Here is a 219523-nt window from a genome sequence, read left to right on the forward strand (position 1 = left end):
GGAGAATGACAGCCTTGTGGGTAAGGCACAGGACTGGACTTGGCTCTAACCAAGATCAGGGCTTCTCTGAGGCTAGGCACCATAAAGACATAGTAAGAGACAATTGCTGACTTAAAGAGCTTGCAATCCAAATAGACAAAGGCGGGGTTGCTATCCCATTTTCAGGTGGGAACACTGAGGTTAAATTACTTAATCAAAGTCACCGGAGGAGTCTCTGGCAGAGCTGGGACTTGAACCCACATCTTCCAAGACCCACTTCAGGGCCATCTCCCCTTCTGTGTTTTGCTGTCTTGTGTCGGGTGGTGTCTGTTTTATGGGGCTGGGCCTCACGAATAATAATGATGTGATGCAAAAAGCTGCCAGCCAGTCACGCACATGGGAATCAGCCGTGAGACAACACTTGGTAATGTAGGATTTTAGTATAAAACTTCTCCCCAATGCATCCTGCTCCTTCAGGCGGTTGGTAACGATCACATACCTGGTCTGGCAGGACACAGGTGAGGTGACCTCATAGGCTTCCTACTAGAACACAGTGGTAATAGATTTTGCTGCTTAAAGCTCCCAGCACCAAGACTGGATTAAGGCAATGTCTCATCCTGGGCATTCCACAACATGTGGCCCCCACGGTTTTGCCCTTAGGAGTAGCCGGAGCTACAACAGGTGTCCCTCTCCTTCATGCCCCAGCCATCCAGGGAGGGGTGGCATGGGCCTGTAGCTCTGTGACTCGATCCAGCCCAGCCTGAAGATCAGATTTGATTTAATGCTTCCCATCTGGAGCTCAAAATAAAAACCTGCTCCACCCACTGCAGGCGTAGGGTCAGAAGTCAGTGATGGGAGGAAATGTTTGAGGTTTCCTCTGCCAGTGGTTTATTTAACTGTTTTCCCCCCAGCAATCTGGGGCAGCATGTTCTTTATTTGTGTTTGTTTAGATTTCATCTGGAATGCATTTCAGAACTGAAAGAGTCAGACTTTGGCCCCTGTCCAGCTGGCAGTGCTGATAAAACCAGATAGAAAAATGGAGATAATATGAAGGAGCGTGGGTGCTGAGCAGGGTTTACTGGAGTTAAGGGTCTGGGTTCCACGGATGCCTTTGGAAGAGGGTGTATTTCTCAGTGGTTACAGCAGGGGACTACAGATCAAGGCTCCTGAGTTTCTCTTTCTAGCTTTGGAAGGGAATGATATCTAGTGGTGGGACTCTTGGGTTCTGTTCCTAGTTCCAAAAGAGCATGTTGGTCTAGGGGTTAGAGTAGCAGGCTGGGAATCAGGATGCCTGGGTTCTGTTTCTGACTATGGGAGGGGAATATGGTCTAGAGCAGAGGTGAGCAAACTACGGCCCGCGGGACCATTCTGCCCGGCCCCTGAGCTCCTACCCCGGGAGGCAAGCTCCTTGCCCCTCTCCCACTGTCCCTCCTCCCCCACAGCCTCAGCTCACTGCGCCGCTGGCGCAATGCTCTGGGCAGCAAGCTCCTGGGGTAGCGCAGCTGCAGAGCCCGGCCTGACCCGGTGTTCTGTGCTGCACGGTGAGTGGCTGGCTCCAGCCAGGCAGCACAGCTGCCAGTCCTGGTTCAGCTGCACCACCAGTGCTCAAGGGTGTGCGGTAAGGGGGCAGGGAGTGGGGGAGAGGGGTTGGGTGCACAGGGGCTGGGGCTGTGGATGAGGTGGGGGCGGTCAGAGGGTGAGGAACAGGGGCATTGAATGGCAGTGGGAGTTCTGGGGGCAGTCAGGGAGAAGGGATGGGGCAGGGGTTGTGGGGGGGCAGTCAGGAAGGAGGGGGGGTTGGATGGGGCAGCTGGGGACAAGTTAGGGGTGGGAGGTCTGGGGGAAGTCAGGGAGAAGAGGTGGTTGGATGAGGCAGAGGTCCTGGGGCCAGTCAGGAATGAGGGGTGGTTAGATGGGGCGGAGGGGGGTGGTTAGGGGCAGGGAGTATGGGGGCAGTCAGGGGACAGACAGCAGGGGGCATCGGGGTGAGAAGCAGAGGGGGTCCGATAGGGGGTGGGGGTCGGGCCATGTCTGGCTGTTCGAGGACGCACAGCCCTCCATAACCAGCCCTCCATACAATTTCTGAATCCTGATGCAGCCCTCAGGCCAAAAAGGTTGCCCACCCCTGGTCTAGAGGGTAAAGCAGCAGGATGGAAGTCAGGTCCCCTGGGCTGTGCGTCTAGTTCTGTCACTGACTTGTGTGCGCCCTTGGGGACCAGCCACTTCCTTTCTTTGTGACTCAGCTTCCCCTTGTGACTTTAGGATAAGAATACTGAAGCACTTTAATCTACGTAGGTTCTTATGCCCCTATGACCGTAGCATCTGAGCGATGAGAATATCACCTGGATACGCACTAGAGCAGTGTCAAATATTATACACAGTCAAGCTGACATACTATTGATCTCTTTTCTTCCAGTGCCTGTGCAGGGCAATTCACATCTCCCATTACCTAGCAGTGTGGTTTTCCTGTGCACCTGGTCTGAGTGTGCAGTCTTTCTCTAATCCAGTTGTTTTTTAGGAGTCCATCAATCCTGGATTTGGACAATATTCAAAAAACGGATCTAGTCCCCTTCTACTACTTGGCTTATCCCTACCTTTGTGCATCCTCTTCCCTTCTGTTACTTTCCTCTCTTCAACTGCTCATCCCCCTTGCTAACCTGCTGGAGCTGTGTCTTTAGGACACTCTTGCTATAGCTTTGTGTATTATTCCTAGTGGGATTGTACATTCTTTAGGGCAGGGACTGCATTTTCATTATATGTATGTACGGCGCCTGGCACAGTGGGGCCCTGATCCCTGATGAGTCTCTAAGTGCTACTGTCATACAAATAAATAACAATTCTAATAATCGTTAGACATACTAAAGAATGAAGTGCTAGTTCCAAGCAGCAACCTCAGGGAATCATGTTGCTTAACATTTGGTGAGCACGCCCAGGTGCTGCAGGCAGTGATGGGAGTTACTACCAGGGGACGCTTTCCCCTCTGAGTCAGTGGGGACCTCAAAGAGACAGTGCCATCCTAGGGGTTGATGTGCTTCCATGCAGTGGTGTGGGTGACTCAATTAGGGGTGCTCTCCCTTCTGAATTACTGCTAAGCTCAATGACTCCCTTGAAGTGCAGTGCCCCCTAGCACTTCAGGGAGCAGTGTGGGGATGTTCTCCCCTCAGTCAGTACTGACCCTGGTGCCTCAGTGAGTTGCTAAAGCTCTTTGTGCTGCAGGGAGCAGGGTGGGCGACTCAGCAAGTGCCATTTAGAGTCAGTATTGACCCATACCTTAGCTGCTGAAGTTGCTGTAAAAATGTTCCTTGACTGCATGTGGCTATTAAACACCCTGTATGTGGTAACTCAGGGGACCAATCCAAATTCTAACTCCAGTAGTTACCACTCTCTAAAATTCCCCCAACAGCCCAAGTCATGCACGGCATTCTCCTTCGTGTCCTATCCTAAATTGCTGTATGCTGTAGCTGTACCATGATCCCCCTCAGAGGTGGCTGCATTTCCACAAGGGGTAGAACGACATGTGCATGTTCTACTCTGTGTGTGCATTCTACTCCTCCTCCTGGTGCTTGCATTCACTGCTCTTCAGTCCTTGCTGCTATACAGACAACTTTTCTCTCCTCTGTCACAAACACTTTTACTAAAGAAAGGGATTGTTTGCCAGTTGTTCCTTTCCACAGAACTCAGCTTTCCAGACTCTGGGCTGATAAAATCAGACACGCCCAGCTGCACATCTGTGGCAGATTACCCTTTACTTGTACTGAAGGAAAAATCTTCACCAAATGACTCGACTCTGGAACAATTTATTTTGCACTTTAAATTTGGTGCTGGGTTTAAGAGGCTAATTGTCTCCCAAGCCTGAGGAATTTCAAGCTGCCAGATTATTAAAAAACTGCTTTCAAAGCTGAGGCAGCAGAGAGGGAATGAATGCATGTACTTGGTTTAGATCAGTGGTTCTCAAACTTTTGTCCTGGTGACCCCTTTCACACAGCAAGCCTCTGAGTGCGACCCCCATTATAAATTAAAAACACTTTTTAATATATTTAACACCATTATAAATGCTGCAGGCAAAGCAGGGTTTGGGGTAGAGGCTGACAGCTTGTGACCCCCCCATGTAATAACCTTGTGACCCCCTGAGGGGTCCCGATCCCCAGTTTGGGAACTCCTGGGTTAGATTATTGTGTTTTCACTTCCTGCCTCCCATTCCTTTTGAAATCCATTATGTGTTCATTTGTTCTCAAATTTGTCACTGACCATGTGAAGTGCTGGCAAAATAAATGAGACTTGTTGGCAAGGTGGATCCTACAGCAAACAAGCTATGTGGCCAGGAGTGGTTAGAGCAGGGGATAAGGAGCCAGGACTCCTGAGTTCTGTACCCAACTCTGTCACTGTGGGTATGTCTATGCTGCCATTAAACCCCCATAGCTAGCCTATGTAAGCTGACTTGGGTGCATGGGGCTCAGGGTATGCGGCTGTTTAATTGCAGTGTAGTAGACATTGAGGCTTAGGCTGTAGCCTGGGACCTGTGAGGAGGCCAGAGCCTGGTTTCTGTCCAGACGTCTGCATTGTATTTAAACGGCCCCATGAGCCTTGGGAGCCTGAGTCAGCTGACCTGGGCCAGCTACGGTTGTTTAACTGCAGTGCTGACATAGTCTGGCGGACGTGGAGGGTTATGGTAAAGTGCCTCAATTTTCCCAGTGGGGACAATACCATGTGAAATGCTTTGAGATCCTTGCATGATGGTGCTACAGGCAAACAAAGGATCATTATCTGCAGCCAGGTTCTGCAGCAGCACAAACTCTGGTCCCTGTCCCAGCAGCTATACTAAGCACTGGCGTTGCTGCAGCAGTTGGCACCTACAGTCAATGTTTTGTAACAATAGAAGCTTTGCAATAGGATAGGTTCTCCTGCAACTTTCTTTGGCAGCACTGTACACTCCTGGTTTGGATAGAGACACAAACTCATTCACAAATAATCTCGTTTACAGGCTTTTTTAAGATGACCTGGCACACAGGCAGCATTTGTAACAAATGTTTAATTGAGCGGAGTGGCTGATATCAACATTGCAGAAACCTCAAAAGTGTGTTTTTTGTGCTGTGTGAATCTGCAGAGCTGTAGGAAATCCAGCAAGACACGATACCTTGGGACTGTGTGGTGTGTCTGTTTGCCAGCTTTCTGATGTCTTTATCTCTTCTGAAAAGTGTCATGTTTGCTGAGGGGAAAACAAACAGCACCTTCTCCCTGGAGTGATTTGTAGCCCTGCATAAATAAATGTGGTTTTGTGCTTTTATAGGGCTAGTTCTCAAGGAGATAAGTAGGAGGGTTAGAAACATACTTTTTAAAAAAATGAAATGTGAGATTCTTGTGCAATCGCATGACTAGAGAAGCTGGGCTTTAAGGAAAACATCCAATTTTGCAAGTTTTGCAATACGATTATAAGAGTTGGCAACACTCTGCTATCCCAATTCTAGTGCCCACATTTTAAAAAGGAAGTTGGAAAATTGGAGAAGGTCCAGAAAAGTGACACACAAATAATTTGAGGCTATAGAAAATTCCTAACAGTGAGAGACTGAAAGAGCTCAATGTGTTTAGTTTATCAAAAAGAGATTGAGAAGTGGCTTGATCAGAGTTTCTCAGGAAGAAAACACCAGGGTACTAAGGGGCTCCTTAGCCTAGCAGAGAGAGGCAGAACAAGAACCAATGGCTGGAAACTGAAGCCAAACAAATTCAAATTAGAAATTAGGCAAAACATTTTCCTAGCCTGGGTGATTAACCATTGGAACAAACTCCCAGGGGATATGGGGGATTCTCCCTCTCTTGCTGTCTGCCAATCCAGACTGGATGCCTTACTGGAAGATGTCAAAGCTTAACACAAATTGTGTTTTGTCAATAACAAATTACTGGGCTCAGCACAGGGGTGAGTGAAATTGAAAGGCCTGTGATATACAGGAGGTCAAACTTAAACTCTATTAACCTATTAAAATTCCAGTGTAGATGATACATGTTACGTTTTCCTTCTGTTCAAGTTCTTATACTCCATCCATTTTGCGCACCTCTGCTTTCCTGTAATAACCTAAAGTGTTGTTGGCTAAGAACATGCTGCTTAAAATATATGGAGTCAGATCCTTTGCTATTGTAGATCAGACACCATGGGTCTGATTTATAATTTACATCAACTAAGGATCTGGTCCAGAGAGTTTTAATCTCACCGAATCCCTCTTAGGCCTAGTTCTACAAAGTTGCACCAATTTAACTAAATGGGTGCAACACCACATCTCTAGTTAAATCAGTGCATCTTCTTTATGTAGATTAAACTCTTTAATACTAATGAAGATGGAGGTACAATAAGAGGTTTTAATATCAGTGAATATCCAGGTTCTTCAAGTGCTTGCTCATATCCATTCCAGTAGGTGTGCGCGCGCTGCGTGCACGTTCGTCGGAGACTTTTACCCTAGCAACACTCGGTGGGCCGGCAGGGCGCCCCCTGGAGTGGTGCCGCCATGGCGTCGGTTATATACCCCTGCCGGCCCGCCGCTCCTCAGTTCCTTCTTACCGCCCGTGTCGGTCCTTGGAACTGTGGAGCACAGCTTGCTATTCTCCACCTCCCTAGCAATTCACTCGTCTTTTTTTCTTATATTGTATATAGTTCGATTAATTGTAGTTAGTGTATTTAGTAGTTGAGTTTGTGTATTGTAGATAGTTCGACGGGATTGGGGGTTAGCCCCTTCCCCGACCCCGGTACTGGACCCATGCCCGGCTCACCGGGCTTCAAACCGTGTGCGGTCTGTCGTCGGCTGATGCCCACTGGTGACCCGCACGAAGCCTGCCTTAAGTGCTTGGGCGAGGCCCATTTGACAGATAAGTGCTGGATCTGTAAGGCTTTTAAGCCCTGAACTAAAAAAGAGCAGGACGTTCGCCTTAAGCAGTTGCTGATGGAGGCAGCGCTGACTCCCCACTCCTCGGCACCGGCTTCGGCACCGAGATCAACTGCTTCTTCGGCACCGGAGCATACCTCCTCAGTGAAGACTCCGAGTCACCGACCTTCTCTGGCACCAGCTTCTACCGGGCACCGCTCAATGTGACCTTCAAGCAAGAAGCGCAAGCCTCCTGCGGCTGCTGTGTCCGCACCGCAGTCAGAGCGCTTAGCCAGGCCGGACCGCCCGGCACTGCTGTCTGCCGTGGCGTCGACTTCCGCCGCACCGTTGACTCCAGCCTCGGACGAGCCGTCGAGTCCGGTGCCTACCAGCTCCCCGGCGCGGGCCGTGGTTGAGCTTGTCGTGCCCTCCATTCCAGAGACGTTCTCCGCGGCACGGGACCTGATCGCCTTAACGGAGCCTGAGCTGCCTCGACCCCCGGCACTGCCGGTGCGCGTCCCTCAATCTGCAGGCAAGCCGGCCCTTGTAAGATCTCCTTCACCCGGTACCATGGGACTTCGTCACCCTCGGTCCCGGTCCAGGTCCCACAGACCCTCATGGTCCCGCCATCGATCTCGATCCCGCAGCCGCTCGCAGTCCTGGTACCATTCCCCGTCGCGGTACCGGTCGTACTCGCGGTACCGCTCGAGGTCCCGGTCGCTGTCCAGACACTACCGGCACCGCTTCAGGTCCTGTCAGCACTCACGGCACCGGGCTTCCCGCAGCCGATCTCTGCACTACGGCTCCCGGCACCGGTCGACCTCCCGGCACCGCGCTGGTTGCAGGTGCCAGTCGCAATCTCGGCACCGTCGAGGCTCTCGGCACCGCATAGGGACGGTTCCAGTGGACGCAGGGACCATCGCTTCCCGGTCTCCGCCCCGCCATGGCCATCTCGTCAGCCATCAGTCTCCTCCCATGCCGGATCGGCATCCTATGGGGACTCGGACAATAAGCAGGACCCTCATCAGTGGTCCTTTTGGACTCCTTTGGCCTACCATCAGAGCCAAGGTGCCCCACATCCACCACCACGCTTGGGGCCCTCTGAACATAGGGCGCCAGAGGCCACGGTGAGCAGACCTCCTCCAGCAGGTACAGAACATCTCCCGGCGCAGGTTTCGGACGTGCAAGACCCACCCCAGGACGTTCCACAGGACCAAGAGTCGCTTCAAGACCCATTGGTCCCAGGGGTCTCTTCCTCTTCGTCACCAGACGAGGCTGTAGCGGGGACGGCCACATCTGGACCGCCCCCAATTGACCTTCGGTCGCACCAGGACCTCCTCCGCCGGGTTGCTCTTAATACAAATCTACCCATGGAAGAAGTTCCTGAGGTGGAAAACCCAGTGGTCACCATCCTATCAGTGCAGGCTCCAACAAGGGTGGCCCTCCCCTTTATTCGTACCATACAGGCTCGAGCAGATACAATCTGGCAAACCCCCGCATCCGTTCCATCTACAGCCAAGGGGGTAGAGCGCAAATATATGGTTTCATCCAAGGGGTACGAGTACCTATACGTACACCCTCCCCCTTGTTCGTTAGTAGTCCAATCCATTAACGAACAAGAGCGCCACGGCCAGCAAGCCCTTGCGCCTAAATCGAGGGAAGCCAGACGCATGGACTTGTTGGGAAGGAAGATCTACTCCGTGGGGGGCCTCCAGCTCAGAGTGGCGAATCAGCAAGCCCTCTTGAGTAGATACAATTATAATACATGGGAGTTGGTAGGGAAGTTTGTAGAACTAGTCCCACACGATTCCCGCCAGGAGTTCTCGGCTCTCCTGGAGGAAGGGAAAAAAGTTGCACGGACCTCCCTCCAGGCCTCGTTAGATGCCGCTGATTCTGCAGCTTGAATGGTCACCTCCGGGATTGCTATGAGGCGCATATCGTGGTTACAAGCGTCGGGTCTACCACCCGAGCTGCAATATACTATACAGGACCTACCATTTGATGGTCAGGGTCTTTTTTCCCAAAAGACAGATCCTCGCCTCCAAAGTTTAAAGGACAACCACGTGATCATGCGTTCGCTAGGAATGCATACGCCGCAGACTCAGAGGCGACCTTTCCGCCCACAGCCTCAGCGCCCCTATCCACCACCTCGGCCAAGACAGGACTTCTCCAGAAGGAGAGGCCGTAACCCCCGGAGACGCCAGTCTGGCCCGCAAGGGGGTAATAACTCCGGCCCCGCCACCGGCGGGACTGAAGCCAAACTTTTGAGGGTGCGCTCGGGAGCACTGTACCAATTCCCTCCCAGGATCCTTTTCAGTTCGCCAACCGCCTGGCCGCATTCTTCCCTGCTTGGTCCCAGATAACATCAGACCGCTGGGTTCTCAGCATGGTGGAGTGTGGCTACCGTCTTCAGTTTATTTCGTCCCCTCTTTCCCACTCTCCCTCCCCGTCCCTCTTCAGGGACCCCTCTCACGAGCAATTCTTTCTGCAGGAAGTTTCGAGACTCCTTGTGCTGGGAGCTATAGAGGAGGTTCCAGAGGACCTAAGGGGAAGAGGGTTCTATTCCAGATACTTCCTAATTCCCAAGGTGAAAGGGGGCCTTCGGCCCATCCTGGACCTGCGAGTTGTGAACAAATTCATCACGAAGTTCAAGTTCCGCATGGTATCCCTGGGAAACATTATACCCTCCCTGGATCCCAGAGATTGGTACGCTGCTCTCGACATGAGGGACGCATATTTTCATATTGCAATTTACCCCCCACACAGGAGGTTCCTTCGCTTCGTGATAATCCGTCATCACTACCAATTTACGGTCCTTCCCTTCGGCCTCTCCTCGGCCCCTCGAGTATTCACAAAGTGTATGGCAGTAGTTGCCGCCTACCTCCGTCGCCGTCGAGTTCACGTTTTCCCATATCTCGACGACTGGCTTATTTGAGGGACCTGCAAGGCTCAGGTTACTGCACACGTAAACGTCATCAAGGACCTATTCTCCCATCTAGATCTGATCCTCAGCCTAGACATATCCATTCTGCTTCCTACGCAGAGAATAGAATTCATCGGAGCCATGCTGGACTCAAATCTTGCAATGGCCAGTCTACCTTCACAGAGGTTCCAGGCTATAGTCTCTCTCTCATCCAGAGGCTACAAGCCTTCCCAACAACCTCTGTCCGTACCACCCTAGCCCTACTCGGCCACATGGCTGCGTGCACTTTCGTTACAAAGCACGCAAGACTACGCATGCGCCCTCTCCAGACTTGGCTTGCCTCAGTTTATCATGCGAGCAGGGATGCCCTGGACATGATAGTCACAATCCCAACAAAAACCCTGGACTCCCTCAACTGGTGGCTGACACCCTCCCTGGTGTGTGCCGGTCGCCCGTTCCACCCACCACAGCCTTCGGTGTCGCTAATGACGGACGCTTCATCCCTGGGCTGGGGTGCACACTTAGGGCACCTTCACACCCACGGCCTTTGGTCCTTGCAAGAGCTGACTCTGCATATCAATGTTCGCGAACTGAGAGCGGTCCCCTTGGCGTGCCAGGCCTTCCAACACCATCTACAGGGCCGTTGTGTTGCGATTTTCACGGACAACACAATGGCCATGTATTACATAAACAAACAAGGGGGCACACGGTCTTCCCCCCCTTTGCCAAGAGGCGATGCGACTGTGGGACTTCTGTATAGCCCACTCAATAGACCTCGTAGCCTCCTTCCTTCTGGGAGTCCAGAACTCTCTCGCAGATCGCCTGAGCAGATCCTTCCTGTCCCACGAATGGTCCATCCGTCCGGACATCCTTCTTTCTGTATTCCGGAAGTGGGGCTTTCCCCAAATAGACCTATTTGCCTCCAGGGAGAACAGGAAATGCCAGGCATTCTGCTCCCTTCAGGGCCGCTCCCCGGGTTCTCTGTCGGACGCGTTCCTGATCCCCTGGAAGGGACATCTTCTCTATGCATTTCCACCCTTTCCCCTAGTCCACAGAGTCCTGCTCAAGCTCCGCAGGGACAGGGCCAGACTGATTCTGATCGCGCCGGCATGGCCGAGGCAGCACTGGTATCCCATGCTGCTCGACCTATCCCTAACGACTCCGATACCACTGCCACTCTGCCCGGATCTTATAACGCAGGACTTCAGCAGGCTTCACCATCCAGACCTGCAGTCCCTGCACCTGACAGCGTGGCTACTGTCTGGTTGAACCAATCCGAGCTCCGCTGCTCTGCCCAGGTTCAACAGGTCCTTTTGGGAAGCAGGAAACCCTCCACGAGGACGACATATCTCGCCAAGTGGAAGCGGTTTTCTCTTTGGTGTACACAACGTTCCCTAGTTCCAGAGACCGTTTCGATCCCTTTTATCCTGGACTACTTGTGGTACCTCAAGGAACAAGGTTTGGCACTCTCTTCAATAAGAGTGCATTTAGCCGCCATCTCCACCTTCCATCAAAGGGAGTCGAACAGTTCCACCTTCTCTCACCCGATAATTTTGAGATTCCTTAAGGGCTTGGAGTGCCTCTACCCACCGGTTAAGCTTCCTTCCCCTACCTGGGATCTCAACCTTGTTCTGACTCGGCTCACAGCCCCACCCTTTGAGCCCTTAGCCACTTGCTCATTGCTGTACCTGTCCTGGAAGATGGCCTTCCTGGTAGCTATCACATCGGCCAGGCGAGTTTCGGAGCTCCGTGCTTTAATGGCAGACCCTCCATATACGATCTTCCACAAAGATAAGGTGCAGCTACGCCCGCACCCGGCTTTTCTTCCCAAGGTGGTCTCTGCCTTCCACATTAATCAGGATATCTTTCTACCGGTCTTCTTCCCGAAGCCGCACGCATCACGCAGGGACCAACAGCTTCACACCCTGGATGTCCGCCGAGCCCTCGCCTTTTACATCCAGAGGACAAAACCCTTCAGATGCTTGCCCCAGTTATTTATAGCGGTGGCGGAGCGTATGAGAGGTCTGCCTATATCTTCTCAGAGGCTCTCATCATGGGTAACGTCCTGTATCCGGACGTGCTACGACTTGGCCCACGTCCCGATTGGCTGTCTCATCGCTCACTCTACCCGGGCTCAAGCCTCCTCGACCGCCTTCCTGGCGCACGTTCCCATCCAGGAGATATGCCGCGCAGCTACCTGGTCGTCCGTGCATACGTTCACTTCTCACTATGTGCTCGTTGCGCAATCGAGAGACGATGCCGCCTTTGGCTCAGCGATCTTACACTCCGCAACGTCTCACTCCGACCCCACTGCCTAGGTAAGGCTTGGGAATCACCTACTGGAATGGATATGAGCAAGCACTCGAAGAAGAAAAACGGTTACTCACCTTTGTAACTGTTGTTCTTCGCGATGTGTTGCTCATATCCATTCCAAACCCACCCTCCTTCCCCACTGTCGGAGTAGCCGGCAAGAAGGAACTGAGGAGCGGCGGGCCGGCAGGGGTATATAACCGACGCCATGGCGGCGCCACTCCAGGGGGTACCCTGCTGGCCCACCGAGTGTTGCTAGGGTAAAAATCTCCGAACGTGCACGTGGCGCGCGCACACCTACTGGAATGGATATGAGCAACACATCTCGAAGAACAACAGTTACAAAGGTGAATAACCGTCTTTTATTTCCAGCAGAGGTTGGCGAAGGCTCAGCTGAAACACAATTTTGTGAGCAGCCTGTCCAGTGAAAGTTGGCTGAGAAGTTATAGAGATGTCATGCTGCAGGCATACTGATTTATGTTTTATTTAGATGGATGACTAATTGGCTTAGCTCTGTGCACTGAATCCCTAAAGAATCCATGCACTTTGGGTCTGCTCCAAAGCCCACTGAAGTCAATGGACAGACTCAGCAGGGGTGTTGGGTCAGGCACTTTATGCATAAACCATCACTTTGTTCTCTGAGAATCAACACCCTTTATGCTGGGGCAATCTGTGCATTTTGTTCACTGAGAGAACATGCATGTTGCACTGTTGAGAAACTCCTGTGATTTGATCTTGTGATTTTGGTGTTTTCCCTAAAGCCACAGTTACTGGAATCAAGAGAATGCATGAGAATCTCAGCTTCAATTTAGAAAAAAAAAAAAAAAAGGTGTGTGTCTAGTCTGAATGGCTGCAGAGAGAAGTTGAAAAACATGAAAATAGAGTATCCTAAAGATTCAGAACCCAGAAGGTAAAAGAAATGACAAATTTAAAAATAATCTCATAATTTTCAAGACAATCTCATGATTTGAGGGTCCTGGCTCATAATTTCTGAACATCGAAGTGATTTAGGAGCAGAAGTTCTACTGAATGGCAATGGGACTGTTTTTTGTTTTTTTTTTTAATTACTTAGAGGCTTTTGAAAATTCCATCTTTTTTATGCACAATCCATGCATTTTATACACAGGGAATCCATAATTTATGCACAGTTTAGGCACAAGGAAAATCTTTTCCCTTAATTCCCAGAGAATCTGCATTTTATGCATAAGTCATGCATTTTATGTGCAGATAATCTATATATTCTGGGTAGAATTTTCAAAAGCATCTAAATCACTTAGTAGCAAAGTCCTACTGAATGTCAAAATATGTGATCCTAAATCACTTAGGTGCTTTTGGAAATGTTATATTTTATCTAGAGCTATTATGCACACAGTGCCCGTGCATTTTATGTACAGAAGAAGCCATGCGTTTTAGGCATAAGGAAAACTCTCTTTAAATCACAGGGAACCCATACATTTCACGTACCAAGCATTTATGAACAATCAGTCCCCCTCTTGCCCCAGGAGATCTGGTCATTTTATGCATGCAGCGGACACCTCCCTCTGAAAGTTCAGTAAAGAGGACTGCAAGTTTCATAAATTAAAAAAAGTCTGCCTCTGTTTGTAGCCCCTTCTGAAGAGGATGCCCAAGGCCTCCCCTAAAAAGCTACAGTCTAACTGCAAGCAGTGAAGTCGGGAAACTAGTGCGACAGAGCAGGCTGGGGCGGGCTGGCTCGTGCACTTGGCCTGGGGAGGAGTTTGCATGCTATTTCTCTGGCTCGCTCCATTCTAGCTTTGGCATTGGCTCGCTCGGGAGCAGCCCTCGCTGAACACATTGCAGGCAGCGCGCTGTGCATTGGCTCAAGAAGACGCAGGGTGGGGAACAAGGGAAGGAAGAACCCGCTGCTGCTCACTCAGTTGCTGGCTGCACCTCGGAGCAGGAGCCTCACTGCCACCAGCAGCCCGGCTAAGGGTGAGTACCGGGGAGGTGGAGTGAGTGGCTGTCGGGTTTTTTTGGTAGCTCTCCCAAAACTTTGAAGGATGCGTGTGTGAGGGTACTTGGCAGTGCCAGCTAATACACTGACTGCAGCAGTTTCACTTGCCACGGAGCCCGAGACGGGAGTTTCGGAAGAGCCCAAGAAGCTGTGCTTGGAGTCAGGCCTCTTGGGTTCTGTTCCCAGCTGTGAGAGGAGAGTGGGGGTCAGGACACTTGGGCTCTGGTCTCACTTATGTTAGGGGCGTGTGGATGAGTGGTTAGAGCAGAGTGGGGCTGGGAGTCAGCACTCCTGAGTTTTATTCATGGCTCTGGGGGGTGGGGTTGGGGCTGTGATAGTGGAATATTTTCTTTGCCTCGGTTTCCCTGTTTGTAAAATGGGGATAATTTCCACTGCCAGAATGTGTGCATGAGGCCAAGAATGTCTGAGTTGCTTTGAGGCCCCAGAAAGAGGGCAAAGTCGTAGCTTTCTGAACCAGGAGGGCAGTGTTTTTTCTTGCAGTGTAAGTTGGTAGCTGCTACCACTTTTCTTCCTTGTCAAGGGCAGCGGGCCTGGCACTGAAACGGGATCCCTCTCCTTCTGGCTCATTCCATCTGTTAACAAGCAGGGCTGACTTTCCATGGTATTTGGCTTAAGGGAGTGAAATCTGTAATCAGTAAAACTTGTTAAATTTGCTCTTACTGCTTGCAACTAGAGGGGAGGGGGAAGAAATTAATTATCTCACATTTTAAATTGAGCTGCGGAACTTAGTAACTGCCTTTTAAATTTAGAGCTGGACTTCAGGGTATCATTTACCCATCGTCTTCTATATAAAGCTCTGGTTGTCTCCCATGAGGTTTTTTTTACCACCTATGTAACATGTCTACATCTAGCACGATCTACATACAGCAACCTGCCTTATATAATTTTAGAAGCCAGCTGTGAAGTTTATAACTATCTTTAGATTAAGTTTGGCAAACTGAGCTGCTTGAAATAGATGTCACGTTCCGGATGATGGGATAAAGGATTGATTCTCACTTTTAGACCTCTTGACACTGGCAGAGCAGAGTAAAGGGCCTTGGAGTAAATGAGAAGCAGGCCTTATGGATCTTAAATAAGTGACATAGTAGGGGATAGCTGGGGAACCATGCAGGTGTAAATCTGAAGTAATTCCAGGGGGCTCCGTTTGCTCTTGTGTTACTGGGAGTGGAATCCACCCTAATACAAGAATATTGAAATTACCATCCAGTCCAGGATCCTGCCTCCAACATTGTCCAGTACCAGCTGCTTCAGAGGAAGATGCCAGAAACCCGTAGATGGCAATTATGGGAATACTTGACCCAAGGGGAAACCTTCTTCTCACCCTAATGGTTAGAGGTTGGCTTATATCTCATTAATGATTGTCACTAGTAGGTGCCCAGTAAGACAGGGTGTTGCTAGTTTTCGGAGGACCCCTCTTCCAGAGTCATAGAATTGTAGGACTGGAAGGGACCTTGAGAGGTCATCTAGTCCAGTCATCTGCACTCATGGCAGGACTAAGTATCTAGACCATCCCTGACAGGTGTTTGTCTAACCTGCTCTTAAAAATCTCGAATGATGGAGATTCCACAACCTCCCTAGGCAATTTATTCCAGTGTTTAATTACCGTGGCAGGTGAAAAGTGGAAATAGCCAAGTGGCAAAGAGAGGGGAAGAGCCTAGAACCCACCTCTCCAGATACTCAGCGCAGCATCGTAGCCACTAAACAGCATTACTTTGTTCAGTGTATCTTACAGTTAGACACGTTTTACGGGTTTTTGTCACCCAGTCTCACGTTTGGGCCTAACTTCGCCCTCTTCATAGTTTCCCCCACATCCTTAGATGATTCTCTCCTCTCTAAGGAAGATGATCATTACAGTTGCCTTCATCCTCCAACTGGCCAAGGCAAGAATGCAGGTTCCAATGACTTTGGTGTTCTGTAACTTGGCCAACAAGAGGTGCTTGCAATGGGAATAGCTGCCAGTCCCCAGAGTCCTGAGCTTGCATTGCCTGGCTGCTTGATAGCTGAGGTGGCTGGCATACTATGTTACTGGCTACCAACTCACCTAATGTCTTGGGCGTCCTGGAATAAATAACTTCTTAGGATTGGCTTTGCTTCCAAAGCCTGCCTGCCTTGCTATACCAATCCCTCCCCAACTCTGTGGTGGGCTAATATGGTGTCTCCTGGCATCTTTCTGACTAGTGGTCTTCCAGGAGAAGGGTAGTTCTGAGTGCTTCATCTCCCTTGTGGGACTTGCACATACATTTCATTGTCCAAATCCTTTGTGGGCAGGACTAGCTTGGAGTCAACAGCAGGGGAAGCCAGTGAGGGGAGGAGACACAGAACAAGGGAAGAGAGATTCCAGGGCAGGTTGTCAACTTCAAGACTCAGAGGTCCCTTGAAGAGAATCTTCTTTTCAAATTGTTTTGCGACAGAATAATGTTGGTAGGGTGGGCTCAAAGGATTGGTTTTATTTTTTGGGGGGGGGGGGGGGCATTTACTGGATGATATGGAGGATGAGGTTGTGTGGGCTGTATCCACGCTACAGATAAATCTATCTTGGGTATTTTTAAAACATTCCTCTATAGGGCAAAAGTTTTCCCTGGAGCACTAAACAAACAGTGTTCTGTGAGGGGGATGAGGGATATGACTCTTCATGTAACTCGGAGACCTTTGTGGGGCTGGAAAGGTGAAACTTCTTTTAAGATGGTCCCTGACAGATACAGCCATCTAGTGGATGTATGGGAGAGCCAGGTGGATTCTCTGCTAAGGAATGTGAGTCCCTTAGCATGCTTCCAAACTCTGTGCTTACATGTATAAGAAAACCAGCCAGCACAAGACTTCCTATTCCTTCAGGGGGGAAAAGGAATATTTTAATCTAAGGCCTTGTTTATATTGGGGTGTTAGCCATTGGTGCAAGCCCCTCTGTAGATGTGTTTTACATGATTTCCACCACTGCAGTTTACCCTGAGGATAAGCTGCATTGGTGTAAATAGTGTCTACACAAGGAGTCAGTCTCCTTGTTGCCTTTCACCTTGTGTGGTAATTTATAGTGGTGCAAATCATTCACTGCTCTGACTAAGGCCTGGTCCATACTACGCTGTTAAACCGATTTTAACAGCGTTAAATCGATTTAATGCTACACCCATCCACACTACACTGCTCTTTATATCGATTTAAAGGGCTCTTTAAATCGATTTCTGTACTCCTACAAAACGAGAGGAGTAACGCTAAAATTGATATTACTATATCGATTTGGGTTAGTGTGGACGCAAATCGACGTTATTGGCCTCATTCTTTTACAGTAGCTACCCACAATGCACTGCTCCAGAAATCGATGCTAGCCTCAGACCATGGACGCACACCACCGAATTAATGTGCCTAGTGTGGATGCGCACAATCGACCTTATAATATCTGTTTAATCAAATCGGTTTTAGCTAATTCGAATTTATCCTGTAGTGTAGACGTACCCTTAGTAACATTTTAAACACACCTTTGCTGCCTTCACTTTGATGTAAATGACTTCCCCAGCTGCAGGTCAGTGGAGAATCTGGCCCTAGGAGTTTGGACTGGTGCTAAGCTCCCAGATTCTGATCTTGCTTATACTAGTGTAAATCAGGAGCAGCTCCTCTGAATTAATTGGTGTAACACTGTGGCTTTTCACCACTGTATGTAAGTTCAGTATGTAGACAAGGCCTTAGTCTCAGAAGTTGAAGGATGTGAGTGTGTGTGCACAGGGGTGGGGAAGCTGATTCTCCCTTGTATGCACATCATGGAGTCATTTAACACCTGTGCAGACTAGGTGCAAAACTCTACTGCTAGCTGCCATGGTTCGCCACTGTATTTCTCCTGTTCTGTATCAGTGTCATTGAACTGAAAATGGAGTCACACTGGCATAAACCTGGGGTAATGCTGTGGCTAATCAGTGTGAATGAGTGGAAAACTCTGATCTGGGTAGTGGCTTATATCCACTCTCCACAGGTATTAATGACTATACAAACCACCAGGTGGGGAGAGGGCTGGAGGTAAAAGAGACTCAGGCCTAGTAGCTAGATCACTAGACTGGGATTTAGAAGAACTGGGTTCTATTCCTGGCTTTGCCCTGGCCTGCTGGGCAACCTTGAGGGAGTCCCTTTCCCCTCTCTGTGCCTCAGTTTCCCCATCTGTAAGAGGAGGATAATGATCCTGAGCTCCTTTGTAAAGTGCTCTGAGATCTACAGGTGATAAGAGCTAGGGATGATCATTCTTTTATAATTTAAGATTTTGCAAAATCAAGCTACTTGAATAACCAAAAATGGTTCCATGACTTTTTTTTTGGTTTAATTCCCATGCTAATAAATAAGCATTCCCTCACAGTGTTTACAATGCCAACACCGGAGCACGTACCAAGGAATCAATCTCTTGCTATTACTCTGATCCCGCTACTGCTGGAGACCCTGATTGTGCGATAGGATGGGATGAAGAATATGGCGGACAATACTGTAAGCTCTTTGGGGCAGGGCTGGCTCATTCTCTGTTTGATCAGCACTTAGCACAATGGGGTCCTGCTGCATGACTAGGGCTCCAAGGTGCTGCTGCAATATAAATACTAATCCCTAGCACATACCCAGTGCTTTTTATCAGTAGACTTCAAAGTGCTTTACAAAAGAGGGCAGAATCATTATCACCATTTTGCAGATGGGAGAAACTGAGGCACAGAGAGGGGAAGTGACGTGCTCAATGTCACCCAGCAAAGCAGTGGCAGAGCCAGGAGTTGAATCCAGGACTCCTGGGTCCTAGTCCAGTGCTCTATCTACTAGGCCACATTGCCTCTCCCTTACTAAATGGCAAGACTCCTGGGAGGTAGGTAAAGGGATTGCCTTATCCACGGCCATCTGCTGAGTTGGTGGTATAGCTGGGAGCAGAATCCAGTTGTCCTGACTCCCAGCTCAGACAGCAGTATTACACATTGACTTCAGTGGTGTTAACTCTTGATTTATCCTGACATGAGATCACAACTGGGCCCCCAGTACTTTAGCTGCAGGAGCAGGCTTGTATTAAGACACCTGCCTCTTTTTATTTTTATGTTGAGGAGAACCAAGTGTCTGGATAGCTGGAATTGCACCAAACCTGGTCCCCACCCAATTCCAGATGGTCCATCTCACCCTGTTACTGACCGTGAGGCACATTTTCCAAGTTGTACTTTTCTCCATCTCTCTCCTGGCATATACATCTGAATCTCATTTCATAGGTTTGGGGAGGGAACTCCTGGAGTTTGATCAAGACGATCTGGGTTCTCTTCCCAGCTCTGCACTAACTTGCTTTGGCATTTTCCCCTCTTACTCTTTGTCAATCTTGCTTGTTTAGATTATAAACTCTTTGGAATAGGGACTCTCTCTTACTATGACCAGCATTGTGTCATTGTTTCCTTGTATTCCCCCATCTGCCTATATCCATCTGTTGTCTCTTGTATTAGATCTAAGCATCTATGCTAGAAACTTTTGCCAGTACAATAATGTCAGTTAGGGGTGTGATTTCCCCTCTCCCCAGCTTATTTAGTTAATTGGTGTAAACTATACCAGCAAAAGCATGCTTGCCAGTATAAGCTGCATCTACATTAGGAAGGTTTGCTGGCATAACTGAATTTGTATCGCTATCCTGGCAAACCTTTTCAAGTGTAGACTAGGCCTCTGTACCTGTGCAGTGCCCTAGTACAATTATTATTTATTTGTATTACCAGAGTGCCCAGGAATCATGGTCATGGACCAGGTCCCTGTTGTGCTAGGTGCTGTACAAACACAGAACAGAAAGTTGATCCCTCCCCCGAGGTGCTTAGATCTAATACAAGAGACAACAGATGGATACAGGCAGATGGGGGAATACAAGGAAACAATGACACAATGTTGGTGAGCATGATAGATGGGCAGTGATCTCCGCATAATAGCGGTCTGATTGTTATCAAGTTGTTTGTAGGCCTCCCAGCAAAGGAGAGATTTGAGGAGGGATTTGAAGCGACAGTGAGGTGGCTTTGTGGATGTTTATAGAGAGCTCCTCCCAAACATGAGAGGCAACATGGGAGAAAGCACAAAGGGGATTGTTTGAAAATGTAATAAGTGGGTAACACAGGCATGCACCATGGGCCAATCAGAGGTGAGCATTGACAGCTCAACAGCAGATGAGACATGATAAATAGGGTGGGTTGGAGATTGTCCGGGAAGGGTCATGAAAGTGAATAGAAGCAGCTTATGCTTTATGCAGTGGAGGTATTCAAAGGGAGAGGTGAACTGTTAGAGTGACAGGCTAGGGAAATGATCTTTGCAGCCACGGGGCCCTATTTCCAGTTGGGGTCTCTTGGCAGTACAGTCATCAAAACAGTTAATAGCCATCTGTGATGTAACCTTTGGTTTTGTCTAGACGAGTAAGGTCTGATTCTCATTTGCACTAAAGTCCCTTTACACCACTCTGATAAAGTGAAGGAGCCCTAAAGTGAATGCGAAGGACCTGTTTACACTGCCAGAGCCTGATTAGTGTAAATGAGAATTGGCTTGATCTTGCATCATTACGTCATGGGAGCTTTACCAACTATTTCAGTGGGCACTGCATCACAATACTAACCACTGCTCCTTGAATACGCCAAGCGCCCTGTGCGTCAGCTCTCTGGGCGGGAGGCTCAATCACAGGATGCCTTTGTTTTGGGGGCAGGCACTGAGGCCATTGAATCTCTGATGGGAGGGGTCTCTATTAGCCTGTCAGAGCAGGTGCTGCAAGGAGCCGTTAAACTGAACCTCTCAGGCTGCCCCAGGAAGGAAAGACAAAAGGGAAACGGTTTGCCAGTAACAGGCACAAACAGGGCTAGGCTGCTATTTTTATAAAGAAAAGGGTGTGGTGCGCATTACAGAAAGGAATGTGATGTCATTCCCTGTGGGAGTTAGGAGGGGGATACAAAGATGTTCTCTGTTTTGTTACAATAGCCATTGAAATACAGAGATCTAAGCTGATCATGTTAATGTTTCAGGGTAGAATCTTTAAGGAGTTCAAGGAAATTAGGTTCCTTAGCCTCCTTTAAAAATCCCAGTCTAAATGATTGCCGAACATTTATATGGCTCTCCTGTGTGCAGCCATGTTGGGTTGGAGGTTTCCTTTCTGACATTATCCAGTAATAAAACACTGCAGTTTTATACATACCTTCCCCTCTCCTTACTAAAACAGTCTAGGACTGGTGACCCTAGAATAATAATAATTAATTAATACCTAGCTCTTCAAGAGCTCTTCATCCAGATGTCTCAAAGTGCATCAGTGTCATTCTCATTTTACAGATAGGCTTGGGAAGTCACTTGGCTAAGGTTACCCAGCAGGCCAGTGGCAGAGCCAGAAACTGAACTCAGGTTCCATCAGCCCCATATAACAGCTATAACTGTACAGTCCTGCCAGTGACAACCATAGTAGCAGCAGGAGGTGATAATATTGTGGGGCATGTTATATTCCTTTTCCCCCTTCACTTGGGAGTCAGAGCTCAGTGAGAAATCACCATTTTTGCTTAGCAACTTGAGTTCTGCAAAGCTTGTTTGTTTGTTGTTGCTGTTCCTTTCTCAACTAATGTTGCTAGGCTGGGCAGCACGCAGCTACACGGACTGTATTGTGCAGAGAATGGGGCAGAAAGGAAATTAGATTATTATTGAATGACAGCAGGTTCATTTGTTAAGGACTTATTCTGGTCATTTGACTGACTGGAGATTTTTGGTTATTTTTTTAGGATTGAGATTTTCAAAAGCAGCTCCCGTCCAGTCCACTCCCACCTCTGCCTAGCTAGAGCTTAGAAGGATCTTTGTATGTAAATCATTCCAGAGATCAGGCTTATCTAATACTAAAAATTAGCACTCACTAGGCCTGACTATGATGTCACTTGTGGTCATGTTAATCAGGAATAACACCACTGAAGTCAATGAAGTTGCTTTGGTGTAAAACTAATGTGAGATCAGAATCAGACCCTGTATGTAACTCCACTGACTTCAGTGGAGCCACTCCTTATTCACATCAATGTAAATTAGGTCCAAAGCAGGGCAATAATGAGTCTTATTTTACAGAAAGGGAAACTGAGGCACACACAAACAATTTGTTCTTCTCACAGCCTCAGGCTCTCAACGCTGTGCTTGGACAGTGCCTCTACCACTAGTCCAGAATAAGAGCTATGCCTAATGGGTGGACAAGAACTACAGCTGATGTAAATTGACACAGCTCCATTAAAGTTAATGCAGCTATACTGATTGAGATCTGCCCCTGTGCTTTTAGGGTAAGTAAGCGAAGTCTTGCGGCAAAAACTGCACACAAATCCAACTCCAGGTATAGCCATGCACACTGCTCCAATAGCACTGTTGCTCCTTTTTGACTCAAACAGTTAAAGTTTTAGGGGCCTGAGGATGTTCCAGCTGGAAGCAGAAATTGATCTAGTCTTGTATTTTCTTTGATATAGTTTTGTATATTTACAAAGAATGGACAAAGTCCTGAGTCTGTGAATCCAGAAGGAATCAAATAGCAGGGAACAGCTTCCTTTGCTCACAGCACCAAGAACATGCTTTTCTGCCTGCTCCCCTGACCCAAAAACTTCTCCCCAGGTTTCTTCCAGGGACAGCCACACACATTTTCAGCTGCTTCTTCAGTCTCTTTCTCTCTCTCTGGGGGTATGTCTACACTGCAAGTGCTATAGTAGCACAACTGCAACACTCCAGCTACAGTGCTGTGGTGATGTAATGTAGCAGACACTTGGTAGAGCAATGGAAGGGGGTTTTTCCATGGCTGCAGTAGCAGTAAATTCACCCCCTGGAGAAGCAGTAGCAAGGTTGACAGAAGAATTCTTCCATGGACCTAGTGGTGTCTATGCTGGGGCTTCTGTTGTGTTAACTATGTTTCTCAGGGATGTGTGAATTTTTCACACCCTTGGGCAACATAGGTAGGTCGACCTAAGTTTTAGGTGTCAACCAGGCCCCTGTCTTTCCTAGTTTTTGTATTCGGCCTCCCCCACAACCCCCTATACCAAAATAATACTCAGCCAAAAGCCCCTGGGCAGATTCACAGTTCACACATTTCTTTTGTTGTGGGTGGGGGTTTTAACTCAACCCATAACAAGGTTCCACTCTGTCCATAACAATACCTGCCCCCAGGTTTGCTCCTTGTCCCAGTGAAGCCTTTAGTGGTGGCACTTAAGAGCCCATCCCAAACAGAAATTTTTAAAAGTAAATTTAAAATGATACAAGGTTAACTGTTTACACATATACAGTGTCTTTTTGTTGAGAAGGTTTCATATCACCAGCCCGAAACAATTTTATTCCCACTCAGATCCCTTTGGGGCTTTTCTCTCCCTGGATTGCCTTTCAGTGTTCTGCTGAGGTTGTTTCTGTGGAATTTGATGGCTGAGGCAGAGCCTGGTCATTTTGTTCTAATGAGGAATTCATCTCTGTAACAACTTTTCCAGTTTCAATCGCCACAGCTAGGGCTTGTCTACACCATGCAGCTTTTAGTGACACAGCCTTGTCGATAAAAGTCAGTGTGTGAAAACACTCTTTGTTGGCGCTTTTGCCGACAAAATACTTCCAGCCCTGTGAGCAGCGTTAGCTTTGTCGCATGCCGACAGAGCTGCGTTCACACTGAACTTTGGGTTGGCAAAACTTTTAAGCGGGGGGGCTTTAAGTACCCGTGAAAGACAAAAATGTTGTCGACAACTTTGCAGTGTAGACATACCCCTACCTTCTCAGATTCAGGGGTTGCCAAGCTGAAATTCTGTCATTCTGTCCCCGATATCTTCTCAGATGGTCCTGATGGATAACTTCTGGGCTTACTCCTGGGATCTAACCATACCATGGACACCACTTCATTTATTTGTGTCAAGATGGCATATGGTCCCTCCCAAAATTCATCCAGTTTAGGACTTCTGTCATTCTTCCTTCAAGGATTGTGCAGCCAGATCATGTCTTCTCTTTAAAAAGTTTCTACATATGCCTTTTTATCATAGAGCCTTTTCATTTTGTCAGAGGCCTCAAATGTTCCCTAACAAAGGTGTGAACTTTTTCAATTTTGGGTTTTAGGGTTTGCACACAGTCCAAATGGTTCAAATCCCTTTGTTCCACTTCAGAAACTCCATACAAGAGGTTGCTTTAGCTCCTGCCCAAACGTGAGGCATGCTGGAATACACTTTGTACTGTCATAGCTGTTCTATAAGGGCTTGTCTACACTTGAAATGCTACATAGGCGCAGCTGCAGCGGGTAGGATTTCAAGTGTAGATACTACTTATGCTGATGAGAGGGTTTCTTGTGTTTGGTGTAGGTGGTAGCTAGGTTGATGGAAGAATTTTTCTGTTGTCAATGGTTTTCAAACTTTTTTGCTAGCGACCAGTTGAAGAAAAGTTTTGATGCCCATGACCCAACGGAGCTGGAGACAAGGGGTTAGGGGCGTGGGAGGGGCTCAGGGCTGGGGCAGAGGGTTGGGGTACAGGGGTGAGGGTTGAGGCCGGAAATGAGGGATTCAGGGTGTGGGAGGGGGCTCTGGGTTAGGGGGTTGGGCTGTGAGAGGGAGTCAGGCTCTGGTCTGGGGGTGCAGGATCTTGCTGGGGCTCGGGATGAGGAGTTTGGGGTGCAGGAGGGGGTTCTGGGTTAAGGGGGCTCAGGACTGGGGCAAAGGGTTGGGGTGTGGAAGGGGTAAGGGCTCTGGGCTGGGGTGCAGGCTTGCTGAGGATGAGGAGTTTGGGGTGCAGGAGGGGGCTCTGGGTTAAGGGGGGCTCAGGACTGGGGCAGGGGGTTGAGGTGTGGAAGGGGTCAGGGCTCTGGGCCTGGGGTGCAGGCTCTGGGGTGGGGCTACGGATGAGGAGTTTGGGGTGCAGGAGGGGGCTCTGGGTTTGAGGGGGGGTGGGATGTAGGCTTACCTCCAGAGACTCCCAGACAGCAGCGCAATCGGGGTGCAGAGGCAGGTGGCCAGCAGCCAGTCCGGTTTCTAGACAGAGGCATGCAAGTGGCTTAGCGCAGCTCTCACTCACAGGCACTGCCTGCCCAGCTGGCCAATGGGAGTGTGGAGCCAGTGCTCAGGGTTGGGGTAGTGCGCGGAGTCCTGTGGCCCCCCTGCCCAGGAGCTGGACATGCTGCTGGCTGCGCTGTGCCCTAGAAACAGTGTCGGAACAGGTAGGGACCAGCCTGCCTTAGCTAGGTGGCACTGCTGACAGGACTTTTAATGACCCAGTTGGCAGTGCTGACCAGAGCCGCCACGACCCAGTGGCTTACATTCCGCGACCCAGTACTGGGTCAGGACCAGCAGTTTGAAAACTACTGGTCTGTGCTGTGGGTTAGGTTGGCTTAACTACATTTCTTGGGGTGGTGGATTTTTCACTCTCCTGAGCCATCAAAAGGAATGGGATATGCTGGTTCCCGTCCCTTTGGTGCTGTTTTGCAAAGTTAGCGAGCTGACATTCCCCCAACCCTCCCGGCCAAGCCCTACTGAAGCTTTCCACCATCCCATCAGATTGTAGGTGTGAGTTTTGTGGATGTCTAGAATCTCAGAAACCTGTTGAAACACTTTGGATTCAAAGTCTCTCGATATGTGTGTAACCCAAGACTGCAGATCTGGTGAAGAATTCATTCATTAGGACCCCTGCAATTTTCACAGCCTCTTGATTTTTTTATTGGGTAAGCGTAGACCACTTTGTGAAGTAGTTCATTAGCTAATAGCTACCAGCCGGTATTGATTGTCAGCCTCTGTCAGGCAAGGGTCCCAAGAACATCAATGGTAATGCACTCCGTTGGTGTCCCCTCAAGATAGTACTGCAAAGGGGCTCTCCCTGTTTCACAGGGACCATCTTCGCAATGCAAACAGCATATTTCTTGCACCAACTGTCTTGGCTGCTTTTTACCCAGTAGAACTTATCCCTTAATTTGTCAAAGGTTTTTGCAACCCCAAAACGTCCTGCAGTTATAAGATCATGACATAACCTTAAGACCTCCTTTTTCAGTGTACCAGTACTCATCATCTTCTAGTTTCTCCCATCACCTCTAAAATATTTCATTTTTCAATTCTAAGCTTTCCCACTGTGACCAGAAAGATTTTACTATGAGGAGACACTACATTCCAGGGTGGATACATTTTCCAGTTGATTTTCCAATAGGCCCTATCCTGTATCTGGGGGAAGTTTTTAGTTGCGCTGGAGTCCATTTCTGCTACCTCTTTTCCCAGTCTTTTTGGTGGATGAACCAGGCATAGAGGCATTTCTGAGCATTAGATTAGAGGAAAGGAGTAGAGGCACTCCCATTCCCTTGAGCAGCTAATTCCTTGCTCTCCTGCTTGGGGCAGTGTTTGCAATTAGCTTCGCAAGAGACCTGTCTGGACAAGGGCATCAGCATTACCATGCTTATGGCCATGCCTCTCTGTGATTGCAAAATTGTAACACTGCAGTTTCTTCAACCCCCTGGCAAGCTGTCCCTCAAGATTCCTGAATCTAAAGAGCCGTTGCAGGTCTGTCCTGACCATAACCTTCCTCTCACACAGGGTGATGAAAATGTTCTATAGATTTAACCACAGCTAGGAGTTCTTTTTTGGGTGGTGTCATAATTTCTCTCAGAACTGCCCCCAATCTGTAAGCACTAGCATCTGTGTCCAGTATGAAAAGGGTTTTGAATCATGGGTGGGCCAAGACGGGACTGGTCAGAAGAGCCTTTGTCGATTCTGAAAATACTACATCGTACTCTGCTGATCAGTGAAGTGGTTTCCCTTTCTCACCCAACCCGGGCAGTAGTTTTGCAATATTGGCAAATCTGCAAATAAACCTTCAGTAACAGGAGCAGAGCCCTGTAAAACACTGCACATCGGAGAGTGTCTGGGGAACTGACTAGCTCTGTACAGCCACAGTTTTCTTCTGGTCAGGGGAAATTCCTCCCTTGCTAATTGTGTGCCCACTGCACAGTTGCCAACTTTCACACGATACATAAACACCCCAACTTTCACAATAAGCCAAAAATCATTTCAAAACAAGCCAATCCCTAAGAATCCCAACATACTATGTAACTAGATCCCTCCGGTGTGCAGTCTGGATCTGTGGTGGGCCCGCTGTGCACCCGAATCTCTCCCCCCCCCCCTTGCCAGCAGAATAGTCTAAGGGCTGGTCTACACTAATGTAGTAAGTCGATCTAAGTTACACTTATAATATAGATATAACTTAGGTCAATTTACAGCAGCGTCTACACTGCGCAATGTCGACAGAAGATGCTCTTCTGCTTGCTGGGAGCCAATCAGAAAAAAGAAGCTACAAGCTACAAGCCAAAACTTAGCCAACAAGCAACTCACAGGCCAATTAAGCCAAAAACACAATTTCTGTGTTTTTTCTGCACGTTTGGCATGGCTGGCTCACGGCAGATTACCTCTTTTTGGAACCAGTCACATTTCTTTGGGTTCAGTTTCAAATTGGCCACCTTCAGCTTATCACAGACCGTTAGAAAATGTTTTAGTCCCTGCTCAACTCTTTAAGCATGCACCAGAATATCATCTAGGTATAATAGACAGGCTGAGAGGGCATCCCACATAATACCCTCTCCATTAGCCTCTTAGTGCACAAACCGAAAGCCACCACTTTAAATTGCCACAAGCCTTGTCCTGCTGTGAAAACAGTTTTTCCCCTTTCTTTTGGATCCACTTCCACTTGCCATACCCACTTTTTACAGCATCCAGGTTATCATTTAATTTTCTACAGTCCACACAGAATCTGGTGCTGCCATTCTTTTTCTTAACCAGAACGATGGGTGAGCCCCAACGACTGGTTGAAGACTTGATATGCCTTCCATTCCTGATACCTTTTCTCAATGGCCTGTAGTGCCTCTTCCCTTTTAGCTTCTGGCAACCGGTGAGATGGCTGTTTAATGGGTTGGTTTCCCCCAGTATCAATCTTGTGTTGGACCAGTTGAGTAGAATCTATAGCCTTGTTGGATAAGGAGAACAATTCTTAATTTCTAACCAGAAAATCTTAAGCCATGTCAGTGCTACTGGCTAAACTGGCACTGGTGCGATAGATGCAACGGTGCCGGTTTAGAGAGTCTGGTGAAGTCACGCTAAGTCAATGGGAGAGCGCTCTCCCCTCCACATTTGTACTCTACCTTCCTGACAGTATGTCCAGACTACCCGCCATATCGGTGGGTAGCGATCGATTTTTTCAGGGATATCATCTAGACGTGATATATCAATCCCCGAACACGCTCCCGTCGACTCCGGAACTCCACTGGAGCAAGCGGCGGTAGCGGAGTCAACACGGGGAGCCGCGGACATCGATCCCGCGCCGTGAAGACCCGAGGTAAATCAATCTAAGATACTTCGACTTCAGCTATGCTATTCACGTAGCTGAAGTTGCATATCTTAGATTGATACCCACTCCTAGCGTAGACCAGCCCTGAGAGGTGGAAGCTATGGTGACGGGAGAGCATCTCCTGTCAACATTGCGCAGTGTAGACACTGCTGTATATTGATCTAAGTTAGATCAACTTCAGTTACATAACTTGCGTAACTGAACTAGTGTAACTTAGATCAATTTACAGCATAGGTCAGCCCTCAGACTGTTCTGCTGTTCCCTGGGTAAGCGTACAGCACTGTGCTGGAACAAGTCCGACTCTGGGAGCTCACTTTCCCAATTGTCGTTTTCTTCCATAACAGTATTTACCAGATACCCAGCTCACATTTCGCAAGTGCAGTGCCTTTTCTCACTATTTGCTGTTTGTCAGAGTCATTCAGCAAAGGAAATGGGATCAGTTCTTGTTTCAGAACTACAAGAAAGTTAGGAGCTAAGATTCCCCTGAGAATACACATCACAGATCCTATACACACTCAGTAGCCAAACTCCCATTATTACTGTCTAGCTGCCCAGATCTAAACAAAAACTGGGGCTGATCCTTGTATCTCCAAGCTTTTCCCCTTCAGCTTAATGTCCCCCCATTTCTCAGACTAGGAGAGAAGCTTTCACTAGACACTTGTGATATTCTATCTTGGCCTTCCTTAAATGTATAACACTCCTTTTTGTGGCTAGTTTTGTCACAGGAACAGCATTTAACTGAATTGTTTTCCTTTAATATTTTTAATTATTGCCAATTTCCTTTGTACAAATAATATTTATCATTTGTTCCAATCATTTAATTTGTCGTGATCCAGATTAGAATCCTCCTTTCCATCGTATATATTAGAAACATAATTGTAGTTGCAGAGATCAAGGTAATCAGCTTCCATCTTCCTCACTAATAGCTGCTTCCTCTTCAAGATTCAAGTTCTGTAGCAAATTCCACAGCCTCTCGGAATGACTTTGACCTCCTTTTGTTGATACTGATCTGCAGGTCAGCATTCAGCTGAGCATCTACACATTGATCCATTACCCATCTATTGATATGTGGATATGCTAGGCACATAAGTCTCTGAGGTCCTCTGCTAGTTCAAGTGGGGTTTCTTCTTTCCCTTTTTTTCTAGATCTTAGCTGTGCCCTGGCTAGCTCAGATTGATGGCTGACTCCAGGTCTGGATAACTCCATCTCTTTTCTGAGGGTAAGTTCTGCAGCACTATCAGAGCTGGGCCACTCAAGCTGGACACTAGTAACCCCCCTTTCTGTCTATCTCACAGCATTGATTTGAGCTAGAATATTGAATTGAGCCAAATAAGCCTCCCAGCGAGTTTTCCCCTCAAAGATCGTAGGTTTTTGCATCACTGGAGCTGGCCCCTCAGGGACTTTGTGGGTTACAAACAGGGTAGACAACTGTTGTAAATGTCTGGTCTTACCAGAGTCCTCTGGCTGGCTTAATTTCTTATCCAGGCAGCTGTCTTCCACTGTGATCTGTGATGTTTTGGTTTTCTTTTGGAACTGAATTTTCAGCTCCTAGTCCTTGCTGCTGCTTATAGAATATTAGGGTTGGAAGGGACCTCAGGAGGCCATCTAGTCCAACCCCCTGCTCGAAGCAGGACCAATCCCCAGACAGATTTTTACCCCAGTTCCCTAAATGGGCTCCTCAAGGATTGAACTAACAACCCTGGATTTAGCAGGCCAATGCTCAAACCACTGAGCTATCCCTCTCTGTTAGCAAGTTTCAAGTTGGCTAAAGCTTTCCTGATCTCCACTATTTAATGGACAAAACCCCTGGTCTGTGGCACTCAGGTTACTGGTCACCTCTTTGACCTGTCTTGTCATTCCAGCCTGGAGCTTTGTAGCTGGGCTTCCCAACCTGTCTGAACATAAGGAGTTGTTGCTCCCACACCGATTTGACCTCTACCTGAAAATCAACCCTCTGCCCTTTCTGGAATCTTCCAGATGCTGCTTTACTTTCTGTTGTGATGCTTCAAGGTCCTATTTCAGTTCCTTTTGGCCATCTTTGATTTCTGCAAGCATCGTAATCATTTGCTCCATCTTGGTTCAACAGGAATACCAGCACACAATTTTTCTCCTTGGAGACTGGATCCCACTCTTGACCTCAGTGTTGCCCCTTTTTTACCTGAGCAGCTAGCCAAAGTTTTCGGACCCTGTGGATGTTCCAGTTGGAAGTAGAAATTGATGGAGTCTAGTATTTTCTTTGGTGCAGTTTATTTACAAAGAATGGACAAAGTCCTGAAACTCTGAACCCAGAAGGAATCAAATAGCAGGAAACAGTTTCCTTTGCTCACAGCCTGTTCCCCTGACCAAACACCTCTCCCCGGGTCTCTTTCAGCTGCTCCCTTAGACTCTCTCTGACTTCCTCAGTTTTTCTATTCTGCCTTCCTCCCTCACTCTCTCACCCCCCTGAAAAGAATAATCAGCAAAAAGCCCTGGGGTGAGTTCATAAACTTTTTGTCTTAGTTGGAAATTTTAACTCAATCTATAACAAAGTTTCACCCAGCTCATAACAATTACAGAATCATAGAATATCAGGGTTGGAAGGGACCTCAGGAGGTATCTAGTCCCAACCCCCTGTTCAAAGCAGGACCAATTCCCAACTAAATCATACCAGTCAGGGCTTTGTCAAGCCGGCCCTTAAAAAACCTCTAAGGAAGGAGATTCCACCACCTCCTTAGGTAACACATTCCAGTGCTTCACCACCCTCCTAGTGAAAATGTTTTCCTAATATCCAACCTAAACCTCCCCCACTGCAACTTGAGACCATTACTCCTTGTTCTGTCATCTGTCAGCACTGAGAACAGTCTAGATCCATCCTCTTTGGAATCCCCTTTCAGTTAGTTGAAAGTAGCTATCACACCCCACCCCCCCATTCTTCTCTTCTGCAGACTAAACAATCCCAGTTCCTTCAGCCTCTCTTCATAAGCCATGTGCTCCAGCCCCCTAATCATTTTTGTTGCCCTCTGCTGGACTCTTTCCAATTTTTCTACATCCTCCTTGTAGTGTGGGGCCCAAAACTGGACACAGTACTCCAAATGAGGCCTCATCAATGCCAAATAGAGGGGAATTATCACGTCCCTCAATCTGATGGCAATGCCCCTATTTATACAGCCCAAAATGCCATTAGCCTTCTTGACAACAAGGGCACACTGTCGACACAGCTTCTCGTCCACTGTAACCCCAAGGTCCTTTTCTGCAGAACTGCTGCCTAGCCATTTGGTCCCTAGTCTGTAGCAGTGCATGGGATTCTTCCGTCCTAAGTGCAGGACTTTGCACTTGTCCTTGTTAACTTGCTGGGAAGAATACTGTGGGAGACCATATCAAAAGCTTTGCTAAAGCCAAGAAATAACACATCCACTGCTTTCCCCTCATCCATAGAGCCAGTTACCTCGTCATAGAAGGCAATTAGGTTAGTCAGGCATGACTTGCCCTTGGTGAATCCATGCTGACTGTTCCTGATCACTTTCCTCTCCTCTAAGTGCTTCAGAATTGAGTCCTTGAGGATCTGCTCCATGATTTTTCCAGGAACTGAGTTGAGGCTGACTGGCCTGTAGTTCCCCAGATCCTCCTCCTTCCCTTTTTTAAAGATGGGCACTACATTAGCCTTTTTCCAGTCATCTGTGACCTCCCCTGATCACCATGAGTTTTAAAAAATAATGGCCAATGGTTCTGAAATCATATCTGCCAATTCCTTTAGCACCCTCAGATGCAGTGCATCTGGCCGCATGGATTTGTGCTCATCCAGCTTTTCTAAATAGTCCTGAACTACTTCTTTCTCCACAGAGGGCTGGTTACCTCCTGCCCATGATGTGCTGCCCAGTGCAGTAGTTTGGGAGCTGACCTTGTTTGTGAAGACAGAGGCAAAAAAAGCGTTGAGTACATTAGCTTTTTCCACATCCTCTGTCACTAGGTTGCCTCTCTCATTCAGTAAGGGGCCCAACACTTTCCTTGACTTCCTTCTTGTTGCTAACACACCTGAAGAAATCCTTCTTGTAACTCTTAACATCTCTTGCTAGCTGCAACTCCAAGTGTGATTTGGCCTTCCTGATTTCACTCCTGCATGCCTGAGCAATATTTTTATACTCCTCCCTTGTCATTTATCCTAACTTCCACTTCTTGTAAACTTCTTCTTTTTTGCGTTTAAGATCAGCAGGGATTTCACTGTTAAGCCAAGCTGGTTGCCTGCCATATTTACTATTCTTTCTACACATTGGGATGGTGTGTTCCTGCAACCTCAATAAGGATTCTTTAAAATACAGCCAGCTCTCCTGGACTCCTTTCCCCCTCATGTTATTCTCACAAAGGACCTTGCCCATCAGTTCCCTTAGGGAGTCAGTCTACTTTTCTGAAGTCCAGGGTCCATATTCTGCTGCTCTTCTTTCCTCCTTTTGTCAGGATCCTGAACTCAACCATTTCATGGTTACTGCCTCTCAGGTTTCCATCCACTTTTGCTTCCTCTACTAATTCTTCCCTGTTCGTGAGCAGCAGGTCAAGAAGAGCTCTGCCCCTAATTGGTTCCTCCAGCACTTGCACCAGGAAATTGTCCCCTATGTTTTCCAAAAAACTTCCTGGATTGTCTGTGCACCGCTGTATTGCTCTGCCAGCAGATATCGGGGTGATTTGAGTCCCTCATGAGAACCAGGGCCTGTGATCTAGTAACTTCTGTTAGTTGCCAGAAGAAAGCCTCGTCCATCTCATCCCCCTGGTCTGGTGGTCTATAGCAGACTCCCACCACGATATTACCCTTGTTGCTCACACTTCTAAACTTTAATCCAGAGACTCTCTCAGGTTTTTCTGCAATTTCATACCGGAGCTCTGAGCAGTCATACTACTCTCTTACATACAATGCAACTCCCTGACCTTTTCTGCCCTGCCTGTCCTTCCTGAACAGTTTAAATCCATCCATGACAGTACTCCAGTCATGTGAGTTATCCCACTAAGTCTCTGTTATTCCAAGCACATCATAATTCCTTGACTGTGCCAGGACTTCCAGTTCTCCCTGCTTGTTTCCCAGGCTCTTTGCATTTGTGTGTAGGCAATTAAGATAACTCGCGGATCGTCCTGCTTTCTCAGTATGAGGCAGGAGTCCTCTCCTCTTGTGCTCTCGTGCTTTCTCCCAGTATCCCACTCACCTCAGTGCTTTGGTCTCCCTTGGTGAACCTAGTTTAAAGCCCTCCTCACTAAGTCAGCCAGCCTGCTTCCTAAGATGCTCTTTCCTCTTTTCGTTAAGTGGAACCTGACTCTGCCTAGCACTCCTTCTTGGAACACCATCCCATGGTCCAAGAATCCAAAGCCTTCTCTCCGACACCATCTGCTAGCCATTTGTTGACTTCCATGATTCGATAGTCTCTACCCTGGCCTTTTCCTTCCACAGAGAGGATAGACAAGAACACCACTTGTGCCTCAAACTCATTTATCCTTCTTTCCAGAGCCACATAGTCTGCAGTGATTCGCTCAAGGTCATTCTTGGTAGTATCATTAGTGCACATGTGGAGAAGCAGGAAGGGGTAGTGCTCCGAGAGCTTGAGTCTCTGCAGTCTCTCCATCACATCGTGAATCCTAGCTCCTGGCAAGCAGCACACTTCTCAGTTTTCCTGGTTGGGATGGCAGATAAATGACTCAGTCCCCCTGAGGAGGGAGTCTCCAACCACCACCACCCACCTTCTTCTCTTGGGATCGGTGGTTGTGGAACTCCCATCCCTAGGACAGTGCATCTCATGCCTTCCAATCAGTGCTAATACTTGAAATGTTACTGTGAGAAGAGCTGCCCCAAAGGGAATCCTGCTTAATTCATTTGGCACAGGCTGACATTTAAAAACCATCCTGAATTTAAAAAAAGCTCTTGAGTTTTTAACAACATTGATATGTGCTGGCGACTCCCCCTCTCATTACTGCGTGGTGTGCACATCACATAGCTTCCCCTCTACCTTTGGCACAAAGTTGTTTCTTTTTAAATGTGGTTTTGCGGAGATCTTTTGATTGGGCTTTAAAATAGAAGGTAAAACAAACTCCCAGAGTCCAACAGAGCTTTCAGCTGGTTGTCTTGCATTTGTTTTTAAGTGGCTGCAAATGAAACATTGCAAATGTGGTTCACTTTGGAATGTTGAGTGACTCTCTTGCAAAATTCATCATGGCTTGGGATTGTCTGGAGGAGGAAGAACTGGCCTACAGTGTCTCAGCTGCTTGGCAGACGCTCTTCTTTTCTTTCCAGAAGTGCTGAGTATACTGAGCAAAGAGGTCTGCTTGCTCTGAATAGTTGGGTATTTGACTGGAGTGTAAACAGGCCTGTGGTCAATAGTATTTTATGTTTCTTCAGTTGTTTGCATCATGGTAGTGCCTAAGGCCTCAACTGAGAGCAGAGGATTATTGTGCAATGTGCTGTAGATATGTAGCAATAAGCAGTCCCTTCCTTGAAGAGATCATAATATTTGTCTTCAAAGAGCTTTACATGCATGAACTATTTAACCTGCCCAATACCCCTGTGGCTTAGGGCAGTGTTATGGTTCCTATTTTATAGTTTAGGGAAGCTGAGGCACAGAGAGGTGAAGAGATTTGTCCAAGCTTATGCACGGGGACTCAGTAGCAGAGCCAAGAATCGAGGAATTCCTGTCTCCCAGTCCTGTAGTTGTATTGTATCTTTCTTTCAAGTGGTATCAGTATCTGGTTAGTTGTCATTCATCCATCTGAAAGATGGATGAGGAGATGGGAAGCTTTTTGAAACTTAGGAACATAAAAATTGTCAAACTAGATCAGTCCAGTGAATCCATCCAGCTCAGTATTCCCACAGTTCATGCTTTATCAGACCAGTGGGCCTATGTAGTCCAGTATCCTGGCCTCCTTCCATCAGATTCAGAGTCCCTTTAGCATAGTACTCCCACCACTGAGCTATGTCTGGTCAGTCATTGATCTGAGCTGTGTCCAGTACCAGATGCATCAGAGAAAGGTGTAAATTCCACGTAATAGGCAATTCTTCAGGGGCATACTTATGGGGGAAGGGCGAGATGTTAAAAAGCACCTATGTGGAAGCTCCTAAACCACTTAGGCACTTTGGAAAGTCTCACTTGATGTTTCTTCCCAACCCCAGGCACTTAGTGCTTGGTTTAAGACATGAAGGTTGCTCTAATTTACAATTATTTATCCTCACTAGCATAACTATGGATTATATTCTTGTTTGCATAAATGTCGATTTTTGTGTATTCTCCTAATCTCTGTGACTCATGCATACACATTGACTTGTGTAACTTGGTGCCAATCATGGAAAAGCAGAATTCATTTCAAAAGCTATGGTAATTTTAAAGGTTACTAGTGCTCCTTGAAATACATACTGAACTTTTCCAGCATAACTAAAAATGACTGATCTTGACTAAGATTAAAAAAAACTAACTATTTTTTGTTATTAATCTGTTTTATACAGTGTTTGACTGGAAGTGTTGTAAAACCTGGAATTATGAATGGCAGAGTCAGGGAATGGAAGTTCATACTCCTCTGCTGAGTTGACAAGTTTCATCTTCAAGAAAATTTAGAACAGAACAAATTGACTGGTGAAGCTGTGTGTTCCTAATCTCAGCCCCCACTGGGAACATGTCACTTGTGCAACTTCTTAACACGTCTCCATTCAGCCTTATCAAATATGAATCACCCTGGATTTAATACATTTTGTTGATTCCGACTTTAAGAGTTTAAGCTGATTTTTCTGAGGCAACAGATTTACTGATGAACTCTCAAAAGACATCACAAGTGCCTGGAATGAATTACTTGGGTCATTTTGTTATCTGTGACGTATCCAACAAACTTTGGAAAGAGAAACTGTGAGTGGCTGGAATTAATTTCCCTGAAGCATTTTGACAGTGAGAACTTTTTCTCCTACACGTTACTACTCCATTTATAAACATTTCTTTATAAAAAATGGCAGAAAACATTTAGATTATTTTGAAACCTGTGTTTTAGGATCCAAAAAGATACCCTCATCTGAGGGATTATTTTGATGGACTTGCCAGGCCAGCTCTGAATAGTAAAGGCTTTAGTAATCGGCAAGATGTCCACCAAGGTCCCAATCTACTTGAAAAGAGGCAGTAGGAAGGGCAAGAAGGAAAAGCTCAGAGATATCCTTTCTTCTGATATGATCAGCCCCCCCTTGGGAGACTTCAGACACACTATTCACATAGGGAGTGGAGGGGAGAATGATATGTTTGGGGATATTTCTTTCTTGCAAGGGAAATTCCACCTTCTACCAAGGACTGAAGGTAGCCTAGATTCTGACAGGGGCAGCCACTGTGGAGTGCCATTTGAGTTCTCAAGGACTGCTACCATCTCTGGTCATGAGCAACCATTTTCTGAAGCCCCCTCGCCACTCTTAAAGAATGCTATCTCACTGCCTGTCATTGGGGGTCCACAGGCTCTAATGTTGCCCTCTACCCAGGCCCCACCAAAGCCACCAAGGCTGCACCTTGATGATAAAGTTCAACCAGCTGTGCAAGGCAAGGAAGCTGTGTCAGAACTGACTTCATCCAAGGACAGCAGGACTTCTGAACCTATCTCTCATCTCTGCAGCTCCAATGAACTGTTTGCCATCCCTCAGAATGGGTTTGTTGAAGAGAAAAATAAGGATGAGTCCTTTATGTCCCATGCTGGTTCCCTGCTCTCCCTCCATGTGGATCTTGGGCCTTCTATCTTGGACGATGTCCTTCAGGTCATGGATAAACACCAAGCTGGGAAAGTGATACAAGATTCTGGCAGGCAAGAAATCCTGACATGAAAACTAAAGGGACTTCCGTGGGGAAAGACTTTAAAATGTTGAGTTTTGTAGATAAGAATTTCCCCCCCCAATATGGAATATGGTTAACTGGGCCAGTTTGAATTAGTGAAATTTATCCTGTTTGGAATCCCAATTGTGCATCTTATAGTAATAGGGTATTAAGCTTTTAGTATTGTGTTGCTTACTTTTCACCAATGCACACCATATCGACAGGTTTTTTTTATGTTGCTTTCTGCAGGCCTTTGAATGTTGCTCAGTACTGAAAAATGTATGAAACTATGATAAGTTCAGTATCAGCAATAAGTTGCTGCTTAGCAATAAGACCTCTAACTTACTGATATGAATAAATTTTAAGGGATATGACTCTTTTTTTAAAAGGATTGTGTCATTTTAAAGTATTTGTAGTGGGTGTGGTGTGAATGATGCCGTGGAATATCAAGAGTTTAATTCAAAATTATCCTGGTTCAGATTGAGAGACTATTTTACACAGAACTTTGTTAAAGTAGAGCCTGTGAGAGTGCCAGATCACTGAGGTCTTTGTTAAAGGAAAAAAAGATGTAGATGGGAGTATAACCACATATATAAGGGATTTCTCATTAGCATTGTAATCAAGATTCACTGTCCACATTAGTCATGTAACTCACCCAGAGATGTAGTACAACTCAATCAAGTTGATTCATGCTGTTCTGAATCAAACTGTCTTCCTATCTGTATTTACTATTTGAAAACCTGAACACTTGCTGTTTGCCAGATAACTTGAATTGTCAAATGGACTGTAAGCAATTTTTTTAACCTCTTTATTATGAATTTTTAAAATAATCTGCTACTTTACGAGTAAAGCAACTAGGAAAAAAATCCATTTGGCTTTGATGATGATCCTTCTTTATAAAAAAAAAAAAAGCTAGGAGTAAAAATTAGCAGACTGTATATTTTAGCAGATGTAGGCATAACTAGAGTCAATGATTGGAAGTTTAAGTCATCATACTTCAAGCTGGAAATAAGATGAAACTTTTCAACAGCAAGGATAATTAACCACTGGAACAGATTACCAAGGGATGTGGTAAATTCTCCATCACTTAGAGTGTCTCTCAGTTTGTAGACTCCAATTCAACCACAAATTGTTGAGTTTGATGCAGGAATTTGTGGGGACATTTTTTAGCCGGTGTTATGCAGGCTGTTGATGGTCCCTTCTGGCCTTAAAACTGATGGAAATCTAAATTCTGCTGGCATTAGAACTGCAGAAATAACCAAGACAACAGATGGTTCCATTTGCTCAAGTGGGTCATATGTTCAAAGTTGCCTAAAAGATTTGGACTCCCAATTCCCATTAAAATTCCCTAGGTGGTTTTTTAAATATCAGCCCTTGCTCTTATTTATTTATAATCCGTTAGTACCCTAGGTAGCAACTTTAGTCTATCTCAGTACTTGTGTATCATCATCATTAATGGACCATATACTTGTAACACTCCTGTGATGCATTGTCCCCATTTACAGCTGGAAGAACTGAGGCAAAAGATAGCTCAATGGACAGATTTTTAAAGGCGTTTAAGTTCCTTGCCAAGGTCACACAGGGGAATCCAGGAATTGAACCTAACACTCCAGAGTCTCAGTCTAGTAGCCATTCTTCCAGCCAGTCAAATATCAAGGCACTATGGTGCTAGGTATTATACAGACATTTTAATACAGAAGACCACTTCTGCCTCCACAATTTTACTATGTAAATACTGGACAGAACACACAACTGAGTGGGTAGAGAGGATGAAGGAATAATAAAAGAAACAGCATGTAGCAGAGAAATAGTAGTCTCCACTGTTACTAACCTAACCAGTGTCAGACAAGAATGATTTGTAGGTGTCATGGCAGAGGTAGGATATAAGGAAGGACTTAAAAGACTGCTCAACTAACCTCTGGGGGATGCCTTGTTGGAACAATATGGAATAATTCAGACTTGCATAGTTTTTTGGGCTAGGAATGGAAAAAGCCTGCTGGAGTTAGACACCCAAATCCATCTGAAATGTAATAGGAATTGGGTGCCTGACTCCCTTAAAATCCTTCCAAACACCCAGACGTGGGGTATGAGAGAGGACATAGGTGTTTATACTATCAGTTCCCTTTGACTCCAGGGTTCTAGTCCAATCTCTGGGAGGGGAATGTAGTTTAATGCTTAGGGCAAGGGACCTGGGAGTCAGGACTCTTGAGTTCTATTCCCAGCTCTGGGAGGAGGGTGTTGTCTTGTGCTTAGAAGCAGTGAGGACCCAGGACTCAGTGCTGTTCCTAGCTCTGCCACTGATTTACCGTGTGATCTTGGGCAAGTCACAACTCTCTCTTCCTCAGTTTCCCCATCTATAAATAGGGATTTAAAAAAATGTCTTCCCTTCACCACACATATCAAGGTTTGATGTATGTAAGAACCCACTGGATTAAAGGCAGTAATTAAGTTCAAAGCATCATTATTCATGGACATTTCTGGCAGCCTCAATTCACAGTTTAAGATGTGTACCCGCAAGGAATTAAGGTGCACTGACTCTCTGTTCCTCCCTCTGCATCAGAATATGTTTTTCCTACAACATCTCAATGTCACTGATTTGCTGTTTTGTACAGAGTGTATCATTTTGTTTAATCTTTTCTAGAGGGGAATAAATAATGACTCATTAAACTAACAAGCTCTCATCTTGTCACTGCACAACTGTCTCAGTTCTTGTTTATGCTGCCCATCTGTTTCTGTTGGGAGGCTTCACAAAGGAGACAAATGTGTATGTGATTACGGTGCCTTATAAGGCAATGCTGCCTGAGAGAAGCTGCAATTTTGGTTTAAATAAGTGTTTTGACAACTTTTCAAGCCTTCAGGCTGCAAAACAGATAAACTGGACCAAATTCAGCCTGGAGTATGTGGGAACATTCCCATGGCAGTCTCTGGATTTCATTCTGGTCTGACTTTACAACAGTTTTAAATCCAGGGGGCCAGATTCTGAACTGGTGAAGTCAACAGAGTTCCACTGATTTACCAGTGGAGAATCTAGCCCTCTGTCTGCAGTGGAGTTACTCCTGATTTATGGTGGTGTAATGGAGACCAGAAGCAGGTTCTCTGTGATTAATTACATGGGGATAAAAGCTGGGGTTTTTTCCTGGCAGTGCTTAAGGGTCACCAGTTAAGGATCTGGGCCCCAAGGTGCTGTACAATCATCTAACAAAAAGGTTGTCCCTGCCCAAAAGAGCTTGCAATCTCAGTGGGTGTAAAGAACTACACAAAGTGCAGGGCACTAGAGAGGCTGGCCACTGGGGTGTAAATCTGTCAGAAGTCAAGAGTTGGAATTCCATGGGATGGAAAACAAGTATGACTTACACATCCAGAGGTCAGAAAGGGGTGTAACTGCACTGCTGTTTTCAGGATACTTTATATGCCATGTCAAATCCATAGCTGGTATAAAGTGGCATGGATCCATTAAAGACAATGAAACGACACTGGCTTACGCCTGTCAGGGATCTGGCCCTATGTGCGATTTATACCACTGTTGAATTTGGCTCCCGTTCTCCAGGCAGCATACTGTCCATCCTATCCTATGTTGGTACATAGATGGCCGACATCTCCAGGGTATCTGAGCACCTCACAGTCATCAATGAATGTTTATCCTCATATCCTCTGAGATAAAGAAATATTATCCCCATTTTATAGTGGGGGAACTGAGACACAAAGTACATTAAGTGACTTGGCCACGGTCATGTCTGAGTCAAGAATTGAACCCAGGTCTTCTGCATCCCAGTCTATGGCCCTATTCAAGTGATTAGACCATCCTTCTGTTTATTTTCAGATGGAAAAACATCTTAGCAAGCTGCCTACAACATTCTGACCTCTTTTGGCTGCCAGCAATTTCCAGGGTCACATTGAGGCTTTAGGGTAGGCGCTTACTACCAATGCTGCAGCCAGAAGAAGAAAAACAGGTCCTCTGACACACTTGCAGAGTTCATCCTTCACATTAACCCACATCTGGGTATATTAGGGTATGGTCTGTCTGTCTCAGTATGGGGCCACCCCACTTTTTCTGATATTGTCCTACATAAAAGTGAGTACAAATCATTAGTGCTCTGGGGAAGTATTTTATACTTGCTTTGCCTTGGTGCAAATGCCTACACAAGTTGCAGGCAATGCAGAATCCTGTTTGGTATGCCTAATGTGCCTATCACCATGGTATCCAGACTCCATCTCTTCTGTTTAGATTATCCTTCTTACACAGAATACTCCATCAGGCATCACTCCAGGAATTTCCAGGCACTAAAGAGTATCAATGCCAATTAACACTGTTGAGATTTTGGAGGCAGCAGGGTGGATGAATTCAGATTTAGAATGCAGGCCTCTACAATTTTACCTTTGCAGTAACTTGCTTTATCCAAGATCAGTCTCTGTCCATCAGTCTCTCTCTCCTCCCTCTCTCACTAGGTTAACTTTATTTTCTAACATACTAAAGCTGTTGTTCAGCCAAACAATTCCAAGAAAAATTCTGGAACGGACCATGTTTTTGAGTGCAGAGCAGATTTGCTAATGGGCAGCTCTGCTTTTCTATTGCTGCCCATAATCCTCATGGGGGCTTTGTGTCCATGGCGACAGCACAGTGTCGTTTGTTTCCATGGATTTCACCTTAGTTGGCACATCAGAGTGAATGCACAAATAGATTTCAGCCTGAAACTAAAGTGTTTGGAATCCACCTCCCCCATCCCACCCCATCCTTGGAAGCATCAGAAATCTGCACTGACTAGTACAAAATAACCCTTACCAAGAAGGACATACGAGCACATGGGATCAGACTCTAGGCATCAGTCTTCCCAGCTGTCAGAATTGTCTGTCCCATGTTAAAACTTCTTGAACAGATACAATTTAAAATTCCAAATAGCATATGACTTTCTGCAATCAGTGTTAAAAGTTGCTTCAATGTTAAAATTAATTCCTTCCTCTGTTAGTGATGAGTTAGGAATATAGGATTCAAAGCATTAATATATTATGTCTGGTATCTAACCTCCTGTTATACTGTATCAAATCAATGATCCATCTAGCTTAATAGCCCCATCACTCCCTGCTGCACTGGATCAGACCAAGGAGCTAAAGTATCCTGGTATCCCCATCTCAGGTCAGACCAATGGGTCCATCTAGTCTGGTCTCCTTGCCTCCTTTTTACCCTGGACCAGACCATTAGTCCATCTAGTTTTGTATCCTGCTGCCAAAAGAGCCCATTAGCTGATGCTTGTGAAGAAGGGAAACCCAGCCTGCCCCTTGTATAATGTTCTATTAGGTGTGGAGGATGGAAGGCATGGCATCCCTTCTGACTCTTGCTGTGATTACTTCATTAGAAACGTCCATTTTCAGAGATTTATGTCTTAGCTATAGAAAACATGTTTAATCATTTTAAGATCATCCATCCATCTGTAAAAATAATGACCAGCTTAAAGGAATCCCACTAATAACTGTGGTCAAAAAACTTGGCTCGTTATAAACACGTATAACTGGTACTTTTCACTGTAAATACTAATTTTTGTTAATCACACAGCCACACTTTGATAACAATTAAAAACAAGAAATGTCAGCCATGATTTGCATAAAGCCTACATTAAAACAAGACAAGTTCATTCCTGGTGTAAAGCAAATGAAGTCAGGTCATGTGGTTAAGACGCTGGCTTGGGATTCTTTAGTTTGGTTTTGATTCCTACTCTGGCACAGACTTCCTGTGTGACCTTGGACATGTCACATAAGGTAAAATTTTCAAAAGCACCTATGTGATTAAGTCCCATTTTAAAAAGTGACTTTGGTGCTTTCAAAAATGTTATCCATAATTTTCTCTGCCTCGGTTCCTCATCTGTAAAATGGGGACAATGGGACAGAAACTCATCTGGTGTAAACAGAGCTCCAATAATTCTTCCTTTCTCCCAACCTTTGCCAATCTATTTAAATTATAAACCCTTTGGAGCAGGGACAGTCTCTTCCTATATGTACGTGCAGCACCCAACACAAAGGGTCCCAATCTCAATTGAAGCTTCTCTATGTTACCACACTACAAATAAAAAATAGCCACACAGGCCACCACAATTTAAAACAAGAAATGCCAGCTACGATTTGTGTAGGACTGACATAAAAATCAGTGGGCCAAATTCATTGTTGGTGTAACTCTATTGAAGTCAGTGGGTGAATTTATCCCAGTCTTCTTGTGCTTCCAAAGGTTGAATGGTGTTACTGAACAGCTGCTAATCAGGTCACTTAATACACTACTGGAAAGTTCTCAGATATTACAGTGTTGAGGGTAGTGGAAGAACCTACAGTTGTCCCTCTGGCCCAGGCAGTTTGCCAATATTTGTGGCCTTGCAGGGTTGTTTCTTTTAGGAGATGAAATTGAGGATACCAGTCTGATATATTCTTTAGTGCCATCTAGTTTATTAAAGAATGTCCACAAAGACCTGTTTCCTTGAACATAGGTGAAAATGAAAAACATGCAGTTTCCTGGCTCACTATTTCCCAGGCAGTTCTGTGCACAAAGAGCTCTGTCCATCTGCTCCCTCTCAGGGCCACGCTCACGAAAGGCATGGCTACACTTGTGAGCTAGAGCACATTAAAGCAGCCCAGTGCACTCTCACGACCCACCCACACTGGCAAGGCACGTAGAGCGCTCTGACTCCGCGCGCGGCTAGAGCACTCCTGGTACTCCACCTCAGCAAGTGGAATAACATTTGAGGTGCCCTCGCTGGAGTGCCACGGCACCAGTGTGGACACCCTGGTCTGTTAATGCACTCTGATCGGACTCCAGAAGTGTCCTACAATGCCTGTTCCAGCCACTCCGGTCATCAGTTTGAACTCTACTGCCCTGCCCTCAGGTGACCAACCATCAGACCTGCCCTTTAAATTCTCTGGGAATTTTGAAAATCCCCTTCCTGTTTGCTCAGCCAGGCATGGAGTGCTCTCAGTGAATCTTTCCAGGTGACCATGCCTCCACGAGCCAGCGATCCCCAGGATGGAGCAATGGCGAGGTGCTGGACCTCATCAGTATTTGGGGAGAGGAAGAAGCTGTCCAGTCCCAGCTGCGCTCCAGCTGTAGGCATTATGATACCTTCGAGCAGATGTCAAGGGACATGATGGAAAGGGGCCATGACTGGGATGCTCTGCAGTGCAGGGTTAAAGTGAAGGAGCTGAAGAATGCCTACTGCAAAGCCCACGAGGCAAACAGCTCCTCCAGTGCTGCCCCCACAAACTGCTGTTTTTACAAACAGCTGGACACGATACTTGGGGGTGACCCCACCTCCACTCCGAGTACCACCATGGACACTTCAGAGCCCAGTCCAACAAGGCAGGAGGAGGACGAGGAGCAGCAGCAGCAAAGCGGGAGTGAGGGTGCTGAGGAGGAGTATGACATCCCGGCATCCCTAGATGCATGCAACCAGGAGTTGTTCTCAAGCCAGGAGGAAGGTAGCCAGTTGCAGCAGCCAGTGCTTGGGGAAGGACAAACACCAGAGGAGGTTCCTGGTAAGCAGCTTTTATTTTGGGAAGGAAGTTATTTGGTGCGGGATTTTGGGGCAAGGAGGGTTAGGGCTGCATGCATGCCTAGATGTGGAATAGGGCGTTGATGTGCTCTCTCACATCGCGGTAATCGACCTCAGTGATCTCTTCAAAGGTCTCAGCCAGAACCTGGGCAATGCGCTTGTGCAGGTTTCGTGGGAGAGCCACTATGGTCCTTGTCCCAGTCAGGCTAACCAGCCCTGAAAACTACGACCGTTACCCACTGCACTCAACCCCATCACCATGCAGTACAGCCATCCTGAAGTGCAGCACTCATTGCACAGGACTCCAGACAGGAAGGCTGAGTATGATAACAGGACATACACAAATCTGTGATTGTGCCGTGCCCCACCCCATCCCCTTGCCCTTTGTGTTTCCTAAGCAGTTGTGTTTCTTTTCAATAAATGGATTTTTTTGCTTTGAAAACATTCTTCATTATTGCATAAAGTAAAAGATACCTTAGCCCAGGAAAGCAACAGGAACTGCAAGTCAGTGTATCATACGTAGCAAACACAGATTCCTACTAACACTGGAACCACTGCACTTCACTCCCGTGCAGGGCACCAGACATTACTGGTGGCTTTCAGCCTCAAATTGCTCCCTCAAGACATCCCTAATCCTTGCAGCCCTGCGCTGGGCCCCTCTAACAGCCCTGCTCTCTGGCTGTTCAAATTCAGCCTCCAGGTGTTGAACCTCCAACTTCCATGCCTGAGTGAATCTTTCACCTTTATCTTCACAAATGTTATGGAGGGTACAGCACGTGGATATAACCGCAGGGATGCTGTTATCGGCCATGTCCAGCTTCCCATACAGAGAGCGCCAGCGGCCTTTTAAATGGCCAAAAGCACACTCCACAGTCATTCTGCACTGGCTCAGCCTGTTGTTGAACTGCTCCTTGCTGCTGTCAAGGCTCCCTGTGTAGCGTTTCATGACACGGTATTAAAGGGTAAGCGGGGTCTCCAAGGATCACAATGGGCATTTTGACTTCCCCTACGATGATCTTCTGGTCTGGGAAAAAAAGTCCCGGCTTGCAGCTTCCTGAACAGAGCAGTGTTCCGAAAGATGTGTGCGTCATGCACCCTTCCGGGCCAGCCTGCATTAATGCCAATGAAATGCCTACGGTGATCCACAGGCGCCTGGAGAACCATTGAAAAATAGCCCTTCAGATTAACGTGCTTGGAGGTTAGGTGGGCTGGTGCCAGACTTGGAATATGCATCCCATCTATCTCCCCTCTGCAGTTAGGGAAACCCATTTGTGCAAAGCCAGCCACAATGTCAGGCATGTTACCCAGAGTCACGGTTCTTCTGAGCAGGATGTGATTAATGGCTACTCCAAACTGGTCAATGACCAATTGGTAGCTGTCTGGAGTTCCCAGCTTCCAGACTGCAATAGCCACCCGCTTCTCCACCGTCAGGGCAGCTCTCAATCTCATGTCCTTGTGTCGCAGGGTGGGGGCGAGCTCATCACACAGTCCAATGAAAGTGGCTTTTCTCATCCGAAAGTTCTGCAGCCACTGCTTGTCATCCCAGACTTGCATGACGATGTGATCTCACCACTCAGTGCATGTTTCCTGAGTCCAAAAGCACCGTTCCATGGTGGTAAGCATGTCTGTGAATGCCACAAGCAATCTCGTGTCGTATGCATTACTCAAGTGGATATCATCGTCGGAGTCTTCACTGTCACTTTGGATCTTAAGGAATAACTCGACTGCCAAATGTGATGTGCTGGCGAGATTTGTCAGCATATTCCCTCACAGTTCCCGAAGACCGAAAGGCAAGACAGAGCGCGCAGTACAAAAAACGTTGAAAGATGGCGCCAATTGTGGACGGAAGCAGAGGGAGTGCTGGGATGTGAACTGATGCATTAGGGGCATTGGGACAGGACCCAGAATGCTCCACCCCCTTCCTACAAGCCACAGCACCAGAATGGGAAGAGGTGCTCTGTGGGATAGCTGCCCACAATGCACTGCTCTCAATGCCGCTGCAAGTGCTGCAGATGTGGACATGCCAGTGCACTTGCAGCTGTCAGTGTTGACAGACTGCAGCGCCTTCCCTAGTGCGCTCTACGAAGGCTGATTTAACTCAAAGCACTCTACATTTGCAAATGTAGCCATGCCCAAGCTGTTTCTTTCGCTAAGCTATCTGCTGATTTTTTTTGTCCTACATCTGCCAAACGATCTTTTACTCTCTGTATTTGAAATCAGAGAACCTCTTAGCCCATTTGGCTTAGCTTCAGATCAGACCTTGCCATATGGCCCGTTGTTTTTTGGGGGGTGATTTTTACTCTTTCCAGCTCAAGAGGCTTAACTGCTCCTTCCATTTAGGGTGAAAGAAGTGTGCTGTATTCATCCATCAGCTCTAAGCAGGTTTTTGATTATCTACAGATAAAAGATCCATTTCATGACAGCCATTAATAGATTCCAACATAATACTGTATTATATAGAACAGAATAGTTTAGATCATGGTGACAACTTGCTTCTCACTTTCTCACAGCGAGTTGGCCTGCTTTCTCATCTTCTGTTTGTAAATTCCTCTTCTTGTCAAGCTGACAGCGTCTTTGATGGAAGCTGTATTCAGAGTACACTTAGCCAAGCTATCACACATTTCTTCCTGAGTTTTCTCCCTGGCTTCCTGCCCATTTAAAATGTTGCAATAAGTATTGCTTTATTCCTCTCTTACAAAGCCAGTAAAAACCACTGAATAAATCTGGCCCACTTCAGAGATTTCCCACAGCGCTGCTGATGACAACTTCCTTTTTTTTTGCTCCCTGACTCTTTTTAACCTGTTTTGTTCTGTTTTGTTTAATTTTTAACTAGCTTTTCTTGATTGTTCACTTCTCAAATCAAATAACCTAAATGATTGTTCCAAAGCTCCACACATACGATTTTTTACCTTAGTTTTAAAACATACGGGTCATTCTGCCAGGAAAATTACTAGTTCCAACCTATCCAATATTGTGTCTGGGCCCATGATGGCAGAATGAAATCGAGTCCTCTTTGGTTTTCCATCTTTCTGGGATGAAGAGTTTTCTACCTCACTGGGAGGGAGAGTAATCTGGAGGTTTGAGAGAGGGGACCTGAGTGAAGACTCCTGGGTTCTATTCTAACTCTAGGATGGTGGCTTAAAGGTTAGAGTAAGCAACAAAACTGAGACCCCTGAATTCTGTTCCTGGATCTAGTGGGTAAATCACATAGGGATCTCCTGCATTCTAATCCTAGCTGTGCTTTTGACTCTCCATATGATCTTGGAGATAGGATGCAAGCTACCTATGAGACAAATTACTAGAAATGGGAAGTGAGAGCTGGGAAGAGGCCAGGAGGAAGAGAGAGGCAAAAAAGAATGCAGAAATTGTGCAGATGGAAGAAGGAAAGAAATTGGGGAATGCACTTTGTTGGTTGGGCATCCAAGATTGTCTAGACTTGGTATAAAGAACAGGAGTACTTGTGGTACCACAAAGTACTCCTGTTCTTTTTGCGGATACAGACTAACACAGCTGCTACTCTGAAACCTAGAGTTGGTATGGAAATCATGTCTTCTTGTTCTTACCTTGTCCCAACAGGAAACATCATCCCATTCAGGCTGGCCAGTGGGGAGATCTGACATCAGTGCACCAGTTTCTGAAATGTTGATTTCCTTACCGATCACACGGAGAATTACAAAATAGGCCTTGTCTACAGTGGATATTTGCTTGGGTTACCAGTGCAAAACGCTAGTGTTGACAGGCAAAGCTGCTATTTGCATCACTGATGTTTACTTTGGTTTCAACAACCAAACAGCAAGGGAAGAGCTAAACTGCATAGGTGCACATCATCATTAGAGTGATTTGGGCTGGGATTTGCATAGGCACAGCCACAGCCCCGACCCATCATTTGCCACCAATGTCTACTGTGGGAATTTCAGCAAACATTCTTTTTGGTATCACTTGGAAGTCTGCTGGGCATGTTATTTGCAGGGAATTTATATCTGCCTGGAGAATGGGAATTATTCAGACAACTTATTTTAAAGGGCCAAATGGCTTATACAACTCCTGGATAAGCATTTGGTGCTTTCAGATCCCCGATTAACCCTATTGTGCAAAAATAATGAGCAGCCAATGTGTTTCAGGGAAACAAAGAGAGTTCAGTGGAAACATTTTAGCCCTCCTGGCCAGCACTGGGAAATGTGAGAAACTCTACCTAGCCAAACTGGCACCTCTGCAAGGGGAAGTCTTCTGGGGTTGGCAAGGGCACCTCCTTCTGAACAAAAGTTGAAATGTGTGTTGTGCAGACCCTTCCGTTAGACTCTAACTGCAAAACTAATTACTGGGGATCTGGGAAGGGGAAGCTTTAAACAAAGAGCTAAATTGTGTCTTGGAAAGGCTGCAGGGGGGGAAGGAACCTACAATTTGTAATGGAAGAGAAAAAAAGGCAGAGCAAAAATGTTGCTGCTCTCATCTTTCCTAGTTAACAAGCCAAGAAAGTCTCAGGAAGATGCTGGGTGCATCTGAGCTGCAAAAAACACACCATGCAAGAACAGACTCAAAATAAAGCAATACACTTTCACCCACAATTTTTTTTTACCCCATACATTGAGAGGGAGAATTTAGACCCAAATCTATCCATGTAGGTACTTATTCTGTTCCTATAGTATCTGAGCAACTCAGATTTTATTTTCACAACACCCCTCTGAGGGAGGAAAGCATTACATTTTTTTTTTTTTTTTTTACAAATGCCAAACAGAACCACAGTGATTTACCCAGGGAAGCTATGGCTGAAGAAGGAATTAAACCCAGATTTATTGAATCCTAGCCCAATGTCCAATCCATTTGATGATTTGTCTTGCCCTAAAATACACACGTGAGTACTCTCTCCCACTCTCATTTGTGTTCATGTGATGTCTCCCAAGCCATAAACATCCCAAGAAGCAGCAGTCCTGCAGTCTTACTCCAGTGCAGGAGGGGCAACTGGAGACAGGGCACTGCCCAGCAGACAGTGATGAGCAGAACAAGAGTTTTGTCTGTTGCGGGCACAATCTGTCTCTCCCTTATTTGACAGAGATTCCTCAGAATGTCTCTCCTTGATCTAAACCTCAACACCTGGTTCCCATCAGAGGTATTCTGTACGGATGAGGGAATGCGTGCACATGGCATTAGTAGTGCCCAATCCCCTGGGGCCATGGTTTACATCAGGGAATTATATAGTTTTTGAGTTTTATAAGGCAAAAATTTAACAACCTACCTCACTCTATCCCCCCTCCCAGTCACTGACACCCCCCTCCCCCATGTTTACACAGAGCAGCTGAGGAACCTTTCTTCCCAACAAACACCCCACGGCAGCATGGTCCAGAGGTCAGAAAAAGAGATCAGCCTCTCGGCCACTCTGGTGAGGCAGGAAAGCCCAACGACAGCACCAGTCAGCGCCGCGCGCAGCAGCAGTAGCTGGTGCAGTGAAGGAGCCGAGCCGGCCTCCTGGGGACTTCATAGCCACACCTCCCTCCCCCCACTTGGTTTCCCTCACCCCTACTCCCGCTCTTACCTCCCTCCACCTCGCCTTCATTTCCTCCTACTTTTCTCCCCTCTCCTCAACTTTCCCGCTATTTTGCGCTCCCGCGCATGCGCCCCAAACCAGCTCTCGGGGGGGGTGTCTCTTTTTACGCATGCGTAATATGGTCACCACAAGGTCGGGCGTTCTCTCTCTCTCTGCCGTATGCGTATTGCGGAGGTGTACGCCTCTGCTATAGCACATGCGCATTGGTGACACAGAGGGGGAAGGAGCGTATTTTCTCCTCAACGCATGCGTAATTCTTGTCAAGCGGCGGAGGGGAGGGGTGGAAGGAGAGGGGTAGGCAAGCGGTCCTTGGCGCTTGCGCAACCTAGGATAGGCGGGGTGAGCTGGTAGCTGCCGTCCGGCGCTTGGCGCGTGCGCACTGGACGGCCACACGGGCCCAGGCGACGGAGGGAAGATGGCGGCGGTGGTACAGAATGTGGTGAAGCTGTGAGTGGTTCTTCCCTCCCCCGTTTTCCTGCCCCCCCCGAGCGCTCCGCGGAGCAGCCCGGGCCGCGGCTGGGCTCCCTCCCCTCGGGAGAATCTAAGCGACCCGGAACGGCGGTGGCGCGGAGGGCTCCTGCTCTGGGGCTTTCATTGTTAGGCGCAAAGTTTCTCAGCCCGGCTCCTCAGGCGGAGTGGGGGTCCCGGCGCACGGTGGGCCCGGGAGCGAGGAGGAGCAGGGATCTTTTGCGGCCCCTGGGGGTGGGAATGGGGGGAGGCCACCCTCACAGGATGGTCTCATGGGATCCCTGGGGGGTGGGTGTGGGGGGAGCAAAGCCCCAATTTACAGCATGAGGGAGGATTATCATTCTCCTCAAAGCATCACCAGGAATAGTAGGGAGACATCCCCCCCCCCCGTGGAACTGGGAAGAAGACAGCTCCATTTATAGATCTGCGTGGGGAACAGGGTCCTCCCCAAGGCTCAGACTAGAATAGGGGTTGCAGCTTCTCTTTCCAGGGATCTATATGGGAGCACAAACTATTGCTCCCGATCCAGGTGCTGAGAGCTGGAAAGGCTACAGTTCCTTTGACCTTCTAAACCAGCAGCCCTGCCCCCCTTTTCTAAATTTTAGGAATAAGATAAGGTATGAGAGGTGTGGTTGCAAGACTGCCCTAATGGTAAGGGCTACATTGTCCTAACCTCACCAAGGTGTGAAAAGGTCTAGCTCCCCATATATCAGAGGGGTAGCTGTGTTAGTCTGGATCTGTAAAAGCAGCAAAGAATTCTGTGGCACCTTATAGACTAACAGACGCTTTGGAGCATGAGCTTTCGTGGGTGAATACCCACTTCTTCAGATGCAACAGGTGTGAAAAGGTCTAGCTCCCCATATATTCTTGATAAACCTGGTGTGAAGGAGCAAAAGTGCTGTTTTTAAAACTGGACTTGAAAAATCATGGTGATTCAGCCAGCCAGCATGCGGGGTTTAAATTGAAGAGGGTTTTGTGGTAGGTAGGATAAAGATGGTATGCCTTGACAGAGCTGGTTGTGTGTAATTGTGATGACATTGCTTATAGCCTCTTGAAGTTATAAGCTTACAATCTGCTTTGATTCTCCAGTACATCATAATAATGGCTGTCATGTGGCAGACTGTGGTCAGGAAGCAGTATTTGGTGTTAAGTCCAGGTGTGTGTGATATGATTTCCATGCTTCTGATTGAGTTCCTCTTTCTTTCCCCTCTGGACATTGTCAAATCTTTGCTATCTCTAAGCAAACTTGAGAAGAGCAAAAAAACATTATCTGGAACACACTGAACAGCAGGTATTCTTAAAAATTCCTTGGAGAAAGGACAGTCTTAGCAACAAGGGCATCACTTTCTTTCTGCAAATCATACCATTTGAGCCTTGGGCAGAGGGAGAGAAGGGTGGTTTTGGAGTTAAGGCAGTGCAATGGACCTCAAGTGCCGTAGGGTGAATTCTTGTCTCAGTCATGCGTTTCTCTCAGATCCCTGGGTAGGTTCCTTAATATGCCTTGTGCTTCAGTTCCCCATCTGTAAAAAGCAGATTGTCCTTCCCTGTCTCTTACGGGGGTTGTGAGAATAAAATCCATTAATGCTTGTGAGGTGCACAGGTACACAGTAATTAGGGGGTGTGTAGGTCCCCAGATATCTATAAAGATACACTATCAGGTGTACAGGTATTGTAGAGTAGTAGCCCAAAATATAGAATATATTTTATATGATATTTTTTATCATTAGATCTCAAAGCACTTTACAAAAGAGTTTAGTATTGTTATCCACAGCACCAAATGCTACACTGTAGTAACATTTTGGTGCAGTGTAACTGGATTATTACGGTAGAGTATTGTAGTAACATGCTTTTAAATAATGGATAACTGAGCCAAACATCCTCCTAACCTTCCCTGTTCTTCTGATCTGTGTGAGGCTTTTTGTACATTTTCTGTTCTTAGTTCAGTCTAAAAACGGATAACTTGATACTTATATTTGTTTTTAGACTGAACTAAGAACAGAAAATGTACAAAAAGCCTCACACAGATCAGAAGAACAGGGAAGGTTAGGAGGATGTTTGGCTCAGTTATCCATTATTTAAAAGCATGTTACTACAATACTCTACCGTAATAATCCAGTTACACTGCACCAAAATGTTACTACAGTGTAACTGGATTATTACGGTAGAGTATTGTAGTAACATGCTTTTAAATAATGGATAACTGAGCCAAACATCCTCCTAACCTTCCCTGTTCTTCTGATCTGTGTGAGGCTTTTTGTACATTTTCTGTTCTTAGTTCAGTCTAAAAACAAATATAAGTATCAAGTTATCCACTTGTCACGTGAGCATGGAATTAAATTATTTTTAATGAAAAGGGCTGTTGGGGGGGGGTTGATTTTTGTAACATAAAATGTAAATGAACAGCTATTTTTAAAACCTAATGGTGGATGTTTAATTACCACTGTGAGTGTTGGCTAAAGCTGTTTTAAAAATAGATATTTTTAATCATGGTTGGTATAGATTAGGTAAAATCTGAGAATGTGGACTCCGTGTGCTAGGCAGTGTGTGTAGTCACTGCCCTGAACACTTTATGATCCAATTAAATGAGACAAAGGGTGGAACAGGAAACAGAAGGAGGAACTAGGTTGCTAAAGGTCATGGAGCTAGGAAAAGAACTTGGGTCTCCTGGGTCCCAGTTCAGTTCCTTATCCACTGGACCATACTGCCTTTCCAGTAGCATTTTAATACGATTTTAGAAAACAAATTTATAGACTTGACGTCAGATCCCATTGTCAGTCATGCCAGGGTAAATCTCGAGAACTATCAAAGTCTGCAGTGTTGTATTTACTTGTGTATAACTGAAAGCAGAATATGTTCCAATATCCTGTAGAAAAATGGTTTATCTCAGTGACTCCTGAATTCTTTCATGTTGTGACCACCTTTGGGCTCACATCTGTTAACATGACCCCCAGGGGCAATGATGCCAATTCAGATACTACTTTTGGGGCTGGAGCAGACTTTTCTGCCCTGCTCCCCATTCTTACATCCAGCCCTGGTCCACCCCCAGATCTCAGGGGGGAGTTGCCATTGCAGGCCAGAGTGCATGGATTGGGCATGCATGCATCAGCGGGGGTGGCAGCTCAGGCTCCTCCCCATCCCTCCTTCCTCTGCACCACAGCTCCCTGTCATCCTGGGAGTGGTGGTGTCTCATTTCAGCTCTCAGCCTTTGGATTTTGCTGCCAGTGGCAGGGACCAGCCTCCACATAGCCAGCTCTGTGCACCTCTGCTCTCTGCCTTGCAATGGGACCATGAATAGTCTCCTTGTCTCCCCCTCCTTGTTGACTTGATGCTTCCAATGGCACTAGGAGGAGCTTCCATGGGATCCAGCAGGAGGGCCCAGCAGGCAGTGCAGGACTCAGGACCAGCTAAGCTCCCTTCAGATCTCCTGCCTTCCCTCACCCTGCTATTTACCCAGCTCTCTGCTGGCTTGATGTTTCAAGACACCTCTTCCCCTCCCCTGCCTTGCGAGTCATGACTCACAGTTTGGAAAATGAGTCTGCACTGAGCAGGGAAATCATGTTGAACCCGTGTTAGCTCATTGTTAAAAGTGACTGCATCCATTAGGCTATTATTTTTCTCTAGAATGGACTGAACCATTGGGAAGGGATTAGGTTGGATATTGGCTGCAGAGCAAATTTCTGGTCCGCTTTTTCAGAATAGAAGCAAAGATACAGAATCTGTTCTTTTTTCTCCTCTTGGATCAAGATAGTTTTGCACATGCAGGATTTAGCCAGAAATCCGTACAATTTTTAAAAATCTTTTGCTTTATTTGATATTTTGAGTCTGTGTTTGAAAGCACAGCAATGACATATCAATACAATCAGCTTGTGCATTAAGCTCATACATCTAGGTTTTAATTGTATCTCAGAAATGTGCATTATTAGATTGAACTGTATGAAAGTATTGATATGACTTCAATAAAAAATTAGGTTATATATTTTAAAATGAGAATATCCAGCCATTTGTCTGTGGAAAAATTTTCACTCTTCCATTAAGATGTGTTTCTCTCCTGATTTTGATTCCTCCATCTCCTGATCTTTGGCCCACTCTACAGTCCAAACCATGTTATCTGCTGAGGGGAATCCTATTCTGTTTCTGGACTCCTTTAGGAAAATTTTCCATCCTGAAAATTGCTATAATATTTAATGCTTATGTAGTGCCTTTAACCCAAGAGACTAAGGGCATGTCTACATTTGCCATTTAAAGCATACAAATTCCCTTTTTTGCTCAAAAACTGTGGGACCGTCTATACTTGCTTCTGAGTTTCACTGCAAAAAACTCATTGGCTTCACCGCAAAAAGAAAACCACCTCCACGAGCATCATACAGCGCTTCCTGGTGATGCTTTTGGTGGTGATGTGCAAGTGAAGACTAAGGCCATGTCTACATCTAAAATTTTGCAGCGCTGGTTGTTACAGCTGTATTAGTACAGCTGTATAGGGCCAGCGCTGCAGAGTGGCCACACTTACAGCAACCAGCGCTGCAAGAGGTGTTAGATGTGGCCACACTGCAGCGCTGTTGGGCGGCTTCAAGGGGGGTTCCGGGACGAGAGAGCAAACCGGGAAAGGAAACCAGCTTCCCCGCGGTTTGCTCTCTCGGTCCCGGAGCCAGCCAGCAAACCGCAGGGAAGGAGACCTGCTTGCTCGGGGTTCCGGGACCGAGAGAGCAAACCGGGAACGCCGCGGTTTGCTCTCTCGGTCCCGGAGCCAGCCAGCAAACCGCAGGGAAGGAGACCTGCTTGCTCGGGGTTCCGGGACCGAGAGAGCAAACCGGGAACGCCGCGGTTTGCTCTCTCGGTCCCGGAGCCAGCCAGCAAACCGCAGGGAAGGAGACCTGCTTGCTCGGGGTTCCGGGACCGAGAGAGCAAACCGGGAACGCCGCGGTTTGCTCTCTCGGTCCCGGAACCCCGAGCAAGCAGGTCTCCTTCCCTGCGGTTTGCTGGGTGGCTCCGGGAACGCGAGAGCAAACCGCGGCGAAGCTGGTTTCCTTTCCCGGTTTGCTCTCTCGGTCCCGGAACCCCGAGCAAGCAGGTCTCCTTCCCTGCGGTTTGCTGGGTGGCTCCGGGACCGAGAGAGCAAACCGGGAAAGGAAACCAGCTTGATTACCAGAGGCTTCCTCCTTCCACGGAGGTCAAGAAAAGCGCTGGTAACTGTCTACATTGGATTACCAGCGCTGGATCACCAGCGCTGGATCCTCTACACCCGAGACAAAACGGGAGTACGGCCAGCGCTGCAAACAGGGAGTTGCAGCGCTGGTGGTGCCCTGCAGATGTGTACACCTTCAAAGTTGCAGCGCTGTAACTCCCTCACCAGCGCTGCAACTTTCTGATGTAGACAAGCCCTAAGTCTTCCTGTTTACAGAGCTTTTAGCCTCCGGAGCATATCCCACAGTGCCTAGGTGACCACTCTGGCCAGCATCTCTGCTGCTCTGATGCCAGGAAAAAAGACATCCACCCCCGAGCCCTGGGAACTTCGAAACTTCCCCTCCTGTTTTCTTGGCAAGTGCTCACTTATCATCTGTCCAGGTGACAATGACTGCTCTAGGACCAAAGATCCCCTGCTTAGAGCAATGCTGAGCTACTGGAGCTAGTCAGTGTTTGGGGAGAGGAGGCTGTGAAGAGACTCAGGATCTCCTGCAATTACCTCCCCTCCTGTCTGTCAAAATGGAGAGAGCTGCACTGTGGGATAGCTGGCTTCCCTGCGCTGCTCTCATGGGGGAAGTGCTGCAAATGTAAACACTCTCTGATGTCTGTGGAAGTAAGTACACAAACCAGGGCTTTTCTTTCACCGGTTCACTATCACTGGTGAAACTGTCAGTGCAAAAACTCTGCAAATGTAGACGTAGCCTAAAGGTGTTTTATAAGGGAGCGTAGTTGGTGGAATTATTCCTGTTTCGAACATGGGGGAAAATGAGGTACAGAGCTGTTACAAGAATTCTATGTGAGTAGCAGAACTGGGAATAGAGTCCAGGTCTTTTAACTCAGAGTCCAGGAGGGCTTTCTCCAGTGGACTTGATTGCTTCTAGAGACTGAAGTGGAGAAGAGACTTGTTTTGTCAATAGCATCATTTACTGATCAGTTATCAGTGCAAAAGATTGCTACATGCACTGATCGGGGAACTGTCCTAGCAAGCGGTTGAGTGTTTCATCTGTAGTATGGATATAGCTTAAACTCCTGTCTATGCTAGAAATTTAGCTGTCAACGGAGATATGTCCAAATCTATAGCATAGCTGGGGACATGGCTAACACATAGTGAAATTCAGTCTGCTGCAACACAGAACTATGCTTTAACTGTGTTGGTTGACAACAGTACTGTAACCAGGATCTCCTTACTCCCACTGAATTTTTAAAAACGGTGTGACTTATGCCACATACTGCTTTGTGGTGTTGAACTTGCTAAGATTAGTGCTAACCTGACAATCAGAAACCCATAGGGAGAATGTGGATCATTAGTTGGTTCTGTGGATCATTTTATCCCTCACATAATCTTGTTTGTAAAAGCAAAGTTTGTAATCTTGTTTGGCTGTGAAATCTTTCTGTGCTGTGCATAAACAGTGAGGATGATGATGAAACAGAATCTTTGTTGTGCAGGTGTGGAGCTAGGGAGGTTTCATTTCCATCTGAAATTGATATTAATATTTTTGGAAAGTTTCCCCCCAGTTAATGGGGTTGGTTCTCCTTTAGCTTACATCAGTTTTCCTCCATATAACTCCGCTGACTTCAGTGAGTTAATCTTGTTCTTCATTGGTGTTGGATCAAAATCGGGATTGAGATATTTAAATCTCAGCTCCCCCATCCCAAGCGTGCGTCTTTGTTCTGTATTATGTCCAGCAAGATATTTTGCATGAAACATTATGTGCAAATTCTCATGTGTTGCCTGAAAGACACAAGCTTCCATGTATCATGTCTTGTTGTTCATCCTGTTAAACTAGCAGCTTCCTTGCTGTGTATGTAATTATTGAGTTGTGTTATGGAGCCAGCCTGAGTGCCTTTCTTCTCTGGCTCATGTTCTCTGGTTTGATGTGGTCATTTCAGCCAGTATTGAAGTGTCAGGGTGTGTGTGTGTGTAAACAAAGGGGTGTTGTGCTTATGTATTAATTTTTTTCTTTCTTTCCTCTCCTGGCATCAGAGACATAAAATTCTCTCTTTCCCTCTCCCTGCTACTTTGTGGCAAGATTTTAACATTGAAATTACTATAATTATAGCTCATTCAATTAAGTGAGTCTTTAGTGCTGCTGTAGCGCAAAAAAAAAAAAATCCTTGAAGGGGAAAAAAAAAATTAGACTTAATCTGAGTCTTGTATTCTTCCTGTCAGTTCCTGACTTCCCTCTGATGTTTTTGCTAACCTGATTACCAAGCAGAATTGGATTTTTTGTTCTCTCTAGGATCTATATATTGAAAATGTGCTTCAGAATAGCGTAACAATATAAAAAGACTCTAAGTAGGGGGATCATCAAATCAATGTTTTACTCAGAGGGTAAGGACATGAACATAGCATGTAGGTAGGTCTCCTGAATTTTGAATGTGGGGATGGAAATACAGCTCTTGGCATCACTCCAAAATGCTACTCCATATTTTTGTGGCAAATCTATGTCCATTATATTTTTATTGTTGTCTTTGTGTGGCAAACTTGAGATCTTTCTGCCTTCACAGTAGCAGAAAGGGAGAACTCAAAGCCTCCTTCCAAGATACATGCCTCCAACTCTTGATCTAAATGAGAATCTCTGTTAGCACCACAGGGTTTTTAACATATTTAAGGACTTCTGAATCTGTTCAGAGGTTTACATGCATTACAGATTTCTTACTCTGGAAGGCACTGCATAAAAGAATACCCCAAAAATGCAATTACCCCACTCATCAGTTCAAGTCCAGTTACTTCTTGGTTGGATAATGACAGCCCCACTGCACAACAACTTGGGGCAGAAAGTGAAGGAATCCTATATCCAATTCAAATGGCACAATATACCAGAGTTATAATTTGCTTAAGGCCGTTGAGCATGAAAAGGACTGTGCGCTTTTTAATGACTGCGAGTGACTTACATTTCACTTGTTAATGGAAGGCAAGAGTTTAATTTTCTTATTGGTATTTATAGATGGTAAAAATTGTTTGGTGAAAAGGAGAGATGTGAGAATATTTTGAGGATAATCCTCCCCCCCCCCCAAGAAATGCATGCTATGTTTTTGTGTGTATTGGCTATGTCAAGCAGGATGTGTGTCATTTTTCACATGCTGGATATCATCTTTCGGGTTCTTGTTCTGTGCAACTGTTAACATGTTCTCTAAAGTAATTTTACCATCACTAACATTACTGTTAGCACATGATACAGAACCCTTCAATAACAAGCAGTGTCTCTTGGTTTCTTGCTGGCTACAACAAAGTTTTTTAAACTGGGAGTATAGCCACTGGGGTGAAATAGAGGCAAGAGGGAAAAGTCAGAGCGTAATAAGAATTACTAAGTGCTGATTGGTTCCTTTACTCAGTTCCACTTAGGATCCCCACTTTTTTAACACTTAGAAACCAGAAATTTGGTACAAAATGTAGTTGAAAACCCAAATATAAATCAAGGTAATGGTCTTGTATGAAATAATGAATTATTTGTGGAGAATTGTAGCTTGGAACCCATCTGTTTTAAGACCTCTGTACATAGTGCATCATTCTGTGATATTTCATGGAATGATATTTAGGGTGAAAGATTGGTTGCTCAGGGAGTTGGCAGTTGGGTAATAGAGCCTTTCAACTCTGCCATTTGACTCCAGGCGGGGTTAGCAATGCCTTAAAAAATCCAGTATGATGGCTGTCTGATAAACCTCCTAGCCAGCTCTCAGCAGGACAGATATCATTGATTGGCTCCCTTGCTAGTACTCTTGGCAGAAATGCCAAGGACTGAAAGAGCCATGGAGACTTATCTCCCTCCCCCGAGTTGAGCAGCAGCGTTTGGCTCTGAGCAGCTTCCATTGCTCATACTCTTGGTTAACAGGGCTTCAGATCCAAAGAGTGTCAGCGTGGTCCTTTGTTCTCTGCTCTGTGTCCCCATCTGGTTCACTCATTATGTGCCTTTTGACCTTTATCTCCATTTCTGTTTTTTCACTTGTCCTCTGTATTCAGTCAATTTCTAGGTCCCATGGGACTTCCCTTGCCTAGAGGATGAGTCTTTTGTTCTTGATGGGTTCTGTCCACCATTCCTGAGAATTCAAATAGGTGGGTCTGGGGTTCTCTGCCCAGCATCCCTCTAGATCCTTCATTTTCACCCTGTGAGCTGCCTTTCTTACTTTGTACCCTGTAATCAAGTAAGTGCTGGGCTCTGCAGCATGTCCCTCATCTGACGGGGTGGGCCTTTTACTTAATCATGTTTATTATGGTAGTGCCTAAGGACCAACCAAGAATGGAGCCCTGTTGTGCTAGGCAGTGCACAAACACAGAGTACTATTTGTGGGTACTGGGACAAATGAGTCTAGACATGTCCAGAATTAAAAGCCCCCTCCCCATCCCCCCCAAGGAGGGAGCAATCACTAGGCCGAGGCCACAAGTGCGTGCATGGGACTTTGAAGGAGACAACAGGAATGGAAGTGAGGTCAGTGGTTAAAAATCAGGGAACCAGAGAGGGACACCAAGCAGAGAACCCCAGACAGTGCCTGCTGCTCCTCAAAGGTGTCTAAGGAGGTAGTGGACACTCCCTAGAGGAACTGCGCCCAGAGACAATACAGAATAGCAGAGAGTTCCTGACCCAAAGAGCTTACAATCTAAATAGCTCAAACAGGTGAGGATGGGAAAGGGGGTATCATACACACAAGCAGAGGAATTGGTGTGATGTCAGCAAACAACATGTTCCACAATTTTTGGTAGGTGAGTTTGATTGGGGGGGGGGGTCATCTAAATGAAAAGTGAAGGGACTGAGGGGTACAGGACAGGTGTGGAGTGAAGCTGAGAGAAAGAGAGTGGGCAGGGAAGGAGAGGGTTGGCGCCAACAGTGGCTCTGCCCACCATCCTGGGATTTAAATAGGCTGGTTATTTGCACCAGCATTAAATCCACTCTCGTGAGATTTAGAATGCTATGTAACTTGACAACTAATAACAATAATATTAAATAAAATAATACACTTAAAAATTACTTTCCTAAAAATTAATAGGAAGCCTCTGTGGTTCATGCAGAACATTGTTCAGTGTAAACAGCTTTGAGAAAAATATGCCAGAAGTTTTCAGAGAACTGTCTGAAATCCTTACTTTCTAGGGATTGGTGTGTATCACACTTGGAGTAATTCAAGATACCTTCCAGGAAGCTGGGTTCTTGCAGGGGTCTGATCTGTATGGGTCATTGGTCCGCTCCCTAATGTTAATTCTAACTAAAAGTCTGATTGGGCATATCTACGTGGTGGTGATGGAATGTCAGAGGGTGCAAAGTCTCGAGGTGGGTGTTTCTAAATAGAGTTTTCTGAGAAGTCCTGCACTAGGGATATAAATCCCCAAGAGCAAAACATATCACAATGGTTTGTTTATGTCAGTGGTCCCTAGTGCTTGGCTCCAGCCGTTCTGTTGTCTTCAGAGTTGGCTACAGATCTTTACAAAGGCATAGCTCCAGGATTTATCTTGGTACATCCAATCCTGCCAGAGCATCAGGAGAGTGTTAAAACAGATGTTAGAAAGTGCCAGGAAAGGCAAGCAGCAACAGCAGCTAGCTAGGTAATCCTAATAACTAATACACAGTGTCTGTTTCCTCAACCCACAGTCTTGGAGAGCAATATTACAAAGATGCAATGGAGCAGTGCCACAACTACAACGCCAGGCTGTGTGCTGAGAGGAGCGTCCGGCTGCCTTTCCTAGACTCGCAGACCGGAGTGGCACAGAGCAACTGCTACATATGGATGGAGAAGCGTCACAGAGGCCCAGGTAGGGCCTTTTCTGCTGTTATGGTACAATAGCATATGCCAAACCCAGCACCAGACTTCCCCTCTGCCCCAGCTTACCCACTCCTGTGTAAACTAGCAGGCCAGCTCACCAACCAGTGTGTCAGTGAAGCTCCCGCCAGTATCTCAGTATTTAATTTCCTTTTCCCAGGGATGCGTTAATTTTTCAAATAGATTTCAACATCAGTCAAGATAGGCCTGGCCCCTCCTAAGGTATCTGCTGCTGCCTGCAGAGGAGGGGTATCTAGCCAAGTCTTTCCCCTAGCTTGTGTGGCAAACATGCCTTCCAAGTCTTTTCCATGACCCATGGTCCTTCAGTTCTCCGTATGAAGAGAACTGCTTGTTTCTTGGCATTTTACCTCACCAGCTGGGAGGCATCTGATAAGTCACAGGTGGGGGCTAAGATGAAATCCCTTAAAGGGCCAATTCACCCTGTGGTACATGGGCATAACTCTTGCTGCACTTTGTAAGTGTTTAGGTGAGGAAGGAATGGGAAGGCTATTTGGTTTTGGTTAATGATGGAGAAGCTGTTTGCCTCAAAGCAACAGGAGTACATTTGTTTTACAGTTCACTTATCATTCCTCAGCTGCTGTTGCACCTATCTTCCATCATGCACAGCACTGAAGACATACCTGTTTATTGTCTTGCATAAATAAGTTCAGCAGCCTTCTGTATTCAATGGAGTGTAGTGGTTAGAGCAGGGAAACTGGTAGTCAGGACTCTAGTCACAAATCTGGAAGGCAGTTGGGTCTAGTTATTATAGCAAGGTGAGTGAGAATTAGGATCTCTGGGTTCCCTTCCTGTCTTTGAGTAGAGAATGTGCCTCAATAATAAACCATGGCAACTGAAAATAGGGGCTACTGGTTTCTGCCTGACTCTGGTACTAACCTGCTATGAACCTGAGAAAATATTCAGGTTCTCTGTGTCCTGGGATCAGAACTGGACACTTAGGAGCTCATCAATACATGTGGGATCAGTGTGGCCTAGTGGCTAGAACGCTGGATTGGAACTCAGGAGACCTGGGTTCTGTTTCTGGCTTGGCCACTGGCTTGTTGGTGATCTTGGGTAAGTCATGTCCCTTCTGTGCCCATCTGTAAAACAGGAATAGTAATACTGAACATCTTTGTAAATTTGTTATTTTATACAGCTCTTTGACAATACAAATTTGTTTAAGTCATGAGGAATATTATGTTGGAACATTTAGTCTTAAAACCTAACTCTGTATTAGGAAATGCAGAGAAAGCCCTGACATCCCCTAACCTGGAAAAGGAAATATGTGAGATGGTGTTTATATGATACTACCTGTGGACCACAATCAAGAATCAGGGCCCCATTGTGCTATTCCCTGCGTGGACAAGCTGCAAAGATAGCTCCTGCTCCAGAGAGCATACCCAGATTGTATCACAGGACAAAACAGACAAAATGAGGTGATGATTGATTGGAAGGATGGCTTATAAAAATACTTCAATTGGAAGCTTTTTGGGGCAGGAACTGTTTTTTTGGTCTACCATGTACAGCACCTAGCACCATGAGGTCCTGGTCCATGACTGGTGCTCCTAGATGCTACTGCAATTTCAATAATAATGTGAACAGAGGTAGCAGAAATCTTAGCTGGCCTAAGCAGTGCTAGACAGCAGTGTTTTGTAGGTGTGTCTCAGCCTTTTTCAGTGTGTGTGGGAGGAATTGTGAGATTGCAGCTTTGAAGGTTCCTCTGACCGTGGTTTTAAGAAACAAAATGTTGGTTGCAAACATGCAGCTGCTGGTAGAAGCTTCCCCTCAGGCCTTTCTTTCAGGAGTTCATCTTACCACACTCTGTATGTTATGCATTGATACAGACTGAACCTCTCATACAATGTGAAATGGAATGCTGGCTCTTAGCAGCTAAGTTTTGCTCCCAGTATCTATCCCATTTTACAGAGAGGCAGTGTGATCCAGGGGATAGGGCTCTAGACTGGGAATCAGGAAACATGGGGTCTGTTCCTGGCTTTGCCAATGACCTGCTGGGTGACCAGGAGCAAGTCACTTTGCCTTTCTGTACCTCAGTTTCCCCCTTCTACCATGTATTGTTTTAGGTTGTAAACTCTGTGGTGATAAGATCTCTCTTGCTATATGATTGTGCCAAACACAATGGGGTCTTGATCTTGGTGCTTCTGTAATACTAATAATAACTTGGGGTCTTATCCTGAGGGGTGCAGGGGTTACCCACAATCCCCATTGATTTCAAAGGCAGTGCCTATAATGATCGCTTTGTGGCACCAATTTGTCAGAGAATATCAGGTTTCAGGCTTTCTTTTGTGTTTTAAAGGTTTAGCCTCTGGCCAGCTCTACTCCTACCCAGCTCGCCGTTGGCGGAAAAAACGTCGTGCTCACCCTCCTGAGGATCCGAGGCTTTCCTTCCCTTCCATCAAACCAGGTGACACATCCCCTCCTTCTGATCTCTGCTCGCAATACAGTTATTAGGGGAGTGGGCTCAATGACCCAGAAGGAGATCCCTTCCAGTTCTGTGTTCATATGTTCCTCTCTCGGGTTGACAATGCAGCCTCACCCATGTCACATCCAAACTCTGCATAGAGCATGGTCAGAAATAACCTCTTGGCACTGCTGAGCTCCATAAATGCCACAGTTACACCATTGTTGGCACTGTATGGGTTGTGGCATTTGTGGCTGAGCTCTACATAACGAGAACTTGAGCAGTCAACTGCTAGCTCTGCTCGCCTGAGCTGCTCTGCTCCTGTGGGCAGCTGATTTGGGACCATTGCAGGAGCAGGGAGGGAATGTATGTTTGAAGAAGCTATCTGTGGCTTTACCCCACATGGACACCTTTTCAGTGGGGAATTAGAGTAGATCATTGTTCTGCAGCTTGCCCCAGTTTTTTACCTCGTGGCTCTCTAGACCAGTGTGATATCCCCCAGGTTTGGGAAGCACCAAGGTAGGATAAACATAAAGATCCATTGTCCTTTGGGATGTAAGCAAACTACTAAGCATCTGGTCTTGGGGAAAATACCCCCCCCCCCCAAATAAATGTTGTTGCAGAGTTGCGTATTTCGAAGGGAATACATCTTCCTTAGGAACACCTGTTGATGGCCAGTATTGGAGAGATGATACTAGTCTAGATGGGCTCATTGGTTTTGTCTAGCATTGTGGGATAGGGGGTGGGGTACCAGGCTAGATGGACCTATTGGTTTGATTCAGCATTACAGGGAGTAGAAAGGTAGCAGGCTAGACTGATCCATTGTTCTGATCCAGTGCAGTTGGATGGTGGAGATACCAGAGTAAATGGTTATGGGCATGACAGGTAGATTGTGCTACTGGACTAGAAGAACTGTAATGATATTTTCAGAGTGCCAGTGCAGTTCAAGGTCCCATCTGTCCTACAGAATCAATTTTATTGCAGGACCCAGTTGCAACATTCCTGATACCTGAGATAACTCTGTCCCACAGTGTAGACAGGTCCTAACTACATCTCCAAATTGTGCTGATACCATGGGTGTGTTTTCTCCCTGTCATAAACAGATAGCTAAGGGTTAATATCTCTTTCACCTGGAAAGGAGTAACCTGAAACACCTGACCAGAGGACCAATCAGGAAACAAGACTTTTTCAAATCTGGGTGGAGGGAAGTTTTGGGTGTGAGTTCTTTGTTCTTTGTCTTGTGTCTGACCCTCTCGGCTCTGAGAGTGATCTTTCTGTCTCCTGGCTTTCTAATCTTTTGTTTCCAAGTTGTAAGTACAAAAATAGTAAGACAATAAGGTTTATATTGTTTTCTTTTGTATTTACATGTGTGTAGTTGCTGGAATGTTTTAAATTGTATTCTTTTTGAATAAGGCTGTTTATTCATTTTTCTTTTAAGCAGTTGACCCTGTATTTGTCACCTTAATACAGAGAGACCATTTTTATGTCCTTTTCTTTCTTTTTTATATAAAGCCTTCTTTTTAAAACTTGTTGGAGTTTTTTCTTTAGTGGGGACTCCAGGGAATTAAGTCTGCAGCTCACCAGGGAATTGGTGGGAGGAAGAAGTCAGGGGAGAAAATCTCTTTGTGTTAGATTTACTAACCTAACTTTGCATACCCTCTGGGTGACGGGGGAAGTACTTGTGTTTCCAGGACTGGAAACAGGGAGGGTGAAGTCCCTCTGTTTAGATTCATGGAGCTTGCTTCTATATATCTCTCCAGGAACCCAGGGAGGGAACACCCAGAGGGGGGAAGGGAAATGGTTTATTCCCCTTTGTTGTGAGACTCAAGGAATCTGAGTCTGGGGGTCCCCCTGGGAAGGTTTTGGGGAGACCACAGTGCGCCAGGCACTTTACCAGGTCCAAGCTGGTAACTAAGCTTGGAGGTTTTCATGCTAACACCCATATTTTGGACGCTAAAGTCCAGATCTGGAAAAAATGTTATGACGTGGTAGTGGTGGGATAGAGAGAAGAATCCAGAAGCCAGTAGAAATGTATTTTTCTTTTCTCTGCTAGGGGCTTTTAAGCAGAGAGGGTTTGGTTTTAAAAGGAACCAGAGAGAAATTTTTTTTTCTGCTCTCTCTTGCAGTTTTTGGCTTGCATTTTAAGCAAGGAACCATTAAGGAACTATTAAGGGTCTTTTGTGAGACAATAGCACTCCAATTGTGAGTCAAGTACCAGCACAATACACATGCAAATAAAGTGGTTTTTCTGGTTTACTTTACATTTAAAAGATTAGCTAGAGGAAGAAAGGGAAAAAGGCATTGTTGCTAGGCAGACCCCAGGAGGCAACAGAGAATCTGCAGTTCAGACAATAAACATCAGAGGGCGCCTCTGCACAAGAAAGCAGAAAACACAAGTTCCAAGGAAAGCCTAAGGCAGGAGCGAGCACGGCAACAATGCAGTTAGTTGATTTGGTGATGTAGCTGTGACTTAGTAGCACAGAGAACCCACTTGACTTCTGCTTTTTTTTAAGCTCTTGGCTATCGTTTTCTTTCCCCTTTCTACAGACACTGATCAGACCTTAAAGAAAGAGGGGCTGATCTCCCAGGATGGCAGCAGTCTGGAGGCTCTCCTGAGGACTGATCCCCTGGAGAAACGCAGCCTGCCAGACCCGCGCAACGATGACGACAGCCTCAGCGAGTTCCCTGTCACCAACAGCCGTGCGCGGAAGGTAGGGCAGAGAAAGGGCGTTCTCCCCTATGCTGCAAGAGGGAGCTTCATGGTAAAACACAAATGGCTCACTTTTAAAGACAAACAAAACACACTTTGCCGCCCCCCCCGCCCCGTTTCTCTCTTGTTAGGCCCCTCCTCTCTAGCTGCTGCTTTTGTGGTTGGGGGTGTTTGTGTGTGTGTCCTTTTGGCGGAGGATGAAGTCCTGGATCTAGGAGGGAACCACTGAGCACTCAAAATTTTGAACCCCTGGTGGGAGCCTGCCATTGGGTGTGGGGAGCAGGAGGTAGCAGTGGCAGACCAGGAAGCCAGGAGTGCAGTGAACTATTGGATTTGCTTTCTGATGGTAGAAAAAGAGAACTTTCATTTTATCGGGGCCCCATTTTGACTTAATAGAGAGGCTGCATGGGTAGGGCACTGGATGGGGACTTGAGAGACCTGGGTTCTGTTCTTGGCTCTGCCACTGATTCTGCTCTATTAGAGCTAGCTACTGTTATTACTGTGAATGTATTACCGCTGTTGCCCTGACTACTGGTGGAGGAGGGACGTATTATAAGAGCAGTGTGGACTAGTGGGTAGAGCACTGATCTGGGACTCGGGAAGACTGGGTTCTATTCCTGACTCTGAAACTGGCCTGCTGGACAGCCTTCGACAAGTCACTTCAGTGCTCTGTGCCTCAGTTTCCCCACCTATAAAATGGGGGTAGTGGTACTGACCTCCTTTGTAAAGTGCTTTGAGATCTGCTGATGAAAAGCCCTATAGAAGCACGAGGTGGTGGTGGTAATAATTCAGCTGTGTTATTTTGCATTGGCCCAAAGTTTTAGCTTGCAAGTTCTCAGTCCCTAGCAGCTTAAAAGAAAAGCGGGGTAAGGAAGGAACTGACATCAATTAAAACACACTATCATGATTGATATCATGGACTGTACGACGCTGTGACTCCCCCCCACTGACCCCACTGCCTTTTGCCTCCTAAACAACAAAGTTTCAGTATAGGGTTCCCTGTACTGATTTTTTTTTGCTCTGTTTCGGGATGTTTACAGAGAAATAAATGTTCCCATTTCCTGAGAACAAGCAAGGAAATTACAAAGCACTCTCTAAAAAAATCTGTTTAAAAAATTTCCATTGGTAACAATCAGAGCATTTGTGTAATCTGCAGTAAGATTGGAGTTGTAATTTTAAGAGATCTGCAAAAGGACAATAAGAACTGTACTCGTGGCTTTTTTTTTTTTTTTTTGGCTGTGTTACAATGGAAAAAGATCCCTGAAAGGGATTATTTTTTACATTACAAATTTGGGTGTGTGTATGTACTTACAGGGCCCTCATCATCATCAGTATCGGTTTGCCCCAAAGAGCTTCATACTTAGGTAAACAGCAGCTCTGCTCTTCCTTGTTGGATGCAAATAATCCAATTGACAGTCTAAATTCCCATGTGGCTGCACAGCTGCCTATTAAGCCCTGTGCAGGGGATCAGGGCCATGGTGAGGAGAGGTGCCCCTCCCAACCGGCCCCAGCATGGAGCTGCCGCAGCTGGGAGAAGGCTGGGGGGAGTTCTCTCCCCTCACGGTAACCCCTGGGCACCCTGCACCCCAAACCCCTCATCCCTGGTCCCAGCCTGCACTCCCAGCCAGAGCCGTCACACCCTGTCACCAACCCTCTGCCCCAACTCCGAGCCCACTTCTGTACCCTGAACCCCTCATCCCTGGCCCCATCACATGAATTTTGTTATGTGCACCAATATCAAGGTGATATGTCACACATCACCTCCATATTGGTGCACATAATGCATTCTGCACATGGACGTAAAAAATTAGAGGGAACACTGGTGACAGTAGGGCTACTGCCTACTTCATGATGCTATTTTTTATAACTGATAAAGAACATGTTAAAATTAATTAGGGCTTTTAGTCATGCGTTTCCCAGGATGAAGTAATTGGAAACCACTTTCCATTCCAGCCCTGTTCTCCCTTTTATTCCTTCTGGAGCCCAGGTTGGTGATTTGTTGTTTTGTGTGTGTTGTCTCAAGCAGAAGCCCTGTGACTGTAGTCACTACTTTACTTCCCACCTGTGGGCACAAGTTCAATCTGCAGCTGATTGCCGCAGTCCTGACTAACATGGCTGTGGTGCAACAGCAATTAATCCCACCTTTGTGGTAGCATGAGGATGTTCACTCGGTGCTTAAGTTGTTTTTTTCTTGCAGCCTTATTTTATGGGGAGCCATGTGTACTCGGTTTTACATTTATAGATACTTGTGCAGCGAGACTTGTTCATTTCTTTTGAAGTGAGTTTTTTTTGGCTTGGAGTTGGTGCACCTTGGCTGTGAATTCTTCAGCTGATTATTCTTGATCCAAGTTTATGGAAGCCCTTTACGAGAGCAAGCCCTCACTATATCCATGTAAGGATAGGCAAGAGGTGGCTATGTTGTTGTTATAATAATAATATCATCTAGCTCTTACATAGCACTGTGTTCGCTCCTGATCTCATGACAACTCGCTGCCGCGTCCTTGGTTGGGTGCATAAGACACAAAGGTTTTATTTAACAGTCGCCCCCTTCAGTCAGGGCATTATTTGTACTAGTCTTACCCAGTACCCAGAGGCAAGACAGGTAGCAAATCAGAACTGTAGTCCTGTGTCAAGCCTACCTTTCTTCAGGGAGGTTCTGGCAGGCAGCCATCTCTAGTCAGTTCCTGGTCCCAGCCAGACTTCTCTTACAGAGTGAGAGCTTGGAGGTCTGCTCTCCTTCCCATCCAGCTCCTAACAGAGCTGGGCTTTTTCTTTTTAGCTCCTCCCTCTGAGACTGACACCTATTGCAGATATAGCAGAGGGGGCTGACTGAGCCTATAGCAGCTCATTAACCTTTTCCTGGTAATGTGGGATTTTTGTGCCTCATTGCAAGCACCTGTCGTCAGTAGATCACAAAATGGGGTACTTTCAGCCACCCCTCACATGAAGCCATCCCTGGCATGGAATGCAGTGGCTGTTTATAAAAGTTTAGAGCGGGAGCAAAGAACACTGTATCCAAATGAAACTGCAAGGGGATTAAGGGAGGCAGAATGGAATTACCCGAGTTGGGATTTAGCCAGGATAATCACCCTTATTGTTATACAAAATTCCATGGGACCTGTAATGCCCCATAAGCAATGGGAATTTTATTTTCCTTGTCATCTGAAAAATGGTAACTCTGTGCCTCCTTCTGTGGGGGTTGGGGTCAATAGCACTAATGTGGAGGAATACCCTCTGCTGAGTCACCCACACTGTACCTTTCACCCAGCACTGCCCTGGTATCTTACTGAGGCACTGGGATCAGCACTGACTTGGAGGAGGGCCCTCTACTGAGTTGCCCTTACTACTCATTGTAGCACTTTGTGCTCACTGATGTGTCTCTCACTGCTGTATCAGATATGGTGTTTCTATGCTTTGGAGCGCTACTGTTCAGTTATTACCCTTGCTGATGTAATCTGGTGTGCATTCGTTCACAGCGCAAGATGGCCAGTTTACAAGAACCTTGGGGTTGATCCTTCTGTTTGCCTCTGCAAAAAGGAGGTATGGGGTTCAAACCTTCCATCATAGTCTGGGTTGATTGATTCCACAGCTGTGGTGTGATGCTGGGGTTTATGAGCTGGTGCCATGCTTTGAATTACATTACACCAAAGTTCTTTTCTTCCTAATCTCTGCATGATGGCTCACCTCTTCGAGATTAAGATTCTAAGCCCTGTGTCCTAGCCCATGCTCCCACTTGCAATATAACATGTTAAACATAACAAAAGTAATACCTAGCTCTTATATAGCATGTTTCATCAGTATTACTTTACAGAGGAGGTGTAAGTATCATTATTCCCATTTTACAGGTAGGGAAACTGAGGCACAGAGTTGCAGGGACTTGCCCAAGATCACCCAGCAGGTTGGGGCAAAGCTGAGACTGGAACCCTGAGTCTTAGTCCAGTGCTCTATCCACTAGGTGGCTCTGACCAGAGTCCAGGGCTGCCTGTGAACTGTGGCAGCATGTGTAAGGCTCCTCTGTTAACTTGTGCAATCACTGCAATGCATGTTTAATCCTGCTATCATGTGAAGTTAAGATCCTGGGAATCCTAGAGTCTCCCTTTGTAAAACATCAAATATTATTCTCTTTTGTTAAAGATTTCTCCCCTTCCCCACCCCAATTGCAAATTAACTTTGGCTTCTAGGAACTTTTTTCCCATAAGGGACGTGGAATTTTCTGTGAAATGTAAATGAAGCCCTCAGAGCCACAGTGGACTCTGCTCTTCGTCATCTCCTATTGAACTGCTGAATCTATATTAAATGTATTGGCTGACCTCCAGGAACATCTCACATACCAGGGCCCTACAAGCCTAGTAAGGATTGGAGCTGAATGAAGAAAATGTCTTCAGCATGCATTTTGTTCTTATCCTTTACCTGTTGTTACGCTAATTTTTCTGGAAGGAGGGTTCGGGGTGGGAATTTTCCAGCTGAAAATTTTGCAGATTTACATGTGTAAAACTGCTTCCACCTCTGCCTGGGTATTTTCTTTTGCATAATTGTCTTGGGCATTCCTTTGTGATCCCGTGAGAGAGGATGGTTTAGTGGATTGAATATTAGGTTGGCAATAACTTCCTTGGTTCAGTACAGATGCAATGCATTGCTGTAAATGTTCCAGTTTCATGGGTCTTGGTTACCAGAGCAAATTATAGTGATTACTACTCGTTATTTCGGTTGCTGTAGGCCAACTAAAAGCTTGGCCCCACTGCCATGCACTGAACAAACATACAGTCCCTGCACTGAAGAGCTTAAACAGAGGCATCAAGTGGGGATGAGGCTTGTCCAAAGTCACATAGTAGGTCAGTGGAATAAGACCACAGGTCTCCTGATTCCACTGCTCTATCCGTTAGGCTCCACTGCAGAGCAACTATGTTAAACAGCCTTAGAGGAAGACTTGTTAAGTACATGGAAGACTTGGAAGTACATGTTCAAATCCCGGGAGGGTTGGCTCTGTTCTTTATCCTTCTCAGGCAGATAAATTGAGTTGCATACAGTTTGTGTGTAGGACCTTCAATTCCAAAATATTTTCTGGTCCCGAAATATCCCATGGCTCTTTCCATAAGAGTTGAGGTCTTTGGTCAAAATCCAATTCTTCCTCCTGCATTCCCAGTACATTTTCAGGCAGATGCATTCTTACTCTTGTCCTAAACTGTTGGGGTTGATTAGTGTAAATTAGGAGTAACTCCAGATGAAATTGGTGGGCTAGTGTGAAACCGATATCACAGTAACCAAGGCAACTGCACTTCTGACTCCTTTGTGGCCTGTCCTAGGACATCTCCACTCAGGTCCTGACCCATTACCTTTCTTGGGGCAGGAACCTGCATTCCTCTCCCTTCTTTCTGGAAATTTTAAGCTGCAATTTCCTCTTGAAACTCACTCTGATTACCATAGCAAGTTGAAGTTTAATTCAGCTCTTGCTGTGTAGTGTAGCTCCTGCACTACACAAAAAACATATCTTGAAAACCATAAATACCTTGTACCCATGCTTTTTTATGACGTGTTATCCATCTTCCACATGGAGACCCTGGTATGTTTCAACCATTCATCAAGGTTTGTTCCTCTTGGATCTAAGAGCTGATGTGAAACTATAATCAGTAAGAGTGACACAACCCCCTGCCCCCTGCAAAAAAAAAAAAGAAAAAAAGAAAAAAAACAAAAAACAAAAACCAGGCTGTCTGTCCATTCTGTACATTTCTCAGTTCTTTGTCTGCTGGTTCTCAGGAACCTGTCAAAGCCAGTCTCTGCAGTTTCCCTCCATATTATGGGGATCTTTAGAGAATTGCAGTAATTATCCCTTGATGTTGGTTGTTTCTGATAGTTCATTTATGCTTAGTGACTTTCCCTCAGTCACTGTACTGCTTGTCTTTCTTTCAAGAGAAAAGTTTAACCCCTTCAAACCTGGTAGGCAACAATATAAGGTGAGAGAGGAAATTGAGTCATGCATTCTTTGATAAAAATAAATCAGAAGTTTCCCAGTTCTCCACAATCAGAGTCTGCGTTCCATTCCACAACTTAGTGTTGCGTGAAGCAATCCCCCTCTGTGCACCATATAGGGACAAAGGGTGCTAGAGAAATGTATTATCACAGGAACTTCAGTGTAAACAATGTATTTCATTCTAGGCTTTTATACGGCACTCTTTACTATGTTGTCTGTGTTATATATCCTTTGCGTGGGATTGATCCCCTCTCCCCCCCACCCTCCCCTGTATCACAGCAGCATCTGGAGGCCTCATCAGGGCCCCTTTCTCTCAGGTGTTGTGCACATATTGTGTTAGGTAATGGGACAATCTCTGTTTGAAAAGTTCTATGTAGACAAGACAGGCAAAGGGTTGGGTCGAAAGAGAGAAAGTATTATCTGCATTTTACTGGTAGGGTACTGTGGCACCAAGAGATTAAGGCCGCAATCTAACAAGTGCCTAACTTTAAGACCGTGAATAATCTCATTTAATTTGTCATGTAAATAGTGCCTAGGAGCCCGTTGTGCCTGGGCCCTGTACAAATATAGAGCAAAGAAATGTCCTCTGCCCCAAAGAACTTAACGTCTGAGTGTAAGACCAGAGAAAACAGGTGGACACAACAAACAGACTAGGGGAACACAAGCAAACAATGAGACCACGATGGATGGTGGTCACAGTAATCCATAATTAGCCACCATTACTTATACTCTATAAGTACGTTGGGGATAGCAAAATATGCTACACGTTGTATCATCCCCACTTCCTCCATCTAAACATGCATTAAAGGAGAAGGCATCACTTCTGTCTCTCTTCCTCTTATGGTGAGAATGGAGAGTCTGCTCCATAATAATTTTTCTCTCCTACTCTCCTAGCAGGACCTTTTGTATGACCTTTCCCAGTAGCTCCCAGTTTGGGATGAGCAATGTTGCTTGGCTTTGCAGTTCTCTCATCACCAAGTCTGTTCTGCAATAAGCTTCTTGGCTATGATGTTTTATGTGCTCCTGGATTAAATTCCTGCACCTTTTAAAAAATAAATAACTACTCGGTACTTAGTTAGCCACGAATTAAAAGTTTCATGTGGAATTGGGGACTGAGAGACCCACCCAAGGTCTGTAGTGGATCCAGGAGCTTAGGGCCAGGTCTCCTGAATCACAGCCTGCTTCTGTAAATCACAAGACCAGCCTTCTCTTTGGTGTGGTTGGGAGTAAAAGGTACCTGAAAATTCCCACCCTCTCATATATGTCACATACTCCTCTGTATGTGTTTGTAGTTTCTGGTGAACGTCCCTCAGCCAATTTCTAACATCCCTGTCCATTCTCCATTTCTTTCTTTCCCCAAACCATGCCAAGTTATTTTCCCCCTACAATAAACCCTCTCCCCTCTACAGCGGATCCTTGAACCCGATGACTTCCTGGATGATCTGGATGATGAAGACTATGAAGAGGATACGCCAAAGCGACGAGGCAAGGGCAAAGCCAAGGTAGTGCCAGCTGGATGAGAGTTATGGTGCTGTGGATTGTCCTACTGACTGTGCTGAGTCTGCCCTATGAATTTCTCCTGAAGACTGATACACCAATGTTCGCTGTAAAGGCCTGTCACCATTAATGCTTGTGATCATGTTTTAAACCATATTCAATACTAAATATATCCACAGGCAACACGGTTACAGAACATGTTGCCATAGTGTTAAGAAATAGGGGCTGGGATTTCCAAAGAAGCCTAGGGGAACTCAGCTGAATTTCAGTGGGACTTGGGTACCTGGTTCCCTGCTCTGAAAACCCTAGCCTGGTTGCCCAACCCTTCCCAAACCTCCCTCTCCCCCCACTGTCTCACTGCCACTGGTGCTAACAATGCCAAGAGCTTGGAGTAGACAGCACCATGTGCAATTTTGCCATCATGTATCATCTAGACCCTATCTGATGACAGCAGCTGAAATGTTCCCTGGAGTTGCACTGACATAGGCAGCACACACTTCCTACAGTCTCACAGTAGACCGGTCAGAAGAGCCCTGAAGCAGGTCCTCGAATGCTGCCGCAGTGTTGTCTGGAAATAATTTAATGAGAATCCTCCTGTGGGTTAGATCTTCTGGGTGATTACTACTGCTGGTTCACTACTTTTTCAGTTCCATAGACTTTAAGGCCAGAAGGAACCATTAGATCATCTAGTCTGTCCTTCTGTATAGCACAGGCTATTAAATTTCAGCCAGTCACCCCTGCAATGGCCACACTGACTTCAGTTAAACCAAAGCATTTTAGTCCTCAGGAAGCTAAACTGTTGTGTGTTCCAGGAGAGAGGGAGGTGCCACCAATGCTTAATGGTAGGGAATTAATTAGGTGAGACATGTCCAGATGATCCTGGTAGATGATCCATACCACATGCTGCGGAGGAAGATGAAAACCTGAAGTTGCTTCCTGTCTGTCCTGGGCGAAGATGCCTTCTCAACCCCAAATCTGATGATTAGTTAGACCCTGAACATTTGGGCAAGACACATCAGCCAGGCGCGAAATACACAGGATCCTCTGAACCATCTCAGAGTGCCAGTCTACCCCAATGGGTGCCCTCCAGGGGCTGATCTCGGAGAAGGATGGAAAAAAACCAAAATAGATAATTGTGTATTGAGGGAAAAAATTCCTTTCTAATCCATGCAGGGCTGAAGCATGAGATTAGAGAATAGTCATTATTATATTATCAGTCTATCTCCTGTGTTCAGAAAATGGGAGAAATTTCTCAAGGGATAGTCAGTCTCTTGTAGCTGGGCTGGGTCAACTGGGTAAATAACCACATCTTAGTTCACTTTAATTTGGTTCTTTGAATTTCCTGAGAAAATCTCTGTTTTAATCTGAGACCCACTTTGTGTTGGTCTCCAAGGCCAGTTCTTGCTTGGCATGTGATCTACTTGGATGTATAAATAGGGGAGTGTTGAGTAGGAGCGAGGTGATTTTATCTCTGTGTGGCATTGGTGAGACCAATACTGGAATACCGTGTCTAGTTCTACACTTCTAAAATGTCTACACTTTTAAAAGGATGTTGAAAAATTGGAGAGAGTGCAGAAAAGAGCCCAAAAATGACTTGAGAGCTGGAGAACATGCACGGAGAGACTTAGGGTATGTCTATGCTACAATTAAGCACCTGTGGCTGGTCCAAGTCAGCTGACTCAGACTTGCGGGGCTTGAGCAGTGGGGCTGTAAAATTCCAGTGTAGACCTTCAGTGGGGCTGGAGCCCTGGTTCTGGGACATACTCTTAAGATGGTAGGCATACCCAGTGTAGATGTGCCCTAAAGGGTCTGTATAGCTTATCAAAAAAAAGATTTGGGAAGTGAATTGATTAGGGCAGGGGTAGGTAACCTATGGCACGTGTGCCAAAGGCAGCACGTGAGCTATTTTCAGTGGCACTCACACTGCCCGGGTCCTGGCCATCGGTCCGGGGTGCTCTGCATTTTAATTTAATGTTAAATGAAGCTTCTTAAACATTTTAAAAACCTTATTTACTTTGCATACCACAATAGTTTAGTTATATATTATAGAAAGAGACCGTCAAGAAAAGTTAATGTATTGCTGGCATGCGAAACCTTAAAGTAGAGCGAATAAATGAAGACTCGGCAGACCACTTCTGAAAGGTTGCCAACCCCTGGCTTAGGGTGTAAACATCCTTTAAGGGAGAAAATCCCAGTTTACTAAAGGGGTCTGTAACCTAGTAGAGAAAGGTAGAACTAGAACCAAGGCTGGATGTTAAAGCCAGACAAATTCATATTAGAAATAAGGCACACATTTTTCACAGAGAGTGGTTAACCGTTGAACAAACTCTCAGGGGAAGTGGGGGATTCTCCATCTCTTGGTGTCTGCAGATCCAGACTGGATACCTTTCTGGAAGAAGCTTTAGCGAAACCCATGGATTGAGCCCAATAACTTGTGTAATTGGCCAGAATTCTCCAGCCTGAGTTACACAGGTCAGACTAGATGACCTAATGGTCCATTTTGGCCTTAAAATCTATAAATTATCTCAGGCAAAGGCCACTAAGGGGCGCTATTTGATTGGTTATTTTGTTAGCTTAACTACAGGCATGTGGGAGCCCCTTTGACTTGTCCCTTATGGACTGTCGGCTAGTTTGGTGGCATAAGAATTACTAAATTCTAGAAGCAAATGTCTTGGCTACAGCAGTTGACTGATATGATTTCTGGTTCCCAGGGTAAAGGTGTCAGTGGTGCTCGGAAGAAGCTGGATGCAGCCATATTAGAAGATAGAGATAAACCTTATGCCTGCGACAGTGAGTATGAAAGCGCTTGTCTCCCTGTAGTCTGTACTCTGGGACCAAACTGTCTCCAATGTATTTGCTTTTGGAGAGAGCGGTGAAGGGAAAAGTGTTCCAGGATCCACTAGGGGCAAGATGGGATTTTTGCAGGGGTGTGATAGTTATTCAAAATGGAGGTGGATTTGAGAATATTTAGAGGACTTGTCAGTTTCCCCCTTTCTTTGTTTTTATTGGAGCTGTGGCCCTAATCCAGATCTGTCAGTTTTGCTGGGTGCACAGAATCCAGTTTTTTTGTTGTTGTTGGTTTTTTCCCCCCTGGAAGGGCACATGGAATATCTGACGTTGGGGTCAGGTTCTCCCACTCCAGCAGAATCTTCACTAAGCAAGGAGGCCGTTGCAGATGTCTGGACTGCATGAAACGGCTGGTCACTCGTTTGCGTTCTCACAATACTTTGGCCTGCACCACAGATGTGAGCAGCATTTCTGGCAGCAGTGCCAACATATTACTTTTTTGTTCAGTTGCAAGGAGCTGTCAGAGCTCCATATTAATGTCCAGCTAGGGTCTCTGAATCTAATGGTGAAAATTGCCTCTTGACTGTATAGGTATGGGTAGTGGGAGAATGAACACGGAGGTCTCATTCCCACTAACCAGGGTTCCTGTCTTTGATTTCTAGGTTCAGTCTGTTTTATGGGCCTGGAAAAGCCCAACCCACTCTTCCCTATGCTATGCAATACATGACTCAGCTATCTGTTTGCTGCAGGGTTTGTGGAATCCAATTACTTTGTCCTCTCCCTTTTCTCAAACCTCATAGTTCAACTGGAGGGCAGGGATCAATTCTGTCCTACTGGAGATATAGTCGCTGCTTTGCTGATTGTTGTCTTAAAGACCATTTGGTCCGTACTCTGGCCACGAAACATGGGTTTCATGCTACACTTGTGGTGTGGAAGAGCTAATTTATCTCAATGGGATTCAATTTCAGTAATTTTACTGGCAACAGAAAGGCATACTAGCCCCGCTGGGAATGAATACATCAAGCGCGTGTCTCGGGCAAGTAAATGGGATTTCTATGATGTCTCTATTGTGCGTTATTCCGTTTCTGATTTGGTAGCAGCCACTACGTCCCCCAAGAACTCATCCCATGTTGCCCCTTGCAGAGTTCTATGCTGCTGTTTCCTTCCTTGCTGTCAGTGGGAATGCCACTGGAAACGCTTAAGCAGCCCAAGGGAGTGGCTATTCCTGTGATTCTGAACTTTAAATTGGCAAAAGAATGTACAAAATCCTGAGTTTTCAGTTACTTCTCTCTCCTTCCTACTGTCCTGGTAGAATTATCACTAGTTTTTTAAGAAAACTAAGCAGTATTTTTTTCTAATTTCTCCTTTTTAAAATCACTTTGCTCTCTGTTGCTTGCCATGTGTGTGACCTATGGTGTGTTCACCTTTTTTCTCATTATTCTCTTTCTGTATTTCAGATAGTTACAAACAAAAGCATACCTTGAAACCTCCCGACCGAGGTAGTCCATTCTCTCTGTCTGCTTTTTTTATTTCCTCCTGACTTTGTTCTCCTGGAATGTTAGTTTTAAAGACTCTTTTTGGAGTGGGGTCGTGATTCAGAGCACCAAGAAAAATCAAATCAAACCAACCCGCCACCGCAGTTGGCACTGATTGGCTCTCCTGCTGCCTGAGAGACCATGGATTGAACATGCCATGGAGACTGAGCTTCTCCTTTCACTTTGGCCATGGTTTTCAAATGTGACTGTTAATCTTGGGTTGCCCATCCTGAGAGCCCTTATTAAAGGGACCTGATTTGCAGAACATTACAGTAAGCAGGGACTGGACTTAATGAACCAAGAGGTCCTTCTATTTCAGGCAGCCCTATCATGTTAGCCTGATCATAGACTTATCAAGTTCCCTCATCAGACTAGTTTGTTTTTCAGAAGGTGGGCCCACGTACTTGCTGAAAATCAGGCCCCTCAGAGATGTCTCAAACAGGGCACCCAAAACTGCAAGTTGCTTTTGAAAATCTTCCCTCTTGCCCACAGTGCAGGGAGAAATTTGCTCAGCTGTTCCTGGTGCTGTGGATGCAAAGAGGCCTCACTGTCTTGGGATGTCAATCTGGCCCTTTTCGCCAGCAGTAAATTCATGTGACAAATTCAGACCCACTCTGGAATGGCTGAGGCATGACTTTTTTCCTTCAAGGAATGTCAAAGTGCATTGCTACTGGAATAGGCACTGTGCTTTTACTGTCAGAACCCGGCCATGTCAGACTCTTTATGAGGGTCAAACGTTATCAGCTGCCATTGAGATTTTGGCTCAAATATTTGTACTTAAAGCATGATTTCTCTCCTTCTGTGATGATGCTGGCTAGGCCTCCTCTGAAATATAAGGACCATCTTTATTCTGTGGGATCTGGGTTTTCACAGGGGATGCCTTTTGGGAAATGGAGACATTATGGGTCCATTAAAACTGCAAGATGTTTGAATGAATGACATCGTGGGGGGTTGGGGGTTTGACCATTGTTCTCAGAATTCCGAAGGGGGTGGGACGGCTTGAACCAGTCCCTGTTGGCTGCTGTAGCAATGCCTCCTGGCCTGGCAAGGACACCAGTGACACATGCCCAGCTGATAAATGATGGTGTAATAAGAGTCAGATTGGTTTTTCCTTATGCTGCCATTCCGCCTCTTAGCTCAGACTTAAGGTGGCTTTTTCGACTCACTGTGCTCCTATGCCTCCTAGCTAATATGCTACCCCATCTCGCTTAAGCTGCACCTGCACGGCTCTGCCAAATGCTTCCCTTTTCTTCCACAGCCGGGATTAGATATTAATGCAACACCAGGTCCAAAAGGCTCTTGGTCAAGCCAGTGCATTGGCTGGGGCTCTGGAATTTGCAGGCTCTGTTAAATATTTGATGGGCAAAGTTATGGATCTGCAATTTTCTGCAACAGTGCATACTTCAGTGACCTCATTAAACTCCTCCACATGGGGCCTAATCACCCATCATTTGTTACATGGCATCTGTAGTGAAGAGAAATTCAGCGTATAGGCTCTCCTACCCATCCCCAGCCACCTCGTTGCTAGTCCTCTGCTGCCTCTGTTCTCTGTGGTGCAACAGTATTGTCTGACTCTCAGGTCCTGGCTGTAACCAGAACCCTTAAGGCTCTAGTCCTACCTCTAGGAGGGGTGAGTGGTGGTCGTGTGGGTTGGAGTGGGGAGCGGAGGAGAAGTCAGGCTTTCTAGCTCCAGGCGGGGAATGGTATATAGTGGTTAGAACAAAGGGAAGGGGGTGGAAGTAAGGACTCCTGGGTTCTGCTTCAGACTCTGCCTCGGAGATTCTGCTTGATCTTGGCAAGTGTCTTAATTTCTGTTATCTATAAAGTTGTAGATAAATATGCCCCTTTGTCAAGTGCCTTGGGGTCTTTGAACGAAATATGCAGAATAAGAATAGACATTTTAATTCTCATTGACATGACTATTAAATACCTAAAACGTGGTATCGCCTAGAGTAGAGGCAAGCCATCAAGAAGCTAACCATAACCCTGGCTTTCCCAATGACTGCTCAGAATCCAATTCCATTCCATCCAAGCCAGTATGTGCAAGATCTCTGCCACGCAGAAGTATCCAGAGAACAGTGCTGCTGGAGGAGCTAGCCAGGCGTGGCTTGTACTTGTGTTTACACAGAGCTAAGAGAGCGATAATTCCCTTTGGTAAATGGGCTTTTCGATCACTATGTAAATTGACTGACTTAAAGTGGTTTTAGAGGGATTTGTCTTTTTTTTTTTTTTTTTTTTCCCCTTTCTTTGCTAGATCCAAGTCTTCAGTTAAATAACCAAGAGGCTTGGGATTTCGCTTTGCTTTTCTGGGCAAATCTTGGCAAGCCCGAATTAATCCATCTCTCTCCAAGACCCAGGTTAAGCTTCATCGCTTTCCCTCCCTGCCTCTCTCCTCCTTGTTATCCAGTCAGGAATCTATTCCCACCCACTAGGAAGCTTGGGTGATAGGGATTTTGAGTAAAGTTATCCAAAGCAACTAAGTGACTTAGGAGCCTAAGGCATGGCCTACACTGAAAAGTATTTCTGGCACAGCTATGTCCATTAAAAGTGTGACCCCCTAACCGACAAGCTGAGCCAATAAATCCTTAGTGTAGATACACTATACCATCAAAAAAAATCTAGCTTATTTCATTTGAGGACTTAATATAAGTTATACTGTCAAAAAAAAATTTTTTTTCTTTTTCTTTTTTTGCTTGGTGGTATAAGGTGCATCTCCACTAAAGCCCATGTCTACGCTGGGAGTGTTTTGCTGGTATTCTTCCACCTCCCCAGTTTTGTTTCAAGCAGAATGTAATAGATATAATTCACACCAGCTGTCTCAGAGTGGGGCTAGGATACCAAACCCCTTACCACCAGTTTGAATCCAGTCTGGGTCATTGTGACTGAAAACAGTCCTCACCTGACTGTGGTTGGGAGGCCAACGTATGAAACAAGTTGCATGATTTTCAGTCCATATACTACACTGACAAATCGCTCCTGGTGGGGACAGCACTATCCCAGCACAGTAAAACCAACACATACACCCAGATTCCCCCTGAACTGAACAAAAGCTGTATCAGTAAAAGTACGGCTTTGCTAGTTTGACACTTGGGACTTCTGCCAGCACAACTTTGTCAGTCAGTGATCTCTGCTGTTTGTATCGCTGACTGACATAGCTGTTATGCAGGTCAAAATCCCTAGTGTAGATCTGGCCTAGGGAGAGGTTGCTGATGTAGCTCTACTGATAGAGCTTCTCTGACAAACCCTTTATAGTGGGGACAGTGCCTAAGCCCTGGTTCAAAAGTGACTTAGGGAAGCCAAGTTTCATCGAAGCTCAGTGGGATTTAGGCTCTTCTCAGAACTCTTCTGAACATTTTGCTCACTGCCCTTCTGCCTCAGCTGTGTGGTGGCATTAATAAGAAGGATTTGGGGTTTTTATCTCATTGGGTTAAGTGGGCCAGAGCATGAAGGCGAAGTTAAGGATCTTTGCATGCAAGGGAGATCTTCTAGTGTGGCCCAGCTTCCACCTCCAATGCAAATGAGAGCAGGCTAGGGGGAATGCTTTAATTTGCACTAGCTTGGCATGATCCCTGAGGAACCATGTGCCAGCAGGACATCATGCTTCAGCCACTCCTCAGACAGACAGACCCCTGTGCTGAAAACTGCAAAGAGGGAGGCATAAGAGCCAGCTCTGGCTACTGGGGATTTCCCTGGCTGTAGACTTGTAGGAAGTTCCCACTCCAGTGACACAAAAGGAGTGGATTGCAACAGAAAACCTGTTGTTTGTCCCTGCCTCCATTCCCAGTTCTGTTTAAGCAAGATGTAATTGCTATAATGGGTATCGGGTAACTCAGGATGGGGGGTAGAAAATGAGCCCCTCACTGCCAGCTCAGCAGTTCGAATACAGCGTTGGTTGTTGGTGATGACCAAAAGCAGCTACCATCTGACTGCTGATTGTTTGCTAGTACATGAAATGAGTCAGATTGGTCTCAGACCAGTAGAGCCCGCCTCTCAGAAGCCCTTTGTTGACACTGAGAGGCCAGTGGCTATGCCATGAAGACTGACATCTCAGTTTGCCACCCCACAGTGGTGGGGAAGTCCCTCCACAGTAGGACTTGTCCTGGCTGTATTGTGGCCAGAGGATGTGGGAGAAACTTGTGCTGATGCTGTCTGTGCTGTGCCTGTTCTGTGGGCTTTTGTCTCTGAAGCTGCCATTCCTTTAACAAACAATTTCAAGGGTAAATGGTAAGAAAGGAACGCAGACTGGGGAGGTGGCTTCTGATTCCAGGGGCATCATGCTCTCTACTTCCAGCCCTGCAAGGGAGGTTGGTTTATTGCATGGAAAACAGGCCTTTTCTCTACCCTCTGTGGCTGTAAAGCAGCTGCCTTTTAGGAACAGCAAAGCAGGCAGAGGCAACAGAAGTGTGTGTAGGAGAGTGGTGATAGTGTGGTGGTTGCTTTCTGGGAGTCTGTGTGGGATGCCTTCAGCTTGGTTCTAGTGTCTCTTGATCTGAGAAACCCTGCATCCAAGGAGACACAACCTTTAGGGGGCTCAGAATTTCTTAGTTAGGCAGGTTTAAACACAAGAGAAGATGAGAATTTCCTTCTATGTTTCATGGCTTGGATTGTTCTAGACAAAGCTTTCCCATCCCCATGAAGATCTGCTGGGCAAGCAGGAGATGTAGGGGAAAAGTAGGAGGATTTATGGCGTACGGTCAGCAAGGGTAGAGAAACGCCCATGGCTTCTCGGTCTGGCCAAGTCATGAGTCTGCTAGCTCATAAAGCAGCCTCCTGAAGCCATACTGGCTGTTATACACTGGTAACTGCTGTGTCTTTGGGAGGAGGGTGGGTTGGGAAGGGCTGTCGCAGGGAGCTGGGGGGTTGCACATGAGCAGTGATATGTGTGTGGCTCAGGTGCCTGCCAGGAGCTCAGACCCATTTCCACTTTCTTTTGCAGTCTGTGGGAAGCGTTACAAGAACCGCCCTGGGCTCAGTTACCACTATGCTCACTCCCATCTGGCTGAGGAGGAGGGGGAGGATAAGGAAGATTCGCAGCCCCCGACACCTGTCTCTCAGAGATCCGAGGAGCAGAAGTGTAAGACCTCTAGCCACTGTCTTGACCCTGTCTCCTGCGTGTCCTGGCTCTTCTGTAGCCTTTGTTAGAAATGTAGACATAGGGCTCTGTAGGGTGTAATGGTGAGGGAACCAAGACTACAACTGGGACTCCTGTGGTTTTTCCCCACCTTTAGGTGGGAAGTGGAGGGGGTGGGGGTCTAGAGGGCTTAGAACAAGAGGGGCTCAGAGTCGGGACTACTTGGTTCTGTCCCTGGCTCTAGGAGTCTAGTGTCTTAGGGCTTGTCTACATCAGAAAGTTGCAGCGCTGGTGAGGGAGTTACAGCGCTGCAACTTTGAGAGTGTCCACATCTGCAGGGCACCACCAGCGCTGCAACTCCCTGTTTGCAGCGCTGGCCGTACTCCCGTTTTGTCTCGGGTGTAGAGGATCCAGCGCTGGTGATCCAGCGCTGGTAATGCAATGTAGACAATCACCAGCGCTTTTCTTGACCTCCGTGGAAGGAGGAAGCCTCTGGTAATCAAGCTGGTTTCCTTTCCCGGTTTGCTCTCTCGGTCCCGGAGCCAGCCAGCAAACCGCAGGGAAGGAGACCTGCTTGCTCGGGGTTCCGGGACCGAGAGAGCAAACCGGGAACGCCGCGGTTTGCTCTCTCGGTCCCGGAGCCAGCCAGCAAACCGCAGGGAAGGAGACCTGCTTGCTCGGGGTTCCGGGACCGAGAGAGCAAACCGGGAAAGGAAACCAGCTTCGCCGCGGTTTGCTCTCTCGGTCCCGGAACCCCGAGCAAGCAGGTCTCCTTCCCCGCGGTTTGCTGGCTGGCTCCGGGACCGAGAGAGCAAACCGCGGCGTTCCCGGTTTGCTCTCTCGGTCCCGGAACCCCGAGCAAGCAGGTCTCCTTCCCCGCGGTTTGCTGGCTGGCTCCGGGACCGAGAGAGCAAACCGCGGCGTTCCCGGTTTGCTCTCTCGGTCCCGGAACCCCGAGCAAGCAGGTCTCCTTCCCCGCGGTTTGCTGGCTGGCTCCGGGACCGAGAGAGCAAACCGCGGCGTTCCCGGTTTGCTCTCTCGGTCCCGGAACCCCGAGCAAGCAGGTCTCCTTCCCCGCGGTTTGCTGGCTGGCTCCGGGACCGAGAGAGCAAACCGCGGCGTTCCCGGTTTGCTCTCTCGGTCCCGGAACCCCGAGCAAGCAGGTCTCCTTCCCTGCGGTTTGCTGGCTGGCTCCGGGACCGAGAGAGCAAACCGCGGCGAAGCTGGTTTCCTTTCCCGGTTTGCTCTCTCGGTCCCGGAACCCCCCTTGAAGCCGCCCAACAGCGCTGCAGTGTGGCTACATCTAACACCACTTGCAGCGCTGGTTGCTGTAAGTGTGGCCACTCTGCAGCGCTGGCCCTATACAGCTGTACTAATACAGCTGTAACAACCAGCGCTGCAAAATTTTAGATGTAGACATGGCCTTAGAGAAGGGAGCTGAGACACCTGGGATCCATGGGAACCAATGTAATCTAGGTTGGGAGAATTAGCAGAGTGTTTAGATTAGCCAGGCCCCAACTCAGGGTTCCTGGATTCTTTTTCTACCTCTGCCCCAACTAGCTGTGTGTCAGACGAAACGCTTCCACTCTCTGTGTCTGTTTACCTTTGCGTAACACAGGTAAAAGAACAGTTACCTTTGTCGCATGCAGAATCGAGGCTTTGTGTTTCTAAAGTGCTTTCAGATCCGCAAATGAAAGGCACTGCAGAAGTGGATAGAGCCTTGTGCAGATACAAAATTTATATCCGCTTTTTACCTGTGGATATCTGCAGAGTTGCAGGGCTCTGACAACAAGCAAAACCAGCGGTGAAAGCTAATCTACCTCTACCCCAATATAACGCTGTCCTTGGGGGCCAAAAAAATCTTACTGTGGTATAGGTGAAACCACGTTTATATCAAACTTGCTTTGATCCGCCGGAGCGCTCAGGCATGCCCCCTCCCCCCCCTCGCCCCCAGCACTGCTCTACCGTGTTATATCCGAATTGGTGTTATATTGGGGTAGAGGTATGTGTGAAAGTGGCTTGCATGTTCTTGGACAGGAGATGCACACTGCTGCATGGAAGGGACTCCAGTCCAGGAGTGTACATGCCGTTTGCACACACTAGCATGACCAGGGACAGCTGTTGGTGAACCTTATGCCTGCCCCAATGGTCAGGGCTGGGCGCAGTACAGCCATGCTGGAGGAGCTGCCAGGCTGGGCGCTGGCTCCTGTGAGTGGCAGCCCAACATGCTGCTGCTTTTATTGCTGCCGTTCCTGGCCTGGGTCGCTGGCCATGGCCCTGCTGGTCTCGCTCGTTGTCTCTAGAGCCCTTCATCTCCGCGGATATCCGCATTATATCCTTGGATATAAATTTTGTATCCACGCAGGGATCTAGAAGTGGATATACTGGCTACAGTGTGCCCTCCTCTCTGCTGCATCTGGAAGCTTATGTGGGAGAAAGTCCCTGCAGGAATCTTGTTGAATATTCTCCTCCTAGGTGTCATTGCTTACTCTAAATAACCTTTTCTCTGTTTGGTGGGGTGGGGTTGGCTCTTCTCCAAACAGCCAAGAAAGGTCCTGATGGCTTGGCTTTGCCCAACAATTACTGTGACTTCTGCCTGGGAGACTCAAAAATCAACAAGAAGACTGGGCACCCGGAGGAGCTGGTGTCATGTTCAGACTGTGGGCGATCAGGTACTTTGATTTGTAATACCTGCATTCAAGAGGCTGGATGCCCATGATTCAGCATGAGGTGTTGCTGCTGCTTCATTTCACAGAGTTGGGGTTGTTCTTTATGCTGGCTGCCCTCTTATTTGTCCCGTGGGTGGCTGCAGTGATGCATGATGGGAAGCTGATGTCTCTTGACCAGAGCCAGGAGCATTTCTGCTCTTATTTAAGGCCAGTGCAAGCTTTTGGCTACCTGGTTTCTTTTTGTAGCGAGCTGAAGGAGGAGCCAGGGGACTAAGTCAGTGCTTCTAGGTTATGTTCTCAGCTTTGGAAGGGGAGAGAGGTCTAATGGGTTAGAGGAAGAGGAGGCCTGGGATTCAGGACCTCTATATTCCATATCCAGCTGTAGAATGAGAGAGGTTTTTAGTGGTTAGAGCAGCACGAGACTGGAAGTCAGGACTCCTGGGTTCAGCTCTTGGCTCTGCCACTGACTGGCTGTGTGACCATGAGCATGTCACTTCCCCCTCTGCATGCTTCAGCATCCCCATCTGTCTGTCTCTTTACCCAGCTTTACTCTTTACCCTGTTAGCTGGAGAGCCTTCTCCTCTGCTGCTGTCCGAAGCAGCCTCTCTGTATGTTTCTACTTCCTTCCTGTCTAGCACTGCTCCTTCTCTATTTCCCCCTCTCTGAGGGCAAGAGCCGTCACCATTGCAGTTGCTGCTATTGGAAACAACCTCTGTGTATCTTCCTGCCTCCCTGTGTTTCATGTTTCATTTCCATTTCTCTTGCTTCTCTGAACTCTTGCCACTTGTCCAGGCCTGACATGTCTAACATCCATGTGTGGCTTTGTTTCACCCACTTGGCAGGGCACCCTTCTTGCCTCCAGTTCACCCCGGTTATGATGGCAGCAGTGAAGACGTACCGTTGGCAGTGCATCGAGTGCAAATGCTGCAACATCTGTGGCACTTCGGAGAACGATGTGAGTACCTTTCGGTGCTAGCAGGATCGACCATGGCAGAGCAAGCTTGACACTTTGGGCATCCCCAGCTGCAAATGGGGACCAGCAAGCCCCGAGGGGTACATGTCATTTGTGTCCAGAAATTATCTCCCCAAGTATTATCTGCCTACATCTTGCCATGCTGCACAGCAAGAGCAGCAGCTTGCACAGTTTTGGCAGAGACAGGAGAATAATCTTTGGAATGGAGTTTACTGTGGGAGTTTAAATTCTGAATGGAGACTAGCTGGGAGGTAGGATTATGGATAATGTCCAAGGTAGGCTCTCAGGGAGTGTGTTTTCCAGGTTGGAGTAATGCAGCTTGAGACCTTAGGTGTATCATCACAATGCCCTCTCTCCTTATGTCAGGGGACCTGTTCTACTCCAGTTGGGCAATGTGGTTTCCTCGCTAGTTCTAATAGTTGCTTCTCCCATTACCTAAGGATCTCTGCAGATACAGGGAGGCTGTATTGGTTACACATGTGACAGCTCCATTCTCAGAGCCATTAATTGGCTCTCTGCAGACTCAGGCAGGCATCACTACATTAGTCACTTACGGAGAAGCTCCATCCTAGACAGCTAATGTCTCCGGCTCTCTGCAGACTCAGTTAGACGTCTCTGCATCACACTCAGGTCACGCTATCAGAATTTGTTTTTCAGTACCAAAGGGTAGAAAATCGAAACCTGAAATCCTGACCTTTTAACATGAATCTAAGAGCCAGGACCCTAGGCATGTGAGTATGCCTTGATCCAGCACTGCAGGTGTTACACGGACTTCTTCAGTGGCTGTTCCACATGGGGATCTACTACTGCTATCAGCTAATGGAGTTACTCCTGTGGCTGGAGTGGTAGAAGCTTATGCTTTTAGTGTTAAATCTGGCAGATCTAATCCTGAGGAGTTGGTTAGACTCACATGTCACTAAAGCTCCCTCTGTTCTTTGTGGGATGGCAAAATTGTGCAGTGATTTGTAAATAGAGCCCCTTTGTGAAGCTGTGTTGAATCATCCGAATTTTCCTTTATTTTCCTCCCGCCTCTGCTTAGGACCAGCTGCTCTTCTGTGATGATTGTGATCGTGGTTATCACATGTATTGCCTAACTCCACCCATGTCAGAGCCACCTGAAGGTAAATGTAGCGCTCTTTGGCTCATTCTTCGTCTGTCTCTTTAGAATTCTGATAACTTATATGATTTTGGTCCTACGCACTAGTAATTGATAGCATTGGGCCATGGCATGGCATGATGCAAGCAGGAAATGTGCAGCTTTCTCCCACACATCTCTGAATCCCGTATAACATCCCATACTATTCTGGGCCTGGTTTCCCTCCCCACCCAGAGCTCTTCCAAGGTCCCTCAAACTTGCTGCACAGCCTCGCTTGCTATTTCAGCTCTGAGCTCCCTAACACATGTAGCTCTGCTGATCCCATATGATCCTAACCCACAGATCCCTCTGCTGCCCAAGTCCTTCCCTCCCCCACCCAGTGCCCTACAGTCCTAATTTGCAGCAGCACCCCCTCTCACTTATCCCAGTCCTGGGTGCCACTTAAACTGAGAAATGTGCTAAGTGGTGTGTGTAGGATCTTGTGGTGAAGGGAACACTGCTAAGTGTAGGGTTAGGCTGGGACTCTACTTATTCATACTGTGGATATCCCCTAGGAGGCCCAGTCATGGGACAGAACCCCATTATGCTAGGTGCAGCACAAATACTCCAAGTTCCCCGTAACTTTCCTTGGTTTTCTTAGAGTCAGATTCCAAGACCAGAAGGGACCACTGTGATCTAACTAGTCTGACCTTGTGTATATCACAGACCATGGGACTATCCTGAATTAGTTGATGTTTGAGCTGGAGCAGATCTGTTAGAAAAACAGCCAATATTGATTTTTAAAAGAGAGAATTTGGATACAAGGGCCAACAAATTCATCCTTGGAGGAAGCGGGTGCAGCTTCCATTGAAATTGATCAGAGATGTTTCTGCTTACATCAGAACCTGTGAAATTCTTCTGTCTGTGTCATGCACAAGGTCAGATTAGATGAGGTCTGTGGACCTCCCTCCCTCAGCCTGCTGTCGAAATAGTCAGATACACTTTCTCCGGGCAATGCTCTCTCCAGTAAGATCATCCTGGTACTAAATCATCACTTTCGCTGTGCCTGCTGGGATGTGGTAGGAATGTCATTAGGCATCCTGAGGAAGGAAGTATTGGGACAGCATCCTGCCAAGCGTGGAAACATTTCTGCGTTGGTAGCAAAATCAAGAGTACAGTGACAGAGTCCAGATTTTCCATCCGCACCACCTTTCCTTGCACAATGTGCTGATTCATGGTTTCAAAGCAAACTGGTTACAGTTGAGCAGCCGGAAGCAATCTCTGGTCTAGGTTCACCCATGTTATTTTTAAATCGCATTTTAATTATCTCACTTAACATTACCTAGATGGAGGAATATCTGAAGATCTTGGGAGCTTTGTTTCCTAGTGTACCGGGAGCACATAGTCCTGGGTTAACACCTGCTGGGATATGTTTAGGGCCCTACCAAATTCACGAAGAATGCATCACAGACCGTGAAATCTGGTATCCTCCCATGAAATCTGGTCTTTTGTGTGCTTTTACCCTATACAATACTTATTTTTATGAGGGAGACCAGTGTTTCTCGAATTGGGGGTCCTGACCCAAAAAGGAGTTGCAGGAGGGTCACAACGTTATTTTAGGGGAGTCGTGGTATTGCCACCCTCACTTCTGCACTGCCTTCAGAGCTAGATGGCCAGAGAGTGGTGGCTGTTAGCTGGGAGCCCAGCTCTGAAGGCAGTGCCTTGCCAGCAGCAGCACAGAAGTAAGGGTAGCAACACCATACTATGCCACCCTCATTTCTGCGTTGCCTTCAGAGCTGGATAGCTGGAGAGTGGCGGCTGCTGACGGAGGGCCAAGCTCCATGCCATCCATACCATACCATGCCATCCCTACCTCTGTGCTGTTGCTGGCGGCAGTTCTGCCTTCAGAGCTGCGCTTTCGGCCAGCAGCTGCTGCTGTCCAGCTGCCTAGCTCTGAAGGCAGCCGCCAGCAGCAGAACAGAAGTAAGGGTAGCAATACCATAACACCCTCACCTCCACCTTTCCACTGAAACTCCTTTTTGGGTCAGGACTTCTACAATTAAAACATGGTGAAATTTCAGATTTAAATAGCTGAAATCATGAAATTTACTATTTTAAAAATCCTGTGTCCATGAAATTGACAAAAACAGACCATGAATTTGGTAGGGCCTTATATGTTCCAGGGACAAGAGCATGAGGCTTGTGGATGGAATTGGGAATTGGGCAAGGACTGTAAGAGAAGATCAGTACTGCCTAGTAGGCTGTACAACTTTCATCTTGTTTTGCTTCTAACGAAGCCACTGGAGAGTGGGAGGGCTTAAAGGGTTAATGCCTTCTTCATATTTACTGCCAGTTGGAAAGGGACTGAATCTATGATCTCTATGTTGCCAGTTCACTTTCTCCTAAGTCATTTATTAATATGACCGTATTCCCTTTGATACCCCTGCCAAGATCTGGGCCTCGTTACTGTATGTGCACTATTGGTAATATTATGGTAGCACCTTGGAGGCTCAGCCAAGATTGTTAGTAGTACGGTCGTAGCGGTTGAGGGCCCAAAAGAGATTGGGACTTGTTATCGCATATGCATTATTAGTAGTAGTATGTTAATATCTAGAAGCCCCAATCAAGAGTCTGGAATAAAACTACTGGCATGAGGCACCAGTATAACTGTTTTCATACTAGGGGGTTGTGCCACTTCAGCTATACCATTTTCAAACTGGTATAGTTTAAAGCAGTATGAACACTGTGTGAACAAACCCATAGTGAGACAGTTCCTGACCCAAAGTGCTTACATTCTAAACAAACAAAGGCTGGGAGAGGAAATAGTGGTACAGAGAGGGGAAGCGACTTGCCCAAGGTCACACAGTAGGTCAGTGGCAGAGCTGGAAATAGACCCCAGTTTGGCACCCTAGATAGCATTACCTGTTAATCTGTTGTTCTAACATTGCTCTGTTGTCCTGTTAAACAGCTGCTGTGTTCTACCCCGGAGTTGGCCACATTTCAGCAGCAGGCAAATTGCCCCCTCACGCACATGCAGTTCACTGAGCATTCTGGGGAAGCCTAGTTACTGAGTGTTCACCTCTTCTTGCAGGGAGCTGGAGCTGTCACTTGTGTCTGGATTTGCTGAAGGAGAAAGCCTCAATCTATCAGAACCAGAACTCCTCTTGATCCGGTTTTGGGTTGGAGGGCAAAGTGTGGCTCAGTAGAGTAACCTCCAGTCGTTCATTACATACAGGGCTCTGTTACTTTTTCTGCCCCTGCCCCCCCCCCGCCTTTTTTTCTTTTTTTTTTATCGTTTAACCCTCCCCGTGTTTCTTTGGGTTCCTTTTTGTTCAATTTCTCTCCTTCCCAAAGCAGATTGGACTCCGCCTGTTACCAGAAGATCCATCCTGGCCTGGGGTTAGAAGTGGATCCACTTCCCCCGCCATATCAGGTGAAGTCTTGTACTCAACGCTCTCCCTTGGTTGTTGCTATGTTTCGGCCTCTATCTGGGCACTGTTCCAAACATGCATAGCATGAACCAATGCTTGACCCTCACTGAAGGCAAAACCAGTCCTAGCACGCAGATGAGACGCAACAAACAGGAATCTCCTCTCTGTGTAGGAGGGAGAATCGCCTTATTCATCCTGGTGAAAGGTGTCTCTTGGACTGTCCAGTGCAGGAACTGCAGAAAGACACACCATAGGAGAAAAGGGTCTTACATTCTCGCTTAAATGACTCCAATTCTTGAGTCTGCTTTGCCATTCAGCATTACCGAGTTAGCAGCCACCTCCAGGGCTCCCGTCATCCACGCTCTTATGCTACAAGTCTGTCTGAGCAAAATCAACCTGTCAGGTAAAGGGGAATGGCTCCAGACATTCTGCGTGTCCCAAATCCTCCTCCTCCACTTACACTAATTAGTGGGTTTAAGTCCACGCACTTCTCCTAGTGTAGACAGGAAGCAGTGCTTGTCCCTGGTTGATAGTAGGGTATCAATCACTGATCGCCCCTTCCTTCCACAAGTTGAAAGTGGTTTGACTGGTATAGGTGACACAACCACACTATTTTCAACACCGGCTGCTAGAGAATTGATTCCAGCACTGGTCAAAGGGATCCAGTGTGTGGGTGAGGATGGGGTATCCCTTGTTTGTCAGCCAGTGTCAATCATATATCAATATCCCAGTGTAGAGAAGGCCTTTGATTTCCACCTGAGTCAAACCAGTTTACATATGAAGCAACTCCATTGTCTCTTGGTGTATGCTGGTCTGACTGGGATCAGAGTCAAACCCATAGACCCTGCAGTTCCTCAGCTTGATGGTGTGTTTACACCTGCCCTGCAAAACTACACTCAGCATCCCATAGTTCCAGGTTCTAATGGTCACACAGGGTTTAAAATTTCACCAGGTTCTTTTGGAAAAGGTCTGCCCCGGCCTTCTTTACAGACTCCATTCTTGAGAGGAGAAAGGGATGGTCCTTAACATAGTCCAAATGCTGCCTTAACATAGTCCAAATGCGTAAGTTGGCCCTTCCCATGTACATCCCCTGCACTCAAGCATTTTAATGGAGTTTTGCTTATTATATTGTTAACCTACAAGCCTGTTGTCCTGGCTTTGGTGATGGTGTAGATTTTCATATCATTAGGATAATGAAACTACAGTTGGGGCTTTCATCCAGGACTCTTGAGTCCCATACAGAAGCTGGTTGATCGCCATCCCTGCTAGAGGCTTGAGTCCTCTCATGCTGTAGCAACGGCAGCACCATGCCTCCTCATTGGAGAATGATGGTTTGGGACAAAGGGTTTAGAACAAGGAGAGAACTCTGGTGTTTCCATGGAACAAGGTGTGGATGGACTAGTCTTTTGATTTGCAGATCCCTTTGCCGCTCCAGTTAATGTGCCTATCCAAGGGAGCTGCATGCCCAAGACTTGGGAGTGCCTGTTCCAGCCAGTCAAGGGGTATGATTGCATGCCAGCAGGGACCCATCTCCCTATGCCATGGTGTGTTGTTAAAGGCTGAGCTGGCTCGTTTCAGGACCTTGCGCTGCTCGACGATGGAGGAAAAGAAGCCAGTTAAGCCAGTTGTTGTTTCTCCTCCCAGCTCGCTGCTGGATGCTCCCTCTCTTGGAAAATAAGGATCCCTCTCTCTCCCTCCTCGCTATTTTTGTTTCTGCTCTGCAGGAATCTCATAGAATCGTGTGACTTGGAACCCACTGGTGACCTTTTGAAGCCCTCCTTGCATCACTGTTTTCAGTAGCAGGGGTCAAGGTGCATGGGACGATTTTTGTTGTACAGCCCTGGTATAGGATGAAGCATCTTTTGAAGGGTGACACAAAAGGGTTCTGTTGAATAATGTGCCTGTTTTTTCTAAATCGACTTCAAACCTACCTCCAAAATCCCTTTTTACATTCTTCCTCACTCTCTAGAAATGCATTTAAAAAAAACAAAACACTTCACCTGTACAAAAGGGGCTGGATGGCTCAGGGGATGGTGAATGGGGACACTCTCATTCATCACTAGGTCACTGGTTCAAATCTAGTCCGAGTTGATAGCAATCAGAAGCCATTGTATGAAATGAGTTTTGTGGGTCTCAATCCACAAAAATGCCAGGATCAAGGAGGCCATGGAGACTGGACATGGTGGCACAATGAAGATGCTTGCCATGCTGTCCCTTATGTGGCTAAAAGTAGACTGACAGTCTAGACCCATTCTGAGCACTACTTCAGATGGAAATCATGAAATAAAAGACCCCACTCCCTCCACACTTGCACAACAGTGACATGTCTGCATTTATTTGAAATCCTATATCCACTCAACAGTGGTTGTGGTTGGAAGCCACCTGAAAAGGGAAGCATAGCTTTGCCCACTTCATTACCTTATCCACTCTTATGAATGACTGTCCAAGCTGAAATGGGTGGGGATTCAATGCAGGGAGAGGCAGAAACCCTTTTTGCCTCTGATTCCATCCAGAGCCTCTTAATAAATGGGGCTCAGTCACTGAGCAAATCTTTCTTGCTTGGGTAACTGGGGAGCTGTTGCCTGAACTGAAATTGGCCGTTCCCCAGCAGCGCTCGCCAGCACTGCAGGGCCCTGTGTGTCTTGTCTTGGACGGACCACAATCCTCTGCAAAGTATCACATGTGTGTCTTATCCCGTCTACCCCAAAAAAACACCAAAACGGCTTGTTAAACCTCTCTGTCACTTTGGGGTGGGTTATTTTTCTTAAATTTCTGTGTAGCTCTCCTTGCAATGGGAATTCAACGCTCAGGTCAGATGTGTCCCCAGATACATTGGTTTCCCATAAGGAGGCTCTTTAGGGTTGGGTTGGGGAATATTATATAGCTCATTTCTGTGCTTTCACCTTGTAATGTTTTTCAGGGTATGTGGTGGGGGGGATCAGCTTGATTTCCTCTACTCTTCTTTATGATGCTGCTTCTTCCCCTGCCCTTCTTGGAGGAGAAATGTCAAACAGTTCTGAGAAGGGAAAGCCGCCTGCTGCTGAGTTAGTTTTCTTCTTTGACTGACTTTCACAGCTTTTCCCTCTGACTTAGCAAGCTGCCTCCCTCACTCCCACACACATGCATTAACAGCCAACTATGTGTTGAGAATAGTGGACTTGTGTTTTTTCCATTTCAATAACCTAATTAAATCATGTTTCAGAAGCATATTTTGGGTTTGGTTTTTTAATTTACAGAGTAAAAAACAAATGGGAATTTTTTGCTGCTGTTAAGATACCTTTTTTCCCCTTTCCTTCCCAGTTTAATTGGAGCCAAGGTGTGTAATTTTTTTAAGGTACTGTATTAAAAAAACATTAGTAAATAAACATTTTTACACAGATCTAATTTTAAGATGCCTTTTTTGTTACTGATACAGAATCTCTGAGATTAGATGCTGGGGGTGCTTCTAAGTTTACTAAGCAGTTCTCCAGGGAAAGCTGTTCAGGTAAAGGTGTGTATTTCATCTTTCTACTTTCCACATCCCTCTATTAGGTCCTGATTCAGCAAGGTTCTTAAGCTTGTGTCTAACTTCTAGGCAGGAGAGTGGTCAAAGGAAATCATTCTCATAGATTTTAAGGCCAGAAGGTCCTATTACATCACCTACTTTAACCTGCATAACACAAGCCAGAGAACTTCATCCAGTGACTCTTGTGATCCCCGTGACTTGTTCTTGGCTAAAGCATCTTCCAGAAAGGCCTCCAATCTTTGTTTAAAGATGTTGAGACGGAGAATCTACAACTTCCTTTCAGAATTTGTTCCAATGGATAATCACCTTTGATAGTGCTTTATTTCTAAGTTCAGTTTAACATTGTAAGGCCAGAAGGGAGCATTGTGATCATTTGGTCTGACTTCCTGTATAACACAGGCCAAAGGCCTGCCCTATATTAACTCCTCTCTTAACTAGAACCTGGCTTTAAGTTGTAGTGTTTGGTTCTAGTGTTTAACACTGTGCCTTGCTCTGCTAGTTTAAAGAGACCTTCAGAACCTGGTATTTTCTCCACATGAAGGTACTTAATCAAGTCACCTCTGTTTCCTTTTTGAGAAGCTAACCAGAATGAGCACTTTAACTCTCCCAGCAAATCATCCCGCAAATCATTTTGGGGCTCTTCTCTGCAACCTCTCCAATTTTCCATCATACTTAGATATCTGCCTTGCTGAATCTGGGCCATCCAGATTATTAGAAAAAGCTCTCTTCTCTAAAAATAAAGAATGGTCTAGACTGGCATCTGAAGCTGCTATTTGTATTGCAGTTACAGACCAGGGGCCGCTTGTGCTAGTTGCTATACAAATGCAGAACAAAGAGATGGTATCTGCCCCCAAAGAGTTTGCATTCTAAATAAGGTGAAGGAAGGATTATCATTTCCCATTTTATGCATGGGGAACTGAGGCCCATAGAGAAGTATTTTCCCAAGGCGTCACAAGGAGTCAGTCGCAAGAGCTAGGACTTGAATCCAAATGTTCTGAGTGCCAGGCCAGTATCTCAGTACAGCTCCAGTTCTGGAGCACAATTGATGCAGAAGGGAGAGGCATGTTGTCAGGGTTCCCTCCCCACTCTGAACTCAGGTACAGATGTGGAGACCCACATGAAAGGCCCCATAACCTTATATTCTACCCGCTTAGATTAAAAACTTCCCCAAGGCACCAATTCCTTTCCTTGTCCTTGGACGGTATTGCTGCCACTCAGGGACAAATCACTTGGAATCCCTAGTTCCCCAAAATATCTCCCCTCATGGCCCTTCACCCCTTTCCCTGGAGAGGCTTGAGAATTATATACCAACCAGACCCTTTGTCTTTAGGACACTAAAATCAATCAGGTTCTTAAAAGAAAAACTTTATAATAAAGAGAGAAGTAAAAGAATCACTCCTGCAAAATCAGGATGGAAGGTAACTTTACAGGGTAATAAGATTTAAAACACAGAGGACTACCTTCTGGACTCAGCTTCACAGTTACAAAAACAGGAAGGTATTATCAGGGGAAAGAAGTTTTTATCAGAGGTGCTTGTGCAACCTTATTGTGGAAGTCCTCTGGGTGTGTACTGCAGAGATAGTGCATGTGCACCCCGTACCCTATGCCTAACCCCTAGACACCCACTCCTTTCCCAGAGCTAGACATAGAGCCACAGAGTCCTGGCTCTCAGCCCTCCTGCTCTAACCACTAGACCCCATTCCCAGAATCAGAATAGAACCCAGGTTTTCTGTCTCCCCAAGTGTGTTACTGCTCTGAGAAGATTGAACTTCCTAGCACTTCTGTCTGTCCTGCTCTCACTGCTAAAGGTTCAACTTCCTAAAACTATTAGAGGATGCTTGTCTATATATATAATTTTTTCCAATTGTTAAAAATAGGATCATGTCACTGTTGGGGAAGGTGTGTGTGTTAATACAGCATGACCTTTCCCTGCAATGCTAGCTGTCACCAGAGTTTTGCATCCTTGTATCTTAATGGCAAAAAGCAATAGCTGCAGGTAAGAGCTGTGATGTCAGTGTGCAGGGTAGGGAAAGTGGATTTTATTAACTCATTCTCCCCTTCATCTCCTTTGTTCTTTCCTTGTGGTGTAATGCTTTTAGGACCAGATTCAGTTCAAACCAAATCATGCACTGCTGCACTTCGTAGTCCCAACACCTTCCACTAAAAATATTTTGTCTGGACATTGTGATCTGGATGGCGGCATGGCCCAGTGGCACTGTACAGGGACTTAGGATACATGGATTCTATACTCGGCTCTGCTGCGTGTGGCCTTGGGCAGCTCCCTTCCCCTCTGTGCTTGTGTTTCCCTTCCCATCCTTTGTCTACATCAGTGGTCTCCAACCTTTTTATGCACAAAGAACACGTTTTTGAATTTAAGCGAACCCCAGGATCTACTACGCCCTGCTCACTCTGTGCCACCCCCACGTCACTCGCTCTCCACCGCCTTCACTTTCACCAGGCTGTGGCGGGGGTTGGGGTTCGGGAACGGGTGCTGGCTCTGGGCTGGGGCTGAGAGGTTTGGAGTGTGGGAGGAGGCTCTGGGCTGAGCCTGGGGCAGGGGTTAGGGTGCAGGAGGGGGTGTGGACTCTGAGAGGGAGTTTGGCTGCAGGAGGGGGCTTCGTCTGGGGAAGAGTGTTGGGGGACAGAGGGGGTACGGAATGCTGGCTCTGGGAGAGGCTCCCACTGGGAGACACCTCCAACAGGGCTAAGGCAGGCTCACTGCCTGCCCCAGCCCCTGCGGCTCCCAGAAGGGGCCAATGTGCCCCTGGAGGGGGGGCACATGGCTCTGCCCACTGCCCCTCTTAGCAGGCGAGCTCCCATTGTTCCCCGTTCCCAACCAATGGGAGCTGTGGGGGCGGTGCTGGCAGGCAGCAACGTGCAGAGACCCCTGCTCCCCCCATCTCCCAGGACTGAGAGGGTGTGCTGGCTGCTTCCGGGAGTGGCGTAGGGCTGGGACATGCAGGGAACCTGCCTTAGTGGCAGCCCTGGTACAGCCAGAGATGATGATAGACTGGGAGAGTCTCCAGGATCGGCAGGTTGGTGACCACTGCTCTACATAGATTCTAAACTCTTCGGGGTAGGGACTGTCTCTCACTGTGTCAATACAGTGCTGAACACAATGGGTGCTGATCTAGTTTGGGGACTTGTAGGTTAACATTATTAGAGTAGAGCCTTCCATCACCTAGAGAGCCTAACTCAGCTTGAGGGCACCATTGAGCAAGGTGCCACAGACACATGGTGAAAGACAATCTCTGCGTTAAGGAATTTACAATCCAGGGCCTGATCCAGGCAAGACTGTTGCAAATGCTTCACTTTATGCACTGTCAGCATTCCAAATCTGTGGGATTTACTTGCAGTGTGTAAAGTTAATGTACATAAGTCTTGGCAAGGTTGGGGCCTAAATAGAAAAGAGAGATATGAAGTGGGAGGAGAGGATTATTTCCCCCATTTTACATGTGCAGAGAGATTAGTCACACATGGAGTCTGTAGCAGAGCTAGGAATTACACCCAAGTTTCTTGAGATGAGAGCTAGTTGGGTATTTTGCATTGAAACAGCTTTTTGTCGGAAAATTTTAAACAGCCAAAACAGAAACTTTTTGCTGGAATGTATCTGCTTCAATTAAACTTTCACTGAAAGAGGTTTCTCCAGTCTGAGATGGAAATGTGACAGAGCTCAGAATAATCAATAGCCCTGTCTAAGTGCGGCAGAACAGGGACCTGAAGCTGGGTCCCCCATATCCCTGCTCACTGCTGGGCTATTGACTGCTCTGGAACGGGGGGTCTGTTATGCGCTCTTGCGCTCTTGGGCTGGTTTTTACAAAAATGCCTTGGTTTTGTCCCAGTACAGAACGGGAAACATTTTTTTAAATGCTCATGAACCAGGAAAACACTTTCCTTCCCCACCTGATGTAGTGCCACAAGCCCATTCTTTCTCAGCGGGGAAACATGCCTCCTTTTAAATGATGTTTTCCCTATAATAATGTTATACGCAACTGGCTGGAGTCATATGATCAGATTCTTATCCTATGTATGCAGGTGTAGATCTGGAGCAAGGTTCCATTTAACTCAAGGGAGTTAGCCTGCTTTTACCCAGCTGCAGGTGAGATCAGAATATAGCCCTTATGATTTTAAATAACCATTCACTACTTTCAATTAGGGCACAAATCAAATGATGGCAACATGCTGTATTGGGATGAGTTCCAGTCATCTACTGCAGCCATGGAGATATATTACAGGGAATTCCGAGAAAAACAACAAAAGATGATTAAAGACCTGAGATTTTCTTAGTGCCATAACAGTGCAGAGCAGGGGAGGATTGCAGGAGAAGATGCCCTGCTCTAGCACAATGGGGCCTTGATTACAGTCAGGGCCTCTTGGTGCAACCATATCTTAAAACAAAAACCACTATTGTAAAGCAATTTTGTTTTCCTTTTTATTTTTTCAACCAAATAAATATGAAGAACATTGACATGAACACCAGCCCAATTGGACCCTGCATGAGGAAATGTCAGTATGTACAGTCCTGTGTGATCAGGCTTTTGCAGCTTTGCCAATGCTCATGCTAAATGGAGTTTTCTTTCAGCTCACAGCCCCTGAAATTATGATTACGTGAAACTCTGTTTCCATAACTTTTAAAAAAGTTTCTAGTGAAAAGCTTGAAAATGTGACCTCTAAAGGATCAGAAACCAGAAGGAAAATATGAATCTTTCCCTCCTCGCTCCCCCCAGTTTACTGTTTGGCTTAAAATCATGAGATTTTTTTTTTAAAATCTTGTGATTTTGGAGCCTGACTTGTGATTTTTGCATGCTTGGGGTTGGTAATGCTGGGTTTGTAACTCTCATAAATATGGTTTGGTCAATGATTTATTCATATTAAACATTCAAGAGTCACCAGGCTAAAGAAAGGTTGGAATCATGGCACAAAGAGGAAGTGAATTGGAGGACTACCCCTGACTTCCCGCTGGGACATCTTTTCTCCACTGCTGGGACATCTTCAGGAAATAGCACTTAGATTGATGTATCTTTTCTCCGCTGCCTGCCGGCATGTTGCTCCCAAGAGCACTGGTATGAGTTCGGAATATGGAGACCGCTTATGATCATGGTACAGAATAATTCATTCTTCCTACCCGGGGAGCATCTGAGTCTTCCTTGCTGTCTCTTCCCCAGGGGAGAATGGATCAGAGGATCTCTGGGGGAGGGACAGGCTGGGTAGCTCAAATATATCCATTCATATCAGGCATAAAACTGTTGGAGCTATACTGCTGCTTGAAGACTTTGTGGCAAAAGCTGTGTGTGTACAGGATGGAGCAAGGAGTAATGGCCTTTGCAGCAGATTGCTAGCTCAGGACTTTGCATGGTAACCTGGGACTTGAGACCCAAGTTCAGTTCCCCACTTTGTTGCATGATTGGGAGCAAGTCACTCTGGCCTAGATCCTCAAAGGTATTTAGGTGCTTAGCTTGCACTGATTTCAGTGTCTAAGTATCTTTGAGACTGGTCCGTAGTCTCTCACTGCCTCAGTTCCCACTTCGTAAAATGGAAAAATGTGTTCCTGCTGCACAGGGTGAAGGGAAATGTATTAAAATTAGGGCTGTCAATCACAGCTAACTCAAAATTAATCAAGATTAACTTTTTAAATCACAATTAACTGCTGCTTTAATCGCATTGTTAAATGATAGAATACCAACTGAAATTTATTAAATATTTTTGGATATTTGTCTACATTTTCAAATATATTGATTTCAAATAGAACACAGAATACAAAGTGTACACTGCTCACTTTATATTATTTTTTATTACAAATATTTGCACTGTAAAAATGATAAACAGAAGAAATAGTATTTTTCAAGTCACCTCATACAAGTACTGTAGTGCAATCTCTTTATTGTGAAAGAGCAATTTACAAATGTAGTTGTTTTTTTTTGTTACATAACTGCACTGAAAAACAAAACAATGCAAAGCTTTAAAGCCTACAAGTCCACTCAGTCCTACTTCTCATTCAGCCAATCCCTAAGACAAACAAGTTTGTTTATGGGAGATAATACTGCCCACTTCTTGTTTACAATGTCACCAGAAAGTGAAAACAGGCACTCACACAGGACCTTTGTAACCGGCATTGTAAGGTATTTATGTGCCAGATATGCTAAACATTTGTATGCCCCTTCATGCTTTGACCACCATTCCAGAGGACGTGCTTCTATGCTGATGAAGCTCATTAAAAAAAATAATGCATTAATTAAATTTGTGACTGAACTGCTTGAGGGAGAATTGTATGTTTCCGGCTCTATTTTATCTGCATTCTCCCATATATTTCATGTTATAGTAGTCTCGGATGATGACTCAGCACATGTTCATTTTAAGAACACTTTCACTGCAGATTTCAATGAGCACAAAGAAGGTATCAATGTGAAATTTTAAAGATAGCTACAGCACTCAACCTAAGGTTTAAGAATCTGAAGTGCTGTCCAAAATCTTAGAGGGATGAGGTGTGGAACATGCTTTCAGAACTCTTAAAAGAGCAACACTCTGATGCGAAAACTATAGAACCCGAACCACCAAAAAAGAAAATCAACCTTCTGCTGGTGGCATCTGACTCAGATGATGAAAATGAACATGCACTAGTCTGCACTGCTTTGGATTATTATTGAGCAGAACCTGTCATCAGCATGGACATATGTCCTCTGGAATGGTGGTTGGAGCATGAAGGGACATATGAATCTTTAGCGCATCTGGCATGTAAATATCTTGCAACGCCAGCTGCAACAGTGCCATGACAATAGCTGTTCTCACTTTCAGGTGATGTTTTGAACAAGATGCGGGCAGCATTATCTCCTACAAATGTAAACATATTTGTCTGAGTGATTGGCTGAACAAGAAATAGGAGTGAGTGGACTCGTAGGCTCCAAAAATAAAACAATATGAAACTTTAAACACCTTTTTTTGTATATAAGTCTACATTCGTAAGTTCAACTTTCATGATGAACAGATTGCACTACAGTACATGTATTAGGTGAATTGAAAAATACTATTTTTTGTTTTTTACAGTGCAAATATTCGTAATAAAAATAGTGAGCCCTGAACACTTTGTATTCCGTGTTGCAAATGAAATCAATATATTTGAAAATGTAGAAAACACTCAAAATATTTAAATAAATGGTATTCTATTATTGTTTAACAGTGCAATTAATCACAAATAACTTTTTAATCACTTGACAACCCTAATTAAAATATTGTGAGGTGGCCAGATATTATGGTAATTGGGCCTATATAACCCCCTTAGAGAGATGCTCATCCATGCCCCTCTATACCACTCCAACAGGGACTAGGGAAGAATTTCTCTACACTAATCCTTGTGAGCAGGCCAGGGACAGAGTGGGTTATTAATAGTACCCTGTGTCCATGTGGTTGAATGGGACACTTTAAGACCCTGATGGGAAGAATGGAGGTGCAGCTATGCTTACTGTCTTTCCCCACTCCAGATGTCCTCTCTCCCCATTTATCTTCAGTTTTCATCTTTCTTAGTGCAGTGCAACGATACTCTGCACCTCACTGGCACCAGATTACAAAGTGTTTTCTAAAACTCAACCAATGAAGCTTTAACATCCACGATTGCCCAAGGTCACAAGCTCTGAGAATGGAACTCCAGAGCCCAGACACCCCCACTTTTAATCACTAGACACCACTCCCCTCCCAGAGCTGGAAATAGAATCCAGGAGTCCTGGCTCCCAGTGCCACCCTACTCTACCCCATTAGACCTCCCTTTCCCCTAGATCTGATTCCCAGTCTCTGACTCTGAGCTGGGAAATAGAAGAACTCGGGAGTCCTGTCTACCATTCTCCTCTGCCCTAATCACTAGACACCACTGGCCTCCTAGAACTGGAGCTGGAATGCCAGAGTCTTCCCCTGGTCCTTGCTCTTAGCACTAGACACCCTCTGTCTCCCAGCCCAGTCTCTAACCACTAGATACACTCCTCATGAAGAGCCAGGAGTCCTGACTCCCATTTTCCTGGTCTAAGCAGTAGGATGGCTAGACTGCACTTGTCTCTGTGGCTGAATGGGTGAAAGGTCAAGTGTCCTCTTAGTCAAAGCATAAAGCCTGGAAAGAGCTGAAAATCCCAAGAGGTCCTGTCACAACCATGAATCACTGGTTTAAATGGCCCTGTGGCTTAGATTTTAAACCAGGTTTTAAATTAATTTATCTCAACCACTGACCACTAAATGAGCCAGCTTTGTCCATTTGTCTTTTGATACATCCGCATTCATCAAGGTTTTAAGGAAGGTCACTATCTGACAGTGAGTTCAAGATTACAATAATAAACGATGGCATGGTGTTCTGCAACCTGCCAGCTGTATCCTCACCCAGACCCCAGAGCCTGGGTTCATGGTTGTCTCGGAGGAATTCCCCTTCTGGCATCACAGCCAGGTCTCATTCTTCCACTGCAGTGCAGTTTGCCTGACATTCTTCATCCCAGCCCAGGGATTTAATCTAGGGGGAAAAGGCAAGGAACAGCAAATTGAGATGCTTGTAATATATTTGCTTGTAATATCTTGGTAAGAGCTGCTGGCACCTCAGCTTCCAGCGGTAACACAGCCCTCCCTGAGCTGGGAATAGAATTCAAGAGTCCTGGCCCCTAGTACTGACTGTTAAAACCACTAGATCCCACTTGGTTCCCAGAGCTGGGAACAGAACCCACAAATCTTTGACTCCCACTTTCCTCCTGCTCTAACCCACCAGATCCCACTCCTAGAGCTGGCACAGAGCCCTTTTAGGAAAGATTTGGTCTAGTGTACTAATTGTTTTCACATGATGAGTTCCCAGGGCCAAATTCCACTCAGCAGAGTCCAGGATCTGCATTGTCCCGCCCACCATCCATGCTACTTCCACCAAGTCCATTCATCCTTCAGCAGGAGGCAGTGGAGTCCCCACTCTTATATTCATAGATTGAGGCCAGAAAGGGCCACTGTGATCATCTAACCTGACCATCTGTATAACGCAGATTATAATTCCTGTTTGAACTAGAACAGATGTTTTAGAAAACTGTCCAACCTTGATTTAAAAATTGCCCTCAATGGAAAATCCACCACAGCCTTTGGTAAGTTCTTCCAATGGTTAATTCCCTTCCCTGTTAAAAACAGGCACTTTATTTCTTGTCTGAATTCATTGGTTCTTGTTAGACCTTTGCTAGTTCGATGAGCCCTCCATTATCAAATTTCTCTTCCCCATGTAGAGAGACAAGGTGGGGGAGGTAACATCTTTTATTGAACCAAGTTCTGTTGGTGAGAGAGACAAGCTTTCAAGCTTACACAGAGCTCTTCTTCCCCAGGTAGATACTTATAGGCCCCTTAACCTTCTCTCAGGTAAGCTAAATAGACTGAGTTCCCTGAATCTTCCACCATAAGGCATGTTTTTTACTAGGATCCTAATTGTCTGCTAACCTGAAGAGCCCTCTATTATCAAATTTCTGTTCCCCTTGTAGGCACTTAAACTGATGCTGTTTACTGCAAGGTGCATGCATGTTTGCAAGAGCAGAATTGTCCCCCTCCATGCTCTTTAACAGTGCTGGCCTTAGCCACAACTGATGACGCAGGGATACCCTATAGCAGTGGCCTCCAAACTTTTCAGGCTCATGCCTCCCCCTTACTCCTATGCACGCTCCCCCTCCCGGGGCTGGGGCGAGGGCGGGAGGGATGCAGACCAGGGTGAGGGAGCCAAAACTGGGGCATGAGGCTGGGAATGGAGCTGCGTTCAGGCCAGTTGGGGGCTCCAGCTGGGGGCAGGGCTGGAGCAGAGCAAGGCTGGGTGGCACTCCTTCTGTCACCTCCTGTGGGGGCTGCTCCCTCAATCATTTTTCTGTATCCCCCTGGGGGGGACACCCCACAGTTTGAGATTTCTGCCATACAGTCTCAACAATTCATGGTCTGATTCACCTTCCACTTCCCACCTTAAAAGCTAATTCGCATTCTCCTCCCCCCCTCCCCTGCCGCCGCCGCCGCCACATTTGGCTCCCAACACTGGCTGTGCCTGGCTCACCATTCTGGAATTCACCCCACACCTGCTCAGTGTGCTGGAGCCCTGTGGAAGGCCACCACGTGCTTGGGTATCTTCCCCCACTTCCTCTTGTCCCAGCGGCACAGCAGCAGCATCTTAAACGTATTGCGAAAAGACTTATTGCACAGGGCATAGCACATGGGATTGACAGTGCTGTTGACATAGCAAAGCCAGTAGCCCAGCTTCCAGAGGCTGTTAGGAACGCAGTCCTGGCAGAAGGTGGACACCAGCACCATGATGTTATAGGGTGTCCAGGTGAGGATGAAGGCCAGCAGGATGGCACTCAGTGTTCGGGCTGCTTTCTTCTCCTTGATCAGGGAGAGGGTCTTCCGCTGGGAGAGCTGTTTGCTCCTCTTCTGCAGATGGCTTTTGGCAGTCAAAACCTCCTTCTCCTTCATTGGTGATATCTTTTTGTTTGACGGCTTCTTGGTCATGTTGGGGGACTCGGTGGCAGCAGGAGACTGGGCTAGGATCCTGCACAAGCCATTCCCCTCTGCCCATGGCCCTCCAGCCACCTTCTCCCTATCCCGGGTTGACTTCTGTGTTGGCAGAGGTGGCTGCGCTACACTGCCAATCATAGGCAGCCGGATCACTACCGAGCAGACACTCTGAACCTCAAAGGGCTGCTCCTCTCCCTCAGATGATGTCAAAGAATCAGGGGAGCCGTCCTCCTCTTCCTCCTCCTCTGTATTGATCCAGTTCCTATTGCTGCTTGGCTCCACATATAGCCTGGTCTTCTTCCAACTGGGGAAGCAGCAGGCTTGTGTGTGGGCTGTTGCCACAGCAGAAGAAACCTTGATGGGTTGGAACTGCTCGGAGCTGCTGTTGCTGCCTACGCCACCTCCTCTAGGCCCGTTGTTGGGGATTGGCCTGACAATGCTTTTGCTCTCTGAGCCTTGCAGGCAAGCCAGTTCTCTGGCCCTGTTCTCAGTCTCCCGGTAGATCCTCCAGTAGAGAATAATCATGATGGTGACTGGCAGGTAGAAGGCTGCAATGGCCGTGCCAAAAGTAATGATAGGCTGAGAGAGGAATTGGAGATGGCAGTTTCCTGAGGGCACTGTCCGCTCCCCAACAAAGTACTGCCAGAACAAGATGGCGGGTGCCCAAAGGATGAAGGAGATGGCCCAAGCTAGGCCGATCATGATGGCCGCCCTCTTGGGAGTTCTCTTGGCCCGGTAGGTCAAGGGCCGTGTGACGGAGAAGTAGCGGTCAAAGCTGATGATCAGGAGGTTCATGACTGAAGCATTGCTGGCTACATAGTCAAGGGCCAGCCAGAGGTCACAGGCCATGTTGCCGAGGGCCCAGTGGCCCATGATGATGTAGGTGGTGTAGAGGTTCATAGACACTGCCCCAATGATGAGGTCAGCACAGGCCAGGCTGAGTAGGAAGTAGTTGTTGACTGTCTTCAATTCGCTGTTGACTTTGAAGGAGACCATCACAAGCAGGTTGCCCACCACTGTGACCAGTGAGAGGATCCCAGTCATCAGCACAATCAACACTACCTGCCACAAAGAATGGCCCCCATACAGGGTAGGCCCGGGGCCGCCCTGGGAGCCATTGAGGGCTGGTGGGACATTAGAAAGGTTCATGGTGCTGGGGTGGGGTCTCACCTCTCCCAGAATAGCGTACTGGGTTGACATTGGGATCCCACCACTCCAAAGCCCCTTGGCTGGAAGAAGAAAGGTGAGCAGGAGTCTTCAGTCTGAGGACGCCTCCTGGAATGAGGAAAGAGACTTGGCTGAGCTGGGAGAAGGGTCAGATTTAGAGCTGGATGAAATTTTTCACTCATTTTTCCTTGAAAAATTTAGATTCGGCAACATTGATATGTTTTGTGAGTTCATGTTGGTTTTGCTGAATTGTTCATTTCATAAAACCCTCAGCTCCCACCCTCCCAATCATAATGTTACATTTTCTAAATGAAACATTTCAATTTTTTGGTTTGAAACAATTTTTATTCAGAAATTTCCTTCAGTTATTTAAAAATAATTCAAAAATGTTAAATGATTCAAATTGAAACAAAACATTGACCCAAAATATTTTTTTTGTAAGTTTTTGGTTTGCCAAAAATGTTGAAAAGATTTCAGTTTTAGTTCAACTTGACATGAAATTTCCCCCCAAGTGCTGGGTTGTGAGGGCACTGAGGTAGGAGATCTGGGTTCATTCCTGGCTTGGTTGCTCTGTGATCTTGGGTAAGTCACAGTCTGTGCAAAAAAGCAGTTTTGTTTAATGGATAGGGCACTGGGCTGGGGCTTGGAACATCTGGGTTCAATTCCTGACTCTGCCATTAATCTTGGTCTAGTCATTTCCCCTTCCTGTGCCTGTTTCATGTCTCACCTTTGTCTATTTAGACAGTGAGCTCCTTGGAGCAGAGATCATCTCTTACTTTGTGTCTGTGCAGTGCTTGGCATGATGGGGGGTCCCTGATCTTGGCCGGGGTCTAGGCAGTGCCCTACACACTACCATGCAAATGATAAGAAGAGGGAGCCAATAGGAAGGTTGGATCTTGGGGACCCTGGAGCCTGTTGCCTGGAGTGGCAAAGGAGATCACAGGATACTCACCTTGCTATCAAAATTGTTTCTTTGAAACTTCATGTCCCTTCCCCAGTCCAAGGATGTTGCCATGGTAGTAGGGCACTGACAGACACATCTAAGATGTCACATTTTGGAGGCCACCTGTATCAATGAAAAGTAGTTACTTTTTCACGGCTCTCTAACACTGCTAGGTAACCCTCAAATGGCTACATTTAGACCATGACCCTGTTTTCACTCAAGACCATATCACAACTCCTGTTTATTTCAGTGATGCAGATTTGTGTCCTTAACCTTATAGGGCCCCTAGTGTACAGCTGTTCTATCTCTAGTAGAAGGGACAGGTTCAATTTTTGCTCCAAGCAAACTTTGACAGGAGCTTAGTTTAGTAGAGCTCCACAGAGGGTAGGGGGAGGAATCTACCCTAATCTACCAGTGTGCAACCTCATGCAAAAACCTCTGTCCTTGTTGCATCCACCCTTGGTCAAGTCCATAATGGTTGCAGCTTCACATCCTCTGAGCTAGGTGATCTGTTGGCTTGTTGCATACAATTCCAAGCTGCCTCCACCTAACTGCAATTAGCAAGGCTATTACAAGGTACTTTTGCCTCATTGCAGTTGACAAGGATGTAGCTAGGTGCTTTCCCAGCGGCACAGAAGGAGCCCCCAGAAAACTTGGCAGCAGTAGAATTTGAACGATAGCAAATCAAGCTCTCCTGCTACCCTGGTAGGAGAAAATGCCCGTTTTCCTGATCACTAGCGTCTAGAACTGTCAAAAGCCCAGGACAAACACAGTCCAAAGGTTTTGAAATTGACTAATGATTTTGAATGCATTATTTTTTCAATGTGTGTAACAGGGAGGTCTACCCCTTTATAGGCTGGAGGGTTGGGATCATCCACATCTGTTCTAAGGCAGAGTGCCTTTAAAACCTCGTGTTTGGGTTGATCAGACCCAGCTGGCAAGGTGTCAGATGATTATAAAAGCCAGCAAATTACGTGGGTGTGGCAAGAGCTGGCAGAAGCAGAGAGAATCTGGCAGGAAACTGCTGGGTCAAGATGCAGGGTGGGGAGGGGAAGAGCGATAGGGAGCGGGGTTACTCTCAGGTAAGTGGCCGGTAGAATAGGAGCCTGTGACATATAGGCCTTTGCAGAAAACCCTGGCTCAAGGGAAAAGAGGTGATTTCTATGCTGAACTGCTTTATTTTGAGGTTTGCTAAAGGTGACTGCAATTAATAAATGGTGGCTTGATGAAAGGCCCCAGGGCCGCCCGAAGCATTCAGGCGCCTGGGGCAAAGCAATTTCGGGGGCCTCTTCCATAAAAAAAATTGCAATACTGTACAATACTATATTCTCGTGGGGGCCCCTGTGGGGCCTGGGGCAAATTGCCCCCCCACAGGTGGCCCTGGGAAAAATAAACCTCGCTCATTTTGGCACAAACCCAATTTTAAGAAAACTTCTTCACAAGGTATCACTGGTTCTCAGCATCAGCTAGTGCTAAAAGGCACTAAAGCTCATTAAAAGGGTTGGACAAATATTTTCCATCAAAACTTTTTTTGGATCGAAAACTAGGGGTTTTTAAAAAGCAGAAAAAAATCCCAGATAATGTCTGCTTTCCTTCAAAATTTGTTGTGGTTTTTTAATTAAGCTGAAATTAGTCTGCCAAAACCTGAACATGGTTTGGGGTTTCAGAAGTGTGTGGCCAAATATTTGCTGCTTGCTGTGTTTGATTGTTTAAAGAAACAATAAAAAAATTCTGCTTAAAAATATCCAAAACTTTTGAACCACCTCAGCTTGTGACCAAACACCTGAGCCCATCCAGTCAGAGATTTTTTTCAGGTTTCTGATACTCTGCTGGCTTCCTTGGCTCATATCTGTCTCCATAACTTTGGGTTCATTTAGCTTCGAACATAAGAATGGCCATACTGGGTCAGACCAAAGGTCCATCCAGCCCAGTATCCTGTCTACTGACAATGGCCAATGCCAAGTGCTCCAGAGGGAGTGAACCTAACAGGTAATGATCAGGTGATCTCTCTCCTGCCATCCATCTCCACCCTCTGACAAACAGAGGCTAGGGACACTATTCCTTACCCATCCTGGCTAATAGCCATTAATGAACTTAACCTCCATGCATTTATCTGTTTCCTAGAGACTGGCTCCATGGGGTCCCTCACAAACTGGAGACCGTTACTGTGGGTTTGTCTTTAGTACAGCTTATGTACATACTCCACAAACTGAGCATTTGAGCTTGTTCCAGAATCTGGGATGAGCCTATGTTGTGAAAACTGAAATGCTCAAAATAGCACATGCATGTGAATGGACACAGGGTGCTAAAATTAAGTTAACCCAGGGGTTCTCAAACTGGGGGTCAGGACCCCTTAGGGGGTTATGAGGTTATTACTGGGGGTCGCGAGCTGTCAGCCTCCACCTCAAACCCTGCTTTGCCTCCAGCATTTATAACAGTGTTAAATATATAAAACAGTGGTTTTAATTTATAAGGGGGGGTTGCACTCAGAGGCTTGCTATGTGAGAGGGGTCACCAGTACAAAAGTTTGAGAACCACTGAATTAACCCACCTGAAGCCTCAGGGAATGCAGGGGAGGAGGGTTTCCCTTAGTAGGGTTAGGAAGGAGGCAGGTAGTATAGGATATTGCTCTTCTCATGTGATCCCTCCCCCTATGGCTAATTTTAAATTAAGCTACCCTCCCCTGACATGAATCTCCCTATGGCACTGAAATTAAATATAGACTGTAATTTGGTATTTGAGAAGTGAAAGGGATGGTAGCCCTAATGGAAAAGCTAACAGCTTGGCTCTTCTGCAAGCCTCAAACTGCTGAATGAGCTTTAGGGTATGGAAGGCTGTGCCTCCCAAACAGCCTGGCCCTGCCTCCTATCCAACCCCTGCCCCCCGACTGCCCGCCCCCCCTCAGAATCCCCTCACCATCCTGCTCCTTGTCCCCTCACCATCCCCTAGAGACACTCCCAACCACCACCCCAGGATCCCACCCCTGTCCCCTGACTGCCCTGACCCCTATCCACCTCCCCACTGAGTCCTGACAGACCCCTGGAACACCCACGATCCAACCCTCCCATTCCTTCTCCCCTGACCGCCCCCCACACCTCTGCCCCTAGGACTTGCTGCCCCTTATCCGACGCCCCTTTCCTGGAGCCTCAGTGCGCCACATCCAGGAGCGTCCCTGCTCAGAGCTGTGTGGTAAGGGGGCGGGGCTGGAAGGTCCATCGGGCCCTGAGCTCCGTCCGCTCGGCCTGGAGCTCGCAGCCCCAGCCCCTTACCATGCGACTCTGAGCGGGGAGGAGCTCAGGCCACGCTGGAGCCACACTGCACCGCTGTCCGGGGATGCTCCTGGATGCGCTGAGGCTCCGGGCAGAGGCGTGGTCAGGCTGGGGCCAGGGAGGGAGCCTCAGCCATTCTTGTGGGGGCCCCTGTGGAGCTCGGGGCCTGGGGCAAATTGCCCCCCTTGCCCCCCCCCACTTTGGGCGGCCCTGAAAGGCCCTGAACAGATCCTAGGCACAGCATTAATCCTGGGCTGAGGAGACAGGCCAGCCACCTACAAGGTACAGTTTGAGACACCTTCAGAGCATCAGCTACCTGCACTTTGAAAATCAGGCCTATTTGAGGTATCTGAAGTTGGACAGTTCCCCTGCCTCCTCCTCCCCAAATGCCACCTGAAATCAACTGTCACTTTTTAAAACCATCTTGGCCAAAATACCAGAAGGAAGAGAGTAAAATGAACTGTTAATGGCTGGCCAACTAAGATTCTTGTCTGGAATAAAACAAAAATCCTTGGGAAGAATCTGACTTAACATGGTCCAGCTTTTGAAGGATACAAGTGAAATATACTTAGACCCTTTTGCCACTGCTCCTCGTTATATGTGCTATGGTAGCAACTGGGAGCTCCTGCCAAAATCGGCCCAGTACAGCCACATAGCAAGAGCGCTTGTATTCTGGACAGACAAAGGGTTATTAGCCCTGTTATACAGAGGCGGGAAACTGAGGCACACAGCACTGACTTGCCCTAGGTCACACAATGAGTCTGAAGCAGAGCTGGCAATTGAACCCAGACCTACTGAATCACAGTCCAGAGTTTACCACCACAAATCCCTCCACCCAGTGCCCAGTGTTTCTCTAAGATCTGCCAGTGGCTCAGAATTTATTGCATAGTAGCAGCAGCAGGAGCAAAATATACTCACCGGAGCTGATCTGTGAAGTTGTTTAGCTTCTGTGTGAGTAATGCCCAATTCAGGCTGGGAAATGGGACCTATGCATGTGCACATGCACACGGAGGTGGAGTTGTGCAAACGGGGAAATGCAAATATTCTCATGGGGAGACACACCCCTCCATACAACCAAACACCAGATGCCTGGAAATAACTGATGAATTCTTGGCACGTTTAATAACCGGGATTCCTAAGAAAGAGAGAAACCTGTTTCTTGTCTTTGTTTCTGATTCTGAGTGTCGGTTAACAGAAGAGACAGCTGTGGAGTAAGCAAGGAGGCAAGATAGTGAAAAGGTTCTCACTTTGCAAAGGAAACCACAGCCCAGTCCTAGGAAGGTATTAAAGTGAAGCATATATAACCCTTGAAAAGTCTGGCCAGGGGGCAATAGTAGGCTTAAAAGGGCTGTGTATGGCATGCACCACTTGGGAAAGACAAAGAGCCAACCCAGCAGGGCACTGAGTTGGGACTTAGGAGACCCAGGTTCAATTGCTAGTTCTGCCACTGGGCTGCTGGGTGACCTTGGACAAGTCTCTTCCCTACTCTGTGCCTCAGTTTCCCCATCTATAAAATGCAGATAATGATATTGACCTCCTTTGTAAAGTGCTTTGAGATCTATGGATGGAACATGCTATGGAAGAACTAGATATTTTTATTAACACGTGTTGTGTCCCAGGGCTGGCTGAAAAATAGTAATTTTTCACCAGAAATTAAAAAAAAAGATCACTTTTCCCCTTCAAAAGTTTGCAGAAAGTTATTTTTTTTCTTTCCCCAATTAAATATTGGAAACCAAATGTTTTTGGTCTTCCTTACAAAATTTTCATTTGTAGAAAACTGACATTTTAATGAAAACGTTTCTATTCTCATGTTGTTTTGTTGTTGTTAGGAGGGCAGGAGACAGGATAATTTCGATCAAACCAAAAGTGAGAATATCTGTTTTTTATTTAAAAAATAATTTTTGGTTGAGGGAAAAAGGTTGTTGACTCCCTCTATTTCACCCACTTCCAGGAACAGAAAGAGAACCAGACCTCCCAATACAAAAAATAACTCAAATATTTTTCTCTTTCGTTTGCCGTGTTGCAGCCATGTTGGTCTCAGGATATGAAAGACAAAGTGGGCAATGAGTGAGATAATATCTTTTACTGAGCCAACATCTGTTGGTGAAAGAGATAGGCTTTCGAGCTTTCAGGTGAAGAAGATCTCTGAGAAGCTCAAAAGCTTGTCTCTTTCACCAACAAAAGTTGGTCCAATAATAGATATTACCTCACCCACCTTGTCTCTCCAACATTTTTCTAGTCTTATTTAGTGTATGTAAGTTTAATAATAATGAATCTAGCTAAATTCTCATTATCTAATCTAGTCTTATTTGTTTTATCTAATTTTATAATCCTCAATTTAGAAAAAAACCCTAATTTTATTTTAACCTAATCTTATTTTTGAAAATTGGACGGCATCCCTCTCCACATGATATTTACTGTATCACAGCAGCTCCTACTAGTCCCATGTGATCAGGACCCTGTTGTGCTAGTTGTTGCTCAGGCACACAGTGAGAGACAGTCCCTGCATATAAAGGTCGGGAGGGAAAACAGAGGCAGAAGGAGGGGAAGGCACTTGCTGAGGGTCATACAGCTGGTCAGTGAAAAAGCAGGGTATAGAACCCAGGTCTAGTGAAACCTAGCGCTAGCTGCTGGGCCATTGCTAAGTATTCTAATGAACTACCTTATGCGTGCAGTATAAATGAATGGAATCAGAGCAGTGTAACTGTGCATGTGTGTGTAATTTTATTATCTGTACTGGAATAGTGCCAGAGATAGACCAGGGCCCCATTGCTTTAGGTGCTATACAAACACAGAACAACGAGATGGAAGCTCCCTGCCTCAAAGAGCTTCCAGTCCAAGTAAATCTACTATGATGATTACCGTTGTCTTATGCCCTATACTGCTGCTGGTTTATGGAGTGTCTTAGCTCAAGAGCTCTACTTTTGGAAAAGATGTAGAAGGCCATGCTGCTTTTCAAAACAAGTTTAAACAAGCAACCTGTTTATTCCTGGCTGTTTCTTGAATCTTGGAGCATGCTCTGGTGAAGGTTTTCAGTATCTCCAGCTCCCCCAGTGGCAGCAGGCAGTACTACACCGTGCAGCACTTCAGCCACATGACTCGTATTCCTGGAGTGTTGCCCACTTCTAGATTTCTTTATCAAGAGACATGATTTTGGCTGGGGCTGGAGTCCGTCATGCCATTAAGTGAGAAGCACCAGCTTTCTAGTGAACTTGAGTCCTCCAATTGGCGATCTGCCCAACTTGTCTGCCTCCTAGGGCAGACTAACCAAATAAGAGCTGCTGCAGGCAGAATTCTCTTCCCCTCTCCCTCTGCCTCCTGCTCCCCAAGACCCCATAGCAACCCAAAGCCATACCCACAGGAGGGGAGGAGGGAGCTAAAGAGCCCAGCGGACAGCTCTGCCTCCCACCACCCCAGCAATTCAGACAGGATGGTGATTCTTCTCCTTGCTTCCCCCCCCCCACCTGCAGCACTCAGCCTGGGATGGGGCAGAGGGGGTTAAAGAGCCCTTGGAGCTGCCCCCTAGCCAGGAAGCTGCCCCCACTGAGCTCCCAGCTAGGAGAGGGGAGGTGAAGAGCCTCAGGCGGAACAGAGGTGAGGCTGGGGGGCTGAACTGAGCAGGGCTGGACTGGACTGAGAGGGGCTGGAGAGCTCAGCTGTTGGCTTAGGGGGCAGAATTAATTGCTGGACAGAGGATGGGTGGATGAAGGGGTGAGAGCTCCTGCAGCAGGGGCCAAAGTGACCTTACCCAATAAATTCTGGGAAGTGGGCAGCACTAATTGTCGATATGGTTGCCAACCCACCAGGATTGGCCTGGAGTCTCCCAGAACCTCTCCCAGAACTGGCATCGATCTCCTGGTGACTACTGAAAGCAATCCAGGATATTTTAAGAAAATGACATTGCATCATGTGGGGGGGGGGGGTTCCCAGAATAGCTTCAGTCAGAGTTGGCAGCCCTCATGGTCGTAATTTCCCCCTCCAATTCCTCCCCGGCTGGTATAGGCAGGGGAGTTCAAACAACAAAAGATAGACCAACATGTACAATAGTCTTTAAATATCTCATTTTCTAGGCTGATCTTGATTTTTCTGGGTCTGAATCATTATTTTTGATCTGTTGAGGTTGGTGATACTGCTAGTAGCAAGGCTGTTGGTACGGCTGAGCCCCAGTAAATCTTAAGGACCAGGCAGCCCTAGGTGATATTCACTCCTTCGTAGAGGGGCCTGCACAAAGCCTTTGCACCATTTCAGGTAAGATAGTCTTTGTTAGGTCTTTGTACAGGGATGAGTTTCACACATTAATGCACTACATACATCTTCTGTGCACCAAGTGGGGGTAAAACAAGGTTTTAGGGCAGGGCCGCCCAGAGCATTCAGGGGGCCTGGGGCCATCGGCGGCAGGCGGTTCCGGTGGACCTCCCGCAGGCGTGCCTGTGGAGGGTCCGTTGGTCCCACGGCTCCGGTGGAGCATCCGCAGGCACGCCTGCGGGAGGTCCACCGGAGCCGCGGGACCAGCAGACCCTCAACAGCCATGCCTGCGAGAGGTCCACCAGAGCCATGGGACCAACAAGCGGCAGGGGGCCTCCCGCGCAGCGAAATGTCTAGAGCTGGCCCTGTTCGGCGGCGGGGGGCCCTTCCGTTCTGGGACCCGCAGCTGAAGTGCCCCGAAGACCCGCGGTGGGGGCTCCCCGCCGGCGAATTACCGCCAAAGTGGGACCCGCCGCCGAAGTGCAGCCGGCTCTTCGGTGGTAATTCGGTGGCGGGGGGCCCCCGCCACGGGTCTTCAGGGCACTTTGGCAGCGGGTCCCTGACGGCAGGGCCCCCTGCCGCCGAATTACTGCCGAAGACCGGGTTGCACTTCGGCGGCAGGTCCCGCTTCGGCGGTAATGCAATGGCGGGGGGTCCTTCCGCCCCGGAGCGGAAGGACTCCCCCGCCAGCGAAGACCGGGAGCGGAAGAAGCTCCAGGGCCTGGCCCCGCAAGAGTTTTCTGGGGCCCCTGAGCGAGTGAAGGACCCCGCTCGTGGGGGCCCCTGCGGAGTCCGGGGCCTGGGGCAAATTGCCCCTCTTCCCCCCCCCCCGGGCAGCCCTGTTTTAGGGTCAGACCCTCAGCTCTTTCAATCAGCATCACATTATGGAAGTCAATGTAGTGATTTGCACCAGCTGAGGACTTACACTAGCTGGGGATCTGTCCCATTTTGTACACAGGGGTGGGTAAAAGTTTAAGTGTGTGTTTTTCCCCTGAGGAGTAGACAGCTGTCTAGTGCTCTTCCAATCAGTCCCACCGATCTAGATTGCAGTTTCAAGACGCTGGGGGGCGGGGGGCAGGAGGGGGAGGAGACACAACCCCCAGATGACAGATCAATCAATCATTTCCTAACCTTGTGAAGGTTTTTGTATTATTAGATGAGGTTTTAGCTAAATGAAATCTGGGCTGATGACTGGGAATCCATAGCTGTCTCATGCTATTTCAGTCTCTGCTTCATGCACAGCCTGGCTCCATGTGAGGATGGGGATAGCGATAACACAGTAATCAGACTGTTTTTCTGGGCCAGGCCTCAGTGAGGAGTCACTGGATGGAATTCTTAGGGCAATGTTATGCTAGATGATCACACCAGTCCCTTCTGACCTAAACTCATTGGTCATCCTCATCTCAGAAATGATACAGCAGAAATGGTCCCCTTTGGCCTTAAGATCTATGTCTCTCTGGCCACCCAAAAGATATAGTGGAAATAGTGGGAGGGCTTCAGGGATGAGGAATGAGAAGAGACTTGGAGAAATTGGTTTCAGTGTGGGAGGGGAGAAACCTATTTTCTCTCACTATTCCCCTCCTGCTCTTTTTTCAGTGGAGAATTATTTTTAAAGTGAGTGGTTGGTCCCCCTGCCCCCTACCATTGAAACAAAACAAAAATTAGAAATGTTTGCTTTTTGCAATGTTTTCATTCTAAATAAAAAGGAAAAATTCCAGCACAATGAAAATGTATTTGTTTAAAAAGCCATTTTTGTCCAAACAAACACCTTGATGAAATTTTTTTTGACCAGCTCCATTCATCCCATTAGTTACTGCTATTAATTTTGTTTATTTGTATTAGGAACATAGGACTGTAGGGCACCTCCTGGATCACTGAGTCCCGTCCCTGCTATTGTAGGCAACCCTGTCATAGAATCCCAGAAACGAGGTTGTTTGCTTCCCAGTCCTCTTACTGGGAGGCCGTTCCTAAATCTCACTGCTCTGTGGAATTGCAGTAGCACTGAGGAGCCCCAGTCATGGGCCAGGAGTCAAACCTTATTGTGCTAGGCACTGTACAAAGACAGAACAAAAACATAGTCCCTGCCCCAGGATGCAGCTTGGCTGAGCAGCGGCTCCGGGCATGAATTTTGCTACACACTAATGTCCCATTGATTTCATCTTGTCCCCAGTCATCCCCCCCCCCCAGCCCCTGCCAAAGATTTCCTACTTCTGGTTGGTTTGAAAGGGAAAAGTGGGTTTCTTTTCTTTACCTGTTACAGCTCACGAGTGACTCCTGGGTTCTGGCAACCCAGGCAGCAGTGATGGGAAGTGAATGGTATATGAATAATTGAAGGGGGAGGTTGGGTCTGCGTGGTGCTGTGGAAGCAAAAGCCCCAGAGACCTCTCCTTTCCCAAGCACCAGGAACTGTGTTTCCTCTCCCCTTACTCCTCCTTTGCATCCTTTAAAGGGTTCAGAATGCTTTGTCTACGCACTCAGGCATGATCCTTTAATTATACTGGGGTTTTTTAAATCTCACAACACCCCCCACAAGTTAGAGTGGTAAATTTGTGGGTGAGATTTGGGCTAATGATACTGAAATATCTGTCTTGAGATCCACAGATTAGGGGGGCCACATTCTCAGCTGGCTGCCCCTGGAGTCTAGGGAGAACTTGGGCAAGTCATTTAGGTGCTCTGTGCCTCAGTTTCCCCCTCTGTAAATTGGGGATAATAGCACTGCCCTGTCTCTGAGGGGTTTTGTCACATTAAAGATAGTGAGGGGCCCATATACTATGGTGATGGGAGCCATACAAGCACCTCAGATCCAGTTGCTACATGCTTTTATGTCAGCAATTAAATCCCCTCGGGCTTTGCGAGTGAAGATCCCGATTCCTCCCTTGCACAGATCCCTGCTAGTGCCAGTTCATCAGCATTTGATTTTCCTTGTGGACGTAACCCTCAGCCCCTTGTTTCCCTGGCTCTATTACTGCTCTGTAATTCAAGAGATGGGGTTGATCAGGTGTTTTTTTCACAGCTCAGGACAACTTCTGAATGGAAGGGTGCAGAGGAGATCGTTGGAGAAGTGTCAGAAATTTTCTCCTTTTTTCCTGGAGGATGCCCTGCAAGTCACGTCCCTTTAAAGTGAGATCAGATGGTGGCACAGTAAGAAAATTGAATGTAGGCACCACACACGGGTACTACTTGTTAAGTCTACCTGTGTTTAGAGGCACTTTGCTTTTAAGGCTCCCAGTAAAAATCTGCCACCCCTGTTGTTGTTATTGCTTCCTCATCGTTTGAAATTGGGTGTGATTCTGTTTGGAAGAAAAGAAGTCCTTAGTGTCATCTGTATATTTACAGAAATATAAACAAAGGTCCACTTCCTTGGCAGCATGTGGAACATACACGCCATGTGCAATTTCCTTCCTCAGAAATCACACCCTGAGCTCCTCCAGCCAGCACTGCTCCCAAGAAGAGGTGACCTCTATCCCTGGCTTTCTTTAAGGCTATGGCTACGTGGTAAACTAGGGTTGTGATTTCCCCAGTTCATGTACATGTACTTGTGCTAGCTCTCATCAAGGAAACAGGAGTATAAATAGCAGTGTAGTCGCAGGAGAGGCATGGCTTAGCTGGGCTGAGTACAAACCTGCCTGGAATTGGTGGGTTTGTACTTGGCACAGCTAAGCCATGCCTCTGCTGCTGCTACCCATGCTGCCTTGGCCACACTGCTATTTATACTCGCACTAGCGCAAGTCTGTGTACATGAGAAAGGGAATCATTCCCCTTAGCTTGTAGCCTAAGAGCCATTGCTTCCCTGAGCTTCATCACCAAGAACCAATCCTGCAATCCCAGTGTTTAAAATCTTTAGGGAATAGAACCCAGGAGCCCTGACTCTCAACCCCTGTGTTCTAACCCTTAGACCCTCTCAGGGCTGGGACTACCACCGGAGTCCTGATGTACAACCCCCCTGCTTTAACCTCTGGCTCTTCCAGAACCTCTAACTGAGGCTCTGTCTGCACTTGCCCCCTCACTTACTGACCTTGCACACCCTAGCTGTGGCCCCATGAAGTCATGAGAACTCCTTGTCCACCTCCTCCTGGTGGCCATCCACCAAACCAGGAGGAGGAAGCTTGACAGAGGAGGGTTTTTGTGGGAGGAGTGCACTCTGCCAGTCATGGGACTATTTCCTGTCCCTTGTCTGATCATTCTCTGGGTAGAGTTCCCCCGGGTGGTGTCCATTAACTCTTTAGACACCTTTGAGGAATAGTGGGTGCTGCCAGGGTTCTCTGCTTGGTGTCCCCTTGGGGATCCCTGATTTTCAACCTTTGACCTTTCCTCCTGCCCTTTTTTTTTTCATTTTTTGTCCCTCATATTCACTTGCCAGCTGGGTTCAATGGCTTTCCCCCCTCAGTTGAGGGGCGGGCATTTAGATTTTGGATCCCACTACTTGCAATAGGTACGCTCCCTTCCTCTCCCAGAACTACGGGTAGAACCCAGCAGTCCTGACTCCCAGCCCTCCCTGGGCTTGGCTCCTAACTTTTCTCATTGTCTAGTTTGTAATGTTGCATGACTCCCATACTCTCTGAAAGCAGAGGCCCCGCCCTAAATGACCAGGCCAAGCTATGATGGGGAGCAGACTACTCCCATCATTACCTGAAGGCCAGCAAGCATCATTCTAATTACCAACTGGCAAACCAGCCAGCTGGAAGGTAGAAATACAAGGATCATGTGAACAAGGGTGACCCACAACGAGGCCTCTGAGGTCTGTCATCTGGAGAGCATCAGCCATATGAACAAACTCCTTTGCTATCACAACACAAAGCCTCATTGCTTCTAATTGGCTCAAATATGCCTCTAATTGACAACGATTATTTACTTAGCTGTGCAGGTAGGTTTTGGTTTCAATGCTGTGCTTGCTTGTGGCCTGGGCTGTAGGCTGGATTTTTAGCTGTTGTAAATCAGTGTAGCTCCACCAAAGTTACATTTATGACATTAACCTAGATTAAGGCCATGACAAGCTGGGAACTACACAAACGCTGACCATGATTGAGGCCAGTATCCCGCTGTGTGTGTCACAGACCCTGACTCAGACTGGGACTCTGCTGGGCTGGGTGCTGCACAAATACATAATGGCAGACAGTCTGCCCCAAAGGGCTTGCAATTGAAATAGACAAAGAGTGAGAGTGGAAACAGGCACAGAGCAGGATAGGGACTTGCTCAAGGCCACACAGTAGGTCAGTGGCAGAGCTGGGAATTGAACCGAGCTGTGCTGCATTCACATTAGTGCCTGAGCCATTTGACCATGCAACTTATTTCTTTAGAAAACACAAAGTCACTTGCAAATTCTGCAGGACATGTGCTGTATCCTTTAGCAGTGAATGGATCTGGAGAGCAAAATGACTCATTCTTTTGTAAATCACACCACATTTTAAATGCTACAAGCTGCATTTGATGGTGTTTAGCACAGGGAGGATATCTGGGGAGGAAAACAACCCAGCATGCCTACTTTTTCCTCCCAATACAGACACCCGCCTTCTTCATACACACAGTTTGGGAGAGAGTCCCTGTCCCGAGGAGATTACAAGCTACTTGCACAAAGCAGGACCGTATATGTTGGGAAGCTGCGAAGATAACCCACAGATCTTGTAAATCCCTTTTCAGCCACACAGCTCAAGGCACACTACAAGTTTACATTTCACAGACAGGGAAACTGAGGCACAGGGCAGTGATGTGACTTGCTCAAACTCACCAACAGGCCATGGCTGAGCTGGGAATAGAATCCCCACTTGCAGCAGCTACAGAACTATACAGTGAGCATGTCCGGATGAATGTAGGTTACAAGGTAACATAGAGATGGCCCAGTACTCTATCCACTAGGCCAGCGGGTCTCAACCAGGGGTGTGCATACGCCTGGGGGTGCCCAGAGGTCTTCCAGGGGCTATGTCAGCTCATCTAGTTACTTGCCTAGTTTTACAACAGGCTACATAAAAAGCACTAGCGAAGTCAGTGCAAACTAACATTTCATACAGACACTGACTTGTTTATACTGCTCTGTATACTACACACTGAAAGGTAAGTACAATATTTATATTTCAATGGATTTATTTTATAATTATATGGTAAAAATGAGAGTGAGCAATTTCTGGGACACTTCTGTATTTTTAGGTCTGATTTTGTAAGCAAGTAGTTTTTAAGGGAGGTGCAACTTGGGGCACGCAAGACAAATCAGACTCCTGAAAGGGGATACGGTAGTTTGGAAAGGTTGAGAGCGACTGCACTAAGCCACACTGTCTCCAAGGTCACAGAGGGAGTTGGTGACAGAGCTGGGAAGCGAATAAAGCTCTCCAATGACCCAGACCCAGTTTAGCCTAGCACCTTGCCCATAAGCCCACCCTTCTTTCCAAAGTGCTGCACTAATAAAACCTCACCAGCCCCTAACGCATGCCTGGAAAGTGGGCAGCAGCTACTGTACCTGAGTGAGTTCCATATGGAGAATAACCTGCATTGTCCTTCTCCCAAGACTAGCGTAACTTTACAACGCTTCTGCGCTCCATCCCTGTGCGGTTTTGCTTCTCTCGTCTTTAATCCAATTTTTGACCAGGCAGGAGGCAAGCAGGTTAAAATGCAGAAGTTTTCTGGCAGCTTATGTTATTGTCCCTGTATTTCTTGTCTGTCTGTTGAACCTTGTGTAAATATCCCGTCACACATCAAACAAACCCTCCCACTAACTTGATGGCATGTGAGCCCTTATTAGAAAAAGGGGCTGCAGGAGCCACTCTTAGAGCTGCAGCTCACAGCAATGATGATGTGGGGTTTGGGGCTATTGCTATAGGGACATAAGAATTGCCAAACCAGATCAGACCAATGTGCCCATCTGGCATCATATCCCTCCTCTGACACTGGCCAGTGCCCCAGTGACCGTTTCCTCCTGAACCCCAGTTGCATTATGGCCAGAAGCCGGCAGATTTACAGCCCTACTTATTTCTACTCCTGTAGCTCAGATGATATCAGTTTGCACTGGCAGTCTTTAAAGTCTAGGGTTCAACTGCAGCTGCTGATTTATGGAGCCTTATTGCTGCATGTAATGGAACCAATGCTTAGGGTCCTAGCTGAGGACTTTGAAGACCAGGGTTCTATTCCTTTCTTGGACATAGACCTCTTGGGCAAGTTGCTATTTGAAATCAATGGGAGCTAGATCCCTAAAAACCTTTAAAGATCTAGGCCTTTGTTTTCCCGTGCCTCAGTTTCCCCATTTGTAAAAAGAGAGCTGTTAATGTAATGGGGACTGTATAAATACCTTACAGTGATAGGTCCCCACAATGAAATTGTTCTCCTTTCTGCACTCACAGACTGACTCTAATACAGGGCTTGAATGTGGAAACTCAGATCTCAGTCTGTTTTCAGATCTGCTCTTCCCATTTCATAGACTGGAACAGACCATTCTGATCATCTAGTCTGACTCTCTGCATTACCCAAGCCAGCATTGGCTTCAAGGAGCATGTGCATACTGCCTTACAATCTGAGTTGCAATGGCCCCACCGAAGCCTGCACTTCTTACTCTATGCCCTCGTCCAGACTAACCCCCGGCATCGGCGGGTTAAAATCGATTGCTCGGGGATCGATATATCGCGTCTAGTCTGGACGCGATGTATCGATCCCCGAGCGCGCTTACATCGATTCCGGAACTCCATCAACCCGAACGGAGTTCCGGAATCGACACGGAGAGCCGCGAACATCGATGCAGCGCCGTCCAGACGGCTGAGTACCTCGATTTTAGAAATTCGACTTCAGCTACGTTATTCCCGTAGCTGAAGTTGCGTATCTAAAATCGATTTTAATATCTAGTCTGGACGTGGCCTATGCCTCTCCCCTCTGCTCCCTGCAATCCATGTGCTCAAGGATCAGAACTCCCCTGGTGCCAGCCAGGTGTACTACAGTCCTAAGAGCAGCTCCTCCAGTGGGAGCAGGTGGTACTGCATCCTGCTGTACACAGCCCACATGACATTAGAGTTGGTTGGGAACTGCTCAACAAATCTTTTTTTCATCAAAGAATGCCTGTTCACTGATGCTGAAAGAAGGTCCGTTTTAACACATTTCCTGACAAAAAAATGTAGAGAACATTTTTTTTAAATTGTTGACATTTTCCATTCCAACATTTTTCTAAATTAAAAATTTGGGTGGTTTGGTTGGAAACAACTTTTTGTTTAGAAATTTAAGCTAATTAGGCCTAAAACCTCTTACGAAAGAGAAAAGGTTGAAATCCAAAGAAAACATTTCCACAGACCTAAACCCAGAAATGGTTTGGTTGTTTGCTTCGTGACTGTTTTCAGGATTTTTGACCTTTTTGTCCTGATTTGAGATGAGAAAAAAAATTTGAACTCTCAAAAATATTAGCAGGACCAGAAAACCATTTGCCACCCACCTCTCCAGGACACAGCAATGACACTACTTGTGGGACTGATCACCATTAATCCCCTAAAATTTAGCTGTCCCATGTCTCAGTGTTTCCTACAATGGGAGGAATTCTTCTCTGGTATGGAATCTGGGCTCATCTTTTCTTCCACACCCAACTTCCTGGTTAATAACAATCACACTCTCTGCACTCCTTGAAGAAGATGATTTAAAGAAGAATCTCTCTGAGGATTAAAGGGAGTGAGTGTGAATGAGTGTAAGAGATGCTGGACAGGAGCTGCTTGTCATTGGCTGCATGGTTTGAATAGATTGGAAAAGCATGGAACCCTCTCATTCAGAGCCCCTCGTGTGTGCTGTTTGTGTGGTTTGGACATTGATGCCTGCAATGAGTGCTATATGACAACATTATGGTTAAAACAAGAGAACTGGGACTCTTGGGTTCTATCCCCCTCTCTGGGAGGGTTATGTTGTTTAGTGGTTAGAGCCAGGGGACTAGGAGATAAAATTTCTCAGATGCTCTACTATGACCTCCTGTGTTACCTTGGACAAGTCATTTTGCCTCTATGTCCCCTTACCACCCTTCGCGTGTCTGTTTATTTAGATTTCAAGTGCTTGTGGGGCAGAGGCTGTGTTTTAAAATGTGTCTATGCAACTCCCAGCACAATGGGGTCCAGTCTGGGGTCAGGATCTGTGCAGCTCCCAGCACAGCAGGGTTCTAATCACTGTCGGGGTCGGTGCAGCACCCAGCAGGACGGAGGGCCCCAGTTGGGGTCAGTGCAGTGCCTAGTGGGACTAGGGTGACCAGACAGCAAGTGTGAAAAATTGGGACGGATTGAGGGGGTAATAGGAGCCTATATAAGAAAAATCCCAAAATCGGGACTGTCCCTATAAAATTGGGACATCTGGTCACCCTAAGTGGGACAAAGAGGGTCCCAGTCAGGGTCGGTGCAGTGGGATGGAGAGCTCTCGATTTAGTAAGGGCTTCTAGATGTAATACTGTCATAAATATAAAGGGAAGGGTAACACCCTTTATGTATGCAGCAATATAAAATCCCTTTTGGCCAGAGGTACAGAATCACTTACCTGTAAGGGGTTAATCAGTTCAATTAACCTAGTTGACACCTGACCAGAATGACCAATGGGAGAAGATACTTTCCAATTGGGGAGGGTGGGGAGGCTTTGTTTGTTCTCTTGTTTGTATGTTCCCTTTTGAGACATAGAGAGGACCACGGCAGGAAAAAACATCTCTTAAAAAGATCCTGAATGATTTAAAACCCAGAGGATTCCCCTCTGACTTTGCTTCCCAGTTACAAAACAGGAATAAAATTACCTCTCAGCATAGGGAAAATTCACAAGCTAAAACAAAATATAATCTAATGCATTTCCTTGCCTTACTTACAATTTCTGTAATTTTAGATATGTCATTCATGATCTTTTTAAGAGATGTTTTTTCCTGCCGTGGTCCTCTCTCTGTCTCAAAAGGAAACACACAAACAAGAGAACAAACAAAGCCTCCCCTTTAATTTAACTGATTAACCCCTTACAGGTAAGTGATTCTGTACCTCTGGCCAAAAGGGATTTTATATTACTGCATACATAAAGGGTGTTACCCTTCCTTTTATATTTATGACAAATACAATTTACAATCTTAATGTAAAGTGCTTTGAACTGATCAGATAAAAGCTGCTAGAGGAAATTCAAAGGAAGGATTAAAATCGTATTCTGTCGTCTCTGCAAAGAGCACCTTTATTTCAGCAGTACTAGGACAGGAGGGTTAGCAATAATGCAAGGTTGTGATTTATAAGTACATTTTTAATTGTGACCCTGGGTGATATGAAATAAGTTGACTCTTGAGGTGACTCTATGAACCTGCATTATCTGCTTTTGTGGCTTGTTTTTTAGAACAGCCTCCCTAGCACTTTTACACAGCCTTTGGTGATATTCTGTGCTCGACATACGAGCTGACTAACTCTAGGCAAGACGGCCCTTTTCTGGGATAATTAAGGGAGGAGAAAATGCCTTTTGCTCCCAGCAGGAAATGGAAGTGTCATATTACAATGGACACATTTTTTACCAAAAAAATCTAGAGCAGGATTTTTCTAATTATTGTGGATTAGTGGGGAGGCCACTGGATTGCGAGTCAGCACTCCTGGGTTCTGTTCCCAGCTCTGAGCAGGATCTAGGAGGATGACAGTGGGGTTGGGAGTCAAGACTCCATGATTCTATTCCCAGCTCTGAGCAAGGGCTGAGGTCTAGTGGTTTGAGCAGTGGTGGGGTTGGTAGTCAGAATCCAGAGTCAGGAATTATTGGGTTAATGCTTAAAGATTTAGTCAAACACAAGTGAGTGGGCTCAATATAGGGGTAACTGGGTGAAATTCTCTGGCTTGTGCTATGCAGGAGGTCAGATGAAATGATTTAATGGTCCCTTCTGGCCTTAAAATCTATAAATCGATGATTCCTGAGTTCTATTGCCAGCCGTGGGAGAGGAGTCTAGTGGTTAGATCATGGGAGTACTGGGATTCAGGACTCCAAGTTGAATTGCCAGCTCTGGAAGGGAAGTGGGTTTAATCAGCTAGACAGTGGGGGTCAGGACTTCTGAGTTCTTTGCTCCTTGCTCTGTCACCAGTTTTCTGTGTGACCTAAAACAAGGTACTTTATCAATCTATATCTCAGTTTCCCCATCTTTCAAATGCGTCCCTTGTCTAGTTAGATTGTAAGCTGTTCGGGGCAGGGACTGTCTTTTAGCCCAGCACAGTGGAGTCTTGCCCTACAGAGGAAAAAGGGAGCATGAGGCACCAGAACTACCGCTCCCACAAGGCACTGTGGTGGCATTATTTTGTTTTTTAATTTTTCTCTAAAGACTTAAACTTGAAACAAACAAACAAAAAAATCCATCCAGCTTTACCCAGGCCAGAAAATCACCCTCAATGCTCCCAGCCCAAATGTGTGTGGTTTAAGTAGAGTGTTTCTTTTAGAAAGACATCCTTTGATTTAAAGCCTTCCAGTGATGGAGAATTTATCTCATCCTCAAGGAATCTGCTTCTGTCGTTAATCACCTTCCTTGTTTAAAATGTCCCTCTTATTGACCGTTGGAATGCTGCTGACTTCAGCCTCCAGCTGTTGGGTCTTGCAACACCTCAGTCTGCTAGATTCAAAAGCATTATTTTTATTACTGTGTCATAGTAATCATACTTATCTGGAGCCACCCCAAAGCAGTCAATAGAGCTGTCAATTCCTGCTGTAGCTGAAAAGGACACAGCACATGCTCATGCCATAGAGGTTCCAAGCCCTTTTGTTTCTTGCTTGGGCAGCAAGGATAGTATTCTGCCGAAACGTACAGTCAATAGGCAAAGGCTTCCCTTCCACCACCTGTTAGTTTGCCTGTAGTAGCAATCTTTGCAGAAGAGGCCACTGCTTTTCAGGTAGAAGGATTGTTTTGTGGTTAAGCAATTGGACCAAGACTCAGAATAACTTGGTTCAGTTTCCAGTGGTGCCACAAACTCCCTGTGTGACTATGGACAAGTCACGTCATTGCTCTATGTCTCAGTTTCCCCAACTTCAAAATGGGGATAATAACCTGTCCTTTGTCTCTCACTATGTGTCTTTGCAGGGCCTGTCTAAATGAGGCCCTGATCTCAGTCGGGGTCTGTGCAGCACCTGGCACTGTGAGGTCTTAATCTCGGTTGTGGCCTCTATGCTACTAGTGCAATTCAAATTAGCAATAGGGCACAGGACTTTCAAAAGTGGCTACATGGGACTTTCAAAAGGGACTACAAATTTGATGTACACCTTGCGGCCTGAAGCCCTAGTGAGTAGGGAGTTCGCTATTGACGCCTGTTGGCAAACAGGGAGAAGAGCATCCCAGAGCTGCTCGAGAATGCCAGATGGATAGGGACTCCATACCAGAGGGAGCTCTCTGCAGCCATCTGTGGGAGAGGAAAGGGAAACTATTGAATGGGCCAGTCCTCATTTGCATTTTGGTAAAATTCTGAGTATGTTTTTTGAGTTTGAGGGTGATGAAACTTCCATATCTCTCTTGAGAAATGAAAGGACAAGAGAACTGCACCAAATGTGCCTGGGAGGTGGGTCACCCTGACCACTAGCTCAGTCTGGGGCAGTTGGATGAGAGACCCTGGCTGAAGTGGGTTTCTGCTTTGTGCTGTAAGTGCTTTCTGAGTAGAATGAATTGTGTTAAGGGTCCTTTATGCTATTGGGTTGTTTTTCAAGGCTCAGAATGGAACAGAGTTAGGGGTGCTGTTAAGACAGCTTGGGCTGAAGCCAGAGAGAGCAGCAGCAACTTAACTGAGGGTCTCTGGTGTGGGCCGTGCCGGGTTCACAATGGTGCCAGGACCATGCTCAGAAAGGGCCCCAGCCTGCTCTGCTTGCACTGTGCCCTGAGACCCCGCCAGCCTGCTGGCTCCCCCGTGCTCACCACTTGCTCCTCTTGGCCTGCCGGCTTGCTGACTGAGGGCTCCTGTCCCTATCCTGGTCCCACCCACCAGCTTCTCTCAGCCTCCTGGCTGGATCATAGTGCACCTCTGGCTCTGGGCAGTCTCTGCTTCCCACCACCTGTGGGGCCTCACCTGTCTCCCTGGAGCTGAACCACCTGGGACTGATGCAGAAGCCTGGCCAGTCTTGGCCAGTTGTGGGGGGGAACACAGTGTGCCCTCGCACTGGGCTGGGCAGAGCGGGGCCACACCTGCCATGCCATGCCCCTGGCTGGCCCCTTGCTCCAGGGACCAACCCCCCAACCCTGCACCATGCTCCATTGCCCCCATGGGGCCCCACAAAAAGTTAATATGGCCCTGGGTGTGGGCCTCCCTGGCAACAAAGCTGTAATCATCTCAGCTGTGGTAGTTGGTAGAGCCCCCTGAGTAACTCTGGCAGCCATTCACTTAGCAGCTGGAGATGAACCTGTCTGAAATTGGGCTCTGCAAACTCTGGACAACAAACCGTAAGTGAGGAGGAGGGAAGCGCCTAATGCTAGAATGGATTGTCTCATTAGCCATTCACAACTGTGGAGGTTCGGACTATTTCTAAGACACCTGGGGGTGGGGGAAAATGGAGTCTTACTTAATAGATATAGTTGATTTATTAATTGCTGGCTTTCCCACGTTTATTCTTTGTCCCCTAGTAAAATAATTTTTGTTTTAAACCCCTGCACTCGGTGCTTGCTTAGACGAGGTATTGTCTGCCAAGCGCACTCGGAGGAGTTGATTTAGCGTTCCCAGGTTTCTGGGTAGGGGCTTGAGGCAGTGCTGTTGAAGTTTTGAGAAGAAACCCTTAACAAATGGAACTTGGAACTTTTTGCTGCCAAGAACACCTGTCAGAAAGGCTGCATTTAAGTGCCTCAAATATCTGCCTCTGTAACATCTTGAAGGTCTTACTTTTCACAGGTGCTGATGTAACCCACTGGTCAGTGTGTGTTAGATGCCTCCGCAGTTCCCATTGACTTGCACAGTAAATTGTAGCTGCTCAGCACCTCTACAGATCAGGCAAAAGGAGTCTCACGTTGGGCACCCAGAAACCTAGCCATCATTAGAGGCTCCTATTGTGAAGGTGCTGCATGGACCCTGACTGAGATTGGAACCCTGCTGTGCTGGGTGCTGCACAGACCCCCATCAAGGTGAAGACCTTGTTCTGCCATATGCTGCACAGACCCTGACCACAATTGGGGCCCTGTTGTGCTGGGCATGGCACAGACCTCAACCAACATCAGGACCCTGTTGTGCCAGGTGCTGCACAAATACATAATGGCAGACAGTCTGTCCCAAAGAGCTTGCAATCGAAATAGACAAAGGGTGGGAGTGGAAACAGGCACAGAGCAGGACAGGGACTTGCTCAAGGCCACACAGCAGGTCAGTGGCAGAGCTGGGAATTGAACCGAGCTGTGCTGCGTTCACATTAGTGCCTGAGCCATTTGACCATGCAACTTATTTCTTTAGAAAACACAAAGTCACTTGCAAAGTCTGCAGGGCATGTGCTGTGTCCTTTAGCAGTGAATGGAACTGGACGGAAAATGACTCATTCTTTTGCATATCACACTGCATTTTGAGTGCTACAAGCCACATTTGATGGTGTTTAGGCACAGGGAGGATGTCTAGAGAGGAAAACAACCCAGCGTGGCTACGTTTTTGTCCCAATACAGACACCCCCCTTCTTCATACACACAGTTTGGGAGAGTCTCTGTCCCGAGGAGGTTACAAGCTACTTGCACAAAGCAGGACCGTACATGTGGGGAAGCTGAGATGATAACCCACAGCTCCTGTACATCCCTTTTCAGCTACACAGCTCAAAGCACACCACAAGTTAACATTTCACAGACAGAGAAACTGAGGCACAGGGCAGTGCTGTGACTTGCTCAAACTCATCGGCAGGCCAGTAGCTGAGCTGGGAATAGAATCCCCACTTGCAGCAGCTACAGAACCATACAGTGAGCATGTCTGGATGAATGTAGGTTACAAGGTAACTTGGAGACGGCCCACTGCTCTGTCCAGTGGGCAACACTGTCTCCAAGGTCACAGAGGGAGTTGGTGATAGAGCTGGGAAGTGAATAAAGCTCTCCAATGACCCAGTTTAGCCTAGCACCTTGCCCATAAGCCCATCCTTTTTTCCAAAGTGCTGCATTAGTAAAACCTCACCAGCACCTAACGCATGCCTGTAAAGTGAGCAGCAGCTGCTGTACCTGAGTGAGTTCCATATGGAGAATAACCTGCATTGTCCTTCTCCCAAGACTAGTGTAACTTTACAACCTTTCTGTGCTCCATCCCAGTGCGGCTTTGCTTCTCTCGTCTTTAATCCAATTTTTGCCCAGGCAGGAGGGAAGCAAGTAAAAATGCAGAAGTTTTCTGGCAGCTTATGTTATTGCCCCTGTATTTCTTGTCTGTCTGTTGAACCCTGTGTATATATTACGTCACACATCAAACATACCCTCCCACTAACTTGATGGCATGTGAGCCCTTATTAGAAAAAGGGGCTGCAGGAGCCACTCTTAGAGCTGCAGCTCACAGCAATGATGATGTGGGGTTTGGGGCTAATGCTATAGGGACATCAGGATTGCCAAACCAGATCAGACCAGTATGCCCATCTGGCATCATATCCCTCCTCTGACACTGGCCAGTGCCCCAGTGACCGTTTCCTCCTGAACCCCAGTTGCATTATGGCCAAAAGCCGGCAGATTTACAGCCATACTTATCTCTACTCCTGTAGCTCAGATGATATCAGTTTGCACTGGCAGTCTTTAAAGTCTAGGGTTCAACTGCAGCTGCTAATGTGTGGAGCCTTATTGCTGCATGTAAGTTGTTGGTCCCTCTATCACAACAACAATGGTTAGGTTGCTAACTCAGGACCGTGGAGGCCAGGGTTCTATTGCTGGGAGGTAGGTGCCTTGTTATAACCTTATTCCCAGATTCTGGACCTTAGCGTCCAAAACTTGGGGGTTAGCATGAAAACCTCCAAGCTTAGTTACCAGCTTGGACCTGGTACTGCTGCCACCACCCAAAAAATTAGAGTGTTTTGGGGCACTCTGGTCCCACTGAAAAACCTTCCCTGGGGACCCAAGACCCAAATCCCTTGAGTCTCACAACAAAGGGAAATAATCCTTTTTCCCTTCCCCCCTCCAGATGCTCCTGGAGAGATACCCAGACACAAGCTCTGTGAAACTACGCAGAGTGATTCCCCCTCTCCGTTCCCACTCCTGGAACAAAAGCACTTTCCTCTTCACCCAGAGGAAATGCCAAATCAGGCTAGCAATCCAACACACAGCTCTCCCCTTGATTTCTTCCTCCCACCAATTCCCTGGTGAGTACAGACTTAATTTCCCTGAAGTAAAGAAAAACTCCAACAGGTCTTAAAAGAAAACTTTATATAAAAAAGAAAGAAAAAATACAAATGTTCTCTCTGTATTAAGATGATACAACACAGGGTCAATTGCTTAAAAGAATATTGAATAAACAGCCTTATTCAAAAAGAATACAAATTAAAGCATTCCAGCACTTATATTCATGCAAATACCAAAGAAAAGAAACCATAGAACTTACTATCTGATCTCTTTGTCCTTACACTTAGAAACAGAAGACTAGAAAATAGAACTACTTCTCCAAAGCTCAGAGGAAACAGGCAGACAGACAACAAAAGACTCAGAGACACACTTCCCTCCACCCAAGGTTGAAAAAATCCGGTTTCCTGATTGGTTCTCTGGTCAGGTGTTTCAGGTGAAAGAGACATTAACCCTTAGCTATCTGTTTATGACACGCCCCCCAAATTGCAGACAGTGGGGAAGCTCACTGGCGGCAATTTCCTTCTAGAACTTGAAAATAAACAGATTAATACAACACATGCACCTTTACATATACTACTAAGTATATAACTAACAGACTTTTACATGTTAAGAACACTTTTTAACTACTGGATTCTGGGAAACTCTCACGGGAGAGTGCATCAGCAACTTTGTTAGAAGCTCCTGTGATGTGTTGAATGTCAAAATCAAAATCTTGGAGAGCTAAACTCCAACGAAGAAGTTTCTTGTTGTTCCCCTTGGCAGTATGAAGCCACTTGAGTGCAGCATGGTCAGTTTGTAGTTGGAACCGCCGTCCCCAAACATATGGGCGTAGCTTTTCCAGGGCGTACACAATGGCATAGCATTCCTTTTCACTGACTGACCAGTGACTTTCCCTCTCAGACAGTTTCTTGCTGAGAAACACGACAGGATGGAAGTTGTGATCTGTTGCTTCCTGCATGAGCACTGCTCCTATACCACGCTCAGATGCATCTGTGGTTACTAGGAATGGTTTGTCAAAATCCGGGGCCCTGAGTACAGGGTCAGACATGAGCGTTGCCTTAAGCTGGGTAAAGGCTTTTTGACACTCATTAGTTCACTTAACGGCATTTGGCTGGGTCTTCTTGGTTAGGTCGGTCAATGGGGCAGCGATTTGGCTGTAGTGTGGTACAAATCGCCTGTAGTATCCGGCCAAGCCTAAGAAGGATTGGACCTGTTTCTTTGACCTTGGGACAGGCCACTTTTGGATAGCATCCACCTTGGCCTGTAGGGGGTTTATGGTTCCTCGACCCACCTGGTGCCCCAGGTAAGTCACTCTGTTTTGGCCTATTTGACACTTTTTGGCCTTAACAGTTAGTCCTGCCTGCCTGATGCGCTCAAAGACCTTGTCCAGGTGGAGTAGGTGTTCGGGCCAGGAGTCTGAAAAAATGGCCACATCATCGAGGTAGGCAACTGCAAATTCTCCCAGTCCAGCTAGTAGACCGTCTACCAGCCTCTGGAAGGTGGCGGGTGCATTTCGAAGGCCGAAAGGAAGGACATTGAATTCATACACCCCCGCATGGGTGACGAATGCTGACCTCTCCTTGGCAGGTTCATCTAGCGGTACTTGCCAGTACCCCTTGGTTAAGTCTATTGTAGAGATGAACTGGGCACGTCCCAACTTCTCCAATAGCTCATCAGTGCGTGGCATTGGATAGTTGTCCGGACGAGTTACCGCATTTAGCTTACGGTAGTCCACGCAAAAGCGTATTTCCCCATCTGGTTTGGGTACTAGAACCACTGGAGATGCCCATGCACTGGTAGATGGGCGGATTATACCCATTTGTAGCATGTTCTGGATCTCCTGTTCTATAGCAGCTTGGGCATGAGGAGACACCCGGTAGGGTGGGGTTCTGATTGGGTGAGCATTACCTGTATCAATGGAGTGGTATGCCCGTTCAGTCCGTCCTGGGGTGGCTGAGAACAATGGGGCGAAGCTAGTGCACAGCTCCTTGATTTGTTGCCGCTGCAGACGTTCCAGGGTGGTTGAGAGGTTTACCTCTTCCACGCCACCGTCTTTTTTTCCGTCGTAGTAGACACCGTCAGGCCACTCAGCATCATCTCCCTGGACTGTAAACTGACAACCCTGTAAGTCTCTGGAATAGAAAGGCTTGAGAGAATTAACATGGTACACTTTAGGCTTTAGTGAGGAATTGGGAAATGCTATGAGGTAGTTTACAGCTCCCAGGCGCTCTTGGACTGTGAATGGCCCTTCCCATGATGCTTCCATCTTATGGGCCTGTTGCGCCTTCAAGACCATAACCTGGTCTCCTACCTTGAAGGAACGTTCTCTGGCATGTCTGTGATACCAGGCCTTTTGCTCTTCTTGAGCATCCTTTAGGTTCTCTCTAGCAAGGGCTAAAGAGTGTCGGAGGGTGCTTTGTAGGTTGCTTACAAAGTCCAGAATGTTAGTTCCTGGAGAAGGCGTAAACCCCTCCCATTGCTGCTTCACCAACTGTAATGGCCCCTTAACCTCGTGACCATACACCAGTTCAAATGGTGAAAACCCTAAACTGGGATGTGGTACAGCCCTGTAGGCAAACAGCAACTGCTGCAACACTAGGTCCCAATTATTGGAGAATTCGTTGATGAATTTTCTTATCATGGCCCCCAAAGTTCCATTGAACCTTTCCACCAGGCCATTGGTTTGATGGTGGTACGGGGTGGCAACCAAGTGATTCACCCCATGAGTTTCCCACAGTTTTTCCATGGTCCCTGCCAGGAAATTAGACCCTGAATCTGTAAGGATGTCAGAGGGCCAACCTACCCTGGCAAAGATGTCTGTTAAGGCCAGGCACACAGTGTTAGCCCTGGTGTTGCCTAGAGCTACTGCTTCTGGCCATCGGGTAGCAAAGTCCACTAAAGTCAGTACGTACTGCTTTCCTCTGGGCGTCTTTTTTGGGAACGGGCCCAGAATATCCACAGCTACTCGCTGAAATGGGACCTCAATTATGGGGAGTGGCTGGAGAGGGGCCTTGACCTGGTCTTGAGGCTTACCTACTCTTTGGCATACCTCACAAGACCGGACATACTTGGCAACATCCTTGCCCATCCCCTCCCAGTGGAAGGACTTCCCCAACCGGTCCTTGGTTCTGTTCACCCCAGCATGGCCACTGGGATGATCATGGGCTAAGCTTAAGAGCTTCTCCCGGTACTTAGTTGGAACCACCAACTGTTTTTGCGGCTGCCATTCTTCCCGGTGTCCACCAGAAAGAATTTCCTTGTATAAAAGTCCTTGGTCTATAACAAACCGGGATCGATTAGAAGAGCTGAGAGGCGGTGGGGTGCTCCGTGCCGCCGCCCACGCTTTCTGAAGGCTGTCATCTGCTTCCTGCTCAGCCTGGAACTGTTCCCTTGAGGCTGGGGTCACCAGTTCCTCCTCAGACTGTGGACTTGGGCTTGGTCCCTCTGGAAGCGATGTAGGTGATGGGGTTGTTTCCGTTGCTGGTGAACCGCTCTCCGCTGGTGCACCTGAGGGTATTTCAGGCTCTGGCTGAGCCTTTTGGGTATGGCTGTCGTGTGCTTCTGCCAGTTTTGGCGCGCTGGCGCCCTCTGGCGTTGAGTTTGAAGATGTGGTTGCACTTGCTGGTGCTGGTTGCTGTTCCAGTTCCGGGCCTGGGACTGGAGATGCTGTGGCTGTTTCAGTGGTAGGCATGGAATCCGGGTCCACTACCTCTGTCTGGGTCTCTGGTAACACAGACGGGGCGTCTGTGGACGGCTCAGGAACAGGAATGGGTCTGGAAACTTGCCTGGTTTGGCTACGGGTAACCATTCCCACTCTCTTGGCCCGCTTCACTTGGTTGGCCAAGTCTTCCCCCAGTAGCATGGGGATAGGATAATTGTCATAGACTGCAAAAGTCCACATTCCTGACCAGCCTTTGTACTGGACAGGCAGTTCAGCTGTAGGCAAGTCTACAGCTTGTGACATGAAGGGGTAAATGGTAACTTTGGCCTTTGGGTTGATGAATTTGGGGTCAACGAAGGATTGGTGGATAGCTGACACTTGTGCCCCCGTGTCTCTCCACGCAGTAACCTTCTTTCCGCCCACTCTCAAATTTTCCCTTCGCTCCAAGGGTATTTGAGAGGCATCTGGGCCTGGGGATCTTTGGGGTGATGGTGGTGTAATGAATTGCACTCGCATGGTGTTCTTGGGACAGTTGGCCTTGATATGTCCCAGTTCATTACACTTAAAGCATCTTCCATCTGATGGGTCACTGGGCCGAGGTGAGTTACTGGAGACTGGTGAGGTTGAAGAGTAGGGTATCTGTGGCTTTACTTGGGTGGTATGTAGGGTCTTTGGCTGTCCTCGGTTGTAGGGTTTATGGTCTGTGTGCCCCCTGGGGTAATCGTTCCCTTTGACAGTAGCTTTTTTGCTTTCTGCCAGTTCCATCCATTTGGCTCCAATCTCCCCCGCCTCAGCGATAGTTTTGGGATTTCTATCTTGTATGTACCGTGTGATGTCTTCAGGAACACCATCCAAGAACTGCTCCATTTGTATGAGGAGGTTCACTTCTTCCAAGGTTTGAATGTTGTTTCCTGTTAACCAGGCCTCATAGTTTTTTGCAATGTAGTAGGCGTGTTTGGGAAATGACACCTCTGGTTTCCACTTTTGGGTTCTGAAGCGCCGACGGGCATGATCTGGGGTTATCCCCATCCGGTATCTGGCCTTGGTTTGAAAAAGTTTATAGTCATTCATTTGCGGCTTGGGCATTTCAGCTGCCACCTCTGCTAAAGGTCCACTGAGGTGTGGCCTTAATTCTACCATGTACTGGTCTTCGGGGATGCTGTACCCAAGACAGGCTCTTTCAAAATTTTCCAAGAAGGCCTCGGTGTCATCACCTGCCTTGTAGGTGGGAAATTTCCTGTGCTGGGGAGCAATAATTGGCGCCGGGTTGTTAGGGTTGGCTGGCACATGCAGCCCAGCTTTTGCCATCTCCAGTTCATGTTTTCTCTGTTTTTCCTTCTCTTCATTCTCTTTTTGTTGTTTTTCCATTTCTTTTTGGTGCTTTTCCATTTCTTTTTGGTGCTTTTCCATTTCTCGGCGGTGGGCCACCTCTTCTTCTTCTTGCTTCCTTCTGTGGGCCAACTCTTCTTCTGCTTGCTTCCTTCGGTGGGCCACCTCTTCTTCTTCTAGTTTTCTTTTGTGTGCTGCCTCTTGGGCTGCCTGTTCTCTTTGGAAGGCTGCCAGTTTGAGGCTTTCTTCCTTTTCTTTCATCTCCATCTGTCGCCTGTGTTCAGCGTCTTTGATTTGTTCTTCGGCGTCAATCTTTGCCTTAGAAGTCATGGTTCCTGTTTTCTTGTGTTGGGGTGCCCTCCGGTGTTTATTTTCTGAACTGCAGGCTCTCTGTTGCCTCCTGAAGTCTGCCTAGCAACAGTGCTTTTTTCCTTTTCTCTCTCTAGCTAATGTTCAATTAAGGGAAACCAGAAAAACCACTTTATCTGCATGCATATAAGTGCTGGTACTTGCCTCCTAATGGGAGGGCTATTGCATGACAAAAGACCCTTAACAGTCTTCTCGCTTAATATGCAAACCACAAACTGCTAGAGAGCAGAAGAAAAAAAAAATTCTCTCTGGTTCCCTTTTAAAACCAAACTGTTTCTCTCTGCTAAAAAGCCCTTAGCAGAGAAAAGAAAAATATAATATTCCTACTGGCTTCTGGATTCTGTCTATATCCCGCCGCTGCTACACCATGTTATAACCTTATTCCCAGATTCTGGACCTTAGCGTCCAAAACTTGGGGGTTAGCATGAAAACCTCCAAGCTTAGTTACCAGCTTGGACCTGGTACTGCTGCCACCACCCAAAAAATTAGAGTGTTTTGGGGCACTCTGGTCCCACTGAAAAACCTTCCCTGGGGACCCAAGACCCAAATCCCTTGAGTCTCACAACAAAGGGAAATAATCCTTTTTCCCTTCCCCCCTCCAGATGCTCCTGGAGAGATACCCAGACACAAGCTCTGTGAAACTACGCAGAGTGATTCCCCCTCTCCGTTCCCACTCCTGGAACAAAAGCACTTTCCTCTTCACCCAGAGGAAATGCCAAATCAGGCTAGCAATCCAACACACAGCTCTCCCCTTGATTTCTTCCTCCCACCAATTCCCTGGTGAGTACAGACTTAATTTCCCTGAAGTAAAGAAAAACTCCAACAGGTCTTAAAAGAAAACTTTATATAAAAAAGAAAGAAAAAATACAAATGTTCTCTCTGTATTAAGATGATACAACACAGGGTCAATTGCTTAAAAGAATATTGAATAAACAGCCTTATTCAAAAAGAATACAAATTAAAGCATTCCAGCACTTATATTCATGCAAATACCAAAGAAAAGAAACCATAGAACTTACTATCTGATCTCTTTGTCCTTACACTTAGAAACAGAAGACTAGAAAATAGAACTACTTCTCCAAAGCTCAGAGGAAACAGGCAGACAGACAACAAAAGACTCAGAGACACACTTCCCTCCACCCAAGGTTGAAAAAATCCGGTTTCCTGATTGGTTCTCTGGTCAGGTGTTTCAGGTGAAAGAGACATTAACCCTTAGCTATCTGTTTATGACATGCCTAAAAACCTTTGAGGATCTGGGCCTTAATTTTTCTGTGCCTCAGTTTCCCCATTGGTAAAAAAGAAGGGTGTTGTGAAGCAAAGTATGTTCAGATTTCAAAGTGCTTGGATATTAATATAATGGAGGACTTATTAGCACTTTACAGAGATAGGTCCCCACAATGGAATTTGACTCCCTTTGTTCTGTACCCACAGACTGACTCTGGTACTGGAATTGAATCAGGTAACCCAAATCCCAGGCTGTTTTCAGACCTGCTCTTCCAGTTTCATAGACTGGCAGGGACCACTCTCATCATCTAGTCCTGTGGTTTTAAAATTGCGGTTCGTGACCCAGTACTGGGTCACGGAATGTAAGGCACTGGGTTGCAGTGGCTCTGGTCAGCACCACTGACCAGGATGTTAAAAGTCCTGTTGGCAGTGCTGCCCAGCTAAGGCAGGTTAGTCCCTACCTGTTCTGACACCGCGCTGTGCCCAAGAAGCGGCCAGCAGCAGGTCCAGCTCCTAGGCGTGGGAGCCACGGGGCTCTGCGCACTGCCCCCACACCGAGCACTGGTTCCCGGCCAAAGGGAGCGGGGGGTGGGGAGCGGTGCCTGCGGGTGAGAGCCACACGGAGCTGTTTGCGTGCCTCCGTCTAGGAGATGAATCTGCTGCTGGCCGCTTCTGGGGCACAGCACAGTCCGTGGTGCCAGGACAACCAGGAAGCCTGCCTTAGCACTCTCGCTGTGCCACTGATCAGAAGCCACCTGAGGTAAGCCCATCCCCCAATCCCCTGCCCCAGCACTGAGCCCCCCAAACCCAGAGCCCCTTCCTGCACCCCAAACCCCTCATCCCTGGTACCACCCCAGAGCCTGCATTCCCAGCCCATAGCCCTGATCCCCTCCCACACCCCAATTCCCTGCCCCAGCCCAGAGCCCCCTCCCACACCCTGACCTCCTCATTCCCAGCGTCACTGCACAGCCCTCACCCCCACACCCCAACCCTCTGCCCCAGCCCGGAGCCCCTCCCACACTCCATACCCCTCATCCCCAGCTCTGTTGGGTCACGGGAATTGACAATTTTCTTCAACTGGGTGGCCAGAAAAAAAAGTTTGAAAACCACTGATCTAGTCTGACTCTGCATAACCCACGCCAGCAGTGGTTGGTACCCAAACTGTTGGGGGTGGGGACTGGAGGGAGCATGTGCAGACAGTCCAACAATCTGAATTGCAATGGTCCCATTGTAGCCTGCACCTCTTGCTCTATGCCTCTCCCCTCTGTTCCCTGCAACTGCAACTCATGTTCTGCAGGACCAGACCACTGGTGCCAGCCAGGTGTACGACAACCCTAAGCACAGCTCCCGCAGTGGGGGCAGGCGGTAGTGCATCCTGCTGTATGTAGCCCACATGATATTAAAGCTAAACGTGGATTTCTTGGACCCTTTTGCTTCCAGAAACACGTGGCAGAAAGGCTACATGTAAATGCCTCCGATATCTGCATCTGTATCTCGACATATTTCTGAGGGTCTTTAGTTTTCACAGGTGGTGATGTAACTCATGGGTCAATGTGTGGTATGCGCCCCCATGGTTCCTATTGACTGACTTGCACAGTGAATTGTAGCTGCTAAGCACCTCTGCTAATCAGGCAAAAGGACTCTCACTTGGGCACCCAGAAACCTAATTATCATTAGAGGCCCCCCATTGCACAGATGCTGCACAGATCCGGACTCAGATCGGGGCCCTTGTTGCAGTAGGTGCTGCACAGACACATATGCTGGAGTTTTCCAAACAGCTCAGGGCTGGATTTCCAAACGGCTCAGCTCCCAGGAGCTCCCACTGTGACACTTCCTATGCCCTGGTTTTCAAAATAGCTCAGAGCTCAAACTTATTTAGGTGGGTAAATGGCTAAACTCTTTGGAAAACCTGTTGATGATTGTGGGTGCTGTGCTCGTCCAAAAATTTCAGCCAGAGTGTGAGGCAGTATAGTCCTGGGGGAGCAGAAAACAGCCAGAGTGCAAAGCTTGCTGGCTATGCCCCTGATCTGTCTCCCTAGCTGTGGGCTAGTAGCCCCAGAACCCTAACCCCAGGGAGACTCCTTGCTTAGGTGAGTTTGAAGCTCCCAGAGTGGCATAAAGGTGCCTTATTTCAACTGCGGATTGGGGCCGCTGGTCCATGGCAGAGTCTGTGCATTTTGAACTTCTCAGCACCTAATGCTATCTCCTATGTCTTTGCACTGGCCACGAGAGTTCACTTATTAGGGTTCTGTTCTTCGGAAGGAAATATTTATATTAGCTTTGATAAATGGAAGTGCTGGAGTCTGGTTGTCATCAGTGAGGCTGATTGGGGCTGAAATGGGCTCTGTGCAGCACACACACAATTAAAGGCATCACAGCTAAAAGGGTCAGGGGAAGGTTGCATGCATTTGTCCTAGCAGCTAGGACAGGCAGAACCAAATGAGACTGGGCCACATCCTGGCCCCAACGTTTATCTTAGGACCTGATCCTGCAACCATCTGTCTTACATACCTTATAATTTTAGCATCTGAGCTGCTCACAAGGTATTGTGCTCCTGCCTAAGAACCCTGGTCAGGACCCCCTAACACTAGGTGATGGACAAACACAGAACCACCTTTAACATATTTATTCTTACAAAAGCCCCTGGAGGCAGGGGAGTGCTGTTATCCCTAGGTTACATGTGAGGAAACAGAGGCACAGAGCAAGTAAGGCCTAGATCCCCAAAGGTCTTTGAGCTTCATTGATTTCAGTCCTGTTCATTATGTGACCTCCCCAAGGTTACACATGGACTCTGTGGCAGAGCAGGCAATTGAACCTGGCCTCCCATGTCTTAGGCTTGTGTCTTAGCCTCCGCACTATCCTTCCTCACGTGCCTGTCAGTACATTGAGGAATACTCATGTGCTGAAAGCTAAGCTTATTTGGGGCCAGGGCTTTTGCCTGTAACCGCTGCATCTTACTCTCTGAGATAAATCTTTACTCCTGACTCCAGGTATGGGGTGGAGTCATAATACTCTGCACCCAGAATTTGCACTGAAGCGCATGGGTGTGAATGGAGGGAGAACTCCATCATCTCCAGCTCTCAAAGCGCTTCATGAAATAGGGAAACAGAGACGGAGAGGGGGGTAGGGACATCCCTGGCCCCACAAATTCACCCAGCCAGTCAATGAAAGAAGTGGGAAGAGACCTCCGATTCCCACGACTGTGCTCAAAGTATCAGACCACACTCCCTTGCAAGAGCTGGGGATAGAATCCAGGAATCTTGACTCCCACCCCTCTTTCTTCCTCCTCTAGCCAGGAGGAGAAACAAATCCTGACTTGTAGTTTGCTGCTCTGACTACTGGACTATTCTCTCCTCTCCTCGAGCTGGTGGTAGAACCCCCGGGAGTGCCAGCTCCTCCTGCTCTAACCCACTAGACCTCACTCCCCTCCTACTGCTGGGATTAGAATCCAGCAGTCCTGATCTACAGTTTCCCTGCGCTGCACTAACCACTACCTCCGTGAGTCCAGACTAGAACCCTGGAGTTGTGACCCCCATGAGCTCCCCCAGACAGACAGACATGGGCTGGGGGTAGAGCAGTCAGGAGGTGTTCAGTCACCCATCTGTCCATCCCTAGTCCTCTACAGAACGAGATTGGTGTGACTGGTGCATCTCCAAGAGTGGAGCTGTATCCCAGCAACCCACCCACAGTGCAGTCTGGCAGAGGGCTAGCATTGCTAGGCTGAGGTCTGTGTCTAGACCGGAGTGGAGCTGTGCTGTCGCATGGCATGACAACTGGGGAGCAGTGAATGATATGGAATGATCATGAACAGGTATCTGAAATCCCTGTGTTCTCTGGCTGGATTGGGCTGCCCCCTACACAGCTGGAAGTCATACAGCTTTCTCTGTGTAGGGGACTTTGTTTAAGAATCATGCAAACCACACAGGATATCCTCTCTCTGCTGCAAGTTGTTATGTGAGTGCTCTGTCAATGAGAGATGCCTGTATGTATGTAAACAAAATACTCATAATAGCCCCTGGGATCAGTAAAACACATGGTTGTTGTACACTGCAAAAGGCTCCTTTGGTGCAGCTCTTTAAATGAAGCTGTTAACACAGCTCACTAACACCAGGGTAGACTAGGCTGGGTGAGATTTCTTCATCTAAACTTTTATGGCAAAAAATGCACATTCAGTGACTTAGAAACATTGTGTGAATTTATATCGATTTCACTGAATTGTGCCGGTAAGTAAAAAAAAAAGAAAACAGAAAAAATCATTTTGTCGTTTTTGAATTGAAACACTTCAATTTTTAATTTAATTTTATTTTTAAAAATGTAAATGTAAAAATAGGCTCACAGTCAAAATAAAACATTTCCTTCTGGGTTGAACAAAATATTTTGTTTAACTTGAAATTTAATTTTTTTCTTTGATTTGCCAGAATTTTCAAAATTTTTCATTTTTGGTTCAGCCAAAAGAATTCTTTTCTATTTTTGTTTTAATTTTTTTGAATTGCCAGTAAATCAAAAAATTCATTATTTGCTCAGCTTCTGTGTACACTAGAGTTTGACATATTGCTGTTGCACTGCTTTGAATCCCTTGTGTACACATGATTTGCACTGGCAAACTGCACTAGTGCAAATTAGTTTTATACTAATGCACCAGGGCTGATACCCTGGGGGTCAAAATCCCAGTGCTTGATTCTCCAAAGTCTTCCACCTTGTGCACCAATTTACACTAGTGTGAAAGGGGCATGAAACACTACCACCTTGGACTAGTATTGGCTGATGCTCTTGGCAAGGCCCCTTCTCTAGAGCTGTGTGAATAACAGATTTTTCTCTTTTGCTGGCAATTTTGAAAAAAAAAATCATTTGGTGTTTTTCACAATTTTTGGCAAATTGAAAAGTTGAAAAAAAAATTCATTTTGTCTCAAAGGAAACATTTCACTGGATACAAAATGAAATGTTTTGGGTTGAGTTTTTAATTTAAAAAAATAAAATTGAAGGAAATTTCAAAATGAAAAGTAATTTGGAATAAATAAATTGTTTCAATTTATTTGGAATTTCTTTTCATTCATTTCTTCCAGCTAAAAAATTTGGTGAAACTGACATGAATTAATGAAACGATTCAGTGTTGCTAAACCTGAATTACTATTTTTTTTCTAAAAAAATTTTTTAGCCAAAAATTTTCATCTATCTCCCCCCTCTACACCATTCTGGCAGCATAAAAGAATTTTAAATGTAATTTGCATCCATTGTAAGGCCCCTTGATTCTTCTGTAAACGGATGCTAGTGTAGATGAGAATCAGGCTCATAATAGTTTTGCATCTGCATTGTATGTGCAGTTCATTGCAAGTATATGCTAAACTGATTATGCAAATTCTCTGATACAATCAGATGTGCTGAAGATAAATTCTCTTGGTTTGCCTCCTGCTGCACAGTGTTGTCCATGCCAACATTCCAATGCAAGAACAATCAGAAATTGGACCACACTTTTACAAATCAGTTCAGATTCTCCCTTCCCCTGATTCCTGGAACTTCTCAGATGTTGCAAGGGCCTCTCCTTTCTTGAGGGACAGACTTTCATTTCTTGAGATCAAAACAGCCTCTGGTGTGTCTTTGAGGGCTGGCCACACCCCCTTTTGTGGTTGTGTTGTTATAACATCAAAGTTCTGTTTAACTTTTGTGCATTAGCTCTGTGTAGATGCTTTAGCCCCTGTGTGCGGGGGAGTTAATGGATGAGCTGGAGGGACTGGTTATTGTTGAGGAGGAATGGAAAGAGCTTGCACCTGCTGATGAAGGACTCTGTAATGAAACCCAGAGATGTTTTGAGTGGGGAATCAAAGCAAGGGGGTGTCAGTCACAGTGGGGATTTGAAACAACCTTCTGCAGCACTGACTTTGCTAAAGAAGGTTGTCTGATCTAATGGATAATGCACTGCATTATATCAGGAGGGCCTGGGTTCTGTTCCCCCATCTGGCTGTGGCCAAGTCACTTTCCTTTCTGCCCCCTGTGATGTTTCCATTTAAAGCTCTTCCAAGGCTGCTATGTTCTATGTGTCTACACAGCACTGAATTGAGACCAGGGCAGTCCCCACCCCAGTCAGCTGACAATCATATAAGTGGTGGAGGGGAAACAGAGGCACGGAAAAGTGACTCGCCTGAGGTCACATAGAACGTAGGCAGAGAGAAATTAAGTGACTTATCCAAGGTCTGTGCTGGATCTCCTGATTCCCAGTCCAATGCATTCACCACAAGGCACTCATTTCATTGTTGCATGGCACCTTGACTGCTCATTTGCACCGATGAAGACAGCGGGTAGCGCTTTGCACTGATGACATAAAGAGGGCACTACGATGATGAAAATTCTAAAATGTATCAGAGATGGGATGAGTGCACTTGCAAGTAGTGGAAGGAGTAAGCCAGTGGGAGCAACACGCCTCTGCACAGGTTGTATGCAGGGGTAGGTGACTTCTAGTCAGGAAATAGGTAGATAACAAGGATAGGCCATAGGGTGGGGCTTCTTAGGGGATCATAGGAAGGCACTGGAGGACGAGACACCTTGTATTGTTGCACTGCAGCTCTAGTCTGCATCCACACGACAGATACACTTGAATCTGCGCTTTACCCCCAGCCATCCCATATTACCCCCACCACACATGGTGATGGGGTTTTGTGTGTGGATGGTGTGGAGTTAATGGAGACCCTCAAGCTGTAGCTTGTGTTGAAGACAAGCCCAGAGTCTGCAAGCACTTTGTGAAATCTGTGCTCTGGTGCCTTGGTATGTCTCAAACTGTTCTTCCGAGATCTGCTTTGATTTGGGTGCGCAGCACACCAGCCTGGGCTGTGCGTGGCACTGAAGGTAATGTGCAGCCTGTTGCTGGAAGCACAGATCGCTCCCAGGAATCCGTCAGAGCATGTTCTTTATCAAGGAGTGTTTATGGAATAAAATCTCCCAGTGACATGTTCTTCTCCTGCCTTTGCTCTGCCTCGCCTCTCCCCATGGCACATTCTGCCGCAGAGAAGATCTTTCTATTTTTGGGTTTCTCGCCTGGGAGGACTAATGCGGCCGCAAGAATCAGGGTAGTTCATAGATTCCTAGATTTTAGGACCAGAAGGGACCATGTAACACAGGCTGGAGAACCATAGATACAGAGGAATAAAAATAGAAGCCTATTCCTGTGCTCAGTGGCAGTGGAGCAATGTGACTTAGTAGTTCAGGATATTGGACTTGGGAGTTGGCTCACCTGGGGTCTGGTCCTGATGCTGATCTGCTGTGTGACAGAGAGATATAGGTCGGGAAGGGACCTTGAGTTCAGTCCACTTCTAGCCTTGGCCAAGTCACTTATTCTCTCTCTGCCCTAGCTTTCTCATCTGTACAATAGGAATAATAGCACTTCTCTGCATCGTGGGAGTGCAGTGAGAATAAATGCATTAAAAAGGTTATGAGGTGCCAGTGGCTACAGTGACAGAGTCCATACAACTATCTTAGATAGACAGTGTGGGTGATTCTTGTGATATTTGGTGTTTTTATTAAATCCTCTGCATCTGGAGTCACATGATTACATGAGAATCTCAGCTTTCATTTAAAAAGAAATTAGTTTCTAGTTTTGGTTGTGGTGGAAAAAGGAGTCAACTGAAGTCAATAGTGTCCCTGAGATCGGAGCTGCATAGTGCAAAGTCCTCTACACGCACACAGTGAGAGGCTCAGGGTAGGGGATTGAGGTGCAGGAGGAGTGAGGCAGGGGGTTGGGGTGCAGGGTGAAGGTTGAATTTGGGGATCAGGCTCTGGCCCCAGTTATCTTGAGCGGCTTTGGGGTGGCAGCAGTGTACAGTGGGGCTAAGGCAGGCTCCCTGCCCTGGGGGGGGGGGCCTCCACACACTGCCCTCGTCTGCGGGTACCTCCCTTGAAGCTACCATTGGCCGCAGTTCCCCATTCCAGGCCAATGGGAGCCCTCTGCCCAGGGACGGCTCTAGGAATTTTGCTGCCCCAAGCACAGCAGGCAGGCTGCTTTCCACAGCTTGCCTGTGGACGGACCGCTGGTCTCAAGGCTTCCTCCGAATCCGCGGGACCAGCGGACCCTCCGCAGGCACGCCTGCGGGAGGTCCGCCGAAGCTGCAGGACCGGTGGACCCTCTGCAGGCAAACCGCAGAGGCAGCCTGCCTGCTGCCCTCGTGGCACTGGCAGAGTGCCCTCCCCCGCGGCTTGCCGCCCCAAGCACGTGCTGGGGCCTGGAGCCGCCCCTGCCTCTGCCCCTGGCCCCAGGGGCCACAGGAACGTGGTGCTGGCCACTTCCAGGAGCAGTGCAGGGCTCGTGGTGCCACAGGGGTGGCAATCCTGCGGCCCGGATCCAAAGCCCTGATGGGCCAGATCCAGCCCGCAGGCTGTAGTTTGCTCACCCCTGTAATAGACAGACAAAGCCAGGATTATCATCCCCACTTTACATATGAGAAAACAGGCACAGAGTGGTTGGAGTGCCTTGCCCAATGTCATGCAAAGAAACCATGGTAGAGGTGGGATTTGAATCCAACTCTCCAGAGTCCCAATCCGATGCTGTAATCACAAAATTATCCTTCCTCTGCGTTAGCCTCACTTTGCAGATGTGGGGAAATGGCTCCAGAAGTAGATCTGGGCAACATTTTTCACCCAAAACATTTTCAATGGTAAAATGCAGATTCAGCACCAATGAAATGTTCCACCCATTTGTGTTGGTTTTGCCAAATTGTTTGTCAGAAAAAAACATACACAAAATTCTGAAAAAGTTGAAACATTTTAATGTTTCGATTCAAAAATGTGTTTTTTTTAAATTTCCTTCCATTTTATTTTTTAAAAAAAGTTAAAAAAATGCTTGAAGTCCAAATGTTTCATTGGAGCTGAAACTATTTTTTTTAAACTTTTTGATTTTCTGAAAATGTTGAAAATGTTGTTTTTCATATTGTCTCAATGCATTTTTTCAATTTTTTTTTTCAGAATTGCCCTTGAACCAAAAAAAAATCTGTTATTTGCCCAGCTGTATTTATAGAGGCTCTTATTAATTAGAGGGTCTGGACGCAGTCATTGAGTTAGATGCCTTGGAAACATTTAAACTTATTAGGTGAGGTTTTCAAAGCCACCAAGCAGATTTGGATATTCAGTTCCCATTAATGATGCTCTCCACATATCTCATCCATATGCTTTTTAATGTTACTTGTTCTGCACAATGCACACTTAGGGCAAGTCTACACTACAGTGCTACATCAATGCAGCGGCGCCGCCATAGCATGTCTAGTGAAGACCCGCTATGCCGACAGGAGAGTGCTCTCCCATCAGCATGATGACTCCACCTCGGTGAGAAGCTATGTTGGCGGGAAAGCATCTCCCGCTAACACAGAACTGGTGTGAACCGCAGGAAACTTGTATCGCTGGGGTGTGGGTGTCCTTTTTCATACGCCTGAGTGACATGTTAGATCAACTTAACAGGTAGTGTAGACCAGCATTTAGCCAACGGAATTCATTGTCACATGAAGCTGTTTAAGCCAAGGTCAAATAGAAGACCGGAGATTTAAATGCATAATAAAGATATTCTGAGCCTCCTTATGCTGGAAGATTAGACTCAGAAGAAAAACATGCTGCTTTTCTACAGAGCTGATCCACCAGCAAATGATTCATGACCAGAATATGTCGCTCACTGGAGTGCGTGTGATTTATCAGTCTTCCAAATTGCAGTTTAATCTCTAAGAAAAGATTTGCTTCCAGACAGCATTAAAATGATCCATGCTCATGTTCTCTTGGACTGCATTACCCAGCCGTACACTGGAAATTCATTAGACCAGATCCACTGAAATCAATGGAGTTACTCTGACTAATACCATCTAATACCACCCCCCCATGAGATCTGAGAGTGCCTTGAGATTATGATCCGTTCCAGTGGATAGGGTGCTAGCTGAGGACGTGGAAGAGCTGCATTCACATCCCTGATTCACCACACACAGCTTTCCCTGTGATCTTATGCAGGTCACTTGGGATAAGATTCACAGTCACAATGGGGACTTGGGCTGTGTTGCAGAGCTTAAATTTTTAGGCCCAAAGCTCCACCCATTAAAGGGATTTAGGTTCCTAAATCTGGGCTGGAGGGAGGTGCCTAGCTCTGCTTGGGATTCACAGCTTTGAAGGCTCTCCTGGAGTGAGGTGCCTAAGCCCTTTCTCACACAAAAGAGACAGCAGGGTTTAGAGCCACTCAGCTAGGATGTGGGAGACGGGGGTTCTAAACCCAGCTCTGCCTGATGTGGAGCAAGTGTCTCCTGGTGAAGCTGTTAAATAGTCAATGGCGCAAGGACTTGAACTTGGGCCTCCCACATCTTTGTGGAGTGCAGTTATCCCCTGGCTCTAGAGTCAATTTCGCACTCAGGTTGTGGCTCAGTGACTAGATGACAGCCAGTACCTTAGCTTGATAGCTTAGCCTTGGGTCCCTCTTTCTGTTGCTCTTCACGCTTCAGAGCCTCCTCAGTCAGCTGAATGGGCAATCCATGGCACCTGCTTCTTATCAGGGCCTGCCCCAGAGCCAGCAGCACAAACTGAATGTCAGGGAAGGCTATAATATATAAACTGTCTAATAAACAGAGGAATCTGAAGTAGGGACAGGGTGGGGGGACTGTCTCTGGATATACAGTTGGTGAGAGCATTACTAGAACACGAGGCCTGATTCACCATTAAAGTGAACTTTTGCAGCAGTACAAACTAGGTATGCAACATTTCTGCTCTTTCCTAAGTATGATGTGATTTCTCCCCTTCCCCAATGCCCACTCTCATCCTAACGCAAGCTGTATCTATGAGCAGGGCTGGTGCAATCATTTGAGTGACTTAGGCGATTGCCTAGGGCGCTGGGATTTGGGGGGCGCCATTTTCTTAGGCAGTGACCATGGCAGCTGGATCTTCGGCTGCCCCGGTCGCCGCCGGCAGTTAGGCGAAGGGAGCTTGGGCAGGGGCACTTAGGGAGGGCTGCCTGCAGCAAGTAAGGAGGGGGGCGGCACGCAGGGGAACTCCTCACACCAGCTCACCCCTGCCCCGCCTCCTCCCCGAGCATGCAGTGGCTGCTTCACTTCTCCCACCTCCCAGGGTTGCGGTGCCTAAGTTGATTGGCGCTGCAAGCCTGGGAGGCAGGAGAAGTGAAGCAGCCACAGCATGCTTGGGGAGGAGGCGGGGCAGGTGCTGCAAGCCTGGGAGGCAGAAGTGAAGCAGCCATGGCGTGCTCGGGGAGGAGGCGGGGCAGGTGCTGCAAGCCTGGGAGGCAGGAGAAGTGAAGCAGCCACAGCGTGCTTGGGGAGGAGGCGGGGCAGGGGTGAACTGCTTCACTTCAGCTTAGGCGCTGCAAGCCTGGGAGGCAGGAGAAGTGAAGTAGCCACAGCATGCTCGTTCGCAGAGCTGAGGTGTGGGGGGGTGCCTCAGGGCGGAGGGTGGGGGGTGGGGAGCTGCCGCAAGGAGGGCACCTCAGGGAGGAGGGGGGGAGCTGCTATGGGGGGGAGCTCAGGATTGGGGGGCACGGGGGGCACAAAGTGGAAGTTTTGCCTAGGGTGCGAAACATCCTTGCACCAGCCCTGTCTATGAGGGAGGATGGTGCAATGGTTAATGCACTACCACAAGCCCCTGCGAGTTCTCTGTTCAATTCCTGCCTGTTCCCCAGACTGGCTGTGTGACAGTGGGTAATTCAATTAATCTCCCTGGGAAATGGGCCTGTTATAATGTAATCCAGTGTAATGCTTTTGCAATTTGATTGCAGTTTTTACAAGTACCTCACTAAATACAATTGCCATTGCTAATGTTTCTAAGTCAAATGACGACTCGTTTACACATGAACAAATTTTGTTCTCACATTGGTGTAAATCTGGAGTGACTGCACTGTGTTCAGTGGAGTTAAGGCCAGATTCTAGTCTCATGTCTGTGTAAATCTGGAATGACTGGCACTGAATTCAGTGGAGTTGTGGGCAGATTCTGATCTAACGTTGGTATAAATGTGGAGTGGATGCACTGAATTCAATGGAGTTGCTCCAGATTTAGCCTGGAGTAACTGAGATCTGAATCTTGCCCTGTGCTGGAGTTTTATCCAGCCACAATAGCTTGCGCACCTATATGCTGACATCATCTGGATTTAAGTGGAGGGTAGTTCGCTTTGGCTCCTATCTTGCAAGGTGCCTGCTGCCCTCAACCTCTCATTTCTGCCGATCTCAGTGATGCGATTGCAACGTGAGCAGAAAACTGCAGCCAGAAGGTCCAAATTTAGCAACCACCCAGTGTGCTAAATTCTAGCTCTAGCTCCCTTGGCTACTCTGAGCTGTTAGTTATTAAATATCCCAACTTTGGCATATTCAGGCCCCCATGAGAGGCCATTATAGATGTATTTTTAGGTCAAGATTTAAGGTTTCTGTTCCTTTAGAAAAACACAACCTGGCACTGTTTTTAGGTTTAACTCTTTGATATCCAACAGTCACGAGGCCAAGAATTCCCCTAGGCCTTGTCAACACACAAACTCTGTACTGATATAACTAAATCTGGTAGGGGTGTGAGTTCTTACCCATATAATGATTGTACCTATAACACTGCGCTTCTGGGTGGGTCACTGTCAGAGGGAATCGAATCTCCACACTCTGGTTCTTAAAAGCATGAGCATCCACTGCCTAAGCTGACAGACCCATGTCTGTTAGCTCTGGCTGCAGCACACTCATTGACTGCTATCTGTGGTGCCCCACCGAGCAGACCTCCACTGTGGGTACAATGATACAGGTATAAAGGTGCCTACTTCTCAAAGCAGGGCAGCATCATTATCTCCTTTTTACAGATGGGGAAACTGAGGCACAGAGCGTGGCACATGACTTGCCTAACTAAATTCACCTAGCAGGCCAGTGACATAGGCAGGAACTGAATCCAGGTCACCTGAGTTCAAGTCTAGTGTGTTGTCCACACACACGCCTACTGTAGATGTATATTTATCTTGCTATAACTGTGTCTGTACAGGGTAGTTTTATACAGAGTTAGCTATACAGGTGTAGTGAAAGTGGTACAGCATTAGTGTGCAGACAAAGCTGTAGGCTGTTCCCAATAGTGACACTTATTGGGAACTCACAGCTGCTGTAAAGCAGTATAGCTCTCCTGAAAAGAGTGCTGATTTACACCAGCTGAGTATCTGGCCCCCTTATCTCAGGGAACGTGGGTCAGTATCACTGGCCCAAATTTTGCGGGGAGGTAAACTGAGGCACAATGAGACAAAGGCCAGAACTGGATTCCTTTAGGCACCAGATTGGTTGCTTAGCTCTTGGGAAAACCCATCTGCAAGTCACACAATAGGAGCTGAAAATCTGGGCCCTTGTTTTAGAAAACCTACACCCAGGTAATTTGCCCAAGATCAGTAGCAGAGTCAGGTCTCTGATTGCGTAGCTACTGCCTGAATCACACTGCCTCCCAAACGAAGAGGAGCCTCTTTGCACAAGCAGATTACCTCCCCCCGGAGTGCTGCTCAGGTCTTGCTTGCAACCAGTGCACTGGGCTTCATATCCCAGTTAGTCGCAGTGAGTTTGGCTGGACATCACAGCCAGCTTTAAGAGGGGTTTAAAGTCCCCAAAAGGGGAGAGGGCCCCCTGTTCTTGACATGTTTGCCTAATACAAAGGAGTCCTGACAGTTCTATGGCTGAGACTTAATCGAACTAATTAGCCAAGCCTTTACTTGCTGGGAAGGTCAACACTTTTCCACAGGATTTGCTGTGGATCTTTAAAATCAGCCTCTGTAGTATCACCTGCTGCTCATAGCCAGTGATTTCTGCCCCCCTTGTGCACTGACAGTGAGGCACCATGGTCCCAATCCTCAAAGGTATTTAGATGGCTAACTCATTGATTTCAATGGGAGTTAGGCACCTAAATTGCTTGGAGGATCTTGGCTGTAGAGATGACAGTCAGGATGTTGTTGTTAATACCATGCCAGGGCTCTGAGATCATGGCTTTGTGGGCCATGGTGCTGGGCACTGCCCAGGTATATGGTCCCTGGGGGTTTCACACCACAAAGGGTTTATAATCTCAGTAGAGGAACTTTCATTACCTAATAATACCCCCTTCTTATCATCAGTGGATCTCTAAAGCACTTTACACAGGAGGACACTATTGGTATCATCCCCATTTTACAGATGGGGAAACTGAGTAGGCCCAAGGTCACCTAGTAGGCCAATGGAAGAACAAGGAATAGAACCCAGGTTTTCTCAGTCCCAGTTCAGTGCTCTGTATCCTAGACCACAATGCCTCACTCCGTCCACTACCATTTTACAAGCAGGGAAACTAAGGCAGAGAGCGATCAAGTGACTTGCCTAGTGTCACATATGGAGTCTCTGGCAGAACCAGGAATTGAATGTGTCTCTTGAGACATAGTCTAGTGCCTTAGTCACAAGACCATTCTCCCCCCATGGGGAAATGAGCTGCCTCTTTTTTTTTTTTAATGATTTCTCCTCTTCTCCCTAGTCCCCCCACCAAATGTTATACATAACTGACTGGAGTCTTTTGGTCAGATTCTGATCTTATTTACACTGCTGTAAATCTAGAGAGAAGTTCAATTCAACTCAATGAAGTTAGTCCAAGTTTTACTGAGATGTAAGTGATGTTGGCCACCTGCTGCTTACATTAAGATTGCGTTCCAGTCCTGTTAGTAGCGAACAGATGGAGATATGCTGGATGGAACTGAGAGAAAAAGCAATAGACAAATGTTGAAACAGAGCAGTGTGGCCTTGTGCATACATCACTACAGTAGGTCTTAAGGGACCTAGATTCAGTTCCTGGCTCTATCACTGGTCTGACTTTGGGCAATTTGCTTCCCTCCCTTTGCCTCAGTTTCCCATCTGTAAAATGGAGAAAATGCTACTGCCTTCCTTTGGAAAGTGCTCTAAGACCTGAAGATGAAAAGAGCTAGGTGGTGGTGTTAAATCATTGGAGCGACTGACTTACAGAAAAGGTTCAGAAAACTAAACATGTCTACCTGGGTTGTGAGCTCATTAAGGGTGCAAAGGGATCAGAGGAAGGATGACCTGGGGGTTAGTGTTGGTTGCCAGAGATGTGGGTTTGATTCCTTACTCTGATAGTAATGATTCTGGACAAGTTACGAGACCCAGAATATCACAAGTAGTAGATTTAAATTTTTGAGTTAGGTGCCTAAATGCCTTTGAGCATCTGGGCCTTAGCCTTTCTGTGCCTCAGTTTCCCCATATATCAAATGGGGCTAATATTACTTCACAAAAGTGCTGTGAGTCTAAATACATTGAAGATTATAAGGCACTCAGATATTATGCAGTTGGGCCTTGTCTAGGAAGCTGCTAAGTTAAGACAGGGTGGATACTTGAGAGAACTGGGTTCTAATCCTGCCTCTGCTATTGATGTACTGCGTGAATCACTTCTCCTCTGACTAGTTAGGTTGCTTGTTCGGAATGGTGGTTTCTTACAACTGTTTGCCCAGTGGAGACTGGGATAATGATAGTGGCTCTGAGGGTGAGAAAATGAAGGGGAGAGCTATTTAGTCTGGTGTTCGTGGTGTGAGACCCTCGGACATTTAGCATTTGCCTTCAGCACCTGCACCCCAGTTCAAAAATTGCTTGTCACCTGCGTACCCCAAAACACATGAGTAATCCCAGCCTTGTTCAGCAAAGTACTTACATCCCATTGAACTCTCTGGGACTTCACTGCTTTGCTCAATAGAAAGGTTAAACAAGTGTTGTGCCTAATTGTGGCCCAGTTTAAATTTTGCTGGCCTCACCCTCACACAGCAAACCTAGCCTGGGGGTTGCTGTGGCAGGTGGCCTTTGGCTTCTCTGAGCACCCCAATTTTGCAGGGTGGGGAGAAAACCCCATTTTATCCCCTCTGCCCAGTGGGCAAATTGTCCTAGTCCCTGAGCAGGGGATGATTTAGCCCTGTATTAGTACGTGCTGGGGATAATGAAAGCCAATAGAAATGAATGGAGGATTCTAAGGTCAGTAATAGGAAAGAGTCTCACTGCCACATCTACCTGTCTGTCCATCCCCATACGTGCCCATCTGTCTCTCCATCCACATACACACTCATTTATCTTTGTCTGTCTCCATACACATCCCGCTACCCATCTTTCTGTCCCCATAGGCCCTCCCCTATCTGTCTATCCGCCCCCCTATCCATCCTCTGTCTATCAATTGTGCTCTTAGATAGGTGCCCTCAAGCTGCAAATCCTCTCTTTGTTTTTTCTTTTCCCATCTCCCAATGCTGCGAATTTGATTCTTTCATAAACTGTTATGAAAAGTGGCAGCTTTCTCTCCTATCCCTCCTGCTCCCCCCCAGCCTCAGCCATAGTATCCTGCTATTTCACAGCACTGGATTATACACAGCTGTTTTCAGACCGTTTTCCATTAGTAATATTCGTAACACTGGATTTGGCTGGCTAAGTGCCTTAAAAGATTATTCTGCAAGAGCTGGCAATTTTAGGGCTTTCAAAACAAACATTTCCATAAGTGAAAAGGATTTGCAAGCAACAGGTTAATACATCAAAAGGGACAACTTTACAGCACTTTAATATAGCTCAATCTCTTGGGATTTAACTGCTTGTCCTTTGCAGGCAAATTATTTTCTATATTCTTTCTTGACCTACAAGTATTAGGAGTAGGGCTTTGAGTAGAGAGTATTGTTTTTTAAATATAATGTATTATTATTTATATTGAAGACCCGCCTCACTGAGAGCGGGGGGAGGCCCATTGTGTTTAGCACCGCACAAGCACAGTAAAAGATGGTGTCATACATGAAGAGTGAATTCTGAAGAGAGAAGACAGACAGAGGGAGGATAATGTCCATAATAGCAGACGTTCACCGTAGAGCATCATAGATTTGACCTGACTGAACTTTAGAATAAAGCCTTTAAATATGCTTAGCATTGAAAAAGCATTAACGTACTTGGTTCTCTCACGCCGTGTCCCACTGGGGTTAATTTATTAGCTCTTGTAAGATCTATTAGAATCATCTGCTGTTTTTTCTTCCGTATGATTTAGATTCATTAGATGCTACAATTATTTTACCTCTCTCTGCCTCTGTGGCTGATCTGCTGTTGCTTTTTTCTTGTGCTAAGTAACTAAGCACCGGCTCTATTTTTCAGAAGTTGTTTCTGATAGAATGTCAAAGAGCGAGAGCCAAATTTCCTTACCCCAGCTAACTCCAAGGGCTTCAGTAATGTTATCTTAGATGTTGAGCAAAATATTGCCAGACCAGCCAAGAAATGGAGGCAGTGTACCTAGTGGATAGAGCGCTGGACTGGACATCAGAGGAGCTGGGTTTTAATCCTAGCTCTGTTGCTAAGCTGCTGCGTGATCTTGGGCAAGCCCCTTCTGTTCTCCTTGCCTCAGTTTCCCCGTCCACACTCTCTGCCTCAGTTTCCCCTTCCATCCTTTGACTTTCTTTATGAGATGATAAGATCTTTAGGGCAGAGATGGACTCTTACTGTATGTTATCTCCTGTGTATGGCACAGGGGCCCCCGATATCACTCAGGGTCTGTGTAGTGCCTAGCACAATTGGAGACCCTGATTTCAGTCAGGGTCTGTGCAGCACCTGGCACAATTAGAGTGCTGATCTTGGTTGGAGTCCCTGCAGGATTTCACGCAATGGGGAATCTCAGCTGAGGGCTCTATAAATTACAGTAATTATAAATAACAACATTCTATGAAACACAAGTTACATGCTCATATATTTAAAAAAAAGCAGAAGGAAAGAGAAAAATGAGTGTGGGTGAATCTGATGACAGGTGGTTAATGTTACTGCCTGAGAGATATGGGGAAAACAGACTCTCACAATTAGCTGTAAAGTTTGCTTTTTAAACTCTGCTCTGGCACTGGGTTCTATGTATTTTTCATCTGCAAACATTGGAAGAAAAATGTAAGCCATGTGCCATGAATTCATCTAGATCTACTCCTAGGTGAAGAGCTTTGAAACAGACTAAAGATTTTGGTTTATTTCTTTGACTGTAAAACTTTTAACAAGCTTTATAAAGCCTTGTTACAGTACATTAATATAATACATATGTAATTGGGAGGAGAACACAGGAGTCCTGAGCCCCTGCTCTAATCTAGATGCCCCTCCCCTCCCAGAACTGGGAGAAGAACCCAGACATCCTGACTCCCAGTCTGTTGCTGTGACCACTAGAATATATTTCCTCACACCATCCAGACTTGAAACCAGAAGTCTTGATCCCTCATTCTCATCACCTGGACCATGCTCCCTTCCAAACCTAGGATAGAATTAAGGAGGCCTGACTCTTAGCTCGCCCCACCACCTGCTCTGACCACTACCCACCCACAGTTGGGAATCAAATCCAGGAGTCTTCACTCCCAGCCCCCTCCTCTAACCATTAGCTCTGACTCAACTCCCAGAAGCAGGAGCTCTAACACCTATCTGTGCATTCAGATGACGCTTCTCTGCACAGCAATAATAATTAATGGTTATCATGTACAAATCCAGGAGCTAGTAAATTGCATTTTGTCTCACACGTGCCATTCCCTGTTCATTTACTGCTATGTGTTAGAAAGAGGCTTAGAATTTAAATGCAAGATGTTGCACCAGTTTCTCATCCAGTCTTAAGCACATTTTTGCCTTCCGGTCACACCACTGCCTGATGGATTGCGTTCCTACTCACCACATCTTTCACTGAAGAAAGCAAGGGCTAGGTCCTCAGCTCTGGTCTAATCAGCTTAACTCCATCAAAATTAATGGAGAGATGCTGATTTCTGCCATCAGAGGATCTGCCATTAAAGTCAGAATGTAACCACAGCACTGACAGTGCAAGAATCAGCTGCTGAACCATCCCATGGCAGGCAGCTTTTCTCCAGGTATTGCTTGCCCTGGAAAGTTATCCACAAAAATAAAATTACCCCATCTTTTCTGCCTCCGACACCTCCCATATGAGCTAAATTTTCTCCCGCACGTAAGCATCAGCACACCCTGGTCCTCCGTCTCTCTGCAGTGGCTTCAACTCACTTGCAAGATTGCCTTTTACAGCCCTTTCCTCCTGCACTCAGTAGGTCAAAAGAGGAATGAAAATGTAGCATCTTCCCAACGATTTAAATGAAATAGAGGCTCACTTACGTGGGTTGTGTCCTAGCTCGATTCAACTCTTCTGAGCAGCACCAGAACTGGGAGCTTAGATCTACTTCTGTGTTTCTGGGCTCTTGTCCTGAGCACTTGCTTTGAACTGGCAAATCTCTCCCAGTGCTTGGTGATTATGGCATAGTTTGTGAGGGTTAAATTCACAAACTCTTAATAAAGGCATCTCCACCACTCCCTCTGCTGGATATGATGCTCAGAGTGCTGGCTGTCTTAGAATGTGCCTGCTGTTTAGAGTTGACAGTTGGTTTATGTATGTAGTTGCCAGTACGAGTGTGATTATTCATACAGCATAGACTACATTAGCCTCGCTAGTATCTTTGCAAGTGATTGTGGCTGAAAGGCTGATGTGATGACTGCTTATTTATTTGTGCAGCAGCGTAGGCTGGCGAGTAGAGTACAAATCAGGAGGAGCTGGGTTCTGTTCCTGCATCTGCTGATTGACACTGATCTGCTGTGTGGCCTTGGGCAAGTCATTTGCCTCTGGTTCACCTTTTGTCTTCTCTATTCAGACTTTAAACAGATTGGGGCAGGGAATGGCTGCACAGCACCCAGTACAGTGGTCTAGTGTGGGGCCTCTAGATACTACTGTAGTACTACTACTAATTCACACACCATAATGCAGCCCTGCTCTAGTGTATGGCCCTCTAGATACTACCATAGTACTACTAATAATGCACACACTATAATGGGCCATGATCTCAATTAGGGCTTTTGGATACTACCATAATGCTAATGGACTGGGCTGTCTAGGCACTACAGTAATACTACTAATAATGCACACACCATAATGAGACCCCAATCTTGACTGAGGCCTATAGATGCTACCGTAATGCTAATAATAATGCACACTCACCATAATAGCCCCCGGATCTCAGTTAGGGCTTCTGGGCACTGCTGTAGGGTTAATAATGCGCACATCATGAGGCTCTGATCTAGGCGCTACTGTAACACAAATAATCTGTAGACCAGATCTCATAGCACTTTAGTTGTGGCCCAGGTAAATTATATGTTTATTTTTTCAATACCTGGTTCAGGTACTTACAAGGGGTCTGTTCTAGAGATTAAAAAATAGCATTAGCATAACAATTTGTAGCACTTTTGTAGTAATCCCTTTTACATAAGGATTTCAAAGCTCTATTTATAGGGGGAGAATTTGAGGCCCAGAGACAGCAAGTGAAACACCCCAGATTTCCAGCTCTCACTTTGAAGGACATTACTAGACCACATTGGCCTCTGGCAGTAGAACCCAGGAATCTGATTCCTGGTTGCAGTCCCTTGCTTGATTATTAGACCACATTCTGTCCCAGAGCAGGGAACAGAACCCAGGAGTCTTGACTCCCAGTCCCAGGCTTTCCTGCCATAAACACTAAGACCACATGCTCCCTCCTGAAGCAGAACCCCAAAATCCAGACTTTCAGCCCCCTGTTCCAACTGCTAGATCCTACTCCCTTTCCAAAGTTGGAAATAGACACCAGAAATCCTGAATCCCAGCTCTGCCTATTCTAACCATTAGGTGACAGTCCCTGCCTGAGTAACTCTGCAGTCCAAATAGAAAGGCCTTTGGGATGTTTATTTGAAGCACTGACATTTGAAATAATATTCCAATGAAAATACTTCATGAAATAACAAAGGATAGTTGAGTTTGGCCAGGTTAGGAATCCTCCTTCCTCTCAGTGTTGTTTTAATATGGAACTGCCTGGTGCTTAAAATGGAATGATCTCAGCTCATTTCATTCCACAGCACAGGGCACCCTCTATACACAGAATGATATAGGATAAGACATGTTCATCCAGCCCAGAGAATGGAGTGGATGAACTGTTCCCTGAGTGCTTTATAATTTATTGAACTTGGGTCCCAAATGCATCCTCTCTCTTTATTTGCATTAAACCAAGAGCTATGGATCCAGGTCTGATACAATGCAGAACAACAGAATTATTTTGCCAGACCAGGCTCAGTATCATACACTGATACTGTCCCAAGGAGTGGAGCAAATGCCCGTTGTTCTACCCACTTAGACTACACAGAGGCCAGAGATAGAATCAGGAATAGACCCAGAAGTCCTGACTCCTAGCCCTATCTGCTCTAACCACTAGACCAGGGGTTGGCAGCCTTTGAGAAGTGGTGTGCCGAGTGTTCATTTATTTACTGTAATTGAAGGCTTTGCGTGCCAGTAATACATTTTACATTTACAGGGGTTGGCGGATGGAACCCCAGACTGGCAGCGAGCTGAGCAGGGCCAGTGGCCGGGACCTAGGCTGGCAGGGACCGGCGGATGCAACCCCAGACTAGCAGCGGGCTGATGTTCCATCCACCGGCCCCGCTCAGGCTGCTGCTGGCCTGGGATTCTGTCCATCCAGGCCAGCAGTGGGATGAGTGGGACAGGCGGCCAGGACCCTGGCTGGCAGCAGAGTGCCACTAAAAATCAGTTCACATACCGCAGGTTGCAGAACCCTGCACTAGACCCCTGTGTCCCAGAGCTGGCAGTAGAATCCAGAAATCCTGACTCCTAGCACCCCCCTCTCTAATCCACTAGATCCCACTCCCTTCCCATAACCAGAAATAGTACCCAAGAGTCTTGATTCCCAGTCTCAACTGTGCTGTAACCTGTTTGCTTCCCAGAGCTGGGAGGGGACTATGTTCCAGAAGTCCTGACTTCCCTTCCCCCACTGCGCTGATCATTCAACCTCTCTGAGTCAGGACTAGACCTGTAGCTCAATTGGAGGCAATCGGGCCAGATCCCCAGCTGATGTAAATCAGCCATAGCTCCACTGGAATTAATGGAGCAGATCCTCAGTTGGTGTCACTCCATTGGCAACAGTATGGCCAGATCCCCAGCTAGTGTAAATTGGGCAAAGTTTCTTTGGCATAAAGGGGCCAGATACCCAGCCTAGTGTAAAGGGGCATCACTCCACTGAAGTCAGTGGAGCTCTGCCCATTTACACCAGCCACAAATATGGTCCAAAGTTTCTGTCCTATCTGGGATGAAGATAATTTTAGGGCTAAAAGATTGAACCCTTCAGCAGATACAGAGCCATAATGGGAGTCCTCCATTGGAGAGGTGGTGATACCATGGGCAGGAGATGAATGGGTCATCCCAGACTACCGCCTTAACAGGAGTCGGCATTTATTAGGCAGCATGAGTGTTCTGTTTACGCCCCATGGAAACAGACGTGATGGTAATTGAAATTGTTTAAACATTTCCTCTGACCCAAGGGCTCTGGTATTCAGGTATGTGAAAAATGGCCATGGGCCTCTCTACAATGGGAGCTGAATGAAACACATTCCATCCACAGCCATTAGATTTATAGGGTGAGTTTTCCATAAAACACAGCTGTTTATGAGATTTGGGTTGGGAACCAACTTATTGTCAGATGGCAGAAGGTCGAGTGTTAATCAGCTGTGGTGGAAAGGAAGGGAGCCTTCTAACAGTGCCGACCTCTGTGTTTGTTGCAAGTGTGTGTGAGCAGGAATGTGTGAGAACATCTGCCTGAGTGAATGAGTGTGTATGTGTGAGCGTGTGTGTGACGGTGTGAATGGGACTGGGTGTATGCATGAGTGTAAGTGTGAACATGCACACGAGTCAGTGTATGTATGAGTGCGAGTATCAGAGTGTGTGCGCACGTGTGTATGTGTGAGAGAGATATTTCAAAGACTGAGGAATCTGCCATTTATTTGTTATGACTCCCCTGCAACCTCTCTCTGCTCTGCAGCACTGCACAGAGCCAGGCCCTATGAGTATACTGCTGTGTACAGAAACGTGGGTGACACTCTGAACAGAGGACTACCTAACCCAAGGGGCCCCCTCTTGCATCACACCATCAGGCTTCCTGCAACATTGCCGGCCCCATTGTCTGCAGAAGAATCTTCTCCTTTTGCTTGTCATTCTTTAGGTCTCTGGCCCTTTTCCTTTTAAAAAAAATAAAAAGAGAGAGAGAGACACACACACACACACACAAATAAATACTGAGCCAGATCCTCTGCTGTTTTGAATTGGCCTAAGGCCACAGCTGGACACTAACTTCAATGGAGATATGTCCAATTTTCACCAGCTGGTGATCTGGCCCATTGACTTCAACTGAACTTCATCTATTTACACCACCTGGGAATCTAGCCTCATTCACTTCAGTGGCACTACAACCAATTTACACCGGCTGGGGATATGGACATGTTGACTCCAGTTGAGCTCTGGCTTATTTACCCACCCTAACTGAGACCAGGACCCCATTGGGTCAGGTGCTGGACAGATATGTAATAGGAAACAGTCCCTGCCCTAAAGATCTTATGATCTAAAAAGGAAGAATAGACAAAGAGTGGAAGGGGAAACAGGAGCACAGAGTGATGGGAGTGAAACCCAGTCTCCTGACTCTCAGTCCAGCACTAACCCATGCTGCTGTTAAGGTGGGAGGTGTTAGTTCTTCTCTTACTATAGTGTAGTTATATTGAATCCAAGGCAATTTCTTCCCATTTATACGAGAGAGAGAAGGCTCAGACTAACTACTGTAGGAGAGGACACAATCAAAATGAAGTGAAAGTGAACTAACCCTCTCTCCACTTCTTCTATGGTGTCAGGCAATGGCACATTGAGGGTCTCTGGCAGGAATATAGCAGCGATGCCTGAGATTATAGGAGCTGTCCCATATATAATTGGTGGGAAGTATGGGAAATATTCCCCCGTCACCCTTACCACCGGAGCTACTATGCCGCCCACGCGAGCCATGGTGCTTCCAAGCCCCATGCCGGTCTGTCTGCAAGTGTAGAAAACAACCTTTAAAGAAGAAATCATAAAATCATGATACTATTGGACTGATTCTGAAAAAGACCAGACTCAATCTGCCCATGGACTTTTTTCTCCCCTTGGTCTGCTCAGAAATGGCCTTTGATCAGAACCAGCTTTCCTTATTTCTACAGCTAGTTAGGAACTTCCCTTCAACAGGAAATGCAGTTTCTGCAAAAGCAAATTTTTCTGTGGGAAAAAGGTCACATTTTTGCTAATTTTTAAAAAAAAATTCTGTCAGGGTAGGGAGGGATCAAAACTAAATGTTTTGGGGTTGACTTTAATCTTTGAGGCTATCCCCAAACTGAGGTCAGGACTCACTGTGACAGGAAGGCTGATGCTGTACAATAGAGTTATAGTCTGTAAATACCTAGGTGGGGAGAAGTGATCTCCTAGATGAGATGCATCCTTTGAGGCATCGGAAAAAGGGCAAATGAGAGATCCAAGGGCTGGGAGTTGGAGCTAGACCGATTCAAACTGGGAACAAGGTGCACATTTTTAACAGGGAGAAAGTTTTGAAAATGGGACTTAGGTCGTTCAGAAAATGTTACTTTAGGCTTAAGGCTAGAACTGAGGGAAAATTTTCCACCAGAACAGTTTGCCATTGGAAAATACTGATTTAACAAAAATGAAATATCTAATGGGAACATAATGATTTCGTCAAAATTTTCAGTGAAAAACGATTGAAACATTTCATTTAAGTGAGGTCGAAGGGCTTTGTTGTTTTTCTTTTTGCCCTGATGGGGCCTGGGGAGCCCAAGAATGGGAACAAGAGAAGCCTTACACTGGGGGTGGGGGAGGGCAGATGTCGATTGGCTCACCTATTTCCCTCCCCCAGCCAATGAAAGGAAAGAAACCTCCTGCCCCCCAGGTGCATTCTTTACCTAATCAGATATATGGAAAGTGCAGGGCTTGGAAATATTGAACAGACTTTATCAAAACGGTTCAATAGGGACTTACTGAAATGATAACTGATTTATCATTTTGATTATTATATTAATCAATAAGATGAAATTCAATAAGGACAAGTACAAAGTACTAGTGTCATGGGACATGCCTGCCTTGTAGCACCCCATGCTGCTTGAGTGTGGTTCTGCAATCATTCTCTGCCTCAGTTTCCTCCTCCTCTGGCTTTCCTGTCTCTCCTGGCGGTTCACATGGCTCAGCCCTCTGGCTGGCTCACTCAGGGTTCAATCATCCCTTGAGGTAACAGAAGTTCAAACACAATCAAAAGTTCTTTGTCCCCACTTGGGGTCCCCTTTAGCCCACCCATCAGACTCAGTTCCCAATCCTTTCTGGGTTACCCTTCGGTCTGTCTTTGGCTGTGGGACACAGCCCAGACTCCTTCCCTGGAACCTTTCACAGTTTCTTTCAGAACCTTGCTCAGGGCCTTCCACACAGTTCTTCCAACATCTGACCAGGACCAGCTAAAGCGGGGGCTAGCTAATCTGGTGCAGGTGTGGCTGAGCTCAATTATCCTTAAAGGGCCAGGTGATCTGTGACAACTGCATGTAAGATGGAAAAATCAAAAGCACATACACAAAATGATGAATAGATGGCTAGGTGGTCGTACTGCTGAAAACGATCTGAGGGTTATAGTGGATCATACGTTGAATGTGCATCAACAGTGACATGATGTTGTGAAAAAGGCCACTGTGATTCTGGGATGCAACCGGAATGTTGTATGTAAGGAACAGGAGGCAATTGTTCCACTCTACTTGGCTCTGGTGATGCCTCAGCTGGAGTACTGTGTCTTGGAGAGAGTCCACAGGAGACCAACAAAAATGATCAGCGGTTTAGAAAACCTGACATATGAGGAAAGGTGGGTAGAACTGGGCATGTTTAGTCTAGAGAAGACTGGAGGCAGGGGAATGGGGAAAACACATAAGTCTTCAAATATGTAAATAGTTGTTATAAAGAGGAGAATCAATTGTTCTCCATGTCCACCAAGGTTAGGACAAGGAGTCAGTTTAGTTTGCAGCATGGGAGATTCAGGTTGGGTTTTAGGAAAAAACTTTCAAACTCTAAGGATAGGAACAGGTTACCAAGGGAGGTTGTGGAATCCCCGTTCTTCATTTTTTTAAAGAAGTTAGACAAATACCTGTCAGGGGTGGTGTAGGCATACTTAATCCTGCCTCAGCATGGGGGAATAGACTAGATGACCTCTTGAGGTCCTTTCCAGCTCTACATTGCTACGAGTGGTTTATATAATAGAATGTGATATACTAGTTGAAATGATAAATCAGTTACTGTTTTGATAAGTCCTTACTGAAATGTTCATAGAGTTTAAGGTGCAAAGGGACCAGTAGATCTTCTAGTCTGACCTCTGGTATAACACGAGTTGTTAAATTTCACCCAGTTACCCCGTGTTGAACCCAGTAACCTGAGTTTCAATAAGGTTGTTCAGATATTTCTGAAATGAAATTTTTTGGAATTTTCATCTCAAAAGAAATTTTGAAATGTTGGAACTTCCTTTGGAATGGAAATTCTGAGCTCTGGTTCCAGCTGCACCTGAGGAGCCCTGTCTTGAGTAAAGCTCTGACCCCCTAACTTGAGTAAAGCATTGGGTAGATTTTCATCTAACGCAGAAATAGATGAGTTGCTGCAGTAGGTACCTGATGACTGTTGGGTACAGCTCGCCAGTGTAGAGGTACAAACAGTTAAAGGAAGAGGCTAAGCATCCTTTTCCAAGCACTGCCAGGGATGTACGTAAGGCCTTCAGCTCTTGTGGGGGGACATAAAAAGATGAGAGTTAATGGTCAGTGCTGGTAGCAGTCATGGGGGGGATCAGTTGCTGAAACAGTCCTGGCCAAGGCTGGTCACTCAGTGCCTATATACAGCATGTATCCGAGATATGGCCAGAGTAACACTATGATCTATAAAAGAGATGTCTACATAAGGGATGGTCAGAAAAAACTGTTTTTTGATGGAAAATTGGGGTTTTCAACCAAACAAAGTTTTCACAGAGTGTGTCTGCCTCCCACAGACAATATCATTTTTTTATGTGTCAAAAAATGAACACCCAAAAGTTGAAATATTTTGATGCTATTCTAGTGCCACATGGGAGTTGTAGTTCATTTGCTTCTTGTCTCCATTCTCCTTTGTGGGCCTGGCTCCCTGACTGGACAACATCTCCCATTATACTCCTGTTCTGCTCCCAAGCAGATCACTCCCTCTGCCACTTCAAGGAGACACGGGGCCATAGGTCAGGGTTGGGCTGTGGGGGTCGAGGTCCGGTCATGCAGCGGTGGGATGTGGAGGAGAGGCATAGCTGTGGGGAGGTAAGGCCATGAGGTCAGTTTTGGCTATGGGGGCAAGGCTATGGAGAGGACTTTGGCTGTGTGGGAAGGGTTCAGCCAAAGATGGAGGGCCACGGGGTGAGGTTGGATTGTGAGGGTGGGGCCATGAGCCAGGGGAGACCCCTGGGGCGGGGTATTGGGTCAGGGGATGCCCCTGGTGGTATGGCCATAGGGATGGATTTGGGCTGTAAGGGCTGTGGCCAGGGGGAGATCATCTTCGGAGTAGGTTGTCCCATGTCATGGTATGACTAGAGTCCCAGGTAATCTTCATTCAGCCCTGTACCTCCCTTGGCTGCTGCACCCTGAATGCCCACCTCGTGGCACAAATATGTTGGCCAGGATCGCCAGCCCTGCCAGGATGACGGAAGCTGCCTGGGTGAAGCGCCGGCCAATGAAGCTCATCCCGATGGCAGCACCCAGCTTGGCCGGGATGTCAATGGAGCCAAAAGCCACCTGGATGAGATAAATGTTGAAGCCGAAGTGCTGCAGGTCCATGGCCAAGCCATAGAAGGCAAAGCTGGTGGCAAACCTGTGAATGGTCATTGGAGGGGGGATGTAAATATACAGCGGGGCCGGATTTATCCCTGGTATAACTAACTCAGATGGGAAAAGGGACAGTGGGATCTTGACTGGCCACATGTTTTTACCTCCCATGAATCATGGTCGGCATTGGGTTCTGCACTGACTCTGAGGAGAGGGTGCCCCCTACTGAGCTCCCCACCTCTCTCCCTGCAGCACAGCACCCCCGAGTGCTGCAATGGGGCCTCGGGGTTAGAAAGAAAGAATAGAGCATACCTACCAGACACTAGATATGCAGCAGGATATCCTGCGTACGTTGGGTGTGCGGACCAAACTGTACAATGTGTAGGAAGATTGTGCCAAAGCCATTTCCTTCTGCATGTTGGATTTCAAGACCTAGGGGGAAGAGACAGTAAGAAAAATAATTCTGACGTATTATCCTGCTGGCATCCTCCTCATTGTGCTCAGCACATTTGATATGCTCCATTGGAGAAAATGGGGCCAGATCCCCAGCTGGTATAAGCCAGTTGTTGCGCTATTGAAGTCAATTGACAATGAAGCTGAGGATCTGGCCCATAGGGTGTAGCAGAAATATGCGGTGAGGAGAGACAAAGATGCACGATGTGAATGATTAGAGCTCTGGAAAGACTCCCAGGAGACTGAAAGGATTGGGAATGTTTACCACAGCAAGAGGGGACCTGATAAAGGCCTACAAAATAACGGATGGATAAAGAATAGTCTGCCAGTGTTTGAGATAGGATGAGAACCCAGAAGTCTTGATTCCCAGTTCCTAGCTCTAACCAGTAGGTATCGCTCCCCTCCCAAAGTTGGGAATGGAACCCCGGAATCCTGATTCCCAGCCTCCTCCATCTCTGACCACTAGACCCTGCTCTTCTCCCAGAGCCTGGAATGGGACTCCATGCTAGCTACTATCAGAGACTGGATACTGGGTTACACAGATTACTGGTCTAATCCAGTCAGGCAATTCCTGTGACAGCCAAGGAGCTGTTTTAAAATGTTTGCACCATTCCATTTAGAGGAAACAAAAGCAGACCTGGAATATGGGTGAGCTCAGCACAGGAGAAAACATACAACCAATCCTGCATCCCCCTCTAGTGACCATCCAAGAGCTATCACTTGGCTGCAGGAGCTGGCACAACGCTGAAGTGATCCTAACACAGACTGAAGAGAAAAGCAGAATGCAGAGACTTTCCTGATTTTTTTAAATATGTTCATCCAGTTACATATGAACATAGATAGATACAGATAGAGGGGTATGTATGCAGATAGATCGGATGACTTCATCCACCACTGAAATGCTCTGGGTTGGAAAGCAGAAGCTGTTTAACAGCTCATAATAATGCTACTCAACCTCAGGACAGAAGATAAAGTTGACTTCGGTGGGTTTTCCTGGGGCATTTGTCCTGAGATAATTTGGTCTGAAGTGTTAAAGCTGAAATTCTCCCTTGTGCTCTAGCCTAGATGCCATTGAAGTGAGGGCAGCTGTATCCCTGGGGTAACTAACCCCATTTGGAAAAGGGCCCAGGGACCTTAACTGACCACATATTTGCACCTCCAGTGAATCATGGTGGGTCACTGGGGTCAGCACTGACTGTGAGGGGACAGCGCCCCCTGCTGGGGCCCCCCATCTTACTCCTTGTAACACAGTGTTCCCTAGCATGGCACTGGGGCATCAGGGCTACCATGGATTCCAAGGAGAGAGTGCCCCCTGCTCGACCCCCACCTCGTAAGCCATTGTCTTAACATAATAGAACTGTTAGTATTGAAACACACTGCAATCTATTGTGAAATACAAGTAGCATAGTTTGTACCCCAAGACATTTGTGTCCCTGTTTATCTTTGAGAAACGAGCAGCTGAGATCATGAAAGGGCAGGAATTACTAATCTTAGTTCAGTCCATTGGCATGAGCATCAGAATTCTTATTAGTGCTAAGACCTCACAGTCTTATCTTTCTGCACATCTTAAGAGGTTTACTTTTGCAAATGAAACTGCTTCTTTCTGCAGGTCAGAATCATGGGACTTTACCAGGCGTATTAAGGACAATGATTTTCAGGTTGGAAAAACAACAGACTCTTGTCCTTTGGAATGAATTAGAAATCAGAATTCCAGCACAAAAGGCTAACAAATGTGTTGTCTGATTTTGATCACTGGACTAGGGCCAGAATTTAAGAATCATTGGAAGCATGCTAGATTTATATCATTCATATATTAAATTAATGTCAGCAAATATCCCAGATTAGTAAGTGTGGTTATTCAGATGACCTTGAGAAGCTTGTATTTGGATATGGCTAGAGGAGTTATTGGGCTCAATACAGAAGTAACTGGATGAAATTCTGTGGCCTGAAATATATGGCATGTCTGGCTAGATGATCTGGTGGTCCCTTGTTTAGGCCTTTAAATCTATGAATGATGATTTGAGGGCTGGAAAGAATGCCTTAGAGTGAGCGACTGAAGGAGCTCAATCTGTTTATCTTATCAGAAAGAAGATCAAGAGGTGACTTGATTACAGAGCATAATCCTGGGAAGAAAATATCAAGTATTAAAGGACTCTCAAGAAAGTGAAAGGCAGACCAAGAACCAGTGGCTGGAAGCTGAAGCCAGACAAATTCAAATTAGAAATAAAGCAAAAAATTTTAACGGGGAAGCTGATTAACCATTGAAACAAACTCCCAAGAGAAGTGTGCATTCCCTATCTCTTGATGTCATCAAATCAAGACTGTCTGCCTTCCTGGAAGATGCTTTAGTCAAACATAAGTTACTGGGCTCAATACATAGTAACTGAATGAAATTCTATGGCCTGTGTTATGCAGGAGGTCAAACTAATGGTCTAATGGCCTTAAAATCTGTGAGTCCATGAACCAGCTCCTCAGCTGATATAAATCGACATAGACTCATTAACTATGCTGATTTACTCTAGCTAAGCACCTGGCTGCCAAAGCCTAAATGGATTGAATGACAAAGTTTGAGGGGTGTATTCTGCTCTCAGTTGCACCAGTGTAAATTTGGAATAACTCCTTTGACTCTGGATTTAGAGCAGGGTAAACAAAAACATCAGCTGGCCCACAGTGTATTGCAGAATCTCCAACACTCCTCCCAAGGTGAAATTAATTCTTGTGCAGCACAAAACATATGTACCAGTTGTTACATTTAAGTCCTTAAAAACGTAGTTTAGATGGGATTTAAGTGCTGCACAGAACTTGTGCTAACTCAGGGATGAATTTCACCTTAATATAATCTGTGCATAGCCATCAAATGTTGTGCAGCTCCACAATGAAATTTTATGCATGTTATTTAAATGCCAGGGTGACGTTTATCCCCATGGACTTCTGGATCCCAGCCTCATACACAATGTCTTGGGACAAATTTCAAGGCGGAATTGTCTTATTCACTCTCTCGCTCTCTAGATAAGATTTGAGCTGAGCTAATGGCATGCACGAGAAAGCTGCCAAAGAGCTGGATGGGAAACAGTTTTCCCATCCCAGGAAAATTTTGGAGATCTCACATTTTTCTGATCCCAGATCAGCATGAGAAGACAGCCTCAAAAATTTGCACAAATTGACCGTATGAAAAAAAATAGAGTTTGAATCAATTGAAACATTATTTTGACATTTTCGAAATGTTTTATTTCAGTTTTGACATTTTTCTATTTAATTTTTTAAACTATAATTAGCAAAAATGTTGAAACTGAAAATATTGAATTTTTCTTTTCAAAAATGTTTGAAATGGGAATTTTGAAACTTTTTTCCAAAAACTTTTCAAAATGAGAAATTTGTTGATTTTAGTTGGAAAATTCCTGACCAATTCTATTGCTAAATGCATGAGTATCATGCAATGATGCATGAATAAATCTGGACAGAAAATGTGGGAGTTTTTTCCCATGCAAAATTTCAAATTTTCAGTGAAAATTCAAATACTGAAACAGACTAGAAATGGAAATATTTCTGTTTGGGAATGCTGCCATAGTGGCTCATGGAAGTTGTAATTCAGGGGTCTCATGCTCCCATTCTTCTCTATAGGTCAGGCTCCCTGGTTGGACTATATCTCCCACAATGCACCATCTTGGAGAGATGAGGTGGTGCATCCTGGGCACTTCTGACCCTAGTGCATCATACAGTTCAGAGGGCCAGCTGCAAGCCTATACATCACTTAAGTCCTCAGGGTAACCATCCTTATTGCACATAAGATATGATTATCTGTGGTTTCTTTTGATGGTGCAACAATTCCATTCATCTCTTTACCTCAGTATCGAGCTTGTCTCCTTCTTCTTTTTTTCTATTTATCTGAGCAACTTTCTTAAGCACCTGCACTGCTTGGTCCGGTTTTCCTGATAGAACCAGCCAACGAGCGGACTCTGCAAACCACCTGCAAAATGAGCAACAATGCCAAGAAACAATGGAGTGCTTCCTTCTTTCCAGTTGGGTTCTCTTTGTAGGAATTTGCGGCTCATGGGGGTGGGTAGAGCTAAGAGCTTGTGGGGAAGATTCTGAGAAGTTGTTACACTGTTGCAAACACAGAGAAGCTCCACCAAGTTGTTGTTATTTCCATTATAGTAGGACCTACAGCTCCCAGCTGAGTTTGAGCCTCTCCAGTACTAGCCCTTGAACATATGCATTTTCTGCACTGACAGGTACAAATGACTGCCTTGGATCCAAAGACAGTCACAGACCTTGGTAAAGCCAATGGGTGTGCCCAGCACATTCTTTCAGGACCAGTCAAGTTCCTTTACATAGTAAAGACAGCTGCAAACAATGAGGGCATTAGGCTGTGTAGCCGATCACAGCTAAATCAGATGGATATCTAAGAGTGAGATCAGAATTTAGCCCTGTGAACCTATCAGCAGTGCACTTACCAGGAGTAGAGAAAGAAGATGAAGAAGGGCATAGATGCGGTGAATTGTAACCAGCGCCAGTCCGGGAGGGCATATGCCAAGCCTGCAAGAACAATCTGCCCAATGGTAGCGCAGTATCCCACCACTGTGCTGGCTATGGTCCGTACATTGATTGGCACCCACTCAACAACTAGAAAGGAAGGCACCCAGACGAAAGGGGTTAATACAAGAGCTGGGCAAAATGTTTTGGACTCACAGTTTATTTACTGAAAAATACAGGTTCAGGTTGACTAAAACTATTTGCAAATTCGGTTTGAGATCGCTGCTCCGGGCCAATGGGAGATGCTGGAAGTGGCGAGGGCTGAGGGACGTACTGGCTGCCGCTTCCAGCAGCTCCCATTGGCCCGGAGCAGTGATCCACAGCCAGTTGGAGCCACGATCAGCTGGACCTGCAGACGGGGCAGGTAAACACACCGTCCCATCCCATCAGGGGCTTTCCCTACAGAAGCGGCGACCCCTGTTGAGAAACCCTGACTTAGGTTATGTCTACACTACACAGCATTTAGCGACATGGCTGTGTCGCCACAGCCGTGCTGCTAAAAGTCGTGCAGTGTAGTCACTGTTTGTTGGCTCTCTTGCTGATTAAAAAAACCTTCTATCTCCAATAAGCGGCGTTTGCGCTGTCATCAGAAGCGTGCTCCTGCCAACAACGCGCTGTTCACACATGATACTTGTTGCGGCAAAACTTGTCTTTCAGGGAGCAGGGGGGTGGGAGGTAGAGGTTAAGGCCTCTGAAAGACAAAAGTTTTGTCATTCAATTGCCAGTGTAGACATAGCCTTAGGAATCATGCACCAGAATCCCATTGTGCTAGGTGCTGTACACACCCAGAACAAAGAGATGAGCTTAAAATATAAGACAAGAGACAACAGCTGGATGCAGAAAGACAAATGTGGAGGACACCAAGAAACAATGAGACTGTGCTGGTCAGCACAGTCGGCAGTGGTCTCAGTACACCACCCTTTGTCTCCTACTCCACTTTCCCATCCTTTGTGTATTTTAAACCATAAATTCTTCAAGGCAGGAACTGTTGCTCACTATGTGAATGGACTGGGCCCAGCACAATGGATGCCCTGATCTTGACTGGAGTCTGTGCAGCACCAGGCACAATCAGGGGCTGTCAGCACCCAGCACAATGGGGGCCCTGATCTTGGGGTCCGTTTAGTGCCTGGCACAATGGGGACCCCGGTTTCAGTCAGAACTTCTAGGTGCTACCATAACAGTACTGTTTTAGTGCCATAAATATTAGAATGGACCAACTCAAACCCTCACCCACAATTCCAAATCAAACTTTTTTTTAACATGTCCTTAATTGCAAAGTAGTATTATTGTAATCCAGTGATGCTACAATGCCGGGCTCCCTCTGAGACACCCTCCTGGCTCGGGCTGAATATAAGCAGAAGTGATGCATGCAAACTCAAGGATAAATATTTGTATGCTGGGGCCAGATCAAAACCAACAAGAGCAGGAAAACAGCATCAAAAAATGAAAACCATGGGCATTTGAGGGCAGGGGTGGCTGCAAAGCAATGCAGGGAGTCCAGTATAACCATTAGCCTGCGTAACTCACTGTCATAAATGCAGCAAAGAGTCCTGCTCCAATACGTCTGTTAGTCTATAAGGTGCCACAGGACTCTTTGCTGCTTTTACAGATCCAGACTAACACGGCTACCCCTCTGACCACTGTCATAAATTCACCTTGAGGCTCAGACCTTAGCATCATTCAAAAGAGGAATCAGATATTTGCCTGGAAAACGAGAACATTGAGAATCCCAAAAGAAAAAAAAGTAGGTTACTTAGGAACCATCTTTTTGTTCTGTGTCTGTGCAGCACCTAGCACAATGGGGTGCTGGTCCATGAGTGGGGCTCCTAAGTTAGTGCTCTTAGGTTACTGCAATATGAATAATAATAACCTGGGTCCTAGGATACGCAATTATAATGTGATCTGTTCTGAGCAGCTATAGAGAAGACAGTGATAAAAAATACCAGCCCCTAATCTGCATTGCCATTGTTAGCTCAGGTGCTAACAGAGACGTGGGGGATTGTTAGATCACTCTCACCGCATACCAGGGACGTGTGTCTTGCCTTCTGGTAGGGCTGGGTCATGAGAAGTAAGACAGCAGCTTCACAGCTCTCCCAGTTAATGAGGGCTGCTGGGGCTTGAGAGGTAGGTTGGCCTCTCAGGGGGACTCAGGTGAGCTGGGTTTGGTTCCTGGCTCTGGCACAGGATCCCTGTGTGATGGTGGGAAAGTCAAACCCCTCTGAACACTCGTCTATAAAATGGGGACAATAATTCTTCCTTTGTCTATTATAAGCTCTTTGGGGCCGGGATAGTCTCACTATGTGCACATGTAACCTAGAGCTGCGTGCGTGAGTCTCTATGGGCTGAGCTAAAGACCTCATTAGCTCGGAGGTTCTCTGGGTCAGTGCCCAGCCCCAAGTCACTAAGATGGTGGCTGTCTGTTAAGCAGGGCTCTGTGGCTGGAGCAGAGTTATATCCTCTGCGCAGCAGACACAAAGGGGGAGGTAGACATCCAGTGCGTCGCATAATGGGGACCAGATCTTAGGGCTGCTAGATGCTACTGCACAGACTGTAATGAGCCCCTGATTTTACTTAGTGCCTCTGGGTGCTATTATAATACTACTAATAACCTGTCCAATCTAATGTGGCCCTGATCTTCGTAAGGGCCTGTAGGTGCTACTGTAATATTCCTAATATGCACACTATACTGGGTCATCAAGGTGCTACTGCAACACTTCTAATTATGCACACACCAGAATGGGGCTTCTAGGTGCTACTGTCATACCAGAAATAAAGTGTGCATTGTGCTGGGGTCTCCTAGGAGCAACTGTAATGCAGGTTAGTTATAACCAGGGTGAATTTCCCCAGGTTAAAAACAAAGAGCAGTGAAAGAAGGTCCCTTACCCAGTGACATACAGTTGAGGATGATCCCAGAAAGGGCCATCCCAACCAGGAAGCGAAAGATGCAGTATGCGGTGAAATTGGGTGACAAGGCAGTGCAGGTGCCCGAGACAGCCATCTGCAGGTAAGACCAGCTCAGGAGAGCCTTCCGCCCGAACCTGTGCCACAGGAAGGCATGTTAATAGCTGTGCTGGGGTCTGGTGACTGATAGATTCCTGTATATGCAGAGCCACAGAACCCTGTGGATAGATGGGGACAGCACTGATGCGACCACACCTGGCAATCTGCATTCAGTCCTGGGCACGGGGATACAGATTATCTATTTTATCTAATCTAATCTCTGTGTGTTCTGACCTAGCCTGTAAGGTGCTCAGGGGAGAGCAAGCACAAATGACCAGGGCTCTGGAGGGACTGACCCACAAGGCAAGGCTATAAATGAGTTAAATGCGGCTAAGCAATGACTACAAGGGGACGTAGATCACCATTTCAAGTGTAGGGGAAAGGGTAAACCACAAGCACTGAGAAGAGTTGCTTTCTGGGCTACTGCAGCATGGAAAACAATGGGAGTCGTGCCTGACTTCAATGGGCACGCGATCATGCAGGGAGAGGGAATGCAACTAGGAGGAAGAGGATGAACATAAGCAAAGGAAAATGTAGCAACTGCCAGGCCGTGGGTCAGATCCTCAGCTGGTATGAATGGGCCTCATCCAATGCTCATTAAATACAATAGAAAAATGCTTGTTGGCACCAATGAGTGGTGCCGATTTACACGAGCTAGGAATCTGGCCCCACTGACTCCAGGGGAGTGATGCTGGTTTACTCCAGCTTTGCATCTGGACACACTAGGCTATTAGACTCTGGGATTATTCTGCCCCATGGGTAAACCTCATCTCTGAAGTCAAAATTTAAATATTCAGTTCACTGCCTGGACTTTTGCCCTTAGCTCCAGCAGATACCATTCATTTCATGACTGCTGCTTTCTGGGGCCCTGTAGCTGCTCTCAGAGCGGGGAGAAGGAAGAGCCTTTCAGAGACCCACCTGTCTGCTAAGCTTCCAAACACAAGCGCTCCCACCAGCACCCCAGCCATGTAAATTGACTGAGCCATCTGTCCGAGCGTCCGCAGGTTACACACCAGGTCCCACTGCAGGCGGGGGAGGAAAGAGGGTCAAGACATTGTCATAACAAGCTACTCATACCCACACAAGGCGGAAACAGCCAATGTTATGGATGGAGGGAGTATTTAACTTAGCAGACAAGGGTATAATGGAGAGCTGGGATGGCTGGTCTCTAGGGGCTAAGGCAGTGGTTCTCAAACTTTTGCACTGATGACCTCTTTCACACAGCAAGCCTCTTGAGTACGACCCCGCTTATAAATTAAAAACACTTTTTAATATATTTAACACCATTATAAATGCTGGATGCAAAGCGGGGTTTGGGGTGCAGGCTGACAGCTCACAACCCCCCATATAATAACCTTGCAACCCCCTGAGGGGTCCCGACCCCTATTTGAGAACCTCTGGGCTAAGGGGAATTATCCCCAGCAGTTCTGTAATGATCATATTAGGTGGTTGATGGACTTCAGGGTGCAGTACTGCTTGCTGCCAGTGGGAGGTGGAGTGCCTCAGGCTGCAGGTAGCAAAAGGAAGAGGCATAGAGCAAGAGGTCACAAGGGCTGCTGCCTCTGCTCCTGCACCCCCGCCAATAGCTTTGAGCACCAGAAACCCTTGAAGCAGAGGAAAGGTGGCCTAGTGACAATGTGCTGGCCTGGGACTCGGGAGAGCTGGGTTCTGGTGTAAGCTCTCTGGCTGACCTGCTGTGTGATCTTGGGTAAGTTGTTTCCCCTCCCACCCACTGTCTGTTTAGATTGTTGGCTCTTCAGGGTAGGGACTGTTTCTCTCACTGTGTCTGTGCATTGCCTGGCACAATGGGGGCCCCTATCTCAGTCAGGGTCTGTGCAGTGCCTGGCACAAGGGGGCCCTGCTCTTAGTTGGGATCTCGAGGCACTACAGATATTTTAATAACAATAATGATTTTATTGGCACCACCGCATTTGGTAAATAAGGTTACATTTAAAATAAAATTAATCCCTGCTTTGTATTTATATATTTTTTTAAATTGCGAGTAAATATTTAACTAACCAACAATCTGAGAATTGTCAAGGGCAGGGAAGTTTCTCTGTGTGCAGTCCTGCAGCTCAGCATTGGTTAAACAAGCAAACAGTGCTTTGCTGTGTCAGTGGATTTGTTAACGGGGTGGCTCACAGCTTGTATGAGGTCACATGTGTGAGTGATATAACTACCGGTGGATATTTAAATAAACGACCATCTTAGTATTGGGTATTTACTGTTATGCAGCTGCATGATGTTGCCTAGTGGTTAGAGCAGAGCATTGCGGGTCATAATTCCAAACTGTGGAATTACATGTATTGGTTAAAGCAGGGACTGGGCCTAAGGACTCCTGGGTTTTAGTCCAAGCTCTTGTGGAGGAATGGGGTCTAGTAGGATACAGTGAGGGGCTGGGAGTCAGGATTGCTGGGTTCTATCCACAGCTGTGGGAGGAGAGAGAGGTCTAGTGTTAAACAGAGACTGGGCATCAAGTTTCCTGGGTTCTGTTCCTGACACTTGGAAGGAGAATGTTCTAGTGCCTGGAGCACTAGGACTGGGATTCCTGGGTTCTAAGGCAGCTTGTGTGATTCTAGGGGTTACAGGAGTAGGACTGAAAGCCCGGGACTCCTGGGTTCTGTAGCCAGTTCTCTGGTTGACACAACTGTGACCTTGGGCAAGTCACGTCACCACCTCGTGCCTCAGTTTCCCATCTGTAAAATGGAGTTAATGGTACTACTACACACTTAGCTCACAGCAATGGACAACTTTGTAAAGCTGTTTGAATCATGGGAAGGGCTCAGTTTGATTCTATCCAGCTACAGCCATTCCTAACCATCTGGCAAACAGTTACCAGAATCCCCTTTGATAATCTGAATGTTCCTTCCCAGGACAAATTGTCAGTAAATAATAGGAGCAGAAAGCATGGAGACCAACAGTGTCTCATCACATAGGACATTATTATTTTCTGTTTTAGCAGCAGGTAGAAGCTCCAGCAAGGGGCAAAATCAGTACTTGGTCCTGATAGTGAAGGCAGGGGGCTGGACTTGATGACCTTTGGGGGTCCCTTCCAGTTGTAGGAGATAGGTATATCTCCATTATTAAAAATTAAAACATGCAAACACAGTAAAGATAGCCCCCACCCTTAAGGGTTTACATTCCAAATAGACACAGGTGGGAGAAAGGAAGAATTATCCATGTTTTACTGATATGGGAATGTGAGGGACAGAGAGATGAAGAGATTGCTGGGTGCAGACCTAGTCACCCCATCTCACAAAGGATATTGCAGAACTAAAAGGGGTTCATTGGAGGACAACAAGAATGAGCAAGAGCCTGAGACACTCTCTTGTGGAGAGAGATTGAAAGGACTGGGATCATTTACCTTGCAAAGGAGATGAACTAAAGGGGACAGAATAAAAGTCTATAAAAGGACGAGTGGGAGAGACGCAGCAGATCAGGAGCATCTGTTCTTCCTGTCTCATAACAAGAGGATGTTCAATGCAATTAATATACGGGAGCTCAAAACTGATGAGAGGAAATACACTTTTTCACATGATGTGGGATTAGCCTGTGGAACTCATTGCCGCATGAAGTCATTGAGGGGAAGAGGTTAACAAGATTGAAAGAGGGATTAGACATTTCTATGGATATCAAAAACATCCAGAGTAATCATAACAACAACAACAAGGTTTCTGGGAGGGATATTAAACCTGGTACTTCAGGGCTTGAGTCGATCTCCAACTACTAAAGATCAGGATGAGATCTGTGTATGGGACAGGTTATCTCACATGGGATTACTGCAGGGTTCTTACACCTGTCTCTGAAGCATCTGCTGCTGGCCATTGTCCAAGACAGGAGACTGGGCTGAATGGGCCTTGGATCTGATCCAGTTGGGCAAATCCCATAATTTGCCTAAGGTCACAGAGTAGGAATGGTTCAGAGACAGGAATTGAACCCAAGTCACAGTTCACTGGCTGGACCACACTTCCTCCTGCTCCTGTGCAATCAGATGTAAATATTGATCAATAACACCCAAGCAATGCAGGGTTTCGCTGAGCAGTGGTGAGTGCTTTAAGCCCTTCCTTACCTCCATAATGATGGTGTTGGTGAAGATGCTCTTGTCGTAGGTCCACCCATCTGTGCATGGCTCTGTTTCCATCTCTGTCTCGTTCGCGACGGTGGCGTTGGGACTTAGGAGCTGCCACTGGGTGTTGATGAACTGGCGACACTTCTCTGGCTCCCAGTCCCCATCCATGGGGATGGAGATCCTCAAGAGCTCTTTGGTGCTCAGCCTTTGAGTCATGTTTGTACTACCCGTGCTGTTGGCAGGGACACGGATCTGGCAGTGATGTCTTGGGACAGCAGCAGAAAAATTCTGCAGAAGGTTATGAGAGGCTGTCATTAAAACAGGGATAACAAGCAAAGCCACATGGATGATTTGAAAGCGGCCCATGCCGCCAATGCTGTCTAGGAGTTCGGCAAAACTCATGACGAACAGATCCACTGTTAACTCGCCTCCTGAGGACTTAAATGAGTTTCACAAATGGAGCTGCATTTGGAAAGAGCACCTCCTACAAAAGTTCCAGCTCTCTTTAGAGATCTGTCAAAGCACGACAGCTATAGCCAGCCACTTCCTACAGGAGAAAAGCAAAACTTGGACGGCTGCATGGGAAAGTTCAGTCTTATTGTCTCAGAAAAAAGTTCCCTTTATCACAGCCCCACTAAATTCTTGCCTACAATGTTGAAACCGCTATCAACCTGGCATCCACCCCAAGATCTGGGGTCTCAGCGGGGATCCCAGTCTGTTGGAAGAAGATCTGAGCAACCTGTGGTGTTAACTTGGATCACCTCAGCTGGACTGTTTCTTTTTGGGATGCTGGAAACTGTGTATGTGTCGTGGTGGTAATGGGGGTGGGGGAGCTTTAGGAAACTGATTGGGTTAAATGGGTGCTTGTGTGGGTTATGTAAACCATAATCATCTTACTTGGGTTAAAGTTCTACTCTGGGTTTGAGGGATTAGCTTGAAGGGAAAGGGAGACAAAATCTCCTGATTCAGTAAATGTGGGACAAAGGGCAGTGTTTGGAAAGCATTAGGCCTCCAGTACACAAGGGCACCAAGCCTGCTTTGCACTGGTTGATTATTATTGGCATTACAGTTAGAGGCTCCAACTCAGACTATTATTCCATTGTATCAGGCACTGCACAGACCCCAACTGAGACAAGGGGCCCATTCTGTCAGGCGCTGCACAGACCCCAACTGAGACGGGGGGCCCATTCTGCCAGGCACTGCACAGACCCCAACTGAGACGGGGGGCCCATTCTGCCAGGCACTCAGGGGCGGCTCCAGGCCCCAGCACACCAAGCGTGTGCTCGGGATGGCATGCCACGGGGGGCCCTCTGCCGGTCGCTGGGAGGGCGGCAGGTGGCTCCGGTGGACCTCCCGCAGGCGTCCCTGTGGAGGGTCCACTGGTCCCGTTGCTTCGGTGGAGCATCCGCAGGCACGTCTGTGGGAGGTCCACCGGAGCTGCAGGACCGGCAACCGGCAGAGCGCCCCCCACGGCGTGCTGCTGTGCTTGGGGCGGCGAAATGGCTAGAACTGCCCCTGCAGGCACTGCACAGACCCTGACCAAGATCAGGGCCCCCACTGTGCCGGGTGCTGAAAAGATGACTCATCGGACCAAATCCTGAGCTGGAGTAAATCAACATGGCCCCACTGAAGACAATAGGTTTATGTCAGCTGAGGCTCTAACTCCATATGCGCTTCATCGAAGCTGGCTGGTGATGGAGGAGTGATGGGGTCCACGTGGAGGCAAATTGCTGGATAAAGATAGGGTAGAAACTGCATAAATCCATGGGAGCGATGGGAGGACAACGAGAATGGCTGTGGGAAAAGGTTAAGGAAGTGCCTGCAGCGCTGGCTTAGAGAAAGCTGATCTGGCTTCTATCCCTGGTTCTGCTGCTGGGCAATTCACTTCTTTTCATTGTCTGTTTAAACTGGGAGGGGGCTGCCTCATTGATTGTCTGCTCTTAGATTGGAAGCTCTTTGGAGCACGAACCATGTCTTTGTTCTGTGTTTGTCTAATGCAATGGTTTTAAAACTTTTTTTCTGGTGACCCAGTTGAAGAAAATGCTTGATGCCTGCAACACAACAGAGCTGGGGATGAGGGGCTTGGGGTGTTGGAGGGGCTCAGGGCGGGGGCAGAAGGTTTGGGTGCAGGGGTTAGGGCTGTGGGGTGGGGCTGGGAATGAGGGGTTCAGGGTGCGGGATGGGGTCAGGGCTCTGGGCTGGGGGTACAGGCTCTGGGGTGGGACCAGGAATGAGGGGTTTGGGGTGCAGAAAGGGGTGCTGGGTTTGGGGGGCTCAAGGGTGAGGCAGGGGATTGGGGCATGGGGTTGAGGTTTGGGATTACCTTGGGCGGCTCCTGGTCAGCTGCGCAGCGGGGATGCTAAGGCAGGCTTCCTGCCTGTCCTGGCACCATGGACCGTGCTGTGCCCCGGAAGCAGCAAGCAGCAGGTCTGGCTCCTAGGCGGAGGCGTGCAAGCAGGTTCGCATGGCTTTTGCCCGCAGGCATCCCCTCCAGCTCCCATTGGCCAGTTCCCAGCCAATGGGAGTGTAGAGCCGGTGCTTGGGGTGGGGGCAGCGCACGGAGCCCCATGGCCCCCCTGCCTAGGAGCCGAACCTGCTGCTGGCCGCTTCTAGGGCGTAGCACGGTGTCAGAACAGATAGGGACGAGCCAGCCTTAGCCGGGCTGTACCACTGACAGGACTTTCAGTGGCCCAGGCGGCAGTGCTGACCAGAGCCGCCACAACCCAATGCCTTACATTCTGCGATCCAGTACTGGGTCACGACCCGCAGTTTGAAAACCACTGGTCTAGTGCATAATGCAATGGCCTCCTGGTCTGTTGCTGGTACTCCTCGGCCTACCACAATAGAAATAAATAATGTTGCAGTCCTGATCTTGGTTGTGTCTTCTAGGTACTATTATAATACACACAGTACTTAAGAGTAATAGTAATAGTCCTGGGTAACAACATCAGGTGAGTGTAAAAGCCAGTCCAGCAAGTCCTTTGATGCAGCCAGTTGTCCACAAGAGATGTTGGTATCTGGGACAAAATTCACCCTGAGCCATTGGAGTAATTCCAGGGACATGCATCTGACGAAGTGGGTATTCACCCACGAAAGCTCATGCTCCAAAACTTCTGTTAGTCTATAAGGTGCCACAGGACACTTTGCTGCTTTTCCAGGGAGTTGGTGTGCTGTGAATGCAGTGTTTTTTTCCTAAGCACGATTGTCTTACTGTTACCTCCTCCTTGTGTAATTATGATTTGTAGTACAGCAGTGCCTAAAGACCTCATTGTACCAGGCGCTGCACAGATCCTGACCAAGAGTGGGGCCCTTGCAGGTGCTGGGCACTGCACAGACCTGAGAGATATCGTGCTCCATTGGGCTAGACTCTGACCGAGATCAGGGCCCTATTGTGCCGTGTGCTGCAGAGACCCTGACCAAGATCAAGGCCTTGTTATGCCAGATGCTGCCAGAAACCAGCTGATACTATCTGAGATGCAGGCCCTGCCGTGCTGGATGCTGCACTGACTCTGACTGAGATCAGGGTCCCATTGTGCCGGGCACACTTAGTAAGAGACAGCCCTTGGTCTGAAGAACTCACAATGTAAATAGACAAAGGAAGGTTTATTAGCCATCTTTTCCAGATGGAGAAACAAGGATACTAAGGCCCAGAATTTTAAAGGTATCTCGGAGTTGCTCCACTCAGCATTTGAAGTGACTTAAATCATTTTAGTTTCATTTTCAAAAGGGAATTAGGCACTCAACAGCTCAAGTCTCTATGGAAGTCATGGGGTCTCAGGCTCCTAAGTGTTTGAGTCATTTCTGAAAATGGGACTTAACTTCCTATGCAACTTACGAGCTTTTGCTACCCTCTGTGACTTGTCCGAGGTCACACACAGCATCTTTGGGGAGGCAGGAATTGACCCCCCCCAAGGTCCAATCCAGACCTGTAACTGAAACATCTGCCATTTTTCCTGCCCTGTAGCACGTTCTTTGGTGGAAGCCGTTGTTGTCTCTTGTCCTATGCTAAGACTGTAAGTTCTTTGTAGCAAGGAATGTCTCATTTATTCCGCATTCCTAGTGCAGTGGGGCCCTGATCTCTGACTGGGGCCTCACGTTATAATACTAATAGTGCAGTGGGACAAGTATTTGGGATGCAACTGACGTGAGTAAAGTGGTTGTGCTGTTCCCCTGATTAGGCTATAAGCCAGGGATTTGGGAGTTGTGGGTTCAGTTCCCTGCTTTTCCCACAAATGTCAAAATTTTCTCCTGGAACCACCCCCATTTCTGACCCATTCTAGCAATGACACCAGCACAGGTTTTTTTTTAAAGGGTGTTTTTTAGAAGCAATGTGGTCTAGTGAATAGGGCACTCACCTGGGTTATAGTCCCAGCTCTGCCATTGGCCTGGTGCGTGACCTTGGGTGAGTCACTTCCTCTTTCTGTACCTTTGTTTCCCCTCCCACCCTTTGTCCGTTTAGATTATGAGCTCTCTAGAGCAGAGGCTGGCCCTCGCTATGTGTATGTGCAGTGCCTAACCAGTGGGGCCCTTCTTGTTAGGGCCTTTGAGCCCTCCTGTAATATGAATAACTTTGTCTCACGTATGACCCTAAAACAACATCGCCATGAAAAAGCCCTGGCTGGAGGTATCGAAAACATGGTCACCTTGACTTTGAGTGACATCTGTATCTCAAGAGGGTGGGACTTATTTGTGGGTGTGGCTTGATTGTGGACCGGGCTAAACACTTCCTTTTTGGACCCGCATTTGTTCTTCCCCTGCCTTCCACTATGGGTCTGATGCAAATTGTCAGCCTGGGAAACTGGAGCCTGGGACATACATGAACTTCTGTTTGATAAGCTCCCTCACTGCATGGCAGCATGGCCCTGGACTGTAATGTGTTTCTACCATACTCAGAACTCCTTTGTGCAGAACCTCCTCTAAACAGGTAAGGTTTTATGCATATTTCAGTAGCAATAAGAAATCACGATCCCACTGTGTAGGGTGCTGTCCCTGCCCTGAAAATCTTGTAATCTAAATAGACAAAGTGTGGGAGGGGAAACTGAGGCATGGAGTGGGGAAGTGACTTGCAGAGTGTAATGTACAGGAATAAAGCAGAATTAACTAGTCTGTGATCCCTCTAAAGGCTTTCGCTGGGTTCTGTATTTTCGAAGCCACTCAGAGCAATGGTATCTATGTAGCTAGGCTTTGAATGGCTGCATGTACTAAAGAGAAGAGCTGAGTGAGAATTTTCTGTGGGAAATTGCCAATTTGTCAAAACTGAAACTTTTTGGTTTCTACCAAAGTTTTGTCAGAAGGGTTTCTCAGGTCCAGGATGGAATTTCTGATCAAAATGAGAGAGTGAGCGAGGCACACCCCAGAAAAATCTGATGGCCAGGGTACTCAGCAGTCATGAAGAGTCAGGTTCAAGTCCCTGCAGAGAGTGAGAAGCACTGACTTACTAGCCTGGTTGTTAGGGAACTTGTTAGAAGAACAAGGTTTAGGTTGCTACTTTGCCTGAGCTATTATCTCTTCTGGGATGGAGCTCTCTGTTTCCATGAAATGTTTTGAAGGGTCTTGGTTTTGTTCTGATATGAAACCTCTGAAATTATTGTACTAAACAGAATTCCCGTTTTCTGGCTAGCCTTGTTAAATAGACACAGTTATCTGGGACCCAACTGGACCAGTGTGGTTTGTTCACACTAGTTTCGCTGTGGGAAGAGCAATAGACACATGTCCAATGTCACTGGTTGAGCCAGGATCAGAATCCAGGTTGTTTGGCTCCCAGCCCAATGCTGTGTCCAGTCTTACGCTGCCACCTCATGTTAGAAGCCACGGCTTGTACCTTTGGAGGCACAGTTGACTTTATTAGTTTTTCTGAAAGTGGGTACAAAAGGCTGATATAATGTCTCATGAATACCCCTCCCACAGAAGCAATCTCTGACCTGAGACGGTAAAAGACAAGGGTGTTTGATTTTAATCTGACTAATTGGTTATCAAGACCTAGAGTCTGTTTAGTTTTTCTCCTTAAATTATTTCCTTGAGTGGTTCCAATCTGGAGGCTTTCAGCGGAACCTTGTCTTCCCGTCCTACATCTGTAATCACTCTGGACCTTCTCCTGTAAGGGAATAAGAAGAGACCACATGATTATATATCAACGCTGCATTTCTTTTCACCTTTTCATCACAGCAAGTCATGACTCTGTACAAAGGGATTAGCTAAACCTCCCAATAGCTCTGTGAATTACACTAGCTCCCTTTTACCTTCCCCACCCCCATAATGCAGCATGGATTCCACCTAGAGGCCCTGGAGTTGGGGCCCCCAGGAGAGCAAAGAACAGGTGTCAATGGGTCAAGATCACCTTCTCCTTCCCATGTAGGAGTCAGGGTCTTGGCTCGGGTGGGGGCAAGGGGAATGATTGTCATGTCCTATGAATATATTTGAGTTTTGAAAAATTTTCCTGTCCCCAACTGGGATGAGAAGTCAAAACCTCAAAAATTGTCAGAAATAAAGAAACTGAAAACAATTCATTTTGAAGCAATTAAAATGTTTCATTTCAACACTTTTGAAACATTTTGTTTTGATTTTGATAAAGTACTTATTTAATTTGTTTTTCTTACCCTTAGCTTAAATTTCTGAGTGGAAAATCATTTCAAACCAGAAAACCACTTTATTTTTGTTTTGAAAATGTTGAAAAAATTCTTTTAAAAAATGTTTTTCAATTCACCAACGCTGATACTTTCCCACAAACAGTTTTGTTTTTGACAAATTGGCATTTTCCAACCAAAAAAAGGTTCCTTTGGAAAATTCACAACCAGCTCCAGTCCTGGCTAGATGCCAGTGCAGAGTCCTGATATAGAAAACATTGAGAAGTGCTGATCTAAAGAACAGGATGAGAGAGTGAGAACTGATGGCAATCCCAGCCCCGCCACTAACTCAGTGAGTTAGTGACTTTGGGCACGTCACTTTCCCTCTTATGGCCCGTACTTTGCATTATGATAGTGCCTGAAGACAACCCCCAGTCAGGGCCCCATAGACCCTGAATGAGATCAGGGCCCCATTGTGCCAGGTGCTGCACAGACCCTGACTGAGATCAGGGCACCAGTGTGCTAGGCACTGCACAGACCGTGACTGAGATTGGGGCCCCCATTGCTCCAGGCGCTGCACAGACTCTGACTGAGATCAGGGCCCCATTGTGCCAGGTGCTGCACAGACCCCGATTGAGATCGGGGCCCCCTGTGCTGGGTGTTATGCCTCTAATCCTTGTGGCCTGAAGCCCTAGGGAGGAGGGAGCTGACTGTTGACACCTGTTTGACACCAGAGCTGCTTAAGAGCTCCAGATGGACAGGGGCAACATGGGATGGGAGGTCTCTGCAAGCATCTGTTGATGAGGAAAGAGAAATGACCGAATGAGCCAGGCCTCATTTGCATTTCAGTTCTGTGCTAATTTGGGGGCATTTGGGTTAAAATATAGTTTAAGTTTTGAGTCTGGCAGCAATAAAATGCTGTTGACCCTGTTGGGAAATGAAAGCACAAATGAACAGCACCAATCATGGTGGGCGAGGGGGTCATCCTGACCAACACCACAGGCAGGCACCGTTGGGTAAGGGAGCCTCATGAGAAAAGGAGAGGGGCTCCTGCTAGCTGTAGGCAGGGTGGCATGGTAGCTGGACAGAGCAGCAGCAGCAGCAGCAGCAGCAGCAGCAGCAGCAGCAGCAGCAGCAGCAGCTGTGTATCTGAGGGACTCTGGTGCAGACCTCTCTGCCTAGCAAGCAGAGCTGAAATCATGTGAACTGGGTCTGGTGGCAGTGCAGGCAGCACAGCCAGAATTTGTGGACTCACCAGCCCTGGGCAGTAAACTGTGATTGATGATGCTGAGAAGGGAAGTGGCTGGAATGTCTGAGCCGCTCACAACTGTGAAAGGAGGCCTGAGGCTGGGATCACTGCCAAAATACTCGGGGTGTGTAGATTTATTAATTGCTGGCTTTCTCAAGTTGGTTCTGTTGTCCCCTTCCCCCACCCTCATAAAGCTTTTTTTTTAACCCTTAAAGTGCTTGCAAGTGGGGAAGTATTATCTACCAAGGATGCCAAGGGTGGTGTGTACAGTTTTCCAGGTTTCTGGGTTGGAGCTCAAGCTAGTGTTTACATTTTTTGAAGGACTCCACTGAAAACTGAACCCCGCCCACTGATAACACCTGATTACACACATGCTCATTGAGATCAGGGCCCCATTGCGCTGGGTGCTGCACAGACCCTGGTGAGGTCAGGGCCCCATTGTGCTGCACAGACTCATACTAAGAGACAGACCCTGAAGAGCTTAACATCTAACTAGACAAAGGATGTGATGGGAAATAGGCATAGAGAGGGGAAGGGGCTTGCCTAAGCTCAGGCTGATGGAGCTAGACATAGATCCCATCTCTCTGATCCCCAGCCCATTGCACTAGCCAGCTGGCCATACTTCCTCTCCACTAGCTGTCCGGAATGGTCGCAGAAATTACTCACTGCCTCTCAACGTCTTCTATGGTGTCCGGCAATGGCATGTTACGTGTCTCAGGTAGGAAGCAGGTGGTGATGCCGGATACAATAGGGGCAGCTCCATAGATGATCAGCGGCAGGGACGGCAAGTGCTCACTGGTCATTTGCACAAGTGGGGCCACTATGCCGCCCACCCGAGCCAGGGTGTTCACAAACCCCATTCCGGTCTGTCTGCCGTGGAGAGAGAACAGTCAGGGGCTGGGAAGATAACAATCAGTGGCTGGGAACCGGCCTTGAGCTGGGTTTGCCTTTTCTGAGGTACAGTCTCCATGTTGTTTATTCACAGCTTGCATATCTAATCTAATCTCTAACCTGCCTGTCTGCAGCGTCCTGTCAGAAAGCAGTAGAATAAGATATGCTGATTCATTCAGTCTGGCCTTATCCAATAGATTCGTTTTGATTTGCATCTCCTAACAGCTGTAGGAAACCCAGTGGCTCAGCTGACCAGAGCTCTTGCTGCCATTCTGTCATTGCCATCTCCTTGAGGTTAACCATGCAGGGTGAAAACTGCAGCACAGACCAGCAGCCCAGATAGGACTCTTTAAGGGGTGTTTGCGTCTACATACCTAATCACGGTGGGGTAGAGCTCTCCTGTGTAGAGGAAGGCACAGTTGAATGAGGCAGCCAGGCAACCTTTTCCAAACACAGCCAAAAGAGTGCGCAGGGTCTGCAGATCTAGGGGGAGGGAAAGGATGACATCTATAGGTGCTGCTGGGGCTTAGCTCTTGGCACAATGTAGACATGCAAACACAGTCCTTAATCTCTCTGTCCTTGAGTCCTCCCCGCCCCAAACTCTGTAAAAAGAGTCAGTAATTACAACAGGTTGAATTTTTTTTGGTCAAAACGTAATTTCCAAGAAAAATGTCTTTTTTACTGAAAATTAATTGTTGTCCTGCTTTTGAATTGTCAGATTATATCTCCAGGCTGCACTGTGGCCTCACCATATTATTTATTATTAGTATTATCATAGTGTCTAGGAGCCCCAGTCATGGGCCAGGAAAGAGACAGTCCCTGTCCCAAAGAGCTGGCAATCTAAGTATAAGACAAGTGATGACAGGATACAGACAGATAAATATCTGAGATGGCCATACTGGGTCAGACCAATGGTCCATCTAGCCCAGTATCCTATCTTCTGACAGTGGCAATGTCTGATGTTTTGGAGGGAATGAACAGACCAGGGCAATTATCAAGTGACCCATCCCCTGTCATCCACTTCCAGCTTCTGGCAATTAGAGGCTTAGGACACCCAGAACCTGGGATTGTGTCCCTAACCATCTTGGCTAGTAGTCATTGATGGACCTGTCCTCCATGAACTTACCCAATTCTTTTTGGAACTCAGTTATAGTTTTGACCTTCACAGCATCCCCTAGCAATGAGTTCCCCAGGTTGATTGTGCGTTGTGTGAAGAAGTCCTGCCTTGTGTTTGTTTTAAATCTGCTGCTTATTGATTTCATTGGGTGACCCTTGGTTCACCATGGAGTAACACAAGGAAACAATGAGACACTACTGGTCAGCATGATAGGCTGTGGTTTCAGCACACCAGCAGCCTAACCATTGTCAAGTTTTTTGTAGGCTTCAAGGCAGAGGGAGTTTTAAGGATTGTTTTGAAGGAGGATATTGTGTTAATTTTGCTGATGCTTATGGGGAATTTTTCCCAAACATGAGGTGCAGCATGGGGGAAAGCACAAAGATATTTGTTTGAAAATGTAACAAGTGGGTGATAGAAACTGATATCATGGACTGATTGGAGTTGATCTTTTAATACTGAATGAGAGCTGTTAGAGCAGGTAGGGATAGGTCATGAAAGGTCTTGAGAGTGAAGACAAGTAGCTTATATTTGATATGATAGAGAAGAAGGGACCAGTGCAGGGAAGTAAAGAGAGGGGAAGTGGTGAATCATGGCAGCTGCATGGCATTATGGGAGATGTAGTCTGGCTAGGGACCCCAGCATTTCAGAATTAAAATTTGCGGGGTGGGGGAAGTGCCATGGGTGTTAATTTTGTTACTGAAAAGTTGAAATTTTCGGTGTGAAGTTGATGCCTTTCAAATAAAACTTAGTTTAGCCAACCCCCCAATTTTCTGTTGAAAAACAGTTTGGATGAAAACATTTTCAGCCACCTTTAATATACAGACATCGCTTTTATAGACCATTCTTGCAACATCACTCTTGCTGTATCTTGCTTATATGCTAATTAAATTCTATGTATGCTAAATGTATATACATGCAAATACATGCTGATTAAAATCAGAGCATGCAGATCGATAGTGCACCAGGGCCTCACCTTGTGGCACAAATATGTTGGCCAGGATCGCAAGCCCTGCAAGGATGAGAGCAGAAGCCTGGGTGACTCTCCGGCCAATGAAACTGATCATGAAGAAACCAATCAGCTTTGCAGGGATGTCGACAGCTCCATATACCACTTGGATGAGGTAAATGCTGACCCCAAAATTCTGCAGATCCATGGCCAGCCCATAATAGGCAAAGCTAGTGGAGAACCTGTCATTGGCGACACAAAAATGCATGGTACAATGGAAATAGTCTGCGGGGTGCAGTACTGCCTGTTGCCACTGGGAGTGCTGTAAAATGCTCTGTAACCTGGGACTTGGAAGACCTCCGTTCAATTCCCCTCTGTCACAGACTTCCTTGTATGACCTTCAGCAAGTCACTTAGTGTCTCTGTGCTTCAGTTCCCCTTCTGTAAAAATGGGGACAATAATCCTACCTCTGGTCTATTTAGATTGTAAACTCTTGAAGGTAGGGCCTGGCGCTGTCTCGTCCTACTGTACAGCACCAAGCACAACAGTGTTCGGATCTCAGCTGGTCGTACCATCATAATAAACACCCCTGGTTTATTTTCTGCCCTTCCACCCTCCTTGTCTCCCTCTGCATCTGAATGAAACCACCTACCATACGAAGCACAGGCAGCAGGATATCCTACGTACAGACTGTGTGCGCACCAGATCGGCAGCTGTGTGGGTGGATTTGGCTGAGGACATTTCTTTTTGCAGGCTGGCTCTCAAGTCCTATGCGGAAGAGACACAGGAGAGTTTATAGCTTCCCCAAACCCTTGGTTATTTAAATCCTTACAGTTATAACTTGAGGGATTCTTGCTATCCATGTAAACACCTGGGGTCTGGAGCAGCTGCAATATTGAGTGCCACCACTGGGGAAGCCAGTCTTCAGGCTGCAGTACCCCTGGCTACCACTGGGAGATGCAGGTAGCTGAGGGAAGAGGCATAGAGCAGGAAGTGCAAATTCCAGTGGGCCTATCATAGCACAGGGCTCCTTGTTTAGGGCATTGTGCGAGGCACTGAATGCCTCCTACGGATCGGAAGAGCGCATCCTGTGAGGTCTCTCAGCACCTTAGAGGTTCAGATGCTAGAATTCCCATTCCAACATCCCCTTTAGCAACCTACATTTCCAGACAGCAATCCATGCGCTAGATTTCTAAAGGGATCACCCTGTCAGCACACCTGACTGTCTCTTTTACTGCAGTTGTTAAGGCCTGGATATGTTTTATTTGGATTCTTTATTGCTATTGTTTTACAACAGCTATAGCTGAACTATAGGACTTGATTTCTGGGCTTGGGAGTTTATATATTTATTACCCTCTTGGCACCAAGCGTTCATGTGTCCCTGTCTAGAACTGGACAAAATGTTTTGGTTGAAACTTTTTTCAGTGAAAAATGCAGATTTGGTGACACCAAAACAAATTGCAAATTTGTGTCAATTTTACCAAATTGTTTTGGAAACTTTTAAAAAAAAACAATCAGCAAATTGAAATGTTTTATTTTGACATTTTTTAAATGAAATGTTTTGATTTTTTTTATTTGAAGCAAATTTTTGTTTTGAAATTTCCTTTAATTTTATATAAATATTTTTTGTAAATGTTAAAAAAATGCTCAAAATAAAAAAGTTTCATTTCATGGTGAATGAAAATTTGGCCTGAACTGAATATTTTCCCTTTCGATTTGCCAAAAACATTGAAAAAATTTGTTTTCAGTTTGACCTGAAACAATTTTTTTTCACAACTTTTTGGAATTGCCAGTAATCGAAAAAATCCATTATTTACCCAGCTCTGTGTGAGTTCACTCTATGGTATGTTTCTGTGTGTCAGTCTTCCCTCTGGCAATCACAGGGTGAGAGGCACGCACATAAGTTCCATGTATTACAGCCTTTTGTTTTAGCCTATTCATTTCCTCACCTCTATGCTGAGTTTGTCCCCTTCTTCCTTTCGTCCATTTATTCGTGCCACTTTCTGCATCTCCTTTAATGCCTGGTTCAGTTTGCCAGCTGTTGCAAGCCAGCGGGCTGACTCTGTGAACCACCTGTTTGGAACCAGAAGGGCACATGGTAGCCAGCTTCCCTGCCATTGGCCTTAGCGCAGGGTAGGGCTTACGATGACCCCATGTGGTGACACCAGGAAGTTCAGGGTGGAGAACCTAGGGGAACCCCAGGGCTGTGTTTGTCCAGCAGCTTAATAAAGAATTGCCTGGATGTTCATTACAACAGGGTCCTTTTCACCATGAGAAACACTAAACCTATTGAAAAGACTCAGGACACCTGGGGCTCCCAACCTGTGTATGATACAGAAAGAGTCTGTTGCAGTTTAGGTAGAGTGACCAAATGTCCCGATATCAGGGGCTTTGTCTTATATATGCAACTATACTCTTCCCCCACCCCCTGAAAAAAGTGTCCTAATTTTTCATACTTGCTATTTTGTCACCCTAAGTTCAGGGCAAATTTCAAAACTCCTCTGTCTTTGTGTGATTAGAATAGATGTAGTGTTCAGGCTAAAGGAGCAAGTTGAGAAGCAGTGTGGTCTAATGGTGTCAAAAACAGATAGTTAAGGGTTAATGTCTCTTTTACCTGTAAAGGGTTAACAAACAGGGACCCAAACACCTGACCAGAGGACCAATCAGGAAACAAGATACTTTCAAATCTAGGTGGAGGGAAGCCTTTGTTTGTGGGTTTTGGGTTTGTATGTTGTTCTCTCTGGGTCCTGGATGGGACTAGAAGTGCAACCAGGTTTCTGCCAATCTCCCTGCTACAGTCTCTTATCTATTCAGAATAGTGAGTAAGTACAAAGGCGGTTATAGTCTTTTAACTTGTTTTTCTTTATCTGCAGATGTGTACTTGTTGGAAGTAGCTTAAATTGTGTTTCTGCTGGAGAAAGCTTCTTTCTATTGTCTATAAGTTATAAAAACCCTGTATATTTACCATCTTGATTACAGAGACAATTTTTATGTTTTTTCCTTCTTTATTAAAGTTTTCCTCTTTTTTAGAACCTAATTGATTTTTTGGGGTTATCTTTTGTAAGACTCCAGGGAAGGGAGTCTGCACTCACCAGGGAATTGGTGGGAGAAAGGAAAGGGAGGATGGAAGGAAAACCTGCTCTCTGTGTTTATCTCTGTATCTCTCTCCGGGGAAGAAGGGAGGGGGAAGGTAACATTCCTCTCGGGGTGGTGATTCAAGAAGTTGAATCACGGTAGTCTCCTAGTGTACCCAGGGCAGGAAAGAGCTGGGAGGAAGAAAGGAGGGGGAAGGGAAATGGTTTATTCCCCTTTGTTTTGAGACTCAAGGAATCTGGGTCTTGGGGGTCCCCAGGGAAGGGTTTGGGGGGACCAGAGGGTATCAGGCCCTGGAATTCCTGATTGGTGGCAGTGCTACAGAATCTAAGCTGGTAATTAAGCTTAGAGGACTTTAGGCTAGTACCCATATCCTGGATGCTAAGGTCCAGAGTTGGGAATTATACTATGACAAATGGGTAGGGTACAGCATTAGGAGGCAGGATCGCTGGGTTCTCTTCTTGGGTGTAGCACTGTCTGTCTTGTGACCTTTGGCAAATCACTTCCCAGCTGGTTCTCCGCCCAAAGATCATCTGTTGCATCTGTAAGTGTAGGAACAGTGTCCATACAGCTCCTAGCACTGGTCTGTTGGGGCTACCATAATAATAATGGTCTTGTGAGTAGGACACTTGCTTGGGAAACCTGGATTCTTTTCCCTACTCTACCACAGATGCCCCATGTGACTTTGGGCAAGTCACTCCATATTTCTGTGCTTCAGCTCTCCAGTCTGTAAAATGGGAATAATAACCCTTCCTTCTTCTATTTAGACTGTGAGCTCTTTAGGACAGGGCCTGTCTCTCAGTGTGTGTCGGTCGCACAGTGGGACCCTGACCTCAGATGAGGCCTCTAGATGCCATCATAATATGAAAAATAACAATCAGTGCCACCTTGAATTGGGACCCCCACTGTGCCAAGAGCTGGACAGACATTCAGTGAGAGACATGCCTGGGGTCTGAGAGCTTGCAGTCTGGATACCGTCCAGAACCCCTTGGTCCGCATCAGGGACAACAGGGAGGTCCCCATGCTGGCAGGGTTTACGAGTTAGAACAACACCTACCAGCCATAGAAGAAGAAGATGAAATAGGGCACCGAAACAGCCAGCTGCAGCCAGCGCCAATCTGGGATGACATAGGCTAGCCCAGCCAGAATGAACTGCCCGATGCTGTAGCTATATCCTATCACCATGCCAACTGCTGCCCGGAGTTTGGTAGGGGTCCACTCCACAGCTGGGGAGGAGATAAAAGGGGGAAGAGAGTCAGAGTCCAGAGAACACCAATCTGAGCTTTCAAAACCACCTGGGCACCTAAATCCACCCCAAATGGCCTGATTTTTAAGTGGAACTTTAAGCAGAGCAGGGAGAATAATGGATTTGTTGTTTTGGTGGCAGCTTCAAAAAAGAAAAAGGGGAAAAAAACCCAGAAAACAATTCATTTGGGGCCAACCAGAATTTTTTTTTTTTTTTTTAAATCTTGGGCAAATCAAAGAGCTGAAAAAAGTTTCATTTTGGGTTAAATTAACTGTTTTGTTTTGACTGTCAACATTTTAAATTCAAGAACATTTTGAAGTGAAAAGTCATTTTGAACCAAAAAAATTAAGACGTTTCAACTTTTTCTGATTCGTTTTCGACATGAACAATGTGGCTAAACCAACACGAATTCGCGAAATGTTTTATGGAAAAAAGTTTCAGCAAAAAGACATCACCCAGCTCTAGACTCAAGCTCTTTGCAGGGGGGACTGTCTTTTAGTTCTGTGGGATCCTGACCCATGACTGGGGCGCCGAGATGTGGCCACCCTGCTGTTCAGGCTAGAAGCTGTTTGAGGGGTGAATACCGCCTCATCTAGCGTTTCTGTCACATGCATTATTTTGTAATGCTCATTCTCAACATCCTCTTTATCTTAATGTAGGAAGATACTGTCAGGGCCACCGGGGGGGCAGGGACTCCCTTGAGAATATAGCATTTTATAGTATTGCAACTGTTTTTTCATGGAAGGGGCCCCCGAAATTGCTTTGACCCAGGCCTCCTGAATCCTCTGGGCAGTACTGCCTACTGTCATGCTGATGGGTTGGAGCTGGTGGGCCTAACTGCCACTTTTCATTCAGGATAAAAGTAAGAAACAATCAAGCTCCTTTACGGACCCAGATAGCTGAAACAATAGGAGCCACCACCCAAAACACAGGCACATGTCAAGGCTTGAGCAGATGCTGAGTCATGTGGCCCATGGGGGTTCCTTGGACAGTGATATAGCAAACACAGGGGCTGGAGCATGGACCGGTGCAGTTGTGTGTGTCTTTGTGTGTGAGAAAAGCAGCAATAACAGGGGAGATACAAAGAAGCCTGAGATACAGCCAGAGAAGTCCTGGTAGTGTGAGCCTGAGAAAATACTGGGAAGGAGAGCTTTTTGGGCAGAGTGCTGGCTGGAAAAGAGTTGGTACAGTGAGCAAAGTAACTGCCTCCTGCTGTTTGTTTCGTGATGCAAACAGGGAAACAAGACATTGTAAATAACCAGGATTGCACCAAGGAAATACCTGGCTCCATCAATAACTTCTCCTCTTAATGGAAACATCCTGGAAAACCCCAAAAGACTCGCTGCTTGCTTGAGTCAGTACTTACAGAGGGACGCACAGTTGAGGTTGATCCCCGACAGAGCCATTCCAGTCAGAAAGCGAAAAACGCAGTACATGGTAAAGTTAGATGAGAAAGCAGCGCAAGAGCCGGTGATGGCCATTTGCAGACAGGACCAGATCAAGAGTGACTTCCGTCCAAACCTGTGGCAGAGAAAACCAAGGCTATCCGCTAATAGGCAGGATGGGCTTGTGGCTAGAGTGCTGTGTTATCACTCTGGGGGAAACAGTATGACCTCCATTTCTGTGGTAGGGCAGCACTACAATCCCCATTGTACAGATGGGGAACTCAAACCCAAAGAAAGTAAGGGACTCACACAAGGTCACACAGGAAGTCTGTGGCAGAGTAGGAACTTGAACCCAGGTTTTCCCAAGTTCTAGGTGAGTGCCCTAACCACTGGGCCACTTTTCCTCTCTGATTATAAGTGCTGGTAAAGACAGCTGGAAACTGTTAGAACTGGGCCACTACCTCCCGGTCATTCATCTCCTGCACCCTACCTAAGTGAAGTGACAGACAGGTGTCTTACTTGTCAGAGAGACTTCCAAACACAATCGCTCCCACCAGGACTCCCGCCATATAGATCGACTGAGCCATCTGTTTCAATGTCCGTGAGCCACACACTAGATCCCACTGCAAATGTGAGAGAAAACACCATCTCAGTGAGAAAGCATGAGGGAGACAAGTCCAGCAAACTTGGTCATAGTGAGAATGGGGGCCTCAAACTCCAACAAGATTTCTGAAGAAACTAGCAAAATGTGGCCCTGATCTTGGTCAGGATCTGTGCAGTACCCAATGTGGCAGGGTCTGGGGTGTCCAGATACTACCACAATACTAGTACAGATCCTTATCTGGTGGATATCATTGTAGCTCTGTTGGTTTCAATGAAACTGTGCTGGTGGTCACCAGATAGCAATCTGGTTCAGCATAGTCACTAGCCAGTCGTTGCCAGGAGAATTTTTCTTACCTCGGTGATGATGGTGGAAGTAAAAACACTCTTGTCATAGATCCATCCATCCATACAGGACTCCGTGTCCATTTCAGTCCCATTGGTTGTTGTGGCATTTGGGTCTAGGAGCTGCCACTGGGCGGAGATGAATCGGAGACACTTCTCTGGCTGCTGGTTCCCATCCACGGGGATGGAGATCCTGAGGAGCTCCTGGCAATATAGGACGTCAGTAAAGTTGTCATCACAAGTGTAGTTAGCAACAATGGCAATATGGCAGTGGTGCCCAGGGGTAGCAGCGGTAAAGTTCTGCAGGATGTTGTGGCTGGCCATCAGTAATATTGGCAGGACCAGTAACGTAACATGGATAATTTGGAAACGGCCCATACTGCCGACCTGCTCTAAAAGTTCTGCAAAAGTCATGTTGCCCCAGACCAGAAGACTCCAACACCTTGAATATGCTTGTTTTGTGAAATAGATGCACACCCAAAACAATGTGCAGATGTAAATAGAAGAATGCAACTGCTGTTTACTCACAGATGCTCACAGCTTTGTGTTTGCTTAGACATCCACTCACAGTCTTGTCAGAATCTGCAATCTACACTGGAAAGACAGAAAGAGTTGCAATGGATCTAGCAATAGCTCAAAGCAAATTCCTACAACCGAGCGGTTGATTTGGCTGCATTAAGGATCTGCTGATTAAATAAGCAGCTAATCAGAATATCGATGCAATTAAACCAGATGCAAAAATTCTAGGTCATTCCGTGCACAACTAATCCACAGTCTCTTTTGGCGACTAGACAATTCCAAGTTGATTGTGAATTCCAGAAGCCCGATGGAATGGTTTGGTTGGGAATGCTGTGCCTAGCTGAGCGCTATGTCAAGAAGTAGATTGTTTGTGGTTCTGCTGCACTTTTAGTTTATCTTTTGTTGAGTTTCATTTGTTTAGTTAGGGAAAGTTTCCCTTGGTTTGGAGGGCTTAATCTAAAAATAAAACTATTTTAAGAGGAATTTTGGAGAAAGCATGTCAAGGGAGAGCCAGGTAAAATATGCCCTTAAATCTGAGTTTTCCAACCCTGATGTATTTTGCGCTGTGGAGCAAATCTTGTTGTGTAGATGGCCAACATTTTGGAATTCCACATAGTTCAGCAGGAGTTTCCATGTATCCATAGTGCTGCGGGGCAGGATATAGAATTGAACTCAGCTATCAATGAAAGTCATGAGGCTATGCTGATTTACAGCACCTGGCCTAGCTACACAAGCATAAATCTGGAGTCACTCCCCTTCAAGACCCTATTTTACAAAATCAGAGAGATTCAATGAGCTATATGCTCAGCTGTAGTTCCCCTAACTTCAGTGCTGCTTCACACGAGCTGAAGATCTGACTCATGTACATCAACGTAAATCTGGAGTCAATACACTTCAAGCCCTATTTTACTAAATCGGGGCGAGTCAATGAGCCAGATCCTCTGCTGGTGTAAAAAGGCACTGATCTACAATGGAACTGAGAATCTGGCCCCATACAATTAAAATATAAACCTTGGTAAAATAGACTTACCTGCTTCCTATGTTGCTACCAAGCAATGTCTTTAATAGGTTACAGCTGCTTTTCTCTGTGGGTCAATGGATTGTACTCTCACCAAGTAACTTGTCCAGAAATCTTGCCGGATCAGTGGAGATCAGGCTATGACAGCAACACATTGAGGACAGAGAAGGTGGGACTTGTTCAACTTCTCTCATTAGAACTTGCAACCTCTTTGCCTTTGACTCAACAACTGCATCAAAAGCCCAGCAGGCAAACCTTGAGTGCCCCTTTAATGACCCAGTTAGGAGAACTCTCACTTAGCAAATTAATAAACAAGAGCTAATGTGATCCCACCATGCGGCCAGGACCTGGAGCAGAACATTGTGACTGGGGAATGTAAACATGGTGCCTTTCCTGCAGTTCCTGGTATGAGGAACAGAGCCAAGGGCTTGTTTCAGAACAAGAAAAAATTTAAAACCTTCCAACAAGGCAAAACAGGTTTCCTACAAGCTAACAGAGTCTTATCAGAACACTGTAATAATGCTGGAGATGTGCTCAGCTGGATAGAGCACTGCCCAGGGATTCAGGAGAGCTTGGTTCTGCTTCCAGCTCTGACCTGTTGGGTGGCTTTGGGCAAGCAATTTAATCTTGCTGTGCCTCAGTTTCCCCATTTGCAAAAAGGGCACAATTATATTATTTTCCATGTGACTGCTTCTCTTCCTCATGCATGATGGCTTTTTGACAAAATGGAAATTTTCACTAAACTTTTTCCTTTTTTTAAAGGAAAAAAGATTATGGAAAAGCTATGGGGAGAGAAATAGATATACATGAAATAATGTTGGAGTGTTAATGGGTTTCAAAGCAAGCTTAATACATTCACCCTTTCCCAGTGCAAACTGAGACGAATGAATGTAAATGTTGCTGGCCAGAAAACAGAAGAGGTTTTCACACCAGATCAGGCAATTCTGGGCTGCTGACATGAAAATAAAGAGGGGAGAGGCTATGCCAGCAGTCTTTGTAGCACTGCCAGCATGTGGGGTTCCTGCAGTGATCCGCTCAGCTCATGCTAGTCACTGAGGCATTTGCTGGCTGCTTGCATAAACTGAACATCCCAGTGAAGAGCCAGATCCTCAGCTGCTGTAATTCGGAATCACTCCCTTAAAGATGAGGAAACTATGCCAGTTTATATCAGCTGGGGATCTGGCCCCCACTGACTCCACTGGAGGTACAACCAATTTACACCAGCTGGGGATCTGGGCCCATTGACTCCAGTGGAATTACACTGATTTGCACCAGCTGGGATCTGGCCCACTGTAGCTTGTATGTCCCTAGGCCACTTTGTCCCATTTCATCCTCCTTTTCTCACCTCTTTTTCCCATTGGGCCATATTCAGAGGTGCTATAAGTTACAAAACAGTTAGTGCCCCTTTCCTGGTAGTGCAGAGGTTGCATCCAATGTATGTGGCAGGGGACAATGCATTGTCTGGTCTAATGACTAGAGCAGGGGGGCTGGGAGGAAGGACTCCTGGGTTCTGTTCCAGGCTCTCGTTGCAGTTGTGGGGTCTAATGATTGGAGCATGGTGGTGACGTGGGCTGGGATTTAGGACTCCTGAGTTCTATTCTCAGCTCTAGATGGTAAACAGAGTCTAGTGGTTAGTGCAAGAGACTAGTAACTAGAATCCTTGGGTTATTTTCCCATCTCTGTCACGGATTCACCCTGAGATCTTGCAATAAATAACTTTTTGCCTTATCCATGAAAATAGAGGGGTGATAATTCAGACCAGTTTGTGAAGTGCTTTGTGGTCCTTTGGTAAGGTGAGCTGTACCTTTGCAAGTTATTATTTTAATTGGAGCTTTTCCTTTACTCTTGTCTCTTGCAGTCCAAGTTGCAATGACTGAAACCAAGATCCCTTTTCAGAATACACGATTGGGCTTCTGAAATTGTACAGCATTTTCACTGCAAGAAAATATTTTAAACTCCAACGTAAACTCCTTTATTTAGCTCAGCATTTTACAATAATATTCCTTTGTTACAATAAATAGATCCTTTCCCATATTTTTTAACCTTTTGTTAAAAATTTGCACTTTTCACATACAATCCTTTTCCCTCCATTTTTTGTTAAGCATATAACCCTATTTATGGGTAGGGTTAAACCTAGTTGAAGCTGGGGAGTGTAATAACCATCTTTCACTCAGGATAAGTGTAAAAAGCAATGAAGCTCCTTTATGGAACCAGGTAGCTGAAACAATGGAAGCCACCATCCAAAGCACAGATATATGGTAAGGCTTGAGTAGGAGCTGAATCATGTGGCCCTAGAAGTTTCCCTGGTGATTGATACAGTAAACACAGGGACTTGGGCATTATTTGGGAAACTGTGTCTGCGTGGGAGAGAGAAGCATCAGAAAACCAAAGACACAGCCACAGGAAACACTGGTAGCATCACTGTGAGAAAAAGCCAAGAGAGAGAGAGCTTTGGGGCTAAATACTGGTTGGAAAGAGGCTTGGAACTTGTGACGTTCTCCTCTGGTGTTATCAGGACCAGTGATCTGCTAGGTCACTCCAATCCTTGATGCTGGGAGCCAGCCTTACCCTGCTCTGCTGTGAGAACCCCCACTCCTGGGCTGTTCACGCGCAGCCTTTGGCATGTAAGCTGCTCCCAGTTACTTGCAACCGAATGACACTAGCCAATATCTCTGGTCCCAGACACAACCCTAGCAACCACCGTCTTGCAGTGTCCAGTTATGCCCACTGGATGCTGTAAGCTTATATGAGTTCATCAGTTTAACAAAGAAATTGATATGTACCAGCTTATTATTCCAAGGGGAGTCTCTGAAACACTTCAAACCAAACACACTGCTTCAGGTAGAACAAACAAATTTATTAACTATAAAGATAGATTTTAAGTGATTATAAGTCAAAGCAAAACAAGTCAGATTTGGTCAAATGAAATAAAAGCAAAACACTTTCTAAGCTGATCTTAACACTTCCAATGTCCTTACAAACTTAGATGCTTCTCACCACAGGCAGCCAGGCGCTCCCTTTTGATCAGCACTTCGGTTGCTTGGTGTGGTGTCTATAGATGTAGATGGAAGAGAGCGAGCGAGCATGGCAAATGTCTTTCCCTTTTATCATGTCCTTTCTTCCCTCTTTGTTTCCCCCCCCTTCAGAATCAGGTGAGCAGTACCCATCACAATTCCAAACTGACCAAAGGAAGAGGGGTGACTCCTTCGAGAGTCCAACAGATTCTTTTGTTGCTGCCTACGCCAGCGTCCTTTGTTCCTGTGAGGCTGGACTGGGTTTGTCCCTTATCTGCCCTGATGAGGTGTGAACTTCCTCTCTGTTCTTGGAGAGTTTTTGCCGGGGCTTGCTTTAAGCCATGAGGATACATTTTCAGCCTCATAATTATATACATGAAATTATAACCTATAACATTACTGTAGCAATTACTATAACATCACTATAACAACTGTGCTCAGTCCATCTTGAGCCCTTCCGAAGACACCCAACGTGACAAACTTTGCACTGGATACCACACAGTCATTTTATAAAGATGAACGTGGGGGTGTAGGGTGTTCCCCTGAGGTACAGAGCATCACAGAACTGTGAGAAAGAAACTGCCTCCTGTTGTTTGATTCCTGCGGTGTTCTGGGAAACAGGACTTACTGCATACTTCATACATAAGCAGGATTGCATAAAAGAAATACCTGACTTCAGCAGTTGCTCCTCCTAATGGAAACAATGTGCAGGATCCCAAAAATTGCTTAACTGCTCGGGTCACAAAAGGGTTAACAGTTTCATTATTAACAAGCAGCACAAAGTCCTGTAGAAAAGCAAATTTATGTTCATGGAATCCTACATGGGCCAGAGCCTCAGCTGATGTAAATCAGTGCAGCTCCATTGGCTTCAACAGAGCTATGTTGACTGGGCACCAGCTAAGGATCTGGGCCACAGATGTTAAAGTAGGAACACACCTCACCCAGCTTTCTGCTGGTGCAAGATGAGGTGTATTTATCAATTATTATTAATTATTGTTTGTATTATGGTAGCACCTATCGAACAACTGAGATTGGAACTTCATTGTGCTATGCAAACACTTAGAAAGAGACAGTAACTTGATTGCTCTGTGCCTAAGTTTCCCTATCTGTAAAATGGAGAGAATAATAATAATAATTCCTTTTTTTATTTAGATTGCAAGGTCTTTGGGGCACCAACTGTCTCTCACTAGCTGTTTGTGCAGCAGCTGTCACAGTGGGGCCCTGATTTCAGTGGGGGCCCCTTGACACAAGTGAAATACAAATAGTGATAGCAAAGCAAGGGTGCCTTGTGAAATAGAAAAAAGTAGTTACAACTGTGCAAAGTTGGAGAAACAGTTAACAGGATATAGTGGGATGCAACCATTTAATGAGAATCTCACCAGTAAATCACTATGCAGGAATATCTGTCCCGGGAAATTTGAGATGTGCCTGTTTTTTCCTCATGTTCATCTATTCTGTTTTCTCCTCCTATCATGAGGCAGGAAGTTCGCTGTTCCTAGGTGAAGAATATTGTCTGGTGAGTTAGAGCTGAGAGCCAGGACTCCTGATTTGTCTTCTGGAAGGGGAGTGGTGTCCAATGGCAAAAGGAGGGAGGACTTGGATTCTGCTCCTGGCTCTGGGAGGGGAATAGGGTCTAGTGTTTGGAGTTGGGGTAGGATGTAGCACTGGGACTCCAGTGCTCTCTTCCTAATTCTGCCACAAGCTTTGCTATGTGAGGTTCAGCGGGTTGCTTTACCTGTCTGTGCTTCAGGTTATAACTCTTCATCATTACCCTATCTTATGAAATAATGGGCTAGATCTTCAACTGGTGTAAATCAGCAGAGCTCCAGTAACTCCAGCTGGGGCCTGGCCTTTAATTGGTGAGCAATGGAGCCTTTTCAAAGCAGTGCTGTGTAACGAAACCTCTTAATGTGCATACTGCACTCAGACTACTCTAGCTATGAACATTAGACCAGATCACTAGCCCCTTCCCATATACACTCAGTTCAGTGGACAGTTTGACTACACAGGCAATGTCAGACTCATATTTGCAGCGTGGGCACCATGTGTTGGATTCTTGCAGTGAGCTATATGGGATGTTGAACTAGAGGGAGATGCTGTGCAGAGCAGCTGGGACATGTTTCCCTTTTGCTTTCTAGCCAGTGGTACTGTATAAATACTTCCAGCAGGAACAGAATAATAAAAGATATAAAAGCTAAAAAATGTTCTTCATTTTTCTCTCTTTAGCTCACTTGTTTGGCTGGATCTGGCTATGTGGAATGTAGGAGGACATTCATTTGTAGTTCATCCTTGAGTGTATCTCTTGATCTTAATAAAAAAAAAAAAAGAAAGAAAATAAATAAATAAATATCAGCGTTTGCAGCATCATCAAGAAAAGTGATTCATTTAAAACAGATGCTCAAAGCTAATGCAAATTCTTGTTTGTTTTTTTTTTTAAAAGTTACAGGGTGTTTGATTTTTTAATTTATTTTTACAAACCCCAAAACTAAAGTTTTTTTTCCCCCCCAAATTATTTTTTTTATTTTTAGCAAAACCTGAATATGAAAAATGTTCATTTTTCTTGAAATTTTCCACTTTTCTTTTAGGAACCCAAAACCAAAATATTTCAATTTCTTTCTGAAAATTTGTTTATTTTTGACGAAACCCAAAAGTGAAAGAAATTAATTTTAATTTTTTTTTTAACAAAACCAAATAATGTTTTTTTTTTCATTTTCCTGGGATTTTTGATGAAGTTGAAACAAGTTCCCCCACCCCTTCCTCCCATTTTCAGTGGCAAGAGAGAAATGGAGACAAAAATGACTAAATTAGAGGTGGAAAAATGAAAAATTTCTATACAAATATTGAGAACAGTGGAACACACAGATCGAAAACAACGTCCAGATTGTCAATAAATGTCTTTTTTATTCTGGTTAATTACACAAATGCCACTTACTGTCTTTTCACTTCGTCTATGGTCTCAGGCAATGGCACGTTGTGTGTCTCTGGCAGTAGGCAGGTTGTGATGCCGAGACAATAGGGGCAGTTCCATAGATAATCAAGGGCAGGGATGGGAACAATTCACCAGTCAGCCGAACAAGTGGAGCCATCATGCTACCAACCCGAGCCATGGTGCCACCAAGTCCCAGCCCCGTCTGCCTGAAACAGCCATAAAAAGTCCCCGTCTGAGCTTGGGCTATTGGGCCAGAGCCCCAGCTGGTGTAAATGGGCCATTGCTCTGAAGTCAATGGAGTGACAGACTGGCTTTGGACTTGAACCATTGACTCCAATTTACATCAGCTGGACATCTGATCCCATTGATTCCAATGGAACAACGCTGAGTTATACCAGCTCTGGATTTGAACCATTGACTCCAGTGGAGCTACGGTCAGTTTACATCAGCTGGGAATCAGGCCTCGTCGACTTCACTGCAGCAATGCCAGTTTACACCTGCTGGGGATTTGACCTCATTGACTCCAATGGAGAGATACCAATTTACACCTGCTGGGGCTCTCGCTCTTTCAATGTGTATTTCGGAGGGGATTTCCCCCATAAAAAGAAGATGTGGTCTGAGCATAGGATGCAGGAATAACTGAAATGGAGGCTATAGTGAAAATTGTGATTTACTTCTTACTTAAACTGGTGTAACTCTACTGATATAGCAAGATAAAAGTACAGAGAGAGAAAAGGGGACGTAGGGGCCGGATAGATAGAACTCTGTCTCTGAGGACTCAAGTGGCATGGAGGGCTTGTACGGGCCTGTGCAGAGGGGTGCATTTCACTCTGAGAGCACAAGTCAGCTCTGTGATGTCTGAATTCACTACACTTTACAAGTCATCAAACGAGTTCCATGGAGTGCAGCCAAGGTTGCAGTTTGCTGATAGAGCTTCCTAGGCAGCAGTGGGGTCTGGTGTTGGCTTCTAGATACCTGATCACCGTTGGGAACAGCTCTCCAGAAAATATATAGGCACAGTTAAGTGATGCAGCCAGGGAGCCTTTCCGATCACAGCGAAGACCATGCACAGGGTCTGCAGTTCTGGAGAGGGGGAAAAATAGGGCAGTTCAGCCTAAGTCAGGAGTCACTTAGGTATTATTACATGCAGTGTTGGTGTAGCCATGTCAGTCCCAGGATATTAGAGACAGGTAGGTGAGGCAATAGCTTTTATTGGACCAGTTTCTGCTTGTCTGTCTCACCAACAGAAGTTGGTCCAATGAAAGATATTACCTCACCCACCTTGTCTCTCAGTTATTGCAGGAATTCTAACCGCAGACCAGTGATTCTCATGAGCAACAGTAAAGAAGTGAGATGACCTTTGCATATGGTATTGGTGGGGCCATCCTAAACAAAACTGGTGATCCAATGGGCTTGGAGTCAGGATACCTAGGTTCTGTTCTCAGCTCTGCTGTGTGATCTTAGGCAAGTCACTTCACCTCTGTTTCTGTTTGTCCTCCCAACCTTTGTTTGATTTGGCTCTTTAGATTGTAAGCTCTTTGCAAGTGATGGTCCATGCCCTAGTGTGTCTGTACAGCCCCTAGCACAATAGGGCCCTGATCTCATTTGGGGCCTTTAGGTATAACTGTAATAAAAATTATTATAATAATAACACCAGCCCAGATCCTCAGCTGCTGAAGACTATGGAGCTAGGCTGCTTGATGCCAGCTGAAAATCTGCTTCAGTATGTCCAGTTCTAGTCCACACTTTAAAAAGGAAGTTGAAAAATTGGAGAGGGTTCAGAAAAGAGATTTGAGGTCTGGAAAACCTGTCTTACTGTGAGAGATTTCAGGAGCTTCATCTATTTAGCTTATCCATTGGGTGGCTCTGGGATGGCTTGATCATCATGGTCTATAAATACCTGCACAGCAAGATGATTTCTGATGCAGAGGGCTCTTCAATCTACCAGACAAAGGCAAAATGAAATTGAGTGGCTGAAAATTGATGCTAGACAGATTTCAACTAGAAATAAGGCTCACATTTGAATCTTTAAATTCAGTGGACATATCTCTAAAAGATAGTAGCTCAACCATCAGATATGGGCTTGATGCAAGAATTACTAGTGAGGTTCTCTGGCCCATGTTATACAGGAGGTCAGATTAGATGATGATGCTTAACTCTTATTTAGTGCTTTGCATTGGTAAATCGCAAAAACTCTTTACAAAGGAGATCAGTGTCATTATCCCCAGTTATGGGGAAACTGAGGCACATAGAGGAAAAGTGACTTGCTCAAGGTCACTCTGCAGGCCAGAGCAATGAATAGAACCTAAGTCTTCAGAGTCCCAGTCTAGTGGTTTGTTTACCAGATCACACTGCCTTCCCCTTCTGGCCTTCAATCTGTGGGTCAGATCCTCAACTGCTATAAGCTGGGAAGAGTACTAGATATATAAACTCTTCCTATGTATGGTCCAGCCAACTAGAATGGGACAAAGAACCACATTGTGTTAGTGTGGGATATAAAAATTTTATTAAAGTAAATGTTTGAAATGAAATATACACAGATTGAGAGGGAAGGTACTGTACATCTGGGGTCAGGCTTGGGTTATGGGGGGTTACAGATATCGTTTGCAAGGATGAAAAGATACATACATATCGCATAACCGGCATAGACCCAGATTGGGGTGAAATGAATAAGGAGTCCAAGTCAGTATCGGTGGAGCGGATAGGTACATGGGTGGGGTGCGTCCCTGGGTCGTCAGAGAAGGAAGAGGGTAATTTCCCTGATCAACTGTCTCGATTACTAGGTATGGTATTGGCGGTGTCCGGTGATGTGTTCAGTAGAAACATCTCTGGACCACCTGATGGTGTCGGACACCATGAGCGGAAAACGCAGTACATGGTGAAGCTGGGGGAGAAAGCAGCACAGATACCTGTTACTGCCATTTGCAGGTAGCACCAGATCATGAGGGCTTTCCGGCCAAACCTGCAGCACAGAGAATAGAGTTAATGGGGTGGGGCTGAGGGGAAGAGAGATCAGGAAGCTGATCCAGGGCAGGGAATTTGGAGGCTGGTATGATTGCACCATATGGCCACCTATTACTCCTACTTTGGCGATCTCAGCTGCCTCTCAGCACTGTTTGCAATGGAGAGTGCGTGAACCAAAACTCAGGGTTAGGCATTCATTTGAATGCATGACGTTATCCCAGTACCTTTCTGCCAGTGCCCCTCAAGCCCGAACTGCAGCCCTCCTGCTGTTCCAGCCCTGGCCTCCCCTCCCCCATCTCAACCATAACCGTGTTCCCTCTGCCAATTCGTATCAGTTGTGACCTGCAGCCTTCCCAGCAATCCCTCCCCAGGGCCACTACACAGTCCTGACCTGCAGGCAGTAGATACATAACCATTGTGACATGTTTTTGGAGCTGGGGTTGGTGTGGCTCCAGCTCACACTAGCCACATGAAAGCGTGTGGAGCTCAGAGTCGCAGCCTCACCATCTCACCTGTCCGCGAGGCGTCCAAACACAGCTGACCCCATCAGCACACCAGCCATGTAGAGCGACTGCACCATTTGCCGGCGTGTTCTGGACTCACACACCAAATCCCATTGCATGAGGGTAAGGAAACAGAGACCAGTGAGAGCTGGAACTTTTTGGAAGTGCCTATGGGTGGCGGGGAGGGGAGGTTGGACATGCTGTAGCCTGGTCTGTAGAGAGGATTTGATCCCCAGGTCTTGATATTTTGCTCCAGGCAGACACAGAGATGGGAAGAGGTGGCTTTAACCCACACTTGTGCTCCCCCTTTCTGGACCCTAGTTAACCCTGGGGTGTGTGTAGAGTGGACTCGGAGCTTCTCCGACTTCCACTCTTCCTCCTGATGCCCCTGGGAAGAAAAGCTCAGTGCAATCAGGCCACACCCCCTATGCTGGGGACCTGGGAGTGGAGCATTTTTACTGGCCTTCCCACAGGGCTGGGTTATTAAGGGGCTATTCACACCCTCCACACTGAAAATCTGAGCCCTAAAAATCAGGCCCTGAAGTGGACACCCACGAGTAAAATTGGTGTACAGAGAACCCATAGGGTCAAGTGTGTGGATGGGAAGATCTGTACTGGTCAGTCAGCAAACCTGTTATAGTACGAACAGTGGGTGTGGTCCCCTTCCCCTGTACCTTGTAGAGTTGCCACCCATCCAGGTTTTCCCAGGGTCATCTCTTTTTTGAGGTAGCTGCCTGGGAAATCTGTCAGGGTACTCAGTGCACCCTGCCAGTTTTACAGGCTCAGGCTCATCTTGGATGTCCCATTTTTTTGTACCTCCGAGGTGTGATGGGTTGAATCACAGAACCCCCCTTGGGAGCTGCCAACTGATGTGCCAAGACTACTTCTTTCCTGCCAACTCGGGACCCCAGCACCCTGTCTTGCTGAGCCAGACACGCCCGTCTGTTCCAACACAGACCCAGGGTCTGAATTACTTGCCCCACAGCTGCAGGCTTAACTGAAAGCAGCTAACAGAAGTGTTCCTGTCATTAACACTTAGATGCCCAACTCCCAGTGGGTTCTAAACCCAAATAAATCCATTTTACCCTGTATAAAACTTATACAGGGTAAACTCATAAATTGCTCTCCCTCTATAACACTGACAGATATGCATGGCTGTTTGCCCCAGGTATTAATACATACTCTGAGTTAATTAATAAGTTAAAAGGGATTTTATTAAATACAGAAAGTAGGATTTAAGTGGTTCCAAGTAGTAACAGACAGAACAAAGTGAATTACCAAGTCAAATAAAATAAAACACACAAATCTAAGACTAATACAGTAATACAACTGAGTACAGACAAAAATCTCACCCTCAGAAATGTTTTCATAAGTTTCTTTCACAGACTGGACGCCTCCTAGTCTGGGCACAATCCTTTCCCCTGGTACAGCCCTTGTTCCAGCTCAGGTGGTAGCTAGGGGATTCCTCATAATGGTTGCCCCCTTTGTTCTGTTCCACCCATTTATAATATATCTTTTGCATAACCCTGTCTGGGTTCCCATCTCCTCCTTCTCAATGGAAAGACACCAGGTTAAAGATGGATTCCAGTTCAGGTGACGTGATCACATGTCACTGTAAGACTTCATTACCCACTTGTCAGCACACACGTATACAGGAAGACTTACAGGTAAAACAGAGCCATCTGCAGTCAATTGTCCTGGTTAATGGGAGTCATCAAGATTCCAAACCACCATTAATGGCCCACACTTTGCATAATTACAATAGGCCCTCAGAGTTATATTTCATATTTCTAGTTTCAGATACAAGAGTGATACATTTATACAAATAGGATGATTACACTCAGTAGATTATAAGCTTTGTAATGATACCTCACAAGAGGCCTTTTGCATGAAGCATATTCCAGTTACATTAGCATATTTTCATAAAATCATGTACAGTGCAGTGTCACCAGAGGTGGCAACCCTACTACCTTGTGTGGTCAGTTATACCTGTGCCAAGGGGAGAAAACAGTCTGCCAGATCACAACAGTAAGAGATTTGGTGGAAGGACTGTCTCTCACTGTGTATATATAGAGAGCCTAGTGCAACGTAACAGTCTACAAGCTATTGTGTTGTATTGGCCTAGCACAGATAGATCCCAAAGGCAATCTAGGGCCCCATTGTGCCATGTGCTACCCAGATCCCAACTGAGATCAGGACTCCATTGTGCCAGGCGCTGCGCAGACCCTGACTGAGATCAGGGCCCCGTCATGTCAGGCGCTGCACAGACCCGATCGAGATCAGGACCCCAGTGTGCCTTACCCACATAGTTAGAGACTGTCCCAAAGAGCTTACATTCTAAATAGACAAAGGACGGGAAAGGAAACAGAGAGGAAGTGATTTGCCCACAGCAGATCTGTAGCAGAGCTGGGAATAAAACCCGGGTCTCCTCCTCTTTCAACCCAGTGCCCTAGGCACTGATCCGCACTGCCTCCCTATGACAGCACTGCCTGGGCTATAGCAGAGTCAGGTTTCTCTCACCTCAGTTATAATGGTGTCAGTGAACAGGCGCTTATCATAGGTCCACCCGTCTACACATGGCTCAGTATCCAGCTCTATGGTGTGGGTGCTTGTGGCATTTGGGTTTAGGAGCTGCCACTGGGTGGTGACAAACCGCTGGTGCTTCTCCGGCTTCTGGCTCCTGTCCATGGGAATGGAGACCCGGAGCAGCTCTTCAGCATTAGGCTGGCTGTGAGATTGGCATGATGGGTGTAGTTGGCCATGATGCGCACTTGACAGTGATGCTCTGGAATCCCAGCAGTGAAGTTTTGCAGGAGGTTATGGCTGGCCAGCATTAAGAGTGGGATGGCCAGGAATGCCACATGCATGACTTGGAAGCGTCCCTGCCACCAATGCGGTCCAGAAGTTCCGAAAAACTCATGGCTCTCAGGTGGCGCTGGGTCGATCAAAAACAAGACCAATGATGGATGAGAAGAATACACTCTTCCCCTGTGTTAGCAAAATATCTCAGTGGTTTGGCCAAAAAATAACTGCTTAGTGGTGCTGATTCAAACCATAAAATGGAAGTATGGCCACTTGGGATGCTTATGCTGAACTTCTTGTAAGGTATGTGCTTCCCAGCAAATAGTTTCTTAATATCACAGGTTAAAATTGCAGAAATTGGCTTAATAACTTTGCAGATTGCCACCTGCATTAAGTGTCTGTTGTTTTTCCTGTTGCTGCAGAAATCCCAGGTTAACTGGTCCCAGTTTGCAGTGGCAAACCATTCAGTCCCAAGTCAGTGAAAAGACACCAGTTCCAGGAATGCTAGATGGATTTTCTGCCAGGATTGAGTCCCTTCTAATCTCCAGGTTTTACCCTCTTGCAAACGGACCGATTGGTATATAAAGGCTTGATGTGCTCAGCCAGTTAAAGTTTTACTTTGCTTATTGGGTGGGTTAAGTCAGATAGAAAAATGTTTGACATGATATGACACAAAGGGCAGTGCTGGCAAAGGAACAAGTCTGCAGCTTATAGGAGACAAGAATGATGACCTTGGTTAGTATATTGGTGTTATAGGATGGGTGTAGCATGGCTTGGAATCTGGGCTGGATTGTGTGTCATTTACGGCTGATGTAAAACGGTACTATTTGCTCTTGGGAGATTTTCGAAAGCGCTTTAAAGAAGCACCCAAGTCCTCTTACTTTTTAGTTCTTAGGAGAGGAAATATCTCTTCCACACAAGACATAATTAGACTGTGGAATTCAGTGCCACAAGAGGCTTTTGATAGTTCCACCCTACCCCAAGTTTATGGGCCAGGGCCCCAACTGGTGTAAACTGACTTTGGTAAAGCAAGACCAGTTTATGCCAGCTGGAGGTCTGATGCATCCGACTCACCCTCTGATCACGCTTCGCTTTGTTTTCCGCTGTAACACTTCCGTGTTATTCACAGTCACAGTTTTTAAGGCCAGAAGGGCCCACTGTGAGCATCTAATCTGACCTCTTGCATAACCCAGGCCATAGGACTTGATCAGTTCCTGCTTGAACAAAAGTTTATCTTTTAGAAAAAGTCTTGATTTTAAAATTGCCAGTGATGGAGAATCCATCACAGCCGTTGGTAAGTTGTTCCATTATGTGCCTTATATGTAAACCAGAGCCCCTTATTTCTAGTCTAAAGTCCATCGTGGATGGAACAGATGCGTTGACTTCTTAGGCTGAATTCCTAACTATTTTTGGCCTGTATAGCAGTTCTAGGTGTCCCTCCAAGATGATATCTCATGTTCGATTAACACCATATGTGTTTTGGGGTCCATAATTCATTGACAACAGGCTGTGCCTTTCTCTCAGAAGACAGGAAAATGGCTCCCTAAATGAACTGTCATAGTGAGAACACAGGAATTGCCAGACTGGATCAGACCTGGGGTCAGTTTAATCCTGGGGACAGCACCAGATGTTTCAGAATGTGTGAGAATGCCAGAGTAGTCAGATGTGGGATAATCTTTTGGCCCCATCAAAATCTCACCCTGATTTTGAATAGTTAAAGGTGGAGGTTTAAATAGTTGAAGCAGGAGGTTTAATATTGTAGCGGGTTAGTTACCTGCTCCTGCGCTGAGAAGTTTAAAAAGCTCCTGGCAGGGCTTGAAAGCTGCAGCTCTAAAAGCTGGGCTGATTGGGGAAGTGGCCGCTGCTGGGCCACACCCCAGTCAGGCCACAGCTGGCCCCTATAAAAGGCTGTGAGTCAGGCGCCCACTCACTTTCCCTCTTCCTGTAGAGGGAGAAGGGTCTGGCTGTAGGGAGCTAGACAAGGTGGTACCTAGAGTGGAGCAGGGCTGGGGAGATCCTGCCTGGAAAGCCCCAGGCTGTGGCCTAGCATAAGGCTAAGAGGTACTGGGGAGTGCAGGGGGCAGCCCAGGGGTAGGCAAAGGCAGCAGGTCCAAACCCCTTTGCTGATGATGAGTGGCTTATACTGCAGTTTGCCCCAGTGAACAGGGGCTAGATGGAGACTGGGCAGTAGCCAATACTGAGGCAAAGTGGGGATAGTGGGGTGGGGCTTCCCCTGGGCGGGGGAGACCTAGTTCAAGGGGCACCAGGGTCCTGGGAGGGACATGGGGGCCAGTAGCTGGAAGGCGGATAACCAGCCCGCAGAGGGCACTCCGGCCTGGCAGTGAGCTAATTCCTGAGGACAGCCAGCAGGAGGTGCCGTGGGGTGAATCTTGACATCTACAAAAATCCTGTCCCTTAGCATTAATTATGGCAACTTTAGATACTCTTAATATCCATACAAATGTCCAGTACCTCCTTGCATGTTGCTAAATCCTTGGCCTTAATGACCTGTGCCAATGAGTTCTACACTCTAATTATGCCAGGGCTTGGAAACAGGTAGTACACAGCCATTTCTCTCCTGACATGTCTCTGGAGGTACTATCATGTTCTCCATAACCTCTGCTTGGATTTTAAAAATTAGTAACTTTCCAGTAGTGCTGGTTGGGAACCAGAATTTTCATTCTGTGAAAAATACTGACATCTACAAAGAAATCCATTCCAAATCGGAACAAAAAGCCCAAATGTTTAAATTTCCTGCAGAATAACAATTCAGAAACATTTCCATTTGGAACCATCAGAATGTTTAGTTTTGACAGAAATGTTGGATATAGGACTGGAAGGGATCTCCTGGGTCACTGAATCCAGCCCCAGCTATTGCAGGGAATCCAGTTATCTAGTGCCGATCAAAAATGTATCGAGCTCCATATTAAAACTAGTTGGATTGTTTGCCCCCCCACTTCTGTTCCAGAACCTCCCTCCTCTGATGTTTAGAAACCTTCTTCTCATTTCTGGCCTCAGCTTGTTCCTGGCCAGTTTATCCCCATTTGTTCTTGTGCCAAAATTGGCCTTTAGGTTCAATAGCTCTTCTCATTCCTTGGTGCTCCCCGCCACACCCCGTGTGTGTGTGTGTATATATATATATATATATATATATATATATATATATATATATATAAAGAGAGCAGTTGGATTCCCTCTCAGCCTTTGTTTTCCTAGGCTAAACAAACCCAGCTCCTTTAGTCTCTACTCATAAAATTGGCTTTCTGCTCCTCTGGTTGGCCTAGTAGACTTTCTCTACAGCTGTTCCAGTTTGAAATCATCTTTCTTGAACATCATTGTTTGAAGAGAAACATGTTGATTTTACCATTTTGATTCACGTTGTTTTGATGTGTATATTATATTAGGATATTCAATACAATATACTTGGTATAGGCCTAATATTAAATATAATACAGAAATCTAATACAAAAGTAATATTTTAATATACTGATAAAAATTTAAATGAAATGAATCGAAACATTTTGACTTTTTCCATTTGAAATTTTCATCAAAATCAACATGCTCCCACACAACATTAAATGATGACAAAACTGCATTTTTCAATGGAAAACTGTTCTGTCAGAACATGGTCACTAATCTCTAGCTGTCATGGTTTTGAAGAAACACAAATATATGAGCCACGTGTAACCATTGCAGAGCTGAGTTGGCAGAGAGCCTGGCACCGTAGTTTGGAGAGGTTTGAACAGTCCCCATTCATCCCAGACTGAGGCGAGGTGGGGATAGGTGGTTGCGGGCTCCCTGGGGAGGGGAGACCCAGTGAGAGTGCGGGATACTGCAGGGGGCAACCCCAAAATAAGGGGCAATAGGTTATCTCAGATGTTCCATGGAGGATAATTTAAACAGTCTTTCAGGCTCAAAACAAGGCACAATCAAGCCCCATTGTATGGGAAAAACAGCTGCAGGCAATGGGACTTCCATCCAAGACACTCAGCCATGTGGCCGGGCCCAGAGGTGGTTCTATGTATTTTGCTGCCTCAAGCACAGCAGTCAGATGGCTTTCGATGGCGTACCTATGGGAGGTCCACTGGTAACATGGATTCGGCGACAGGCCTGCAGGAGGTCCGCCAGTCCCGTGCCTTCGGTGTACCTGCTGCCGAAGTGCCACTGAAACTGCAGGACTGGCAGACTTCCCGCAGGCGTGCTGCCAAAGGCAGCCTGATTGCCGCACTCACAGGAACCGGCAGGCCGCCCCCCTCCCCCACGGCTTGCGCCCCAGGCACGCGCTGGGTGCGCTGGTGCCTGGAGCCACCCCTAGCTAGGCCAGTGTTCACCCAGGCAGATGAATAGGGCTCTCCCTGGTTGCAAAGGAGGGGGCTAGGCTGTGTATGTTGGAGGCAGGAAGCCAAGAGAAGCAGTTCTGAGTGTGACCCAGGGGAGGAAGCAGAGAGACAGGGGAGAGCTTTTTGGGCACAGAGCTTGTGGAGGGGGGGAGAGGCAGGGGCAGAGGTGGGGATTCAGGAGCAAGGAAACTGCCTGCTGCTGTTGGTGTTCAGGGAACCTGTACCCTGTAAATAAACAAGGTTTCACCAAATAATTGACCTGGCTTGTATCCTCCATTCCTCATGCTAATGGAAACAACCCCACAAGGCCCTGATATGGGCTAAGGCTTGGCCCAAAAGAGCAACAATAGAGAAGGGAAGAGCAGGACTCCTGGCTCTGGTAATCATTCAAACAAACTGCACTTTACTGCAGCTGAATGCAAGGTGACACATCTAGCAGCAAGGAAGGAAGGCCACCCCTACAGAATGAGGGCCTGTGTCCGGGAAAGCAGTGGTGACGCTGAAAAGGACTAGGGGTGGACAAACAACTCAACATGAGCTCGCAGTTCAATGCGGGTACAAAAATGGCTCTGGTGTTCCTTGGCTGTATAAACAGGGAAGCAGTGAGGAAAAGCAAAGGGATGATTTACCTTTGTGTATTGTACTGGTGAGACCAATACTGGAATGCTGCGCCCAGTTCTGGGGAGTGCTTTTTAAAAAGGACGCTGAAAAATTGGAGAGGGTGCAGAAAAGAGCCAGAGAAATTATTCAAGGGCTCAAGAAAATGCCCGACAATGAGACACTTGAAAGCTCAGGCTGTTTCAGATCAAGAGGTGAGTCTATTACAGTGACTGTAAAGCACCTTCATGGGAGGAAAATACCAGGTACTAAAGGGATGCTGAGGATGCTTTCACCCCAGTTCCAGGTGGCGTTTAAACCTAGCAGAGAGGCAGAACAAGAACCAAAGGCTGGAAGCTGAAGCCAGACCAACTCCGGTTAGAAATAAGACACCTTTATTTCACTATTTGAGTCACTATTTTTCCATCTCCTGACGTCTACAAACCAAGGCTGGATGCCTTCCTGTAAGAGCTTTAACCAAACCCAAGTCGTTGGGATCAGTGCAGGGATATCTAGGTGACATCCTCTGACCTGGGATATACAGAAGGTGAAGATCTATGGTCCCTTCTGGCCTTAAAAGGTATGGAACTATGAAAATGAGTTGTCTGAGGAGCCATTACTTGGGTCTCCCAGTCTTGCTGCTTGTCCCTAGTCTTTTTTGGGCAAGAGGGCATGGAAGAATCTTGGGTGCTACATAGAGCCAATTTTGGGCTGTTTTCAAGGGCAAGATATGGTCCAGAGGCTGCAGTGGTTGATCATTTGCTTGTTGTGTTGGACGAAGGTCAGATGCTGATGACTGGATCTGTAGGCCTTTCACAGCCTTAGTCACAAAGCATTGTTAACTCAACGGCTCATACTGGCAGTCACACACCCCTCTCAACTCCCTGTTGGGCCCAGAGGGCATTTCTGGGAGAGCAGTCATCCATTCATGTGCAATGACATGGGGTTATTTTCTGTGCTCCACTGAGCAGTGTGGGTCAAGGGGGACTGCAAGTTGGGATTCCTGGCTTCCATTCCTGGCTCTGGGAGGGGATTGGGGGCTAGTGGGTGAGAGCAGGCGGGAGGGGGCAGGGAGTCAGGACTCCTGGCTTCTATTCCTAGCTCTGGGAGGGTTGTGGAGTCTAGTGGGGAGAGCAGGTAGGGCTGGGAGTCTGGACTCCTGAGTTCTATTCCTGGCTCTAGGACAGGAGTCAGCAACCTTTCAGAAGTGGTGTGCTGAGTCTTCATTTATTCACTCTAATTTAAGGTTTCGCGTGCCGGTCATACATTTTAACGTTTTTAGAAGGTCTCTTTCTATGTCTATAATATATAACTAAACTATTGTATGTAAAGTAAATAAGGTTTTAAAAATGTTTAAGAAGCTTCATTTAAAATTAAATTAACTGGTGGCCAGACTGGTGGCCAGGACCTGGGCAATGCAAGTGCCACTGAAAACCAGCTTGCGTGCTGCCTTCGGCCCCCGTGCCATAGTTGCCTACCCCTGCTCTAGGAGGTGAGCAGGGGTCTAGTGACTAAATCACGGGGTCTGGGAGTCAGGGCTACTGGGTTTTATTCCCAGATGTGGCTGGGGAGGAGGGTCTAGTGGGTAGAGCGGGGGGACTGGGAATCAAGACTCTTGAGTTCTATTGCCAGCTCTGGGAATAGAGTGAAATGGGGTCTGGTGGGTAAGTGACGCGTAGTGGGGACTTGGCATCAAGGCTCTTGGGTTCTGTTCCCATCTCTACAAGGGGTTTATGATCTAGCAGTGGAAATGGGAGGGACTGAGAGTCTGGGTTTCTGGGTTCTGTTGCCTATTTGGGGAGGAAGTAGTACAGTTTAGTGATCAGAGCAGGGGACTGGAAACTGAGATGCTTGGGTTTTGTTCCAAACACCAGAAGGAGTGTTATCTTGTGATTAGAGTAATAGGAGAGTATTGATAGTCTTGGGTTCAGGTCCAGTGCAACCATTTGCCTAGGGTGCTGGGATTTGGGGGGTGCTATTTTCTTCGGCAGCGACCACAGCGGCTGGATCTTCAGCCGCCCCAGTTGCTGACGGCATTTAGACAGAAGGAGCTGGGGCAGTGGAGTGCAGGGAGGGTCGCCTGCAGCAAGCAAGGGAGGTGGCGGCACCCAGGGGAACTCCCTGCCCTAGCTCACCCTTGCCCCGCCTCCTTCCCAAGCACACAGTGGCTGCTTCACTTCTCCCACCTTCCAGGCTTGCGGTGCCTAAGCTGATTGGTGCCAAAAGCTTGGGAGGTGGGAGAAGGGATGCAGTGACGGCGTACTCGGGGTGGAGGCGGAGCAGGGATGAGCTGGGGCTTCAGGGCGGAGGATGGGGGGTGGGGAGCTGCCACGGGGGGGCGCCTCAGGGAGGAGGGGGAAGCTGCTGCATGAGGGGGTGCCTCAGGGCAGGGGCTCAGGGACAGGGGAGGGTGCAAGGCGGAAGTTTCACCTAGGGCTTGAAACATCCTTGCACCGGCCCTACTTGGATTCTGTTCCCAACTCTGAGAGAGGAATGTGGTCTAGTGGGGGAGGGGGAGCTCTGTGAGTCAGGACTGTGGGGCTCTAGCCTTAGCTCTGCCACTGACTTTCCATCCATAACCTTGGTCATGTTGTTCTGTGCCTTACCTTGTTATTCTGTAACACGGGTACAATAATATTCACCTAATTTCCATGAGAGTGTGAGGCTTGGTTAAGCAATATGCAAAAAGCCCTTTGAGAGCACAGAGAAGAGCAGAGTATGATTGTATGGGATGGCTGTGTTCCCTCCAGCACCCTAGAGACTGAGCATGTAACCAGAACCAGCATCTGTACTCGAACCTTGGGCCTAGCTTCCAAAGAAGGCAGAACCCTGCCTTCAAGAAGAACGCTGCTAAGTGCAACAGAAACGGTTTATTTGCGACAGCATTTCACATAGGTATTTTCTTTGTACAGTAAATAGATGCTTTTGTCCCAGTTCTAAGTGGAGTTTAAACCCTACATGGATCGGCATGAGCCACATTTTGATCCTGTTAACTGGATTTTTTTAATATGAAAATGTGCATTTTATTAACACAAAGCATGGGGACAAGGAGACAGATTCTCAAATCCAACCAAGGCAGCTGAGTTACGGTCTGTCTGTGCTGCAGTCGGAGGCTGCAATTGCAACTGCAGCAGACATACCCCAGCTCGTTTTAATCTCACTAGCTTGGCTCCCAGAACAGTCACACTGCAGCAGCACATGCTTCAGCACGGGCTAGACCTGTGGCTAATGACCCAGGGTTCCAGACAGGCTTGTACAGCTGTGCTGAAGTATTGCTCTGGTACCTGAGCTAGCGAGAGTAAAGCTAGCTCAGGTATGACTGCTCAAGCTGTAGTCACCCCTTCAGTCTTGATTTATACTGGTGTAACTGAGTGGTCTGGTGGTTAAAACTAAGCATCAGGATTCTTGGGTTCCATTCCCAGCTCTGTGAGGGGAGTAGGGTCTTGTGGTTATTGCTGTAGGGGCTGAGAATCAGGACTCCTGGGTTTGCAGGGCCGTCTTGAGGCCAATTTGCCCAATTCCCAGGAATTGGGCCCCGCGCCTTAGGCACCTTTTTAATTTTTTTTTTACTTACCCTAGGTCCCTGGCTGTGATCTGCTCCAGGGTCTTCTGTGGTCCCGCTCCCTTGACCAAAGCACAGACAGGAGTGCGGCAAGACCCACGGCCCCACTCTCCCAGCTGGAGCCCCAGCCGGAGCACGGCTCTCCCAGCTGGAGCTCCGGGCCCTTTAAATAGCCTTCAGAGCCCTGGGGTAGTGAGGGGCTCCGGGGGCTATTTAAAGGGCCAGGGCTCCAGCTGCCTCTGCCACCCCGGTCCTTTAAATAGCCACCAGAGCCCCGCCACCCCCATGCATTCCCCAGGGTTCTCGCGGCTATTTAAAAGGTCCAGGGTTAAAGGGGTAGAAGCTGGGGAGCCCCGGGCCCTTTAGCCCCCAAAGCCCTGGGATAGCAGGGAGCATGGGGGCTATTTAAAGGGCTGGGGCTCCAGCTGCCTCTGCTGCACCCCCTGCCCTGCCCACACCAGCCCCGCTCCCTCTGCCTGCAGCCAGCTCTGCACCCCGTGCCCACAGCCAGCCCCTGTCAAACCCCCTGCCCTGTCTCCAGTCAACCCCTGCCACACACCCCTGCAACCCTACCCAAAGCCAGCCAGCCCCACACATACTGCTGCCCGCACCAGCCCTGCACACCCTGCCCTGTCTCCAGCCAACCCTTGCTGCACCCCCCTGCCTGAAGCCAGCCAGTCTCTCACTCCTCTGTCTCCAGCCCTGCCCACCCCTGCTGCATCCCCCTGTGGCCCTACCTGAAGTCAGCCCGCCCCACACACCTCCTATCTCCAACCAGCCCCGCACCCCTTGCCCTGCCTGCAGCCAGATCCTACCTCCAGTCAGCCCCTGCCCTGCCTCCAACCAGCCCCATGTCCACTGCTGCCCTGCAGTTCCAGGGCAGTAACCCTGCACACTTGCTTCAATGAGGGGGGCAGAGAGCAGCTGGGACCCACACATGTGAAATGGCAGTCATTAATAACCAATCAACAGCATATATGATGCAATGTACATAATATATAATTTTATTATTTATATAGTTATGGAAAGTAAATAATACATGAAAGAAATGAGAGGCTTTTTTTTCCACTTTTTTTTAAGTCATCCCTGCCAGGGCCCCACCAAAAATGTTTGAATTGGGCCCCGCACTTCCTAAAGCCGGCCCTGTGGGTTTGGTTACCAGTTCTGGAAGGAATGGAGTCTAATGGGTCAGAGCAGCAGGAATGAGGGTCAGGACTTCTGAGTTCTGTTCCCAGCTCTGGCTGGAGAGTAGTGTCTAATGGTTAGAGCAGATGGGGCTGGGAGTCAGGACTCCCAGGTTCCATTTCCAGCTCTGGAATGGGAGGGGAGGTTACTGTGTGTGTGTTTGGCCGGGGGGGGGGGGGTTGTTAGGAGTCAGGACTCCCGACTCTGAGGGAAGTGAAATGTAGCGGGCTAGGGCAGAGGAAGCTGAGAATCAGGACTCCTGGGTTCCCTTTCCTGTTTTCAAAACTGAACAAAGGAAATATCCTTTCTGGCATGACAGTATTAGACTGTGGAACTCACTGATACCGGATGACATCGAGGCCACAACTTAGTGAGATTCAAAGGGGGGACTGGACATCTCTATGGGTAACAGGAATATCAGTAATAAAACAAAGTTTTTAGAAGGCATATAAACCTCATGCTTTGGGCCTTAAGCCAATCTGTGACTAGTGGAGCTGTGAGAAATTTTTCAGCTGAAACTGTTTTGGGATGAAAAATGCAGATTTGGTAACACTACAATAGTTCATCATTTCATGTTGGTTTTGCTGAATTGTTTGTTTCAGGGGGAAAAATCCCCAAAAAGTCTTAAATGTTTTGATCTTTCGATTTGAAACAACTTCGTTTAGAAATTTGCTTTAATTGTTGTTTTATACAAAATACTAAAGTTTAAAAGCAATTTGCAATCAAAGCAAAATGTTTAGTTTGAAACAAATTTTTTACTCTTGATTTGCTGAAAATTTTGAACAATTTCATTTTCAGCCAAAATGTGTGTTTTTTCCCTTGATTTTTCCAAATTGCGAGTGAGCTGAAAAATCCATGATTTGCCCAAC

At 46.7% G+C, this 219523-nt stretch overlaps 6 protein-coding genes across 19 annotated transcripts; 2 read left to right on the forward strand and 4 right to left on the reverse strand.

The window, feature by feature from the left end:
* Positions 1-13849: 13849 nt before the first annotated feature.
* Positions 13850-39574, forward strand: CDC42EP2 (CDC42 effector protein 2). 2 transcript variants are annotated; one of them, XM_030569422.1, is made up of 3 exons: positions 13850-14010; positions 29482-29555; positions 35787-39574. In XM_030569422.1, exon 3 carries the CDS (start codon positions 36408-36410, stop codon positions 37125-37127), a length of 720 nt encoding a protein of 239 aa, XP_030425282.1. In that variant the 5' UTR covers positions 13850-14010; positions 29482-29555; positions 35787-36407; the 3' UTR covers positions 37128-39574. The 2 variants fall into 2 exon arrangements, with proteins under 2 accessions (XP_030425282.1, XP_030425281.1); XM_030569421.1 differs by lacking the exon at positions 29482-29555.
* A 10966-nt stretch (positions 39575-50540) lies between these two features.
* DPF2 (double PHD fingers 2) lies at positions 50541-95095 on the forward strand. Of its 6 annotated transcripts, XM_030569416.1 has the most exons (13): positions 50549-50631; positions 59795-59887; positions 61413-61573; positions 63896-64003; positions 66548-66711; positions 74088-74180; positions 76887-76965; positions 78420-78461; positions 83434-83571; positions 86112-86240; positions 87080-87192; positions 88250-88331; positions 91377-95095. In XM_030569416.1, exons 3-13 carry the CDS (start codon positions 61441-61443, stop codon positions 91451-91453), a joined length of 1158 nt encoding a protein of 385 aa, XP_030425276.1. In that variant the 5' UTR covers positions 50549-50631; positions 59795-59887; positions 61413-61440; the 3' UTR covers positions 91454-95095. The 6 variants fall into 6 exon arrangements, with proteins under 6 accessions (XP_030425271.1, XP_030425272.1, XP_030425273.1 ...); XM_030569411.1 differs by lacking the exon at positions 59795-59887 and having other exon boundaries at positions 50541-50631; XM_030569412.1 differs by lacking the exon at positions 59795-59887 and having other exon boundaries at positions 50541-50631; positions 88256-88331.
* Positions 95096-96746: 1651 nt separating this feature from the next.
* Positions 96747-159288, reverse strand: CHRM1 (cholinergic receptor muscarinic 1). Of its 4 annotated transcripts, XR_004001246.1 has the most exons (5): positions 157155-159288; positions 107826-107939; positions 105249-106981; positions 102896-103703; positions 96747-96910 (listed from the first exon to the last, which is right to left on the reverse strand). XR_004001246.1 is itself a non-coding variant. In XM_030569407.1 (4 exons), exon 3 carries the CDS (start codon positions 106904-106906, stop codon positions 105275-105277), a length of 1632 nt encoding a protein of 543 aa, XP_030425267.1. In that variant the 5' UTR covers positions 106907-106981; positions 107826-107939; positions 157155-159288; the 3' UTR covers positions 102385-103703; positions 105271-105274. The 4 variants fall into 4 exon arrangements, 3 of the variants coding, with proteins under 3 accessions (XP_030425267.1, XP_030425264.1, XP_030425268.1); XM_030569407.1 differs by lacking the exon at positions 96747-96910 and having other exon boundaries at positions 102385-103703; positions 105271-106981; XM_030569404.1 differs by lacking the exon at positions 96747-96910 and having other exon boundaries at positions 102385-103703.
* A 678-nt stretch (positions 159289-159966) lies between these two features.
* LOC115654714 (solute carrier family 22 member 6-A-like) lies at positions 159967-178379 on the reverse strand. 3 transcript variants are annotated; one of them, XM_030569401.1, is made up of 10 exons: positions 177787-178379; positions 174636-174739; positions 173601-173755; positions 170639-170807; positions 170028-170151; positions 166048-166163; positions 165563-165777; positions 164565-164673; positions 161717-161920; positions 159967-161081 (listed from the first exon to the last, which is right to left on the reverse strand). In XM_030569401.1, the coding sequence occupies exons 1-10, from the start codon at positions 178186-178188 to the stop codon at positions 160994-160996; spliced, it is 1686 nt and encodes a 561-aa protein (XP_030425261.1). In that variant the 5' UTR covers positions 178189-178379; the 3' UTR covers positions 159967-160993. The 3 variants fall into 3 exon arrangements, with proteins under 3 accessions (XP_030425261.1, XP_030425262.1, XP_030425263.1); XM_030569402.1 differs by lacking the exon at positions 159967-161081 and having other exon boundaries at positions 161776-161940; XM_030569403.1 differs by lacking the exons at positions 159967-161081; positions 161717-161920; positions 164565-164673 and adding an exon at positions 165045-165220.
* Positions 178380-183621: 5242 nt separating this feature from the next.
* Positions 183622-196928, reverse strand: LOC115654712 (solute carrier family 22 member 6-A-like). 3 transcript variants are annotated; one of them, XM_030569400.1, is made up of 12 exons: positions 196771-196927; positions 195750-195815; positions 195234-195425; positions 194796-194899; positions 194258-194412; positions 192703-192871; positions 190502-190625; positions 189205-189320; positions 188580-188794; positions 186864-186972; positions 186265-186468; positions 183622-183880 (listed from the first exon to the last, which is right to left on the reverse strand). In XM_030569400.1, the coding sequence occupies exons 3-12, from the start codon at positions 195303-195305 to the stop codon at positions 183790-183792; spliced, it is 1359 nt and encodes a 452-aa protein (XP_030425260.1). In that variant the 5' UTR covers positions 195306-195425; positions 195750-195815; positions 196771-196927; the 3' UTR covers positions 183622-183789. The 3 variants fall into 3 exon arrangements, with proteins under 3 accessions (XP_030425260.1, XP_030425258.1, XP_030425259.1); XM_030569398.1 differs by having other exon boundaries at positions 195234-195815; XM_030569399.1 differs by lacking the exon at positions 186265-186468 and having other exon boundaries at positions 195234-195815; positions 196771-196928.
* Positions 196929-205464: 8536 nt separating this feature from the next.
* LOC115655236 (solute carrier family 22 member 24-like) lies at positions 205465-209088 on the reverse strand. The gene is given in 5 exon segments (XM_030570482.1): positions 205465-205663; positions 206178-206283; positions 208691-208888; positions 208891-209052; positions 209055-209088. Coding segments are annotated over 5 exon segments (699 nt in total).
* Positions 209089-219523: the final 10435 nt, after the last annotated feature.

This window comes from Gopherus evgoodei, chromosome 7, assembly GCF_007399415.2.
Source record: "Gopherus evgoodei ecotype Sinaloan lineage chromosome 7, rGopEvg1_v1.p, whole genome shotgun sequence".
Taxonomy (NCBI): Eukaryota; Metazoa; Chordata; order Testudines; family Testudinidae; genus Gopherus; species Gopherus evgoodei.

Excerpts from the sequence above, each read along its gene's own strand:
- CDC42EP2 (XM_030569422.1), top strand. The coding sequence starts at position 36,408 with ATGTCCACCAAGGTCCCAATCTACTTGAAAAGAGGCAGTAGGAAGGGC.
- DPF2 (XM_030569411.1), top strand. The coding sequence starts at position 50,600 with ATGGCGGCGGTGGTACAGAATGTGGTGAAGCT. Across the intron at positions 50,632-61,412 it reads GTACAGAATGTGGTGAAGCT|TCTTGGAGAGCAATATTACA; the intron begins GTGAGTGGTTCT and ends CTCAACCCACAG. Across the intron at positions 64,004-66,547 it reads CTTCCCTTCCATCAAACCAG|ACACTGATCAGACCTTAAAG; the intron begins GTGACACATCCC and ends CCCTTTCTACAG.
- CHRM1 (XM_030569407.1), bottom strand. The coding sequence starts at position 106,906 with ATGTCAACCCAGTACGCTATTCTGGGAGAGGTGAGACCCCACCCCAGC.
- LOC115654714 (XM_030569401.1), bottom strand. The coding sequence starts at position 178,188 with ATGAGTTTTGCCGAACTCCTAGACAGCATTGGCGGCATGGGCCGCTTT. Across the intron at positions 170,152-170,638 it reads ATCTTCTTTCTCTACTCCTG|GTGGTTTGCAGAGTCCGCTC; the intron begins GTAAGTGCACTG and ends CTCATTTTGCAG. Across the intron at positions 161,921-164,564 it reads CTGTACCCAACAGTCATCAG|ACAGACCGGCATGGGGCTTG; the intron begins GTACCTACTGCA and ends CTACACTTGCAG.
- LOC115654712 (XM_030569398.1), bottom strand. The coding sequence starts at position 195,635 with ATGACTTTTGCAGAACTTTTAGAGCAGGTCGGCAGTATGGGCCGTTTC. Across the intron at positions 194,900-195,233 it reads CTTCCACCATCATCACCGAG|TGGGATCTAGTGTGTGGCTC; the intron begins GTAAGAAAAATT and ends TCACATTTGCAG. Across the intron at positions 188,795-189,204 it reads TGCTGCCTGTGCTTCGTATG|GTTCTCCACTAGCTTTGCCT; the intron begins GTAGGTGGTTTC and ends CGCCAATGACAG.